This window comes from Myiozetetes cayanensis, unplaced genomic scaffold (genome assembly GCF_022539395.1).
Source record: "Myiozetetes cayanensis isolate MyiCay16 unplaced genomic scaffold, myiCay2020 scf1, whole genome shotgun sequence".
In the NCBI taxonomy this organism is placed as follows: domain Eukaryota; kingdom Metazoa; phylum Chordata; class Aves; order Passeriformes; family Tyrannidae; genus Myiozetetes; species Myiozetetes cayanensis.
The window spans coordinates 87,078,041-87,366,398 of record NW_026086604.1 but is presented as its reverse complement, the minus strand read 5'-3'; the positions used below and the strand labels follow the sequence as shown (position 1 = coordinate 87,366,398).

The window sequence follows — 288,358 nt, the reverse complement described above, 5'->3', positions numbered from 1 at the left end:
TGGCCAATAACCTCACCAGTATCAGGTAGCAAACTTTCACACAGTGATTCTGCTCTAGAGTTAGAGAGCAAATTCTGTGACTGGGGAAAAAACAAACCACCAAAAAAATACCACAGGGAAAATGTGAGAAAATACGCTGTTTTGCAATATTTTTGCTCCAACTGAGGATGCGTGAAGGTTTACTTCAAATTAAAATCTAGATTCTAATTCTGCATTTAAGAAATAAGGAGTTTCTCAAATGGATGTATGCATGGTTAGCAAGGAAAATCTGTCTTAAAAGGCAAATGCCTGAAATTACCTAAGTAAATCTATAAAATAATTTTGAATACTAATGAACTCCAGGTTTAATTGCAACTACAATGAAGACAGTCACCGGCCAGCTTGTAAGCTGCCATTGTTTTAAACTGATATACAGCAGGCATGAGCTAGCACAGCTGCCCTGACTTCAGCTTCATGGAAACACTGGGCTCAGTGAAGCAATCCCAGGAGGAGATGAAGATTCAACACTGCAGTCAAACTCATCAAACTCCTCCCAGAAGTCAGCTTCTACATATACTACTGATATGGCAGCATGTATTGCAAATCCTAGTAGCCTCAAAACTTGTAGAGCATGTTGTACATGATGTCTGGATTAAGCCAAATACTTGACTGGAGGCCAAGGAAGGCCATTCCAGGAGAGCAATATCGCTTTCTTCTGCAGTGTGTGAGATACAACCTGCTTCCTAGAGCTATTTCAGACTTTTAAGTAACATTTTCCTACTGCATTATTGTTTCTGAACATGGGCTTCCCATGGGTCTCTTCTTCTCCCTTTACATACTACATTATTTGTATGGGTTCTCAGCCTTTACCATAGGTTTTAGTTTGTCAGAGGGTATTAGGAAGCTATTTTGAAGCCCCTAATAGTCAGTGGCATGTGGAGAGGATGCTCTAGGGCTCTGTTGAGATTAAACATTTACTGCTTGGCTTGTTTGTGATGACAGGGACCTGGCTGGTCTTCTCTTCCTATGCAAACTGGCAAAGCTCTGCATTTCAGCAGCCAGGAAACCCTGTCGGCACCAATCCTTTGTAGTGAGGAGCAGCTTAGCCTGAAAGCACAGCGTCTCAAAGCAGCCCTATCTGTCCTCCAGCACAAAACTCTTTGATGAGCTCTTCTACAGAAGATCCTGATAATACTAGTGAGAGGATTGCTGAGTGCAGTCTTTTCTTCACAGACCACGGAAATTGCATCCATTGGGCACTCCTTCCCTCTGACTGGAAAGGTAGGTGTTGCATAGGCAGCACAAATAAAAATATATAAATCTGGGCACTCAGAATATCTGACAAGATAGGAATATACAAATCAGCTGTCACCCACCACTCTTTCCCTAGTCCAGGTACATGAGGCACTGACAGCTGAAGTGAAAACAGGCAACATGCAAGTCATAAGTGCCACTACATTGGTTTTAATGACAATAATTGTCTCTCTTCCTGTGGGCTCAAGTCTCGTCAGCCTACTGTGAATACTTTTGCTGTGCTAGGCTTTCACTGGACTCACTAATCTAGCTGTCTTAAGTTGCTAGTGTGTAACAATTAGTTGAACAGTCTCATGCTCTCTTTCATATTTTATAATTTTTGTTACCAACTATGATTAGATGGGTGCATCTATCTTGTATCTGACAAGCTATCAACTAATGTGTTTAATGGCTAGTGATGTCTGTGGACAAGGAATAATACTTTTTCAGAGCAGAGCACTCACCTCAGCAAACTTGCCTTTGCTCCCCTTTCCAAAACCTCCCAAGTATGGACTCTATCCTATTCCTACCAAGCAGAAGTTTTAAGACAAACAAAAGAAAGTATTTCTCTTGCACAAGCATAGCCAAGCTCTAGAGCTCCTTGCCACTCCAGATTTTGTGACAAAGGTAGAAAGTAGTTCATAAAAAAAAAAATAAAAAAAATCAACCAACCAACCAACCAAAAAAAAAAACCAAACCAAACCAAACCAACTTGGAACATGCATCCTGCTATGTAACCATAAGCTATAATGACAGACAGCCGTGTGCTTGCCTGGTTCTTCACTCTTCCCTGAACATTTGTTGCTGGCCACGAATGATTTGACTTAATGCATGAGACAAATTTATGTCCTTATTTTATAGCCATCTTTCAGGTGACATACAACCCATAATGGATCCTGACTGCTTTTTCTTGTTGTTGCAGATGTCTCATTACTTGCCTTGAGGGTGATCTGTGTATGAAGCCAGCTGAAATGCAGTGGTATTCAGGGATGCCCTATGGTTGTGTTGGGCTTTAAGTTAAATATCGAATCAACTCAAACAATCGTGTTTTACCCATATATACCAAGTTTCCCTAAGTACCTTCAACTGGAAAAACTCCTTCACATTACTCTGTTAAGCAGACCTTACTGTAACAGGTTAACTACCATGCCCTGCTCAGAATAAGTCCCCAGTCGCAATGATAGGCAGTCGGTCCTGTACCTACATGTGTTATTTTGGAAGCAGCACAGAAAATGACAGAAAAACAGAGACTTTTTTTTATGATGGATGTATGCAAAAAGGTTCTCGCTGTCCCAGCTAATAACGTTTGTTCCCCATTGCTCTGGGGGTATCTATGTACCTTTCTGGATTCAGCTTTCCAAGTGGAACTTGATCCGGGTGAGAGCAGGGAGGTGCAGGCATGCAGGATACTTTCTGCTCCTCCCCAAGGCTGTTGCATCACAGCTTTTGAGTCAAACATTTCAGACCTCCCACAGAGAGAAGCACTTCAGCAAAATAACTTTGGGTAGCCTTCTCCAAGGCGTTTTGCTGAGGTCATACATGACAGTCACAAATGTCTCCCACATTACCAAATAATGTGTGTTAGAAAAAGAATTTAAATTTTATTTTTCTTTAAATTACTATAAGGCAGAGGTTAGCTAAAAGACTAAGAATCATACAAATAAATATCATACAAAGTGATATATGTAACCATAAGCTATAATGACAGACAGCCGTGTGCTTGCCTGGTTCTTCGCTCTTTCCCTGAACATTTGTTGCTGGCCACGAATGATTTGACTTAATGCATGAGACAAATTTATGTCCTTATTTTATAGCCATCTTTCAGGTGGCATACAACCCATAATGGATCCTGACTGCTTTTTCTTGTTGTTGCAGATGTCTCATTACTTGCCTTGAGGGTGATCTGTGTATGAAGCCAGCTGAAATGCAGTGGTATTCAGGGATGCCCTATGGTTGTGTTGGGCTTTAAGTTAAATATCGAATCAACTCAAGCAATCGTGTTTTACCCATATATACCAAGTTTCCCTAAGTAACTTCAACTGGAAAAACTCCTTCACATTACTCTGTTAAGCAGACCTTACTGTAACAGGTTAACTACCATGCCCTGCTCAGAATAAGTCACCAGTCGCAATGATAGGCAGTCGGTCCTGTACCTACATGTGTTATTTTGGAAGCAGCACAGAAAATGACAGAAAAACAGAGACTTTTTTTTATGGTGGATGTATGCAAAAAGGCTCACACTCGCTGTCCCAGCTAATAACGTTTGTTCCCCATTGCTCTGGGGGTATCTATGTACCTTTCTGGATTCAACTTTCCAAGTGGAACTTGATCCGGGTGAGAGCAGGGAGGTGCAGGCATGCAGGATACTTTCTGCTCCTCCCCAAGGCTGTTGCATCACAGCTTTTGAGTCAAACATTTCAGACCTCCCACAGAGAGAAGCACTTCAGCAAAATAACTTTGGGTAGCCTTCTCCAAGGCGTTTTGCTGAGGTCATACATGACAGTCACAAATGTCTCCCACATTACCAAATAATGTGTGTTGGAAAAAGAATTTAAATTTTATTTTTCTTTAAATTACTATAAGGCAGAGGTTAGCTAAAAGACTAAGAATCATACAAATAAATATCATACAAAGTGATACATATAAAAAATTACAAAAAAAAAAAAAATCATACAAAGTGATGCCTGAGTCACTTGACTGTGAATTCTTGCATTAACAACCGAAAACACAGAAGAAGTATCCCAACTCTGCTTCTTCCTTTTTTGTATCGTAAGACTCTTCTTGCAACACCAGCTCAGAAAGCAGTTTTCCGGGAACATCCTGAAATGAGGGAATCCCTGAAGGAGGTGGTAGAAATTTGTGTGTTGTGAACCTTACACACCATGGGGAAGAAATTGTAGGTTTTGTTGGAAGCATCAAACTACCTGGAAAAATAGTAACAGAGGGCTTGGCTAACTGGTGTACTTTAGAATAGGACTGAGGATACTCTGGGGGTGAAACAGAGAACTAGAAAACTTTGACTAGTTCCCTTATTGTATGTATAAACTGCCCACAAGGAAATTGAGGCTGACATTTCTTGGGAGGCACTGTTAGCTGGTGAAAAGTCTCATTTTCTGGTGAAGTAGCAAAAAACTCCCAATTCATGTGCTGCTTTCTTACAGAAGACCACATACAGCAGCTATTTCAACCATGCAGGTGAGGCTAACAAAGTAGCTGAGGTACATACTGACAACTAACAGATTTCTCAGAAGCAGCACAGCAGATCAGAATGACAGGAAAGCTCTGACGCTGTGCAAGGCTCTCGTATTTGCTGTTCTCACGGGATAACACTCCTGCCAACATTTGTTGAAACTTGTATCCTTGATCAGGAATGGCATTTTGTCATTTCTGCAAAAGAGCAAAATTCCTCTGGTGAAGAATTTGAAGTTTAAGCAGAGCCAAAATTGCTCAATGTCACTAGTAGGGCCCAGGCTGAGCTTTCGTGCTTGAAATAGCAACAATTTAAGGGGGAAAAAAATACGAGGTTAAGAAAGCAGTCAGGAGGCCCCAGAAGGTTGTAAGCGATGCAAATCTCTGCTCTCTCAGTTACAGCACCTTGTTTCAATACTTTTTAATTTATTTTCTGTGTCCTTTTTCATGCACTTATTTTCTGACAGAATAAACCCATTTTGGACCCAGGAAAGTCAAAGTATTCTTACATGGTTTGTGGTGCAGAATACAAGTGACTCCTTTCACAGTGTGGGACAGGTGTGTGGTTAGCTGATGCTGAAATTATGCCAGGTTTTCTAAAGAGCAGAAATAACTGGATAATCAAGCAAAGGTCCCTTCCTTTTGTTATTACATTATTGTTCCAGAAGAGCACCCACTGATTTCACCACGACTTTTGCTAAAGACTGAATCTATACAGACTGCAGAACAGGGCCTTCAAGAGGGGGAACAATTTGTGCTGGTGTTCCTAAGAAATACGTGTAGCTGTGATATTATCTTCTTGCAGAAGTTAACAAGTCTGAAATCAGATTATTGAAGTGCCCTCATGTGAATGCCCACTGTTAGTGTGTATAAACCAGGGGAAAATGTTGAATCCTTGGCAAACAACAGACCTCCAAAACACATTTGTTGCTTTTGGGTTGATGGACAGGAATGGCGAAATATGTTTCTAGTGAAGAAGCTCTTAATTTTCCTTCTATAAATGAGCCTAATACTATGGATCCCAGCTTTCTGCACTTCAACTACTCTGTCTTAGCTATTTCACAAACCCTCTGGTCACTAGTAAGTGCATGCTACAGCTGGGCAAGTGCCTGAATCCTGGTCCAGATGGAAGAAAACATTCTGAGACATAGAGCCTTTTTCCTTCAGTGCACTGATGGTATAAATACATGCAAATGTATTTAGGTATGTGCTTGTGGTTAGGTACATGCTCTGCACATCATCTTGACAGTGCTGACTTCCACTTAAGGGCAGCATTTGAAAAAAATGTAATTATTTTTTAATGGAGAATCAGGTCACATCTGAGTAATAAGGGAAATAAAATCAAAAGCTGCTCCTCCTCACTTCCTGAGGGGGTTTGAGGCTTCTGACAGGAGGAAGTTGTTAGGAGTTTTCTTCCCAGCAGATCTCAGATCTGTGCTCAGCTGTCCTGGCAGTAAGCAGGCTTGCAGCTCAACAGATTGGCACAGCCTCTCACTTCAGACAGCAAGAGGCAAGGAAACATCTGGGCCTTCAACCAGCACTAGTGTTCCACTAGAAACACATCTGGGACATGCCCAACAAACATATCCTGGAGAAACAGTGAAGAGAAACAGGTCTGAGTGTCTCTCACGTTTTTACGTCATCATACATCTGAACCAGCTGTATAGGAACTTTGGGTTGTATAAGAAAAGCTTTATTTTTTCACCCTGCTAGTGTCAGTTAGTGCTGCAGCACTATGTCAGTACATGATGTGTAAAACTGGAGTGTCATGGGGATCACAGTTCCAGCATACGCCCCTGTTTAAGGATTTTATCAACATAAAAGCATTCACTGCTAGAAACAAAACCATTTTAATTAACATCTTGGTTTGCTTTGCTCAGTAACTACATGGCTGCTGTTTTGCCTCAGTGATTCTCTGGTTTCTGGTGTATAAAAATAGTATATTTCATTCTAGAAGAAGATCTTCCTTCCTATTTTTAGAGGGTTTTGGTTTTTTCTTGGTCAGTGCATGCCTTTCAGAAATGTAGTTAGTAGCATGAATGAATCCTCCTGCCTGCGAACCTAGAACCTTTGCTCAGCTGTAGACTTGCACTGTAATAAAGTGATTTTGGTCTTTTGTTTCCTTCAGTTTTACATATAGGCGCCCTAGATTTAGTGATTTGCGTAAAGGATCCATAGGCAAGCTTGTAGATCACGGAGTCATAGAACAGACAAGGTTGGAAGGGACAACTGGAGGTCTTCTAGTCCAACCTCAAGCAGAGTCCCCTAGATCATTTTACTCAGGATTGTGTCCAGACGGCTTATGAGTATATCCAGGGAAGGAGACTAAAATTTTTTGCCAGTGAACAGTGGTGTGCTATTTTCAAAAAAACCTGCTGATTTTTATAGAACAGTGTGTGCCTGTATATCCAGAAGAGTCCTCTTTTGGCGAGAAAGAGTACAACGGAAACCCCACAGTGGCATTAGAAATAATTTGCCTGAATGATACTATGTCAGGTCCGAGCTGAACTAAGAGTTAAACTGTTAACCCAAGAGCTCTTCCTCTGACTGCATAGACTGGGTTGATGATCTCAGGTAAGGACTGACACTTTGTTTCCTGCAGATTACAGAGTCATGTCTTAACACTGAGTCAGTTCTAGTCCAAAAATTATGGGTAGCCCTGCAGTAGCAGGCAACCTGCCACAGGGCTGCCAAAGGCTGGTCAGATTTTGAACAGCACCCAGCAGGGCCAGCAATCATCTGTGAGTCACAGTATTTTGTGGCTGGTGTCTATAAAAGATAGCAACTTTTATTTCCCACCTTCTGGTCAGCTTTGGGTTTGGTGGGAGCCAGGAGCTGCTGCACACAGGCAGATAGTGCAATCCTGCTGCTATACCTCAACCTGTGCTGTAGTTGATGGTATTTTTCCTCCAGGTAAGACAGCATCTCCCACTGCACACACAGTGTCTCTTGGTACGCCTGACTTCCAGCTAGGAAAGAAATCTAGAGCCCTGAGTATTACTTTGCAGAAGCTGCCGACTTGTGTTCTTATCTCTCTTCATCATTTCCAGATTAAGTCATGAACAGACATCATGATTTATATAACTTTCTGGAATGAGTTATAGAAATTAAATGCCTTGTTATCCTTATTCCTTAATCATGTACCATTCTGGTCATTCTTTAAAAGAAGAAATCTTCTAATATATCTTCAATGATAAGTAAAGGCTCCATGGTCTCATTTTGTTGCTGACATGGACACATTCATTTGTCTTTTGCGCATTCACACAGTCATTTATCTCCTCTTCTTTCTCTCTCACACATGTTCTTGCACCCTCCTGGAGGTCCAGTTTTCTTACACGTACATTGGTACACAAAACACAAACAGGACAAAAGACTTGCACATCCTAATTAGCCTGGATGATTTTTACTTGGTGGTGAGAGCCTTAAAACCTGAAAAGGCATTGAATATCAACAGTGTGGCACTTTATCCAACAAGGAAATATTTGTTTTCACAAGTGAGCTACCCAGTACCAGCAGTCCTGACCTGCCTGGCCATGGGGTGAATTGAGATGGAAGAAAACACTCTCCCAAGAATAAGCTTAGGTTATCTTTTCTTTAACCTTCTAGTTTGTTTCCCCTACTTGTTTGTTTGGGTTGTTTTACCCTCTACCCATTTGAGGTGTGTTTCTGGTTCAATGCCCCTGTAAAGGCCAGAGGAATTAGCACTGTTGAAAGAAATTCAGTACTGAATTGCCCTTGTGTTGTCTGGACTTTGTTATGGCTTCAGTTCATTAAAACCAAGAGATGGACAGCTGGAAGAGAGAGACCAGCTAGAGGGGAACACTTGGGGCTGGATTGTGGTAAATCTTCTTTGGGGGCCAGACCTTTTTTCTTTTGGAAAGAACACTATGAAAAAGTCACATCTGTGAAATGGCAGGCTGAGTAGGAAATTACATATTCAAGGGAAGCTGGACAAAGATGTTCTATGCCCTAATTTTCCCAAGTGCCTCATGTCTGGTTCCTATCAGAGCTGCAACTCAATGTGTAGATGAGTATGTTCCATCCCTGTCTCACTTCTTCAGTTCTCTGAGCTCTCTGTTGATTTATTCCTAAACACCCCTCCCAGTCCTCTGATATCCCTGAAGAGTGACCTGAGTAGTCCCTTTGCTGGTGTGGTGGGCTGCCTGCCACTCCTGCCAATTGTGGGCATCCCTGAGGACCTGTGGGCAAGAGTATTTCTAGATGTGGAATCCAGCTCCCATGTATTTGTTGACTCTATCCCAAACAGACTGCAGTAGGGGAGTGATGGTGCCTTCCAAGAAACTGAAAGAGAGAGATGCAGCCGAGTGAGAAAAAGGGGGAGGCAAGACTGAACCCTTAGTTTGTTGCATTTTCTCCAAAAATTGACATCTTCAGAAAGCTGCATTTTGCATAGCTATTCCCAGGTCTCCCTTTCCTACTTAGGCAAAATTATCAAGATCACCTGAAATAGGAGTAGAGTCCTTGAGGCATGGTGGCAATAGAGTGACTTTTTCCTATCACTTCTCTAAAAAATTGCTCTTGCTACACCAGTAAAATTGCAACAAGGGAGATTATCATTGTAATGAGCTGGCCTATTTTTAACAACAAACCAGGACTGAAACTTTTCTCCCTTCTCTGTTCTCAAGTTTTATTTGTGTTTCCTTCCCCTCTTCCCCCAATTTAACCATTTAATTGCAGGAGAAAAAAGGAAAATGGTAGCAAAAGAATATAGAGGACACTAATGATATAGGAGAGTCCTGGAAGAAAAAGGTCTGTATCTTTCGTTTCCTCAAAAAAAAATTAAAAAAAATGTTTCAACACCCAAACTTTGAGGCCTTTTTTTCCTCCCAGAGAGTTAAATACTTCATAAAAAGTATTTTATTTGAAATCATGCACCAGGTCTGTCAAACAAACCTCTGAAAATGAGTTCTCTGCCTTGTGTGTCAATATCTGCTAAACAACATACATTATGAATAAATTAATCTGACTGAATACTCCTGTATTTGGAGGGAAACATATATCAAAACTCTTTTGAAGTTATTTCTGTCTGATGTGTCAGAGTTTACTAAGCTGCTTCTTAGACCCTCTGTCAAAGAACAGCAGAAACCATATAAAATATGATTTAAAAATAGCTACTTATTAGGAAGAACAGATGGTGCATTCATATACCACAAAATTGCAAAATTTTAGCAACCTTGAATACCAAGTTCTTGAGTTGTAACTCAATTGCACTGGAAACTTAGTTAGCAAGTCAGAAAAAACACACTCAGAATACTGAGGAGCTGTAAAAGAAGCGAGTGCTGACACATTAAATAAAATGCGTCTATTTTTATGTCAAGTCCTGATAACAGTACATTTTTTCATTTTCAAACATAAAGAGAAAAAGAATTCAGCTCTTTCCAGAACTTGGCCAAGGCACCTGATTCACAACGGAAAATATTTTTATGTCTTATGTCAGCATTACTTTGTTCCAAATTAAGGACTCTGGTACTGAAATCTTTCTTTTAAGACAGCATTCATTTCTCACCAGTTCTCTCTTTCCCATAATAGCACTGCACATTGGAGATGCAACACAGAAGCATTTCGACTCACTCAGCTTTGCACATCAGTTTTCATTTATGTCTGAATGCAAAATTACATAATGAAATCTATCTTTTGTGATGCAACCCAGCGAAACTGTGCAGGAAGAATGAGAGCTTGAAACCAAATTTCCCAAACAAATTAGTGGGAATCAGGCTTTAACTGAAATATTACCGGAAAAAAATGGTTACATACATCTAAGATGTCACTGCAAGCATTTAAGGGTCAAGGCTGAAGACTCAAATCTCCCTTTTACTTAACCAACTGTCCCTGTCACTTGTAACTATCTGGAGCTGAATGGCAAACCGTTATGAGTGTGTTAGCAAAATTAAGTTCTTGAAAGATAAAACAATAAACTGGGAAAGAGAGATGTATCAACACTTTAAAAATGTTAGTATTACTCAGACAAGTTTGGAAGGCTTAATATCAGCAGCTGGAAAAAAAGCTACATTAATTCTTGGTAATGGTGCATTTCACTGGGAGATATGAACAGGGGGGCTGAGTCTGTCTATGATTTTGCACCCCAGTTCAACGAATTTTCGAAGCCCGTAAGAAAAGTCATCTCTGATATTATTTTGCAAAAACCAAAGTCCCACTGAAGTCAATGGGGCTTGAAGAATACAACAGATACAGGGCTTGCTTAAGGGGCTTTAGCCTCATAATTTACAGCCAGCCTATATATCTAGTACCTTGGACTTCTCGTGACACATCTGGAATCTTAGTGTGCAACTTCCATGCCATCCTTGTTTACCTTTCTTTTCTGCTCTTTCCCGTAGTTGTAAACATTTCAGAAAGTGGATTGCTTGGACCATGTTTTTTTATCCCTCTAACCACTTTCTTTTACTTTTTATGCCAGTGCCACCATTTACCCAGGATGTGTTAGAAGACAATGCCTGACTGGAAAACTCACTTCTAGCAAGTGCCATTCTTACTGTTATTCTTCATTCAATACATTGCCTCAGTGTCTACAGACACTGCCTCAGCCTTTTCAACACAACCACCACCAATGAGTAACAGAGTTCCTTGTACCTCAGCAGAGCTCTTTGTCATTGCAGTGCTGCAAAATACAAACATGAGTGAACTTGAGAGCAGCACCTCTACCAAGTAAACTGCTCATTAAACAGACAGGAGATAAGCTAAACTTGCTCCACCTTTGCAGCTGTATACAGATCTCTGAATTAAGAGACAAACCAACAAAACTTTAGGAGCAGTTGTTCATAAGAGTACAAGAAATAGACTATTGTCCTCTTTCTTGTTTTCATCTGCAGTGGAAGGTCAAAATCAATTTAGAAGTTACCTGTACCTTGATCATCTCATCCAGTGAAGAGAAAGAAGTATTTCAGATTATCCAAAGGAACAAGAGACACACATCTCACATGAGATTGGGTGTGAATATTAGAGATCAGGGGGAGAACATGTTTTACCATTACAATAGTTTTTTGCAGCAGCAGGCAGTACCCTCTACTGTCAAACATTAATGAGAAATCAATGCAAGTCAAGGCGGCCCTATCTCACAACTTTGTTCTCTCTTTTCAGCACAGAAAGTCACTTAGGTTTCACTAAGCACCCACATGGCTCAAAGCTAGCAGAACTGTTCACCGACATAGTTCAGGGTAGAGCATACTGGACTTGGGCCTGTTCTGTCCTATACGTTTGTTACCACTCTGGAAACTTCAGCTACCCATCCTGACTCTCTCACCAACCAAACTCACATTGAGAAGTAGGCCAGTGCTGCCTAAATAATTTGGTTTTCTGATGGTAGTACACATGGAATGCATTCACAAGGTTTCTTCAGACTGGGAGTGAGTACAGTGAGAACTGATCTACAGTGAGATCCTCACATGTACTCTGATGTTGTTGAGATCTACAGGTCCAGTACTGTTTCTACTCTTTTCTAACCACAATGAAATTACTAAATTCTGATAATTTTATTCTTGAAACTTGTCCTTGAGTTACCTTACTCTTCCTCTTTTTTTTTCCAAGATTTCCCAATGAAAAAATGTCCTGGAAGTGTGAGATATAAATAACATCTGGGTGTTCTAAGTTCTTCAAATAGCTGACTAAGTCAGAAAAAAGCATGAAGAAATTTTTTTTTTTTTTTTTTTCTTAGTGTGGTATTTGAAACTAGTAATCTCTTCCTCTTGAGTCAGCGCAGCAATGTGCGGGAGGTAGGTCAGGTTGCCTCATTCAACATTTCATGGAAATAAAATTCTCCTCAGCCTAGCTTCTCTCTTTTTTCTTTCTTCCCTCTGTCTTGTTGCCTCCCCAGGATGTTCTAGAGTTAATTCATGGTAATGACACCTATCCTAGAAACTCAGCTTAAGATGACAAGTTTCTCCTGCCGAAAGTTTCCTTTATGCTATTTCCTTCACCACACCTTCAGTTTATTGCATAGCTGTTACACAGTGCACCTTGTTCCTGCTTACCCCTAAAACATACCAGAAGGTTGTTATTTATCTATGGGAAAACAACTGATAAATAGCTGTCCTGCTATTCTTCTGTGAGAATTTTGTGTTTCCCTTAAGAAACTTGGATACGGAATACATTTCCAGCTGTTTGATATGGTTTTATCCCTTGAATGCTACTCCATGAGGATAAGGTGGATATTCCTCCATAGGCTCCTTCACAAGGTTGAAGAAGAAAGCCAGATGTCTCCAGCGAAAAAATCCTCACAGTTCTGGTGCATCAATGATCTATGTAAATTAAGTGGGATTAAACCAGGTATTTTTTCCCACTCTTGTTTCCACCTTGCCAGTAGATCCTTCCTGTATATTTTGCTGCCATCCTATTTCTGACCTCTACATATCAACCTGTCCTCCTGGCTCATAACCACCTCTTTTTTGTTTACATGATGTCTTGGGAGCAATCTCATTTTCTTGGAGAATATCCCCTAGACTTTTGCACTTAACCATTTCTCATAAAATAAGGCTGTCTGTAACTCACCTTTCTCCCCCCCTCATTGCTGGCTTAGTGGATGCTAATCTGCAAATATGTCTGCTTCTAAACCCTTCACTCAGCTTGGAAGCATACTGGTACTTTAGGTGAATAACATACTGAGAATAAATTGCTCATTATTGAATTGCCACTAAATTAATACCAGGTTGGAAACTTTGAACTGATCACAAATCTCTGCTCATCTTGGTGCATTCTTTTTACCCTTTCTGTTTTGGAAGGCAGTTCTTTGTTCGTAGCTTCATGGGACCCTTAGGGTCAGAAAGTAACTCTCCACAAGAGGCTGTGCAGACTGAGTCTCTTCAGTCATTTCACTCTTGCATCATCCCCACCTCTGTCTTATTACCTCTTCAAGATGTAGCTCCCTAGAGTGCATGGTGACTAGGGCTGTCCTCCAGATCAAGTTTCCCAGCCCTGAGGCCTTGTGGCCTGGAGAAAAAACTCCCTATGGATCACTTGCATACTCCTGCAGGCTGAAGGTCTGGAGAACTTCTAAGGCTGGTAAGACAGCAAAGGATTCACGTGGACAAGAGCAGGATTTCCCTGTATAAGCCATGTGCATGTACCATGTCCTTCTCTCAGTAACAGCTAGTCAAATCTGATAAGGTCTCAGTTTTTACTTTCTGTAACAGATGCTGTGACTCTGTCCAAGTGTTCCTCAGTCTGGAGGACACCAGAGGGGAATTTCACCCTTAGGGAACACCTCTTCTGCCTATGGTGAGGACAAGCCTTGGTAGCCAAGCCCTAGGTGGCCCTGGAATAACCACCTTGAACCTCATTACAAAACCTCGCATTTGTGTAGAAGTTTTTTAGGGGAGAACAGAAAGTGAAGCATCAGTCAACACTGCCTGTAGCTCCAACCTCGTGCACACACTTGGGTTGTGGTGTTTCATTTTTCTAACAAGTGCTGTCTCATCAGAGATAAAAAAGGAACCACCAAATGACTGTGCAAGAGAAACATGACCTCTGGACTATCCTTACCACTCTGTAAAGAGTTCTGCTGTAAAAACACCAGCAATCTGCTTAAACAGCCCAAGGATGAGGTTCTGTTGGGTTCTCCATCATATGGTTGTCATGACATGCTCTTGCAGGACAGGTCTAGGACCAAATTCTGTACATGAGATCTCTCCTATAGGTACACTATTTGGCTAAATATTGGCTCATTCCTCCAGATGAGCAAAACCATCTTTGCACTGAGCAAAGTACAATCATTGCTGGGTAGGGTGGACTCTGGACACTTAAGGCCACATGCGGGTGAGGCCATAGCAGAATTTTGTCACCCAGGTCTCTGCTGTGCTGTAACAAGATGGCAACAGGTGAAGGAGATGTGTGCTGGCAGTCAGTCAGGAGCTCTGCCTCTGGGAGATGCAGCATGTCCTTGGAAACAGACCAGCTGGGCTCCCTGTAGGGGCTGGACATTGGGAGCCACAAGTAGGATTTCGATTCCACTGCCACCTTGAAGGTGCTGCTATTCTCCATGATGCTGCTTATCATCCAAAATTTCCCCTCCTTGCCTTACTGCACTGGTTTTTAACAGTTTTCTCCTCCTAGAGAGACCATCCCAAGGAACTGAGAGTAAGACAGGAGGACTGTCCTGCTTCCTATTCGATGTTTATCTAGACTGACCTGCTTCTCAGATGCTTTCTCTCTCTGCCCTTACCAAGCCGCGCTCCTGCAGCAATGCCTGGTGTTCTCTGGGTAAGGTGCTGGGAGGAGACGGAAATGAGCATTTACAGATACTTTGAACTGTCTCCTGAATAAATGGAAGAAAACTAAAGGATCCCAAGACCTCAAGGATTATTGATTTTATAGCTATTTCAACGGCTCCATCAGCAGTGGCATGAAAAAGGAGCTCATCATTTATAAATTGACTCTTCCAGGGATCAAAGGCCTGTCAGGGCAACAATTAGTTCTGGTAATTTATCAGTTGTTTGAGCTTGTCAGGTGGAGATAGAAGGGTAGTTCTGCTTCAGCTCCCCTGCAAAGTTGTGACTGTAGCCAGGGCTAGGTAGGATGTGCAGGTCACTCATTTGCTAAATATTTCATGTTCTCCAATGTTTCGTTAGTCCTGATACCTGATCCAATTTGATTAGGTTGTCAGGTGAAAAGGAGGCATCTCTTAGCACACTAATGTCACCCCAGCTACAGATTCTTTGTGTCCTTTACAATGTCCCTGTCAAATCCCTGCCGAGCAGCTAAACAAATTGGAATGCAGCAAAAAGAAGGAAAAAAAGGGGGGAAAAAAAGCCACCACCAAAACCTGTGGTCTGTTTTGAATTAGCCTATAAACCATTCAGAGCTTCCCAACTGTGCTGTCCAGAGAGGGAAAAGCAAGGGCAAATATACTCTCTTCTTATAGACCTCATAGTAAAAAAAAAAAAAAAAAAAAACAACAAAAAAAAAAAAAAAAAAAAAAAAAAAAAACAACACCAAAAAACAAAAAAAACCCAACCCAAACATATAAGCAACATGAACTGATTGAACAGAGAAGCCTGGGCAAAAGCAACCCTTCTGTGTAGCAGTGCCTGGGAAGGGTGCTAAGAAAAGCTGTGTCCTTTGCAAGGACACCTATGGAATTTCGCTATACTGACCAGAACTCTGCTAGCTTAAATAGGGATTAAAAAAACCCAGATATTGAGGCAGAGAGCCCCTTGATTCTGGAGTTTTCTGACAGTGGGAAGTAGATCCAAAATGTGTTGTACAACATCGAAAAGACATTCATCGCAATACATTACATTGCATTATTGCACATATTTCCATTCTTACAAGTACACATGCAGGGTTGGTAAATGCCTCAAATTTCCCCTGATGCACTTGATTGCACACACACTTTGCAGTACCTGATATTTATTTATACAATCATATTTTTAGAATAAGGGTATCTTTCTTATTTACTACTTGGTTGGACTCAATTCTGCCCATTCCTATGCTTCATTTTGCAGCCTTTTTTCAAACCTACTTTGCATGGAGAACCACAAGTTTAATTAATTTGTAATGTGGGCCATCAAAAAATTTCCAGTGGAAGTGCAAACTCTTCCAGGAATTTCACATATGCAGGTTGTTGTAAAGCACATATGAACTTGCATCCCTTAATTACATCTCATGGTTCTTCAGGAGTTCACGGATCACAGGCTGAAGAAACAGCTACTATCACAGCTTCCTATAGAAGCAGCTCACAAAAGTTATCTTTGGCCACAGGGACAGCACGGCAATGCTTGTGTGAAAATAAAAAATAAAGGAAAGACTGTAGTTTGCTTAGAAAGTTGATCCCTGTGCAAGTATAGACATTTATAGAAATGTCTGTGGAGAAAAATAATTACTCAGCAGAAAGTGGTTAGTTCAAAGAATAAATTTTTACTGTACAGTAATACCCAGCCAACTTTCTGACTTGCCTAAAGGGTCAACACTGGAAACAGTAATCCATAATCTATTGCCAATTCAGGGCAAAGGACGACATTTGTGAGCACTTTGCTTTTCAGCCAGTTGAAAGGCATCCTTGTGCTTATTATGAAGCTGACTCAGGGTGAAGTAAAATTAAGTTAATAGCCTTAATGCAAATTTGGAAGCCACTGGAAAGCACAGAGCTTGCAAAGTGTCCAGCTGAATGTGTACTGAGAATGACATAATGGTTAGCAGAGATCCAGAAGGAAAAAACAGTAGGCCAAGTCCTCAGGAAGAGCCATAAGATTTTAGAAAGACAGAGGAGTCCAATTTCTGGGAAAATTAAAAAAATGTTCTTCTTGTGATTACATGAAAGAAACATGGACCTTTGCTGAGGTGTTTGTGGATTTCACAGTTGTAGGCTATTGCTGCATGACTGACTCACTGTAAAACCACCAGGGTGGTGAAATAAGTGGTGTTCCTCCAAACTCACCTGAATAATGCCAGTTTAGTCCATCCACAGGGAAGCTGGGATGACTGGAGAGGCCTCCCAGCTGAGATGCTTTCTCAGAAAAGTCTGCTATAAGGTAGTGATAAAATCTGTGGGGTCATTTTGAGAAGATATGTATGGAAAGAGCAGCTACCATTACAAAACCACCCACACGGCTTTACCCAGCGTGAACCTGCAGCCACGTGGGACGGGTGGTTTGCATTTCCAGCGGACTGATCAGGGCTGCTGGTGTGGCTTGTGACTTGCAGGCACTCTGTCTCCTGTCTCCCAGAGGGTATGCTGGCAGCTGCATGGAGCATGGCAGGCTCAGTTCAGCCCATGGATGGTCACTCTTTTCAGCAGCGTGGGTTCTTTGATCTCTGCTTGCCTTGCCGCATAATTTAGTCAATTGCCTGATGGATGTGCTGGGCACTCCTTGTATGAGGAAAGATAGACTCCTTTCAGGTCAGTTGAGAGGTACAGTCATGAGGGAAAAACCCGGGGGTACTCTAAAGACACTTCTCCAGCATGTAATATCGTGATTCCTGTTCTGTGCTTGTTTATGCTACTCAAGGGAAATTCTTCCACGGGCAAATACACACCTTAAAGGCCTGCACATTTCTGATAAAATACAGCATGCACCATTTGTCCAATTTTTCTGTCAACTTCAGTTTGCTGTCTAGTTTGTGAATAGCACTGCTTTAAACTTCTGTTAGAAATAAGAGAAGATTAAAATATGAAGCAAAAGAAAAACAAATCTCCTGCAACAGTAGGACTGAAAGAAAAATGAGAAAGAAGTTCTGGTCCATCCAAACATTCAATGCATGTGGCTACCTTTGCACAAGAGCACTGCCTTTTTTTCTTGATGGACACTTCACCCAGTCCTCAGTTGAATTGTGTTTGTGAAAAGAGGTGAAGAAAGCAGAGGAAAATGTAAATCCAATATATATGACCAAAATACAGTGCTGCTTTCTTCTTGCCAGACTAGAAGTTGGATTTGTTTCTAGTGGCTGGCACATAACACACATTTTTCCTTTACCTAGGAAAAAAGTTAGTTTTAGGGTTGTTTTTTTTTTTTTTATTTCCTTGGAGGGAAAAACACAACAACAACAGTGTGGGCTTGAATTACAGTTGATGAACTCAAATAATTTCTGCAGTCCCCAAAATAGCTGGAAATGTCAATGAAACCGCAAACTCCACAGGGCTCATCCATTTCTGAATGCAGGTTTTTGAGCCAGAGGCAAACTGCCCCATTGCTTTCCAAAGTGATATTTATCTAATTTATTACTAGGAAATGTTTGCAGGGAGTAAAAATAACCAAACAACCAACAAAAGCACCCCAAACCCAGACCAAGAGCAGCGAGAGCCACTGAAGGCCTGTACTAGCATCAGCAAACCAGTGTCTGCTTGTTCCCAGCACAGTGATACCAGAAAGAAGGAAGCCTTTCTAGGTCAAATTCTGCTCTCATTTGCGCTGGCATAAATGATGCCTCCAAAGCTGAGCAAATTGTTGGCTGGCTGACTGGATCAGTGGACTTTAGGCAGAATTCAGGTCTCCTTGACCTGATCAGAGCAGAGGAGCTTGTCTCCGGCACACCGCTAAGACATACCGACTGATTGTTTAACCATATTGAGCAAAATAGGCTTCCCTATAATTTTTCACCTAACCCAGATTTGATCAGAGATATAAAATAAAGAAAGACACGAACACCCATTCTGGCTAAGTTTTTGAAATGTCGTTCGCACGATGTTTACCACAGGAAAAACGATCCTGCCACTATCTTTGTACTTTATCTGCAGCTTTCAGTCTCTTTGCATACTTACACTTAGCATCACAGCTTCCAAGCATTCTCCTCTAATTAATCAAAAAGTCTGTCCTTTTGTTTCCTAGGTCACGAAGGAAGAACAGTACATTAAATAAAGACATTGGCTGAGGATGGAAGCTGGATTTCTCCCCAAGGAACCTAATAATAGTGCCTTGATGCAGGCCAAGTCAAAATTGATACAGTTTTATATACACAGAGGCAAACAGTTGAGTGTGAAGAAAGTAAACATCAGATAGCATTCAAACAGTGGTTTATCCAGCTCATTCTGTGTTTGTAAATATAGAAGTGTGTTGCGGTGGCTAAATTTATCCTAATGTAAGGAAACACGAACAAAGAGGCTGGCATTTGGTAACTTCTATAGGCAACATTAGGACATCCTGCGTGAATTATTTAGGGGCAGTTTATGATAACATGGTGCAGATTAGAGTTGCCATTTCTGGAAAAATTAGGTCAGAATTATGTAGATAAGATGGAAAGAATTTCAGTAGCATTGTAGTATTTTCCTGACTTGAAGCCTGACTCACACGTCAAAGCTTTGTTTTATTGTATACCATGTTTTGATCTATAGTCAAAACAGCCTTTATCCAGTGAAAATGAAAATAAACCAGCTGAGAAAGAAAGAATTACACTCAGCATTGAATAAAAATAAGTACACCAAGCTTAATTTTAGTGAATAGTTGTCTTTTCCTGTGAAACTTTTTGCAACTTCAGAAATGACCATGCTGAACCCAGGAAAAATCAGAGGAGGGTGATATATTTTGGTAACAGCTAAGGAATGGAGCATTTCCTTGCTTCTGATCTGAGCTGGAATTTCAGTCATATGTTAGGTGTATTTTTTGCCACACTGGAAAGTGGTGGCCCTCTTCTCTACATGCTTCCCTCTATCCTTCTCAAATTTCTTCCTGGATTATAAGAACCTCTCGCTTAAAAATGAGATAGATCACCATCATGAGAGGTTCGCTTTTTCAGAGAAGTGAGATTAGTTCTAGTTAGAAGAACGAGAGCCCTGACTCTGCAGCCTTGCCTTTGCAGTCAGCACAATGTTTCCATTGGCTTCAGGTAGGATATGTTTTCATTCAGGTCATTTATTACAAGTAAGAATGTACTTTTATACTGCTCTGTGTTCGATGCCATAAAACCCAGCACATACCATGCTTCTCTTTTTTCACTGGGGGCTCTAGCCTAAGTTACTGAATCTCTCTCTGTCATGGAGCTCACTTTGAGAAGGAGCAAACCTCTGGGACAGACTCTGGTACTTGTACATGAACCAGCCATAAGATAAAATGCTTCATGTTCCCTTTGGCTTATTCTGTGAGACAAACAGACTATTACATTCTGGCTTTCAGTCCAGCTCATTAATGCAAACCAGGGTAAGCTGCACTTTATGCTTCTATGCCAGAAGGCAAATAGTGAAGGTGGGGGCAGAAGCAGAGGTGCTTCCCCTTTCACCCTTGCTGCACACCATCAGGCCACTGAAGCCAGCTGGGCAGCACAAAATGGCTTCTGCCACTCTTCCCAAAGCCTCCAAGCCCCAGCCATCAGGGCATCTTACCCTCCTTGCTCTTTGTATTGCCCCTCAGGCTCAGCGCTGTGTGGGGTTCTTACTTTACTTTGCATGATGGTGGAGACTGTGCCTAACCTGAAAGGCCACTGGGTGCCCATCACTACACAAAGCTGCAGCATGAGCCAGCAGTGGATGCAGTTTCCTGGGGAGGAGAGGAGAATGGAAGCCAGATTTTGAGTCCAAGCATGAGCAGAGTAAACCCTAGAAGGAACAGGTTTATTTTTAGGGTGGTCTCTCAAGAATCTTTTAAGCAGCTAGCCAGGAATATGGGTTACTAAAGCCCACCTATGACATAATTTAGCACAGCCACCTACCAAATCTAAATAACCAGCTGTAATAACAGCACAGGCATTGCTGCAGTGCTCCTCCACTCTCAGAACTGATCCTTTCCTCATCCTGGAAGACAAAAGAGGAGCAACTAGGATGGGATGCTGTCCTTCCCTAGCAGGAACATCCCACATCACCTGCTTGGCTGTCACTTGGGCTGAGTGAAAGGTAGTGCCTTAACTACTTGCTTGTTTATTTTCCCTGCCAAAGGCAACCTCTGGTAGGACAAAAAATGAAAAATCAGGGAGCATTAGTGAGGTCTCTTCACGCCTGACAGAGGTCACTGATCCAGGCACATCCCAAGCAGTTAAGTGCGGGTGATGCAGAGATCAAAGGGCAGCTCCAGGGTCTGAATTCTGCCCTGCAGAAGCACAGGGGCTCCCCATTCCTTCCCACTGCCTGGGCTAGGCACTCCTGTCAGACCAGAGCTGTCAGCAATGCTATTTCCCCACTGAATTGCTGCTCCAATACATAGCAGAATAGTGTGAAGAAAACATGATATGGGTTTTATTCAGCCTTAGAGTGTTTGGGTGTGAAAATGCTGCAAAGAAATTAATATTGACAAGAAATCCAGAACAATTTCAGACATTTTCAGTGGTGACTGCCAGTGCTCGTGTCACACTCCTTGTGTTGTATTTCTTTGTAAAGGTTTGTTTTTAAAAAATCCCAGACCACTCAGTTTTATGCATGGATTAACTCTTGTACTTTTTTTTACCCCTAAAGGTTCAGAGATGATTAAGTCCATTTATTTGCTTTAAGCATCTTTTCTAGGTATAACTACTTTATGACAATGTTTGGAGATACGTAAAAATTTAACTGCTGCTCTAGTTCCTTCCTGGGCTTGGGCCCCACTGAAGATCCATTGAGGTCTCCATCTTTAACTTGCATGGGCTGGGCTGACACTCTTAGGACAGCATGATAATAAGCAACATAACACTACCTAGTCCAAGAGAGCCCATAGAGCATCCAGAGTGTGTATCTTCTCCTCCAGTTCATCTATACCCAGATCCCTATTGCCCATATTTTAATGGTACAGTAAATCCAACATTAGATGTCTTATTATTGAGTGAAAAAGACATCAGCCATGTGAGCAGGATAAATTACTTTGGCCAATTTATAGTTTGCCATGAAGTGTTGATGAGCAAGCTTGAAGCTAGAACAAGTATCATCTGCTGTCTCACATCTGGCACGAACTTTATGTGCTGTGGTCTGGCTAACCCGACAGAAGGGCAATCATGTGCACACACTTCACCTAGGTCAGCTTTGTACGTGGGGCAATTTACCTCCATGATCATGGAGACACAGCCTAAGGAAAAACAAGCAAATACAGTAATTAAAAATATTTATTTCCAAAGATATTTACCTTGATAGGCATAAAGCATTTCCCAATTTCATATAGAAATACATAAAACATGCATAGACCAATATGGCCTACTTCAATGTGTATTCAACATGGTAAATATAATGAGGAACTTGTGTGAATATAAATACAAGACACAAAAAATAAGCACATAAGATTCAATCTGTCAGCAAATTCAACAATGTGAACAAATTCACTGCTATAAACATTCACCCAATATTAGCCTTTTAATTCAAAACAACCCTTTGTTTCAATTTATTTCCACCAAACAAGGCCCTGAATAAATCTTACAATAGCCTCTGGTACAAACCCACTTCAGTGCATTTTTGGTGGCATGTAAGACACAACAATTTCTATTATTAGAACTTCAGTTAGCCAAATATCCTTGTTATGGGAAACCTAGTAGTGTCCTCTAACTTTTATTTTGTGTTGAAGAGTCCTTTGGTATCCCAAACCAAGTGACTTTGACTATGCAAACAACCAGAGTGTCTAACCCACATTCAGATAACTCTGGTTGTACAAGTAAACTCGACTTCTGAAAAAGGCAAAGGGTTGCAGCTGATTAGTAAAGGCAATAACAAGGTGTAAAAATACTCTAGCAGGAGTGCAACAAACAGTACGCGAGGTAGACATGTATATAAGCAGTAAGTCCTGATTGAAGTAGCACTGTGGCTTTCATTTTTGCATTTTAATCAAAAGGTAGAGTTCTTCGCTTTGAAGTTGTACACTTAGATCTTGCTTTCTGACCCTGCTAAGCACATCTGCGAGCTCTTCCTTGCAAGAGGCTTTTGATGTAGACCCTGAAAGCTTCCCAACCGATGGGTAAGTCTCCAGAAGCAATATTCAGATGTTTCTTCAGACAGTTGTCTTTTCATGTATGTGACTGTGGATTTCCCTTCAACCCATCCATCTGAATTCCGAAAATGATGAAATCCTTTGTTTTTATACCTCCAAACACAGGGCCTCCTTAGCATTTTGCTCCTCTGGGCAAACATTTGGACAGAGAGGCCCTTCACCATCTTGGAATGTTGGAATCAAGAGAGAGTTTTGTCAGTAAGCATTTTGGAGAAAGATTCAGGTGATCTTCCCACTAGGATGCTTTCAGGTTTTCCCAGATGCTTTGCCTCTTGTTCGCCCTGTTATGTTTGAGCTTCCGCCCTTTCTGGAGCTCAGCCTTCAGCTTTGCAATGCTGAAGGAAGCTTTGATACTGTTACCAATGGCTTCCAGCCTGCAAAACCAAGAAATATACATTTATTGCTGTGACAATGAAGATGCTTCTCCAGTGTGTAAACATTCAGTTTTTGATCAAATAAACCTCAGTCTAGATTTCTTCCATGGGATCCTCATAAAGTGTTGATTGCTTTACCTCTGTCAGAATCTGGCTAACTTAAGCCACTTGAAATATTGTACTCATAATTTCAATGCAAACATTAATATAAGTTAAAATATTGACTCAAATAAAGATGCTCTAGACTTCCTTAAATAGCTTGTATGCAGTTAAGAGGTCCCCAGTGTTACTCTTTTTGGCTATTTTGTTTCTTTTAGGTAAACTTGATCCTACTTGCAAGAAGGTGTGCGTTTTTCAAGTAATTAAGCAAGCAAGCCCCTTTTCAAAAAATCATTTAAGACTTCCAGGGCTTAAGTTTCACTCAAAATCATCAGGCTGCCTGCTGCCACAAATTCTGTTCTGCATGTGAAAGCAGAACTAAAGAGTCTTCTTTAGTACTGGCAAACTTTTGTATGCCATACTTTTATATGGGCATATGGCCGACCAGTGACTGCAAAGCAGAGGATGCTAGGCAGAGCTCAGCACCTTTTTCCTCACAAGCTAAAAGCCCAGTGCATGAAGAAAAGCTCTCAAGGTATCCCCACTAAATCCTCTGTAACTCGCAAGCTGAAACCACCAGCTAAACCCACGATGACCCGAAGGCAGGTGAACTGTGCTCTCTATTGCTGCCTCGGGGAACTACAATGGGATGAGGCGAAACTCACCGCTTCATTTTCTTGCTGTCAACAAGCTGTCGGTTCATGCATTTGGGTGCAATGCACTTGCCGGCTTTGATGCGGCGATGTGAGGTTTTCTCCACGGTGGACTGAGCCCTGTTAAAAGGGAAAAGGCGCTGCTGTTAAAAAAAACAACCAAGTCTGCAGTCCACAAGGTGAGACATCTCACCAACCCCTTCTCAAGGCATGTAAGAAGCGATCTTTCTGGGACAAACCATATTATGTATCATAGCAGTGTGAGCACTATGAGGTAGGAGGCAAGGCTTTGGGGAGATTATTCTCTCAGCAGGTGCCAAAAGGAGTAAGTGTACCACAATCCATCCCTTTTACATGCACTGCCTTCTAAAGAGTAGCAACAAGAGACGTACCAGAGTTCTTTTCCTGTCTGGCAGAAGTTCAGACATTTCTTGTCCTTCTGGTTTGCACATCGGCATCTGCTGTTGGGTTCAGTGGGTATCTCTGGCACCATGTCCTTCAGTGATCTTCTGGATCGAGAAGGGCCTCCGAGACCATATGGAACAGTCTTTCTACAATCAAAGGGACAACATGAAAGTCATTCAAATAATTCTGTACCTTCAAAGCACTCTGGGGTATTTTGGACAACCTTATCAATGGGACTGATTGCAGGAGTAAAGGTTATGGGATTGGGAATGCCTCGTTAGTCACAATTACAATGCAAATGCTTCTGATGATCCTGCAACATATTCATTAGCATGGCTACTGACAAGGATAATGACCTTTTAATTGTGTTTTCACAAGGCTGCTGTGCCTCCCTGTGCGATAGAAAGCAATAAAACCTCATCTCTTTGAACTTTGGCAACTGCCAACACTGAAAGAAGCAATAAAAGTGAGGAATAGATCCTCTGCGCTCATAAGAAACCCAGAAGCAGAACAAATCACCACAGCCAGTGTTTGCAGCGTTAGGTTAGGCTCTGGCTCACTACTTTTTGGTGAGGATAGAATAGAAATGGGTACTATGCATAATCCTGTTAATACGTGGGATGTGTTAATTTGCAGCAGAGAGCAGCAAAAGGCAGCTAGGAGCACCATCCCCCTATACCCCCCCCCGGTGTCAGAGTATACCTTCCAGCCTCCTAACTGGTTGGAAAGAAAAGTGGTCAAATTCAGGCTGGCAAAATCATGCCTTTGGCATTTTGTCTGCTTCTGATTCATACCAAAAAGTATACGGCAGCCTTTGCTGAGCAGCACCCAAAGGAAATACTCCTGCCCAGATTTTAAGAAGGCAGGTGTGTTAGGGCTATTAGAAGCTATCTGCTAAGTGGTCAAATCCTGTTTGCTTTCTCCCGGTGAATAGTCTCGTTGCTAAACTCGGCAGAAAAGTGGGATCGGTGAGGGGGGAAAGCAATAGGAGAAACTGCAAAGAACTATTCCTTCCTTCCCTTCCCATTTTCTGCAGGAGGTTTGTGGTTCTTAATTTTTCCCTTCACGCCCCCCTCCCTTCCCTCTTTCCTAACCAAAGGGTAACCCGGCGCCGGGGAACTGCCGACGCGCCTTTGCTCCACTTACTCGGGGGTGTTGATCCAGATGATGTCGAGGTGGCAGAAGTAGACGCACTCCTCGTCCAGAAGCGAGGAGCAGGAGCAGCGCCGGGCGCGGCGGTGCGCGGCGGTGGCGGCGGCGGGGGGCGGTGCGGCGTCCACCTCGGCTGCGGGGGCTGCGGGAGGGAGCGGCAGAGCTCAGCACCCGCGGCAAGGCTAGGCAACCGCGCATCCCCTCCCGCAGCATCCCTCGGGCATCCCTCCCCGGAGCCCGGCACGGAGCCCGGCTGCGGCCCCGCAGCATCCCCCACGGGCGGCAGCGGACCGGCACCTACCTGCCGGCAGCAGCCCCGGGCAGAGCACGAAGAGCAGCGAGACGATCATCTGGGAATAATCCATAGCAGGCGGCGGAGGGCGGACGGAAAAAAAAAAATCGGGGTGTGGAAAAGGGGGGGGAAAAATTAACAAAAGTCGAGAAAAAAGCGCGGAAAGTGTCTGCCGGCGTGGGGACTGAGCGCCGTGGCGGGTGCCCTGCGTGGCGCGGCTCGGTGCGCCCCGGCGCGTCTGGCTGGCGCGGCGGTCCCCGGCGCCCTTTTATAGCGAACCCCCATGGAGCGGGTAAACAGCCCCGGCGCTATTTTATCCCGAGACAATGTTGTTCTGCTATTAGTCACCGCGCGGCAACGTGCGGGCCGAGATAAGGCCGGGGCTGGAAAGGAAATCGCCTGCGAACTTCAAGAGCGGCGGCGGCGGCGGGCGGGGAGGGGGGCGGGGGCCAGGGGCGCCCGGGGCGGGAGGGCGCGCCGGGGGCCGCCAGGGGGCGCCCCTCCCGCGCATCGCACCTGAGGGCGGCTCTGGGATCTGGGATCTGGGATCCTGGGATCTGGGATCCTGGGATCTGGGATCCCGGCCGCAGGGATTCGGGGCTGCAGTACTTCAGGGATGTAGGGCTTCAGGGATTCAGGAGTTCAGGGCTTCGGTGATTCGGTGACACGGGGCTTTAGGGTTTCAGTGATTCAGGGCTTCAGGGCTCAGGACCCTGTGTTTGGCCCGGCGCTCACTATGCTCCCCTGGGGGAGAACCTGGTCGTGGGACACGGGGGGTCGCTTCGGCAGGGATGAAGGATGTCTGACTGCATGGGACCGTGCCCTGCTGAGTGGGTTCTGGGGTCTCGAGTGGTTCTGGATTGGCAGCAGCAGTGGGGCACTGGGGTATAATCCCCCTTTTCTGGTGTGGTAAGGCAAGGTGCTGTGCCACAGAGCGTGTTTTAGGTGTGAGCAGGTGTGTAAAGCCAGGGAAGGAGTGAAGACCAATGCCTATCCTTTGCCTTTATCTCTCACCGCTAACTCTGGCAAGGTCTCTTTTCTGGCTTGTTTGGTTTTGCTGCCTTGTGTGCACAAGCTGCCAGTGTGGAAGCTGGACACTTGAGGAATGGCTGTGGCAGTGCCATCACAGATATATACATGCATGGAATCCACTAAGGTTCTAACGGAGTAAGCCAGCCCCTGAATATAAACTTAAGTGAACTCAAATGCCTGTGATCCGCTGTGGAGCCGTCGTGCCGCAAAACGTGCCAACTTCACCTATGATAAATAGATAAGGCTCTCTTGGTATTTGTGGAATTTCCGTGCACTGTGCTGTAATAATAGAAATGACCTTGAATATCACAAAGACTGAGGCTGTTAAGCACAAGTTGCATTGTGATCTGTCAGGTGAATGGCCATTTTTTTAAAAGTATGAAATTATACTGTGCCACTGTATCATAGCGGACAGACTGTCTGCAGCCGTGCTGAGTCAGAATAAAGGTCCATTTAGCTGGTATCCTTTCTCCCACAATGCCTGTTAGCAGATGGTATGAGAAGGAGTACAAGAAAGGAATGCAAGTAGAGACTAATCCTTTCCTCGGTGTAACTTCCCTGCTTCTAACAGGACGAAGTGTAGGGGCTTTCCGAGCAATAATGAGCATTTAGACCATTATGCTGAATAAACACTAGTGGCCCCATCCTGAGCTGGTCATATCTCTTTATCAAAGGTTCTCTAAAAACTGCCCTGTAAAACCTCTGTGAGTGGAGAAAGCTGGGTTATATAGTATTTTTTTTCCACACCTTTCCAGCGTGGGAGTCTGTTTTTCAGAGCAGGGATTGTATTGTCTTGTGTATTATGTCTCCTTGTGAATGTAGGGCAGGACTTACCGGAATGCCAATGTATCCATACCTGTGTGTTTGAATTGCTGCAGTCATGATAAGAATCTGCCAGCAGAGGTCACACATCTACATACAAAAAGTAATCATAGCCCTCTGAAGTAATAAACTCTATTAGTGTCCAAAAGTTGGGAAAGAAAGGAGATGATTTTTTTCTTGGCATTAAAAAAACAACCAACCAACCAACAAAAAAAAAAAAAAACCAGAACCAAAACAAGAAAACAAACAAAAAGAAAAGAAAAAACACAAAGCATTTTTGAGGGTTGAAAGATAGTTATTCTGTATCGAGTACAGGTATGCATAGCCTTTTCAGGCCTGTCACTTGAAGGCTGTCTTTCATGCCAGCACTTACTTACTTTTTTTTTCCTGAGATTCCTTTTTCCAAGATGTGCACTTGCAGCCAAAATGACTCACATCAGTGTAAGGTATTTTCAGCTTTGTCAAAATGCCTTGTTAGAAAGTATTTTGTCAGCTGACAAAAAAGACATGCATGTTTCCTATGAGTAACAGAGCACAAACATATCACAGGCACCTCTGAAGGTGCTATTCTTTTCTACATAATTTTTTTAAGCAAAAACATCTGCAGCAATTTTTCATAAGAATTCACAAATATTATTGTTGTCAGAGATCCATTTCCTCTGATTCAGCGATTTCTGATAGCTCCGCTTTAAGATCTTGAGACTAACCAGAATCAAGCTATTCCTGTGCTTGTTTGTGTAATGCAAAAACAAATTTATGTTCAGTTACCAGTGGCCCAGATGGGTCATTTCAGGCTGCTGGGATTTCCAGGCCAGGAGGTGGGTTTCCCCAGGAAGGGGTAACCCCAACCCTTTCTTGGACACTGGGGAGTACTGGGGGCAGGTTTGTGCCATGCAGAAATACCCTTTGAGAGTTCTGACAAAGAAGGGAGATTTGCTCACTTTAAAGCTGTTTAAAGGAGGAGTCTGTAACAGTAGGGGTCCCAGCAGGGGTCTTATAAAATATGCATCAAAAACAGGACTAAATTTAGTCCAGCATTCAGGGTTTGCAGGATGGAAATAAAAAGTCAGGTACTCAACCAATCATCCCGGTGCATGTCATGTCAGCTTGCCCCAAGGGCTGGGAAGTTTGCACCATACTTGCACTGCTACCCCTGTGGGTAAGGGAGGAAGCAGGAGCTGAAGCTGACTGCTCCCACAGCAGGCTTTGTCCCTTTCTAGCTGGAGCACCTTGGGCAGTCACAGCTGAGACATTGTGTTATGGGGTGAAAACTCAGCTGCCCAGCCAGGCTGTGGTTGTAACGTTCCAGCTGGAAAAGGCCATGGCACTGAGTTTTCTAAAGGACATTTTGTTTAGTGTCAGAAATGTGAAATGCCTGCTTATCAGCAGAACAATAAAAGGAGATTGTAAAACTGTGCCTTTCTGTCTAGGGAACAAGGGGAGCAACATGCTGTTTTCTGTAGATTTGAAACACAATTCTCAATTAAGTAAAAGTTTCATAACTTGTCCCTTTACTTCACTTGCTGCCCTTCTTGCACCTTAATTTCCTCTTAGGGGCTGTCCAGTCCCCCTGTGCCTCCTATTACATAAAAAACAATTTTTTTACATAACATGCAAATTAAAGAGCTAACTATGGCATCCGGAGGCACCTGGACAGGGTTGAGAGGTGAGCCCGTGTGAACCTCATGAAGTTCAACAGGGCCAAGTGCAAGATCCTGCACCTAGGTCAGGGCAATCTGAATCCCAAATACAAGCTGAATAATGAAAGGATTGAGAGCAAACCTGAGGAGAAGGGCTTGCAGGTGTTGGTTGACAAGAAGCTTGACATAAGCTCACAATGTGTGCTTGCAGCCTAGAGAGCCAATTGTATCCTGTGCTGCATCAAAAGCAGTGTGGCTGAGGGAGGTGATTCTGCCCCTCTACTCTGCTCTGATGAGACTTCAGCTGGAATGCTGCATCCGTTTCTGGGGACCCCAATATAAGAAGGACATGGACCTGTTGGACCAAGTACAGAGGAGGCCACAAAGATGCTCAGGGGGCTGGAGCACCTGTCCTATGAAGACAGGCTGAGAGAGTTGAGGTTGTTCAGCCTAGAAAAGCAAAAGCTCCAAAGAAACCTTTTAGCAGCCTTCCAGTACCTAAAGGGGGCCTGCAAGAGGGATGGGGAGGGAATTTTTACAGGGGCATGTGGTGATAGTGCAAGGGGGAAGGGTTTTAATCTAAAAGAGGGTGGGTTTAGAATAGGAAGAAATTTTTTACTGTGGGGATAGTAAGGCACTGGAACAGGTTGCCCAGAGAAGCTGTGGATGTCCCACCCACAAGGCCAGGTTGGATGCAGCTTTGAGCATCCCTCTAGTCAACGGTGTCCCTGCCCTTGGCAGGGGTGCTGGAAGAGAATGATCTTAAAGGTCTCTTCTAACACAAAGCATTCTAGGATTCCATGATAATTTAGGCTTCTTGGAAATACCTTATTCTGATCTGTCACTACCCAGCCTATAATGGATTTATTTCTCCTTAGAAATGTGAGAGTCCTTAGGCAGAAGCCTAATTTCTTGTACAGCAACTTTCTTCATTTCTCCCCATCTCCATTTAGCAACGTTTGGCAAAGGACGTAGGTGCTTGTCTCACAATACACTTGTGGACCTTTTAAAGTGCTGAGGTGAGGAGTAAGGTCAGCCACTAATTCAGGAACCTCAGCCCCACCTGTTTGTTATGCGCTGCCCAGCTGGATCCTCTCCTCATCCCAATACCATCAGTGATCATTTTCTTTTCAAAATTCACTCCACATACAAAATCCTATTTAAAATAAGGAGGAAAGTGGCAGCTATATTATGTTTGGTGCAGAGGAGCCATCATCAGATGAGAAAAGAAAGCTCTTCCAGATCATGTATGTCCTGGCACCAGGTAGCAGTGACTAGATACCATTTAAATATAGAAATCACTGAGCTTAGAGCTAAAACAGAGGAGAAAACCAACAATATTGAAAAAAGTTTATAATTTCTCCCAGGACTAAAATTATTATTGCCAAAAACACAAGAAAATTGGTTTGCAGAGATCCAGGTTTCAGAGGTGCTCTTGTGAACCCTTCCTCCTGCTTATACTTTCCACAAAAAAGAACTGGAAAGCAAAGTCAGCTTTTAATTGAGGGGAAACATCAGGTGGGAAAAAGGGAAGGCTTAAGTAGTCTGGTAATAAAGAATTCATGTAACTTTGAAGTGAGAGTTGAACAGGAACTTCCCCCCTACTTCTCCTGTCCATTTCTGCCTTGGTGGCATGGGAAGAGTCTCCACTTCCCCCTGAAGTGAGCCACAGGGGTGCTGGAGGCGCTTGGCTGTTCCCTGTCCCAGCAACCTGTAGCAGCTCCTCCTGTTTCCATCCATTACTCTGTGTTTGCTCTTGTGGAGGAGCAGCAAGCAGAATATCAAGACAAGGACAAAAGTTTACACTCTGGGGGTGGAACACGGGGCAGGTGACCTGAGCTCTCTCTCCCAGGCCTTGAGTAGGTGGCAGGGGTGACCAATAATGCTGAGGGAGTGCCTGCTGTGGTACCAGGATGGCTTAGGTGGGTGATCATTTCTACTGGGGTACCTCAGTACCTGCACACGGAGACCCTGAAGGAACTCAATCCCTAGCCCTTCGGCATTACAAACAATTTGTGCTGTGGTGCTTTAAGTGGATTTAATTTTTTAATTGACCCAATTCTCATGTCACTGTCAACATTAATAGAAGTTGTATGGCAAAGACCTTACTCCTGGTACAGAAAATCTTGGATTCTGCAGAAGGCACTCTCTGTCTTAACCCTGTGCTCTTGCAGACACATCCACCTTTAGCCATGTCAGTCACAAAATGTTGGGCTGGACAGTCTGATCCCATGGGACCGAGATATATTCTCATAGCTATGACTGGACTTTTAAGTTTGTTTTAGGAAAAAAAAAAAAGTATTTCTGTGTGGTCTTCAGCTCCATTCCTCAGTCAAGTTCAAAATACAAACAGCATGAACTAAGTCTTCTAGAAGTGTGAAAAGATGGTAAAATGTTACATGTGTCAATAAGCAGCCTCTAAAGAATGGGTTATGGAAGTAAGAGTTTAACTGTATAAAGATTGTCATCAATAAATACAAGAGACTGGTGAAAAGCCAGCAACAGAAGGCTTTAGCAAAGAAAAGGAAAATACAAAACAAAAGGCGTCACTTGTAGAAAGCCAGATCTGGTTCCGTATACAAGCTCTCCGATGAATACAGCAGCATATGACAGACCACTTATTTGCAAATAACAGTTAGTGGAAAATGTGCTTTATCAGGTTTGTTTACTTACTTCTTGGCAAGGCTGGCTTGCATGGAAGTCAAGCCCAATGCTTCTAGGCAGAAAATCTTCCAAAGCAAATCGCTAAGGGTAGTGTGTAGTGCTCCAACTGATTTCTTGCTCCTATCAATAGTGCATTTCAGAGTTTCATGTTCTTTAATAAATGTCACTTTCCTGTGGTCTTGACAAAGAATCAGTGATGCCATCCCAGTGTCCAGAGCTTCAAGGGAGGAGGACAGTCCTCATCCTGTCTGACAGCCGATGCTCTACTATGGTTTCTAAATTAGACGAATATCTCGGCTCACCTGGTGTTTGAATTGCCCTCTTGATTATGGAAAGTGGCCTAAGGTGGTGACAGTTCTAAATTTAGGCACCATCCTCTTCTTAACATCTGGAGTTAGCTGGTGATGAATCCAAGTTGGTGACTTGCCCATGGACCCATGAGAAATTGCTGTGTGGGTGGATAAATGAGCTGAGTGCCTCAAACTCACATCCTGTATCCTGCCTGCTACATTATCAGCCCTCCCACTACACAGAGGTTTGCTTATCAAAACTGACTTTTTTTGCCGTTTTGATTTGTCCGTCTCTTGGACTTTATGTTGCTTTTCTCAAAAAAGTACTTGTGAGACCTTCATGCAGCTTGCTCACAGACACTTCTTTGAGTTAATTAATTTAATTGACTTTTCTTGCCTATTTTTTCCACCTGTCATGTGGCCTGCTCCACCTTTGTATGAGTCTCCAAAGACTCAAATCAGTAGATTTCTGAGAGCTAGCTGGCTCTACCCTTTCCTGAGTGCATAGAAGCCTTGATGAAATGAAGGTAATCAGAAAAATGCATTGTTCCGAGAATGGTGTTGAACTTTCTTTATAGCACAGCCCTTTGGCTACCAACATGTAGCCCCGCCGTGACTGTTTTGCTACCTCCTTTTTGGGCCTGGAGTTAGATGAGTTAGCTTGCTGCTTCCAGTCTTTTCTTTGTGAGAGAAATGGGTATGCATTAGGAAACACTGTAGGTTTTTTTAGGAAACACTGGGTTTAGATGCAGCCTGAGCCATAGGGGTATGGGTTGGTTTTTCTTTGGTTACTTGTTCCAGGTACTTGCTTTGCTCCCAGATCCCCTAGCACTATGCTTCTGTGCATGACTGCCTGGAAAATGCACAGGAAATTAGCCTCATTCCAAACCAATTCTTCTAGCATGAAAGGTGTACTCGTTTGTGCATTTAGGCATATGCTTGTGGGTTTGTTTTTTTCGACCAGAGCATGCTTTGACTGTAAAAGAAGTGCTGATCATCTCTCTCCAACTGCAGTTCCTAGTCTTTATCTGCCCTTGTTTCTCCCAGGAGAAGGCAGCTTTGTGAGGAAACACTGCATTAAACGTGGTCCAACTGCTTTTGGCACCCAGTCTCAGCTTGAACAAGTTACACCAAAAGATGCCAGAGGAGAGAAGCTGTAGATTCATTGCAACTATCAAAAAAGAAGTAGAATTCAGAAATTCTCCTTCTTATTTATAAAGGGACACACTTTTCTTTTTCAAGGGATATATACACATTAAAATATCTACTCTGTGTCTGAGGCAAAATATGGACCACACAGATTCAGGAGTTGTTATGGCAATTACTCACCAGTGACACTGACAAGAAGGAGATTTCATGACATGTCAAGGCCAAGAAAACAGGAACAGCAGCCTGAGGACAGCTGATGCCCCAGCACTGAGCTAAGATTACCTTACACCTCACCTCCCCGCCCTCAGCCGCAAGAACGAGCCTGTTCTGAAGTGTGCATGCCTCCTGCGGCATCAGCACTGTCCCAGAACACCACAAAGTGCCTGGGAAATGTGAGAGGGTGAGACACCACTGGAAGAGAAGGACCTATATATGACTCCAGGTTCCCATGAGCAGATAAAAATCGAAGTGCCTGACAGGGCTGTATGTCAATATTTGCCATATAACACATATCACAAATAGCATATAGGAATGAGGCCAGCATTTCTGGCTGCTTTAAGCATCCTTGAGGCATGTCTCTATAATGAATTTTTCACCACCATTTCCATTTTGACTGCTTGTCAGAGTCTGAATTGGTGCCCCTGGGAACTCCTCTGCAGTCTTGGTGCCTGCAGCCAGACCTTTCCATTCTTGCTTTTTCAAGCAGATTTACTCACTACACCAAAAAAGGGCAATGTAAATTGCTCAGTTTCCTATAAGTGTTCACCATTATAGTTGTATTCAGCTGAAGTGCTGGAAGCCTCAGTGGAAAAAGGTATCCCATGGGACCTTTGCTCTGGTGGTGTAGCAGAGTGCAGAGCAAATGACAGGCTGTTCTTTGGCATGGATGATGAAGACTTTTCCACCATTACTACCAGTACTGTATATGCAGAAACCCATTCATCATCCTTTGGCTAAAATCATGCTCAGATTAGTTAACTGAGTTGTAGTTACCCTGTTACCACTGGCATAACTGTACGTGAGCCTTAAGAATTTCTTCGTAATGACATTTTTTTCCTAACATTTATAATTTCTTCAAGTTTTTAATAGTGTTTTCTTCTTATTTAAAGACAAACATATTCCACCTTTCCTAACAAGATTATGCTGTAAAACTCTAGTATTGGTTTCAATTTCAACAGATACAAACAGGAACAACCAGATCCTTGCACTGGGTCTAGGATGAGTCTGTTGAAAACAGGAACTGTATATATCACACAGGTTAGCTCAAACCATCACCTGACAGAATAGACCAGCTTTCTTCAAATTCTTGCAGATATATTTCCTTTTTCAAGTGGAAAGGCTCCTTCTGAAAAGCTAAGCTGGCTTCAAACCATCTGAAACTGAGCAAAAGTGGTTTCATTTTAGTTTAGGAAGACAGAATAGTAAGGAGCGATCCAAACCTGACCATATCGAGTTGGCAGCCGGTCACTAGTGGTGTCCCTCGGGACTCAGTGTTGGGCCCAGTCCTGTCTAATATCTGGATATTAATCATCTGGATGAGGGGATCGAGTTTACCATTAGCAAATTTGCAGATCACATCAAGTTGGGGGGCAGTGTTGGTCTGCTGGAGAGTGGGAGGTCACTGCAGAGGGACCTGGACAGGCTGGAGAGATGGGCTGAATCCAATGGTATGGGATTCAGTGAGAGCAAGTGTCGGGTCCTGCACTTTGGCCACAACAACCCCCTGCAGCGCTACAGGCTGGGGACAGAGTGGCTGGAGAGCAGAAAAGGACCTGGGAGTCTGGATTGACAGGAGGCTGAATGTGAGCCAGCAGTGTGCCCAGGTGGCCAAGAAGGCCAATGGCATCCTGGCCTGGATCAGGAACAGTGTGGCCAGCAGGAGCAGGGAAGTGATTCTTCCTTCCCCTGTACTCAGCTCTGGGGAGGCCACAGCTCAAGTACTGTGTCCAGTTTTGGGCCCATCCCTTCAAGAAAGTCATTGAGGTGCTGAAGCAGGTCTAGAGAAGGGTAACTGAGCTGGTGAAGGGTCTGGAGCAGAAGTCCTATGAGGAGCAGCTGAGTGAGCTGGGGTTGTTTAGTCTGGAGAAGAGGAGGCTCAGGGGAGACCTCATCACTCTCTACAACTCCCTGAAAGGAGGTTGTAGCCAAGTGGGGTCAGCCTCTTCTCTCAGGCAACCAGCAATAGGACAAGAGGGCACAACCAAAGGAAGTTCAAGTTGGACATTAGGAAGAAGTTCTTTACAGAGAGAGTAATTGGGCACTGGAATGGTTTACCCAGGGAAGTGGTAGAGTCACCGTCCCTGGAGGTAGTTAAGAAGAGACTGGATGTGGCACTTACTGCCATAGTCTAGTTGACAAGGTGGTACTGGGTCAAAGGTTGGACTCAATGATCTCGAAGGTCTCTTTCAGCTGAGTTGATTCTGTAATTCTGACTGAAATGAAGTTCAGTATTGGGTTTTCAGCATATTTCAGCAGTGAGTTATCCATAAAGATTTGTTCCTAGATTTTAAAACAGCTTTTAAATCACACATTTGTCTAGGACAAAGAAACATAGTTAAGAGAAACTCCAGGTCACACTCAAGGAAGAGCAAAGGCCTCCTTTCTCAAGAATTTTGATCCTACCACTAAGTTTTTTAACTTTCTTCAGCCACTGGTTACCAGAACTGTATTCTTTCCCAGAAGAAGAGGAGCTGGCAGTAAATTTGAAAATGTTTTGTTTTGTGTAATGGAAAACAGAAACAAAGTGCTTTGCTTCCTTTGCTGATTCAAAGAGTGGGACCATGGAATGGTCCATGGAATGGGACCATGACACAGCTCAAAGCTTTGTCTGTTTCTTTGCAGCTTGCTTGCTTCCCTGGCAAAGTGAAAGTCAAAAGCAACAAGGCAAAGTGACCCTCTCAAAACCCGCTTTCATCACAGTAAAATGATTTAGGATCAGGCAAACCAGAAGTCCCCACTTCCTTTTTCCAGAGAAATTACACCATATTCACTAGCAGATGTCTCTTTCATTTTCAACCACTTACCCTTGTTATAAGAATAGGAAGAAGCAGGGCACCTAAGGCCACCTGCCTTTTGCTGCCATTACTGTTGACAGTTTTTCCACTCTTTCATTTAATATAAATATCAGTAGTGACACTTGAATGGAATAGCATCCTGTTTTCCTTGCAGTTTGCTTAGGATTGTGTAAGATATTCCTTACACAATGAGAAGGTGGGATTTCCAACACTGGTAGAAAAGAGAGACTTTTACTGGAAACAATCATCTTTGAGTCTCTGGAAAAACCTCACCGTGTCCTTCCACTATATATATGTCCTTTCTCATAAGAAAGATGAAGAGGTTTTTTTATGAAGGCCTGTAGTGACAGGAAAAAGGGCAACAGTTAAAAACTGGAAGGGAAAGTTTAGATTGGACATAAGGAAGAAAGGATTTATGAAGAGAGGGGTGAGGCATTGGAACGGGTTGCCTGCAGAAATGGTGGATGCCCCATCCCTGGAAGTGTTCAAGGCCAGGCTGGTTGGGACTTTGAACAGCCTGGTCTAGTGGAAGGTGTCCCTGCCCATGGCAGTGGGGGTGGAACTAGGTGATCTTAAAGATCCCTTCCAACCCAAAACGCCTGTGTTTCTTTGTCTTTCTGTCTTCAGCTAAGACCTTCCTTGCTGCACCCATACCCCACTGGCATGTGTGCTGTACAGAACATAAATGGGTAGAACTGCAGCTGGATGAAAGGGCTGGCTTCTTGGACCTCACAAACGGCACTGTGCTATGGGCAGTTCTGGGAAATCACCAAGTGGGGTCAGCATTGTCCATCTCCAAAGCCGCTGCTGGCAGGACAGAGAATGTGGTCCCATGGCTGGCCACAGTGTGAGACCTCCTCAAAAAGACCAGTTTGCAGGGCCCGTGGAACTGGAGCTCTGTCTCCCCGTCCTCCTCCTGAAGAACTGTTACAGTAGGTAAACTGCTGCTTTGCGATAGGGAACCTACCGTACATTTCCTTGAAACAAAGTACACTGTAGCAAAAGAAGGGGCTGATTAGTGCATGCAATAGAAACTGCTGCGACAAAGCCTTTTTTATTTATTTTATTTTGCATTTCTTTTGCCTTATCAGCAAGGACATGGCTTTCTCAAAGGTTATTTGACAGCCCATAGTCTTAAAGCAGACACATTGACCCACTGAATGAGAAATACAGCTGAGCAATGAAGGAACTACAAAGTGCTGCATCCTTTATGCAGTGTAGCATTGACGTTTAACTCAGTCTCAGAGCAGCACAAACCATAAAAGAGGTATGAAGGATGAGAATCTCAGGAGATCAAGCCCTGAAACAGGCACCTATAAGCATTGATGGGAGGCCATTGAAGACACAGTTCCAACTGAGATCCACGTAGCTGCTGAAGTTGCAAGTTCTGCACTGCTGTGCTCCTTTGAACAGGTAACTTGTGCTCAGTGATGTTAACTGCAGGACCAGCTCCACTGGCTTTGAGGATATCTTTAAGCACATGCTCGAGTGAGAATGAGGGTCGGATGTGTGTCTTTTTGTGGAGTGCCAGTACATGGCAGGATTCATGTGACAGAAGGATTTAAAACTCCTCTGAAAGTATTGCATTCTTGTGGATACTAAGAAAGGAAAGTTCCTGGGCTGACAGGTGCATGTGGTCACCCTACTGTGATCACTTACCTCTTATGGAGTGTGCCCTTGTCATATAAAATTCAAAGTTCAGGAGCTTCACTGAGCAAAGGAAATCTCTCTCTCTCTCTCTCTTTTTTTTTTTTTTTTTTTTAAGGAGGCCTGATCTTAGGCTAAGAGGCTTCAGGAAATTTTTTTTCCTCCCTATTCAGCTCTGTTAGAGGTGTGCTTCTCTCACCACCAGGATTTAGTAACGTTTTTCACATGCCTGGGAATGTCAGAAATATTAGACAGGATACAAGTCTGGATCTTAAAAGTGGCCACTGACAATTCTTTGAAAGTTTCTCCCTGGTCAGGGAGACCAAGTATAGGAAAATAGCAACTTGGAGGCACAAACAGATCCAGGGCTAGTCTTCAGTTGTGATACAGTTACTACTATGGAGAGCTGCTTCATTACAGTGACTAACTTCACTGAAGCAATAAACTTCATGCCACATACCCTGTGGCACAAAACAAACAAACCCAACTCTGCCTTCATAGACCTAGCAATTATTTTTTAAAAGTTCCTACTTGGGATAAGCCAGCAACAAGTTTATAGTGGAAAAAGAAGTTGCAATAATAAGAAGGATAACTTTGAAGGAAGAAAATGAGAAGGTGGTGGAAAGTTAAGGCATATGGACCTGCTTTCTGAAGTCACTAGTTTACCAGGTTCTGGAGAGCCGATCTGAATGCAAGGAGAGGAGCCCTGGTGGTTTAGAGCATCGAGGTCCTAAGGGAAGTGACTTCAGAAGAGAAAAGCAGAATAGCTTTTTCCCTCAGTAGTGCTATATTCCTGGTCCGTTCTGGAGATGCCTGGAGAGGCTGCTCAGTTATTCAGGACTAAAAAGCTGTGATGCTGTGGGTGACCACAACAACCAATTACAGAAATCTGCTTTTTCTTTAATAGCTAAAAATTGAGGCTGGGACTTTCACCAAAAAAGTGCCCAAATCAAGTTACTGGTAAACTGAAACACATCTTGCCTGGATTATGGAGCTACCCCAATTAAAGTCTCCCATGGGACTCTTTTCTGTGCGGCTGAATTTCCCCTCCCAAACCATCTGACTCACAGCTTGCTTCTCAGAGGGCTTTCAGGTTTGCATTTTGTAGTTTAAACTAATCAACTGGTTTTTTATAAAGTAAGGAACAGGAAAACGAGGCTTTTACTTTTAGTGACAGGCGTCGTACTACATTCTTGCTGCGGCGGAAAAAAAGCCGTAGCCTGGCCGTGCTTTTCCTCCAGCCTTACTACAGCCCTCGTGCCTCTAGGTGGTGCCTGGATCTGCGGTTTGGTGCCAGGAGCCGGGGAGCAGCAGCCTCGGGCTGGGCTTGGCTCAGCGAACGATGCCAGCAGTCACATCACACAGTGCCCTTCCCGGCGTGGCAGAGGCAGCAAAGCGGAACCCTTTCACACAAGCGTCAGGCAAGGGAGGCACAGCCAGATCTAGAAGGATCCTCCTCCCACAGCGACAGGCATGTCTCCGGTTCATCCCTATATACAGGCTTCATCCAGAGCTGACTGAGGTGCCTTCACTTAAAGCCACATCCCAGAGAAAACCATCAGTTGTTTTGCTTTGAAGGAGCTGAAAAGCCCTGTCGTCTAGAGAACTGCTGTCTGTAAGGAGATGTAACCAAGTTTATACCTTTCAGAGTGAGGTGTTAGAAGAGAAAAATGAAGTGGGTAGGCTTGTGGGTCATCAGCAGGAGCAGGTGCCTATTTCTTTTATGCTGTGCAGCCTATTTTGCTAACCTGAACTGTGTGAAAAGTCTAGGGTGCATGTGGCAAGAGCAACTCTTGGAAACACCTGTGGAACTAAGGATGCAATAGATGGTATAAAATTGTCTCCTATCCTTGACTGTGAGGAAGGGATTGGAATTGAAAAGATAGACTGAGTTTATCAGGTGTGGAATAAGCAGTTCTTGGTATTTTTCTTTACATCTTGGAGGTAAAAGACATCCACCAGGGATGTTCACAGCCTTCAGATGATCACAGAACAACTCTTCATCCTGTCTCCTCCTTTTCTACTGTGCAGTTAGGAAGCAGAAGACACTTTCTGCTTTGAAGCAAAGTATTTGGCACACAGAGCCATGATAAGTCCAATTCAGCCCTGACACTGCTGAGAGACCCCAACTCCCATCTACTCATGCTGTGTTCATTTATGTCCCCCTCATGCTGGAGTAACACAGCTCCCTGACTCCTACTTGGAGATGAGTGACCCTCCTTTTGAGATGAGTGACAGTGCCTGTATTTAGTGTAGGGAGCAAGAATTCACCCTTGGGCTTCCTGCTTGCCCCTACAGGTTTCCATGTACTGGCATTTCTGCAGGGAGCAAACCTGGGAAGAAAGATGAGGTGGTGTCACAGCTGGATGGACATCCGCGAAGGGTCATCACACAAGTTCATCTCGATGCAGGACATGCCTAGCAGGAGGAGGGTGAACATCTTTGACATGCACTGGTCTCCTGAGGAGGCTGAAGGATTAGCCCCTGGATTTGTTTTTCAGACTATCCCATGCTATCAGCTTTGGGTGGATTTGGTCTGACTTCTCTACACTGAGTCCTCTGACCTTTTAATCCTTCTGAAATAACCTATTCCTTCCCCCCCTGACAACTCCCAATCCCACCAGATTGCCTTTTGTTGTTTTTCTCCTTAGACATGTTTTAGGAGCTTGTCACAGCTTTTCTAGTGGGCTGGGTAATTAGCTGGCAGATCTGGCTCCTTCCTCCCACTGGGCTGTACCCAGAAAAATTTTTCAGGGATAAATTCCAACTTTGGCTTTTATGATAAATAATAAGGAATATCTCTTACTTATTTTCACTTATTTTAACTTCTTCATCCCTCATTGCAGCTGGCAGGCCCAAAGGGTTATGCAGTTCTAAAAGGGGAAGAAAATAAGCCTGTGAAACAAAGAAAATTACAGCTGGTAACTGAGGCCAGATATAGCTGTGGCATGGATGGGAGAGGGAGGAAGAGAAGAAAGCTGAAGGGATGGCAGCAGAGGTGGTCACATAACTGAGATAAAATAACTTAAGGTCCTGGAGTGTGGGGGAGAGGCAGGCTGTCCTTAAACCACTGCACTTACAGTCACTAAAAGCTGCATGAGGATGTCTTTTTTAGGCCCTGATTCAACTTGCATAATTTTGAGGCTTTGAAGGAAGCAACCCAACTAATGGCGCATCCATAGGGAGGTTCATTCAGCTTCAGCCAGAGGATGGGTGCATACTGTGTGTTTTCCCAATGATGGATAACGTGCTCTGTCTCCAGTCATGTCCTGCTGTCTCCTCGGCTTCCTCTGCCATTAGCAGCTGAAATAAGAGGATCACAAGTGGCTCTTACAAAGCATTTCACATGGGTGCAGGAGAAGAATAATTAGTCCATAGTTATTCTTCCGGGCTTAGGTCTTTTAGCAGACAGATGGGATATGCTTTCTTCTTCAGTTAATCTTCAAACTCAGGTGTAGAAGAAATGCAGGGACTACTGAGAAAATTGTGTGGTGCCTTGCTTAAATTCATGCAAGGCTTATGGTTATCTGAGGTCCTTGGGACCTTTAGATGTTGCCTTTAAAGTTATGCATATAACTCAAGTTTTTCTCTCAAGAAAGGTGGCTTAAGCATTTTGGAATTGGAAAAGTCCTTTTCCCTCATCATCCACAATTGCTGTATAAAAAAAGCCAAATGTGTTCGTGGTTAGCTGACTACCAGTGGCAAAATGTGCAGAGGTGTTTCCTTGTCTCTGGATAAGAAAAGGGTGGCACTGTGGCAGAGTTTTGGGGACTCAGTTTTCTCCCATTGTCTTCTAGGGATAGTTTGTTGGAGAAGGAATGCACAGAAAGGACGTTGGGAAGCTGAGGACAACGGCTGCACAGTTCAGTGTGTGATAGCGCAACAACCACATGCAGAGGAGGAGGGTGGTAATGCCTGATCCAACTCAAAACAGGGACATCCACCCAAGCGATCAGAGAGGAACACAGTTACCTCAGTAGCTCATCCCACACCCCTACACAAGGTTACTAGTGCTGGACTTGAAAAGGCATGGATGTTTCCCTACACAGCCTAGCAAGTTTGTTCACTTTACTTCTGCAAATAAAACTTTGCCAGGGTCACAGTTTCTGAACAGTTTACACTCTCAAAGAGTTGCTTTCTATGTGAGCAAAGGAACTAACTAGTTCTCACACTCCTTTGCACACCCTTGAAGGATGATGGTACACATCCATGGGCATTATACTGCAGACCGGCTGTAAGACCAAGGTTTTGGGCTTAATCACATGTGATATATAGGGAAATAAATTCCATCTGCATGTACAATGTAAAGGAAAGAGCTTTTTCACATCTGTTGTGCCATCCAGTGACATGTTTAATTGAAAAACAAAATAAAGTACAACATGGAAAAATCTTCACAAAAAGTTCCTAAGACACGATGTTTTTTTCTTTTTTCAAGCAGCAGGGAAAATAGTCTGATTAATTCTTAAGGGGTGTCTGTATGCAAAAAAACCCTTCTACTATCTCTGCACCAAATACTCTTAAATTAAAAATGGTAAACATAATCCTGAGCACTGTTTGTATAAAACAAACAAACAAACAAACAAACAAACAAAGGAAATTCTGGCAAGTCTTTCAAGTCAAAACCCAAGAAGGGCTGGGCTGCCCTTGGAGGTCTTCAGTGGGTTCCTGAAGTGTTTGTGTCAACCAGGAGTTGGAAAAGCAAAAAGGTACATAAGATTTTTGGTCAATTCCTTCTCCAAAGAATTGTCTCACCTTGTTCACCCTTTTCCAGGGCCTAGGTGCTACACTGCATCCCCTTCAAATCCCCTGTGCATCCATTCAAATCCCTTGTGCCTCCTGAATCCTTTGTTATGGGAAGGATGTCATACTGCCACAGTCCCTTTCTATATGCAGGGACAGCTGTGCTGGATCAGACCAAAAGCCTCCAAAATCAGTCCAAGGCAGATTGCTAGGAAGGAGCAAGAGAACAGAGAGTGTAATAGCTTGAGACACCCCATGAGTCACAGAAGGCTTCCTGAGCCAGTGGTGGTGCTTTCAAATGTAGCTGCTCTCTGTGGATTCCTATTCCACTGAGTTACACAGATTTCTGAAAACAGATGAGCTTTATTGTTCACGGCATCTCACAGCCGATTGCTATGGCTCACTTGTATTTGGTGTGAAGAAAATATACCCTTTAGTTCATTTCAAATCTGCTGCCTGGTCATTGCTTTATGATCCTCAGTTCCTGTCTTGGAGGACCCTCATGTCCCTCCTTCCTTGTCATCACCCCACAGTCATGCCTGCTGTACTGGGACTGGTTTCCCTTTCTCCTGTGCTGGTGTAAGTCAGAAGTAGCACAGTGAATCCTGCAGGGGCTGGACAGGAAGCACAGAAGAGAATATGTCTGTGTAGTTTCTTAATGGAAACTCTGGTGTAACCCTGCAATTTGACCCTCAATCTAACACAGGAGGTTTCCTTATGTTACATCTAAAACTACTTGGTGCCATTAGTAACAGAGCAATAAACCAGTGCTCTTTTCTTTCCTGTCCAGAGGGAAAAGGAAACAGGGACTTCAATGCTAAATTCAGTTTTCAGCTTCATCAAGATATTGTTTCTGGTTTGGATGTTTGCAGAGTTTTTGTTTTAGAACTGATCAAATTTATAACCCAAATGTCCACGCTCACCCAGAAATTCAATGAATTCGGGGGAAACAACTGGTCTCTAAACAGCTGTTAGTTTGGTTTTGAGTGTTTCAGAGGATCTTATTAAAATAATAAATTTCAATAGGAACTGCTACTGCAGCACTTTTATTTTTTTATTTTTTTCTTCCAGAGGAAAGTTATGCAAGGCCTGCTGGATGTAATGAGCACATCTGGACAGCTCAGAGACTGGAGAGTTTTGCAGAAAGAAGAGAAAAACAGCAAAGAAAATCAGGGCTTTCTCAGCTCGCTGCAGGGAGGGGGATACTGGAGAGAAAACTACAAATTCTGCCATCCCCAGGAAGGCTTTGCCTGACTCTTCACTATCCAAAAGGGCCCTCCATTTGACGGCCATCACAGATAGCAAATAGCTGCTGATTGCCACAGTGGGAAGTGCAAGGCCAAGTAAGTTCATTCACGATTCCAGCACTAAATACTTACTCCATAGCTATGGCTTGTATTTTTGCTCTTGAGGAATCTGCAGAGGGAGGGTTTGTTCCCCCTCCTGCCTGGCTAAGAAATATTGCACAACAGACAGGTGCTGGATGTCTTGGAGCAACTTCAAGTCAGTCGTGATGATAGGAAAGCCATGGGATGCTCATGCGGGTGGAGGGGAGCCTGCTGCAGCTATTGCACCTCACAGCTACCACTATGCAATTGCACCCTTTTGACGCCTCGAGACGCAAGCCAGGGCAACAGCTGCTTGAATTTTAGTTTAGACTCTCCTAGCACATAACCACAACACCCCCATCAGGTTCACAAGCCTCTGGGACCTGACTGATGGTGCACTCATGAGCCCCTCTGGCCTGCTGGTAAAAGCAGATCTATTCGTTCAAGTGAAGGTTCCTGAAAGGGTTGTAGAGTTGAAAAAACAAATTGCTTTGGTTTAAGCTGCTGCACACATCTTCTTGATATAACTGTTTTTCAACAGAGCCACATCTCAAAAACATAATTAGAGGTCAAATATTAATGGACAATCCATGTCTTCAAATGTAATTAAAAGCACTGATACCAAACTGCTTCTGTCCAGAAAGTTCCTGTACTTCACTAAACTTTCAGGGGCTGGTCATTACTCTCAGTGATAGAGCTGCTTAAATCATGTTGATTCATAATCCTCAGGAAGAGAAAAATCAATGCTGGAGTGCTTTGCTTGTGTAACAACATATATTAGTGAGCCTGGAGTACCTCTTCAATGAGATAATACCAAGCAGTTAAAGTATGTAGAGAGAGCCTCCTGAATTCATTATGAATCGATTTTTATCCTTTTAATATTCTTGCTTACAAATGAGTTCCTGTGTAACACACTGGCCTATTTCTCTGGCAGTTCACTTCCTTCAGACTTGTTCCTTGTACAGGCTGGAGGAGGGAATTATAGCAGGAACAGCCTGTTGATGAGCTCTGTATAAACTGAGTCATATAAACTCAATGCTAAGATAGCCACAGTTAGAAGAAGAAAGCAGAAGGAAATGGCTAATAGCCCCTGCAGTGGTGAAAATAAGAACTTGTTATCAGTCTATCCCTTCCTTCTCCATGGCTTCAGGTGGCCTGGCCCAGCCTGTGGACAGGCTTGTTACAGGTCCTCTGTGGTTTTCTAGGTAGTTTTCTGGGGATAAAGTGATTTGACAGGATTCAGTGAAACAAATAATTTCCCTTGCTACCTTGCAAGACATAAGGAGTTAAGGAGCGAGTGCTGATGAGTCATGGTCTCTCTTCAAAGGGTTAACTACATAACTTGGGCCATAGCAGACTGTGTTAGTTCTCCTCAGTCTGTACTATCTTTGGAAAAGGCTTTTAGCAGGGTACAATTATTTTCTTTTGCCTTATCTCAGCAGATAAACCTGTACCTGTAGGCTGAGCCCATGCTCTACAGCTATGTCTATTCCAGGTAATTTTTCTAGTGTAGCTGCATCATTCACCAGCAATATCTCCTTGCAAACTCTGTCTTTCACAATTCCATCAGGAAAAATAAATAACATGGGCCTGATTTCCTGTTCTGCTTTTCATAGGCCACTGTAACTGTACTCTGCCTCAGCCCAATTTCCTACCAACCAGGCTCAGGAAGCATTCTACTCAATTTTTTTTGACAAATTGAGTGTGTTCTGAAAATTAGTACATGATGTACACCTGATGGCTTGCATATGTACTATCTGACTATGTGTTAGTTTGCTTATTTACAGATGATTAAATACAAAAATAGATTAAAGCATTTGTATGCAACAAAATATGTTTTGGATGGGGCTGATAAGCATATTTTCATGTGTTACTTTAATAGCAGTAAATATCTAGAGATATGCAAAAACCAAGGGTTCCAGTGGAATCCTTGTTTCCATGACAGATGATGGATCCTGCTAAAGCAGGTTTTATGCTTAAAATCGTAAATAAAATTATTTTAAGAAAAGCTGAGCATATACTGGCAAAGCCACTATCCTTCCCTGAGACTTTCAGATGTTTTAGTGTCTCTTGAACTGCAACTGTGTCTCTTATTTTGATAACTACTTTGTTGTATTTTCTCCTATTCTCCCACTCTCCTCTTTACATCCAGCCATATCCTTGTTCTCCTTGACCTGGGCTATCAGCTTGAAGCTTTGCATTAAGACCATAGCTGCACAGAAACACCCCTCACTCCAAGTGGAATTGCTGAGAGTCCTACCAAAGGCTCTGCTTCTTCTCTGAGGGAAACTGCTGCAGAGACACACATCCATCAATGTGCTGTCATAAGCAATGGTGTTAGATAAAGTTTCCAGCTGGAGAGGGAGGAATGTTGCTTTTTCTGGCAGAAAATGCCTACCCACTCCAGGGGTTAAATGGTGTCTAAGGTCCATTTCTGCTGATGTTTTCTACCATATCGCTGTTCTCTCAGGATGCAGGCAGAGGAAGCCTGTTGAAGTTTGGGGCTGTCCTACACTCACAGGCAATTTTTGGAAAAGACCCCAAGCCTTGGAAATTATACATGTGCTCCTCAAATGCATGAGCATCAATTCTTTGCACAGGAAACTATGTTCTTCTCTGCAGTTACCTCTATGTGAAAATTGTTACTCGTGCAGACCTCTCTTTTTCTCACTCAGCGTAATGCAGCAGAAGTGATGACAACTTCTGCAAGCGCTCTTCCTGGCACATAGGATTTTTTTCTAAATAAGATATAGAGATGCATCATTTTTGGCCTCTGTTCTTTGGAAACTGCTCATGTACTCCATCCTTAAGTAAGCAGGTCAGGGAGGTTGTCCCCATCTATATCTCGACATAAAGAAAATGTTTAAAACAGACCTTTTCCCCCAGCAATCCATAAAGAAACATATTTGCAAATTCATGCCCACGTCAGATTATTTTTATCATTACAATTGGTCTCCCCAGGGAATTCATTAATATGTTGTTGGCTATTTTCATCTTCCACATGAAAATGTAGCTACTGGGTACCACAAAGCTCAGTTATTATGAGGGTTTTTTTGATGAAAGACTTAAATTGCTTCTGAGAAATATGAATTACATGGCCTAATGTGCCCCCAGAGATTTTAATTTAATACACAAAAGGAGCCAATCACTCCCTACTGAGGTCATTACACGGAAATACTTTTTCTAGCGAACAGAGTAATTGGGACCACTGGAGCCTGTCTCCTCCTTCCACATCAAGAAAAAGGATGGGTCAATTTTGGTTGCCTCTGAAGGTTCGTAAGTTTTGCAAGTGATCATGCCTAAGATGAATTTTGTTGTTGTTTCTATAAGGACCAAGTAACTCGTGAAAGCCCCTACTCATGCACAGGCATTGCTTGAGGTAGTGGCCTGTCCTCTCACCATTACAACATGGCACTGGAGGAAACCACTGATGTCCATGTCTCCATAAACCCGAGTACCCAAACCACTGTGCCAATCCCCTCTCCCTTCACTGTGAAACTCCTCTGGAATGCAAAAAAAACACCTCAGAAAATGTTGTGGGTCAGTGAGAGGGAGAGAGTATCCCGAGAGGTTGGCCATGTCCTAGGTGCCTGAAACGGTTCGTGGCCAAAGTAGCCTCTGGACAACATTACGGAGCCGATCCCACCCATCTGTTTTTCCCCTGGGACTGCTCTGCAGACATATGAACTTTAGGGATAGGCAGTCTAAGGCAGATCCAGCAAAGTCTCCATATACTCATTTAATTCCAGGATAAACAAACATATGCTGAGGTCACCCCAAGTTATGGCAGCGTGGGAGCCAGAGGGATGTTAGCAGGTCAGGCCATGGGGTCAGGGAAGATGATCCCACCGCAGTGCCTGGTACAGTCCCATTACAGTCCCATTAACCTCAGCAACTCATGGGCGGTTAAAATTTAAACCCTTGCATAAGTGGTTTGCTGAACCGGTGCCAGAAAGATCAGTGTCTTTCAGGACCGAGCCCGTTAATTCTCACTCTCTGAGAAGTAGTGGGGGGAACAGATGAGCCAGAAAACTAAACAGCTTTGGACTGTTTGATCCAAAAGGAAGGGCAAATTCCAAAGTCGAGGAAACCTCACATGCTTTGTAAGGAAAAAAAAAAGACAAAGGGAGTTCAGGTTTTCCACACCACAACCATGCTCGGGGCTGTGGTAACCATAACTTTGCAAGGATGCAGGATATTTTTGCACAGCAAAAAAAAAGCCAAGACATTATTCATCATGCCTATTTGTAGGCACAAATTACGTGTATCACTAGTGTGAAATTCAGCCTCTTATTTCTAAGTAGAGAAAAACTTCCCTAACACTCATTTTTTTCTTAATCTCCTATCGCAGAACAAAGCACTCAGGAGAACAGGCAGCCAGGAGACACGCTCAATCCCTGAATGCCACTAAACTCCTTTAACACACACAGATGATAACAAGTATACCAAAAACAAGAATAAAAATATGACTCAAACAAAAGCAATATACTTCCAAAACAAGGTTCTCAACCACACAGGTTTCTCCCAGTGGGGAGAGGCTGAGAGAACAAACAGGTGACACTTTTTAGTAGCGTCACTTAAATGCACGCCTGGAAAGCACTCAGATCTGCTGGTGATGGGGATGACACCATAAGACCCTACGGAGAACACAAACACTGTGCTTCAGTAAAGGCTTTCACAATGGTGTAGATGGAACCATTATTTTTCCCCAGGGTTTTAGGCACTGAATTCTTTCAGGAGCCATTTAATTATTTCATTTTACTTCTGCTCAATCTGTATAGGAAAGCACAGTAAAAGGACTGTTCATTTTGACATGGTTCCTCAGGGAAGCCCCAAGACAAAATAGCAGTAATTTCTTCCCCATATAACTCATCAAGAAAAATAGCAGTGGAAATAAAGTGGTAATAACAAAAATGGGAGGATTATCTTTTAAAAACAATTGCTTGATACTAATACTAATACAGTGACTGTATTTAATGTCATGAACATAGGTTTACATATGGAAGATATGAGGACATGTGAGGAACAAAGAGACTCTTACAGTTAAAATGAAATTAAGACTGGCAACTGTAAAAGGAGAGTGGAGAGAGGGAAAAGAATCCCATTAGTGAGGGTCCCATGGTCCTGATGAAGACTTGATAGCTGTATCCCAGCTGGCTGGGCTGCCAAAGCATCTGCTAAACTGGAAGCCTTACTGGCTTTCTTTTTCCTTATAGGAAGACAGTCGAGGCAGAGACTTTTACAGATATATACACATATATCTCTGGTGAACTTGCTTACAGGACAAGTTATAAAGCCCTGTTTCCTTGAACATGTGAGGAATTTATTTCCTCTGCTCTAAAATGTGCAAGGTTGCTGACGCCCACAGCCCTTGACCCAACCAGCCCTACCTTTCTTCCCATCCTCTGGCTACACTCTGATGACACCTTCTTTCTTCTAGGCACGAGGACACAGGCATTTCAGGGTTCTGCCTGCCACCAGTGCTCCCCTTCTCACAAGACCGTCCCTATACCCCAGCTGAGAGCTTGGTGTTGCTGCCTTGGGGACCTCAGCTGGGGCTCCTGTCAAGCCTGGGGGGTGCTACTTTCTGCTGATGAACAGGAAACCCCATCCAGCAGTTATCAGTATCTTTTCTGACAATAGATCTTTCCTTACACCTCCAGCACCAAGGTATAATCTATGTTTTTAAACTGATTAAGAAACCACAGTTCCCATGACTGCAAAACAAGGCTCAACAGTATTTTCTCATCTGTACTTGTTCTGAGCCTTTTGGGCTCAGGAACTTCAAAGGCTCACTCATTTTGCTGAATTTTAGTCTTACCAGCAATGAGTTACCCATTTGACTTGATATACACCTGATTTTATGGTTTGTGGTTGATGTGGTTACCATTCCCCCAGTATCTCTAAAGGGCTGCTTACAGTATGTCAAGTACATAAATCATGGCAGGTTTCAGGCTTGGACTTCTCTCCCCTAGAAAATGTGTTCAAAATACTCAGTTAGGTCCAGCTCTCAGCTGAGGATACTGGTGACACTGAGTGCCTTGAGAGCAGTCATGGCTCAGAGTCCAGCACATATCTGTGCAGGTGATATGTCCTTCCCTCACACTAGGCAACCAGCCAGGCACTAGGACCTTAAAAGCAAACTCCATCCCCATAAATTCTTATGCTCATAAATTTTACAGCCATGGGGAGCATTAGGACTCTCTACGCTATCTTTTGTTTAATATGAGCCAAAGAGACTCATTCAACAAATTCTGTGTCGAGCTCAGAAGTTCTGATTGAGCCATGCAGAAAGTTATCCAAATATTGACGTAAGGCTGAAAGGAATGGGGAACATCTCATATTAAACTGTTCTCATTTTTGATAAATCCTCATTTGTCTTCTCCCTTTGCAACAACTCACATGTCTCGCTTAAGCTTCCAGCTTTAGGTCTTTGCTGCTTCTTTATTTTCCAGCTTGAACAGCCCTTTCCTTCTTCCCACCCTCAAAAAAAAAATATTAAATTACAGAGTTGGAATTACTTATAGCAAATGCTGATCTCAGAGTTATACTGTACTGACTGGACTACAGGAGCTGTGTTTGGGCATTCAAGCATTAGATCTTCCTTATTTGATATTAATTCTCTTCATAAGATTTTTCTTTCTAATATTTTTCAAGGCAGAACTCTTGGGGAAGGAGAAAGAGAAAGCAATTAGGAGATAGCCATATACTACACAGAAAGCCTGGAACATGATTGCTTTTACAACAGGCAGATGCAGGATCCCATACATAGGCAACAGCAATATGAAGCTCCCTTCCTTGTGATGCAGCAGGTGTGGTTAGCAAAGACTTTGAGGATGACTCAGAAACTTGGTGGGTATCAAACAGACTTGGGGATGTTTTTTATAGCTGTTGTGGCCATCTCCCTCAGGCTCATGCTGGGTCAAGTACACACAGACTTCTGCTGGACAGAAGAGAGGCAAGTGGGAGGAAAGAGAGAAACCAGGAGGAACTTGCCTTCCCCACCTCATACAAACACTGCATGAGAGAGGCCCGTTTTAGAAGTATAGGAAAAGGGATAATGACAGGAAATTGGAACAAGGAGGTAGGAAATAGTGTTCTCTTGGCAGGAGAGAGTCCTTGACAAAGTAAATTCAAATCAGGCAACTGCCACTTCCCAAAGCAGCTGTAATCCTGGACCTGCCTGTCATCACTTTGCTCGAGTGATGTCCAGGCATGGACAACTCTCTGTGAACCCAAACTGAATTGGATTGATAGTTCCACTTCTAGTCCTCAAATCACTAGCACAAGAATTAGAGATCTGACTTGATAATGATCATAAATTGATATTAAATGTGAAACTGAGTGTAAATCAAGTAGCTAAAGTCAAGTTGAGCACAAGAAGAATTCTCGCTACACATTGTGGCAAAAAATCTGCTCACCTATGTGAGCCTCTGTCCTGCTCCTTCCACTGTGCTACTGAAAGGTTCCTCCATCCAGAGTAGGCTGCATTCTTACTCCCCTCTCTCCCTTCCATACTCTGCCTCTCTGCTTAATAGTTCATCTCACAACCCACATAGTTCCTAGCCTCTAAGTCCAGTTTATATCTGACTTCCAGTCTATAAGCATTTTCACACTGATGGGCATCTTCTCCAAGCTTCTTGCCTTTCCTGGGCGTTCACCCATCAACATTAGGACAATTCCTCACCATGCTGTTCACATCTCCCATATGAGTAACTGCAGGCTCTTCTCCGGGACCAGGTGACAACTGTGTCCTCCTTCCCTTATTCTTTATCCTCCCTCTCCCCTTGCTTTTTTCCTGACATAACTGGCTCCATGTGGTGCTTCTCAAACTGGAAATCTGGTTTCTTCATTGTCTGAGATTATCCCTAAAATGACTGGAGGCAAGGAGGTTGTACAGACTCTTTTTGGCTTCCATAAACCAAAAGGACAGCCTTTTTCTTTTTCTCCTGCTGATTTTTAAAATAGAGCTATCTGTTTTCTATATTGTTATCCTGCCTGATTTAATGAGCCGTTCTCCTCAAACACTTCACATTAGCATGTTTGTGTATTTGCTTGCCTGGCTGGGTTCTTTAATAGTGTGCCTTTGGTTCAGGTGCTCCCAGCAGAGGCTGCTCTGCCAGGCTGCAGGAAGCCCTCCATTTGCCACAGCTGTGTCCCCAAATGATGCTCTGCAACTGACTGCTTTTGGGGCAATTGCTCAACGGTAATAAGAAGTATTTAGACAAACTGGATGTTTTTATACAGAATCCATCAGCACTGTACCTTGGAGAGGCTGGAATCGGTCTCAGTGGTTTTGTTTCCACAGTATTAGCTGAAGATCCCAGCAGGAGGATTAAGAGTAGAGTCTAGATTAATATCTCCTGCTAACCTAGAATGTGGCTATCAAGGCTGTTGCAGGGGGTACTGGGGGTACAGGTTTGGGGGGTAACCCTAAAAGTAATAATATTTTTATTTTAAACAAGGTTGGCAAGGCAACCTCATCCTTGCCAAAAAAGGCATGTCTGACTTGGCTTATTGACTCTTCGATGAAGCCTGTTTCCGGTGTCAGGCTCATTTCTTTGACTGCTGCTAGAAGATTTACATCTGCAGGGTTTTTCTTCTCTCTTTTGACCCTGTGCTGGGTAAACTTATGACTGAGATAGAAGCCACAAGAAGGGAGGCAGTGAAAGCAAGCCTTTCTGCCATAACCTACATTGTTGAAAGTTTCCTGTGAAATTGGATTAGTGCTTAAATGTTGTGTGACGGAGCTTTATGTTCCAGGTTTTGTAAATGTTCTCAAGGAAAAAGAAAAAAAAATCACCCCTCAAACTCTGTATCATTTGGGGACAATTACAGTATTGCCAGATTAATTACAGTGTTTCTACATTGCTCTCCTCTGATTCTACTATTAGAACACAGCAGAAATCAGAGTCTGTCTTGACCTTTATTCAGAGCCTCCTGCTAAAGTGACTTTCACAACAGAACTCAATTTGTCACATTTTATTTGTACTTTAATTTTATTATTAACAGATTAATGAAGCTGGTAATAGGTTTCCCGATGCTCCCTTTGGAACCTTGAACTTGTGTCCCTTCCTTACATCAATCTGCTGTCAGCAGATGAAGTGCCTTTGCAAAATGCTATTAACTGTTACCAGAAGCAATTAGTCAAAATAGCAAGTCAGCTTCAAAAGGAAAGGCTCCAGATTCCCTCAGTGCGTTAGGAAAAGCGCATTAGTAGGATTTAGTCTTTCCAGCAGACACAAGCTTTAGGCACTGCAGTAGGTGGCTGGGTTAATGACATGTAGAAATGTAAATGTATTCAGGCTTTAATTTGCTTGAAGGAGCAATGCCAGGTTAAAAAAAAAAAAAAAAAAATCACTTTCTCGTGTCATTAAAAGCAATCCCCATTGTGCCAGAAATACCCATGCCCTGTTATAACATACTCTGTGTGCGCCGGCCTTGAGAATCCGTGAGTGAAATCTTGGCCCTCCTGAAGGCAGCAGGAGACTGCTCATGGCAATGACAATGTGGAGGTCAGGCTTTGCCTTCTTTGTCTTAATTTTCTGACCCAAACAAATATATTAAAAGTATTTCCCATCACCCCCCAAAGCACTAAAGTCCACTCCCTTCTCAGACAGGTCTCTCTTTTATGCCTGTGCCAGAAACTCACCAGATCTGGAGGAGGTAAAGCATCTGGTATAATGTTCTACATGCTCAGTGAAGTTTCAAGCATATGCTGTGGTGTTCCTACCTGGCACCTACAGATTGCTTCCTAGATTGGACAGACCAATAATTGCCCCCCTCCTCTTTCAAAAGTTGGAAAATGATGTTATCAGTCATTATTTCCAGTGCACTGCTAAGCACAGGTGTATTGTATACATGGGCCCAATTAAAGGGGGAAGGTCGTGAAAACAATAGAAAGATTACCCATTTGTCCTCAGGAGTGGGCAATGAGGTTTCTGTTTCTATGCAGAAGGTTATCTTTTTCATTTCTTTTGGCCTTCATTCCTTCAAACCCACTCCCAACTCCTTTGGATGCTTACAGTGGCTCTGATGGCTGCCCCAGACAGGGAAGCTGCAGCAAGGGACAAACTTTGGGCTCAGTTCACATGCCTCTCAAACCCTGCCATATGCTCATACTCCCACACTGCGGGGTTTTTTTTGAGACAAAGAACAACTCAGCACCAGACCTTGAGGACATTTTTCCTCGAAGAAAACAGAAACAGCTGGACCCCGCCCAGGGACTTGGACAAACTATCCTCTGGATAAAACCCACCACCATTTATTTTGCCAAAACCTCATTGATTAAGAATATGCAGATCTAATGATGTTTGCAGAGTGTATTCCTCCTGAGTATTCTTTTCTCCACAGCCTTTAAGTGAGTGTTCCCAGTGCATAAGGTTAAAAGTGTTTCTTTTCCCCTGCAAGTGTAGAAGGTTAATAGAAGACTTAGAATTCTAGGACTAAAAGCCTGACACAGTGCACTTTAAGATGTAAGTGCAGCACATTTTATCTTCCTTTGATATGACCTTAATGACAGTAAAAGGACTGTCATTTAGTCCTTCATTCAGCACTTTTCATTGACTGGAGGAACAGCTTCTTGAAAAAACACAATATATTGTTCAAACACTCCCATAAAAATGGTCTCTCTGACTGTCCAAACACATTGTATGTTGTCTTAGATCAAACATGGGTCTTATTCTTAAACATAAGGATTAAAAGGCATCCATTAAAAGGAGAGTTTAAAATTCTATTTTAAAAGAAGTGCAGAATCTTAAAACACTAATTATTTGTGCAATCTTCAAGATCAAAAGGTACTGAAATCAAGACTTTAACCCCCTTATCAGATAAAACCTGTGTGCAAAAATTGCAAGGGGAGAAGGGACTATTAAGATAATCTAATTTGACCTCACGACCTTAGGTTTTGGCATTTCACTGCTACAGGATCTTTTCAGTTGTTCATATGGCTAAATGAAAAATTGAATAAAACCACAGAGGACACAACAGACTACATAAACTTGAAAAAAACAGACAACAGGTTTTCATGTTCCTTTAATTTGTGTGTTTGCAGGCAAGGCTCAATAATTAAACAGAAAGTACCGAGTCCTCTGCTGATGCAGTTACTGCAGCTCTTGCTGAAGCTTAGGGATGTCAGTTTCCATCAGATGAGGATCTAGCCTGAAGAGTTTCCAGCTGCAAGGGAGAACTAGGTAAATACAAAAGTGCAAATACCTAGAAAGGGCAATTTGTAGAAGTCTCGGGGTAAACTATGTTTCCAAAGTCTCTCTCTTTTTTTCTTCCTTTTCTCTTTATACTCCTATGAAAAGTGCTTAGAATTGTGTTCACCGTGCCAGTTTTCAGCAGGACAGGAGGGAACAACTGGGATGCATTTCTTTGTGTATGTCTTTTCTAATCTATTTGAGCTGTCTGATGTCTTCATATCTAATACATTTGGAATCTTTGATCTGAGTTGGAGGATGTCTCAAAAAGGAATGGTGATTCACAGGAAAACAGGATTTCCACAGGGGAGCCAGTTACCCAGTCCAGCAGAATTAATCAGCATTAGCTGTGTGAGCTCTTGCTCTAAAACACTGTAAATAAGAAAGAGTCATGGATGATTATAGGTATGGGAATAAACAAAGAGAGAAACAAAATTTAAACCTCTAAATGTCAAAAATGGTTTCTGAACCACCCACTTGATATTTTGTTGAAGCTAAACTGTCTCATGTCCAGATGAAAACACGACTTCTGTTTTGCAAAGAGGCCCTGTTTCAACAGTTGCCTCTGTTCTGGCACCTAAACTGTTTTTGCAAACCAGGGACACACCTAACATTGGGTAACAGGTCTGAAATACAAGAGCTGCCTTCCTGTGCCCAAACAACCTAACAGCCTGGCTACAACACAGTGCTCTCCCTGGCTTGCTCTATCTTGCAGCTTGGTTTCTCTTTCTTTCTTTCTTTCTTCTCTCATGGCCTCACTTCTGCCCGCAAGTGCCTGCAGCCGGTCCACTAGAGCACAGGAGCTTGGAGCAGCCTCCTGGGAGAGAAAGAGTAACCAAATGAAGGTGCCCACCTCCCTTGCCATGTAGTCCCTGGCCGATGAGGAGAGAGCTGGTGGAGCATTAGTGCTCTTCAGCCTCCCACGAGAGGATGGTGACTGTACCTTTCCTTGCACCTCATGGACGGAGCGGCAGAGGGTGCCACCACTGCAGTATTGGTGGCTGAGCGTGTAAGAAGTGGACATCACCATCTCCTTCTCCTCACACTCATGTGTTCAGAATTAAGACCTTGTGACTGCATTGTATAAAGGGTATGATCTCTCTGGACACAGTGTTCCTGAAGTGAACTGCTTTGTTGCTTAATCCTGTGGAGAGGAGCTGGGTGCCAGATAGGCAGCAGCTCAGGCTGGGGAATTTTTGAGCATTAGCAGGAACAGGAACTATAGTAATTTTCTGTTCAAACAGGGAATTTGGGCTTCATGTCAAAATTGCTCCTGATTTGTCAAAAATTTCTGTCAAAAGGTGCCTTTTAATCCTTCATTTTGACTTGATATGCCTTGATCATAAGGGATGGAAAGGGTTAAGTCTCAAGATGATGACTTTCCACTTAGCTGCTTCGGGTCTGGGTAGGTCCTGTTCACAGAATCACGTCTGAGTTAACCTTTCAAAGGTTATCTATTCCAACGCCCCTGCAGTGATGCCTAACTCCTTTTCAAAATCTGCACCTGCACGAGGCCTGACACTGAGTAAAATCCTTACAGGTGCTCTGTGGCCCTCTGCTCCTGGGAGGCGAGTGGATGTTCACAGTGATGCTCCCTTCCTGCTGGGTCCCTCGCTGCACATTCTCGTCCAAGGATGGCTCCTGCCTGCTCCTGTAGGCACCCTGGGGAAACACCCTCAAGAAGGTGGGGCTGCTGTTGCTGCAATGGGGACGAGTCCCGTGCAAGCAAGGGCTGTGAACTCGCTTGCATGTCTGCATCTGGAGCAGGGAGCTGATGGGGTGTGGGGAACAACTCTTAGCAGTCAGTGATTTTATTAGAGAGCTCTGTTGTATAGGAGATCTAGCTGTCACCTACGTCAAATGCTTTGCTTCTCAGGAGGAATCCAAGGGCAAGGTATTTAGGTACCAACACCAAAGCACCTTAGACCTGAATGACCTGCAAATGGAACTTCTGAAGCCCAAAGGGATGTTGTAACTGCCTTAACTTAACAAAAAGAGGAAATGCTAGGGGCATTCTGCTTTACAAACAGCCTTCGGTTGGCCTGTTTCCAGCACAAATGCCTCATGCCTGGTAATGGATTTCAAATACACTAAAGAGTACAGCCACAAAACCAAACAAGCCTTAACATTTGACCTTATTGGGAAAAACAAGCCTACTATTACCAAAGAAAACTAAGCATGCCTAGCTAATTGACTCATCTTAGAACTCCAAGTTTTGTTTCCATGACTGAACTGTAGGAATGTAAAGCCTTGCCATCTTTCAGCTCGGATGGTTTCCTTAGATCTCATGGAATATCTGAAAATCACCAGTCACCTCATAACACTTTGACTAGTCAGGCCAGTATAGAGAGGAGTAGTGGACAGGCAAACATAATGGCAATAACACCTTTGCCATAAAGATTTTTTTTTTTTTTAATTCAGCATTTCTGGAACAAAACATGAACATCCATTCAATGGATTGCATGCTGTTTTATCCTTGCTGCTGTTTGGTCATCCACCCACAGTCACTTCACATAAAATTACCTAATAACCAATTTGAAGTTCTTTAAAGTAGTGTATTTTCATCCTAAATCAGTTACAGAATTCACAATCCAAAGTCTAGACCTAAGACAGTGGCCTCATCTTCAAAGATATAAGACATAAATGGTTTCTATGTGGTGTAAATCTTTGGTATTTAACGTATCATTAAAAAAAAACCATCTGTATGTGCTGAGGCTCCTTACAAGGAAAGGAAATTTCCCTAAGACTTGGGAAGACAATTCTAGCCATGTTATTTTAAATAATTCATAATTTGACATCCACAGCTAGATACTGACCACAAGTCACCCAAGATGGTGATACCTATTATTCGTATTATTAACCATGAAAGCAAGGAAAGGATTCCCTGCTATGAGATGGTCATATTGATCTCAGAGAACCTCTCAAAAGCAACAGAAGCAGTGGCCTATCGCCTAAAACAGTTGAAGACTACCTTGAGGGAGCAATCTTACTTGTGAATTGTTTAGTTTCCATGGCTTTTGGCAAGTCACTCATGCTAAAACGGAGGGATTTTTTTCTGTTTTGATGAAACTATCCCCATGTTAAAAACATGTTTGAAGGGCAGTTTACACGTTTAAACTACAGTGTTTATAAAGCCTTAGTGAGAATTATTTTGCAAAAAAAGAAAGACTTTTGGAATAAAATGTAGAGTGACAAATGAATTTTATGTTCTGTTTAACATACGTGTCAGTAAACTCCAGGCAAGATAAATCTGTTTAAGAATCCATACAAAACATTTAGCGAAGTGTAAAGCATGGTATGTCTTTGTTTTACGGTATATCTTTGGCTTTGAGGTGGGCCACACTGTGGGCCACAACTAAGTAGGTTGTCTGAGACTAAAGGCATGTGATGGGCACTTGAATTTGTTTGTATGCAAAACACTGCTGTCAGACTTTCAGGCAGGGGACTGGTGATATGGACCAACTGTGGGCTGCTGTAGCCTCAGGGCATAATTTACGGCAACGTGAAGCTCAGCAAAGTACTTGAGAAAGGAAAGGAGCAAAGGCGTGAACAGCAGCAGTAATCAATGCAGGGCAGGGCGTCCCTGAACCTAGCCGAGTTTGCTTTATTCCAGCAATATTTGCTTTGGTCCAGGAGTTTGGAGTTGTGTCTGGGGATGTAATGCTACAGGTCAAAAGATCTGATGCCAGTTACATCAAAAGCATCTGTCTCTGGTTTAGTTTTTGTCCTAAGAAGTGACAAGTAGGTCATGCTGTAGCTTATTAAAGCCCAAAGGGGAAACATAGACACTTTTAATAGAGTTCATGTTCCAAACCCATTATTATTGTATGGACATGCCGCCTTCAAAATCAGGTACCCACATCACCAGCAGGCATCATGCAGTGCAATGAGAAATCAAGTGAGGTCTGAGTTGAAAGAGAAGAGCTACAGGCCACTGATTGGTTCTTTTTCTAGTGAGGGCTTTTGGCAGATCACAGGGAAGCATCTGCATGGGTCTCACAGAAGCTGACTGTGTCATGTCTGTACTGTAGCTGTATTTGTACCCAGCCTTTAGCTAGCACCTGCTTGCACTCTCCTGATGGGAAGAGGTTGTGTGAAGATGCCAGACTGTGCCTGGGTACACTGAGAAGCAACATTTCTTTTGGCCTTCTAATGTTTAAACAGCTGTGCTGGATTTGCCAGAGGACGTCTGACAGAGCCGTTAAAAATTGATGGCTGAGTAAACAGCCCCGGTGATATTTACTCCAATTCAGCTGTGATAATTCACACCATCTGAAGAGCTGCCTAATCCTGCACTGGCAGACATCTGAGATGCTTGCTACTGCTTTGAACAGAAGAATTCTTGTGGCAAGGGGAATGCTCTATCACTAATTACTCCAGACAAGAGAATAAGGATAGAACACAATTTAAAATAAAAGGAAGTAATTCAGAATGAAAACATAATTGCTAACACAGTGGTCGCAGGCTTGTGCCGATGCAGGACACCCATGTATGCTGACATAGAGTATAGATGTTGGTTATGTGCATGATTAAAATGAACTGCTAGGCACTAACAGAGGAGAGGAATGGAGTTTAACCTCCCAGGTCTGGTCACGTCCCTACTTTGTTGTTTTTTTTCCTGTTGCACAGGTTGTAGAGGCATCTTAAGGAATATCCATTTGGAAACGTGCTAGAGGGTAGTGAAACAGTATAATGTTTGGGACTACAAACATCTGTCTTCTAGAAAAGTGATTTCCTTCAACTTCCATTTGAACAACATTACATACATCTGCAACTACCTCCTAATCTTTCATTGTTAGTGGAGGTACTGCTTCAAATATGGCTTGTCTGCTTTGCCTGGCCAAGTGTGATGGTTCAGGATCTGTCCCCAGACCTCTCAATCTGCACCTCTACATCCCCAGATGCAACTACCAACTTCTGGGCCATAGCTGAATCAGTACCCATTCTCTTGGTCCTTCTCCTCTATTGTCCTGCTATTAACTTACCAAATGACACGTCTTAACATTCCTCTTTATGACATATCTGTTGTCATGTCATTTTTAGTCTTCAAGCTACTGCTTTCATCTCTTGACCTTGATGTCTTCAAAACACCTAGAATAGAAAATACAGATGCAGATCACCTGGTTCACCAGGCTGAATTCTCTGTTACATTAGTGACTTCCTGTAATTAATCCTGAGCAGAACATGAGCACATCACAAATTGCTAGTCAAGTAAATATTTAAGATGTGTATACAGTAAATCTCTTGAGTTTAATAAAATCAGACTTCAGGGCATGTGGAACAGCAATTTCTTACCTACTGCTGCCATAAAAAACTCAGAAAAATGGTAATAACTTGTGATGGCATTCAAAATTTTGGAGATAGCTTTACTTTGTTGTAAATCTAATTCAGTCATCTTTTTTTCTAATCATGCTGTAGACAAATACGCTCAAATTAATTAGCATAGTTCTAGTTTACTGCTAAGTGTAAGTGTCCATTTCAGAGATGCAAAATTTCCCGAGTTCATTAACTACAAACCATCACTTGATTCTAGTAGAAAAATCTTCAGGCTCTCAAAGCACATGTAACACAGCAGTGTTTTGTTTTCACCTTTGGCTGGTTCAGGTAATTTCACATAGGTATAAATGATAATGATTTAAGACACGTTGACATCACTACTACATGTTTATAAAAAGAACATACAAATGCACAGTGACATTTTACACAGTGGTTGCACGTAAGACACTCACAAATTTGAAGTCCAATGCTGCGGGGTGCCGAGCGCTCTTAAATCTCATTAAGTTCAATGTGAGTTCAGAGTACTTTGTGGTTCAGGTGCTTGGGCCCTCAGCGAGGCTCTGAACAGTAAGGAATTTTACCCACATTCAAGTCAGAAACGAGAGTAATTTCTCCTTTCTAGTATGTGTGTTTCTAATTGCTAGATTAGTACAATTGGCTGATAATCACGAGTAATAAAAATGATTTTCTGGCACTGAAGCACTCTTTCTGAAAGTTAATAAAGCTCACTCAACATCGCCTACAGTTTTACAACACCCCGTAATGGAATAATGTAACAAGTACAATGTGAGTACAGTACAAAAGCTGGTGTAAAGTTAAAAATGGATCTAGAATAGTGCTGTTCTTGAATAAGAGCAGTACAAGGTATGAATTACTTCTTTGAGCTGGGTATGGGAGTTAATCTGTGAACAATGAAGCCCAGCTCACTTTCAGGTTCACTCCCAATATTTTTTCCAGATTTGCTTCCTACCCTTTTCTTCCAGCTGTTTTATGTGCTATCATCCTTGTTCTTTCCATAAAGGTGATCATGCTTTTAATTCACATCTTCCAGTTTTCTACTGGAATTTGTTGATAAAGTCGTTATATTAACTTACGTAAGAATGTGATATAAGGATACAGCAGAAAACCAACTCCAGTGTCAGATTGAAACTTCTAGGAATGTTTAGACCTGTAACTTGTGAGATGTGTCTCCTGCAGTAGTTGAACACCTCAAAAATGTAGTGGTATACATGGTACACTTTACAGTGTTTTCACTATGTGCAAAAATAGTGAAGAATTTTGTTAAATTTCATTATTCTGGGATCCATCCATGGTTTTTTGTATGTCCATGATACGTTTGTTGATATAATGGCACATTAATTGTATGTGTAAGACCTGTAGTCCCTTCTTTTTGCCCTGCATGATATAAGACAAAGCCAAATTTATGGAGGAAATGGCTTTGTCTACCTGTAAATGAAGATCACCTGAAAAGCAGTCTTGTAACATGCTGATGGTAATCAGTAATGCCAAATCATCATTACAGCAGTGGCATTTTCATCAACTGTATGGTGGATTTTGCAATTAACACACAAAGAATTATTCCTTTCTTGTGTAACAATATTTTAATGTCCATATAAAAGTGGGTTTATAGTTCAAGATTACATATAAAAAAATATTTCATCTTGACACTTTTGCTATTTTCCCTCAGGGAAGTCTTCAAATTTTAACAAGGAAAAAACATGGGGTGGAGGGATGCTTGCTCTACAAAAAGCTGAAGGACTCCCTCCCCATTCTGCCATCACCGGATGTTTTGAAACAGAAGATTGCTCTCCAAGCAAGCCTGACGAGCATACTGTCTCTCTTTCTCTCTCTCTCACCCTGCCATGGCAGGTGAAACCACAGGGGCATGCACCACCACCAGATCCTTTCAAGCGGAACGCAGCTGGAAGGGTACTGAAAGGAACAAGTCAGGCACCTCTCCAACTACCGGGCTGCATCAAGAAGGCACAACATAAGCAATGGTAAAGTCAGTAAACAAAATTTTACTGTAATATTTTGTAACACAGATACTGTATTTCTCTTTGAAGTGTAAAGCTACCGTCTTACACAAGAAAGATGGACAGACCCTTTTCCAAGACTAATATGGATACAATAAATATGGAGTTTTACATACTAGATCTGTACACAGAAACTTTGTCCCACAGCCATAAAAATTTACATTTAACAGTGCAACATATAATTTAATTCTTTATTTATCTGACATAGGATGTTTACTTACTAAACACAAGCAGCTACCTGGTTTTAATATACATATTTTATATATATATATTTTATATATATATATTCAACAATCTGTACAGGTTTCTAAACATAAAACTCCAAAAAGGCACAATCGTCTATACAACATGTACAAAAATGGCTGGAGCTGACAAGGAACAACAATTATTGGTCAAGAGTTCATGATTGCACGAAGATTAGTAATGGGTTTGTGTCAGAAAAATGTGCTTTAAGGAAAGGAAGGTTTGCAAAGAAACCTGTAAGTGTTATAAAAAAAACCCAAAACCCCCCTAAAAATAAAAACACAATGAAAAACAAAAACTAGGTTGCTATTACAAGTCTATCCTCATCGTCACTGCTGCCATCGCTAAACTGCACCGTGTTTTGCCGCCGGGGAGGGGCGGATGGCCTGTGTACCTGTCTGTCCGGGGTGACAGTTCGGTGGACCGGGGACTTGGTTAATGTGTTGGGATTCACCTTGGAGCGGGGCTCTGCTGGGGCAGCCCTCTTCACCTGCTGGGAAGGGAGGTCACGCTTTGGCTTGGTGGGGTTCGCGAGATCAGTCTTTTCAGGATCCACTTTCCCTGAACCAATGGGTTGCTCGAGGTTGGTCAGAGGGCTGGGCTCAGGATGGCTCTTCCCACTGTACTGCTGGCCACCAGACACTACCTGAGGAGAAGCATCTCGGCTGGGCTGGCCGACCTCGGCCGCGGGGAAGCCAACAGGAGCTGGCTCCAGCTGGACCTCGCAGGGCTTGCTGCCCGTGGTGGGTGCCTCAGAGACTCCATGTCCCTCGGTGCTGGCAGGGCTGACAGAGGGAATGAGGGTCGGCAGGGCGATATTCAGTATCTGCAGGCCGGGAATGTGCGCCTGTGGGCTGGGGGTGCCCTGTGGGGCCGTGCCAGCGGTCAGCACCTGGAGGCCCACAGCGTTGAGGGTAATTCCTGAAGGGCGCATCTGTGGGGTGATGTTGGTGTTTGCCAGGCCTACAATGTTCACTGTCTCCATGCCCAGAGGTGGCAGAGGCTGCAGGTTGGGCGTGCCGAGACCCTGAATGCCCGGAACGCTCACCTGGCCGATGGGAATGCATGGCACCACACTGTTCACCTCGGCGACCCCCATGGGATTTGTGGTGGTGCCAGCGGCCGCGCCGCCTGCCTCACCAAGTGCGTTGGTAGTTCTGTGAATCACACTAACGGCTGGGATAGTGAGCTGCACCGGCCCAGCCTGGATAGGAACGAAGGTGGAGTAGGTGGCCAGGCCGGCGGGGACCACCTGGATGCCTCCGACAGGTACCATGCCGTAGGGTGCCTTGGCTTGCCGCTGCGAGTGCAGAGGGAGGTGGCTGAAGAGGTGAGTCTGGGGAGCCCTCAGCTCGGCAGCCTGCTGTGGGCACCCGGCCAGCTTCTCCTCGGGGATTTCGGTGTAGGGTGATGGCGCTGTTGTCTGCATGCTGTGGTCTGCTGGTGAGGAGGGGGAACTGATGGAGGGCACGCTCTGCGAGAGAACAACACAGGTGTGTTAATGCAGCAGCCACCACTACCCTCCAGTGAAATGAAAACACAAGGTAGCTGGAATGCTTCCCATACCCCCTTTTAAGAGAAAACAACAAACCGGTTCATAGTATATGCTGCTCAACTTGAACAATGAACTGATCTCCTTCCTTTCTTTTTCCAACTTCTTCCTCACCCACTAATTGAATTTTCCTCTCCTAATTAGCCTGCTTAATTTCTCTCTAACACTAGTACTCAAAAACATTGCTGAAAATCTTTTCTATAGGTTTTTTAAGGAGCAAGAAGGCTTTGGAGAACTGTTTTATGTGGAAATCACCTGACATAAGAAGGTTAAATAAGCATAAGCTAGCATTTTTGATGCACTGGGTTCCTCTCCTGAAGGCATTACAGCCTCTGGCAGGCAGAGGCAGCATCATGGCACATTTGTCGGTAAGTGCTTCTAATGTGGCAGACAGGAGATGTGCAATTACAAGAGAAGGATGACAACTACAGCTCCTGCATGGTAGAGGTGATAGGTGGATGCTAGAGTGAGATGTGGGACCCACATCCTGTTTCTGCCTTTGCTCACTGTGATTTATTTGGTTTACACACCTGGTCTGATAATCCCTTTTCTTCTCGTATAGCCTTTTACTGACCAAGGCTGGCAATTTATTTCCTAAAACCTCCTAAAACGAGTAGTCCTAAAGTGCAATTGCAATGTCACAGTTTAGTTTTAGGCATATTCATAACACACTAAGAGTGGTTCAACCTTACTTAGCTTATATAGTCCTAAACAGTAATTCTGTAGTTCTGACCAATCTCTCCAGAGATCTCTAGAGCAGGCACAAAATGGAAAAACAAACAGAAATGCTTTTGAAAACTGTTGGTAGGAAATATATTGACTAAGGGAGAATATGATTAACTGATTATGCAGTGACAACCAGTCTAAACAGGAAGACGAGTGTCAGAAAGTAGCCAGCATCTTTCTCAGAACTGACACCTCCCAATAAATCCTGATAAACTGGTATGGATACTTTCAAAGGAACATACAGCAGCCTTCCAGAGTTGTGTTGGCTCCTTGTCTTGATTGCAAGAAGTGGGATCCACACCCACAAGAACAGACTGTAGAGGAACCATCAGAGACACAAGGCTGCGACTTCTTTTGGTCTGGGAAAGGAGTCTGGAAAGGAACTACTGCCCTGTATTACTTACATGCCTTCTGTGTGTTTTTTGTTTTTTTTTTTTTTTCTTTTTTTTTTTGTTTGTTTTTGGTTTTTTTGGGGTTTTGGTAGTTTTTTTGTTTGTTTGTTTGTTGTTTTGTTTTTGGTTTTTTTGGGGTTTTTTGTGTTTTTTTTTTTTAATTTTAATATATTAATGTAGACAATTATTAAAGCTACTTAAATGAAGACCTTTCAACATTTTTAATTGTATGAATATTTACTTGAGGTTTCTGTGGTTCTACTTAATATGAGAGTAAACTTAGTCAAATGTCTTTCTGGTATCTATTGGCAACAACTGGAACTAAAAATCCAAATTAAAGACCCTACCTCTTTTCTGGAAGGTATATACACTGATCAGAGACCACTTTGTTTTATTCTCTGTCACACCAGAAACTTGCTCCAATTTACATTTGCCACATGAACTCACAGTTCTTACAAGCAGAAATGAATCTGTGTCAAACAATGCAATGCAGCAATAACTTTTACTGTTTCTCCTTGCCAACAGTTAGCTATCTTAAACTTTGTAAAAAATAAATCCAGCAGTATGGATTTCCAAAGAAAAAAACAGGTCAATAAGTACTTAAAGCAGAATTAAATTTTTACTTACTGTCTATGTTTTTGAAAATTTCCTGCTACTGGTTTTTCTATAACTGTATGCAAAGTTAGGTTTATGGCCAGACTCAATGATCTTAAAGGTCTTTCCCAACCTAGATGATATGATTCTATATAATGTCTCATTCATCATGGAGAAGGCAGGACTTTAATTACGCCTTTAATTAAACTGTACTTTGCATCACATTTTTCTGAGCAGTATTCTGAAAAGCTCAAATGCCTTCACGGTTTTCAGTAAGAATTCAAATTTCAAGTGATAACCTTAGGGTCAGTCAGGTATGTGACTTGTACCATCCCCACCAGAGTGCATTAAAACTACTGATGAATAGTAAAGAGGCTTAACACCTGCCAATTCCCTTCTGTGATTTCCTAGGCAGAGTTCTGAATGGTCCCGCAGCCTTGCACACAAACTGACCTCATCTTTCTGCACACTGTTTGACAAGCTGTGTGTCTAGCACATGCATGGGCAAAACTTATCCTTTTCTGATGAAAATAATTCAGTTTGGAGAAAAACCGAGAGTATTGGGAACTCAGGTCTCAGTTCTGTGTTCATCTCTCCTTTTGCTATTGCACAACGGTAATCTCCTAGTTTCCTTGAACATCTGGTGCTCTTTCTAATTCTACTATTAAGCATATTTGAAGGAGATATAAGCAATTGCACAATTTTTTTATAGTGATAAGGCAAAAACCTTTGGGACTTGATTAATTTCCATTGGGAATCATCAATTATTCTATCATCATATTTCATAGTGAAAAGACTTCGGAATTCTATCACTTTTCTCTGAAAACTTCATAACCACCAATGTATGTTTATTCCCCATATTGTGGACATATGTGGAATAATAAACATATAGTTTATGCCATATTTGTTACTTCCTTCTTATTTGTAATACAATCTACCAGCTCCAAACATCAGTTGAAATGACCGTATTACAATTAATCCTTTCAGGAAGAATACAATCAAATCAAAGAATTTTAAAAGCAGTGCTCATACAACATCCTTGTTCCTGGAGTCCTACACATTTGTGCTTTGATTACTTTCAACTCTTCTGAAAGACTCATCACCCAGCAACTCTTAAGAATGAAGGGAAAGGCCAACATTTTGATCTTTCAAAAATCTCAAAAAAGATCTTTAGAAAGAGGGTTTAAAATCCCGTTCTCTCCCCAGAGTCAGGCACTCCTACCTTTGTAAGAGTTGCAGTTGATATTAAGGAGTGGCCCAAAGCTGTTTCTGGATCAGGGTAATCCACAGACATCTGTCGACCTGGGGACGTAGGAGTGATGTCTGCCAGTGCCACACTAGCACTGTGGGGACCTGCTCCTCTCTCTTGGGCTTTATCCTCATGTGCTTCCTGATGGGTGAACTCTGCTGGTGACCCGGAGGTCCTGCTAACTGACTGCACAGTGCTAAGGACGGTCATTTTCGTCAGCAGCGCTTTTGGCAGACCATCCATGGAGTCCGTGTGAACCCCAGCAAAACAGTCTGGAAGTCTGATGTCTTCATCGGTGCTGGCAACATCCTGCAGGCTGTGTCGAGAGGGGTGATGCTGGGGGCTGGCCGTCACCGAGGGGGTTGTGGATAGCACTGACTCAGCCTGGCTGTCTTCATCATCATCTTCATTGTCATTTTCATCTTCATCTCCACCATCAGACTCCTCCACATCATATCCTGACCGGTCATAGCCAATTCTTTGCTTCTCACCTGCAAAAGTGGGAATTAGAAGGTAAGACAATGAAGGTCCTGGACTCATTGGGAAGGAAGAGGGAGAGAGAAACTAGAAAGACCAAAAAAGCACATGGCACATGCCTTTTTCAGTCACATCCCATTGCATCAAAAATTTTCCACCATACATATTTAACTATACAGCCACATAATATTTCATCTTCTGCTACTGTATTGTTTTCAAGCTTCTGGATTTGGCTGTTTTCTTTTAAGCCATTTATAACCATTTGATCAAAGTCACCCTTCACTCTTTCGCTTGGGAAGAAGTGAGCAGATTCCTGGTTCATTAGGTTTCCAGTGACAATATATGAAGCTGGTCTGTCAACCCTAGCAGTGGGATATTCTCTAGCTGGTTCTGACTCACTCATAAGAGGGTGGTGGGTGTCCTTGTACCTAATATGAATCACTGCTGCAAAGGTTTTTGAAGGATGCAAACAGAAAGACTGGAGGCTGTTAGTCAGGAATCTGTCTCGTTAACAAGCAAAAGAGAGCAAAATTAGACCTTACCAGATTTCTTCCCTTTGCTAATGTTTTGAAAGGTTTATGAACAAATCAGCCAAGATGTCCTAGGAGGCAAGAAAGCCCTAATCCGATCAAAATTTACCTATGCATGCTTGAATCTTTGCTCACATGAAGAAGCCCTCCTGACTTCAAGTCTTAAAGCTAAACTGCTGTCTAGTGGTAAATTTCTCTATTAAATACAGTTCTACTGCAGCTTTTCACCTTCTTTTGCATCATCACTTGGAAAGAAAGAATCGTCTTTGTAAGGCAACAGAGAATCCCATCTGTTGTACCTGATTCCAAGCCAGACTGTCTGGGATCGTATTTTACAAAAGACAAAATGCTTTGAATGAACTAATATTTTGTATTTGATTAAAGGTCTGTCTGTTGAGCTGTCCAAAAAAAATATCAGCACAAAAATAATTTGGCTCTGTGAAAGCCATGATGGCTGGTTAGTTAAAATCTCAGAGATCCTGTTCTAGGGAAATCTACACCGCAACTTAACATCAAAACAAACGATTCTGAAAAAAAATCAGACCCTTAAAAGAAGTCAAACTTACTACCTATACTTTAGGCTGCTGTTACCAAAACAAAAATAAGTACCTTGAACTCCAGGTAAAATAGATAAGTTTAATTGAGCTACCTTTAAATAAGTTACACAGCATTGTAAGCCTTTATGGTTTCAAATGAGCAGTGCGATTAGGAATTAAACTAACAGCTTCTTTGAAAAAATCCCTCTATAATGACTTTGCCTCTCTTTGCCTACACAGTAATTTGTACATTGACTAAATATGGAAACTGTGGATTTTCTCCACTTGCTATAGCAGATATGAACATGTCAGAAGTTATTAAAAATACCCCAAATCCTCCAGGTCATTGGAATGATCCTAAGAAAAATATTTTTTTAGAATTTTAAATAGTCTTTGTTTATAATTCTCATTCACAGACAAAGCTGTTCAAAATAGAAAATATATTTTAGTAGAAACATTGATTCTGTGAGGTCCAAAATTATGGCAAGTAGGATTGTTAAAAATACTGTTAACAATAACACATAGACTTTTTTTTTCTTCTCTGTGTACTTCTGTCATTTCTATTCTTCACACAGATAGTGTTTCTTCACCATTAATTTGCAAAAACGTTAGAACCTCTACATATGTTTGATTTCTGAAAGGAAACAGCTACCTCTGTCTTCAGCGCTGATGACGGGCTAGCTGGGGTCCCAGTGCCCTGAGCTGGAGGACCATGGCTGTATATATCACCAACCATATGAAGTTCAACAAGGACAAATGCCAGATTCTGCACCTGGAATGGGGCAACCCTGGATGTACGGACAAACTGGGGAATGAGATGCTGGAAAGCAGTGCTGTGGAAAGGGACCTGGGAGTCCTGGTCAATGGCAAGTGTAACATGAGTCAGCAGTGCCCTGGCAGCCAGGAGGGCCGACCATGTCCTGGGGGCATCAGGCACAGCATCAGGCATCAGCACAGGCTGTTGAGGGAGGGGATTGTCCTGCTCTGCTCTGCACTGGTGCAGCCTCACCTTGAATATTGTGTGCAGTTTTGGGCACCACAACATGAGAAAGATAGTAAGCTATTAGAGAGTGTCCAAAGGAGGGCAACAAAGATGGGGAAGGGCCTTGAGGGGAAGGTGTATGAGGAGCAGCCGAGGGCACTTGGTCTGTTCAGCCTGGAGAAGAGGAGACTGAGGGAGAACTCATTGCAGTCTACAACTTTCTCATGAGGGGAAGAGGAGGGGCAGGCACTGATCTCTTTTCTGTGATAACCAGTGACAGGACCTGAGGGAATGGCATGAAACTGTGACAGGGGAGGTTTAGGTTGGAAAAAAGTTCTTTACCAGAAGGTGGTTGGGCACTGGAACAGTCTTCCCAGGGAAGTAGTCACAGCACCAAGCCTGCCAGAGTTCAAGAAATATTTGGACAATGCTCTCAGGCACAGAGAGTAAAAAGATCTGTAACAGATCCCAAAGACTTCTCTGTGTTACATCTAAAGGGTGATCCACACGATTCCTACAACTCCTTAAATAATGCACTTAAATAATTCACTCCAGACTCCCTCTTAACTTCAATCTTTTTACCAGCATCATATAACTATTCTCTGGGAAATCCTACTGATTCTTTTCTTTTTTCTCACTCTCTCCACGTGAATCACATTTTCTGTGAAAGCTGATGTCAATCACAAATGACTGTTTCTACTGGCAAGCGGAACTACCTGAAGTGATTAGACTGACTTGTCACATTTGTAAAGCAAGGAAAACATATGTGCAAACAATGCCCTGATTTACAAGGAGAAACTATCTTTTTTCAAGTCAACACTTAAAATGCTATGGGATTTACTAGCAAATGCTGCTTATGTAGGAATTTTGTGCATACATCTCGGCTTTCTAGAATAAAACCATGGAAAGGGAAAGGGGAACTGTGTGTGGAACACAGATTCCTTACATGCAGGTCTCCATGGGATATCGTTTCCCTCTATTGTTTCCCTGTTTACCTCCACCCTTTGTGCATTTGCCAGCTTCTATTTGAGTGTGGTTACCTGGAGCCAGAGCCTGCAATGTAGGCGAGGTGACAGCGATGAATGTGGTTCCCTTACTCCTACACCGCTTTGCAACATCAGATGAGAAAAAAAATTCCTGACTTGCTTGTTCTGGCAATGAACAAAGGAACACTCTGCTCTGGCTTTTATACCTGCATGTGTGTTTGCTGAAACAAGAGGTGCCCAAGCTTTTGCAATTAGTGATCCCGTTAAGCATCGCTGTGGAGTTGTGAGAGGACCAGATGCTGTAGTTTTGGCAAGATGGAAGACCCAGGCAGGTAATGGGTCTTCTCTGAAGTACGCATCAGGCTGAGGCTGTGACCACTCCTTGTAGTGAAAGACTCTTTTTCCAAGCAGTGTCTTATTAACCAAGTAGTACTGGCCTCAATCCATTCTGGTAATTGTACCCTGCCTACTAAAGTTCCCTTGCAGTTTTAATGGGGGAAAAATTAATTCTTTGCTTCCTATCTTGAACTATGCACAATTATTACCATATGCTTATGTAGCATATATATATATGTATATATATACACACATATATGTATTTATATATATATGTAAAACTAGAACTGACTCAATTTCCAAAGGGAACAAAATTACTTCTGTGTTTAACTTTGTATGAGGTTGTAAAACAGTGTGCGATATTTTAGAATGAAGGATGTGTCATAAATTTAAAGGCCACTAACATATGGAGAAATGGCTTTTGGCATGAAAGTTCACAGTTTCTTTTTTTAAAAAAAGAAAACAGGAAAAAAGTTTCACACTATTAAGTAAAGGCTTATGAAAGCTACTTCTCTTTCGAATTTGTAACTCAACTCTCACCATTTTAACAGAAAGACTGTTCAAGACAGCCTGATTTTTTTATAAATAGTCTTTCTGGAAGAGTAGGGAATGCCTCTCATTCTCTGTCAACTGCTGCAACCTCATCTTCTAAAACCCTAAGAAGGACTCTTTCTTCTTCCTAGACTTCACAGGAGAAAGTGCACTTTGTCTACAGACCTGAACTCTGCAAAAATTAGGAACAGATGGAAATCAAGGCATAACAGAAACATGGACAAAACTTTTGACTGGGAATTTTGCCTGCATGCCAGCTACAATCATTTTTAAGAAAACCAAACTTTTAATCCTATGTATTAAGTATAGAAATCATTGTCAAAGTATCATCTTAGTCCTTCCTTTATTTTGCTTTCGGTCCTTAGATACTGAGCTCCGTACTGTGCTTGTGGTGATAATGAGCTTGTTGGCTAAGGCTCTGTTATACTGGCATTTTACCCCAAAATGGAAAAGAAAAAGCTGCAAGTTCTTTAGCACGATAGCATTAGTTGGAATTATCAGCATCCTAGTATGTCCATTAGTGAAGTGCCTGGGACTGATAAGTCCACATATTTTTCCAGTTGGGATGCTATGAATTAGGTAACTGAAATAGGTCTCCCTATGTACTTTTAAGTTCTTTATTATTACAAGTTTTTCCTATAAGGATCCTAACTGTACATGGCTTTACCAATGGCCATCTAACTATCATCGTACTGTAAAGTACTAAAACAAAGGTTCTTCAGAATCTCAACTTACAGCTTTTAATTTTAATTGCAATATTATTGTCACACAACCTGACTTACTGAGGACCTGCTAGAGACTTAGCAATTTCTCTACCAAACCCAGTGATAAAGTTCAACGACTTATAACTTAGTCATATTTGGTTATAACTTAATCATATTTAAGTAGGTTTTCACACAAAGAGCAAAATGTTTATTGTCATTCTTTCACTGGCAAGAAGGCAAGAAAGACCTGAAAATACAAGCACAGACTGCTTAGTTTTACACATTCCTAAGAAAATGTACAGTTACGTAGATAATGATAGGACTGCTATTAGCTCTACTTATGTAGATAAAAGACATAGCTTACTAAGTATCTAATCACTATCTATTAACATCTACATTTAAATTTACTACATTTATTGGTTTTTAGAATCTGATTAATACAAAGCCTCCAAGTAATACAAATCACCTCAAATTCTGGAATTATCTTCAGTTAGGGATTAACAGCTACATAAAAGCATTTAAAAATAATCTGTTTTGTATTAGATATTCTCCATCAAACTCAAGAAAAAATGTAGACCACAGTAAGAAAGGTAGAAGTATTTTTCAGTATGTCATTATATGATCATAAATTGAAAGTAAGGTCTGTATGTCATCAATTCACTCTACTCTTCTAAACAATTAGAGCTTAGACTTGCCTTTCACCTGTTGTGTTAGTCTTGTAATAGACTGATCCACAACCATTCAAACAAATTCTTATAAGGGTAAAAAAAAGTACAGTAAACAATGCATCTATATCCAACCTTGCTGGTTTCCTGTCATTCTAAATCTGTTCATAGGCTTTAATTAACTGATTTCAGTCTTGCTTCAGCTCCTGTCCACTGCTAACTACCTTCAAACAGGACTCATAGTGACATCTACTGGGTTAAATTCAGACTGGTAATTGCCAGGGCTCCTCAGAAATGAGAAAAAAAAATCTGTGGGCGTTTGACTTTCATTCCTAAGAGCATGAGAAGTAATGAAGTAAAGCAAACCAAAATAACAGCAGCCACTGCTTAAACAGATTATTTACACTCAAATCTTCCTAAGTAACTTGAATATTGTAAATCAAGCCTAGCACTAGGTAGTTTATTGCCAGGCTGTAGGTGTAGGGGTTCAGCACACCTAACGCACATCTTGTTGAAGACTAGACACTGATAATAACAAAAAATAAATAAAGTTTATTGTAAGCTATACAGAACCAGCCTTCCATTCTCTTTGTAAAAGGAGGATATTATTGCAAGGATTTTCATTTATTTTCACTCCTTAAACGTAGGTGCAGTGAAAACACACACTGAGTCATGATTAAGCTAATGAAGAGTCATTGAAATTTACTTAATATCTACTGTAAGTAACATATAGCTAATTAACTTAAAACTACTGTATCTTCAGAAGAGCCTTTTTAATACTGCAGAAAATGAAAGTATTTTTTAAAGTCTGTGTGTATATATATATGTATATAAAAATATGTATCTAAAACCTACAATTAGGTCTTTTAACTGGTAAAATAATAGATATTTTGGTATAAAAATTCTGTGCAGAGACCACTTTAATAAGTTCTGCCCATCTATTGATTTAATTATTAAATTATTATCTTGTGCAAGTTTACTCGGGTGTACCATAGCACTCATACTTTAGCCTTCATATGATATATTACAACTTTAAAGTAACTGTTTTAATTTGAACACAAATTACTGCTGTTTTTAAGACTGGATGGCAAAATGTTGGGTAAGCACAGCCAAAGAGGACATCCCCAGTTGTGGTCTGTCACACTAAACAGTTCACCTCCTCTGACAGTTTAATTCAGATATTAACATTCCTCACATTGTAACCCTGTATTTTGGTGACAAGAACATTCCACAGAGCAGAAGATGAAAGATAAACGGATGAGGGAATGGTTTTGCATACAAAAACCCAGGCCAGAAAGTATTTACTAATACCCAAATGATGACAAGTCCAAATACAAAGAATGCTATGTTAAAAGCTCTAATCACATACAGTCTCAGACAGCTAGAGAGCATCTTTCTTTATTCCCTAAATGCTACAGCACAACAAAATTTCAGCTTCTCAGGTTACTGCAAAAAGGCTCTGTGTGTGTGTGTGTATGTGTTCAGAGTTGTGCACAATTTTGCACTCCTTCAATCTGCATGCATTTCATCTGTACTGCTGTCAGTCAAAGCTGGCTTCTCCTGTGGTTGTAAAAAATTATGTATTTAAATAATTGTGATGGCCTACCCTTCAAAAAAGACTACATAAAACTAGACCCAGCAAATTCCTTCACATATAAAGGATTGGTGTTTTCATTAAATTTCTGTGTAAATTCTCTAATTCAAAGGGGAAAACATACAGCTTAATTATTTTAAGCAAAGGTGCAGAATTTCAATTAACATAAGAACAATCAGTATTCCAAATGTTAGGATAATGAATTAGGTGAAGACAGACAGACAGGCATTCTGCAGGTCAGGAAACAAGCCAATCTCACACAGTCTACAGGAAGAATTTTTTTTTCTGAGGTCATAATTATTTCTTATCAGATTTTCTGCACCTTCTTCTACCGCATCTCACATTGCCTTCTGCGTCTCACATAGCCTTCCAAGTGAGGAAAAGGATGGGATTAGGCAGACCACTTTGTAAGAGACAGAACTTCTTTATCAACCACATAACAAAATTATACGCTTTTAAAGAGGTTTTTTAAAATACCAAAGGATATATGGCCCAAACCCGCCAGCAATGCATATCAGAGGGAGGGGGTGAAAGGGCCAAAGAGATAATACCACAAATGCTGCTCAATACCCACAGCCCATCACGTTTTCCTTTGTGGGAGACATGTTGCTGCACTGCTGTGGGGAAAGGGCAGCCAAAGAGTTGTTAACTGTGACGGCCTGGACACCTCAAAAAAATATTCAATCACATTCAAATATAGCACAAATTAGCACATAAAGGGTATCAGATAGGGCAACGGAACCATTTACACTTTGAAAAGCATGTATGCAAGTATATCACACTTTCTTTCCCCTCCTGATTCTGCCTTAAAAATAGGCTGACAATCGAGATTCTGAATTATCGTGAAAAATACCTTCATGTGTGTCTAGGTGAGCTAACAGATTAAATCACATTTTTCAAGTGTATGGTTACTCACAGAATTTACATGGATAATTGTAAATGCCCTGTGCATTGCAGGAACTGGAGAGGCTGGACTGGTTTGGCTGCAGCAAATGAATGTTTATCATACGTTTAATTGCCCTGCCTCTTGGACAGGGCTCTACTGCTGAGCTTTGTGCTGCACAGCTGGTTTTACTACAGGTACTTGAGCCAGATCCTTTGGAGATGGTAGCTATTTCATTACCAAGTTGTTTTTTGGTTTTGGGTTCCAGTTAAAGAAAGAAATGTTACCTCCTCTACTCTGGGGGAGGAGAAAAAAAGCATTGCAGTCATAAAATTAAATTCCATGAAGAATTTCAAGGATTACGTAGCAAATCCTAGTGAATGTCTGGCTTTCTTTTTTTTTTCCCCCCAAATGGAATATTTAATTTATTAAGTAATTACTGTGCTGAAGCAAAGAACATAGTTCAGGAAACGTATAATATATTTATACTATGGTTAAACATGCCTGTACATGATATGTAAAAAGAGAGAGCCTCTCTCTTTCTCAATTAAATAGTCATGAAGTCAAAGGAAAACATTCTTTCAACAAATGCTTGAAATGGCTTCCTTCTACCCAGAGTTATTAAAAATTCAGTCAAGATTTGAAACATTTCCCATTACATTATAACCAAAAATGCATTTTTTAATGTATGCAATTGGGAATATCAATTTATCAATCAACAAAATGTTTTTAGTTCCTAATAAATGGAAATATCTGTTCAGCTGTAGTTTTTAAAACTAACAAAAGTGTCAGAACATCACTTAAAAAAGTGACACATTTTCTGCCATTCGAAGGCTGAAAATGTTAATAAAAACTGTTCCTCTGTAAGAAAAGGACAGCAATTTGTCCTGACACTTATCTTTTGTGTTATTTATTTGGTACTTCAAATTGTGAAGGGAGACGTATGTTGCTTATGAAAAAGGAGTGTGTCGAAGAATGCCAAAAAAGGGAAAATGCAGGTTTCTCTCTACCTAGCATACTACTGAATCATACCAGCTGAGTCATATTCCCAGCATTATTCAGAATTAGATTCAAACTGATTCGCTTATTCTGCTCATAGTTGTCATATGGGAGCAAGTGCATTCATCTTTCTTTCCCTTTACTGTTTAAATAAAGACCCCCACTGCTTTCGTTTCTCAAAACCTCATCCACAATCTAACAAACTATTCCACTGGAGGAAGAAAAATACACCAAGGCGAGGCAACACAACTCATCTCCCCACTGAGAATGTGAGGAAGGGAAAAATGCCACCACTGCACTGAGACATGCTGAGATCCAGAACAGTCCTAATGCACAATCCTGTTTTCCATCTCACTGCATCTGATGCAGGCACACCTTTCTTATCACTGAGCAAATCCCTCATCGACTTGGTTTGGCTCTCTTTGACTGTCCTTGATCTCATCTCCTCTTCAGTGGAAATCTCTTGGGATGCAGGAAGTGGAGAATTCCAGGTATTAGCAAATACATTCATTCTGATAACATTCTCATCAGTAATGACGAACTAGAACAGGTCAAGATGAATAATGTTTTTAATTTCTAAGTGATCCCTATCTGCAGATTTATCCCAATTATTTGTGAAGGAGGACAGAACTCTACACTGGAAGATGACTAGCCTCCTTGCAAAGCACTCAGCAACATATTTGTGATTTGTGTTGCATGTTAGTGATATAACTTTAATGAAATATGCATCTCAAAACTTGGACCAGTTCATGCACAACTATTTTCAAAGAAGCACTACATTTGACTACATTTTTTCCTAGGCAAACAGCTGTTTTTCTGGCATTTTCAGTCTTGTCAAATTTATCTGTGAAAGTGATAAAGTTAAACTGCATAACACTTTGTGAAAAATTCAGCAGCAATTTATCCTTAGCATATGCTTGTCATTTTTTTGCTGAAAGTTTTTCCAGTGTTTCTTGCTCCCTTGGACTAGCTCTTTAGATTTTTATCTCTGCATCTTTTCCCTGTACAAGAAATGAAAAACTTTGGAAAAGAAAGGGTAAGAAATTGGGATGACAAAATAACCACAATAATTCAGTAAAGAAAGAAGACTTATTTCTTACCAAATTCTTCTTCCCCATCCTGGTCATCTATTAAGCCTACTGAGACTCCCAAATCCATGCATTTCTTGCTATGTGCCTTTGACTTCATATGTTTTGTTAAATTTCCTTAAGAAAAAAAAAAAAACAACAACAAAAAACTACTCTGTTACTACAAATATACACTCAGCATGTTTATCTCTTCTTTGGGTACATTTATAACAACCTGTATGATTTGATTTCACACTTGCTAGAACCTTGTCCCTCAGTGCAAGCTCCCAAGGGCTGAGGTAGATTCACCATCCTGAATGCTACTAGCTCTCTGGGTACATTTCAATGAGTTTTTTTACTGAGATACAATAGAATAGGATGTAAATCCTAGATGATGATGTATTTTGCACTGGTGCAAGAGATCCTTTCTTTGTGTACTGTAAAGTATAAAAAAGGCTGATTCAGTCCTCAAAGTCATGTTGCCAAAACTATCACATGAAACTAAAGTTCTTATCCTGCAGTTCTTTTAGTATTTGATGAATCCTATTTTTAGTGTAAACATTTTCACTGCCGACTTGAGCAAACACATTCATTTTATTCAATATCAGAACATGAACATATTTGATCTGAATCTCGAAAATGAATGCGTATCTCAGAGGCCCAACAGGCTGCTTCCCCCTTGTCCTTTGAAAAGAAAATATGGCAAATACCATCAAGAAAAAGTTAAAAGTGGCTCAGATTTGTAAATGACGATATTTATAAAATGCACGTTACTAGAAGTCACTGCTTACTTTATACTTAAACTTCCTATTGTCTCTCAAAAAAGTTTCTTTGAGATATTTAAATGGGAGAAATTACAGTGTAATGGTGACTTTTCTATGGTTATGGAGTATTTTGTTTCTACTTTGAAATGAAGGTAGTAACTCACCCCAAATGTTGAAACAATTGTTATGAACATGTTGACTCACAAATAGCAAATTTTCCAGTTTTACATACTGCATGAAGTTGCTGACTGCGTTGTCCTGTTACGAAGGGTGGTTCACCAAACATCGAGCACCCAACCGTGTGACTGACTCTGCCAGCAGTGATGGCAACAGCTGGGCATACCAACTGCAGAAGAGGACTTGAATACAAGTATCTGCTACAACTGAAACTAGGGAGAACTTCACATGGGCAGAACTTAATTACTTGAACTTGGCAGCACCCCTACTCTGCAAAAACCATAATGAGAATTTATTTGGTTTGCACTCCAGCATTTTATCGTGTAGGCAATATGATGACCTAGTCTGTCAGGACGCAGTGATCAGTTTTGACACATCTAAAGCCTATTCATCCCACTTTGTGCAGCACTGGGTTATTTCTTGGAAGTTTTCCACCTAACTGCTAAATAGTATTGAACCCACTAAAAATACAAATGTTTCTGAGGTTACAGCTGGGGGGATTATTGCTAAATGATGTTCAAGGCCAAGAAAAATTTTACTGCTTAGAATTCTTTTGCTGAAAGTATTTTGGCTGTAAATTTCTCCTGCCTGGATCTACCACTGTTTATTATACTGCCTGCTTAAACTAGGATGCATTTAAGTCTCTGTTGTAAACAGGCTTTAGAGAGTAGGGGTCCAACTCTGGGTCTTAAAAGGTCAAGTGGAAAGTGAACCTTGTCCTTCATGGATAAAAAAAATCATTTCAATACAGCAATTTAATAAAGGCTAATTTCTTTCTTAGAGCAATTGGTTGAGTGCCAATACGAGTACTATATATGCCCACTTTATAACTCCAAAAGATCAGTGCTTCAGACATAAAATTCTGTGTCCCATCCCTGTCTAGGACGAGTAGCTAACCATCTCACTTGTTTTCACCTAATTTTCATCATATTCCCAGGATTTCACTCTCCCACTTCAATTTCTCACCCACTGTGGCATGCCCCACAGTTCATTCATATGTAGAGGTGATTATCTGAATAAACATACAGAGCAGGAAATCAGAAATTACAAATATTTGAAGCATTAAGAAAATAAAACTCCACAGAGGCAACCTCTTTAGCTCATGAACAGCCAATTGTGAGAAGAATTCTACTTTAAAGTAGAAAGAAAAAAGGGGGAAAATGTACACAGTAAAGTGCACTTACCTTTAGTTTTGAAGGAAAAGTTACAGTAATTGCAGTGGTAAGGACGGACATCTGTATGTGTGCGAATATGCTTCTTGAGCATGCTGGGCTTCTTGCAACGTATTCCACATTCTTCACAGATATACTTCCCTCTCCCTCTCCCTCGAACATACACATAGTCTTCATTTGACTTGTACCTAGTAACAGTACCATAAGAGTAAGTCAATCAGTTGTAATGGGAAAATGATTCTAGTTAGAAACACCAACCTACTAGAATTTCTAAAATAACACATTAGATGAAAATGAATGACTGACAAAACCAAACACGATCTTTTTCTTTTCAGCTTCTGCATTTATTTGTTAAATTTATGTCTATATGTTTCTCTAGGTAATCAGATTTGTTTAGGAACAACAGCTTATCTTTTTTAATAAAGGTACCATTGATAGTAAGCATTTAAAGATTTCAAATTTCCTCTTTGCAACATAGGAACATACTTTTTAAAGGTGTCAGTTCTTGAAAGTAGGTTTGGGCACCATGAGGAAGCTTTAAAAGAGCATCTCTGAGGCTCTGCACTGGATGCAGAAAAGGAACAACATTAGTTATGACAATGAGAAAGTCTTTAAAATTCCCTATCAATGTCTTCTGGACTCAGACTGTGGGGAATGTTTCTAGATGAAAAAAAGTTATTCACATTCAATTACACCCTTCATATTTCCACTCAAGGATGCCAAAGGTTGAGCTCAGCTTTTGTGACTTGGTCCCTGCAACATTTGGATCTGAGCAGAGACACAGCAGTGTTTTACCTGGGCAGCTGGTAGTAGCTTAACTGCTGGCCTAGACTAGATTCCAACTGGGAATCAATTAATGGAAAACCCTAGAACTGACCACCAATTATGAGAACAATAAAATATGCACCATTTTTGTGCTCCAAAATTTTAGAGGTGTCACTGGCATTTATCTATTTAAAAAATCTGTTTTCTAAGATGTTGCACATAGCACAACACTGTGGTTAAAGCAACTGTTACTCATATCAGGCAACAGATTTAAAGTATTGTGGTGCAGGGACTAGGGCTCTCAGTAAATATTTCCATGGCACTTTTCAAATCAGAAGTTCTCCAGCCTATGTATGCCAACAGCAAACTGCCAGACAACTGGACCACAGGCTGCTGCTTAGCCCCTGGGCTATATCCTCTCCAGCTACAGTTATATGGCCCTACTGCAGAATAGGTGTTATTTATCATGTAAGAGAAATACAGGAAAAGAATTTACATCTCTGGCTGTATCTATCTGCCTTTACAGCTGATTAATGCCTGTTCCTTGGAAAAAAAATGAATTGCGCTGCCTACTATACTTTATTTTATTATCCCTTCTCGTAACTCTCATGGCTCCATGCTTCTAATGACTTTCCATTTTTCTTGGAAACATAAAGCAACATCCACAGACCACAATATGGGAACTGTTGCTTAAAATAAATCAGTCAGGAAGCAACATCTCTGTAAAGTCTAGAATCAAGGAAAAATAACTTTCTTATGATATCTAGTAAACAAAGTACAATACTTGCCCTCCATCAAATATTTTAACTCTTCTTGGTACAGTTTTGATAAAGGAGTTTTCTTTATCGTGCTCAGTGCTTGATTCAGAGTTTTCCTTATTGCTGAATTCAGTTGCAGCCAATTTTTTTCGATTTAATGCTCGCTGAAAGAAAATGAGATATGCTTATCATTAAAATTAGTGTCATTCATATGCTATTCAAACATTCAAGTTATGATGAATAAAAGCATCATAAAAACCACAATTCTAATAACTGGTTTTTGAAACTGTTAAGATGCATGAAACAAAATATATCTTTTGCCAAACTTCTGTAATATGCATTGTCTATTTGTGGACAGCTAAATCTGTATGGAGATTACGGCTCTGTAGGAAACCAGGGATGCTTTGAATCTGCAGTAGGAAATGCTTCTTTTTAATTTTGGGAAGATGAAGGTGATGCTTTTTAGATACAGAAAGCCTTCTACAGAGAAAGATGTGTACATTCAAACCCAAGAGCTTCCCGAAGAGCTACAGCATCGCTCCCCTGCACTTAACGTGGTAGTGGGACCAACTTGTGTGCCAACCTTCCCATGGCAGAGCAAAGAGGAGAAGGGTGGGAAGGAGAGGTGTACCAAGGGAAGGTACTAACAGGTAACATTTTTGAGTGCTAATATTTTCTAAAAAATATACCTGTTTTGGTGTGGAAACTGACTGTTCCCAATTTGGAGAGGTTACCCTTCCAAAGCAAGGCTCCACAATGCATTACTACTGCCAGACCAAAGTACAAGAAAAAGTATACCAGTTGCCTAGCAGAACAGAATTACATTTCTCCATTTTCCCAAATTATTAATAAAGGGAATTTTTTTCTTTTTTTCCAAGGAGGATGAGTTCCCCCAACATTTCCCAATTAAAATCTACTCCTTCCAAATCTAGGGTATTTATAAAATGGGCAACAATGAAGGAACGATCCAATTAGCCAGCAATTATTACTGCTATATTTATAAACTGTTCTACCCACATAGCTGGCACATTTACCACATTTGCTCATATTGATAAGTGAATAAAATCATGAGAGGAAAAAAAAGTCTGGCCTTATGTTTTTCACTCATTATAAAATTTAATGCTGTGAATTCTTGGCAAGAGGAATGACTTCACTCGTAGACTTAAAATGACTGATCAATTACGCTGTTCATTACATATATTGAAGGGTGACATCATTCTGGCACCCAGTCCTTGCCCACTGTCCTTCACACAGCCTCAGACACTGCCTTTACTTCTACTTCTGACCTGATAACGAATTAACACAGATCAGAGGAAAAGTGTCTTCCTATTCAATTCAAAGCCCTAGGAATATGCACATGCACAAGGACTACTCCAATCCATACGCCTTCATACAGACCTCTGGACTGATTTGGGCTGCATTTTCAAACATCTGAGCAGTTCTATCAAAGCACACATGACAACTCTGCCTGTGTGTAGGAAGAAAGAAATTTCACCCTGCATGTTTTAACAGCACCCATACAAGGTGGATGAGAAATATCAGAAGTGAAGCTTATTCCTGGCAACTCAGACATGCTGTAGTTCCTATACACTATCAGGCACAAGAATTGCTTTTGTTTCCACTGCAAACAAAGAATAACAAGGTGAGATTTGTAGTTAAACAGGAAAAGAGCCATGGAAGATACAGAGTACATACAATAAACCCAATATCACATAAATATTCCCAGCAGCTGGAATAATGCAATCTCTAAGTGCTTGATCTTTCAATCCTAAATACTAAGTATTTTTTCCAGATTTAATTTTTAGGAATGAAAAGACAAAGGAAAAAGAAAGATTCCAGAAGTATTTGGCCCACATTGTTATCCAAACTATGATGAAACAGTGTTATAGTAAATTGTATATTCACAAAAGCACCCAGAGTGCAAAAACTAACATGAGGCCAAATACTTCTGATTCTCCCACCACCCCTTCTTTTTTTTTAAACACATGTGTTTATGCACAGGCATAAGATAGCCTAACACAGGTATTCAAACTACTGTTTACTTCCCCTGATGTACTTCAGTTTACTGGTTATATGCTATTTTATAAATTGCTTCAGTGTTTTAAATATGCAAAATACTGCTGTCAAAGATGCTCTATCAGAAACACTAAGTTTTGGTCATAGAAATCTACAGAAATGATATCTGACAATATAAAAAAACAGTCTGTTTAGCTTTTTGTGAAAAATTTGAACTGGATAATGACAATGATTTGGGCCCTCTGTACCTCTTAAAGAGCATCCATCTCTAAGGAGTACAGGTTTCTTGTGTGGAAATCCTTTAACGTACCTCACCCAAAATCCATGAAACCCCCACACTTACTGGTGGAAAGGGCAGAAAAACTCTTTATCATTACTTATGCCTTCCGTTTCTGACACAGTCTTGTCTCTCTTCTCCCATAGAGACAAGGACCATGATTCATTTCTACTTCACTCATTTTGCTCCAATTTAAGTCCATTGTCCTCAGTTATTGGTTTAAAACTGAAAAAAAATTGCTCTTAGGGCTGCCCAGAGACCAGAGTTCAATAGATACTCCTGGTACTTTACAACATCCTTTGGAAAAAAAACATGCTTGCAGCCTGAATTTTCAATGTTATAAATTTCAGATTAGAATATTCATTAAACATTTTTTCCATTGGCACACAGCCACTTAGGGAAAATGTTTTTAATGCCTTTAAACTTTTATTAGTTTACTCATAAAAATATTCTGCATTTCCAGTAGTGAGCTGGACTGTTATGGCACATCATCCAAGAAGGGAGAGCTTTCCACAGTTAAGAGAAACTTTTCATTCTTCAGCCTATTCTTGCTCAAAAATCATCACCTTGGAATACTGCACACATTACTGATTCACTTCAGGAAGCGGAGCCAAGCTCAATATGGGGACTTGAAGAAGTATGACTTGAAGAAGTATGACTTTAGGTGAGGAAAACTGGTGAAAAATAATAATAATAAATGGAACAATAAAATAAAAAGAGCAGGGAGATAAAATAAGCCTTTATGCAGGTGAAACCTCCTGTTACATTTTCACGTGCTGCACTCATTCCAGGAGCTTCTTTTATAATAACATTTGTGGTTTGTTTTCTGAATCACTGGAACGTGGCAACTTCACCTATTGCCTCTGAGCAGTGAATTGTGAAGAGTAAACAAAGTCCCAGAGTTCTTTATTGTTTGCATTTTGTTCACGTGTATCTTCATTTCCCATGGTACCTATTTTTAAAAGAATTATTTTTTTTGTGACAGTGATTAGTAGTGGTTATGCAGTAGCATGAAATCTCTGTAAACATGACTTAGTTCTGGGGGCAAACCCAGGAACAGTTCGGCAAGTCGTTTTATCTCGATGAGAAGATCAGCAGTTAAAGCCCTATGAGCAGAATATGCCAAATCAGTCTGTGACAGAGGTGGTGTTGCATTTTTATTATTTACAAATTGGATTATAGCAACACTTAAAGCTCTCCATCAGGTCAGGGTTAAAATGTGCAAACCACTTGAAAAAACACAACCCCAGAGACCTGCAATCTAAACCATGGTTCCTGAAGGAACTCAGAACCCCACCAACCTTTTAAGCAGGAAATCAATCACATTTTTTTAAGAATCATTTAATAATTTGTTTGTTAGCTTTGTGCTTTTATTTTTTTTTAATGGAATGTTAATTTCCAAAAGGACCTCCAATATTTTCCATCCTCAGTCTCAAATAAAAAATATCAAAACAGTAAGAGTTACTGGGCCTGAACTGAATGAGGAATTTCAGTTTTTACTTTTTCAAACATGGCTTCCCTGAGGAAGTTTCCAAGACAGCATAAGCTATTCCATTACCAGCTCTGACCGGAGACTGGTAACACAGAAGTATATTCTAAGAACAGCAGCAGCATCATTCTGGAAAGCAGCTGAAATCCTGCTGCCTGAGTCATTAGAAAGGAAAGCAGGAAAAACTCAGGAGGTGTTAGGTCAAAGCACCTATCAGGTCTTTGAAATTTTTAATTTCTGCCTTCCTATACCTCGTTCACACAATCTGAAGTGCCAATTAAACTTTTATTGGTGCTTTCTCACTGCACTTTCTTCCTTCACAATGGCTCTGAGCAAAGCCTGTAAATCAGCCACAAGCAGAGCTTAAGAACTCTTCATTTTAACCATGCTCATGCGCTTCATTCAAAACGTCAGCAAGCAAGACTGAAGAAAGATTAGTAACTGTGGTTCTTTTGTGGTAGAAGCACTGTAAATGTACCTGACAGCTGCCTATTACAGCATTTAAGCACTCCTGGAGCATTTAAAAGGGTGCTGTCAAAATATTTTTTTTTTTAAATTATTATCCATTATTTATAATCTAAACAGAGTTTGTTTGTAGACAAAATCTTTTCTTCAAGAGGCATACAGCAGCTTTGTTATTAGCGAGTTTCTTCTGATAGACTGTTTTTTAAAAATAAAACAAACATGAGTCAATGACACAACTGATGTGAGACTTGCCTCATTCAACTACATACAATGAAAAAGGCTAAATGTTTGATTCCTTTTTTCCTTTTTCTTTTTTTTTTAATTTGTCACTATTAAGTACAACATCTCATAAAATGTATGAAGAAGTAGACCTAAAAATATGTAGTAAGGGTTTAAACCAAGGCAGCACGCTAACGTGGAACCAACAATTCAATTCAATTAAACCACTATAACAAAGCCGGCAGCCTGTATGTATTTTCTGCATGAAACATTACGGATAAAGTTTTGAACCCCGATAAAAATGTTAGCAAAGTCTCCCACTGGTGTCAGAAGGACCGGGTTTCACTTTACTGCTCTTTTGGCCTTAAGGGTTTCAGTGTATCTTCTCGACTAGCCCTGTAATTCTGAAACTATTTCTTCCTCTCATACAGTTTCTCATTCTATTGCTTTTTTCCCCACTGACAATTCTGTATCTTAGCAAAACATTTAGCAAACACAGAAACATTCCAGGGTGACCTCTGACAGCAAGAGTCTCTGTCACTCAACACCCACAGAGACGTGGGTCTTTTCCCGAGGCTGTGGCACGTCTCCTCTACAGTGACCGCTGGCACACAGACCCTGAGTCCCATCCCAATGACCCTGCTGATGGCAGCCTGCAGGAGTAGGACAAGTTTACGATTGCTTTTACGCCCCCATCAAAACGTTTCCATGCCCTGAAGGATCATGGAGAAAGGGAGGTCTGTGACTGATGCTGCGTTTTTGCCAGCTCTAAAGAAGAGTTTGGCACCAAAGACACGGTGTACACAGTAGACAGGAAAGAAAAATGTGAAACTGCTACACACTTCAGAAGGCTTTATGATTTCACTAGATGAGACAATAAAATCTGGTACTAGGTCCAATAAAGAGACACAGACAGCTGCTGCCATACTATCGGGCAAAGAGCCACCTTTACCCATTCACAGAAGTGGTTCAATTGCTAAGAAACACCAAATCCAGTCCAAACCAGCACAGCTTTGGTCCTGTCTATAACAAAACTGTCCAGCAAGTAAAATCCTGATCACAACTGTGCAACCCTGAGACAACTAAGGAAACAAAAAGTAAGTACTTTGCTCTGACATTTTGGACTCTGGAATGACGTCGTGTTTTATGTGGGTCACAACCTTTGCCTGGATTATATTCCTCAGCACAAGATTTAACGTCATCTTTGGAACCATATTGATCCTAGAAGGCGTTGGTGGTTTTACAGCAGTGGAAATTTTGTTTCAAACTTTGCTATTTCTGTCATTATTTCACACCACCGATTAACCTAGATGGGAGAAAGGGAAATGGTATACTCTTCCTCTCGCAGTTTGAAAATCAGCAATTGTGAAAACTGTTTTCACAGTGCATCCACAAACACATGTTCAAGCTGAGCACTTTTTTGTAACAGAAAATACCAACTGACTGTCAAGGCAAAATATGCACTTATGATCTTAAATTAACCTGTTTTAAGTTAAAAGCATTTAAAAATATTTCTATCAGAGTTATTTTTGATCTACCTTTGCATGACAAAAAAATAGTCAAACACATTCCTGCCACAATAAACACTCCATATACAGATTTAAACCCAGGAACTAATTTCCATGAAAAGTGGTAAATCGTTATGAACAGGTTTCTTAATCAAATTACTTAAGATCTTTTTAGCAGTTTGATCCAGCATAACTGAAATAAATAAGCACATATAGTGTATGTGTCAGGCATATTACATTCTCTAAAATATAAGGAAGCACAATTTCCAAAGCAAATCCTCTGTAAATGATCAGTATACATCAAGCATTGCTTAAGTACCTTGGTTAAGCTGTTCTTCCACTTGCTTGAATAGACCAGTACATCAGATCTGGGATGAGTAGTTCTTGCTAGAGTGTAGAGTGGTTTTTCAACTTTTTGTTTGGAATTGAGGAGGGAGAGAGCTACCTTTGTTGACAAACCAAGTGGATTGGGATTGTTGGGACTAATGGTCCATGTAGAATATGCAGAGATTTTCTGATCATTTTGCAGCAGATGCAATGGTTTTCTCTTCATGAGATAACACCAGGTAAAATTCGTTGTGGTCTTGAGGCTTGGAAATGACAACCTCTGCATTTCTCCTGCATTCATGGCAGTCAGTGTTGTTACAGGCTTTGCTTGGCCTGGGCTGTTGATGTGCTTGCTCTCATTATTGTTACTTGGGGACCTTCTTTCTTGACTGCTACTTACAGCCTTGGGAAGAGAACTCTGGTTATTCACTGGAGACAATTCAGATGGTTTTCTAACTACAAACACTGGAGATGTTGAAGACTTAACGTCTTCAGATTCTGGTGACTTCTTTAGGGTTTCTGAAACCCCAGTGTCAGATGAATGATGGTCAGGCAACGGCAGGTCTGAACTACTGGCCTTGCTGCTTTTTTCATGCTGTGTAACACTATCAGGATCCAAGAGGTGATTTTCAAGAGGCTCTGTGGTGCAAACTTGTCTTACCAAAACTGGTTTCTTTTGCTTATTAGTAGGGTCATTAGATCTAACATTCACTGAATGCAATGGTCTAGCATCTGTCATACAAGCAGCTCCACTCTCATCTTTAACACGTTTTTGCTGCTTTTCCATGGCAATATCTAAACTGTTGGCTGGGGAAAGCATTCGTTTACTTGAAGCTGTAGTTTCTGGTTGAGGGAAGAGTCCACTAACTGGCACTTTCTGAATGATATTCGAAGAGCTTGACAGAGGTGAGTTTCTGTTTCCATTTTCTGGTTGTGAATTTTCAAATTCAAATGAATTCGGCGAAGTCCTCTGATAATCTTTGTGAGATTTTGGCAGCTGAGTTTTGCCTTCAAGAGTTGGCACTGTCACAACATTTGTTTTGCAGATGGACTGATTTACCTGATCCTGGGTCACTAAAATGTGAGGAAGGGGTGCAACAGTTGCAAAGCCATAGGATGGCATGCTGCTGTGAATACGGACAGGAACTACAAAAGGAGGAATCTGACTGCTGCAGTTATTAGGGACAATTTGCTTTAGAGGAGGCACAGAGTATGGATTAGACATGTCAGACAGTTTAGTCTGCATTTCAAAGGAGGATGCGTTCTGATCCACCCCAACTTGACTTGGACCAGTCTGAGCTGATAAAGTATTTTTTAGCAATTTAGAAGAGTATGGCTGACCTATATGTAACGTTTTAACTTGCAGTTGATACTTTGGAGCAAAACAATCCTTGTTTTCATCAGGATGACAAGAAAGAGAGTCTGTGTTTGCTTGCTCCCCTGGGGCTGATGTTTTAGTAGATGGCTGAGAAGGCTGATGAGTCAAGGATAGCTGTCCTTGATTATTCAACACATGATCTAGAGGCTGCTGAACTGAAGACAGGCTAACAGAATTACAACTCTGAATTGCTGAGTGAGGCCTGGAGTTAGTCTGTGAATACTGCGTACTTGAAGGAAAGTCCACTGAAGATTTGCCAGAGGTCTGGAGCCTGTGTAATGGCATTGTGGGCACATCTGTAGCATGAGTTGTCTGCAAGGAAGAAGTTGATTTCACTTGAGGTTGTTGATTTTCTGGAGCAATATTTAAAGATATTTGTCTTACAAATGGCCCCCTCCTCCTTTCTAGCAGAGGCACGTGCCCAGCAGCTCCATTTGCAGATGACACTTTCGGAGTGGCTATCTCTACAAGTGGGACAGGTTTTGATGGAGACATGCTTCCACAGTCAAAAGACTTACTTCTGTAGTCCACAACCTCCATTGAGGGCTGCGTGCAGCTGATTTGCTCTGAGGCAGCACGTCTCATTTCCCGGTAATGAGGTCCAGGCACAGACAGTGCGTGTGAACCAGCAGGAATCATGAGGAATTCTGATGACTTACTAGCAGGCTCTGCTTTGGAAGGGTTCTCAGCCTTTAAAGTTTCATCTTTATCAAGTGAAGTTGAGAAACTGGAGGCATGAGACAAGCTACTCTCCCGACTTAGGCTTCTAGAAAGTGTGGAGTCAACACTTGATTCAGCAGATGAATGTTCCATTTCAGCCAAGCGAATTCTTTTCTTCTTCGGTGGAAGCTTTTCTGTTGGTAATTTTGACAGTGTTTCGCTGCGCTGTGGCCAGTTAAACCTTTCTGCCTTTTCCTGGTCGCTGCACTGGTTTTCTTGGTCTCTGTCTGGTTCTTCTGTGACCAGTATTTCAGGAACCTGGATGTTATGCTGTCGAACAAGCCTCGACGGCTGAAGCGGCGTGCTTCTCTCGTTGGAAACCAACTGGTTTCCCTGAACTTCCCCTCTAGGCGATTCTGACGACAAGGGTTGATGACGCTGGGGAGTATTTAGATGAGAGTGTCTATCTTCTTGGATTACAACAGTATTCAAGGAGCGGTGCTTTGCAACCTTGTTGGGCTCTTGAGAAGAAACTGGTGATAGTCTTTCAAACGACTCTGATTTCTCAAACGAGCTATTTCTGCTCAGTGAATTGGTGTGCTGTATTACTGAAATGCCAGTCCCTTGTCTTTTCAACTCCATCTTTTCTTGTGCAGCTGAACTGGCCTGCTTTTCAATAAGTGGAGCCATCTTTGGCTCTATAGTCTGATCTGTGCCTCGAGCCACAAGCTGAATTTGGGAACTCTGAAGCAGAAGTTTGCTTGGTTGTTGTGATCCTACCACTGTCGTTGCACTGTATTTTGACACACTGGAAGAATTTGCTGGCTTGCTTTGGCCTTCTGTGTTCTTCGATGGTATGCTCGTATCATTTTGCTGTGGGTCATCATCATCACCAACACTTTTCATTTTCCTTCTTTTCCTTATCTGGGGTGTCTGCTCCCAGACGCCAGTTGAAGTAGTGACTCTGTAGTGTAGAATTTGAGGCTGTGTACTGTTTGTAACAGCTTTATGCTCAGGCTCCCGGATTGCTGCTTTAGTTTTAGGTCCATGCAACTCTGAACAATAAAATTTCTTGTGGTTTTCAAAATTTTCCAGTTTTCTATATCTGTTTCTGCAGGTTTCACATTCAAACATTGTTCCTCGTACCTGAGGGGACTTCTTTGTTTTTTCTAAATTTGATCCCTGTGCCAAGGATTTGCTCCTTTGCAATAAGGATTCATTTGATAAATTACACCCCAGATAACTTTCTTCTACAGATCGCACCAGTCCTAGACCTTGGCTTTCACCAGTAGAAGAATCTTCTATTGCTGCCTGTCTAACAAGGGTCCGAGGATGTCCGCCTTGGTTCAGTGGAGTAGCAGGTCCCGATACAAAAACATCATCATATAAAGAGCCAATCTTATCATCAAATGACTGGCTTCCTCGAAGGGGATGAGAGGGAGGTATTACATTTGGAGGTACTGCTGAGTAACTGGTGGTAGGCATGGAATTACTTCGTGTTATAGGTAAACAGTCAAGGGATGGTACAGAAAGAAGAAAAACTTGCTTTGATTTCTCAGTGGGCGTGAAAGGAGACTTTGGTATATCAGAGCTTGAGCTAGTTCTTCTTCCCATAGGCTTTAAATCAAACTGGAAAGAATCTTTAAATATGTAGGATTTTGGTGAATCTATGCTTCCTCTTCTTGAAAGAGATGTTCTTCTTGGTTTCACGCTATCTAACTGTTTGTCATCTACAACAGCTTCATTGTCAGAAATTAACTTTGAGATACGCTCTTCAAGAGTTTTTGTTGCCAAGGGAGGTCGCATTTGGCCAGAGAGAATCAGATTTTTTTCAGCACAAACAGTCTGTACCACTGATGCCACCACACCACTTGTTCGGGGCACACAGGGCAGGTTTTTATTTGGATCTTTCTCAGAGGTCAACAATCCCCTTACAAAAGGAGCTGGAGGGCTCATTGTCTGATCGGCACTTTCAGAACGAGAGAAATAACCAGAATCAGTACTACCTAAACTTCTAGGGCTCAAAAGACATTTTCCTTGCTGATCTTGAGAACCATCAGTTGCCTGTTGTCTCTGGAGCTGGGCATGCACTGATCCTCCTGCAGATCCCAGCTGTTCCTCTAATACACCCGCTTCTACTTTCTGATGCTGCTTTATGTCATTCTCCTTGAATGAGCCTGTATGTGTTACATTTGACTGAAGAGCTGTCACTTTAGAATCTCCTTTTCTCTGTGCTGCAGCAAGCTCGGGTGCTGGTTCGGTTACTTTTGGGCTATCAGCCCTTAATGGAGAAACATTTACAGGATGAACGACTACTTTTGGTAAAGCTGCCCTTACTTGAGGTTCTGCATCATGTAACGAAGAGTCACCTGGTATACAATCTGGGTTGCTTACTGGAATAGGACTTCCTTTCTGCAATGTTTCTGCACTCGAAATGACTTTCACTAATTGTGCAGGTTCCAGTTCTTGATCATCTTGTCTTTCATCGGCAGTGCCTTCATCTTCACTTTCACCGCTTTCTTCCACATCTGAATGAATGCTAAGTGCTTTGTCCGAGTCATGAGACAAGAAGAGGCCACCCGAATCTGGTTGTAGAACAAGTCCAAGTTTGATAGCGTGTGCATGAGATTTTTTGTGCTTGTACAGATTGCTTTTGGTTTTAAATGAAAACCCACAAGTCACACAAGGATATGGTCGCTCTCCAGTATGAGATCGGATGTGCTTTTGGAGAACACTGGGCTTGGCACAGGCCCGATTGCAATACTCACAGACGTATTTCCCTAGCTTTTTAGGCTTCTGGTCTTTTAAGAGGTTACATATTTGTTCTACACCATGGTTTACAACTGATGCTATCTGGGTTGAATTATACACGGGACCTATAGGCAAGTGTGTTGAACCTGATGTGCTAATTGACAGAGGTGAAGACGAACTAGCTACTAACTGGTTTTGAGAAAAAACCTGAGTTACTGTGGAAGATGAGGTGTGAACAACAGAGGAAGTTACTGCTATGCTGTATATCTGCTGGAGCTTGGGGTTTTCTTGACTCTGCTGTTGCACCAGAGACCTAGTTAAACTTGGACACATAACAACCTGGTGATTTTGTTGACTGGTTTTAGTAATAAGGTCTTGTGAATGAGAAACTGATTGGCCTTGTGCTTGTCCAGTCTTGGCTGTTGTTGCTACATGCACATTGTTCAACGTACACGGGTAATAGTGAGGTCCAGCTGCAAACTCTTGCTGTGACAAAGCAGGCTGATTTTGAACACTTATTGTATTGGACGTGAGACTAGAAGAGGTGCATACAGTTTTATTTGGTCTCAGTTTCTCTATTTGCATCCCATAAGGGGGGCACTCTTGTGCTAAGGTGTTCAGTTCAGGCTCCATAGCTTTTAATAAGACATCGAATGCAGTACGCGTACATGGGGATGACGTACTGCAATCAACAAAATTATTACATTCATTACTGTCAGTCTTTGTTTTACTTGATGAGGAGTTTAAGGGAGGTTTCCTCTCTGCTGAGTTCAGTTGGTTTGCATCCCCCGCTGCCTGTTTACACAAATCTAAGGACTGATGCGTCAGTGAAAGCTTTGTCTGCATTGATGCCTCAGATTTGGTTGTTTCAACACTTATCTCACTACAAAGTGTTCCCCCATTTTGTTTGGTACATTGATTTCCATTTTGCACGGGCAGGTGATCCTGTGCCATGGTGTGTTCCGAGGCATCTGGAGGAGCTTTTAGTGGTGAAGGCTCTACATTTTGCTTGACCTTGGCTTCAGCGGGGCTTCTCAAAGGCGATTTTGGTATTTTTTTAAGATGGTTTTCAGACACAATCTTTTTTCTTTTCACACCCTTAATTGTATCTTGGGTTCCTCTAGTACCAGCATCAGTGATTTCTGTTAAAACACAAAGAGAACAAAAAAGAATATTCAAACTGGATAATACAGGGTTTTTTTTATTTATACCACTTTATCAACTCTTAGTTTCAACAGTAAGCCCTGGGGCAACAGGACTGACGTTTGTCTCTCCAGCCTCCAATACTTTCTTTTAACAGTAAAGGTATCTTAGTGAAGATCTATTTTGTTTTTATCTAAAATGAGCAATGCTTTCTAACTGATGCTCGAAGACATCACAAAAGTAATTCACTATAGGAAAAGCTTCAAAGACAATGTAAGAAAAGAAAGGCTACTGAAGTTTTAGCAACTCCTTTTCAGATAAGTAAAAGCCAGCCTCTCTCTTGCACTGGTTTAAAAATCCAAATCGTTATAGGAGGAAAATGAAGAACCAAGACACATGTCATGTTTGTCACTTTTTCCATCTATATGTTCCCATAGTCAAGCAATGAACACAACTTCCTCATGGTTATATTTGTAGGTAGATTTATCATGGAAATGGCACAACCACCCACACCATCTGTCAAATACTGTATTTCAGAGCTCCAGTTACTGAACTTCAATAGCATTTCAGATGAGCAACTACTGCAGATGAATAAAATCAGTCACACTTAAATGACTTTCTATTTGTGCATCATGAAACAAAATAAACTAAATTTAAATTATTTCATAACTAGCTACACTTGTTGCTGATTATAAGCAGATATGCACACGAGTTTTAGGGAGGTAGTGAAGAGTAAACGAATTGGAGTATTATTCAGCAGAATAATTTTGCAGCAAGTACTTATATTTGTAGATAGTCCAATTTCCTCTATAATAAAAATACATATAGACTGAATTTGAGTATTGATACTTAGAAGTTTTTCTTTTTTATAGACACCCGAGTTACACACCTTTGTCTACCTCAAATGAGTGATGTTCCATCTATCAGCTTTTATTTTTTTTTTTTTACTTCTTTCCTAACATACATGCAGTCCTAGCCATTGCCTCAGCTAGCATCACTGGTACTGCAGAGGAATATCAAATGGATGGAAATTCATTTTCTTAAGCTTTAACATACTCCTTCATTAGGCTGTTAGCCAAAACCCTATTCATCTGATTGCCAATGTTAAAAGCAAAGGAAGAATCCGATGTGACCAGAGGGTTGATGGCTCTGAGAATGTTCAGCTGCATGTTCACATTTTGGGAAGCAGCACTGAGTAACCCCATGCAGTATGTTTACCTGCACACTCAGGAACAGAGGTTTATGTGCACTTCTAGGCAAAAAACAGCTCTAAGACAACATATACAGGGACAAAATTCTCACAGTCAACTCCACAAGGAGGCAAGCAGAGAAAGCTCCGGCACCCCAGTACCCACCAGCCCTACGGTGCCCTTGGAGCGGCACGACTATCCCCTTGCAGAAACACCAGCTGGCTTCCGTACTGCAGTGGGAGGAAAGCCAATGCAGCATGTGCATCTAACAGGAGATACTGCAGTTGATGAATCCAGGGTGGAATTCCTGCTCCATGCAGAGGAAATCCAGGCAATGCTCAAAGCTTGTCTAGCAGAAGAGAATGCAAAGTGACCAGCAGGAGAAAAAAAAAAGCAAAAGATGGTATGTTTTCTCCATGCCAGAGCACAACTCTTTCTCCACCAATTAGTGCTTTTCCAGAGCTTTCTGTCTCCTTCACTTCAGGCACAGATATTGAGTATTTGAGTGAATGAGGAGTGACAGGTAAGGACAGATAAATGTGTTTGGGGTTTTTTTTGGTTGTCTCTTACCAAAGCAGCATCAAGTCTCTGAAGGTTGTGTTTACTTTTACAAGGAGCATATAAGAAAATTCACACCCGAAATTTTCTTACTTTTACTTGATATTGTAAATTACTTGTTCTTTTGAACCAAATTTCTTTCTTTTTTCTTCACTTTTCACATATTTGCTTCCAACTCGATGCCAACTTAATTGTACGCATATATTCACTGAGGGTGAATGGATATTCAGCAGATTACCTTGCAAACTGAAAGATTAAAGACTAGACATCACACAGTGTGCTGGTTTTGGCTGGGGTAGAGTTAACTTTCTTCACAGTGGCTGGGAATTATGGAGTCATGGTTGCATGGTGCTTGGTTGCCAGCCGGGGTGAAACCACAACACACATAATTTATAGCAAATGTGAAAGCTCTGCAGAACCCAACCTATTCCTCTCCCAGTCCTACCAAAGAAAGCATAACTATGAAGAGTAAGAGCCTGTTTTGTCACATTCAGCAGTCCTATGAAAAAGATGCTTGAATCACTGGCTCCAAATCCTACTTATGGGGGCTGTGTGCTCCTTTGTGAATCCAGAAAGAAATTTCGGCGGTAATTGTTCACTTACATGAACTTTGGATTTATTGTTTTATCACCAAAACATATTCCTATTAGACTGGATTTAATATACTCGAAGCCAAGTAGTCTTCCATCACAGTGTTTTGTACTTTTCATTGCTTCACAGTTAAACAGTGGCTTACAGTAATAAGTTATCATTGATATTATTAATGGTGAATTCTTTAAAATTCATAGTCTACTGTAACTGTTTTTTCTTCAATAACAATAAAAACCAGTTTTACGTGAATCAAAGAGAAAATAACAAGGTAATTACATAAAAGAGTGCTTTTAGCCATGGTTTGGTGATCTCTCTGAAACATGGCCACGTTAATTGAGTGTAAGTAATTTGGTTCCTTTTATGCACACACTGTAGCTTTTATCCTGTCACAATCACGCCCCCACACCGATCATACTGCCAGTGTTTGTACCGGAGCACTACGGGAAGAGCTGGGCAGATTACAACATAGCTAGGAAGGTAAGAGTGCCAGGAATTGCATACATTCAAGCAAACATGCACAAAAAAGTCTAAGGTGTTTCATACTACAGCAATCGAGCAATCAAAGGATGTGCTGTTTCCTGATGCCTCAGAATATTCAATAATTACTGTTTCTGGGTTCCAACCACGTAATGCAAAAGCACAAGCATACTCAATCTGCACTGGTGAAATGGAAACCAACACAGCTAAAAGATGTAATGAGACTTACAATAGCCTTGAAGAAAGTAAAAAGTTATCTCTAATCTAACAATCAAGCAATTAAAAAATTAGTTCATTATGAATACAAGATCAGAATTTTCCATAATCTCTTTTCTGCTTTACTTTTAAAAAATGCTGTTCAACATATTCTAAAGCATAAGAATGGTTTGGGAAATGGAAAAGGAAAGAGAAAAGAATAAACAAAGGCAAGTTATGCACTGCATTATGTACAGAAATAGTAAATTTTTTTCAGTCTTCATAACCCCTAATTGTGCTGCTTCTATACCAATAAAATTCTAGTTTACAGAAAGCATGAGAACTAGTTTCTTGTTTGTATTTCTGACTCTGTTTTCTGTGATCCCAGAGGCGGAGTCACAGATTTGCTTCAGTGCATCTGTCTATAAAATCTTGTACTTTCTTGACAATGGCTTAACAAAGCTTAATAATGGTTTAAGTCCTGTGCTCTACTCCTGGATAATTTAGAAATCCTTATTACTATTAATGGTAATATTCACCTCATGTTTGCTAACAACCAAACTTCTAGCATATTCTGGGGAAAAAAGGAACTTCTGACAACTTTGTTTCACTTATTTTTAGCTTGTCATTTTTCTCGTGTAAGCCTTAGCTTTGTATTCCCAGTTTATGTTGAAGATATTCCACCACACATTTCTTAATCTACAGCTACATGCTTGCACAAAGGTCAACTGCATCAATATTTCCAGAGGCATCAACAAACCTGGTGGAAAGTGTCAGTCCCAAAATGCTACACACTCCTCTGCCTTTTAGAGCTACCAACTTTCAGGAGTGTGATGACTTGTCAGGGCCATGTACCCCCATCAACAAACTGACACTGAACAAAGAGAATGTGAAAACATCCTCATGTGAAGAGAAAAAAGAAAAAAGAAGTTGATTTGCTTTTCTTTCTCTCCCTGACGCTTTGTGTGCTCTGCTCACCTCCCTCTGCAATCACCAAGGCCTTCTCATCGGTGGTAATTCCCCTTTTTCCCTGGTGATAAAGTGGTGCTGTTGAGAAGTGCTGTTACCTCAGTCAGATGTCTAAAAAGAATCTTTCTCATAAGTTGTATTACATCAAATAGGATTAAGTTATCTAGCCCAGGAGAAGAGGGGACAATGCCATTCTTCTCAGCACCTTGCCTTTCACATCCCAGGGACACCAGAGCATCTCTTTTGTGCTTTGCCTGCTTGGTTTTGTTCTGTTTGCTCTCTTTTGCTTTGGTATGAATTCTACACTCAAAACATGACAAGAAAAAACTGATATTTCTAAACATGACTTTGTTCACCTACCATTTCTCTGATGCACGTCACTCTATGTACAGAAGATAGAGCAGAAGAACCCAGGTGTGATGGTGTAGATAGCAATTTGGCAAAGTAACTCACGCAGCAAATAAAGAGAGGTTATAAGCGATCTGATTTTTTTCCTTCCAAAGCATTTACCAGTGAACTAGACAGTATCTTGACAAAATGATCTCAATGGCTTTGTTTAAGTAACTTCCAGAACTGCCTGTCTAAAAGCCTACATGTTATTACAACACCCACTCTTTCTCTCCCTTCTAATAGAGCTACATGCTTGCACTTAAAAAAAAGGAAGAGAGTAAGAGGGAACTGAAGCAGGGCACCAAGCTCCCTTCTCCCTCAGTGCTGCCCTGTGAGTATGGAGCAAGCAACCACTATCTGTCCCTGCAGCCCAATGAACAGCATAATTTCCATCTCGTGCACCCATTTTATGCTGCAGAATTTAAAAAAATCATTGATTTCTTCCATACAAGAGACCAGATTTTCAAATCCAAGTGTCTGATCTGTACTTCAGCTGCCAGGGCACTGCAAGTAAGGTCAAGTCTCTTCTGAAAGTGTTCAGTTACTAACTGATGCCTTAAATGTATGGCTAAGAGGTTCCTCTGACACCTGACAATGCTAGTGATCCAAAGATGGAAAGGTTTCCAAAAGAGAAAGACCATTACTAAGGATCTTATTCTGATTAAAGCTAAGTTTCCTATGTCTTTAGATACTTCTTATATTCTTATTCTTGACATCTTATTTAATTCTGATTTTGCTGAAACTACCAAAAGCACTTATGAATCACCCCACTGGGTCTGTTTCCATGAATAAAGAACATTATTATGAGATAAAGAAATAAGTCTTGTTGGCAAATATAAAGCCAGTAGAACTTACACTAAATGCAGCAAGGAATAACTAAACTTTCATTTTTTATTAAATGGCTTCTTTAGCTGCATACTGCTTTCTATGTGTTAAGTACGGCCATAAATATTTTTCCTGAAATTATAGTTTTTCTGAAGCATAAAACAAATCCCAAACAACAAAACCTTTATTACATAACCACACATACAACTATGAAAGTGTTCACAGACAACAAGAGAACGGAAAGATTTGAACAGGATTAACAAAAGCACCATGCTTAATTTTAAGTACAAATAGAATAGGATTTTAAAGCCAATCAATAACACTTTTAGAAGTCTTATTTCAGACACATAATTTCAGATTTATTGAGATGGCCAGAGGGTGGTCACTCCCTGTTTTGGAAGTCAGGAGACAAGTCAAAGAACCTGGGGCACTCCAAGTTAGCAGTGGTATCTGAAAACCTATGTCAGCAGGGTTAATGTATGCTTAAGTTCTTTTACTACTGAGAACACCAGTCCTAACATATATAGAACAGATTCTTAAAAAAAACCTTTATCTGTATGTAAAGCATTTTTCACATGAATTAATTGCAAAGAAAAGTAGGGAGGAGTTCAAAGGCTAAAGCCTTTGACAGCGATTGGATCAATTGTTCCTCTGTGCCAATGTTTGTCCCTTTGTTCATATCAGCAAATAGTGGACAATTCCATAAGGCAGGGATAAGGTAAATATGGCTTCATTATTTCACACTGCCTGTAAACACATGATTATTTTTCTTGGTGTTTTTAACAGACAGCACTAAGCTCTGGTTGATACGTGACCCATCAAAGGTATTATATTGGCTGTCAGGCAGACAGGGGTTCCCCAATCCTCTTTAAAGGGTCATTTCACACCAGATTTTTCTACTGGAATGACTGTTTTATTAGCATAATGTCTCATTATTAACCAAACTAGCAAACATCCTACTAACACAAGCTCCAGGAAAGGTGCACCTCTGTTAATATGTCGTACCAGCACCCATCTGAGTAGTGCCATTAACCTCAATAACAGCACACATTTTCGTGAAGTCAAATTAAATTTTATTGCTCCCTACTATCACATCCTGGCAAGCCCATAAAATCAGTGCATGTCAAGCTTATATATTAAAAGTAATTGTAGAGAAAATGTATATTGATATATACACCAAGAAATCATACACTGTACCTCTACCACTAAATAAATTTTCCAAATTTAAAAAATCAGTATTTCATATCGTCACAAGACAATTCAGGTGGGAAGGGACCTCAGCAAACCTCTAGTCCAGCCTCCTGCTCAAATCAGGGCCAGCTATGGGATCAGACTAAGGTCTTTAGGGCTTTGTCCTATAAGATCTTGGAAACCTCCAAGGAGAGAGTCTACGCAGCCTCTGCAAGCAGTATCTTCAACTGCTTTATTGTCCTTGTTGGGAACAAGCCAGTCCATGCCACTCTTGTTTGAACTTGTTACTACTGCCCTTCATCCTCTCAACACGCTCCACTATGAAGAGTATGACTCCATCTTCATGACAACCCCCTCCAAAACCACCTCTTCTCAATCTTGAATGAGCCCTAGTCCCTCAGTTTCTCCTCAGAGGACAAGTGCTCCAGGTCCTGATAGTTGTGGTCCCTCAACACTAAACTCACTCCAGGTTTCTGATGTTCAGCCTGCACTGGGAGCAGGGGCAAAACTGGAGTATCTAAAGGTGGTATAAGGATTGCTGAGCAGGGGAAGATAATCCCTTTCCTTGGTCTTCTGGTTGTGCTTTCATTTACATAGCTCACAATGCTGTGGCCTCCCCTGCTGCCAGGTGTGCTGCAGGCTGGTGTCCAGCTTGCTGCCCACCACACTCCCAGGGCCTTTCCATGAAGCTGCTCCCTGGACTGCCAGTCCCCAGCCTGGGGATCCTGCTGCCTGGGTGCAGGGTTTTGCACTTGTACCTGTTAAACTCCTCCCCTGGTTGTCCACCTACCCAGACCTTACCACCCTAACCTGGATACAACAATCTTGTGGGAGACAGTGTCAAAAGCATTCTTAAAGTCAAGGTAAAAAATGACATCCAGTGTCCCCTTGTTCCCAAAACCTCTAACTTTATCATAGCAGTCTATTGACTATTTTATGATAATCATCACAGCTTTCATCGATTTCCACTGTTATGAGACCAGAATATATGAAGCTGAACGTCTCAAAGTAGTTTTGCTCATGTTTATACCCAATACACTGCTGGCATGCTTCCATAGGTCTTCATCTTATTTAAGTCATCAGGATCAGAATACATACCAATGACACATTCTCTGGCTGCACCAGGAACAGCATCCCCAGGAATCCTGCTTTTCTATTTTTCTTGTTGCTTAATTCCTTTTCCCACTTGCAACTTCCACCAAACAAATCACATCACTAAATTCTGGTCACATTTCATCTTGGTAATGGCAAAAGTAACAGGCACCTCAACAAAAAAAATGCAAAGTAAAAATATTCTGCTCATATGCAATTTTGGGGTTTTCAACTAAACATTTTGTAAGAAATACTCATATTGCTGGCTATCAAAAAGTAAGTTTGCCAGTTAAGAACTGGCAAATATTTAACAATGTGTAGTACAAATGGTAAAGTCTAAACTATACAATCTACTGTTTCCACTAATTCTATATTAAGAGAAGGGAACTAACACTTTGAAGGTAACACTGAGAAAAGGAAGAAGTATTTATTGCCTTAGAGTAATGTTTCCCTGAAATAATAGGCCTGCCTGTATTTCAGACTAGCATGAGGGAGACAGGAGTTGGTGGCAGAGTGAGCAAGGGGCTCCTCAGTCCTCAGGTCTCAGCATCTCTCTCACCAGTGTCTGAATTGCAAAGTTACACTGCGGCTAAAAGGGGAGGATAATGTTCTGAACTGACTGAAGGTAGGGTGAAGAGACACAGATATGATATACAATCATTAATTCAAAACACAAAAGGTTCCTCCCCAAGAAACAAGAACACATATAACCTTGTAAGTGCAGCCACAAAGGCATCCTCTGGGCTAGTCCTCACACACTAGGTGAAATACTGTGGCACCGTAGCGAGAGCAGGGCAGATTAGCTTTGTAAATTGTGCAATAACATTTTAGCATACAGAAAGGGAGACACCTTTGCCCAGAGGCACACAGCTTCGACTTATCAGGAAGCTCCCGGTGATACAGTTTCATCCCAGGTGTGAGAGCCTGTCAACTCTTGTTTGGCCTTGGGACAAGTAAAGAGTAAATGATTAGCTGCAGTCTGGTGCTGTCTTCCTGGCAGCACCTTTTCAAGTCATGGATACTCACATCAGGACAACACTGATGTCTGATGGGGTGTAAGGACATGATTGCCCTATGCTAAGAAGACCAAGAAATATCTTCTTTAGAAGAGTTTGGTCTCATTTTGTGCATTTAGCATGTTGACGTCAGTGAAGAAAGTAACAACCAGCAGATCTTTACCCATAAAATCAGCATGCTTGATGAGGAAGACCATGAAGATCAAACAGCAATAAACATCTGACAAGTGAGGTAACAAGAGAGCCTCGGCTGAGAAATGCCAACATCCATATGTGAACAGGAATCAAATGCAACATTTCAGCACATCTGAAAATCTCTGACCAAAGTGAAACAGGATTATTTTTTTCCCAAAAGAATTAATTTCCTGCCCAGCATGGAACACATTAAATGAAACACGACATTTGATACCGATCAAGACTTCCCACCATCATGTGTGTAAAGAAACCAGCAGAGGTTGAACCACTGTGAAGTTTCACAGGACTTGACACTGAATGACAGAGGAAAGGCAGTGCAAGAACAGCAGACTCTGACCACACAACCTATAGTTAATGCCTAACTATGCACATAAAATGGCAATATATGAACGTTCAGCAGGCGCATACACTACAGTATTTTAAACATGCTGAAAAAAATAAAAATATTTACCATATTAAGTAGCCTTGTATTACAGCCCTTTAACAGCTCCATATTCCTAATCTATACAGAACCCTTCATACTAATCTAAGAAAAGTAATCACATCTTAAGTGCTGTTAAAATAAAGCACATTGGCTAGGAGCAGGTGGAGAAACAACATTATGATAGTTAACATCAGCAGCAATCCTGGTCTGAGAAGTTCTTCCTTGCTGGGCACTCCAAAGGCAAGCAAAAACGCAGGATGTCTCCCTAGAGGTAAATTAATGAGTTCCCAGTCAAAGTCTAAGCAGAAACCAGTTCCACCTAGTTATCCAAGTAAGAATAAAGCTGTTAAAATTAACTAAAATACCTTAGGGACATCTGGAAATTTTCTTTGAATGTCAGGGAATGTTATCAACAGTTTCATGACTAAAGCACCTGTTTGTAATTTTAGGATGTCCAGTTGTTACTGGAAAGTTAGGATTTGGCTAACAAATCATTAGAACAACTTCTACCTCCAACACACTGAAAAACAAAGGCCATGGAAACAGAACGACAGGCTCATGAAACAGCAGCCAGTTTAAGAGTTATCAGCACAGAGCAACTGCTACATGGTCAGATGAGATACTGAATGTAAAATACCCAAACATGAGTCTGAGGGGAAAAAACAGAAATGAAAGGAACAAGACGTTAACTAAACCACCCTTGCACATAATGGTGTTCAAACAGAACAAGCTCCTTAGTCACATTCTCCTCATTTCTTTAACATAATCTTCCATTTGAAAAACAGGGATCAAACGGAGCAATTTCCATACTGCCTGTTGCAGCTGAGGAGGAAAGAGATCACACCTAACAACCATATTACTTAAAAATAGAGAAAGGAACAGGAGGTTTGGCAAAGACAGTAGGAAAACTCTTACACTGCAGGTCTTTCTTTTGGGACTAAATGGTGCTGTGAACATGACAAAAGCAGAAGAAGTTGATTTGATGGAAATCTACACACAAAGAATATCCTAATCATGGAAGCTGGGTCTGGCATTCTAAAGGTGGGAAAGATGATCTCCCTGAGGGTAGGAAACATCCACACACGCACCATTTTAGGAGATTCCTAAGGAAGACTCCACCCACATCAACCTATAAGCTACCAGAGAGCTGTACACTATATCCAACTCACCATTCATATGTTATATTTTCCCTTCAAAAGGAGACCAAAGAAGACCAACAACTCCCTGAGCTAAAGGAGTATCACGAAAGTATGAAAAAAACATTCATTACTCATATGCAAGGCAGACTACAATCTAACAAGTAAAAAAAATCTTGCTTTTCCACAACTGGCTTGCTCCCAGCTAACATCAGCTAAAATTAGCACCCTATTGCATTTACTACACATGCGTAGGTATGTCTCCCTAATTAGCCAGTTTGTTAGCTCAGCATCCTCCCACCACAAAAATGAGCTTGTTCTGGCCTCAGATTCTATAAAGTTGCAAGAAAGCCTTCTATTCATTAAAGTAGGACCAGGCTCAAAATGTTACTGTGTCTGAAAACATAGCCACTGCTTTAACAATATACTGTACTGTGGATTTGGAATTGACACTCTCCATTTACTATCAAGAAGATGCTTTTTCAACAGTTGTTTTATAATGTTAATTTGCAAAATGTCCCTTAGAAAATTATACTTGCAGGTTGGAATCTCTTTTGCTGAACTGTCACTCAGGAAATTTGCTATACTTGTCAGAAAAGTCAAAATACTATTACTTTAACATTCCATTAATGTTTTAACCAAGTTCTCATAATAGCTCCAAAGGATGAAATGTTCAATTTAAAACTGTAAATCTGTTTGTCTGCCTGTCAAAACACCACCAGTTCTTGCTACGTCTAGCACCAGCAGCGGATTTACTGAGCAGATTTCAGCTGCTAGTAGTCTAAACTAAATGTACTAACCAAAAAAAAATTAAAATAGAAATAACAGATACAGACATTGACTCACAACCCAGGAGGTTTACAGGAGCTAGAAAACTTCCCTGCGTTAAGCCCTAATTCTAGCATTGTCTCTCAGAGCAAAGAACATGTAAACATCCCCATTTTTATCAGTTTGCCCTCACTGGTAAAGTGAGGACATTAAAATGTACCTAAGTATTGAAGATAGGAGCAACGAAAAATGAGGTTAAATGATATCAGAGATTGCTTCTCCTTCTAGGGAAGTTGGGAGAGTTTTCTCACTGTCCATCATGGGCACAAAACCCTGCATTGAATGTGCCTGAAGACAGAAATGACCTTTCAAGTCGTCACTGTTGTTATTAGCAGCATGCAATATTCCTTCAGTGAGAAAGAGATTTTAAGAATAGATGTGACTTTATGAAAATGTGATATCTTGTACAAGACAAACAGTTCCTGCATTAAGCCAATCACAGCTATCTGAACTGATGTAAATATTTTAGGAAGATAGCTCAGTCTTGAATTAAAGCCTTATAGTTTCACGCACACAGAACAATTTAAATAAACTTCCTTTCAGATAGATATATTGACATATTTAAATGCAGATACAAACATTTGATTAAATCAGATATCAGGAAAATGCACAACCAAATTGCATGAAATATCATTGCTTAGTGGTAGTTTTGACCATTTGGAAAGTAAATGCTCTAGTGTATGTAAACAAAAAAATAAAAAGGCAAGTAATCCTATCGCCAGTGTTAACGTACAGGACACCACTGTAACTTGCAGTTTCTGAAGATGATATACTTCCATTTACAATGATTGCATTTCTAGCCCATATGGTTGCTGAAGATAAGGATGGAAAGATGAAAGGAATCTAACTAAAGATCTTGGTTACGTATCTTGCCCAGAAAGTAAGGGAGTTTCCTACAAATACAAAATGGGAAGAAAATGTTTTGGACTAATGATAGTACATGGGCACCACAGTAGCAAAGAATCCAGAGAGCTCATGTACAAACCTACTGGAAAAATTCAGAGAAATAATCTGTGGAGGATGAAGTCACACTAAGCTGGTTAATCAAATGATAGAACAGTATTGACTGCAGCTGACTGATAGTGTTCAAGGCCAGGTTGGATGGGGTTCTGAGCAACCTGGTCTAGTGGAAGATGTCCCTGACCATTGTAGGGGGGTTGGAAGGGCTTGGATGATCTTTAAGATTCCTCCCAGCCCAAGCCATTCTATGATTCTATGATGACCTAGGGAGCAGGGCATGCCACCAGCATGCAGTGCTCCCACCTGCTTTTTGGCAGGGAGAGGTGCAGTAGCAGGAAGCAGGACTGGGAGTGCCTGTGAGGAGTGGAGAGGAGGGAAGTGACCTGGCTGCCCCTTTGGGGCCAGATGGTGGGCCAGTGAGAGTCGTCTGTAAGACGGGACATGACAACATGAAAACAGCATCAATCTTTAAGGTAATACATATGCAACACTTTGTTTATCTAAGCAGAATGCTAGTATATTTATAATAGTTTATTTCAAACTCTCTCTATAATTTTGTCAACAACATGCATCCATTTAGCAAGAGGGATGATAAAGCAGGGAGGGTTGGAAGGACTCTGAAGATACAAAATATGTCTCCCACGAATCTGCAGCAGAACCTACATTTCTGAACTAAAGTCTCATGCTTTCATTTATAGAGACAAACTTCCTCACTCAAACCTCACTGTTGTTCAATTTACTAGAAAAATAATATTCCAGTTAAAAAACAGCAGATGGGCAAACAAGGTAAAGGGCATTTAATTTCGGCTGCCTCTCCTCCATGCCAACACACTGCTTTGAAGGGACTGCGAGTGTGGGAGGGGAACATATGTGCATGTGGATTGTGCATCTCAAAGAATATTTGCTACTGGAATGCAATCTCTCCCTTCTTTTCTCTTTCTGTGCACAATAGCTCAAATGTCTGTTCACTCTGTGGGTGATTCCACACACCTATATGGGGACCTAAAAAAGCAAATGGAGAGTCCTACCATTCTGTGTGCAAACAATGACTATAGAGCCACTAGTCCAAATACTTTGTCAACCTTTAGGCTTCAGAGATAGATCAGCACCCACTGAGAGAGCTGACGGAGGCTTTAGGTAGCTCCACAACAGAGGCTGGAAATTGAGGTGTATTTCAACAGCACCCCAGAAGTTGCTTCGACCTTGCTGGAGTGCAGACCAGGGCTTTGAATGGTTCTGTCTAGGTGGTTTTTCAGTAAACAGTGACAGAGCCTGCTGCCATTTGACCAACCACTGATCAAGTCAGGTAAAATACTTGGACCTGCCAATGTTTCTGTATGTCAGGATGAAAGTGAAGAGGCATGAGACTATAAAAAGAGAACTGATCTATGTGAAATTTTGATACCGTCTTAGGGACATATCTGTGGTACCCATGGAAGAGAACTCAATCATCTGGACAGATCTGTCACAACTGCTTGGACTTCTGGAATAAGTGAGAGCTACTTAGAAATCCATCCTCGCACACTAAGAAGTGAACAGCTATGCTGAGGATCTGAAAATGATGACACAGGGGAATAAACAGCTTCATCCTCAAATTCCACATGTTGCATCTCCAGCTGCAGGCAAGAAACTGGAAAAGCTCTTCAAGGAATGTGGAAGTGATGGAGTGAGAAAGTATAGTAACTTGGCAAATGACAGACTCAAATAGGCGCTAAATAGATTTTAACATATACCCTTCAACTCAAGTGGATACTCCAAATAGAGTACTCACTATCAGAACTGGTAAACTGCAAGTGACTAACACAATGCATTGATCTGAAACTTAACTAATGTAATATTCCTTTCTGCTATTTACATTGCCTTGTCTGAAGGTGAGATTAGGAGTGCAGCAACAAAAAGAGCCACCAGAACACAGATCCTCCTGGTCCGTGCTATGGAACACAGACTTTGAAGGAAAGGTGGTGTTCAAGATGCAAATATTGCCATGATTCTTCTGAGTAAAGTCAGCTGCAATTGTTGAGGTAGCACGTTCAAAGTCTTGAATCCCCAATAAGAGAGGTTGAAAACATGCTTCTCCTTGAAGATGAGATAGAGATGATGCCATGTCTGGGAAGAGATGAGGAGAAGAGACTGGGAGATGCCTGCATGCCCTTAGAGGGACTGGAAGTCCAACTTCAGAATGTATTTGTTATACTTGCAAAGACAATCAGTAACCTGTTTAAAATTTTACTTACTGAAAAAATAGATCCAGTCAGTCTACCCATCTCCCCATCTCCTGTATGTGCTTCTGCATTTTGGCTGGGATAGTTAATTTTCTTCACAGGGGCTAGTATGGGGTTGTGTTTCGTATCTGTGCTGAAAACATGGTTGATAACACAGGGATGTTTTCATTACTGCTGAGCAGGGTTTATACAGTATCAAGCCCTTTTCTGCTCCTCACATCATCTCACCAGCGAGAGGGCTGGGGATTCACAAGGAGTTGGGAGGTGACACAGCCAGGACAGCTGACCCCAGCTGACTCAAGGGATATTCCAGATTATATGGTGTCATGCCCAGCAATAAAACTGGGGGAATAAGAAAGAAAGAGGGGGACACTTGGAGTGATGGCATTTGTCACTGTTACACATGATGGACTTCTGTTTTCCTGGAGATGGACAAACACCTGCCTGCTGATAGGAAGTGGTCAATGAATTCCTTGTTTGCTTTGCTTGTGTGCGTGGCTTTTGCTTTACCTATTAAGCTGTCTTTATCTCAATTCATGAGTGTTCACACTTTTATAATCTTCCAATTCCCTTCCCTATCCCACCAGAGGGGAGTAAGCGAGCAGTTGCACGGTGCTTAGTTGCTGGTTGGGGTTAAACCATGACATGGCAGAAAGTCAAAAACTTGATTAAGCAAGTGCAGCAGCTTATTCAGGGGGATGAATTCATACCTGACAAACAAAACAAAACAAAAAAAACAGGACAGCCTGCAAGTCTAAACTCCAATAACGGTGAGAAACACATGCATGCCTCCAGTCCATCCCAGACCACCATATACTCTGCAGACAAAGCAACAGCCATGAATGAGAAGGAGAAAATCCATCTTCCATCTGATCTAGAAACTTATCACTGACCCTTTTGGCTGTGACAAGGCAAGAAGTAGTTAACTGAAATGAAGTAGTTGAGTCCTAACAGCATGAAAGACTCCAGGATTGGAGAGCAATACTGAATATATATCAGGTCCTGTGACAGTTCTTCTGGGGACCCGTCATACATTTTCTGACAAATCTTGGTGCTGCTAGAGTTTGTCACCAACTTTAGTTCCCTAAACAGCTCCAGAAGCAGAGAGAGAGATTTAGGTGGCAGTCCTAACATTGCTGACACCAGGAAATAAGCAAGTTAGTTCTACTAGTCCTAGAGAATGCAATGAAAGGGGTGGTGGAACTGATGTACCCAGGACTCACACTGCTGTGACAGGTAGAGAACTGCTGCAATGGATGAAGAAAGAAACAAATGCTTACAGCACTTCAGTGGCTGGACTGTTTCTGGGGATCACCAAATCAGAAGCCTCTGTGGCAATTAATCACAAAGATCTGAGAGTACTCAGCTTTACCAGTCTGGAAAGGAGACTTCCTTGGTATGGCTTTCTTAGTAGGATGGTCAGCAGAAGATCAAAGATAAAGCAGGTGGAGTCATCTGACTGCTTTCCACCCCACAACACCCACTGGGCCCCACACCGGTGAAAACTTTCATTGTCTTCTCAAGGAGAAATATTCCATAGTTCAAGCTCACCATCCCTTCCAAGTTTTAAAGGACATCAAATGGCGTAAGACCTTCTCTATCACACTAATTAAACCCTGTACATGTGCCAAAAGATGAAATTCAGCCTCAAAGTAGGGGCACACATAGGGTGTAAAACAGCCTTGGAAGAGAGCACCAAAGATAAAGCAAAGCACAGCTTCTACTGAAAACTCAAGAGTATCGATTGGGCAGGAGACAGAAAATGAAAGGAATGACCTGAGAATTAGCCACCTTTCACACACTGAGCAAGAAGCTGAACACAGCCCCTAAAGTAACATGTTTCTGGTCTCAAGTGGCCATTTGAATCAAAGCCATTTGAATATCCATAATCTGAATATATTTGCAGACTATTACTCCAAAAAAACCCAAACAAACAGGACTTTCAGTTGCAGCCTCATACTAAATAACAAAAATCTGCAAACTTGCAAACTATACCTGCTCATTTACTGAGTCCTCTGCAACTGAGTTCTATTCCAATTTGCACTTAGTTTGATTACTATAGCTAACAGCAAAATGAGGTGTTACATATCTTTTTGTAGTTTATTAAATTTAACTTAAATCCCACACATGTATAAAGTTATGACTGATCAGTGCACAATGCTACTCAGCAGAAACTCAGCATGATTAAACGTGTGAAAAATTTCTCCCTGCAAATATGTTGTGCCACTGACAACTCTGACAGAGCAGTTGTTAACTTATGATTAAGTCCACAAAATTACATTTCTTAATCATTTCAAATAGGGAATAAACAAATCCAAAGTGATCTAGATGAACTGAAAACCAAAATAAATTAACAAAAAGGAAAAATATACAATCATACTTCACATGAATCTGTACACACTGGACTGTGATTTAAAATAACTTACATGGATATGTGCATATTTTTATTTACTTGTTTAGCTTAAAACAGATTTTCCTTTTTCAGTGGCCTTCAGACTCTAAAACTTCAAATAAAAAATTTATTTACTTCATGTTACCAAGAACTTGATCTATTCAGACATTTAAGAAACTAAAAAAACCCACAACAGCACAGAACATTTTTAATTTGAAAAGAGTAAGCTTATTATCTCAGTTATTTCTATATCTGTTTTCACCGTAAACATTTATTTTTCTATTGCCAGCCATAAGAATTTAGGTTAGAAGCCAAAAATTAAGCCAAATCTCTGATTCTGAGATGCTGGGTACTACCACATAAACCTTTGTAACCCCATCCCTTTCAGAGTACACTCTTAAACTTACACTAGAGAATTTTTCTTCCTTTATGCAAAGATGTTACTGGGCCACACATCAGAACAAGCGCCTGAAAGCAGAGGTTAGCTCATCTTTAGCTTGAACATGTCCATCAAAAAAAATTATCCAGAGCAATATTACTTCTGCAAGGCCAACAGCAACAACAGACATCTATAATTTAAGTGCCAAGTTTTTTACATTTGGATGACAATACCACTTATCCATGATCCACTAAACAGAAATATGTAAGAACTATTTAGCAGAATGCCTAGTTTGTAAAAAGCCTCTGTAAACATTTGAAGGACTGCTACTACTATCTAGCAACTCATGTTTTTTCTCTTCCACCTTTTACAAATACATAGAGTAACATCACAGTCCTGGTACCCAGACAAGACAGTTTGTATTAAACCTTCCCTTGAAAAACGAAACCACTTAGGAGCTTGGCGAAAAGAAAGCTGAGCTAGGTATGTACAAGATTTATAAAATCACAAAGGCAGTAGATAAGGTGAGTGTACAACTGCTATTTAACAAATTGCACAGCGCTTGAACCAGGGGACATCTGCTGAAAACTAAAGAAAAATTGGAAATTGAGGAGGAAAGATAAAATCGTGTACTTTTCATGTGATTGCTAACGAATACTGCAGTTTGCTGCCAGAAAATGCTGGATGCAAACAGCATTTAAGCAAACGTATTCAGGGATAACAGCTCCATAAATGTCTAGATACTAAAGGGATGAGGAAGACATCCCTAAATCCTGTATCTGTGGACATCATAAGGGGAACAGACTAAAGAAGTGGTCAGGCTTATGCGCTGTCCTTAAACAGTATGTCCCCATTGTCATTTGGAGGCCAAACACTGGATCAGAGAGACCCTGCTGAGACCCTCTTGGGTATTTCTTCTGCTCTCCAATCTTCAAAACGTTTTGAAGTTCATTGTTTCAAAAGATAATTAACCTTCAAGGATAAAGCACCAACAATTTACAACATTGTTCACAGATATGTCACAGGCCAGATGGGCAGCTTGCTCCCATGAAAGGTGACTACCTACCCAGAACAAGCCAAAGCACTGACACAGGGTACTGTTAGAGTAAAATATCTCATGCCAAATCCAGTAGCCCAAGAGAAGTAGGGCTGCTGCTGCTCTATGCCCCCAGTCCAATCAGTAGCAAGGCTGAAAATGTATTCCCAACAGGGACCCATACAGAGAGTAAACATATACATCTGGCTACATACGGTATGTGCACTACGTACATATATATGGCTGGACATACAGATCACAGACAGACACTCTGAGCACTCCTACCTCATGTTGCTCCCTGATCTGGCTAAGCAGGACTGAAGTCCATTAATGGAAATATATCTTTGTGTCCAAGGTGGATCTCACCAGCAGCTGGGCTCAGAAACTCAGTCTGCCCAGTAGCCAGCCTTGGATCCCAGTTTCCCCAGTTGCTGTACCTGGACACATCAGCCCTCAAGGAAGCAGCCCCAGTTGCTGATATAGACCATTGCACAAGCAGCTGGACCTGTTCAGGACTCCCTGATCCCTACAGATCTTCTCCCATGCTCTTGTCCCTATAGACCAGCAGCCACTCTGAACCCAGAGATGGCCCTCAGGGACCTCCAGACCCATCCCAGCCCCCAGCCCACGTTACCTACTCACTAACTCACCCTCATTATCTTTTCCAGCAATCACACCCATATTCACCCCAGTTGCTGCACCACAGACAACCCCCTCTACATCCATACACCCAGGGAGTAAAAGCACCCTTACTGGAGAACAACTGAAGGTGGAGTTATTGAGGAGACGGGACAGATTGTGCAGGTCAGGAGCAGAATGTGGCCAGCCACAGTCCTGGCCAGCCCCTGCTGTCATGCAAACCAATCTTTTATTCAGTTATCTACTCTACTTCCCACATTTGTTCCTTCCCATATCACCCAAATCCCTGACTCTCTCCACCTTTGGTTCATCTCCTAGACATTCCATAGTATGTCCCATGCAATTCCCTAAAGCTTTCCCCCTGCATCCCCCAATGTGTCCCAGACCCCCAGCTAGCAACACTCTTAGCCCAAAAAGTGAACTGGGGCACTGCTCCCTTATTGCACATGGTGATGGGTTTCGCTCCTGGATGCTGGGCTAAGACTCTGCAGGGACAGGCCCTGGGAGGAGACCGAACAGTATGTCCCTTTCTCTGAGTCCTTAATCTGGGTTTCTGCCTGCCCCTGGGCTCCTCTGGGTTGTGCAGATGGACCTCTCATGGCTTGTCCATGATGGGCCTGGTACTAGCTTGGCAAAGTTCTGTTTGGGCTCCTCACTCTGTGTCTGGGCATCTCTGTGGATTTGAAGATGAGCTTTATCACAGAAGCAAACAGGTACCACTGCAGTCAACTTGCCTTGAAATGCAACGACTTCCCGCCAGCTTTCAGAGCTCTAACACACAGATTAAATCTGCCACAGGTCACCTGTTTTTTAAAATGAGCTGTGATGATCAGCTCCCCTTCAGCATCTGTTAGCAATCATCACATATTGCTCACCATGAACCAAATATGGTTATTAATGATCAGGTAAATCATATAACAAATGAGGAGTTAGCACAGGCTGTAGTTGGTAAGTGCACATCCCTAACACTACAGCTTCAGTAATTTCATCAAGGTCAGGGCAGCTACTTGAGTGGTTAAAACAAAGCCTTTGTGTCTCAGCAGAATTGGGGCCTTACACATAGAGCTCCTGATCTGCAGACAGATATGCCTTGGGCCTCATTCAGGGCCCAGCCCGGTGGAGTCTTTTCACTGACACAGGCAGGCTTTGGAGCAGCCTCTAGGATCACAATGCATTGGTTTTTTTCAATTTCATTTTTTTGGGGTTTGTTTATTACCTCTCTGTTGCTCTTCTGTTCCATTAAGTTGCTTTTGTGCTTCTTCAATTTTGTCTGCAAGAAAGAGAAGTCGTTATTAAAATACATACATAAACCATGCAAGATTTTAGTAAGTCATTTACTGCAATCCATCATGAAATATCTGCTTATATTTAGGAGTGATACCATTCATGTGTAAATATGTGATACATTATGAGTGATACAGCCATATAAAATTTTATCATGTTTTACCAGGGAGGCTATTGACATGGTAAATTATATGGAACTGATGAAAGAGAAGCACTGGCATCGGATCTGCAGTCAACAGCTAATCCCACCGTGGCTTTGTACCATCTATAAAAATGTATGCAGTCAGGGGACTCTCTGGAATAGGTATTATGGTGCATTACAGAGTATTTTAATACATTTCTAAAAAATGCTGTTAGAACAAGACAATGTGGCATTAAACACACTGATAGAAACAGCAAACAGGATTTGCTAAGTGAAGCAATGGAGCCAATACTGTCACACAGGGATAGGAGGGGGGTGAGCAGCAGCCCCAACCTTACTCCTCTGTGAAATTACAGGAAATTCCCATACACACAGGAGGAGCAAAAAGAAGCCTTGAGTCTTTACTTTCTCCCTGCCTTCACAGTTCACTTGCTGCCCCCCACACACATTGCTGTTGGAATGAGAATTGTGCTTCTCCTGCTGTTGCATAGAAGGCACAGAAGGTTCTGCAGGAAGAGGGGACCTCATTCTGCACGTGCATGTGCTTGCATGTGCAGAACAAGAAACAAGGGGCAACTAGAATAAATTAAAAATTGACACCTATTTCTTTTTGGTAGCAAACAGTCCTCTGAGTGGTTTCAGGATTAGAAGCTGTGTTGATAAGAAGTAGTGGCGCTGGGAGAGGCTGAGCTCTACATCAAACTATGGTCTGACCAATCTAGATCTGAACTTGAAACATGGCTTTCAGATATAACTGACGATTTTCCAAAATACCTAGGAAAACCTTTTTCTCTTCTATTATCTTTTTTTTTTTCCCCTTGGTGGGGGCAGTTTTTATTAACAGAATGTAACTGGATTCATCCTAAACCTCTCCAACTCTACTGGTACAAGTCAAGTAACACCAGACTTTATGGCTGCCATGCACTGACAGAGGACAAGAGCTCTGTGAAGTCCTCAACCTCTTTCTTCACGAACACTGAGGCTTTACCCACCCTTCCTATACAACACAAGGTTTCTCTTAAAATGGTCCTTTCTTCAACACACTTCTAAATCAGTGGGTTTAAATGACTTCTCTATTATTTATCAGTTGAATCACTCAAGCATGTTGGAACCATTTGTTCACAGCTGAAGTCTGAATTTGTTTCCCAATTATTTTCTCAGTAGAACTAAATAATTATAACTGAATCAAACTCTTCTTGAAGGTGTTAAGACTGAGTTTTGTTGAGCAGTTCTGCGTTTCTGTTTTTCAGAAAAGTACTAGGTTTTCTTCCTTACTAAAGCTCAGTAATTTCTCTGTACATTGTCCCAGAGAATTAACCAAAACATCTCACAAGGAGGTTAACAGGGCAGACTCTCAGAGCTTCTAATGAAAAAGACTACCACTGCAGTTTTAAAAGCCAAACTTCTTCCTGCTTCCTCTGAGGTTAGCGAGACATACATACATACATATTTAAAGGGAAGTTTTATCACAGTTTCTTTTGTACTGACTTACTGGCTGCTGAAGACAAAAACAAACAACTCCAAAAGAGAACAACCCTTCACCAGCTCTTTCCCAAGCCAGTTATGCAGCCTCACTTTAAACACTGAAGACATGATATTTAACACCTTCCTGTATTTTAGCTACTGCTGAAATACTAGATGCATCAATACATTTTTGTATAGAAAGGGCCAAATAAGTGGTAAATAACCACTTCTAACAAAATAAGAGGAAATGTAAACAAAGCATCTTTTATACACATGTGCCACTAATGTTATCAGAGAAAAATGTATCTAACAATGCTATTCTGGTTTCCCACAGATTATTCCTTTACAGAAGGGTGATGGAATAAACAACTTAAAAAGTTGCACAACAGTCGATGAAATACATGAATACACAGAAAAAAATAAACATCAACAAATTAACCTGTAAATGAAGCACAAATATTTACCAAAAAGCAACAAGAAATCAAAACCATAGTTTGGCTCTCATACTCACTTCCTCTCTGTTTAGAAGTACATCTAACATGCAATATACAGTGTTTCTGCCTTCAGAGGATGTAAAAGATTTGTCATCAAAACTAAAGTAGACAGGCAACTGGAGTTTCATAATTAAAATAATTATCTGCATATTTCACATAAATGCTACAAGAAATATATGCATTTAAATTCACAATCATCCTACTTTATAAAGAATTTTAGAACCATGCTACATTAGACTGCCAGAAAGATTAAATGTTTTGATCTCCTTAGCTGAATTCTCTTTCTCTTAGTGGAAAAAAAATCAGTTCCTATCAGTAATTCCCAGCCACTTCTTTGTCAGACTGTAATCCCAAACAAAGAACCACAGATAGCAGAAATAATAGCTAGGTAAACATGTGCTTGGTACACAGCCAGAAAGTCTCCTATACTTCCTACATCTCCTCATACATTTTCCCCAATGAGTTACATTTGCAGCCTTTATGTTTCCACACCTATAGAGGTGTCCCTGTGCAGAACAGTTTTGAGCACTGAGAACACTGAAAAAACTCAAATGGTGCTGGAAGCCAAGAGCAATGACTCGGACTGTAAATGAGGCATGGGTATTAACATCAGTCTAAGGCTAAATGTTTTATTGAAGGCCTACATGCTCATAATGGCCGGTATCACACAGATACTTGCTCTGGTTATTGCACCAAGGCACGTTTAAACCATTGTAAAAAAACCGTGACAGCTGCTTCCCAGCCTGCTGCATTTCACAGCTACGGATCCTATACAGGCAACTGCCTTACAAACCGCTGTGTTTCAGGCTGGAGGGAAGAACTGGCTTATCCCTAGGGGCCATGGAGCAGGTGGTAAGAGCAGGCTTGGAGCCAAGTACCCCACCAACACCAAAAGGCAGCCTCCCCAGGTCTTCTGCCAGCTCACATGTACGCCAGCAATAACCTGGTAACTACATCAAATTTATATTATCCAGTCATCTCCTTCTCTTGTGTGTCATTAAATTAGCTGTATGTCAAACATCTTAAGTAAGATTATTTCAGACAACATACCATATTCTTTCATAATTATATTATAGGTGCCCTAATGGTACATACCTTTGAAAACTCTCTATAAGCAAAAATACATCACACAAAAATCATCTGCAAAGCCCAAGAGGAACTGAAAACTGACGAGTCCTCTATTATTCGGAACTAACATTATCCAATCCAATACTTACTTGGTTTTGTATTATTTCAGAATTAAACCTGTGATACTGTCTAACCTCTAAATTTTACAAAGGTAGCATTTCTTTATCACCGGAACATTATTTACTTCTATTAGAATAAGAGAAAGCAGCTTAATTAATGGAAATTTCCAATATACGGTAGGTATGGCACCCTCTTTATCTCCTACAAATGCCAGAATAGTACATATCTCGACCACTTTACTGTAAGAGCAGTCCTAACGTCCCCCACCTTCAGCAGACAGCCTTCTGGAGCAGCACACATCTAGAAGCAAATGACAGCGACAGACACACTCTCATTTAAGATGGGTCACTTCTCACCAAGTGCTTAGTAGAGGGGAAAAGTGGAGCCACAATGAAAGGGGAAATCATCATATGCATCACTGTATAGAAAGGAGATTCCACTTGACAGCAGTGTAACAAGCCAGCTCTTGTGGTTATCCCAGGCAGGTGCATGCCACAAAAATGCAAATCACATGTAACCTCATGTTGTATTTATATATATGTAATATATACACACGCACACATACCTGCATGTGTGTAAAAGAAAATGAACAACATGTGTGCAATGGTTTTTCTTGCTGCAGCATTAAACCTTTTCATGTTGTTCTCTGACACAGCTCTCCCAGTAGGTATCTGCTGTGTGGAAATATCATCAAATTCCTTGAGGTTTTAAATATATAATGTAACTGTGCTTTTTAGGAATGCAAGGAAGGAGACTGGCAGTCTGGCAGTAAAATACGCATCTTGTTTTACACACCTCCTACTGTGATAGATCATTAAATAGATACCAACAATCTGAGTTAGATATGATGGTGCTGTGGTGAGTTTTTAAACCAAAAAATAAACCAGACTTTTCAACAGCTTTACATTCTCTGGTTTTGGTCTTCACTGAAAGATATAACCTCACAGATTTTAATTAATTCACAAATAAAATATAGGCTATAGGTTTTTTTTTAATATATCATATCAATGTATATCAACTTAACATGTATACATGCATTAGAAATGCATTAAGAATTTTAAAAAATATTTTAAAGGCCTTATTTATATGGTGAGTTCAGGAAAGAAAATAAAGGTTAGGAATTTCAGCCAGGAAAGCAGAAATACTGAAAAGTGTGAGGTTTGCAAAATATGAAACCAGTAACTTCTGACAAAAATTTAAGCTGGAGCAAAATAAATTGTCCAGTTGTGGGTTTTGTTTTGGGTTTTTTATCAGTCCCCACGCCAGCGTTCATGATATGATTTGGTCCTGCTGAACAAGTTGCCTCATACAGTGACAACACAGCGAGGAACGAAGAAGCAGTCACTGAGGAAGACCTACTTACAAGCCACCAGGAAAGTTTGCATGGGAGTGGTGGGTGAGAAAAGTTCAGTAAGCTTTTGCCAACCGCCCAAACATGAATATTTTTCATTGCACATATTTACATGTGTCTGTATCAGTGTAAAAAGGGGATTTTTTTGACTCCTTGTTGAAGAGCTACAACTAGTGCTCTAAAACAATAAAGGGGGCTCTGGCTTTCAGCGTTTGTGGTTTTGGGGTGTTTGGGGTTTTTTTTGGTTTTTGTTTGTTTGTTTTTCTGTGTGTTTTTTTTTTTTAAATCACACATACTCTGTTTATGGATAACTGGAAAATTAGTAGATTTAAACCATACTGGACACTGAGAACATCAAAACTTAAACATACAAGCTTATATCTTGCCCGAAAGACTAGGGTTGTATGTTCAAATACTTAACCAAAACAGCTGGGAAGAAAATATCAGCATATTTTTTCCCCTTAGTTAAGAGACAAGAACAATTCTCAGGCCTTAGGCCTGAGTCATCATAAAAATACCTCCTTTGCAAAACAGTTTCAGATGGCAACAGTTTTTCTTCTTGTTTTGTCAAAAATCATGCTTTCTTGTATCTTACTGCATTAGAAGACATTTGAAAAGTAATTTTGAAAATAATTTTGCATGGTTTTTAGACAGAGACAAAGGAAGATATCCCTTTAATTATTTTTTCTTGCATTGATCATCCAGATCAGGAGCAGAAAAGAAAACCACACTGACGAAATATTCTTCAGATGAAGTGCATTAATGTAATCAGTCTGTATGCACTGGGCAGTGCTACTGGAAAACAATTGCCAGTGGGTTTTTATTTGGGGGAGAGAGGGTGTGCACTGAGAAAAACACTGATGAAAGTTTAAAACACTGCATTTTCCATCGCTACTTAAATTCACAGAGCAAGTGAAAAGAGACCAAGACCCTGAAATCTGCCAGGCTAAAATGTCAGTAAAGTGGTTCATATTTCATCTGATGAGAAGTGTGCCTGAAAGCACTTAATATTAAATAAATTAAACAAACAAATAAAAAAATAAATAACCTGAGCATCAGACAGGTGGTGCAGAGCAGCCCCATAAAATCACAGAACACCTTGGGTTGGAAGGGACCTTAGAGACCGTATAATTCTAACCACCCCAGCCACAGGTAGGGTCACCTTCCCCTAGACCAGGTTGCTCAAAGCCCCAGCCAACCTGGCCTAGAACACCTCCAGGTGCTCAGATCTGACATTTCACACCTCCCCCAGAGGGAAGATCCATGCAACGAGTACCAGTTCTCATGCAGTGCAGGCAGAGGCAGGGCAGGAAGGAAGGGCAGCCCTGCGAAGCCCATAAATGACGTATGAAGGTGATGCAAGCTTGGAGCGTTTCCCAGATGGCAGGTTTCCATGGCAGTGTTTAATCCCCAAGGCACCCTGCCTGCAGCTGGAGAGTACCCACCTGGGACTGGAGGGGATGCAGAAGCGCCCACGCCCCACAGCAAGGGGGCTGTGATGCTTGTCTTTTCCCTTTTGCTAGGAGGAGGAAAGGCTCTTTGCAACTTGCTAAAACAAGAACGCCATAGGCCGAGTGTATTTTGGTTAACTGAGATGAATCCCAAAACTTCCTTAAACCAGCTAATAAAGAAAAATAAGAAAGTGAAAAAAAAAAAAAAAACCCAACCAAAAAAACCCACCAAAACCTGGGAGTCTTGTCTGTACAAGGCACCCATTAGGTTAATTGAGGGGTGGTGCAGCCGGTGGGATGCTGCCTCTTGCCTGTTTCTCGGTAGGAGCAGAGGCTCGGCAGGCCCCTGCATGCAGGCGGCCCCGCACAGTGGGACAGCCTCCAAGCCTGAAACCCAGGCAGAGCAGCCGGGGTCCCAACTGCACCCTGGGGATGGCAGCACTGTCCCTCGCTGCTGAAGGCAGGGACCCTGTAGCCGGAAGGTGCAAGGGCTGGCGGATCTGAGGATGCCTTCGATGGCCCCAAGTTCCCACTGCTGCCTATGAACACCTAGAAAGCTGGTAAACATCAGCAAGAAGATATTTCACAAAACGCATTGGATGAGGCACTGTTCTCACTCAGATTTAAATCTAGCTTTAATTAGAAACCACTTTTCTGTCCCCATTCATTTTCCTTTTCCAATTTAATGAGGAACACTTAAGATTGAAAGAGATAGATAAGGAAAGACAGACCCTTCATCTTCTTTGTAATTTTATAGTGTGGGAGTTCGACATTTTTTGGCCTATGGTTTATTTTGTAGTTTCTCCTTTCCAGTTTAGGGCCTAGAGAACCACAGCACTATGGCTTAATGGGTTGCCAAATGCTGAGCCTGATCACTGGCAGTGTGGATGTCTGCAGCCTACCAAAAACGCAAGTGAAAGAGATTAAATCTCAAGTCTGTTAGATGCTACTGGGTTTGAAGATTGTTTGTACAGCTGAAAGAGAGAGGGAAAAAAGGACATCTTAAAAATTATATAAATTCAAAATTCTTAGCAACTAGCAGGGTGATGCAGGAGCAGTTGTCATATTAAAAACTATCAACTACCTTTTAAAACATCTAAAATGAGATTTTTAACATCTTAAAATGTTCTACTAGTCATTATAACCTTGCCTAATGACCTGTTTGATGAGTTTTTCAGAAAAAATTGATGCATTTTCATTTTAATGTCAACTTTGAATGCTCATCATACTCCCTGCCATATATAATTATTTGCATTTAAAAATGAAGAACCCATGACAGATACTTTACATAACCCCGTTGAAAACAGAAGATAAAATTCCTCCTCTTATTACTCTCCATTTTAAGAAAAAAAGAGGGTTGCAAAAATACAATCTATAATCTCCAGTTTAAATTTGTATCAGCAATGATCTGCTATACTGTATATACAATAAAAACAGTCAATGGAAAGGCTGTATATAAATTAAATATATAATGGCTTTATCCTTGACATCACATATACCACTCAAGCATGGTAAGGGCTCCTAATGAGGTTGACAAGGTGTATGTGCATAAATTACATAAGCACTTTACATCTGAACCCAAACTCTGTCCCTGTGTCATTAATTTATGACTAGGGAGCTTTCAAGCTTTTTCTTGTTTGTTTGTTTACATGATTTGAATTTTTACTGTGAGGCTTTTAAACTCATTAAACACTGAGCACAGCAGGAGTCGGAGGGAAGTGGGGGGAAGAAGTTTTCTGGATGGCTGTTGCCTTACAGAAGGATATAACAAACAAGCAAGGCACCTGTGAGGACAGGCACAGTAGCTGCTAAGCATAAAAATTTCAGAAGCGTAGGTGAAGTATCTTCAGAAATACCTCCTGCCTGGAACCTTCTCATGCTTCACAGTGCAAGGGAAGTACTTTCCACGGCTAGCTCCTTTTTCACCTGCCCCACAAAGCCAGGTGACCTGGCATCCTGTGTGTGCTTCTGAGAGCACCAGCTGAGTCGCCAGAGATAATTCATTTACACATTGTCTCCCTCTGGTACCGAATTACATACACAGGTACTGATTGCATTCCATTTGCATGGAATTATCCATCTAGCCATCTAGCACAATAATTACCCATCGCTATGCTGATGCTGGAGCATTGTTCTGCCCCACTGCCAGATTCCAGCTGCCTACTTAGGACAGGGTGATTATTATCACTAAAATCTGCGTAATAATTATTTAACAGCCTCTAGGGTATTCTCTGTTTGAGGCTTAATTTTAGTTTTCTGGGTTTTTTCCTATTCCTAACTCAACATAGGTGCTAGAAGTTAAAATATTATAGCTCTATTTCACCACCTTCTTCAAGCTGCTGCTATGAGCACCGTCATACCTTCTGCACTGAGACAGGTTTCCTCCCCCAGTAGGTTTACCGGTCTATGATCTGTTGTCTCCAAACAGGAAAAAGGTGTGGTTTTCACTGATTTTTTTTTTTTTTAAGTCTGACAGAGATTAAATAAATGCTAGTGAAATACCTGCAACCGTTAAAAAAAAAAAAAAAACACAAAAAACAAACAACCAACAAACCAACAATGTTTCCACTTACTGGAAACATATGTCAAAATAGTATGTGGAGCCCAAAAGATTTATTTAAATTCTCTATTTTCTCAAATGCAGAACCTAAATCAAACAGTGGAGCCAGCTACTTCCTAGCCAAACTGGGGAAAATGTTTCCATCCATCTTTCTGGTATGCTTTTTCCAAAAGCATTTTTTCTCAACTGCAAAGCTGCTGAAGGGAGGGTTTTCCCAAGACAAAAAGGCACAAAACTGGTTCAACCGGTAGAACAACACTGAGAGTGTTTCATCACCTCAGACAACAGCATAAAGGTTTTCTGCGAGTTCTTCGAGGGGTCAAACTTCTATGTAATTTCTTCTTCTATTTCTGGATTTCCTCAAACAGCACCAAGTTGACAAGGCAGACATAGGGTAAGTAGATACATTCAGCACTAGGAACCTATAGCATCAACAACCCTGTTTAAGCAGAGATTAATTTTCTTAAGCTTAGCATGTACCTCAAAAATTATCTCTTTGCTGAGATCCCAAAATCTTGATAGAAATGGTTTAAATTATTAGATCTTTAATAGGACTTTGAATACTGAAGTTCTTTTAATTACCTGATATTAAGATGGACAATAAATAGTACTGCTAGTTAAGGAAAAAGAAAATTATTGATGACTAATAAAAAATGAAACAAATCAAAAGCCTACAAGTCAAGCCAAAAGCCCAGCCCAACATCTTGGCTTCAGCAGCAGCCGACAGAAGAAGTCAAGGGAAAAGTAAGTCCTGAAGGATTCTGAAGCCATGTTGCTCTGTAGTGAGCCCCAGGAGCTGTGCTTGAACTTCATGCGTCCCAGAGATTATTCCTACATTAGTTTCTCCAAGTGTGCTTTGAATCCATGTCAGCTTTTCACGTCTCTCTTCTTCAAACTGCAGGGTGTCATCTACTTAAATCATTCTTTACACAAAAGCTGTTCAATAGACTTATAACCTCTTCGGCTTTTGCAGTGCTATTTTATCGTCTGTGGAGATGGAAGTGTAGAAGGGAAAGGCAATTAGGAGGAAGGCATCAGAATCGATCCCACTGCTCAAGATGAAGGCACACCACAGATGCTACTCTAACAGATGTGTTTTTCTGTACTACTGCCATCAACATTCCTAATGTTTTATTTGTTTTTTGACAGCTAGCAACTACACGGTTGACTTCTCCACACAAATATACGACCCCCAGATCTCATGCCCGAGTGTTAACAAGCAACTCAATTTAAATGAAAAGTTTGAATATTTTTCCTGTGGACATCACTTTGCATTTATCTGCACTGAATTTCACTTGTCATTTTGCAATACGGTTGCACAGCAACCTAATGTCATTTTGAAATCCTTTGCATTTTCATCTGCATCTTCAGCTTCACCTCCCTGGATAACTCCATCAAATCGGCAACACTGCCATTCACTATGCCTGCTCTTTTCCCAGATCACTCAAGCAAACAGGAATCAACAGAGGCACATTTCTATTAACTGTAAAACAGCAGGCAGTGTTTGTCTGCTAAGGAGCAGATATTGACTGCAAAATGTGTAAATATCAGCTTCTCAATAAATTTACACACAAAAGATTTTTCTCCTGGGGTATGTTGGGAGAGTTGACTTGATAGTCTGTCTTTCTTCTTACTTCCAACCTGTCTTTAAAATCCAGCCTGTCCAAACAACATCATCCCTACACTACGCAGATCAAAGTGCCTTTGGATCATCACCTCCAAGCACCCTGCCCACTCCCTTCCTCACCAGCTCCTGCCAGTGCTGAAGCATCTTCATGTAGCATCCTTGTAATTGGACTGACTTTAACACACTGCTTAGGGCTTCTTCCAGCCTGAAGGGCAGTTGCCATTTCACGCTACTCGGTAAATCCCCTTTGAACAGGGCTGCAAAATCACACCTTCAAATTCAAAATTCCTCTTTACTATAACTAAACATTAAATACAAAGTCAAAAATTTTCATCAATATAACTAAGGTATCTCATTTTTTGCTCACTTGTTTTTCCGAGGACTTAGTAAGTTTTAAGTGTTACATGCTGTGTGAATGAAGTCCGACTGTCATAATGGTATCAGTGGGTCTTAGTGCTAAAGAACCAAAAACCTAAAAGTCCATTACTAACTTGTTATGCTAAACCTTGCTCTATGGACTTTGCAAGCTTACTTTTCCATAGTAATTTTCTATTTTTGCCCTGACTTTTCTCCATGCCGAATGAAATGTTACTAGCTGCAGCTTTAAAGTGAAAAACATCAACAGAAACTGGATTGACAAAATTAAAAATGCCTTTGAAAAACTAGTCAGTACAAGCTGATGTAGAACTAGGCATACCTGAAACACAAAACTTAAGCAAGTCACAAAGATATGATATTTTTCTTGTTAATGGCATGCTGCAGCCATGAACAGGGGCTTAGCCACTCTAAGAGGCTTACAAACAAAACAGCCCTAGGCAGTTCATGTTCTTTCTCAGGGCAAACACAAACTGCGGATGGAAAATATACATATTAAGTGAATACCTCATTTCAGTGACTTCGGTGATTTATTTTACTGTTCTCCTTTACCTGCTCCCATCCTCCTTCATGACCTGAGTCAAAAACTAGGTCTGGAGTTTTTGCACCACTGAGCACTTCGGTGTTCTCCACCCTATGTGCCATTCCTGTCAAAGACAGCGGGAGCCGGGATAAACCATTTCTCCAGAAACTGATCATGCCCTAGTTACAGGTAGACCCTAAGGAGAGCAAGGAAGTTGTGGGACAATTACCCTACATCATACAGATTTTCCCAGACATTCCAGAAGGTATGACTTGGGGAAGGAGGAGGCCAATCAGCATGCATGTTGGGAGGAAATCAGGCATGTCAGGGAGATGTTAGGTACCAAAAGGACAGTTCACATTATGATGAAGGGATAATTTCTGGTCACAACCACACATCAGCCTGCTAAGGCTGTGCTTGGCTTTAAGCACCCACCTAGCTACCCTGCAAACTGCATGAGCCATTTTCAAGCTCCCCTCTGCTTCTCTTCTTCTAGAAGATTTCTGCTTGGAGCAGGATTGTGCTGGTCCCAAGACACTTGTTAAAACCTGTCTCCACCACAGTTGGCTCTCGTCTCTCTCCTCCTCCATGCCTGCTCCGGCTGGTCCTGGAAGCCAAAAAGGGAGGCTGGCCCTAGGACCACCGCTGCTGCAGGCTCCCTGCTCCCGGTCCCACCTGCAGGCATGCTGCCCACCCTGGCTCACCTGTAAGGCCAGCAAAGTCCTTATTCCTGACCACTGCAAAAAGTCAAAATTGCTCAGATCATACAAATCCACTAAAAGGAAGCAGAGACAAAGAACTGAATTTATAGAGAAAACTGTGGAAGTAGAACAGTGAAATCATTAATGATGATTTTAAAATAGAGTCCTAACCAAAATTTGGGGGAGTGGTGAGGGTTCTTAAAATATTTGCCCTGGATGTTAATCAGCATCAAATCTGAAGGAAAAAACCCTGAAATGCTCTCTCCCCTCCTCTCCAAGAAATACAATAAATTCCTCCCCAACAAATAAAAGAAAATAGGCTGAAGTATCTTACTGGCATTCCTTTTTTTATTATCTCCAAGATACCCCTGGATCAGCTTTGAAAAAAATTTTCCGGAAAGTTGACACTGCAAATTTAGCTCTTTGATTTTTATACAGAAAAAAGCTAATTAGTATGAGAAGCTGAGAAGGTTTTGTTTAGTAAATAAAGAATAGGAAGGAAATATAGTAGTATGCAGATAGTTAAGTATATTATTCATATGCTATAAACTGTTTTGAAAAAAGGCAAAAAATCTCACATTCACTTCATCCTACAAGAAGTACAGTTCCTATTGCTATGGAACAGCAAAATAATATGAATTCTTAAAAAAAAAAAAAAAAACAAACAGTAAGTAAAAACTAAACCAGTCCAATACCTAGCCCCTTTCCCCTGTTTTTTAGGCTCAGTGGTGAAATTTTCTTTTTGTACTTGCAAGCTTAGGAAGATAATTAATGAGCTGCTTCTTATACACCTACAAAATGATGGTACTTTGCAATCTGAACATCACCCGAGTGTTTTTTCCTTTTTTATTTAGAATTCGTGCTCAATTTTGTGCTGTCTGATGGAAGATGAGGGGGTGGTGAGGAACACGGAGGAGAAAGCCACAGCAAGCTGCCACACACACCATCCCATCCTGTGTTTGGAACTGAATAATTCAGTCTGGAGGGAGCTCATTCCAACAGCAATGTGCCGAAGTGAGCATCTAGGGATTGCAAGTCCTCAAACAAATAATGGTTTTTTTGGCCTTAAACAAAAAGATTTCACACACCTCATGCCACAACAGAGTAGGAAGACTTACATGCAACTTTATTCAGTAATTTACAGTAAGATATTTTTTTAGTTTGTTTTGTTGGAACAATGACTTCTAGAAAATATGGTGGGTAGGAGAAGAAATTATTAGAATGTGCTATTTGACTAAAACAACGAAAATACAAACCCAGAATAATGTTCTGAAACTGCTTTTTGGGTTTGTTTTTAATAGGTTTGTTCAGACATTTCCTTGATAGCACTAAAATTAATGATGTAAGAAACAGCCACAAATTTCCCAAACTCTTCAGATTTTAAAGGGCATTTCCACTTCCCTCCCCACTCCCATATATACCCTGTTTATTTCAGTTTTAAATGTCTTACCTATTTACTGAAGTATTTTTCTCTCTCTTTTTTTAAACAGCTCAGCTAAAATAAATTCCTGTTGGAAGTTTCCAAATTTCCTGGCCCAGCAAGGGTAACTGAGGTAAAAATTGTGCATGGTTAATAAGAAAAATAACATTGGAAACTTCACATGCACAGAGGAGGGAGGGAAGGAGAAGAGAGAACAAGGCCAACTGGATGACCTCTCTTGTCTCTTTGATTTCTCTTCTCTGAGGAGGTTCATGGTGACTAGCAAACAACTGAGCCTCTCTGACTTAGGCACCTGGAGTTACCTTGAAGGAAAAGGTTTGGCCAACTTCTCACTAATGCTTGTAAGAGCCCTGCTAAACACCAGGAATGTTTCAACCAAACAAACAAAATCAGTGATTGCCTGCCAAAGAACAAGTGTGGCTTCCCTAAGACTTACTCTTTTCCACTTTTATCTTCTATTCACTTTGTTCATTTTTACAGACCATCACACAAAACTGCTGGAATGACTGGATTTTCCAGTGCAGAAAAGCCAGGAGCAGGGCTTGGTGCTCCTCAACTTCTCTCCAGTTTCCTCTCTCACCAATCCCTCCTATGCCAAGAATCACATCAGCAAGACCATCCTCCTCCCATCTCCTGCCACCAGATTCACCTGGAGCTGATATTTAAGGCTGTGTATGTTGAGCATCCACCAAATGCACATATCTGTTATGCCCCATGTGAACTGCAGTAGGTCAAAGTCTTCTGAAGGCTCCAACCTGGGGGAGACCTCAGGATGTGCACAGAGCTGAGACTATTTTTCTCTCTTTCTTTGTGGTTCTTAAAAGTAGAAGTAAATAGTTTGCTCTGTGTGGAAAAGGATGAAGGAAAAGGAAAGAAGACAGGAGAACAAAGGCAGGATAAAAGATACTAGAGTGGAAAAAAAAAAGAAGAAAATTATGAAGTACAATACAAGGCCAATAAACAGTGTCTACACTGTAGAAATGATGCACTAAAATGATTTGCTTGTTTTGTTTCCTGTGTCCTCGGGAAATGATAGATCAGTTCATACTTTGAGGAATCTACTTAGGAGAAATCACAGCAAGTGGGAAAATACTAAACACATGATTTCCTATTTCTTTTCCCTTTTAACAAAACATTGGACAATATTTTATCAGTGACTAAATTTAATTAAAATTAATTAAAATTAATTAACTCTTACAGCAGATGACCTGATGCTTTCATATCTTTGGTAGTCTTTCTGTACAGCTTCTCATCTTCTGTAGCTACAATTCATAATTACAAAAACTAAATAATCTCAGGTTAATTTTGATACAAGATTAACCAATTTCTTATAGATTGTCAGGTATTTGTCTTTTGGTTTCATGCTGTAGAATAAATTTTATGTATATAATACTTTCAAAGAAAAAACCTTAGAGATTAAAAACAACCAATCACATCCAAAAGTCAACAACACACCTCACACTCCACCAGTCATGTGAAGTTTATGGTTTAGGTGTTTAAATACTTTAGTTTTCATTTAACCAATTCAGTAATTACTTCCAACCATATTAAACTGTGACAGTTTTATTTTGGAGAACTTCCAGAAATTAAGTTCTGTTCAAATTGAATACTCAACCAGTATTCATTAACAACTCAAGACAGGATTCAGTAACAGAATCTGATCTTAACTACCCATTATCTACTGGATAAAATTTACACTTTTGCACTTGTGGTAGATGACCTTGAAGATTTTAGTGGCTGCAATTTTATTACCTCACATGCTACAGTAGACAAAAGATTTGGAAATTGTTACTCCAAATTTAGCACTAAAGTAGGGACAAACCCAGTGGTGCTCATGAGAAAACCCTGGAAAAGTTAGGATTGAAATCAGGAAAAACAGATACTGTTTTAAAAATCTTATCAGCATATAGTTCTGAGCATGCAACTAGTTTAATTTCTTAGCTTAATTCCCAGTTGAACTACAGTCTATCATATGGCACCTTAGGAGTTGCCGCCTCATAAGACAGCTGAAACAATGCAACCCAACCAGGACATTAGCAGCCTAAATTGTGGACTATGGAAAAGTGTTTGTACCTGGAATGCTGTGTTACAAGAATGCTAAGGCAAAAAGCCATAATCAAAGCACTGAAATACAGAAAGAAGGAAATAGGTTGAATCCCCGTATCTGTTTAAACTACTCATAACATGGAATTTATGATGTTTAGGTTTATGGCACTGAGGAGCTGACCTGCAGGTCTTGATGACTCTCTGAGAACAACCACAAAGCACACAAGATTTATTCCTGGGCACGTTGCTGATATATTTTTTTAATTCCTTGTGGGAGGTGACAATATTTGCAGATAAAATATTGGGCTGCTTCAGGAAAAGTATAGACAATAATAATACAATTAGTTCAGAAACAGAAGAAGTTCAAAAAGCAATACAAATACTTAGGAGCCTGCAGATGATTCCCAACGAGGAGAGTCTAAAAGTTTATAGCAGTTTAATTTACAGAGAGGTGAGGAATATTTGACATAATAAGGGTATATTAAACAATAAATGTTATAGGGAAGGTCAAACTGAACATTAGTGGGAAAAAAAACCCACCAAACTGGAACTTCGTAACACTTACTTCAAATATCATGTTGTAGGTCTTAGGAGCTGAATGTCTCAACAATTCTGTGTTAGCAATTTATCTCAGCTCTCATTTCCTCCCTGCTTTCAGGCAGATATTTAAAATACATGTGTTTAAGATTTAGCTTTCCTACTGCAAATGAATTCATTGATCTATTCTGTTGGAGAAACACTTTTAAACACAGTGAGAAAGGAGCTTTTGAGCTTCTGTCATGAAGCACTGAAGCTGCATACTGGAGAATCTCAGCACACACTTTATTAGGAAGAACACATCCTGGTAAGGGCAAACAGATAACGTTCTGGAGGGAGATCAGGTGTGATTTTCAGAATACCACCCAGCTGCTAATTGCACTGCTTTAAAGGTTTAAAAAACCCACAAAACAAAACAACGTGGTCCATGGATGGTTCTTGCAAAATTGCCCACTGAACCACTTGTTATTCTCCCTCAGAAACACATTGCAGGGGCCACTTCAAGATAGGATCCTGATGAATAACTCTGGGTTTTTTTAAAGAAATAAGGAAAGAGTTAAAAATAATTCTGGTTGCTTTAGAAACTGACATCCTTTGTTTTGGTTGAAGTGAAATACCATTACATGCATGCAATACCCTTTAAACTTGCCACTGTTCCAACAATAACTAAAGCTATTCTAAGAAACTTACCACCCAAAAGGAGATCACCACAGAATTACAGTAAGTTTGTCGATGTGAAGCTGGAGTTTATTTGCAATATTACCAAAAATGCTCAGCCAAGCCTAGCTCAGAGTGACCTGACTGTAACCAGCAAAACATGACAGTGACTCGCTGCTCACAGACTCCACCAAAACCACAGTGATCAAACAGCAAAAAGGGCTTTGCTACTTTCAACAGCAGCTTGCAGCTAACTGTATTTGCAGCAAATGTGATACTCAGCCCAAATAACTAAGATGACATTTTTAACACAAGAAAATTAAAATACTAGAATTTAATGATGAAGCTAACACCACGTGGTTTTATTATGCATTTTAGCTTTCCTATTGCATTTCACCCAAATCACAACCTTTTAAACTGCTTAACTCACGCTCTCTTGTTTACTGATACAGGCACTTCAGTTATAGTCAGAAGCACGCCTGACCACTGACCCTTCAGTATTTCTTTTAAACAACAACAACTTTTAAACTTGTAAGCTGCTTGAAGTTGGCACCATTTTATTTAAAACCATCTCAATTTAATTCAAGCGCAGAAAGGAATTTTTGTTTTGCAATTTTTTAGCTTCCACGAACCTGTTCCCAAGCCCGTCCATGCTAAGTCATCTTCCTCACTCTCCCTTCCACCTGCCCTAAGTCCCAACAGCTATGCTGATGGCCTACAAGAAAACAAACCTCCTCTTTTGACGTTTGTCCCTGCCCAAATGAACCTCAAGCACCACTTTGAACCAAGCTAGCAAAACGTTTTCAAGTAATATATTGAAACACAGTGATGTTACAGTAATAGGCACCTATATACAGTATATGATGCTACATGTAACAATATATGTGACCTGACTTTTAACTCTTGTGATCTGAGTCTATCAGAACATTTTGGAGATTGTTTTGACTCAAACTAAAATTAAAAACATTGATAGGAAAAACGAAGCTCAATAGTTTGCAAACTAAGCTGCCATCTCTCCCTCTACATATGCGTATGAATGTACACTTTCTTAAGGATGCATAATTAACTGCAAGAAAACAGTTCTCGGAAACCAGAAAGATAAAGTATTTATATCAAAAGCTGAATCTTTCTCACTCTATCTGCACAAATAAACCCACTGAAGTTGCCAGCTTTGTCAAACTGAGCAAGATTAGGTTCTAAACATAAATCAATTTGAGCAGTCAAAAACCTACAAGAAGTACTGAAGTGGTTTTCAAATTCCTTGTAGATTTTTACAAATTAAAAGTCATTAACTTAGTCTGTGGAAACAAATCTAGTTTTTCCTAATGCAAGACACCATTGCTATCACATTTCTATTAGGGACATTTAAAAACTGAATAAAATTATATTTCTAGATAGTATTGCAAGGGTGGTGTAAGGATGGGGAATAGGTGGTGGTCAGTCAGATCTGTGTTGTTCTGATTTGGTTTGATTTTGCTAGAGTTTTTTGGGGTTGGTTTTCTTGGTTGTGTGGTTTGGGGTTTTTTTTTTTGCTTCCAAATTTTGCTATTTATTTATAGCTTTAAAAGTCAGCAAAGTGACTTGATTTGCGAGAAGCACTACAATCAGACAGATCTAAGATAAAAATAAAACTCATTATCTATAAGGTTGCTCTCAAAAGTCAGCTATCACACTGGCATCACAAGAAATTAATTCATCAGTATATTTTTGACAAGCACATTTTTTTTCTCTGAAAGGTCATTTTTCTAAATTAAGCAAAGTATTAAATATCTTTGCTGTTCTGTCACACATCTCAAACTTAACTCATGAAGTGTTTTCACAGTAAAATCCAATTACATTTGAAATAAACATATGAAATAAAGTTTCACATGCATTTAGATTTGACATTTGTACCATAAGCAATGTAAGCAAACAGTAAGGCCTGTTAGTACATTTTATAAACTACAGTAATGGAAAATGTGCTTACTTAGTAAGTACAGTACAGCCCAGTTTTGCCCAGAAAGTGTCCTTCTTTTAGAACTCCCCTAAATGCACATTGTTAAGCTCAAGAGGTAGATCTGGACATCACTGTCCACTGTGTTGCCTGTTTAGGATTTGGAATCATAGAATAGTCTGGGTTGGAAAGGACCTTCAAAGGTCATCTAGTCCAATTCCCTGCAAAGAGCAGGGACATATTCATCTAGATCAGCTTGCTCAGAGCTCTGTCCAACCTGACCTTGGCTGTTCCCTGGGATGGGGCATCTACCACCTCTCTGGGCAACCTGTTCCAATGTCTCACCACCCTCACAGTAAAGAATTTCTTCCTTATATCTAATCTACACCCACCCTCTTTCAGTTTAAAGCCATTATCCCCTGTCCTATCACTACACGCCCTTGTAAAAAGTCCCTCACAATCTGTGTGAGTCGTTCTTACTGAACTAGGAAACCCAGACCGATATCCTACACACCGTGCTCTGCTGCATGCTGACTCTGCCTCCCTCCACATTTGTTTCTGACTCCTATCCTGCCTCCAGAAGGTGCTTTGCTGGGCTGTTTCAACCGGCAGTGGTGAAGCCTTGTGATGAACTATGGAAAATACCCACCTCTCCCACGTTAGAAAAGGAAACTTACCCGTAACACCAACAAGAAAAAGCAGCTCCACAGGATAAAACCCCGGGATCCTCTGGTGCCAAGCAGCCATGCCAAAGATAACTTCTCTTTGTGAATAAATACAGTGCAGAGGATAAAGATCCTTCCCTGCTTTTGCACCTACTGGAGTTCCTCTGAGACAAGGAAGATTTTCTGCAGCGCCTGCCTTCCTGGCAGGCGAGGGTTACAGGAGTGTCTTCGCTTATGTAAGTGCGTTTCTTGAGTACACAATTACCCAACACACCCAAGGCACTCCAAGGCTTTTTTTTTAAAGAAAAATCAGTTCCTTTCCAGCTGGAACATTTTTGTTTATTCAGACTTAAGTCTGGAAGTGAAGCCACAGAAGCGCTCCGAATGTGGTGCACCGAGACCTTCAGTTTCCAAATAAAGGAGACATTAATTTCATGTTAGTGCAACTCTCTCCCTATATACTGGAACGTAGGCTGATATCCAGACTTGCAAGAGACCTCGGCATTCACAAGAACCTCCTCCATTTTCACCTGTGCACCTTTTTCCTCCTACAGAAGGTCATCAAGTATCTGCTGAAGTTCCTCCCAAAGCCACAGAAGACAGCTACCTACGCCAGCAAGCCCCACCACCAGGAACAAATGCCTTTTCTGCCATTTCAAAGCAGCATGCAATATGTGACCGGTTCTTCCTAAATTAAACACTTCAACTCATTTTGCAAGAGAAAGACGGCAGCAAAGAGCAGGATATGAACAATCAAGAGAGTATTTGCCCATGAAAAGGCAAAGAGACTTTGTGTGGGGAGATAACTGCAATTGCTTACCTGAAGTAACATCTAGGAAATCTAACCCTGTATTTGAAAGGCGACCAGTGAAATCAAGTGTAGGTTTGTCAGGTAGCACATGCACAGACTGCAAGAGTCTTATTATAAGGATTTGTACCTGCTAGTTTCCTTAAAATACCTTCTCCCTCCTGAACATGTCTTCAGCTAAAAGCCATTCAAAAACTGTGGAAAGCTTCCCTTTGGGCACACATTCTGTGTAGGTACCAGTCACATCCATCATCAGTAGGTCTGTGCCAGGCAGAGTGCAGAGATCTCTGATCATGTGTAAGTAGGAATGAGTCTTTTAAACTGGCAACCTTGGTAGCTAAAAGCATGAAGGAATCCAAGTCACTTTGATGCTGATGCAGGATTTTAATCACATAGGTAGGTTTTTAATCACACAGGTCTGAAGGAGACAAGGAGAAATCACTGGTGCTCTTATTATGGTCTGCCAGTGAAGCATTAGGACCCTATTTAGTGATCAGTGTGCTAGACACACATAAAAGGGAGAAAAAAAAAACAGTTAGTACCCTTCTCCCAAAAAGTTTAACTTGTATATACACTCGTAAAAAATACTGATTCTATTTCACAAGCATTACAGGTTCCCAAAATCCATACCTCTGCTCAAGGTCCTAAACATCCTGACAAAGTCACTGTGTCTGTTCAGGTATCATTCGTTCTTTCACCCAAAACACCATTTTTAATCATTTAATACAAAGCAAAATAGAGGAACTTCACAACTATAGCGGGTTTGGAGGTACTGTAGAATTTCCTTGATTTGTTGCTATGTTACACCTGAATACAGCTGAGAAGTGTGGAAAAACGAAGTGTCATGCCAGGAGAAAGGAAGATGCAAAACATAATCGACCTGCAGCATGCTCTTCACCATGTCCTTCCCCAGCCATCGAGGGCTTTGGAAGAGTGGGTAGATAAGCCAAGCTCTCCAGGTGGCCCTTGAGGTTGGTGGTGATACCCTGACAGCTGCACATCACCACCAGGACTGCTGCAGAGATGGAGGCAGAGAGGGGCATTTCCACCACTGGCCACCACCTCAGCTGCAGATACCTCCAAAATATTGACATCAAGTTGAAAAGATGTTGACAAATATTTGCCCTTGTAATTATTTCAAGTGGAAGAAAAAGGTTAAGCTGTCTGAGGGAAATTAAACATTTTAATAGGAACAAGGACAAATAAGAAGTTGCCAGGATATGAAAATGTAACCTCTGTAAAACTGTTTGCGTTTTGATCTATGCAACCAACAAAGATACAGTGAAAATAACCATGCTACACTCTGCTTGAATGCTGTTGACATAAGATCTATGGGAGAGAAAATAAAAAGTAAATAACCAATCAGCCAGTTGTTACACTGCTGATTGCTGAAGATACACAGCAGGAAATGATACATCCCGTCTCATACAATTCAACAAGACTTAGCCAGAGCAACCCAAACTTTTATTTGTAATATTTCTATTCTAGCTCAGATTTGAGATGGCTGGCCACATTAATTTGCAATTTTTTGCCCTATACCACGTCTAATTTATATTTAAGAAGTAAAAGTTGAAAACAAACAGTGCAATAGTAAAGCTTCCCCAAGGCATAAGGCCAAGGAAAACCTGAAGGCTTCAGTAAACTGCACTAGCAAACATATTTTGGAAATACCTTATACAGGCCAGTAAAAATCTCTGTACTGTATTATCAAAGGGGCTTTAAGTATTATACTGCAAATCCTGTGTAACAAGAAGCAGATCAAGCATATCAATCCATATGCTATCCTGTAAAAATCCCCTTATAAAAAACAGGTTTTAAGAAAACAGGTTGTCATTAAATGTCAATTGGAGATTAAAATGCATTATATGGCATATTATCCTCACATTTATCCCCAAAACAAGTAATACATATCCATAGAACCAGAGCAAAGTAACTTGAAACACATTATGGTTGGGAAATGCAATGGAGACTTCCTAAGACCAGTCAATAATGAGACTCTCATTAGGACATTCCAGTGTTCAGAAGTTCTAAATGCAATGGTCATTTCTCCCATTCTGATACTACCTAAGGACACAGTTATCATTATTTAGCTGTAGTAGTTTGACTTATTTTCTATAGTTTGAAGTGGCCTATGTTGGGCTGATACATATCTGCCCCAGAAAAACTGTAGGCTCCATTGAGGATTAAAAGATGATGTTGTCAGAGGGAATGTGCTGAAGAAAACTTTCCTGCCAGAAATCCAGTAAGTTTTACATTACAAAATATTTTCTAGAATGGCCAGTTTCATATTTTCCTAAAAAATAAAAAACTTCAGCAAACAACCAAAAAACATTTATCCAAATCTTTCTTTCAAGTTTTTTATTAATGTAAACTAGAAGCCATGCAGAACTTGAAAAGCTGAATTCAATACAAAGTCTTTAAAATTTATAAAAATGAAACTTGGATTTTATCATATTTTAATTTCAGAAAAATTACAGGAATGTGACAAGTTTTGAATTTTCTGACATTTTAGCTTTTGTTGTTTTTCCCCATTAAATACAAGTTATAAAGGAAAACAAAGTCACACTTCTAAAAATAATGTCAACAATGACCTATGAATCTAATTTCAATGAGCTTTAATTGCAGATGTTTGAGTAGAGTGCAAATCTGAAGGTCATCTGACATACCCACAAGGAATGGTTTGGCACACATTTTTAAGTGTGGATTTAATATCTATTGTTTATTCCAATCTATGAACAAAATTTACTACCTCTTTCTGGGGACTCATTCTGTAAATACTCCTGTTTTAAGTAATTTCAATAGGGATATGTTTTGCTTTTTGCACTAACAACACTGTAGCCATTGTAAAGCTAAAAACAATTATGGATCTCAAAATGCTGGTCTCTTCCTTTTCCATGTGTCCCCTACAATGGTAAGCAGGTACAGGTGAATATCTCACAGGGAATAAATTAAGTGAAGCTGATATGCCTTCCTCAGCCCCATGCTCCAAACTCAGGTGAATATTTGACTGTCCCACCAAAACACTTCCAACAGAGGACTTCGGAAAAAGAGACCAAACTCTGAATTTAAACACCTTAAGAGCAGTAAAAAGCATTCAGACCATGCTCAGGCTGACTATAAAGCTCTGAAGGACTTCAAGAGAGCCAGAATTTCATCTTTCAATTTTCTTAGGAAACCAAAACTTCCTGGCACAACCCCACAACATCCACCTATCCGTGGGAACTCCCTTGTTATGACTTCTATTCCCCTGTGGCAAGCACCTCTGCAAACCAGCCAAATCTCACACAAAGGTTCACTTCTCTGTCGCACCTGTGGAATCCCAGGGTGTAGATGAAAGTGAGGACTGACTGCCTTGGAAAGCATCCAGGCACAGAGCAATAAAAAAAGCAGGCAGCAAGACGCCTACCAGCAGCACAAAATTTCCTCTTCTATGGCAAGCGGGAAAAGGGAAGGGGATTCTTGGTTTTAACCATGGGGAGGCAGAGAATATGTGGGATGATGACAGAGAGGTGAGGATGAAACAACACAGGGAATTACTTACCAGGGGGAAGTCTGGTCTCAGGGTTAAGGAACTTGTCATGGGATATGCGAGTTTGATATTGGCACCCACCATAATCTCTTTGTGCCTTATAGCTCCAGACCACAAAACATTTCCATGCTCCAAGGATGGAGTGTGACAAGATGATGGCAGAGGGAATAATATCTTTTATTGGAAAGATGATTATATTTCTAAGGAACACAGTGGCTGCACATATGAAGTCTTACAGAGATATATGGTTATGTTATTGCCAGCTACTTACACAGAACATACTCTAGAATTAGCCCCTTAGATGCCCTCCTAAGCGTATCTTCTCATTTACTGGTACCTGTTCCAATGACACAAAAATTTAAAGGCAGCTTGATTTGCTGCTATTTCATAGAATCATAGGATTGTCTGGGTTGGAAGGGACCTCAAAGATTATTTAGTTCCAACTCCCCTGCCATGGACTGGGACAACTTCCACTAGACCAGGGTGCTCAAAGTCCCATCCAACCTGGCCTTCAACACTTCCAAGGATAGGGCATCCACAGCTTCTCTGGGCAAGCTGTGTCAGTGTCTCATTACATATTGCTATTGCAGCCAAGGGTGGCCACAAATCCCTCTTGCCCTTACACATTCTGACAGGTAGTATTAAATAGTGAGACTGAAGACTTCAAAAATAGCCAATGAGTCAAAGCAGCCAACCACAGCTCTCTTTAACCAGCCTGGTTTTCAGCAAGCAGCTTTCTGACAATCAGACCCTATGGGATTATTTCAGAGAGGGCCCACACAAAGCTACAGCTAAAACCCTTCTGCAGAAACACAACTGAGTTCTGTATATGTCTCTGAAATACAATGTAAGCCAATTATTTTATGGTCAATGCAAAATAAGAGTAGTTAGAAAGTAGCCTCTTCTTCCAACTTGTAGCAATTAATTTTAAAAGCAAGAATCTTCATAATATAGTTGAGAATTTTCTAATTACATTGGTGATAAGTTTTAACTAATTAATTTTCCCACAGAAACTGAAGGTAGAACTCTTGCCAATTTAAACAGCATTCACCTAACTCAACTTCCAGCTGCTCCCAACAATCACACTCATAACTCCTAGGTGAGGTAACACCCGTTTCAATCTTTCAGAAAATGATCTTTAAAGATAAAAATTATTATTAAGTAATAAAACCATGATGATAAAGACATATAATAAAGCACTGGTGTTCAACCAGAATAAAATCTTCCTGTGCTCAGCATGAACTGGTTTATGACCATATACTTTATAGCATACAAACCCCAACAGAAAAGACTGAAACAGTATGGTACACATGTACAGTGTCTCAAATGGACACTTAGACCACATCAAGAGAAACCCATGTGGGTCTTTAAAACCATCTCCACCTCCCACCTGACGTTTCACCTCTGGCTGGACCAGCAAAATGATCTTCGATAAGATCCAAAAGCCTTATCCCTGCTCCCTCATCTCCCTGTACTACCCACTTTCTAGATGAAAGGCAACTTGCAAAGGTTTAGCATCACTTTTGGTAAAACACGCTACATGAACTTGCACTGTTAGGCTTATTATCACAAAAAGACTTCCAAATATATTAGTGGAAACTTTTGTGCTTGGGTGTTCTTCTGGAGTCTCCCTCTAAATAAACTCCATGGTTGAGTTATAGGCACCTTCTCGATGTCTTTTCACAATACAAACAGGATTGGATGAAGCAACATTAACAGCTGATACTTCAGTAATGCACCATGTGCTGTCATCTATCAACTCCAGGGCCATCAGCACTGCTGGGGTTTATAATCAAATCATAGTACATAACAGACAAAGGAGCAAAAATTCTTCTTAATTTAAAACGTCATTAATTCCATTATAATTGTATTGACTGCAGTAAAGGTCTGCCACTTTTAAATGGTGCCCAAATACGTAATTCCCTATGACAAGCATACATATACTGAAATAAAGATACAGAAATAAACTGACACTAGTTCCATGTCAGGGAAGTGAAAATATCTGAAAGGCAGTTCTGCACAACACCGATTAAGATGACTCATAAATCCAGGGAACTTCAGAAAGGCTCCAGAAGTGAAGCAGATGACATGGCATGTCTCACTTCCTTCAAGAAGGAAGCATTTACTGAAACCCTACCCTGTCAAAGGTAGCTGTGAAAAAAGCAATTAATGCTTTCAACTGCATTGCCCAGCCAAAATAATTTTAAGGTCCAGTTCCATCCATCTTCATTTGTTTATAATTTTGCCAAGGTAACTGTGATTAATTTATCAAGTTTCAGGCTGAACTACTTTGGGGTCAGGGGAGATGGGAGGAAAAGAAAAGCTAATGCCAAGTCATGTGTCTCCCTTAGAAGCCTAAATAAATAACTGCTGGTGATGCCGAACAATACTGCATTTTAAAAAAAACAAGACACAAATCCCTGTAGCTGAAACAACCAAAACATAAGTTACTTCATTTCTTGGAAAGGAGCTGTCAGTATGAACAATCACATGCAAAACCAGCTGAATTACACAGAAAAAAACCCTCACTGTACTCTTTACTTCTAGAAATACAGCAGAAGCAATATTTCCAGTTCCTGAAAAGAACAGCTGTAAGTTAGTCCAGGGGCAACCAAGGATGTCTAAAAATAAGCAAAGTTCTCATATCCAAAGACTTCCAGTTCCCTGAGCAAACAACAATTGCTCATACTAAAAGACAACACTGACAGTTCTGCAGGCTGCTTCAACAGGTACCAGGCCTGCTTTGCTAAATAAACACTCCCAACAACAAAAGTATCTAGCAAATTCCCCATGGGAAGTTTCAAAACCAGAAGCCACCAGAAATGGCTGCAGGCATATCTGCTGCCCTCCAGGCACCCCTGCTTCCCAGCCGGGGGACCCAGGTGCTCAGAAACTGGTTCTCAGCTCCTTCCTGCACCGCCTGGAGTGAGCTGAACTGCTGCATAACCTTGCCGCAATAAATCCCAGCTCCTGGCTCCCTGTGCTGCCCCTGTGCTCCCACGGTTCAGTATGACTGTACTGTTCACTTTCATGCGATGCCAGCTCCGACTTCTGCATTTTTAGAATATCAGGATGCATGCACATAAGGTAGCAGGTAAGATTGGCTAACTAAAGCAACAACCCTCTTCTGGGATTATTTTGGGAAACTGGTTTGGTTGTGAACTTTTTGGGTTCCAAGTACAACTGGGAAATAAAGGTCTTGTCACAGCTGTAAAACCCACTGGTAAAGCTACACTACAGCTTTGCCTGTGTATATACCAATGTCCTCACTTCAACGCTTTAAAGTTCTTACAGTCCATTTCTGTCTTTTTCATACAAACAATATTTGCAGAACATTATTATAGCCTTGAAGCTAATAACTATTTTAGAGCAATTCCAGTACAATCAAAAGCTTTTACTAGCTGTGTATGTAACAGTGTATTAACCCCCACCAATACCTTTTAGGAATTCATAACTGTAGTGCACAAAAAAGAACAAGCTCTCTTCTTTGTGAGAGTTTGTTAATATGGTAAGTGCAAAAGCCGTCTCGATTCAGAAGACTGGCTTTCAAAGCAAACATGCTTAACCTGCAGTTTCAGTCATGGAAGAAATTACTCAATTAATTGCAGGCAACAAAAACAACAGGGTTATAACTAATGTACAGTAAATGCTCTGTGGGTGTAATGCAAGCTCATTTCCCAGTAGTGTACTCTCTTACATCCTAACACATTTCTTTATCCCACTGCTATAAAACCGTTTAAGAATGTTGAATTCACTTAAGATTTTTTTCCCCAAACACATCTGTTTTCTGGCAATGGATATTATTATTAACCCAAGTAGAGTTTGTTCTCTTAAGAAACATGTTTACAACACAGTAACTTGCAGTCCAGTATTTTTCATATTCTTTTCTAGACTAGACATCATCTTTTCCAAACTTAAACATCAGAATTTCTAAAGTTTTTGTCTGCACTGACGACATCCTTGCAGTGACAAGAGAGCACAGTAACAGGGCTCAATAAATTCCCATCTGCTTCCAGGAATTCCAGCAGCCAAAGAGTAGCAAGAAGATCAAAAGCACAAGAAGACCCCACCAGTGTTGGCTGCTCCCATTCTGACACTAAGGAAGAGACAGTGTAAAACACTAATAATAATTAAAGATAACAGAAAGAAAACTTACCCAAGCAGACAGTGATGCCTTCTTCTGTCATTCCTTCCACTCATGTAAAAGACATTTGTCAATTATTTGATCTAGGCTCGATATCAGCATAGGGCTGATATTTGGACTCGCTGCTTAGAGATTCTCAGGATGTGTTTATTGTGACTGACTGACAGTGACTGACAAATAAAACGCTGACAACTAACCGCAATAATAAAACATGCAGATGAAAGTAAAAAGAATCCCCTTCTAGCACCTGCCAGGCAGTTCTTGGCAGGCACTAGTAATGTTCACAAACACGGATGCCTCCCATTTCCATTAAGGCCAATTCCTCAAACCCACTTCCCTCAAGCCTTGCGATATTTTCCTCATCCTAGCCCCCATGTGAACGCATCTAATCCTCTTACCCGGTGAGCCACCCCCGACTCCCTCCCCAGCTTTATTTTATTTAAAACGATGCCTACAAGAGTGCGGGGCCGCCCGCCGGGTCAGCCCTCCCCCACTCCCGGGACACCTGGGCGACCCTGACACATCACGTTAGGCGCAGCGGAGTGCCGGGTTAAGACGTAATCTCTCCCTCTCCCCGCGGCTTACGGATCCCAGGAATCCTCCCCCGCTATCTCTCCATGGCAACGGCAGCCACCGGGAAGACGGCGGGGCCGCCGCTTACGCAAGAGGAGCGCGCCCGGCCCTGCCGGCAGGATGGGCCCCCGCGGGAGAGCCGGGAGCAGCCTGCGGGCCCCGCGTGTCCCCGGTGCTCTTCGGATTCGGGGTGCTGTCTGCCTTGGGCTCTGTAGTTTCGTTGGTTTGAGGTGGTTTTTTCCCCCTTTTTCTTTTTCCTTCCGTTTTTTTACCTTTGCCTTTTTTTCCTCTCCTTTCCCCCCACCCCCAATTTAACTTTTTTCTTTTTTCCTTTGATATTTTTCTTTCCCCCTTTTTACTTCTTTCCCCCTTTTTCACTTTTATTTTTTTAAAAAAACTTTTCCCCCCATTTTATTGCTTTCCTTTTCCCCCTTTTTTAATTTTGTTTTCCTTTATTCTTGTTTCCCTTTTTTCTTATTTTTTTCCTTTGTACTCCTGTTTTCTTCCTCCTTTTTCTCCCCATTTTCTCCTATTTTATTTCGTTTTCCTTTACCCTCTCTTTTCTTGTATCTCCTATTTTTCTTCTCTCCCCCCCCCCATTTTTCTCCTTCCCTTTTTTTTTTTTTTTCCCCCTTCCCCCCATTTTTATAGGATTGGTTTGTTGGGTTTTTCTTCTTTTCTTTTTTTTTTTTTTTGCATTTCTGACAGCCAACCAAGAACCAGCTGGTGCAGATTTAACTCGCTCCAATCCCATCTCCCATCATGGAAAACTGACCACAGCAAAGCCTTTGGAGAACACGCAATTCCCATTCCTACTTCCCCGGGAATGGGCACAGCAGAAAAAGGTTGCGCCTTTAAGTTCTTCAAATTAATAACCCTGGGAAGGGCAGAGAGCCGGCAGATGAAAGGCAAGGTACAGACTTTGATCGTGCAATCGGAGCCATGGGGGCAGGCGCCCCAGCCTATGTGGAGCACCCCTGAAGGTCAGGCTGGGCTGATCAGGTTGCAGCAAGAGAGCCGTAGAAAGCAGGCCAAACGGAGGTGGAAAAATCTATACACCCCAATATCTGCCAAGAGATGAAAGAAAAGTTTGCCTCTGATGCTGGGATTTATGATAAAGGTAAATGGAGCCGTAATCTAACACTTGCCAAGATGCTTAAGTCTTCCTTCAGGAAAACACTTAAGCATGTGCTTAAACCCATTACTATTCAGGGCAGCCCATAAGCGTTTACTGAGGGTTAAGCACAATGTTCTTACAGGGAGCCCTTAAGTACTGTGCTGATTAAGGTGGGGTTTTTTTTCTTCTAAATCCGAGCCGCAAAATGAATTGCCCTCATTATATTTTAATATCATCTCTGTCTTCTTTCAAATTAAGCCAGAGAATGCAAACAGAAAGTAAGTCTTATTTTACATTAAGAGGATAAAACCCAACATTACATTGTCGTGTTTTGTTTAATTTTTTTTCTTTAAGATAACAGGCTTCACAACACCATGCATCCCTATGAATAAGCACCTTTCATGAGGAAGAAAGAGAGCACATGGAAAAGTGATTGCTCTGCTACTCCTCAACTCTGGAATTTCTTGATGTGCTGTTACAAGCCAGAAAGGCTCACACAGAGCATTGCATACATCCGAATATATACTTTATCCACTAATCTCTTCCGAAGCAAACCTTAAAAAGGCTGTAAATGGTGAACACATTTCATCTATTAAAGGTCGTGGATAAGACAGCTATTTATCAGTTCAAGTAAGGTCACTGCAACATCCATAGGCAGAGAGCTTTGCCTATTGCACAAATGACACTGCCTGCCCTTAATGACCCGAGAAACTTTTGACAAGCTAAGCATATGTAACAAGCCACAAACCTTACATATAGCTGCTACAGTTCATTAATGTTCAACAGGGAGGTATCACAGCTGAAAAGGGTTCAGTTTCTGTTTCACTGCACACCGCCTCTCCTCCGAGCTCTCTGCTGGTGATTTCTGACAAAGAAATTGTATCCCCTGTTGAAGAGGGAAAGTTCCCTAACTAAGGTTGTGGCTCTTCCTGAAAACCTTTCTCCTTGCTGTCATTTAGCAATATTCTGCCCCACATACTGAACTATTGATTCCTTTAGTTTCTTTATACATATATGAAAAAGAACCTTGGAAAATGGCTTTTGCCAGTTTTAGACTTCTACCGGAGCTAAAAGCAGGGTCTTGGTTGAATTCTATAACATACAGTTTTGAAAGAAAACACTGTTACATAACTCTTTCCCTTTCTGGGAGACAACCTTGGTAGGAGAGCTTGTGAGAAGCACGTAAATCTCCTATTGCAGGTCTTGAGACAGATGGCAAAGTACCAGGGCACCAGGTTACATTAAGGTCAAGGTGTTTCCCATTCTTATTAGCCATATCCAAATGCTATGGGGCAGGTAGGACAACCTTTACTGCATTCACCTCCAAGAAACTTTAAACTGTTCTCACTTGCAGTAATTTGCCCTGCTAGATCCTGAGCTAAAGGCAGTACCTTCCTGCTGGAAACCTTGTTGCTATAAACAGATAAGGACAAAGAAATGAAAAGTAATCTCAGATGTCTGTCCCTGTATGACTAATCTACCTTTCAGGAATTAAAGGTCTCACCGTGCTTGTATACCTTGGCATGGGAGTTGGACAAAAGAGATGAAGTTTGAAACCTTGATGCCACAACTATCCTTACATGCCTCACTCAGCTCTTCAAGCAGGAAAGCAAACCCAAGAAGTAGTTGATCTTAGAGTCATTTAATCATTTAGGTTAGAAAATACCTCTGGGATACCACTAACACAGTGCTACCACTGAACCATGTCCCCAGGTGCCACATATACAGTCTTTTTAATACCTCCAGGCATGGAGACTCAACCACTTCCCTAAGCTGCCCGTTCAGATGCTCAAGAACCCTTTCATTCTTTCATTAAAAAAAAAAAAAAAAAAAAAAATTGTCAAAGAAACAATTAAGAGAAGGCCAGAATCATGCTGCAAAACAACCCCGAAAGTGTGTTCAGCTACACATGGATAGTAAAATTACCCATATAAAGTGCCTCCTTGGAAGAATGCTATAGGACTTCTGTTTGATCACATGAACAAAACTGGAGAAAAATTAGGTGTTCAAAGTCTTTCCCACTGTTCTCACAGCTTAAATACCTACGGACACTAAATCAACAAAAGTACCATGAAGAAATTAGTAAGTAAACAGCTACAATCTTCACTGCTGCACAGAGGAGCTCTTGAAACCAAAGAAAAAGAAAGATCAATATGAACGATCCTAACTCCAGATTTGTAAAACAAACCTAGAAGAAAATATCTCCTTACGTGAGATCATAGCAGACAGCTTCAGGACAAAGCATACATGAACCACTCTCTTCTGTGAAGGCTCAAAATTGGATGTTCAAGTTAACTACCAGTGAGTTTTCCCAAAGAAGCAGGACCTTGAAGAGAGCATTTCTGCTGCCACCAGATTCCTTGCAATGACCTGGCAGCATACGATTACCACGTGAGCTTATCTCTCCTCCCCCCAAAATAAGCACAAAATCAAGGATTCTAACTGTTTTCAATCATTATGGACTGGAGATCACTGTACCTGTATCTCCCTTTCCTTCTTGGAGGATTATTTTAACAGTCTATTAAAGAGTTAACTAGTAATGAAACAAAAATAAATAACAAACTGAAGATCTCCATTTTCTAAAGCTGAAATCCCAATCTCTTCCACTGGAGTGAAAGTCCAAGTGATGAAATAAACCTTGAACTTTGTTGCTTTACTCTTCATTTTTGGAAACGAAAGAGCACCTCGTCCCAGACACCACAATTTAGCAACTTCATCTGTATACATGCCCTCATACCAGATGTCAAAAAGAGGGAGCAGAAAGCTTTAGTTAGCCAGTATCCAAACAAGAGCGTTCATTACCCCGATCAACGTCACTGACTGGAATCTCACTTGTAGGGACGCACGCCAGTGCAGTTACTGTCACACCACCGTGACCCAATTCCAGGCAGGCAGCTGTGCTCCCAACCTAGCGGTCTCCAAAAGTGGGTCTCATGAGCAACAAAACCAGTCATCTAGATACAAAATGAGGGGGAGAATAAAAAGGAGGAGCTATTCAACACCAACACATTCAGCAGAACTCAGCCTGCATCATCCTGTTAGGTTTCCCAGTGGCCTCCAGAAGAAAGTCAGCAGGAGAGATGAGAGAACAGCTTTGAACTGGAACTCCCTGGCAGAGGAAAGGGGGGTCATAAGGACCATAGCCTTCTGAACTCCCAATTCCCCAAAGGAATAATGTCTACATTGTGCATGTGTATTGGTTCTCCCTCTAATCTCAGCCACTGCAACAGTTCCTGAATGCTAAACTTCGTTTTACTGAAAAAAAAAAAAAGATAACAAAATCTGGGTATTCCCAATATACAGCTGTCATGAGACATCATGGCAGATACAGGAAAAGAGAATATTTAAGTATTTTTTCCATTTTCCTATCCAAGGTAATTCCAAATAATGAACGGGGGGGGAGTTCACTATGCTGTCTAGTGTTTATCCTAAGTCAGATTGCAAGATATGTTAGAAAAACATAGCATTTTGGAACCATGTTAAATATGATTGAATAAAAATTCCTACCTGAGTTTGAAACAATCTTAACTAGTCTTTCAGGTGGTTTTGTCCTGTTACACTATGATTTAAACTAGGTATAATGCAATTTTGAATCATATTCAAACAAGGTAGCACAACTAATTTAAACTATATTTAGACCGCAGTATTTTTACTACTAAAGAAACCTAACAGAGGAACAACATGCTTGGAACATCTGTCGCAGTGATTGAAAGAAGTCTACGACAGGAATAGCAAACAGTTATTTTCTTTTCCGAGATGCTGTCAATCTGTTGAAGAAAAGTATCAGTGAATTAGATTATTTCTAAGAGTTACCTCACTCTGGCCTGTCTTTTCCAAAACAAAGATGATTAAAATACCCCCTTGTTGCATAACCTTGTCTGCTTATTATTATCTGCTATCTCTGTATCTGGGGAAAAACTCTTTGTCAAAGCTACTAAGCTTGTTACAGTGTTTTATGAAAAAAATAATTCATTTGCTTAAGTCTAAAAGCCTCCACCTAATGAAATTCAAATTTTAACATGTGTCAATTGCTATTTACATTTAGATAATCAACCATATGACTCAGTGCAATCCCTAAGATACAGACCACTAAGCAAGGCTGTCTGTCACACAGCATGTTTTGCAGTGACAATCAGAGCCGCAAGTATTCATAAGACAACTTTGCAGTTACTTCTTGGAAGATGACAACAGAATGGCTACTCACTCTCTGCTAATGCTGGTTCTCCAGGATGGATTTCTGTGTGGTGTTCCAAATCAAGGTTCTTCCCTACAACAAGTGCCTTGACTGCCCAGACCACACAGAGGTGTCTTCCTCATGAAAGTAAAGAAAGAAGGAGTCTTTGGGCTCCCTGTGAGCCCTAAGTTAATGGAAACAGATGTCAAACAGCAACAGAATGACTCATAGGATTCATTATGAGTTCTTGGTGTATCACTGTCACGGCTCCAACTGTGGGCAACTCACAAACGGCACTCTTCTCACTGTCCTCTGGGTGAGGTTTCAACCACGTTGCCCAGTGGCAGCCACACACATCACTCTTCTGAACTAGGATCTATCAGGGCCCTTAAATCAGGCACATGGTACATGATCAAGAGTGGCCTTTACTCCACATCACCCCATCTGACTGACAGCATCAGCACACGGCTAAGGCAGGCACATCTCTCTTGAGCTCTGATGGAATAAGCCTTGAGGCTCAGCTGGAAGAAGATAGTCTGGTAGGCTGCCAACATGAGGGCATGGATGCCTTTAATAACCAACAACTGCACTGCATGACATGAGACAATGCAGCCTGGGATGGGCCAGAGGCGGCTGCGTTTACATGGCCTGGGTGGTTCCCTTGTTCTCAGTGATAAACTGGGTTCAGGAGAGGCAACCATCACTATTACTGATGTTCTCAAACTAGCCTGGGGAAGAGTTTCTCATCCAGTCACCAGCCCTGCCATGGAGCTGCCAGATGTCGCACTGAGGCTTTCAGCCATAGCTGAGAACACCATTGGTTTTCTATCTGAAACAAGAAATTAATATGTGAAAAGGTTTAGGAAATGTTGTGACAGAAATTGAGATGGGGACCTCAGAAAAGCAGAGAGGCAGTTTCTGAGCAGTGAATATGGGTGTAAAAGCTTTCCAAGAAACTTTAGTATCAAATAGCTACAACAGAACAAAGTATCAGCACTCAGGAAGAAATTACTGAAAATTACTGTAAGAAGGGAGTGAAATGCCAAAGGCTTAAAGTTCTCTGCTGATTATTTGAAGAAAAAGAAATCAAACAAGGACCAGGATACTTACATATTCAATGGAATAGTTTAAAATCCTATTTGCTTTTCATATGTAAATATTCATGTTAGCATATATTGTGTAAAAAATATGCACAAGACATATATATATATATATAAAAAAAATACAGACTTGAAAGCAGAATTTATTCCTCTGCATACTGTTTTCTTGTAGATACAGGACTCTCTACTTCAAAAGGGACTGCTACATAAAGGAATCATTGTTAACTTCCAACTTAAATTCCAGCATCAAAAGTATTTTGTGTACTAATCAAAACAAAATCACAATTCAGCCACAATCAGGAGCGCAATTTGGGTTCTTTTATGAAAAACTCGGGAAAAGTTGGTGGCTGTGCAACTCGCCAGGGTGACCCCAAAACTTGTTTTACCGCACCCGGATCCACCCATGGCTCAAACCCTACTGTACCTTTACAAAAACCAAGAGATACAGATCCCACCTTCCTGAAAGCAAAAATTTGATTTCCCCTTGCATCCACTCTCCAGGGCCATGTTGACTCTTTGCTCCTGCTCTTTTTACCCCTCCTTAAATTTCAACAGAGGGACTTTAGCAAAAGCTATCTATTTTTAACTGTTGGTAGAGAGACCTGGGTCTACATTTCCAGAGCAATAAAAAGGCAGGACAGAATTTTCTCTGTAGGTAGCAGACAGGCAGGGCTCCTTTTCAACTATTTATTTTAATGCTTTATATTAATGCTATTTATTTAAATGCCATGGTTTTATTGTAGTATTAATTATGCAGTAGGGCATCCCATAGCGTTGTGTAAGCATCTTTTTGTGTTATTTAGAACAAAATAACATGGAAACAGCAGTTTGTCAGCATTTCTGTAAACTGTGCAACTAAAATTTTATCACAGATCACAGAACATCCTAAACAACAAATAAGGGAGTCACCAATGTGCGAGCTTTGAAAGATGAAACACAGGTCAATTCTACAGGTAGTTGTCCCTTTGTAGCAGTGCATAGGCTGAAGGACAGAAGCATAGTAGTGTTACTAAGTGCACTCATTTGTGTATTCAGCTGGCTAGCTTAAAAATAAATAAATAAAAATAATAATAATAAAAACAAAAACAAAAAAGGGCAACCTCAAACCCCTAACACAGACTGTAGCATAAGTGGAAAAAATATGTTAAATTAAACAATATATTTCAATTCAGTTTTTGCTGTTCTTGTTCAAAATAACCTAAGGAGAAATAAGGCTCCCAGATTCCCATATGATTGCAACCCAGTCGGTAATAGTTGGATCAGAAATTATGAAAGAATATAACCAATATTTGACGGCATGGTTTTGCAGCCCCCATGGAGCACCCTTCTCTCCTGCTCCCAAATTCATCCTAGCCTATGGTCCATGCGCAGCTCTGTGAGACCATCCCCTTTCATGCTGAGGATGGAAGCAGCGTGGGGTAGCAGGTTTTAGAGAGCTCCCTTCAGGCTAACAAGGAAATGTTGAAACAAACCAGGGTGCAGTCATAGCTGTGTGACTCTCCAAAAGAAAGCGTTTGGAAACAGATCCATAAACAAAGGGATTGTGGCTGTCAGTAGGGGCTTAAGACTCATAATCGGGATCAGACAACACAACGTGAAGCATGGCATTTGCCACAGCAGTTACTACACTTCTGTCCTTTTTCCAGCAACTTCTGCTGACTCAGGAGTACAAATTGCTGACATCCCTCCTGAGAGTGCTCACACATACTCCTTTGCACGCACACAAAATCAACAATGTGAATATGGAAAGGGGTTTGAAACAACAAGTATATGTCAAAGAGCTTAAGAAAAAAAAAGGTTCATGCTTTAACCACCTCTCTTTTTTATAAATACTCATATTAAGTGCTACACTGAATAAAAGCAGCTGAACAAACAATCTTGGGATTACTGGAAAAAATACAGGGCTGAAACTTTGCACGATTTTAGGCCACTACAAAGACCCATGGTTTTTTGTCCAATCTGGAAGACAAATTGTTTCAATGAGTGAGGATTTCCCCTCTTTTCAGAAATCAGAAACTTGCTGTGCATGTGTAGCACATTGTAAATAACCAAAAGCATCACGAAACTTACTCTGCATAGGTGCCCACTCCCGACATCGCACAAGCAACTCTACCATTTGATACGTGGGATAAAAAGCCCACACAAAAGTCAGAAGTTCCATTTACTTGAAATGTACAAAATTACTATTGTTACAAGAAAAAGCATACACAAAAACCCAACTGAATTTATCTAACACTTTATACAAAGATCACTTGAACTGAAATTTTTTCCACAAGGAATATGAAAAGGTAACACAGCAAAGCAACTTGGGCTGCAAAGTGACAGACTTCAGCATGCACCACGGCAAGCAGGCAAATGCTGACATTAATACTATTAAGAATACTGTCTTGCATATACAAGCAAAACATTTCTTTGGCAATCTCCTAGCCTCAAACACTTTATAACCTTGATACCCAAACTGAACTTCAGCACATTTTATGCCAAAATCCCTTTGTCATCTGTTTTAGTAACTGTGGAAAAAATATTCCACATTTTGTCCTTTTTTTTCCAGTGAAATATTTTTACACTTTCCTTAATCAAGTAGTTTTCCTCTAAGCCATTGTCATCCCTTTTTCTATTTCATTATCCCATGCTAGCCTTACAAGCAGGTCTCTGTCTTTCATCAACCTACACTCTCCCAGTTAAGCAGAAGTTCTGTGGAAGAGAGCTAGAAGGTTACAGCACACAATAAGCTAGATAAGCATCAACAATATCACACTCTTGCAAAAAAAAAAAAGCAAATGTTGTGCTGGAACAGACAGCCAGCAAGGGAGGTCTGTGAGGAAAGCCCTCTGCTATACTCACCATTACTGGGATGTCAGCAGGAACATTTTGGTCAAGTTTCACTACTGCACTCCATGAGATATGTGGACAAGTCAGAAGATATTCAGAGAAGAGTAGAAAGAGGATGAATTAAGTATCTAAACAAAAGGAAACTGAAGGGAGACAAGGTGACAGTCTTCAATTGTTCAGAAGGAAGATGCAAAGAGGAAATGAATGTATTTTCAAATTGCAAGAAGAAAGACTTTACCAAGACAGTGAGAAAAGCTTTCTGACAGAAAAAAAAGCACATGAACAGAATATATTTTTTATATATATATATATACAATATATATGTATATGTATACATCACATATGATATATATTGTATCTTTTTATCAGGATAAGAACATGTATCTTATATGTTCTATAAAGAGATGCTAGCTGCTCCCAGAAATGACAAAGACTTGGCCAATCCTGTCCTAGGGTAACCAGGTTAGATCATCCCTTGGGGACACAGTTCAGCCCTGTGATTCTGCATGCAGGCAAACCATCTTGCCCTTTTCCCAGCACCAAGTGCCCAGTGAGGCCTATGAGAGAAGCGTTCCCTTTATTTTAAAGTACAGAAACAGGAGAGACTTTAGTCTTGCTGTCCCTGGTAATCCTGGGTGAGGGGCAGTACAGGCTGCCCATCAACAGCAAGGCAGAATGATAAAAGATGACGTAGCCATGTGGAGTATTGTAAGTCACCTAAACTTCAATAAAACCCCAAAGTCCATGTAATCAGCTTCAGAGATAATAAAAGGAGGGGTTTGCAGTTAGCTGCTAAGAGGTCTACAAATAAGAGAGGGCAAAAATCTACTGGAATACTACCTTTCATTCCTTCATACTTTACCAGTACATGATGCATATTATTTGAGGACATCAGCTTCCCTGCACCTTGCCTCTATATGAAGTACATAGCTTTTTCCTTTCCCATGTATGTATTTTGTCTACATAGATTACTAGTAGTTTGAGGTAAAAACTATTTTACTTATTTACACCATCCCTCAAAAACCAGGCATCTCACTCATTGACTTGAATCACTGATCAGTCATCAGCTGTCCAAACAACTTGCATCTTCCACCTCACTGATTTAGCTACAGCCACAAATTTGGGTTCAGACAAAAAAGTTATTTTTTCCCTGTTCTCCCACAAGTTTCTTTAAGGTTTCCAGAGTAGGTTTTTTATCTGTTCTTTCCCCCTTTCTTCTTCTCCTCCCTCTTTCTTCCTTCCAAACTTTTCAGTTCTCCACTATCTACTCTTCTCCACTGATGCTCTTAATGTCCCTTTGCCACGCCACAGGGTGGAAGGCAGTGGAAGAAAAGCAATGGGACAAGCACACTGAGCTCCAGTTAAATGGGAACACTCCTGGTGACCCCCTCCTCCAAATACTTAAAAGGAAAGGTCTCCAACCATCACTGATCCATCAGAAATAACAGTACAGACTAATACTGAAACACCAAGGGCAATATCAGATTCTGCTCTCACATAAAGGCTGACTAAATCAAGATGCATTTCACATACAAAAAGTGGAGAAAAGGAGAGCCTGAAGGACTGACTGAAGATACAGAGGTACACATTCTGGCATATTCTTGCAGGTAACACAGAAGCACACATGGAAATGTTGACAGTTATAGTCACCCTATAGCAAAAATGAAAATTATCGTGATTTTTATCCAAATCAATATTCAGTCCTTGGGCTGGGAAAAAACGGGCTAATGAAAACACTTAACAAAACTCTTTAAGAACAGTGTCTTAAAAATGAGGGGACAGAAATTACAGTGCTTCTACAGGACAAAGGAGAAGTCAGAGAAAAACACAGGTGACTTCAAAATGTTTTGTGTTCTCCTGTCTCTGGACTGCTGTTGGGGTTGAAGGGGTCCTCGCCTGATCTGGAGAGCTGCAGCCTGACTGGTTTATGTCAACCATTTTTTGCCACAGCTTCTCTGGGCAACCTCTTCCAGTGCCTCACCACCCTCACAGTAAAAAACTTCTTCCTAACATCTAACCTAAACCCACCCTCTGTCTGTTTAAAGGCACTACCCCTTGCCAATGATCCCATTAAAAATGCTCTAGATTGCTTTTTTCGTGAAAAATTGACAGGACTTCAGTGTTGGTGAAGACTTCGGCCACCAGCAACACAGAAAGTAACAGTGTATTAAGAACTAAAGCTCTCTGAGAAACCAATTCAGGCAGAGCAAAACACCTTAGTAACTACATTATTAACACATGCTTTCCTTAGCAAAGTCTTGTCCACAGCACATGAATAAGTTTCAGCAACTTGTTTTGGAGTCATGTCTCATGCAAAGCAACTGCTGAGCTTAACTACAGTACCTTTTAACAAACAGTTTATCAGAACCATTACCAGGACCAAGGGTGCTTATCTGAAAAGTGTATTTCTTTTTGTTGTCTCATGCAGATGCATTAGGATTGTTGGAATACTGGGCTTTGTTTTTATTAGTATATGTATTACACACACACACACACACACATGCACTCTGAACTCCAAGGAAAATGAACAGTAAGTTTACTTTATACTTTCATTTATCCTCCTTGTTTTCTGAAGTAGCCAAAATGTCATGCAAGTGCATGGCAGATCTGGCCTCTGGGTGCATTCACAGGGTACCAACAGTTGGCCTGAGCGAGGTTTGTGTGGGCCACAGGAGATGTCATGCTGCACTCATCTGGAAAGTACCTAGAAGCCACACCTCAACTCATTTTGAAATGGGGTTGGGGTTGGAAGGGACTAGTCCAACCCCCCTGCTAAAGCAGGTTCAACTAGAGCAAATGAGGAAGGCCACTTCTTCCTGCTTTGTCTAAGTTCATCAGAAGTTCATCAGAAAACCACTGTAAGTTCCCACAGCAGTTAACTAACAAATATTCACAGTGGAATAATAATAATAATAATAATAATAAACTTACATAGGCATGCATATACAAAGCTGTTTTCTTAAACACAAAACAGAGAACTTCTTGGGCTAAACCCTGGCAGAGGGGTGGACATTCTGCAACAGCTGCTTCACCAAAACTAGGTAACTAATATGTCCTGTTTCCTAAATACCAAGTGCACTAGTATCAGCAAACTATTTGGAAACTAATGACCAAACTTAAGAAAAACAAAACAGAGGTGTGGTTCAGATCAGAAAAAGTGCTGCCCATCTAACAACTTTCACTGATCTCACCAGAACTAAGTGTATTTACATACGTATCTGAAAGTTAATTTGAAAAAATGGGCTTTAAATTCTGTTTTTGGAGACCAGTGTGCTTTGTTACACAACATGTTATAACTGAGTTTCTTCTTCTACTTGGAGCATTAGGCAGTTATAAAAGGTGTATTAAGCCCCTAATTACATCATAAACCTTGCCAGTGTTTGATAATTTCTTAAGGGATTTGATAGAGGAAACAGAAAGTTACAGAAATCTCAGTTTCACTTCTTAGGTTCTTAACCTTCTCAGCAGTGCAGTCATGTGGAAGAAGCCAATGTGAGTCACCAGATGAAAGCAGGCAAGTAAATACATTTCAAGTTCCTTTTTAATTAAAAAAAAAAAAAATCTAATAGTATAAGCAAGCTTCAGGAAGCTCTGGCTCAAGACTGAGCACCTGAGGTTAAGAACACTACTAAGCTTTAGAGTTTTGTAATAAAACCTCTAATTTCCTGATGTGTTCAAGCTACCAGTTACTACCTGAATTAGGTCCCAAATTCAGTGCTACCCAAGTTAGGTAGCAAGGGCTGCATGCACCTGTAGCAATCTGCCCTTGAAAACTGCAGAAAAATTTGCTCTATCCCAGCACACTCCTTTCCACTTATTGTCTGTTCCCCACCTGTACCCAAGATGGATCATCCATCAGCTGAGGGTGATGCACTGCTTGTGAGGCAGCAGTTTTCCCCAAACACTGCAGTCCTTCACCAGCTTCTCGAGCATCTTTTACATCCCATTGCTTGCAGACAAGACACACTGTAGAAGGCTTGAAGATTCTGCATGGCCTCTTTTAGGAACAATAGAGGCACTGCTTACTACAGGATAACTTCGCAGTGCTGCTTTAGGGGGACACTGCTAGCTTTACTTCCTAATGATGTAAAGGATGATTCCTTCCTTAGGAACTATGAAGGATGAAACTATTACTCAAGTAACATCAGTAACTAGCTGCTTCTGCCATATAGCATGTCCTGCCTTACCAGGAAAAACATAAATATGTATCAAAGAACCAAGTTCTGCCCCCAGAGTAACAGTAACTTGAATCCAGCAGGACGAAGCATGCCCAAGAAAAATTCAGAAGGCTATTTTTTCCTTCAACTTTTCTCATACATGAAATATATGCATGTGCAGCAATATTCCTCGTTTAGTCGCTCTGGTATTTGTTTTCCATTAAGCAGTATGAAACTTGCTTTAGCAAATATGTTTTGTGGGTTGTCATCCATAGCTTGTTAACCACTATATTCATTTAGGGACTACACATATGCTTTTTCAAATATAGACATAAGGGGAAGTGAAAATCATGCCAGAGAGCATTGGTTAGTTCCCAGGAAAGACAGCATCTAGAATTTGGCAGCCTTTAGATATGAGAACAGTATAAACACAATCAGACTCGAAATTTTAAGTCATTTGTGTGGGCCATTTCTTTTATCTTTGTGATCCCAACTTCTTCAGATACTTGTAGCTTAAATTGCTCTTATTTTTTAATACAAAATACATAACATGGTTTCCTCTAGTTATTTGTACTAGAAAATTATGTTTGCATAACACCTTCCCACAATTCTGAGTCCCTTCAGAAACTTATTTTGCTGGACATTTGATGAAAATACTGTTGTAATCCACTACAGTGCTACCAAACCTCTTACGGAAAGACAGTAGGACTTGTAAACATAAAATAATAAGTGAATTATCACTGGCCTACCAATAAAGTAGAGAGGGAAAGCAGTCACACCAAGGCACCATACACACTGAGACCTGGTCACTACCACCCAATAGGAAATGAGGCAGTGATCCCCAAGGCCATGCTGAAATTATTTCCATTACCTTCACACATCAGAACACACAAAGGTACTGGATCTTCCCAAAAGCCGCAGTAGGCAAAGCCTTCTGCACTTCACAAAGCCTTGCTTTGTGCTTGGACAGGTATCAGCTTTCCAACAGGGCACCTGGCTTGTGTGCAAGCCCAGCTGTCCACAGGGAAGCCCCCTGCTCCCCAGCACTGACGTCCCTGGGCAGCAGCTGCCACCACTGAGCAAGGAAATTGTACCTCACATTCATGTACAGCAAATAATAAGCTCTACACAACTATAGGCTTCTTAATTGGGAAAAAAACACCTCCTTCAAGCTAGCTGACTGGCTTACTGTTTTTCTTATAGCTAAGATGAAAGAATCTTATCTTAAGCTTACACTGTTTTTCTTTTAAACAAAAAGATAACTGTTGGTTCTGTCAAAGAACCCAAAACAAAAGAAACAAACCAACCAACCAAAACCCAAAAAAATCCCCAACAACCAAAGAATACCCCTCAAAAATCCCCCACACCCCACCATCAGCAGAAGTATCTATCTAAATGCGGATGACATGAGGAAGCTCTTATCGAAGAGCCCCTGCAAGCATTCCCTCCAGAGGACTGCTTTCCCCCAATACTAAATTCCAGCCTGTCCTACGAGCTGTCTGGTTCGCTTCCTCACGAGCACTTCACTCCCAAAGTGCAGTGTTAGTCACAAGCAGACCCATGTTGAAGAACATCATGAGTTTGGGAAAACAAGCATCAGACTGAGGCCAGCAGCATAGCCTTCTCTCAGCCACAACTGTTCCTGCACTGCTGCTCCTCTCACAACTGCTGCACCTCTTCTGTGAGAAAGGGATGGCCATCACTTGTTGGCCATCCACGCAATGTCCTCTCTCTGTTGTTCTGGGAATGGCCCTGTGCCCACTTTGGCTTGTTTTTCAGTCCAGTTCATAAGAGACAATGTCTAAAGACAAGTCTGGATGCTGGAACATAACACTGTCAAGGGCACAGGTTTAGTAGCCATCACCAATGGTAAATTTATTCTCTCTGTTGCATTTACTTCTTACACAAGTTCTGGGACAGCTCTAAGCAGTGAACTCTAAATTTTAATAGGGCTTCTGCATGCATGGTTGAGCCTAAAGTATTTCATATATTGCAATCGCAACAGATATCTGTGGAAAGAACATATTTTTATTGCCATTTAAGAAGAAAAAGATATTTATATTGACATTATAGGCAACCTTTTGGGGTTAAAAAAAACCCCAAACCAAAACTTTCAAATGTTCAATGTTTCAAAATCAAAATTAAGAATTTATTCTGCAAACTGTGATTGCATTGTGAAAGGGGAATACAACCATTTGGTGTGCTTCCTTGAGGTTTAAGAGAGTAATTAAATACTGCACAGTTAATAATATTTTATTTGCCCCAGCTTCTGGAAAATAATTAGACACACAGGGCTACATATTCAAAAGTCTGATCCCGTTTACTTGAAAGCTATTTGAAGGAAATATAATAACCGATATATACATTGCTGAATCCCTCTGCCAATTCTTGCTGATTATCCCAGCAGTTTTCCCTGCTATTGCTGTATGAAAGAAACAGCCAACTAATTCATTAACCAGGAGGTGCTGATTACACATATATTGTTATCAAAAGCACAAACTACACTTTTTCCCATTCTCTCAGTTACAGTAATTTTAGGTGCTTGCAAAACAAGCAGACAGAAAACATTCAGCCTAAAACCTGATACTTAAATAATACTTGGGCAATGCCTCCTTAGGAACCCAAATAAGACACATAGAAGTTTTGTACGCTCAGAGCTGAGCTGTGCACAGCTAGTAGCTATTCTTGATAAAGTATTCTGTTTAATAAACGGGTAAATTTGAACACAAAGCACTTGGTTTTGTTCCAGAACTAGAACATTCCCTAATTTCACATTTATACCTCTTTTAAATTCAATTTAATTTCAAATGCAAAAAAAAAAAAGCCCCATTTTCTCTTTTTGCATGGCCTAGCTACAGAAGACTTGGTTATATTTATAAGGAATGGATGCTGCCTTCTAATAAAATGATTCAACTGTGTATTTTCAATTTTACAGTCAATTGAAATAAGGCCCCAAACCCATGAAAAATGACCTAAACTTTTTATCAGCACTTCCCACACATATATATTTATGAATTCATAGCTACAATAGACTCTCAAATTATTTTCATTAATTCACCACTGTGATGGCCAGAACCAAAAAATGACCAACTCTAGAACAGGCTAGTAGCTGAAGACAATTTAGAAATATCACCCCCGAAGGCCAAGTCTGTTATTGATTTAATATGTCAGGTTTGATCCCTAAGTAAAACTAAACAGTGCATGTTAATGTCATAGATAGTCACCATAAAGTGTTACTACTCTAGAAGACAAAGTGCTACATGACTCAATAAAACACTTCTAGTGCATGATGTAACTAAAGTAAGAGCTAAAACACAGGAATTTTAAGGATACTCCTAAGCAGAAAGAGCTGTTCCCAGATAAGATTAAAGGATATGATATGACCAACACCTTGGCTGCCATATAACTGAAGAGAAGAAAACAGGAAAAGAGGATCTTAAAAAAAAATCATCAGAAACATGATCTGAAATATTCTTTCTTTATCTTAGGAATGACTTCCCCTTAGAAAGGGATCATTATAAATGCAAAAAGCACCCATGTAGAGCTGGATCCTCAGATTTTTGTAGCTATAAAACCCCTTGGACAAAATCATAGAGAAAAAGGCTGAACAGAATATACAGCAACAGTCTCTGTGTCTGGAATTTGGTTTATGCTTTACATTTTCTGTTTGTGCTAACTTGGTAATCAAGGACTTAACCCACCACCTGGCTGAAACAAAACTAGTTTTTGCTTGAAGTTTCTCCAGCATCTCTAGTCGCTTTGCAAGGTCACACTGAGGACAAGAAGTTTTGCCAAGCAGGTAATGTCCAGTGCCTCCTGGCACAGGGTAGACAAAACAAAGGCAAAGGCAATCCATGACTCTGGGAAATGATTGCTTTCATTTATTTAGTCCATCAACACAAACCGCAGAGAATCATCACTTTAATTGAAGAGAGTTTTATACAGCATTTTATTTCATCAGATAACATTCAGGATGGCAAGACAGTATTTTCAGTATCATCAACTTCTGATGTATTTCAGCTGCTCTTTTTCCTTCTTTCCATGATAATTCAAAACATTCTACTTAACAGTATTATTTTGCATACTCTTGGGCGGAATGTTAACTACAAAAGGCAGGTGGACTTACCTTTAGGAAGTCCAATACCAAATGGCAGTAACTTTTCAGAGCTCAATGAGAAAAATGTTTTATCTGTTTCATAGTTCCTATGGCCCTGCATCACCCTTGCACCGTGAGGTTGGGAACTCATGCAATTTCCAGAAAAATCTTTCTCTTACCACTCCAGTCACAAAACTCACATTGGCAAGCTGGCATTAGGTTCATAAAGGGTAAACCTGAATATTTTTGTGCAAGTAGGATGTCTACTGCAGTTGCCCAATACACTTGTCATAGGATGGTTGCTAAGGGAATGGGTTGCAATACTTCAATTCAATGAGCTTTTAAAGGCCTGTTCCAGAAAACGACTGCAATAAGGTATCTTTTATCCCTTCTCAATATCTAGCACAACAGCTGGATATCCATGCTCAATATTATTCTGTGCAATGTCCTGAGTTATACCACAAATGGCTTACGTAACACAGCTAAAACAAACTGCTCTGCAGCAATGAATGGGGACTCTGTTGTTGGAGCCCTTGCCAACTGCACGCATCATTCTTGGTTCCGCTAATGCTGAGTGGGGACAAAGGCTATATTCTGTCCTCTATGGCAGCACAGCACAGCGAGGATGCTGTAAATTAAAGAAAGCACAACTCGCCGACAACAGACTCATTACTACTTTCTTACTCTCAGTTCCATAATATATAAATATGGCATAGAGTTCCTTGCATTGTGCTGAAAATAATGGGAAACAGGGATAAACGTGGGAGAGCCTTTCCACAGCTCAAGAACATAGATCCCACTTCCTCCATCTGGATCTAATTCTGTTGGGTGTTTTTTGCATCAACCGTCTATCCTCATTCTTACCTTTTCTTCTACACATTTTCAGAGCTGCTCTGTGAACATATCAGTAATTTAAAAACCAATATTCTCCAGAACAGCAAAATCTATATTCCTATGAGAATCTGCTCCACAGTCTCTTGTAATGTCAAATCTCTCTCCAATATCTTTACTTCAGGCAAATAGGAAAAAATCAAGTTTGAGGAAAGATCTAAGAAAGTTTCTTTTATAACTAGACACAGACATTTCCCATAAAAGTAAGTAAATTATACAGTTCTAATTCCTCCATAACCCCTTGTTCTACCCCTGTTCCCTTTCTGCCTCTGCTTTTCCTCACACACACACACACACATATATATACATATGTATGTGTGTATATATATATATATACACACACACACACGATCTGGGCTGTCTGACTGCGAGGTATGACCTCAATATCACGATATTGGAGATAACCGAAATGGAGACTTCAGAAAGCACACATCTAATAATAAAGGTGTTTGCAGAACACTGTGGGAATTCCAGAGAATATTACAAGCCTTGAAGGACAGACGTGCATACAGAAATAACATAAACCAGACTCAATTCTGATGTCCCAAGAGAAAACACTTAATCAACACTACGCTTGCCTTAGGAACAAAGAAATGCCCATCAGTGTGCCCATCCTCTAGAAAAAAAATACACACATAAACATCTGACTATTTTCAGTAAGTTTTATCAGGATTAAACAGAATACTATTGACTACTACAGTGATCAAATGCTGAAGGATACCTGACCATCCCCAACACTGCCACCAGTGCCTCTGGCTCAACAGCCCCACTCATACCCAGCCTAGATGAGCCACTGGTTAAAAAAGCAAACAAAAAAACCCTGGAAGTGTCTCTTATGAGTTGCAATCTGACATTTCATGGAGACAATTATATTACAATTCCCATAATGTTTAGGAATTAGATTCGAAATTGAAGAAACAGTGAATGTAATTCTACTGCCAGGAATAAAATAAAAAAACCCTGTAAGTTCTCAGATTAACAGGACCCTAAAACAAGTCCCTCTCTGTACATTTAGGATACATTCTCATGCAAGCAGAAATACAAATTAAAACAGTCACTAACAGGAAACATGTTTTCCTTTTTTTGTGTTTTTAAAGGAAGCAGAGAATTTGGTGCAAACACCACCCTCTTCTCAGAAGTGGATTTCTACAGAAATTAAGGTAAGCAAAAGGTCACTGTGTGAAAGAAGAAACAATCCCAGATGTAAAGCATCCCAGTCTATGACAATAATCTAAATACTCCACCAAAAAATAAATGAAAATGAGCTAAGAAAGAGTTCAAGTATTATTAACAGCTACTCATAGGAACATGTTGGGCTACAACAGCTGCTGGTGTAAGTAGTCCCTGATGCTAGTTTTAAACTGGATTTCCTGGAGTGGAAATTACAGTCCTGAGTGGACTCAGAGACACAGTGACTGACTCGAGTGCCATGGGGCAGTGCTGACAGGTATACAAGGGTCTTTTGGTCACTTTCAGGAGTGGTCTCAACTGTGGCGAAAATCAAGACAACACAACTCCACAAGGGCTGCTGAGCTCTCTCACATTACTTCCAATTATGTATTGTACTTGAAACCATTCTGAGAGAGATACTGCTGATACCAATCCAGTGACAGCATCACTCTAATCAACTTCTTTGCCAAACAAATGAGTAAATGGTCCCTGGAAGTAAAAAGACCTGATTCTGCCACGCTGAGCAACAAAGAAAACTTGTAGCTGCTGAATGTGGCCACAAGAACAGGTTCCATATGCCAGTCATCTTCTTCTGCAGGGATTTAATTTGGTGAGAGCACACTCTGACCTGAAAATCCACAATCACCGAATCAGGACGTTTCCCAAGGGAAGTACAGCACAGCAGCAGCAGGAAGAAGAAAAAGCAAGTTTTTTGATGTTGTATAAACATGCCTACACATCTACTGGACATGAGCACTGAGAAATATCTGAATCTGCAAGCTTACTGACTTTCATGCAGAACTTAAAAGTTCAATTTAGCAGCCACTCAAAAATTTGCTACATTTAAACATTCCAAAACAAAGCATTTCAGGCTCCCTTACACAACATTTTCTACTATTTTAGAAGGACTACTGCCTGCCCTGTAAAGTTCCACTACTCTCTTTGGCTTTTCCCTTTTGAATTTCCCTTTTATTTACTGAGAAATGTTTTGAGGTGAGGGTTTTGGGGTTTTTTGTTGGGGGTGGGGGGGTTAAATATTTATTGAAACTCCCCATTGGAAAAGGGCAGCACTGATACAAAATTATTTCTTTAAATCAAATCACATATGTCAATAGCATGTAATTCAAATGCCTACCTTGATAAGAAGGTATTGTTTACATGCCTTAACTTGCTCTATTTGCATTCTATAAAATATTTTAAAGTCATTAGCTGAAAGTTATCCTATATGGCACACAAAAGAAACCTTCATCCTGTAGCCACAGTCATTTTATGTCATTAATCAGCTGCATGATCCAAGCACATCTGGATTTCTGGTAAGAGCTTATGACCAGTAATAAAAACTATATATAAACTAGCTCAGTTTGGACTCCTGCAACCATTTGGGAAACTGTCAGCAGAAGCTCTCCCCTTGGTTGTAGCTGTATTACTCAACATGCAGTGTGCAGGAATTGTTTGCGGAAACATTTGGTATTTTTAGGCCTGGTCTCTCAATGGGAATTCCATGCTGAAAAAAAAAGGTATCACTTATACACTCAAACCCCTCATTGAGTCCTCTGTTACAAATTTACATACAGGGGTAGAGGGTGAATTGCTCAGCTATAAGCTGGAATTTACAAATGTGTTTAAGCACCTGCTGGAAATAACTAGGAATTATGCTCTTGACATGAGTACATGCTTCTCTTTTTGTGTAAAGAAAAAGACTTGGCTCAATACAGGACAGGAGTACGTGTAAAATAAATCAATACTGAATGAAAACACACAAATCTGCTTTTCTAATTTCTATTTCTTGTCTCAGTTGCATAAACATGTTCTCTTAATCTAACTTTTAAGTAAGATACTATGTATGTATATAATTTTTCTTGATTAAAAAAAGCAAATAAAACAATGTTTAAGGAAAAAATATTTCCATGGGCATTAATCATTAATAGAAAGGGATAATCAGGAAGAAGTAAAGATGACTCAGCTGGAATATTGGAATATTTATCCCCATCTTTCTCTCATCTGCAAGTTCCAACATTAGTATCAGATAAATACAGGTATGGACAAAGTTTTCTTTTGAAAATATATTTATCCACTTTAATGTAAACTACTTTTTTTGTGACTGTATGGAGGATTTTTTACACATTAGACTGGGAGCATTGCTGTACTTCCTCACCACCATAGGAGTGCCCTTCCCCATTAGGAAGAGAAGAAGCAACCACTGTGACTTGGAAGAGCATTCCTGTCGCAATTCCTCAGCTCTGGTTTCTGAAGAAAGAAAACGGGTGGGGTGATTGGATTTGTTTCTGGAAAAAGCTCATCTTTTTTTCCAATGAGCTTTTTACTTAGAAGTCTGCATTGTTATTATAATGAATATTTAGTGTAGCTTGCAAGAGCACCAAAAGAAGCCAAGCGATGTGTGGATCCAGCAGAGCTTTACCAAGGGAGTAAAGAAACAACATGCCAGAAGAGAAACAGTCCCTTCTCCACACTGGCAGACTCCTGGATGGTTTGCAAACATCCGGCCATTGATACAACACAAAAAGCAGCAGCATGGCTTCACACACCCACGCTGCAGCATCATTAGGCCTCTACCACTTTTAAACAGTAAGTAAGCATATCTGCAGTTCCCACGTTGGGATTTACATATGAAGAAGGAACAAACCAGGCATTTTAAAATTCATTTACCAAACACATTTTTCTCATATGGGCACACATAAAGGATAAACCCATGTCAGTCAACTTCCACTATGCAGCGTCACACCAGGTTCCTCACCATTACTGGGCATGCAGATGGCAATAGTGATGGAGATAAACTTTTCCAGCCTTTGGGTAGCCAGAGGTCTATTCCCTCTATCTTCCCATGTGGCTCTCATCCCTGTAATTCATGTTTTATGGTTCCTAGGCTAGTGCAGTTCTACAGGCATGAAGTCAGCTGCTTCACGGAGTTGCATACAGATCAGAATTCCACAGCCTGTACATAACTGGGGCCAGGCTCTGCTGAACCTGCTAGAGATTAAAAAATTAAGAGTACGTGCCCTAGACCACTGCACAGGCTCACCCTACACATGGATCTTCATGTTCAGCAACATATCTGCCATATTCACTGCAACAGCCCAGCTGAACTGAAGAAACACATTTTTGCAGGGGCACAGAGAAGGACTTGGCCACTACTGAAATTAATTCTCAGTGGCAAGATATCCAGATGTTAATTACTTCCCAGGATGAATGAAAGACTAACTGTGTCTTCAGGCGTTTCATTTCAGTAATTCATTCACCACAGAGAGCTTCCCTCAGATGAAACTCATAAGAGGGAAGAGCAGACCAGGCAGCTGGTGATGCTGTTCAGTCATGTCCCACTGACACAGTAAGTCATGGACCCCTGGACAAACACATCTACATCTCATTAATCTACACCCCACAGCACTAGGCACCAATGCATAATGAGGGAGTAGGTCTTGTAAAAAGAGTCACAGAGCTCAAAAATGTTAGGGAAGGGTTCTGTTGGAAAACACTGGGTCAGGGGTGATCACTGCTACCCTGGGCAATCAGGAAAGACCTGGTTTCATCTCCCAGCATGATCCTAACTGACCATTCCAAGGCCTGATGGAGCAAGGGCTTTGGGCACAATAGCTCCTCAGGCTTTAGTAGGCAGTGAGTGCCTACACACCTTGGTTAAGATGTCTCCTAATCCTCCTGTGCCTCTGCTTCTTAATTTTGTGATAGTTGTAACAGCAATATCTTATTTTCAAAGGTTTGTTGAAAGAAGAGCGGCAAAAAATATGGAAGCCCAACGACAGCTGGTGAAAAATGTGCAAAGCAGGAGGGGAGATAAAAAAAGGCTAAAGAAAATAAGCCAGTAATAAAAAATAATAAATAAAAAATCAGTTATAGACTTGCTTGCTACGAGAGAAGGGTGATTGTTTTATTTGTTGCTTGCCTGTGTTTACTTTCTATCTTTTCACAGTCCTCAAAATCTCTGCCAGCTCAACAAAAACAGAAGCCCTTCTATGGAAACTGAAGTCTTTGCTCTACAAGCCCAGGTAGAAGACTAATACAAAACCTTGTGGTTGACATAAAACCTAATGGAACAGAAATGTTGCAGGTGGAGGGGAGAAAAGGTTTGTGTCATCAGAAGACATGTTTGTTCATTAGAAGGATATTGAGCTTGCTTTGGAAGAAAGAGAGTCAAGTTATCATGGGTAGGAATTCCCTGTTCAACTCACAAGCACAGTACATTGTCTCTCCTTTCAGGCAGTCATGTTAAGGGGAAGAGGAGCCATGGTTTTTCAAAAGTGTCCCACCTTTCTGATGTTATCCCTGTATGAATATTCCCCTTCAAAGTTAAATCACTATTTAAAAATTCTTTGAGAAATGCTTAATCCTTGTGTAAGATATCAGTTTTTAAAGAGACATCATTTAAAAGGCAAACAACATAAAAACAGAGTCATGAGAAAGCAAAGGAGGGAGGGAGGGAAAGGATTCCGTTTTGCCTCTCTACAAAAATTGTTTTGATACAGTATCCCTGTTGCATGAATTTTCCATATGCCTGTGTCAGATTCACTATTTCAAGCCACAGAGCTGTCAGATGCTCGTTTTTTATGGCGTGCTTACGTGGCAGGCCAACCTTTCTGTTGAATCAGTCAGTTTTTCACAAAGCCAGGATCTGCAACCCTGAAAGATGTGCATGCTCTTTTGGCCAAAAAGTCTCAACTTTGCAGCAGAAGTGAGTTGTCAAAGCAAACCACTGTATCTAGTACCTAACAACTGTTACCAGAATCAGTGTTTTGCATGAAAAAAAACCCAAATATGAGCAAGATAAGGAACAATGACTATACTGGACACATACATGAAACAAGTATCACAATGGAAATACAGATTTAAATGATCAGATGCTATCATAGATGGGCAATTCTTAAAATAATCAAGAAAAATCTCGCAAACTTTAACAAACTTTACCTGCTTAACTTTCTTTGCCTTTTAATAAAATGAGGAGACATTCAGTTCATGAACAAGAGCCTTAATACTTCAGTTAAAACTTAATTTTGTGACTAAAGCCTCTTGTAGACTAAGTAGAATTTGCAAAAAATAACAAAACAAAATAAAACCAACACCCACACTTTTTCCTTTAGCCCTATCTGATTAAGAAACTCCATAATCCCACAACTAAAGTGAAAGTATCAGTCACATCAGTATCACTTTAAAACGCTGAGGGAGGTGGGTGCACATTTTTTACCTCACATCCCCAGCATTTAGCACTTGAAAGATTATCTCCATTCTCCATGCCTCATTTTTTGCTAAAATAAAATTGCATATTTAAATGCAGCCTAAATGCTAATCAGGATGTAAACATTTAAATAACAGAATGCAGATCCGTTAATCAAAACTGATTACCAGCTTGCTTTCCATTTACGGGGGGTTCTTCTGTAAAATACCGCCTTAGTTACTGTTGCCAAAATTTTGTTTTTAAAGCCTCTTGGAGGAAAAGCTGATTACTTACTTACTCTTATTGGCTCAAGAGACACATTTTAGGACAGTGTTTCCTAGAAATGCGAGACTGAAATTTACTTGCAGGTAACCGGTACATAACTGTGCATCTACTTGAACTCTTTCTGTATCTTAACATTAGGCTTTGCCTCCTCTATCCCTTTCCCTTGCATCAGTAGATTTTAGAGCATTTTACATTTCTGAATGCCCTTGCAGAAATATGTGGTTAACCAGAAACTTTCAGCTCTGGAAAACACTGACCACTACATCCTTTTCAGGCCATTATTTTCCACCAAAAAGAAATTAATGTTCAGAATCCCCTGTTTCAAAGCATCATTAAAGAGTTTTTATAAATTAACACATACAACTACAGAAGGCCAACACTGGTGAGCTAGGACTGTCACTGGCCATGGTGTGCAAATTGTGATTTACCAGTCAAACTGCAAATTAGAAATTCACAAGCAGCATTTATAAGATTTAATTACTAGACCACAGGCAACACTGGAAGGCCCACAAGAAAATACCTTTTAATGGCTTCAATCTTTTACCCTTGACGCTCAAATAAACACAAGAAAAGAGGCTGTAAGACACATGGGACACATCAGCCTGCTTATCACATGTAAGTTTCCTTAGACTACAGAGATCTACTGTGAAAATCTGGTCAGCATTTTACTACAGCATGGAGATTAAACATTCAAAAGAAAAACTGCTAGAATGTGAATCTCCTATGAACAGGAAAATCACAAACATCTATGCCCCCTCCCCACCCTCCCCCCCCAAAAGAAGAAGGAAAAAAAAGTGCAAAAATTATTGTAAAGGTTGGAGAAAATATTTCAATATTAACCTCTTTTGTACTTCCAAAACAGTTGTAAATGTGTTTATACAGACCTTACACACTTCCTCTTTCATCCTGGAGACCCTGTTTGTAGAAATACTGACTAAAATAATGGGATCAGTTTTTGGATACACTGAAAATCCATCACTTGTCCTTGCTTCCCAAGCATGTTACAGACATATATCACATTCTTCAAATCTCTGAATCTTGATTTTTTAATATACCACGGTTCTCTTGTTCTGCTTTCTCAAAGCACTGTACAGATGTTATTCCTGAAGAACATACTTTAACTCTATTTTTTTAAGGCCTCATCATGTAAACTTCAGGTCGCTTTAGTAGAAATGTCTTTATACCTACAACTTTGTTCAGGGAGCAAACTGAAGCATGTGAGATGTTTGCAGCATCAAAGGTTTGTAAGGCTTAAGAACACCAGGAAAAATCAGGGAGAAATAAAATGACAGTATGAATTTGTTTTCTAGATGTTCACTAGACTATTGGTGATACCTACGCTAACAGGCAGAATGGTAGAGAAAAAAGCACAGAAGAAGAAAAAAAGGCAGTGAAGAAAAATACAGTCTTAAAGAGGAATGTGCAATTCATTTATTTTTGAAAAGGCATCATAGAAGTCAGCCATAAGATACTGGAAAAACATTAATAATTAAAACCTGGTTTGTGCTGAGACCATATCCCACCTGGGTACCTATGAAAACTTCCCACAAGCTCTGGGCTGCCCATGATGGCCACTCACTCTGGGATATGGGATCATCTGGCAAAGGCCACAAGTGAGAGATTGTAGCCTTCTCCATTGGATAATTTCTGAGTTTGCCCTGTGCTAATGACATATCAAGACAACTGAAAGCTTCAGGAAACCTATTAAGAATGCAATGTTACTGAGTAAGCCTAACAACTAGCCTAATTAATTAGCTGAAGAGAGAGAAGATCGACCCTTTCAACAGGGAAGCAGACCCACATTTTAGCAACCAAACAACAACCTTCCTTTCTACCACTGTGGCAATGGACTTCATGTACGTGAGCAGGCATGGCAGCCAGCTCAGGTTCTGCAGCAATCCTGGGACCAAACCTTGCTGAAGGGGTACTGAAGTCAAACTACATTTCACAAGTCTGACAAAAGCAAAACCATCTGGTACCAGAACAGCAATTCCTCGTGGTATCTCTGAAAGTTACATCACCATTTCAGAATTTTAAGAAAAGAAAGGACAAACACGTAAAGAAAACTATTCTGAAGCATGCTAACGTACACATATATCTGGATATAGCATACATAGAGTGTTTTAAAATAAATGTAAGATTTTATTGTCACAGAAATATACTTTGTTTAAAAAAGAAGAAAAAACACCAGAGGAAAACAAAATTAAATGTTCCATAAACTTATCACAAAAAAGACTACTATCCCACCTCTAAGAAATGCATGCAATACTTGAGACAAATTCAGCAAGTGCCCTGTGTAAACTAAATAAAAATTTGTTTGAAAATTACTAAATCATCCCTGTAACAAAGTGTAGTATTTTCACAGTTCCCAATCTGCCTCTCAGCCACGAAAACACTGCCTCTAACACTGAAGAAGGCAATTCTATTTTATGATTCAAGCATTAGACTATGCAATATGCACACTTAGCTCTGTCTCTTGACAAGAGAGAATTAAAGGAACACTTGGCCAGATTAGGTATTTTGCTAATAAAAATTATAGAATACAGTATTTTAAACACTATTAACACATACACCACTTGTGTTTCCCTTGTAGACCTGTGACAGAAATAATTCTTTCTGTAAGAAATGTTGCAGCTGGGAAGAAAAGTAAAATCTGCTCATCTGCTGAGTATGAGACATGCACTTCTCTTCAAAAAGCACAGTGGGTAGAGGTTCCTTACAGGTAACAGAACAGTAAAACCACCACATATACTGCATATATTTTTTTCTGTTTCCTGGCTCTGCATTTTGTCTGCATTGCAACCTTTAGGATAAGAATAAGTGTGTGCAATCTCCCATCTGACTTAACAGAGTTCAGTACTTAAAAACAGTGCCATTCAATATTAACTTACCCTACTTTTCCAGCCCTAAAAAATTAGGCCAAAAATCAGAGGAAATCATGTGGTGTGCTCTGGATATTCCATGACTACCATCGCTGGCAGGGTATAAGCCACATATTTCATAGGTAACTAGGAACACACACACAGTTGTTTTGTAGCGACGCTACACCATGGGCTCCTGCTCAACTGCTGCTTTTCCTCCTGCAGCTCATTCCAAACCTTTCCCAGTTTCAGCTCAGGAGGTTTACCCCAGGATTTACGAAGGGGACTTGCTGGGAACTTATCTTTTAAACACACTGGAATTCAAGGGGAAGAAAGTTCACTGGGTTTTTAACATATGAACAAGCATTCTCTACTCACTGTTTCTATTGATAATCAAAGATGTTAAATCCAGTTTACTGCATTAGTCAGATGCAACGGTATGAGTGTCAGCAAAGTCTTATGACAAAGATTAAATTTTCAAGTACACAGACTATTTCAACTTTGACTTAACAAAAATCCTCCTACTTTTCACAACCTGTGGATCCTTACAAAGATATTTCTTCTTCAGCCTGTCACCTAAGGTCATACAGGAATTGCTAAGTCAGCATATTCTCTGAGCAGCCTCATTCTGAGAGAAGCTTTAAAGGCATTTAAAAAGCTCTTATATAAAAACAAATAGTACTGCCTCACTTACTGAACTACAGCTTCCCCATTTCCCCCATAAATGCATTATCAAAGGCTCCAAATATCTACTGTGGGATTTTATTTCCCCCCTCCTTCTTCTTAATGTAAATATTCTAAGTTATGATACATTTAAACAAGTGGAGGGAAAGACTGCACTTTGCCCAACTCATGTAATTTGGAAATTTAAAGTCCAGTTTATTCATCTGTTTTAACAGAGCAAGGACAATCTTACTTTTCCAACTGAGTAAGAGCCTGAGTTTCTCTCTCCATAAGCTCATAACCCATTACTGAACTGAAATGCTTACCACAGAAGTCCAACATACCAGAGAACAAACCAGCCTAGGAAATTTCTATTGGTGTAACCAGCTCTTTGAAAATGTGTGGCTCTAGGAAGTCTCCTTTATGTTTTACAGCATAAATATTTACAACCATTTGCAATTTGAAATTAAACTGTCTGCGTGTAAGAAGAAACTCAGAAAACATACCATGCAAAGGAACAGTTTCTGGACTAAAAACCAAACCAAAACAACATAAAAAACAAAACAGAGTATTTTTCAAAGTTTACTGAATACATTAAGGTGGATTACCAGTGACCGTTCCAAAGGTAACAACTGACTGGGGTTAGAAAAAGATAGTTCTCATCTCTTCAGCGACTTCGCAAAGGGTTAGGTCAAACAGATGTTACCACCTAACATACAGACAACTGTAACTGTGTGTTGTTACTGAGCTCCCTGCCCAAGGTCCTGCATGTCTGTTCACCTCGCCAAGGGCCGGGAATTCTTCCCACAACCCAAGAATCCTTACCTGGAGCAGCAGGTAAGAATTTATCACATCAACCCTTTCAAGCCTCGAAACACAGACAAACGTAAGTTTGAAGGGAACAGTACTATGCTTGCAAATTCCTTTGGTACCTTCTTTATTAAAGAGAATGAATTGAAACAAGGTATTTTTAAATGGTAACAATGTTCTTGGAAAGTTTACTGGGATGTATATAAGACTGTGCAGTAACACTACCACAACTGCAAAGCCCAGTGGACTAACGCCTTCAGAGTTTGAAAATACCAACAGGAGTGTCAACAGAGAAACTTCCATGGTTTTGAAGCCATAAAAAAGCCAGTTAAGAAAAACATGAGACCATAAGCCTTCACCTCTTTCAAAGCAGACATTTAAGAGGTAGCTGACCATAAATCTGCAAAAAGGCTCTCTTAACCAAGCTTCTCTGCCCTATCCAGGATTTTGCTATTTACATGTTAATTGCTAATGGTCGCATATTAGTAGTGGCTGTTGAGTATTTTGCTTGTTACTTTGGTTTATTACGACAAACACTTGCACACACACACCCTCCCCCCATTTAAACAGTTACCTTACATTCACACTTAGCAACCCAAAATCTATTGAGATGCAAGGATTTAAAAACAAACAAAACAAAACAAAACCACCAAAAAAACAACCCACCATAGTCTTTTAAATGCTCATAAGAAAGCTTGATTCTTACAAAACATAATTGTTCCTGGCCTCAAAAGACTGGTCTGAGCTTCATTCCAAAGCCAACTGCCTGCTGTAATAGAAATGTTTGAAAGAACAACTGCTGAAATCTTAATTTTATTTCTCTTGTCATAACTACCATTTTTTTCATTACCTTCCTAACACACTGGAGTTTATGCTTCAGCAAATGTCAAATCCTGTAGCATTTCTTACTCCATGCTCAATTACCAATAAAGAAGATACAGGATGTAAAGGTGAGGCAGAATTACAGACCTGCACTGTTTCCACTTCACTGTACTCTGAAAGAAATCTAACTGGCTTATACATAGCTTTCAAGTCCCAGTTCACTGCTGCTTTTTTCTTTCTTTAGGAATTCAATTTTTTTATATTATCCTTCACCATTTCTTTCCAGCTCAAGCCTGATCTAACTGCAATTATAACGATTTTATATTCCATAAAAAATACAATTTGTTGTTTCCTGCAATCAAAAGAACAGAACTAAGCTTCTTCCTCCGTTCTTTTACTTTTATCAACATTCCTGCATCTACTTCTGCACAATCCTGTTAGCTGGAATACCATTCTTGTATCTCCTTCCTTCATGTTATTTTAACTTCCTCTGAAAGCACCATTTTCCCCACTGTCTGTATCCAGCAGATTCTCTTTATATTATTTTTCTTTTCCTAATATTTAGCATGCATTTGCAGAAATCTAAAAATACATATTCAAAGCTGTCAATGCCAGCTACAATCAAGTTTAGTTTTCCGGACATCTTTTTTAATTGCTTAAATCTCAGCCAACTTTTGTTCATTCTGCATTAAATTCTATGCCAAATTTTAGAGGGAGTGTTTTATTTTTCATTAAAGTTGTCAACTGAGACCAGTTGTGTTTCTTGCTGCCTTACCAGCACAGTAAAATTCTTAAAGTCATCCATTAAGAACCTGCATCGCTTCCCAGTTTGGAAATTCATCAAGAGAAGGAGGGCTCTGGAGAGCGAAGCAAAGAAACCAGAAATAGAGAACACACCTTTTGTTATCTGCGTGAAAATCTATACCTGGTTTTGGGCATATAAAGAAGCTAAATCAAGTCTGCTGCTTACACATGGCACGTAGAGACTTACAACATAGTTTCACAACGAGTTCAAGCAAGAGGCCTCTGTGCTGTCTCTCCCTGGCTGCTACCGCAGCATCAAGGGTGTAAAGCATCAGGGAACCTACCAACCCAGCACAAAAACTGCACCCCCGCATGTGATGCTGGTGTAACTCACTCTGGGTGCCACTACTTCCACGTTGGGGCCAGCAAACAGAGGCCTGGTGGGGCCAAACCAGTGAGAAGGGCAACACAGACAGTGGAGAAGCATCTGAGGTGGGCAGGGGGCAGGACTGCTACACCTCCTCCTCCTCCAGCAGCAACAGCTTAAACCAGTCTCAAAAACAACTGGGAAACAATGACATTAAAGATGTTCCTCTTTGGAGACTTTTCCTGCAGGTATTACCTCCTGACTTCAGGGGCTTTCTCAGCAACAGCGTGAAACTCGAACACATGATGACGAACACTCATTGATGGGAGCAATTCCTTTCTCCACTGCCCCATGCCAGGTCCACGTGGGGTACACCAGCAACTGCGTGGCTCACACGGCAGAAGCCTGCAGTGCAGTCTGAGGTCCCAACACGTCAATGACTCATACGAGAAGGTTTGTGGTTCAGTACGGTGGAATTTCTTGGTTTTTTTAGTTTGGTATTTTAAAAGTTAGGAAGTAAGCTTTAAGAATAACTTTTAAATGTTAAGATTGTGAGGTGAAGCAGCAAGAAGCTGGAGAATGCCAAAAGTAAGGGTGTTTACACAAACTAAGCCAGTGTGCAAAATGGGCTGTGCTCACTTCTTGGCTCTGCTTACTACCAGTTTCTTCATCATCTTTTCCGTTATTTAGCCACCAAGTATCTGCTTCACAACACTAACAACTTGGTCTTCTGAGTCATTAAAAGCTGATGTGGTACTGGTATCTCCAGTTTACAGCAGAAAACAGACACAGAGAGAGATTAAGAGACAGATTGAGATTAAAAGGTGTACCAAAAGTGTTGGCTAATTTTGGATCTTCAACTTATGCCATCTAGACGTTGATGTCTTTTTGTTTTAATATACTTAGAACTTCTGGAGTGTTTTGCACCAAACTGTTGCCATAGTGGATCAACTGCAGTTGCAAAAGCTTGTAGCTGAGTATCTCAATTCAGGCAAAGTGCAGCACTAACCATTAGTGCTAGAGGCAGAAATTAAATACGGCTACCTCAAGGTAACAGTGTCCAGTGTTATCCACCCTACCGTTCTTTCCCCTCTTGCACTCCACTCCCAACAGGCTTTTGTCCATCACTTATGGCTACTGACACAAGATCCCAACCATCCTGTGCAGTGAATATAGGACTAGACCCTGCTGAAAACACCTGATCAAATTTAGGAACATGGCACAGTAAGACAGGAACAACACAGGTGATGGGAAAAGGTAGCAAACTGCACTTTAAATCCAGCCTTTCTTGCAGTGTAGAGTACTTTAGACAGTTTTTCACATGTAATTGTAGGCCTTAGTCACATTACAATAAAATTTAAGGGCTGCAGTCAAGATAATATGCAATGTGCAAGATGTTGGACCATACACACCATAAGATACAGTCTAAGGATCTTAGACTGAAAACAAGTAAAACAAAAAAAGGCAAAAAAAGAAACATTATCCTTCTACATCTCAAATGAGAAATACAAGATACACAGAAAGAGAGTATTTCTGTGGTCTACAAGAGATCTGATTTATTAATTTCATTACAGGTGGATCTGCTGGTACTCCAGCTGGTGATACACCAACAGAGCCATCCATTCTCTCTACCTTCATGAGAGAGGTTTGGAGTTCAAATTTTTAGAAGAAATTATATATATAAAGAAATTATACAATCTGGTATACAGAAACAAGAACTGCTGCTCTCAGATCAAGGGATATTTCTGTAGCAAAGTCACCAAGTCAAATCTCTGACTTCTTATTCATTTGTGTCTCACACCAGCTCCAAAAACTTAAGCAAGACACATCTGCAACGTCTTCACAAATGTCCACAGGTAAGCCACAAAGCACAGACAGCCAGTACTTCTGATGTACCAATACAGCACCAGCAGGCCCTGAGGAACACCCCAAATTAGAGTACTATTTTTGTTTCAGAAACAGTACTAAGACCCGAAAGTCAAATGTTGTGCTTGTACATTTGTTCTGGATCAAGCAAGGACAAGTTACAGAAGTAAGCCTTGAGAAAGCTCAACATTTTTATTAAGTCATTTGATACAAATCATGAATTAAAGCACACTACACTAATCGATTCCCACTTTTATAGACTACACGACCAAACACTAATATTAACCTGTCAGTTTTCAGCACAGACAGGCCTATTTCAGCACTGAAAGCACATTACAATTTTAAAACAACTCAAAGAGCCTTTGCCAACTCACACTTGAGATGCAGTAGATGCCTAGCTCTTCCAGACATCATAAGGCCCAGAACATACCCAGCCTTCCAGCAAACTTAGGCATGGTTTTCAGATTACTGCAGACCTATCAACCTATTCAGCAAAGCTACTCATATTATAGTTGCATTTCCTTATCAAATGCAAAGCATTAAAAGATTTGGAGATGGCTCTTGAACCTTATGGGCCTGTCTGTTCATTTGTTTCAAGTAGAAATACTTAATTGAGAGGGAAAAACAGCAGCAACTCGTCTTCTTAAAAATAACAGTAAGTTTATCTGGAAAGAGACGAAATTCAAAGTATTCCTGTTATAGTTTTATCCTGGTGAATCACAGCACTCTGCTAAGCAATGTACACATAATAAAAGTTTTCATTTTAAACTCTGCAACTGGGTACTTCTAAGTAAACAAAAAGGTGAGTTGTTTTTCCTTCTATATCCTCACAACCAGCTGACAACAAACCAAGCCCACTCAGCCCTGCTAAAAGCATGATTCTCTAATGTAACTGTACTTCTGGGAATACATCACAGATTCTAAGAAATGTTTTGTTACACATGTGTATCAATTGGCCATGTAAATACAAGGTGCAACTGCATGCAAAGTAGTTGTTTTGTTAGTTTTAGTGAGCTAAAACAGATAGAGTAAGATAAGAAAATGCGACCTCTGAGTGCCTAAGATAGGTATTTTCCTCTTTTGCACATATTTTCCTCTTGTTTTCTGGAGGAGGAATGATGATGCTTTTGATTAGCAACATGATATGCATCCTTAATATTTAAGAGACTAACACAACATCAGGAACACCTGCTTATGAACTCAGTTCCAGTCACACCACTGAAGGCAACCCACACCAGGCTTTTCCTAGGCATACCTTCGGCCTCGACCTTTAAAAATACTAAGCATTGTCCAGAAGTTGCATGCATCCAATCCATGTCCTTCTGAGACCTGCAAAACTGTATTTCTCAAATTTTAGCCACTCATCCCTACTGCTGGGGATGACTGCAACCATTAAGTCAGTCAGGAGACCAAGCCTGACACTGCACAGCTTCTCTCACCAAAGCAGTCCACTGGTGATAGATGAATTTTTCTCATTAAGGACTGATTTGCAGTGAGAATCAGAGAAGTCTGATGTGACAAAACAACATAATGAAACAAGTGCAGCACAGCATATGCCTTATTGGTACCTTCAGATTCAACATGCTCATTCAGATGCAGACGGGCATCAAAACCATGTCACTAATGCATTCATGAAAACAAATGGTCAACTAATTAATTTTTTTATTTGCAAAATAATGCTTCCCATATACTGTCTTCTTGATAAAGATATTTTTTTCCTGTTCTAAAATTAGGTTAGGATAATGCTATATTGACTCATCTATAAACAGATAGTGAAAGGCCACAAAAAATAAACTTTATCTTCACTGATCCTAATACTTTAGGGCCACAGCTATTCTGCCAAAGGCTGTCAGCTCTCTCAGAAGCATACAAAATGAGCAAAACCAAGCCATGCCACAAAAAGAAGAGCCTCAAGGTCTCCTGCCAAAATCTTAAATTTAGCCTTCTATATTAAACCATGTTACTTTATTTTCCACAGACAATAAGGTTGCTTACGGTAAACACGGGCAACATTAAAAACCTTCAAAACTTTGCTACATTGTAGCAAACCTCAAATTAACTAATGGGAGTGTGTGTGTGGGATCTTTATGGTGGTTTTTTTCCCATGTGTTTTTTTGGCACAAAGGGAGAGAGGGATTTTATTGGGGGTTTATTAAGGGAAGATACTTCAGGTTCTTGGACTTGGTTGTTTATTCTCTGGGCTGATCTGGACTGTGAGTGCAATCCAAGTAACTCATCTGATGCACAACAGGATAAAGAGTGTCAAGGGTTGTTCGACAGTGATCTCTCAAAAGAAGTTAAACATTGATGGGCTCTGGGCAAGTCTAGTTAAAGCTGTTGGCAATTTGATTGCTATGGGGCAACGAGAGGAGTTAGGACCAAAGAGGGAGAAGCCAGGTAGGTCATGGAGTGTTCTTTGTACATAGTACAAAAGGTGACAATCAGGTTTAGAGAACTTAAAAATAGCTTGTATCTAAAACTACAGGTTACTTAATCTTACACTTTTGTCTCTCAAAAGTTATAGAACGTATTTTTTCTCGTTGCCAAGTTTTTTGAATTTCACCTTTGACCACACACATTTATGCTTTTTGCAGATTTACTTATCATCAATTCTAATTACCATGGATTAAATCACAGTGCTAAAACACAGACTTTTTTACCTTTTAATGGTAATTAAGAGTATCAATTTAGGACATGTCTAACTTTGCAAACATCAAAATAAGCTGTCAGAAAACAGACCTGTGAAATCTTTCAGCCTCCTCAAGTTCCAACAAAAACTGAGGATTTAAGCAAATATTTTCTGCAATACTCTTGGGAACTGCTAAAATGACTAAAGAAAGTAAAATCCAGTTTTCTTCATTATCTAGACTAAAAATGGAAACAGTGTATAACTAATGAGAAGTAAACTGATTTTTCAAATCACTTCACCTCTAATAACGCATGATAGCAGCAATATATGCTCACAAGGTATTGAAGTTTGCACCAAACTGTGTAGTTTTAACAATCATTTAGCTGTTCCAACATCATTTCAAACTATGGGCTTGCTTTATACTCTATTTTCCTTCTCAATGGTTAACCCATTTTAATTCATTCAAGAACTCCATTAGCTGTGGAAAAAATAGGAACTGATGAAAACTATTATTACAGGGGTTGATAAAAGCTAAATGACTGAAGAAATTATGCAAGGAAACAAAGGCAACTAATTTCTTACACAATTAAGAGATTAATTAGATTATTTATTTTAAATGCATTTATTTAAATGAAAAGAAAGCTTTACAATAGATTTAACTCCTGTTAAGTTTCAAGCAATACAAGAGTAGATATCACTCAGAGTACTAAAATTAGATCACTCTCATATTCGATCAGAAAACATAAGCTCAGTTATGTCAGCAACTTGGTAACCACAATATTAAAAACTGAGCTCTAATTTATTGCTTCATGTTCAGTAAGAGGCGGAAATGTGGAATTCCTGATTTGTGATAGAGGTTTATCCATCATACCAAAATGCTACTCAGCACTTCCTGAACAAAGACACTGCAAAAATGTCTTCTCCAGCAGAGATTGTTAGTGGTAGCACTGACAACAGTCTGCAAACACAAGGTGTCGGATACAGCTGTAGGCACGAGCCCTTGAGAGACTCTCAGCTGTAAACTAACTGAAACACACAAGGATGTTTGCCGGGTTTTGGCATAAAAAAGTTAAAACCGGATTCAAATGCTGTTCCTGCCCCTAAAGCTTTATGTTGATGTTTGTGGTTTTGCAATGGCTTTTATTCTCTGAAGAGATGCTTCCATACTGCAAAAGTAAAATTAATTTTCAAAAGCTGATGACAGCTACATGTCAGGGTGCAGGTGGAAGCATGTTCTCCTGAAAGCTGTGTAAAAGGGTGGGGATGGAAGCGTATTCTCCCCCAAAATATGTCTGCTTGTTAACTGACCTGTATTTTTTCCCCTCATTTAATTCCTCTAGTGCCACTCCTACCAAGACAGTAACAAATAACCATAGGATCAGATTCCTCACAATTATCTGCCAGTCCTGGGCTTGGTAAAAGTGCACTGGGATTTTGTTCAAGGAAACACCAGGACATGTAAGCTTGCCAGTTTGTAGAGCAGGTTGCTTGCCTGCTTGCCCCTTTCCATAGCCAACAAGGTACCATTTAGCTGTGCGAAAGCAGGAGAGGAAGGACACCAAGCTCAAATCTAGCAATGCCCCAGATAGTGTGGGGTGACAGGTAATAAATATATAAATAACGAAGAGCCATGCATGGGAGGAGATTTTGATCCCCTCAAAAGCAAGCCAAACTGACTACTATTAAGAAAAACAACTACCAGCTGTCAGATGTCATGTTGCTTCTACGTTACACCCATTTCCCACCTCCCCTATATTTCAACTGTAAATTCTCTGATAAGGAAACTGCTTCTTCCTTTGCCTTTTCAAAGTTCATGCTTGTTATTGCTGTAAGCTGGAGAATATCAAAAATGCTGTCAAGCACACGGACTGCAGGAATAAGAATATATTCCAGTTATTTCTCTCAAAATTAGAACAGTCTCACAGACTTGCTTGCAAACTATTTTTGGATCAAAACCAACTTCTTAAATACATATTCTTTTAACCTTGTAATTGAAACTGCAACCAAGTTTCCCAAAAAGCTTTTCTTTCTCAACTGAGAGCTACATACCTCTCAGATTTCTGGGATGTATCTGCTTTGTCCGAGGCATTTTCCTCTAATCTCATGCACAACTTTCTCCTCTCAGAAACGAAAAGTACAGCAAACAGAGAGATGGCCGCTCCATAAACTTGTCAAAGGGCTCAGTTAATCCGTATGCTAAAAAAACAGAGAAAGAAAGTTATGAGATGTAGGTATCAGTAAGGAAAATAAAGATACCTATCTGATCTTCTTCATCCTCAAAACAGCTGTGGAAAATAGCAACAAGTGTTTCTGTACCTATCATTTGCTAAGGAAACTTTCCTGTCTGACCATCCAGGAGCCACCCTGTCAGTGAAACTCCCACCACCAGACAATTACACTGCTGGGACCGAAGTCCCTGTCACAGCAGGCAACTCCACTGTGCAGATGTGAGCCCGCTTGTCTCCCTACACACTCCACTCTCACACAGTCAGACAAGATTTCCTTACAGGCTCAACCCCAGGTTTCCCATAACAGAATTTCAGACCTCTGGTTCCTTTAATTTTTTCCTGGTGCAACAACAGAATAACAGCCTGAGCTGGTGCCTCTGAGGAAGGATCCCAAAGGACCCCCTGAGCCTTTATATCCTCACAGTCTTACAAACATCATAGTCTGGGGTCTTCCAGTTGAGCCCTTGTCTCCTGCTGTGTCTCTGGTCACCTGGCCAGGGCCACAGATCCCTGTGCCCTTTGTTGTGCAAAGGGCTAGCACTAGTTCCTGGCCTCTTGCCCGGGGCTCTGCCAGAGTTCAACCTGCAGCTTGCACTGCAGCTGCACATCCAGCTACCTGCAATGAACGTATTCCTCAACAGGTTTTATGGAGTGAAGTGTTCCAGTATTTTAAGAAAACCACGTGAAGATGAAAGTGCTTTTAGAATTACTCAGGAAGTATGAGAAAATTAAGACACTTTTCCGTATTTGTCAGCTGTTTTCTAGCCAGAAAACATCTTCCAAGAACCCTTGTCCCATGCAAATAAATCCAGAAAATGAAACAAAATTTGACATCAGGCTTTCAGCTACAGATCTTCATCTTCGGGTGGGGGGAGTGCAGAGTGGAGGGCAAGCACACAAAGCATCACCCTATTTGTAATATTAGCTACCTACAGAATCCTACATGGAGCATGCAAGTGTGGAACAACTCCCCATGGGATATTTCTGCTGAAATATCAGTGTGCAGGAGAGAATCACAGTCGCTTTTAACCCACCTGCACTTTCTTATGAATTGCTTACTGTTTAAGGAGCATTTTGTTCAGTTTCTTAAATCACACAGGATGTGAAATCTCCCACAGATAAAAACTTTAAATATGACTGGTGTAATTACACTCTTCTATCTAAACAAAATAAAAAATTAACCACTTTCCACTTCTTTTTATAGTAATACTACTTCATGTTAACAGATTACTTTTTTAGCAAGCACTAGGAAGAAATTTTTGAAAAACTAAATGAACTTCAGAACGGCCCCTAATATGGGTAAATTGATTAAGGACAGCTACTCAAAGGAGGAAGTATGTAGAATTCTTAACATTTGTTATAAGTATTTAGGGGTGCTTTGTTTTAGTTGTTTGTTTTTAAGACAATCATGTTTTCATAAAAATTGAATTTAAACCCAATTAAAATACACTACTTGCAACCACCCCTTCAGTTTACATACTGTTGAGATATATAATAATTCATTTTAAATGTTTCTTTTATCTGTTTCTGCATAAAAAGACCCAAACAGAAGGAAAAAAATTACTGCAACTGACACAAAGGAAAGCTGGAAAATGTTATTCTGACTAAATGGTTCTTCACTAGGGTATTATTACACGTTGAAGGATAAACATGGAAAAATACGAAACAGAGCCCACTGCCTGTCAAGTTGTTCATGCATACCACTTTTTCTGCAGGTATAACAGAAATATTTAGAAAGAAAATAAAACCTTATGCTAACAGGTCCATTTTCCAGGTCTCGGACACAATGGAAATGGAGATAAGTCGCTGGATGGTTTGAAGCGACCAGCAACCCTTTGAACCCCAGTCACCCTTTCCTCTAGGTCAACTGGGAAAGTCCCAGGGGCTGGGCTGAGGTTTTTTGGTTCTAATAAAAAGTCACTTTTTTACACAAGTTATTTGGAGCGAGAGTTTGAGATCCCTCGGGGTCTCCGTAAATCAGGAACCCTTCCCGACGCTTCCCTGCAGTACAAATGACATCTTCCTGACGCTTTAAGGCCATCACCATCCCCGCTCGCCAGCGGGACCCTCTCCTTCGGAGAAGAGATGGTGGTATGAGAGCCACGGCGGAAACACCGGGCAGGACCCACGCCAAAAGTCATTCCCTCTTTCGGTTGAAAAAAAAAAAAAAAAAAAAAAAAAAAAAAAGAGAGAGAGAGAAAAAAAAAGGTAGAGGGAGAAACGGGCCTTTGCGATCGCAGCGGTCACATCCCATCCCATCCCCCCTCACAAAATGGGGGAGTGGGGCGGCAGGCAGCGCGCCCCGGGGCCCGGGGAGCCGCCGGTATGTGCGAGCGGGACTGCGAAGGGAAGGGGAAGGGAGGGAGGCAAAAAATCCATGAATGAATAAAGAGGGAGGAGCCTGGGAAAACCCCTCTGCAACGCCGCACCGAACAAAGCGCTGCACACATGCCACGGGGGGGGGCGGGAAGGGGGGGCAGAGGGACGGGGGGGCGGCCGCGGCCCGGCACCCAGCGGGGACGGCGGCGGGGCCGGGAAGAGCCGGGCCGGGGCTCCGCGCCTCCCGGCGCCCCCAAAACGCCGGCTGCAGAGCCGGGGGGGGCAGCGCACGGACAAACCCGCCCGGGGCACCCCCGGGGCAGCGCGGGTGGGCGCAGCCGGAGCGTGGAGTCCCTGCGCGTCCCGGAGGGGCCGCGGCGGAGCGGGGTGGGCTTGAGGGGGAGGGGAAGGGGGAATCGGGGCCTGCGGTCCTCCCTGTACCCGCCTGCCCACCCGTTCCCCCACCCCGCGCTGCCGGCGGAGGACACATTGTGTTGTGGCTGCCGCAGCTCCACGCCGAGGGGGTGGCGGGGGCGGCCGTCCGCCCCGAGCCCCCGTCCCCGCAGCGCCCCCGAGCCCTCTCCTGCCCCGCGGGGCCCGCTGCAAACCTGGCGGAGGGGCCGGCGCGGCGGCGGCTGGTGGCGGCAGCGGCGGGGAGCGCGGCGACCCCTGCGCGGCGGCGGCGGCGGCGGGAGGGAGGGAGGGAGGAGGAAAGGAGAGAGGGAGGGGGAGCGGGGGGGCCGGGAGCCTCCTTCACTTGACAACCTCAAACACAAACATGACCCAGCGCCGCCGCCGCTGCCGCCGCGCCCGCACACACACACACACGCACACACAGAGCCCGGCACCGGCACCCACCCCTCCTCCATGCACCGTCCCCCCGGGCCGGCCAAGGCACCGCCCCCCGGCACGGCCCCCCTCCGCAGCCCCCGGGCCCCCGGCCGCGCCCGCCCCCCGCGGCAGCAGACCCCTCCTCCGGGGGCCCCATCCCCCATGTCCCACCCGGCAGCCCCCACCGCGGCCCTGCCCCTCGGCCGTGGGGCGGTGGAAGGGGGGGACACACAATGCGGGGGAACGTTGCGGGGGGGGGAAAGTGGGAGCCTCCCCTGGCAGGCGGGAAAGGCGGGGCAGGCCCGGCGGGGAGGGAGGAGGGAGGGAGGAGGGAGGACGGGCTCGGCGCATCCGCCGGGGTCCCCTCGGGGAGAGCCGCGCTCCCCGCCGGGCCCGCCCCGCCCCTCCCCCCGGCGCCCCGGTCACCGCCGGGGGGAGCGCGGGGGGGGCGGGGGGTGTTTTACCTTCCCTCACTTTCTATTGCAGGAAGCCGGGCCGGAGCAGTGACGTCACCGGGTCTCCCGGTCCCGCCCCCTCCCCGGGTCGGGGGAGGGGTCACCGAGGGGGTTTCCTCGCGGCCCGGTGGGGGAGGCACGGCCGGCGCGCCGGGGGGGGGCGGCTGCCCCGCCGCCTCCTCCTCCTCTTCCGTCTTCTCCTCCTCCTCCTCCTCACCGGCGGGACCCCTGGCCCGCCGCCGCTCCTCCAAACCCCTGCTCCTGTCCCGAGGGAGGGGGACCCCCTCGCCGCCGCTGCCCCCGGGGGTCCCCTCAAGGGGGGTTCCCCTCCCCGGCACGGCACGAGGCAGCGGCCGCCGCCGCTCGGGGCGCTGCGCCGGGTGCGCGTCGCGCTCCCCCCTGGCACGGCCCGGCCCCCGGGGCAGCGGCACGGCCGGGCGCGCACACACACACACACACACACGGACGGACACGCAGCGAGCCGCGGCTGACGCGGAGATCCCGGAGGTTGCTCCCCCCCCGCCCGCCCGTCTGGACGGGCTTCCCCGCGCCCCCGCCCTGCCGCCCGCTCGGCCCGCCGCGCCCCGGCGCTGCCGCCGGGCACACTCACCGCCGCACCCCGCATCCCGTCGCGGCTACAACTTTCCATCCCGGCCGGCAGCCGGCGGCTGCAGCGAGCCCCTCAGCCGCTGGAAGTGGGCGGGGGAGGAAATACGAGGAGGAGGCGCCTCGTGTTCGCCGCCGCGGCGCCCCTTTTTTGGCCCGGGACGCGGGTTTTGCCCGGTGGGGGCTGTGCCGCCGCGGCTGGTTTCCTCCATCAGCTGTGGGGGTGTGCGTGTGTACAGCCCACGTGTGAGTGCGCTCTGTGCGGAGTCACCCTGTCCGGCCAAGGGCTGCACCCCCGTCCCCCTCTGCCGCGGGGCAGGGAGCGCCGGGCCTTCCCCCAGAAGGCGAGGGGGCCCGGGTCGGGTTTTTGTCGCTGAGAAGGAGGCTTTGGCTTATTAAATTTCTTGCCCAAAGTCCCCGACAAAGCGGTGTTGGCAGCATTTCATTGCTGCTTGGATTTTCCATCGGTTTTTGCATTTGGAGCCAGCACGTGATGTCTTTAGCAAATAAACCCAATTAAATATTTCTTGCATCACCTCCCTGTTCTCCCTCCTCCCGTGCCTGCTCTCCCCTGGCAGCTTGTATGCTCAGCTCTAAGCACCTTGGCCTTGCTACAATCCTTCCCTTTGAAGTTCTGTGTCCAGACCAGACCCTGCCTTAAGAGAACAGGACCACCGTTCCCAGAGTTTTCAATGTTTTTGTAGAGCCTTCTTTCAAGCCACATTTAATCATTTTTGTAAGATGGATTAGTACATTTGTCCCTATTTCTCAGGGGAGAAACCAAGGCAGGAAGATGCAGAAGCTCGCTGCAGAGCTACTGGACTGACACACCACCACTTCTACCTGAACTTTTGGCCACAGGCACTGTCTCTGGGCTATTTTTCCTCTTGAGTTCACATAAATTATACCTTGAGAGCATTTACAGCTCTCAAGCACATTCTCTGCTGTGGGTAACCTGTCCTATGTCCTACCCAGAAGCAACACAGGAGGCAATAGTAAGTGAAATCCCTGGCTAGTTTGTAACCTGGTGGTTAGGGCAAGAGATGGTATTTGTTGCTGAATTGGAGATTTATGGAAAAATCAGACCCTCAAAGAATATGTTCGGGAGAAACATTATGTTCTGCTACTCCACTTAGACAAGAAAATTATGATTTCTTAATGTTAGAGACTACACTTGTCTTCCCCCTCTGACTTTTAGACTTGGGACTCTTATTTGCTAAAAATCTGAATTGCTACTAGCCTAAACACAGCAGTATGAATACGATCCTGCAGGTGCCTTAAACTTAAATTAGTGTACCAGGGCTGACCAGTCACAAACCTGAGATCAAGTGACTCAAGTGAACAACTTCCACTTGTTCTGTTCAGCTGTCCCTGAAAATCTGTCCTGCTGGCCTTTGTGACACTTAGCCTCTGGCTCCTTCTTCTGCTACTCATTATCTGAAGGCTTCAGGTTGTGGTCACCAGAATCATCAGGGAGGAAGCATCAGATGCTGGCTCTTCCTCGAAAGACGCCATTGAATAAAAGGGCCCATCCTCACAGCTGCTGCTGGTGCCAGATGAAGTTCTAGGACGTCCATCTCTTCTCAAAGACCTGTATAAGTTCAAAATAGATGCTCCAGCAGGCAAGTTGAAACAAGGCAGTAGCAAATCACCTGGAGCTAGGGGGGTTCTTCCAGTAGAAGTAGTCCAACTGCATCCCACCCATTAGTGTGAAAATCCAGCCCTCTCACCACATAGATTGCACTGGAATAGGTGCTCTTCCTCTGCAAACAAGTACAACTGCCTTTACAAGAATGACTCAATGAGGTGTCAATGAGGAGACATGTCCCCAGGGATGCATATCAGATGGTGGCAGCTGATCCACCCTTGAACATAAAACCAGTCATCTCAAAGTCGATTTGGGTCAGAGGAAAAAACGAAGAACTAAAAGTCTTCCCTCTTGGGGTTATTCCCCTGGGCATCTGAAAAAGCAGCCAAAGAGGCAGCTGTGACCTGGGTACACTCTCAGCCTGCTCACCTAGAGTGAACGGAACTAAGGGCCAAAGAGCTGCCTCCAGCCCAGCTCAGTGTGGTTCCAATAAGCTCCTCCCTGGGCAGGTGAGAAAACACAGTCCCAAGGACTTTGAAAAGGCAGCATACCAGGCTGTTTATCCTGGGCAGACCATATAGTCTTTTTCTGTCTGTTTTTCCATCAGTAAAAAGGAAGTGTATACCCACTCAGTAAAGTACTTCGAGAAAAGTACTATGGATGATTGCTAGTAGGAGGCACATAGTAATGTTCTCAAACCTGCAAATGAGGGAAATTCTTTAAGAGTTTTCAGCAAGATCTAAAATGCCACATCAATATGCACATAATTAAAAAAAAAACGCCTCCATGGCAGAATTTAGATACTTTAAAATTTCACCTAAAAGGAGCCCTACAGGATACAGATCCAGGGAAGATTATTGAGGTTTTCTTCTTTCGAAAACTCCATTGCATTTTCAGGACACCTATTTTAAACATCTTCTAGTTTTACACTAGAAAACTCCTCACTCAGAAACTTTTTCTGTAATGGCTTACAGGTATTGTATGTATAAATATATACACATACACACAGTAGGCTCTCAAGGAACCGTGATTTGTTAAGTAGTTTTAAATAATTCATTGTTAAGCACCCCGTGATAAATCTCTGGTTGAACAGTGTGATTTTGCTGGAATTCTTGGTATATATTGAACGTGAAGCACTGTGGTAAATTTAACTATGCTGAGCATCAAATGTGAAAACTTTACATTGTACATTACATCCTGACATGGAACTGAGAATCTTTATTATTAAGGCTTCAGGGAATTTTTGAGGGAACTTCTGAAGTTCTGAAAAGAAAAGGAATGAGACTGAGCACTGTTTCTCTATAGAAGTTGAGATTTTCTCAGAGAAGGGAAATTCCATAAGTAGTTTGTATTGAATTAACATAAAGGTTTCACTAAAAGAACCACTGTCTATTAGCTTGTGCTCTGAGGCTCCTCATTCGGTGCTACTCAGGTGAAAGCCAGAGGATCTTGACTTACTGGTACAAATTGGTGCTCAAAGTGTTTCCAGGGCTTTCCACTCTTGCAGCCGGGCTGGAGAGATAGGGCAGCAACCACTGCTGCAAGGTGAGGCCATTTTTCTCCTTTCCTCTAGTGGTGGCTGTCACCCCAGATACTCACAACTCTCTCTTTGTCAGCAACGGCCAGATGCTTTCCTGGGGGTAGGCAGAGGCGACAACAGAGACCTGTCTGCACACTGCTCCCTGCAACTTGCTGTTCCTAACAAGGTGCTGGTCTTGGCTGGGACATTTTGCATAGCAATGTCCTGCATCTCCAGCCTTCACAGGATGTCCTGAAGGGAGGTTGCTTTTGTGTTGTCCCATAAGTTGACTTAGTTATTTCTGAGTTGGAGAAACTGGAATTAAATAATACAAACTGTTCCATCAAAGAATTTTGGCACAACCTTCCTTTTTACTTATACATATACACTGCAGCTCTGTGTGGTAGTAATTGGTATGGATTCCTGTGGCCAAGAAAAAGTACATATCTGTCCAGCTTCAGGTTAATCAAGTGACGTAGGGCACATTTCACTGACAGAGCTTTACCTTTTTAGCATGTTCCAGTTACTAACCAGGCATTTCAATGAACTTCACCATCGCTGATATGAAATCTAGTTATTTACATCATGTTCATCTTAATGACATCAGAGCATCTCAGACAACAATACCTGTGTTTAAGATGTTATGCTAAAATTTCTGTTGCTGATTATTGTCCCTCTCCCTCCTTGGAAGAGCCCCAGCTGCTGAGGTGGTTCTCCAGGGGTAATCACAAGATGGCTCCTCCAGGCAGAGGAAGAAATTCTCACCCTACTTTAATCACCACTACAGCCCTACATCAGCCTTCTTTCCTCCCAGCACATGAGGCCTCATGTGTCTGGTCACAGGACAAGAGATCAGACAAGAGGCCAGTGACAGAGCAAAGCACCCCCTGGGGAGAATGCCTTCTAGCATTTGAGGTCTCCTTCAGTTCTGCAAGTTCTGGTGAGACTAGTGCTGTACCCATACCTCGTGCAGCATCCTTCCTGCACTCATCCTAAGCACTTTGGAGGCTGGCCGCAGTCCCTGTCTGGCCAAACCTTCCATGATGGCACGCCAAAGTCTAAGGAGAAAAACAAAAAATAATTTAAATGCAACTGGTTAAGCCACCTTTAAAACTGCCTTTTTCCCCAAAAGGCAGCCCCAGTGGTGGGCATGTGGTGTGCCCCTGCTGCTGCTGACCTGCACTTTGCAGGATAAGTAGCAGGCTGGACCACCAACAAGCAATGAATGCCTCACACTCAGCACACCATGCATCTAGCAGGGCTTTGTGGGATGTGACATTAAGCCCTTCTGGGAGGGAGATAATTGCCACACAGAATTATGAGATCGGGGGTGGAGGATCTGGAAGAAGGCAAAGGTTCATCTCCAGTGCATGACATGATACCATTAGGGTTATATTAAAGGGCTGAGACAGCACAGACTCCCTTCCTCCTCCCTGAGATGGAGCTCACCCAAGGCCCTGAGCAGAGTCTTGTGTCCAAACATGAGGCAAGTTTGAGCTTGGGCTGGAGCTCTGAAGTTAGCACAGATGTAGCCATGAAAAGCAAGTCCCAGAGCCTTTGGCTTTTCTTCTGTTTTTTCAGAAAGAACTGTTTCTCTGTAGGTCAGCAGGCTCTGTACTTTCACAGCCCTTTTACTCCCTTCCACCCAGGTACTTTTACTTCTGAGTTAGACAGGTTTCTGAACTATTTCATGAGGTTGCTCATATTTTCCACTGCATCTCCTCTTTACCTCACCCCACCAGTTCACTCTGATCTTTCTTTCTCCATAGCTCTAGGTTCTGAACTGTTCATTTAAATATGGTGCAGTTTGCCAGCATTTTTTTGCTAAGCCTTTTATTTTATCTCTTAACACAAGTGCACCTTGCCAAGATACTTTCAGTGCTGTGCTTTTTCTTTAGGTTCAACCATAAACATTTTAACATATCTGAATGTTAAAAAAACATACCCCCCCATGCCTTCTTTACAAGTATTTTTGCCATTCAATTGCTCTCTAGTATTATGTTTACCACAGGCATGTATGGGAGAACTCTTTTAAATATCACATTTTGAGCACATTAAGTTAGCTTAGCAGCTCAAAGGTTGCAGGGTTAAAAGGAAATAACCAAAGAATCATTACTTTCTGTGGAAATATTTTTCCTTACCTCCTTCCCAGTACAGATGTGAATAGAAGAAATCCACAAAGAGCAAAATAATCCCCATTCTATTGAAAATACCCAGGCAAGTTAAAATTTATTTGATTACCGGTATGCTTGCTTTGTAGGCATATTGCAGATCATTAGGCACAGATCAGCAACAAAGCTTCAAGTTCCTTGAGCCTTGTTTCTCTGACTATGAAGTGGCATTCAAATAGTATACAGAATATTTGCAGTGGTGCATCACAAACCAGACAGCTTCCCTTCTGTTAGCTGTGCTCTTGCTATCATTTAAAGATGCTCAGTCTCTTTAAATCCAAATGGCTACAGCAATAATTAAATGTATGGCTTTGATTTGAATTACCTTGGTGCCTTTCTGTTAATAATCTTACTGTGTATTTAACTGTTTATGGGGTCTCCTGAAAAATCAATTTCTCTAGCTGTGGTCAGTGATTTTATAAATCTTTTTAAACTTAAGCTAACAAGGTCAAGTTCCAATGCCGAGAAGTTTAGAATATTTTCAAAACACACTTTAGGAAACAAATTGCAAGTTGAAAACACAGCACTTGCAGTTTTACAGTGTCCCAAAATCTCACAAGGCCGACACTGTAAAACCCAAGGATCTCCTTTTCCAAAAATCCTATCACAGCAGCACAACTGCATCCTATATCCACTTTCACACATCAATAAACAATTATCCTTGTATCATACAAGACAGAAGAAAGCCAGACAAAGGAGATCTGTAGTGATATAAATAAAATACATGGTTCAAGTCTGGCTTCTCACTGCAAGAAGGAGAGAAATATTTTGGATTTGTTTTTTCACAGATCAGCCCATGGCTGCTACAACATCCAGCCCTGTTTCTTCCCTGGCTGAGCTGTTGCTCCAGTCTGGGTTGGTAAGCTCGACAAAGACTTCTTCAGGTCTAGCTTCACACTGCACCTCTTCCAGAAAGTTATACCACAGCTTCATCACGTTCCAGTTAAAACCCCTTTTCACCAAAAAGGAATAAGACATTTCACAACTCACTGTATCTGCTGTTTAAACACTTGAAAGACAACATCAAAACATGTTCTAAGGTGCAGCAGCAGGCCTCAAAGCTGTTTGTCTGTTGGCTTAAGAAGTGGTACAACAGAAATAGCACACTATTTCCTTCAGAGGTGAATCATTCCCCAGCCCTGTCCTTATAGCAACCGTTAAGGCTTTTTTTAAGTAAAAAAAAATATAGTTTCTATCTTATTTTGACCAAACTGTATAGCTGACATTCTGATGAATTAAATGTGTGTACATTTGTGGAAAGGAGAATCTGACACTGATGCACAGTTGTACTTGCAGATAAGCTCATGGCAACACAAGGAAAAGCAGAAGACATTGGATCTTTCACCATATTAAATTGTTATGGTTCCTTCAAGACCAATAGATTATATTATTACCATAGAAATCCTATAGGAGGAGTGACTGTTCAGCCCATGAAACCCAAATACCATGTGCACTCACTTCTTAGAAATACCGAGTTTGTCACTGTTTGACCAGGAGAAATCCAGCATGAAGGCCAGGCCAGCTGAGATAAAAAAAACCAGCCACGTGAGGCAGATGCTGGGCACAGATAGGAGATGAGCTTGCAGAGGACAGCTCAGCTCCCTAAAGGCTTCAGGCACTAGAGTGCAGAGAGGGGGAAGGGTACATAGCACAGCTGTGAATCCCTCTATAGAGAAGTATTTCCTTTGTGGAGTAATTTTTCCTGTGCCTATCTTCAGGAAAGAGTTTGTGTGTCTGTTAAGTCTCACTAATGCACTCTCAGAAAGCTGGAGCATATACTCAAGGGCTTCTTGTATCAAGTTTTACAGGCATCATTTGAGCAAGTGAGTTATCCCCTTGGCTTAGTGGGACCATGCATACCTAGAATCCCTGATGATCTTGCTGTTGACTCAACAGTAAACTTCAAACAGAAAAGGAAAGTGAATGTTACTGAATCAAAAAAGTTCATAGAGAACTGAAACATAACTGAACCCCTCCTCCCATCTAAGGCTCCATATTGGGTGTCTGATCCTGTGAACAACTTTCACAAAGAGACATCAAGATTAACAGAGCTACCAAACCACAGGTTGTGGTGGGAGTTTTGTTTGTTTGTTTGTTTGTTGGTTTTGGTTTTTGTTGTTGGTTTTGTTTGTTTTGTTTTGTTTGGGGTTTTGTTTTGGTTTTGTTTGTTTTGGTTTTCTTTTTTTTTTTTCTGAGTCAGAGTGATTGTCAGCAAATCTTCAGGGCCGATTCTGCAATGCTCCACTCTGCATGTTCTTATTATCAAGACTATAGTGCCATTCTGGTGTAACATTTTAGAGATCCTTGTCTGGTAGAAAAACACAACTGTGCATTCGTTTTTGTTGTCTCTTAAATAGAAATACACAAAGCTGTAAAAACACTTCTAATTATGTTTAAAAACCAATCATATTAATACCAAAGCTCATGCCAAGAACATTTTATTCATACAAACCAAGAGATGCAGAAACACTTCACTATTTTGGACTGTAGGATGAAGCAAGCATGACAATTCAGTCTGGTTTATGGAGGCCAAACTCATGGTACCCGCGCTTATTATCTCCCCTTTTTCCATCGCAAGCTACCTATAAACTTTTTTTTTAAATACCCTTTCCACTTACACATTCCTTTTACTTACTGTTTCATTTCCTACTCCTATTCCCAGGACCTGTCATCCTGTTGAGTATTTTGTCTAGTTGTTCTCTACACTACTCCTCTCCCAACTTCAAAGCACCTTTTCCTTACCCAGGTTGCATTAGAGACACTATGTGTTCCACCTTATTTTTCCTGATCTGATGCAATTTTTGAGAAGTTTCAGGTTAGGAGAGGAAGGACTTCGTTCATTTCTCTATCATCCTCCCTTGTGGCTAACCATTTGGTGAGCCATACACAGAAGTGCAAATGGCCGCTCCTTGTTTTCAACTTTGGGACCTGCTGCCCAGTCCTGTTACTACTGAGACCAAAAAATTCCTTGATATTGTGGAGTTGGTTGGGTGCAGGGACAAAAAGTGATCAAAATCTGATTCTGGAAGTCTAATGCAGAAACACCATCAACTGCAGAGTCGAAGGTCTCTTGACCTATAAAACACAAGTGCATTGGTCTGACTGATAAGAAATAGTGAGTATCACCTGAAAACCGAGCTCTGGAAACACTCACATGAGCCTTGTCAGTGCACATTTCTTACCTAGACTAGGAAGGCTTTGCAGGCTCAATCCAGCAAAGTGAAACATTGAATAGAGGATTATCTATATTTGTGGGCAAAGTCATCTAGCCAAATCTGAACCACAGATCTTCATATCTGAAAATAAAAGCCTTATCTAGATTTTCCTCCTGTGTTAGAGATAATATAGCAATTCTTTCAGAGACTTCTCTTCCTTCTCTCTATCTTCTGCTGATAGTTTCCTGCTTCCAGGGGAAGAATAGCCAGTGAGCAACAGCTCCTTCTTCCTTAGCCAAAGAGGTGACTTCAGTTAGAGGGCTTCTGTGGAATAGGTAGGAGTCACCATCTTCTGTCATTTTGGGAGCACTGACCACAGTAACTCATCTCTATGCACTCAAATACATACTTGAAGAAAGCATCAGAGAGCAGCAAAAGCAGGTCTTTTCTCCAAGAAATGGCAAACCAGGAACTGTGGTCGTCCCATAGCCTGCCCTACAGTGCCAGCTGAGCCAAACAGGACAGGGGGTGACCAGGTCCAAGCAGGAGTTCAGACCATAAAGCAAAAGCATGGTGACAGATCAAGACAAAGATCCAAGATCAAAACCAGGAAGCCGGTTCATAGGTCAGGTCCCACAATGTCCAGGTAGGGCCATGTTGACAAGACAGTGCCAAGTTCAGGCTGGGAAACCAGTCCACACATCGAGCTCCAGAGAAAAGGTCTCCATAGCCACTCTTAGCCAGGCTGAGCTGGAAACCAAAACACCTCCAAATAGCTCAGACAGAGGCTGATGGTCCCCAACTGAGCTTAAAAGGGCTTCTGGGCCCTTTCAGGGTGTTTGGGTGGAGGTCCCAGGTGGGGTTGACCAGGTTCATTAAGAACTGTTAGTGTTCTCAAGACCCTGACGGAGAGAATGAGCAAAAAACCTGCAAAACTTGCTTGTGTATACATAATGTGTGCATGTCACTATGTCAGTTCTCTGTTTCTTAAGCCCTCCTTTTAATTTCATCTGGCTTATGATTTTAGAACCTCTAAGGCTTGGAGTAGACCTTAAATCTAAAAATGAATCTGATGTCAGACAACAAGCAAAAGATTAGGAATTTAAAGAAAGACACAGCTGCAATAAGGAGATTGCAAGTATTTTTAAATAAAAGCTCCAAGTGCAAATAATATAGCCTGTATTCAAATTTACATCCAAGCTACTTTTAAATTTATTCAAGGAGTTTTTTAGTTTGCTTGTATACAAATCATTATAAATCTGGAAAGAATTCATCTGCACTTCCTACACTTTCCTTTTTTTTTTTTTTTTCTGCTTTCTACTGCCACTGCTACCTGTTATATTCACTTTTAGACTGTTTCCCCCAAATTGATTCTCCCTTTGGTCTTTCCATTCCACAAAAGTAACCTTTCTAAGCTTCTCTCTATTATTTGTGGTCTTTGGTGGCACCTGTAGTCCTTCTTAAGCTAAAAATCAGCTGAAAAATTAGTTCATGTGCTCTTTGCCTCCTCTCTGCTCTAACTAGTGAGTATCTGACACATCAGTCAGGTTTTTCCAAGCAGTGTACAGACAGACTCCCATGCACACAAACACACAGAACTGGGCTTGCAAGTGCTGGGTTTCCTGGAATGAGATTATATTCTAATTATCCTGCAGCAAGACATTTTACAGCTGCTGAAAAAAGTATATGAAATACAAAATAATGTTTCTTACGAATAACTTACTTTACCTCATGTCCCAGATTAATTTGTTTTTCTCCGTATTTACAGTCTGATTTTATATGATAATTATTCCTGGAAAAATAATCTAAAACAGTTTTTGAAACATTTAATTTTGCAAACATTCCCATACAAATGCAAATGCTTTAATAGTGTTCAGATATTGTGTTTATTCTTCCCTCTTCAGTGCAAATTTGTGTAATTAGATTTTAATTTAGTTTATGTTGGAATCTTTTAATATTTAAAATCCTGCCCCTGTGCTAGCATTACCTCCAACGGATCAGGTTGAAGTCAGATGGGTTTCAAGGCTGTGAATAAACGTCTTCTACTCGCTTTCCTTTTTCAGCTGTGATTGTGTGTGTACAGTCCCACATGGAGTTCAGAGTTTCTGCTTTGTCAGCAGAAGGGGTTGAGTGGACACTCCTTGAGCTGCTCCACTGCATGTGGGCTAGTTCAGACTGCCTTCTTCAGTGGTTTGAGATAACTGAGTTAATTCTGTAAAGAAGTAAGTGGTGTATATAAACATATTTCCACCTGCTGGTAGATTGGTGGGAATGGAGACCTCTGGCACTTGAACAGGAACTAACACCTCAGGGCGGCATTATCTTCAACCAGTAGAGACAGTCACACAATAATCATGTGTTTATGACCCAGTTTAACTAAGACCTGGAAAACAAGACCGTTGCAAAAGCTTTGAGAAGAGATGAGGGTAACCAAAAAGAGTTGCATGGTACTGCATGTGAGCATGCAGGACACCGTGAACAATTGTAGAAGGCATTTCCCACTGAGCTGTTCTGGAAAATGCAGGTGTGGAGCCAGCATACAGTGAACCCTCCCAGACTGCACAGATGACTCAACAGAACTTCAAAACTATCTCTATGGAAGAGTTGTTCAAGGATGATTCATGACCACTGACAGGAGAGGGTTATCCAGGGTGAGGACAAGGACAATTTCAGTTTCTGAAACAGCTTTAGAGAAAAAGCATCTGATTCACACTCCACTCTGGCCAGCACGAGTGGCTGTCATGCTCTGTGTAGAGGCTGGCAGCTGCATAGCATGTCTTAATGAACGAGGTCTGAAATATTTCAGAAACTTCAGAGCAGCCCATAACTTTTACACCAATAATTTCACATAGGGCACATTTGGGCAGGGACTGCAGCTAACCGCATCCAGGAGCTCCCTCAGATACTGCAGAGATGCAGTGAGTGTTTTGCTTCATACTGCCAGAGCATGGTCATATCAGGAGAGAACCCTCCACATCTCAGAAACCAGAGCTGAGGATGTGGAAAAAGAAAACCAAAAGTGATGGAAAGAGTACCGTACATGAACATTTGTGTCCAGGCAGCTTCTTGCACCCTTTTCCATCCTTGTAATTATGGGGGCGTTGGGGGGGGGGGGCTGCCAAGATCCAGCCTTCAGTAAAAGGCATCTGTTTCTCAAGTGAAAACCAGCACTTAGTTGCTAACAGCACACAGTAACTCTACACACCAGTGCAGAGCAGGAAATGAAAAATGCCTTTTCTAACCATGTTATAATGGCAATCTTAGGTAGATGGAACATTAGCAGTGGATGCCAAGCTGGAAGCTGGCCACACTGTTGGCTTTTCAACAGCAGCTTTGGTCTTTGGAAGCTTTTCACAAGGTTACAATGCTTCAGAAGAGTCTACTTTTGTCTGGTATTACAAAAATCAATCACACCACTTGTACATAGTATGAATGGTTACCATGTGGACAGCCCCTTCAAGCAACTGACATTTGTTCCAGGTTATCTCATCCAGTGTGCCACAGGAAGTGTTCTCCACCGTTATGATGCAGTTTATCAGAAGACCATTTCCATTTTTAAACTTAGATTTTCTCTTTCAAAGAATAATAGATTATTCTTCTCCCAACAGGCAAAATTTGTTCCTTCAGGGAATGTTTATGTGCTGGTCAAGTGCCTTGTAAGCCATTTCAGGGCCTGCATATAACACTCATGTCACTGTAGTGGTGTACCTCCTGTCTTTAAAATTTCTATAAAATGGATCTTGAGCTGTAGCTACCCTTCATTCTTTCTTTCAGTGGAGAAAAGCCACACAAGGTGGTGGAAATTATACCAATGTTAAGTCTCCTTTCCGTTGGTAAATCCTGCACAATCAAAACAGATGCATTTTATACCTGCATATCACTCAAGGTACACCACAGCAGAAGAGCAGTCTTCCTGGCTCAGCCCACGTATCTTCACTGCAGCCTTTTAGAATAAGAGAGACAAACAAAATATCCTGAAAGCCATTTTGCTTCACTCTGGGGAGTTGCTTAACTTGCTAGTATGAAGTTAGCAGACCACCTTATATATTCTTGTATCTTCCCTGAGGATGGCATAAGGATTAAGAATAAGACATCCTCATCAGTAGTTGATGCTTGGTTGCTGCATTCAGGCTATTTGCTTCTCCTTTCAAACTGCTCTTGGGACCACCAGCAGTTGGCATGAATCAAAGAAGCTTCCAGACTCCAGTTGCAGTTAGGAAACTAGTTTTGTTCACTGCTGGCCTAAGATTCAGAGTATGGGCATGGTTCAAAAAAACATATTTCCCTTTTCCACTCCCTGCTCCCCCCAACATGCCCCATTATTCCTTGTATCTTCTGCAGAGACTTGGGACACACTATTTAGCAACTACATGGTGAATCAGTCACGTTACACAATGATTTGATTAAAGGAAACATTCTTCTTCAGCTGAGGCACTGTTATGTCATGGATCTGCACAAAAAACTTTCCAAACTATCATTCATCCAACAGTCCAGAGCAGCTGTTAATATTTAAGGAGCACCAGAAGTTACTAAGTGTCTCTAAAATACCTATGGGATTTAAATGTTCCCTGTGATGTCCACTTGATAGACTCATTGTAATTTTGGCTGTGCCACTGGACTGATTCATCTTCCCCTTGAGTATTTCCTTTAGCATGGTGAAGAAAAGCTAGCAAAAATATATTTCCTATGGAAAGTCATACATATGCATGACACACATATACTTTATGTAACATGTATTTCCATGTGTGTCGACATACAAAAACGTGGTCAGAATACACTTCAGGCTGTAAGGTTCACCATTTAGTAGTTGAGAAACACCACTAGAAATGTTACCCATGCAGCATTAACTTAGTCCTGTGCAGTGAGCACTGGACCATCACATCGTGCTCCTTTGCTCTGGGTGAAGGCCACCCCATGCACTGCATGTTGCTGAGGGTGGGACCCCAACAGAACAGGGTCAGACATATTTTGATCACAGCTCATCCCAAGCAACAGTCTATGCTCTGGCCCTTCCACCAGGCACTCATCACCCCTTCTCTACCAGGGATATGATCACGCTTTCTAATCTGCCAGCACAGCTCCATTGGTAGTCATTTGTTAACTCAAATTCTGTCAAATGATTCAGGTTTTTTGGGGGGGTCAGGATGGGGGATTATATGCTTTTAAATGGCAGTCAAACAGTGCCCACGCTAACACAGATAATTTTTTAAAAACTGAGGAACAGCGAAATGTGCTCTTCTACCATCAGATCTGAGAGGTCAGCAACCCATGAGACAGGATCTGCTGCAGCCAGAACATTGTGTATGATTGCACCATTAATGAGCTCCTGTTCAATATTTCTTTTCACCATATTGCTCAAGGCATGGCACCAAAGCCTTAGTAATGGTACCATTCAAACCCTGCGGTGGAGACAGAATTACTAATATCTATAACACCCGCCACTCTGGTATCACAAATACCCATTTGTTCATTAATTTTAAATGCCCAGTTTGATTTTTTTTTTTCAGAAGCTTGAGCATTATACAGCACTTTACTTGACAAGGGAACAACTTACACTGACTTTTGCTGCAAACATAAGCGTCAGCACCTGAAATCTAGAATATAGTATATAAGAAACATACTTGCTTAAATAAGCTGTCAAACTGTCAAAGCTTGATTAACATCATATAGGAATTAGAGCAGAACCAAGGACAGATTTTTATTTTCCAGGGCAAGATACAGCTCTGACAATCTTTACTCTCCATCCTCAGTTCTTTGTCTCATGCAATACACATTTACCAGTTCCTATATTGAACAAAGCAGGGGATTCTGTAAACCCTGGATCTGTCCCAGAGCAGATCCATCCTGTACCTTCAGCAAAGAAACGTCCTGAGGAAAAAAGTATGTATAATGACGCAGCTAAAGCTATAAGTCTCATGGCTTATTTTGCAACCTTAATTCTAGCATTGCTCGAAGAGTAAGGGCTTGATATTTAAAAAATTAATAAAGAAAAATAAGAAAAATTACATGGCCATTATTTCCAAAGTTTATAAAATCACACTGAAAGCCCAGAAATGTGTTTCTGTTGTCTCTCAGTATCCCAACACACAGACTGCATAACGTTCTTGAAGACATCACCCACTTGAGCTAAAGGACAACTTTCACTACTGTTTGACCACTGCCTAATATATCTGTCAGGCTCTCTCCCACTATGCGTGTTCATGTATATGTGTGTGTATACGTCACACACACACACTTTGCAAGTGGGTTTCAGTGCTATTTGCTGACACTGTATGCACCAAAAAAATACATGCTGCAAGAGACACATAGAGTTACAGAATCCTAGAATGGTTTGGTTTGGACAGCACCTTAGAGACTATCTAGTTTCCACCCTCCTGCCATGAGCAGGGACACCTTTCACTAGACCAGGTTGCTCAGAGCTCCATCCAGCCTGTCCTTGAACACTTCTAGGAGTGAGACATCCACAGCTTCTCTGGGCAACCTGTTCCAGTGCCTCACCATCCTCACAGTAAAGAATTTTTTTCTAGTATCTAATCTAAACCTACCCTGTTTCAGTTTGAATCCATTCCCCCTTGTCCTGTCACTACATGGTCTTGTAAAATGTCCCTTTTCCATCTTTCTTATAGGCTCCCTTCAGGTACTGGAAGGCCACAATTAGGTCACCTCAAAGCCTTCTCTTTCCCAGTCTGAATAAACCCAGTTTTCTCAGCCTTTCTTTGTAGAAGAGGTGCTCCATCCCTCTGATCATCTTGGTGGCCCTCCTCTGGACTTACTCTGACAGGCCAATGTCCTTCCTGTGTTGAAGACCCCAGAGCTAGACGCAGTAGTCTGGATGGGGTCTCACCAGAGCACAGGGGCAGAATCACCTCACTTGACCTGCTGGCCACACTGCTTTTGATGCAGCTGAGAATACAATTGGCTTTCTGGGCTGTGAGCTCACATTCCAGTGGGCCCACTTTCCTGAGCCTGTCTAGATCCCTCTGGATGAAATCCCATTCTTCAGGTCTGTCAACAGCAACACTCATCTTGGTGTCATCTGCAAATCTGATGAAGGAGCACTCGATCTCTTTGCCTATGTCATTAATGAAGATATTAAACAATAACATGGACCCCTGGGAGCACCATTTTTCACTGATGTTGACTGGTAAACAAGCTCTTCCTGCTTTTCCTTCCCAAACTTGTTTCACTCTGTCTCATCCCACTACAGTGTTTTTACTTTGATTCTTCTCCATTGGTCCACTTTTCAGTCCTATCCATTTCTCCTTAACAGCTGAATCCCTTCCTTCCTCCCTTATTTGGGCTGTAAATTCCCCCTTGAGGCTCTTTGCCAACTACACTTCCCCTTGCTGAATCTCTTCTTCCCCCTTTGGCTTCACAAGCACCTTCTTACTGCACAGTCTCCCTACCTCGGATGAATTCTCTGCCTTCTCCCTCCTTGTCCAGACAGTTGCAGCTCTACCCCAAAGTTTCTTCCTGAAAAATCTCTCAGCCCACCAGGGTCCCTCCATAGACCCTTCATCTAGCTCCAGTCTTCTGACTTGTCTTATCCTGTCTGCTCTCCCCTGTCCCACTGTGGGATGATTTTCCAAACTCTCACTTTATTGAACAAGTTCTGACTCCACTCTCCCAGTTCCCATACTTGTCCTCCTTCTCCATTAGCTTCCGTTTCCTTATCAAGCTTGTCATCTTTCCTTTAGCTTCATCTGTTTCAGTCCTCCTTTAAAACCTGGTTCCCAGACTCCTCTTCCACAGCTTCTCCTCTCTCCAAATCACTTGGCTGGTAGCAAGTGGATGGATTACCAATCATGGAAAGAAGCATCTCTGAAGAGTTTTCTAATTGGTTCTGTAAAAACAAAACCTGTAGCAGGAACTACAGTAGCAGTCTGGTTTTGTCCTAGGTCTGAGTGGGAGCTGCTGCTGGCTCTGTCCATACAGACATCTTAATCTGATTTCAAACACCTGAAGTATTTTAGCATGTCAGCTGCACAAATAAAACCTTTTGATTGCTTACAACATGAAATACAGACCTTGAGCTCCAGTCTGCAGGGAGTGACAGGTCAGATCTTGGGGTCAGAGACCTGGCACTTACACCACTATAAAAATAGCCAGGACTATCTTTATCCTTCTAATACATTACTATAAAACCTGTATTGAGTATCAGTATCAGTATCAGTTATCTGCATGTACTTATCTTAGAAGAATCTGCTCCAAAGGATGTACGATCTAGATCTAATTAGACCAAAAAAATCTGCCCCAACAAACTAAACAGAAAAAAAACCAAAAAAACCAAACAAAACAAACCCAAACAACCCCAAACAACCACCAAACAAACAAACAAACCAAAACAAACCACAAAACCAAACAAAACAAAACCCCACCACAAATGGAAATGCTGTTGCATTTAGCATAAGTTACTAGTTTTGGACATACTTAGTGACTGCTAATAGCTTGCTCTGCAAGGCCATTTACACAATGATCTGAAAATCCCCTGAGGTTCCCCCATGAGCAAATGCTGAGAACCTGGAAGAACGCAATAATGAGCTCCTATAAAAAGCTCTTACACATTTGTTTAATTTGGTTTGGAAAACATGCCACAGGGATCCTCTGCATTCACATTCGCCTTCACCACTGCTGCTGAGCTAGGAGAACAATTCAGGCAACTCAGAACCTCCCAACCTGCGAGGTATGTCCGTGTTGAAGGTGAGGCCCCAGCAGAGTGCAAGGGGCCTAGTGACCAAGTTCTGCTCCAGAACTTCTGCTGTGGTCTTGTTCTTGGTGCTGGCAGTAAAGAAATACAGCACAAGCATGTAGAGCTGGGACATAGGAGAGCAGCAAAGGCTCTGGCTGGAAAGCTGAAATGGGAAATTTCAACTGGTATGGGCAAAGGTGGAAGTTATCCACTGAGGACAAAGGGCCAAGAAGAAAAAAGCTAAGAGACTGGCTCCAAAAATGTTGGTAACTACTGGCCTAGAGACACTGGAAGCTTGCAGCAATTAATGTATTCCATTACCTCATGGTTTTATGCTTCAGATGCAGATTAATAGCATTCATTCAAAGAATGACATAATCTGCATAAAATCCTTTCTAGTGTCATACAGAATTCTCTTGCTTTCTGGTTATTGCTGGTCTACTGGGTTAGTGATGGTGTTTCAAATATTGTTTTACAATTTAAAAAACATAAGTCCTTCAATCCTCCATTCAAGCCTGTTTTGTAAGAATCCTCCTAATGGAGAAAGGGACTTTGCATCTGAATACTTCTCTCTGTCGCCTCCACCTTCTCATTCCTACCGCAAACTTTCTGTGGAGGTCCTGTGTATCTTCACAACCTGAAAGGAGTTTGCAGTGAGGTGGGAGTAAGTCTCTTATCCCAAGTATCAAGCAACAGGACAATAGGAAATGGCCTCAAGTTGCATCAGGGGAGGTTTAGATTGGACGTTAGAAGGATGCCCAGGGAAGTGGTTGAGTCACTGTCCCTGGAGATATTTAAAAGAAGTGTAGCTGTGGCACCTAGAGACATGGTTTAGTGCTGGGCTCAGTAGTGCTGGGTAAACAGTTGTACTCAATGATCTTAAAGGTCTTTTTCAGCTTAAATGATTCTATGAGTCAGCCTTCATCCTATCAAGGGTCATCTAGGGGCAGTTTGCATACTTGTGGGACTTTTTTCGAAGAAAAACAATCATTAGACTCCTACACACCACTCTAAGTAGGCAGAACAATCTAGCCTGAATTTTTTTTATGCCATTGCCTTATTAAAAATAGTATCCAAAGTTAATAGGACAAAGGAAATAAGACAGAGAATATTCCTTTGGGCAGAAAGTCTCTCATATGCTCATGTACAACCTGATGTCAAAGTACTGCTTGAATTTCAGAGAGGTATGGTCTTACAGTTTTCACAAATCTTCCATTAAACACCATATGAGTTCAGATGCATGTGACAGAAGGAGAATATGCCCAGGAGTACATGTAAAAATGAATGAGTGAAACAAATTCTAAATACTTTATTGCTTTATTTGTCTATTCATTTTCCAATCCATTTCTACTCTGAAACATGCAATTAAGAATATGTTGTGCTATGTGAAACAATAGGCAGGGTTTACATATAGCTGTCAATTATCACAGAAGGTGCTGGGAAACATTCTGTAAAGCTGGGTCTACAGTATGCAAAAAGGAAATCACAGCTGCAGCTAAGCAAGCAACATAATAATAATTACCCTGAAATCATCTGCTTGAATTTGCAAATGAATTCACCATGAGCAGGCTTAAGTTCAAATAACATTCCTTTCCTGGCAGCTTTCTGTCAGTTCAATAGCCCAGGCTCTTGTAGAAAGGATACTTATAGGACCTTAGAAATGGGAAGATTTTCTGTGTGTCTGATTATTGTTCCCTGCTGTGGCTTGCTGACATACTGCATCTGAATTTGAATAAATGATAAAGCTCTGTCTTTAAAAAGAAGGAAGTAGGCAACTCTTTCTATTATTTTCCCTGAAAAGATACTGTCTATTGAGAAACACCTAGCTTCCGGTTTGAGCTTTTCTTAACTAATCTAGTCCTTTAGCGTCAATGACCTTTCCACTGTTTACCCAGTATTTATACCCCATTCCCATAATCTCTTGCAGCATTAGTTATGACAAGGCAAACAAGCTAAACTCTTCTGGTATTCTCCCATAGAATGTTTCTAGACGGTCAAACAACAAAAAACCCCACAAACCAAACCAAACCCCACCAAAAAAAACTTTAAACAAAAACAAACCTAACCAATCAACCGAAAAAATCACAAAAGCAGAAAAGCAGACCTGTATCCAGACCTACATATGGAGATTTCCATATCAAATATCTGTCACCATGAAAAAACATGAATTCTTAGTACTGTTCTGTGTTGTTGCAAGAAAACAGACTGGCCCAACACTCCAGAGAGAGGGAAAAGACTTTATTTTTAAGCCCCTGGCTAAAAATCAATACAATCCAGTGCACATTAGGCCTGTTTTTCAGAAATGTTAAACACCATAACCTTCCTTGACTTCAGTGGAGATGAAGATGCTCAAACAAGGCCCTTAAAAGCATGATTTGGCTCTTGAGGTAGGCGTAGAGTGAGTCTATGTTCACATGTTAGACTAATGCAGCACCTCACGTCCTCAGGCACATTTATAATTGAGAATGGTGGCAACAGTTCACATCCTTAGAAAACCTTTTCCCTCTTGCAGTCACTTTGACTTGGTACGCTCATTCTCAGAGTGAATCACAAGTACAGCACTTAATAGTTCTCTGTGGTCAGAAACTGTCTGAAGGAAGTATTTTCTGCCCACTGGAGAAAGTTGACTCATCTGCACCGGATCCTCCAAAGAGACCGATTAAAGAAAATGTCCAGTTGTTGATGCTACATGACCTTGTGTTTTCAGAGACCTTTCCCAGAACTAATGCTTGGGCAATAGATGGATGGATGGATGAAGTCTGCATGTGTATATGTGAAAGAGATGTAAAGGCCAGTCCTTTGGTAAGGGGCTAGATGGGTCAGTGATATTTTCAATAGATTCAAACAGCGCAATAGATATGATAGATATGATAGATATGATAAAGAAAATTAGTGCCAAATGGCATAATTTTACTGTCTGATGTTAATGTTGGAAGAAAGAAGGGGTTAGGGCTAAGAAAAAGGAAAGAAAAACTGCTGTGGTTCATGTTGTAGGGTCAGGTCCAGAGATAAGAGGGTCTGCACTTCTGAGAGTAAGACCTCGGAAAACACTAAAAAATGTTCAGCATGATGAGAAAACTGAGGAATGATATGGCACACAGACACGTTATTGTTTTGCCTAGATCTATATTTCTCTTGTGTTGCCTAAAATAAATAGTGTCAAGAAGGCTGGAAAGGGGAGGATCGGGATATGGTTGGAAACCTCATGGAAAGGCTGCAGTATATGCTTCAGCTATCATATGTCCTCAAGGAGGCGACCTGCCAGAACATCCACAGGACTGGTGCACTGGAAAAGAGTTTGAGTAAGCCATCAAGGAGTCTCTGAGACCTGAGACCAGTCTCAGGAGCTGCATCAGTGACAGCAAACGGTTACACGGAGGTCAGGTTCAGCTCTGACAAAAGATTTGAGCTGGCACCAAAGACAAATCAGGTACAAAGTTCTTGTAGATAGAATTTGCACTCAGCTCTGAAACTCCTACAGAGCTGAATATCAGGGCCCCAGTTTCCAGAAGGGGATGCTCAGAGAGGCTCTGCACCTTGGGAATACATCTACAAATTGAAAGACGCAAAGCAAACAGATGCAGCAGACTGGACCAACTCACGCGAGGAGAAGAGAGAGAAGAGCTGGGGTTACTACACCAATCGGAGCCCCTGGTGGTCTAGGGGGTAAAGGCGCCGCGCTATCACCGCGGAGACCCGGGTTCGATTCCCGGTCAGGGCCACTCCCGGGCAGGTGGGGCTCGTTAGCCCTTAAAGGCAACCCACCTACGTCCTAAGGGCCTCGCTGCCACTGTCCAAGCTCGCTTGGCCCCGGCAGATGAACCTTAGGATTAAAGGGTGGGCTCAGTTCCGCGCACACTGTGTCTCACCTAAAAAATCCAATGCGCAGGCTGGAAGGTGGAAAGACCTTCCCTGGATCTTCGCTCGCGAAGACTGGCCATTACTACACCAATCTCTTCAGAGATCACCATGCAGAGTGCTGGTGAACAATGAACTGAATCACCAGCTTGAAGCCTTGTGGCTCCCCAGGAAAGTAGGAAACCCAGTGGTTTTCAAGCTCACTGCTCCCAGTCCTGCCAGTCACATGGAAAGCCATGGGATGAGGGACTGAGTGTTTCCAGCACCCTCCCTTCCTCAGCAGCTTGCCAGAAATGCAGTGACCCCAAGGGTTTTCCCTTTCATGGAAAAATGTTGAAATTTAGGTTTCATTCCAAATTGAAATGAAACCAGATTTTGCAATATCGAAATCCTCTGCGAAATGAAATGACTTTTCGTAGCACAGCTTTAGTGATTGACGCAGACTGCATGTAACTGAGAATAGCCTGCTAAGCGGGTGTTTCAATCAGAATTTCCTGGTCTGTCACTTTCAAGAAGACAATTAACTGCAAAACTGATGGCTGCAGTCTTGCAGGAATGCGGTGAGAAAACGAAACCGGGCGCAGCACCGGCAAAATGTCACACGATGTCCGGGTGCTGCTGCTGATCCGGCAGTTTCTCTGGGGAGGTCCGTTCGCATGCTGCACCTTCCCTTTTTGGTGCATCTGGCATGGCTGGACCGCGGTGAGAGTCTCTTTCCCATGAACATGGGCACAGACACCTGGCTCTCTTGGCCCCGAAGTATTTGCGGTGCAGGTTGCAGTGCTGCAGCGATGGGGTTTAGCATGCGGTGCTCTGGGCTCAGGGCAGCCGGCTGCTCCGGACTCCGTTCGCAGGAAGTTTGCAGCACGTACCCTTGCACTGTCAGCAGGCAGGCAGGCAAGGTGACTGCGAGGCGGTGAGCAGGCTTGCTTCTAGTCCACTTGTTTGTTTTAATAATCGTATTTTCACCAGTATCTGATTTAAGGTGGACAGGAGATATGGGCTGAGGTTGGTGGAATTCTGTGGGTGAAGGAACGTTGCATCAAACGTTTTTGCCCCAAAATTACTTCTGTTTATCACCATTAAACATATGCACGTGGCTTCAGTTTTTACAGCAATTGCCCAACTTACCTACTGCGTATGGATGATAAGATGCTCGAATGTGAGGAAGATTCAATTAATTCTGCTCTGCAGTTAGTTTGGTAAATTCGTTTGATAGTCTGGTCTGAGCGACATAGTGTTATTAATAACTGCAGGAGGCACAGGAGAATGCTGCAGAGTAATATTTCTGAAATAAAGGCTCTAAGACATGATTGAGACAATAGAACTTCTCCCTTGTTGTACAAGATAATTACTTTAAACTCACTTCCCTTTAAATATCAAAAGCCCAAGGCATAAAGAGAGGTTAAAAATACTTAATTTTACTTCTTATTTTACTGGAAGAAGATTAGAAGAGATTAAGCAGAGACTTTAAATGATGCTTTTCAAAAAATACAACTTACACAGCAAAGAAACAGGCTTGTATGGCTTTTTTCATATCTTCAGCTCCGGAAAAAAAATCCGAATTTAACTGCATGTGTATGTTGTCCTTTCTGTTGTAGGTGGTGCCAGCTGGCTATGATTTTCCTAATTTTTTTCATTTTATTAATTCGTTTACCTCCAGCAGTTAGAACAAAGTGGACAACATTTACCCAAAAGAAGAGTAGAAATAGGTCCCCCTTGAAGGAACACCCCATCTAAGGAAACTGAGGTACAACCTGTTCCTCTGAGCTACCCAAACATAGGGTGCACAGATTTCCCACAGGTTTTACTAAAACCATTAAAATTATTTAAATAATAAAATATTAATAAAAAATAAGCCACTACAACTTAGATTCTTCTTGAGACACCAGATGACAAAATGTTCCAGATTGTTCAAAATCTGTCAGCCTGTAGGTGTTTATTATTACAGCAGTCTCCTTCTTCTTTCCCCTCCAAACGCTCATTTTCTGGATGCAGTTTTACAATGAGAGCCGCAGTCCTGCAGCCCATCCTTAAAGCAAGCACTTGCACTAGGCATGGACCTCTCTACTCTGGCACCCAACCTGCATCAGTATGGCCAAAGCAAGTGAAATATGCTTCCAGAGAGATTTTTTGCACTCAGAAAAGAAGAAATCTGCATTGAACAAGATAAGCAAGCAAATACATTCACTACTTAAAAAAATCAATATTCTCTGGGAACTTCACCTTGTCTTTAAGGTATCTAATTGCATGTGAACTTTCATTCACAATTATGTGTACGTGTTGAGGGGAGGAAAGCTAATGGAAACTGTTTGTCTTTCTTTATTCCCCCAGAAATGTCAGGTTTTAAGAGTCAAATTTGTTATAAGCATGCTCATTTCTTTGGGAAACATTACATATTTAATCCTCTGGAACTATTTGGAGCAATACATATCTCTTCAGTGCAATCTGGGATCTCAGTTAACCCCTAAATAACCTACACAAAGTTTCTCTTTGACTGACCTTGTAAGGCACACAAACCCCAAATGCCTGGCTGTAGCACACTCCTCTTCTACTCTACTAGCAAACACATCTATTAAAAAAAAAAAAAAGCACAGCAATTAACACAGTGAGCTCATTTTAAAAACATCTGAAAAGTTTCTAAGAGTATTTCTGCTGATCTGCTCTTTCATACCAGACATCTTTTGTTCCTTTCCTCTTTAGGCTGCAAGCTGTCTATGACTACTTACATGTGAGTAGTAGTTTACATTGGAACAAAAATACTTCTCCATACACTAAGGCATCTGCAAAGGGTTGTGGAGGGTGTGAAGGTCGTTGGTTTGTCCAGAGACAAATTCTTCCAGGACAGACCAATTAGTTGCTTCAACTAAGGAGCAGGAAATGCATATAACAATTTTATTTTCTTCATTTTTCTTTTTTATTACTTCACTTTAATTTAACTTTACACTAAGTGCTAAGCAAAATAAACACCTCCTGTGGAGTTTTAATGAGAGAGAGAGTATACTCCAGAACTTTAAAAACAGGTAAATAAACTTATAACCCTCTCAGGTGTTCTGGTGAAAACACTGGGGTAGCCCAGGTGAAACTATTGAAGTAGTTCTACACAGAGGAGTAAATGTGAATTAGGTTCCACAGGGTTAGGAAGGATCAAAGAGAAATGTTCAGGTAGGAGTAAGGAGAATGGTGTACCTGCCTCATCACAGTAGCATAAGAATAAAACATGGAAAAAAGGAACCTGGTCATCCTCACACACAGGGCTGTTACAATACTGGAGAGTGGGCCCTCTTTATGTTATTTCTTGGATGAAATACTCGGAGTTGCCTTATGGAGTGTGCATGCCTGCAAAGTTCAAATATTTTATGTGAGACTTATCTGGCCTGGAGGGAAATTCCTGGTGCCCCTATATTTAACTTGCATCACTGCAGGCCAACAGAATTCCCCATGGATTTAACTGTCTCAGTAAAGACTGCCCAAAATTAGCTGACAGCCTTTTTTTTTTTTTTTCCTAACAGTCTAGAGCAATGCAAAGGAATTTTACTAGATTAAATAATATTTATCCTGTTCTAAAGTGGGACACCTCTAGAGAGGAGCCTGGCCTGTGGCTGGGGAGGGGGTGTGAAGGGCACCCATACTCTCACAACTGACCTTCCCCTCTGGAGCAAGCAGCCTGGCCCGGCAAGGGTAGCTGCCATGCTGGCAGTGGTCTAGGAAACACTCCCAGCTGCATCCCTTTCTGCAAAGGGAGGAAACTGATTGTGCCTATGTCTTATTTCTGTTGCAGCACCCCTGGACACCCTAACCTATCCAAGGCCAGGCTGGATGGGGCTCTGAGAAACCTGGTCTAGTGGAAGTTGTCCCTGCCCATGGGAGGGGGTTTGGAACCAGATGACCTTTAAGGTCCCCTCCAGCCCAAACTGTTCTGAGATTCTATGAGGATGTTTCACACAAGGTGCATGCCAAGAGGCAGCTTTGCCTCGCTGGGGCAGGGCGAGGGGTAGGGATATGCAGCAGTGGGAAGGTGACCACCAGCTCTTGCAGGGCAGCACCAGCCCTGAGAGCACAACTGAAGCTTCCCACTGCCACTTTTGGGCTGGGGCAGGGGGACAGGCTGTGGCTCTTCCTTGTTATCTCTTCCACTCCTTCCTTCAGAAGCCAGCAGTGTGCTCACTGATCCCTTCAGTAGTTGAAGAGCTGTTGGACGTGACAGTACAGGAGAGGATGTTTTGCATTCCCAGCTTGTGTTGTGATGCATCCCAGCTACACTGATATCACCAAATTACAAAACTGTTTAAGTGGGAGGGGACTTCTGGAAATCATCCAGTCCAACTTCCCTGCTCAAAGTAGGGACAACTAAGGGCAGTTTTTGAGAGCTATGTTTAGTTGGGTTTTGAAGGATGGATACTTCAAAACCTCCCTTGGCACACTTGACCAGATTCAGTTCTAGAGGGGCTTTGATTTTTCTTACCACATCCTTGCACTCTCATTCTCACAGTGTCCCTATATTCCTCCGGGGTCACCTGCACTTACTTTCATCTCTTGTGTACTTCCTTTTTACATTTTAATTTGGTCAGTAGCTCCTTATTAATCTCCTGCCATCTTTGCTTGATTTCTTGCTCATTGAGATGGATGATTCTGGCTCTGGGATCCTTGAAAATCAATCAGCTCTCCTGGACCCCTCTTCTCTTCAGGGGTATTTCCTGTGGGATTCTTCCAAGCATATCCAAGTCCAGACTTTCCTCTGCTGAAGTCCAGGGTTGTAATCTTGCTCTGAGCCTTGTTCCCACCCCTCAGGATCCTCGATTCCAGCATATCAAATGTTGAAGAGCAGACAAGCATCTTGTTCCCAGCTTGGATTCTGGTACAAGATCCATATGAAAAGTCAATTCTTCATGTGATTGAATGAGGAAAAAGACTGAGTCTAAAAATAATAATAATAATAAAAATGATAGATCTTCTTTTGGAAATGTTGGCTGAAACATTTGTTTTTGTCTCTTTTATGTTCCCAAATGGCTTTTATGAGAATATTTCTTAGTGCTTTTACATAACATTTTATATTGTGTTAAATGACTGATCAGATTTCTTTGAAGAGAATCCTTGCGGGGCTTTTGCAATGCTAGGAAGAGAAGAAAAAAAGGAAAGCATATTCTTTTCTTTCTTTCCAATCAGCAAAAAGTCAACCCGAATCAACAGGGAAATGGTTTAATTTCAGACTCCTAGAGAGATATTAGAAACACTGGCAAGGAGGTAGAGAAAAAACATTTTAAAAGGTACAACTGATACTTCACTTTCATTCTGAATGTTTTGCATTGTTTTCCTTGTCTACTGAAATGGTGACAACATTTTTTTTTTAAAGATGCAGTTTTAAAATATCCAGCTCCATCAGATCCGTAGTCTTTGTTTGCAAAGAAGAAAAGGCCTGTATTCCTGAGAGGCAACACAGCATGATGAATTCAGATTGCCACCACTGCCCTGCTTTTTGACAGACAGAGCTGAACCAGGGAATTTTTTGTATCTTTTGATGAGTGCTAGGAATAAGTCTTAATAAGGTTCAGGTAATGCTGTTCACTGCTTAGGGTTTTTAAACTATATACGTTTAATTGCAATTTAGTTAAACTGGACTTCAAATAAAATTAATGCAAAATAATCTGATATTGGATGAAGAGTCTACACCAAAAGTAGTAAAAGTCTGTAAAAAAAAGGTCTGTAAAAAAGTCTGTCAAAGTACGCAAAAAAGTCTGTAAAAGTATGCAAAATGAGTGAGTGTGGCTAAAAGGCTTACAGAAGTTTCTGGAAAATGTGGCACCAGATGGATTTTCCTTTCTGTCTTGTAGCCTTTGGGAAAAACAATGTAGAAATATGAAAGGATACTATTGCCCTTTCCATGGGCATGGGCATGGGCATGGTGGACATGACCTTATTAAATTGCTGTTTGTGTGTGGTATTCATTTTGGTACCTCTCGTAATATCATCTCTGCCTGCTCTGGCCCCTAACTGAATGCTGTCCATTTTTATTTCCAAGACTCCTGTACAAACTATTTTCATTCTGGGGTCAGAATAAAAATATTTTAAGAAACATTTATTACCCAACATCTTTCCTGAAATAAATGGCTTTTTTTCCTCAAGAAAGCTCAGCAGCTTCTCTATGGGGAAATTACTGAGTGACAAACTTTCTTCCCATCATTGCCTCAGTTTGGCAGATTCATTTATGTATCTCACAAACTGAGTACCAGTCCCTAACAAGCACTACTGACTAGATTATTAGTTAAAACCATTAAAATTTTTTGAGTTCTGCAATAAAAAATAAATATCATCTAAATCAGGTTGCTTTTTTTATTTATTTTTTTTTAATATCTAAAAGTAACTTCAAACTTGAGAGAAAGGGTTGTTGTTATTCACAGTATAAGTCACTGGAGCTGTACATTTCAGCACAGATAAATGAAATCTCTGCTGCATTAAACAGAGATAGCAAAACACAAAGAAGTCTGCTTACAAATCCAGGGAGGCTTTTGTGCATAAAAGCAAAGCTGCTGAAGTTTTAACAGGATTAAAAATTGCAAAAATATGCAATTATAACCAAGTATTGCATAAAATACAATTTTAAACTATTCCACCTATTTGAAATACTGGTGCCTGTTAAAATACAGACACATTCATGTGGCTTTCAAATGCATCCCAGTAGTGTGTAAACTGAAAAGTCATTGCATTTCATCACACAATAGTCAGAAGCAAAAAAATGATGTTGTGTTCTAAGCATTCATTAAATGTAGAAATATGCACTGAGGATGTAAATGTTGTATAGACTCTCTGGGAAGTTTATAATTTATATTCAAAACTAAGATTAATTTTAAATACTCAGCTTCAAATCTCTTTGGACAGTGTCTCTCCATAGATTTCTAAAAGTGTACATTTATGGAGTAAACAGAATATTTAATGGCTGCTAGCAGTATATCAGATTTGTTTTTCTTATGGCAGCTGTGTTCATCAAATATTCATGCTGATGGTTCTTATGCAATGCTGACAGCTTTCTAACTTGTGAAATAAATAATGGGTGAGTGGGAATTGATGAGATAAGTAGACTACTTTATCTGAGAAGGGTGACCAAGCTCTTCTATGGCAGCAAGAGGATTAAGAGTTGCCTTCTCAGAGCAAGAGAGAAAATCTGAAGGTACATTTCTTCAGATTACAGACCAGACATATCTCTTAATCTTGCCATATGTTTTCTTATTCTTCTCACCCTAACTGTCCCTTTCAGCCTCTGGGATTCATTTTTTGGTGTCAGGGTCAAGTAGTGGAAAGATGACTCACAAGTTTCTGCTACGAGACAGGCTAGGCTGAGATACTGGGTCATTTCAGTCAAGCTGGGGGAGGTTGATGATATATACATAAACCAGTCTCATATTTTGTACTTAGGCAGTTTGACTTACTCCAGTGAGGGCAAGTAAAGGATGTTACCTCTTCAAGGAACACAGGGGATGATACATGAGAAGTTTTATTGGGGTTTTTTTTGTTGTTTTAAAGGATTATCTACCTTGCACATGGTACGTTGTCTCAATACTACTGCTAAACAGTATACTTCAGTTTGATAATTTGACAAAATGTCGTTGGAAAAAAGCTGCAGGTTATGCTGTACCATAAGCTAAGATCAGATCATGGGACATTTCCATCACAGATGTTCTTCTCGCTCTTAGCATGTCTTTATTTTGTATGAAAACCATTACTGTGTAGTAGTTACACATCCTTCATATTGTCTGATCTCAGCATCTGGCCTTCAGCTCTCCAGTTCCTGAAATATCTCTACCACAAGTCAAGGTAAAAAAAAGTATCTCCACCAGTCTGGAGAAATAATGTGTATTCAGCACATTGTAAGATCAATGCCAGTGACTTAGTTGCCAGTTACAGTTTTCTAGAATTAAACCCCTCATATTACTTTTGATTCTTTCAGTATGAGCTTCCTTATCTATGAGACAACATTTAAAATAATTTTGGATCTCATGAATTTACCTTTCTGGTTGTTTCAAGTAGTAATTTTCTGAATCACCATAAAAATATTTCAGGAAGTCCATTTAGAGTGTGATATGAGTTTAAGTGAAACTATATATACAACTCCAAAGTCCAGTTTTCAACCACAAGATACAATGTTTCAGTACATAAGCTGATTCCAATGCTCTTTCCAATAAAAGTAAGAGGCAAACTTGTACCAAAATCAAGTGAATTTATATCCACACTCCCAACGACAACTTGCCTCAAACATAGATAGTGATGCAAGGGACGCTGTGTAAGTCCAACTTTTTTCACAAACCTTGAAAGAGAAGAACATTAGTGAAAGGATAAAAGCCTAAACCTCGGTGCTACTCTCAGATTTATCATAAAATGTGAGTAATTCGGAGCCCAATCTTGCAAATTCGAGTTGGGCAGTGCTGTAGGACAGGCTGAGCAATAAAAGTAAAGAATCTCTACTTTTTGTCTCATGAAACATTCTTTGCAGGATAAACTATGGTTCAGTGGTAATGTGCAGTATTAAAAGTTTCCATTAAAATTCCTTTGCCAAAAGTTGTATTGCTGTGATACAAGTTACATCACAGGACACACAAGAATTTTTGTGGTGAACAACTAAGGGAGGCCTGCCTGAGAAAGGAATTTCTTTCTAATGCTCCAGCAGTCTGATGTTCTCTCACGTCTTGAAGAAGGAGAATCTATGTTCTTGCCCAAACTAAGCTGATTTCTTCTTCTCTCCTTGAAATCTATGTGATATAATTTTTTATACAAGGGGTAGTTCAAATTCAATGTTATGTCACAGGTGAAGGTATATTCATCTACTCACATTGTTCTAACTTCACTTAAATATTTAAAACTGTTCACTAATTACAGAAGCCTAATACAAATGTGTAAGACATAGGGAAAATGACAACTGAAGTAATCTACTACTCTGTGCTCTCTTCCGAGTACAGATTTGTTTTAAAAAAAGGTATTCCATCTATCTTTTGATGCACTCTAGGTTCTCTTGAGCTTCCTTTCACCAAATACCAAACCCAGAGGAAGTCACCAGCACAATATCACCACCTATGAATGCCACCTCAACTGTGTTCTGAATTTCTGCAGCCTTTCTGCAAATACACTTTCACTGTAGTTCCATGTTCCTTTTTTGCCTTCTCTGCCCCTGACCAGTTGAGGTTGGCCAGTGTGAATCAGCAAAAGTTTAAACATGGAGAAACAAAGAAAAACACTTTGAAAAGCCTAGATTCTGGACCCTAATATGAATAAGGGTTTTGCAAAGGTCTTCTTGAAGGACAAATCCATCCATTTTTTCTACTTATTCACCACCTTTTTGCTCCCACTACCTTTTACTCCCAGTTATGATTTTCCTGTTGAACACCTCTTACAATACCACCTCATTACCTGGTATCTGATTACCATGTGTCCCAATGTGCTCTGTGATCTGTTGTGGTTTCACTTATCAAGTTCACAGAAAAGACTTTGTGGCTTGCAGTCATCTTACTCCATGGAAGACACTTACAAACATGAGGGATACTTGGCACCTTTTAGTGTCCCAGTATAATGCCTGTTTGGATGACAGATTAATGCTTTTACAATTAACTGAGCCCCTTTGTCATTTCTATGTTTCACCAGGCTTCAGAGTCCTAGAGATTTTCTACTCTTCAGTTTGTCCAGTTCTGTCAGTAGCTTTTGTTCTTCGTATTTTTGAATAGAACCTTTAGCCAACATCTATAAAAATAAAAAAATAAATCACTCCTAATGACACCTTCTGAATGTTTTGGTGACACCCATGTTTCTTAAGTGATCCTTTTTACTATCCATAATCTCACTGTTTTCCAAGTTCTGTCCTTCTGATACACTTCAAGGATTTCTTCCTACTGTTTTTCAGTTTTATGCTTCTTCCCCCTGCCTCCAGATGTTTGGCCTCTTCATTTTAGCTCTTCTGATTTCCTCCTTATGTATCTCCCACTGTATATTAACTTCTTTTTATTGGGTTCATATAGTAGAATTTTCACTTTCTGATGGTTTCATTGAAATAACCTCATGAACCTTGAAAACTAGATGTTCAATGATAGTCCTGCTTTCTAAGGTTCTATTCTGGGTGAGATTTTTCTGTGTTTCCCCCTCCCCTGTAGGATCTAAGAATTTTTTTAAAAATTTCTTTGCTTTTCAACTATTTAAAAAAAATTGTTATTTTAAAATACTGTGTTACTGGACTAAGCCAGGATAAATTTCCTTGCCCAAAGATGAGGAACACAATTAGTCTGATGACCAGCAGTTCTACTTGAAGCCAGAATTTTACTGTTTCAGTGCAATACCAAATATTTGAATAGATTGTGACTACTGTTTTTATTCTTTAAGGCATTTAAAACTCCTCCACCAGCTCATGTCTTCCACAGAGTGGAGTAAGTCAACCTGGTGAACTGTAAGTCATTTTCCTTCATCTTCTATTTTCAAAATCTACATAGAGAAAAAGTTCCACAGCTTCTAAATTAGATTTCACAATGAGAATTTGGACTGGAAACAAATCAGTTCCTAGTGGGACAGCAGCTGGCCAACACACATGCATCTATTTTTTCCAGTGTGGTTTCTGCATTCTCTCTCAGGTGGTTTATGGGTTCATGCGGGAAAATACTTGACGGGCAGTAAAACCTGACTCAGAATTCATCAACACATTGAGAAATCTACCTTCCCCTGCATCTCATTCATGGGTCTGCAATTAAGGTTGTGAAAGTGAGCAAAAGTAGGGAGCCAGCTTCCCACATAAGACTCTGCTTTTTATACCTGTGCTTAGCCTATATGTATGAAAAATTCCTTTGCATTGTCCTAGACAATATTTTTATTTTTCCTCCTATAAAGACTGAGCAAATTTTCACAATATATTCAGTTGGTTTATCAGAGTCTACTGGAAATTCTTCAAAACCATCTTAAATTGGGAAACCTGTGTTGTAATGTAAAAAAGTACAGCAACTTTTGCAGTAGTGAGATTGATTCACTTCTCACCTAAATCAGCATCAATCAAATTATTCAGCTAAAATTAATAGAATTACACAGTCATCCAAGTGGGGCTAGCAAGAGGGGAATTGGTACCAGTGTGTATTTAAAAGAGCAGTGTTCTTCTAGTCTTTTATGATGTAACAAATCATAGAATCACAGAATCATAGAAGGGGTCAGGTTGGAAGGGATCACAAGTGGGTCATCTGGTCCATCCTCCCTGATCAAAATCTGGAGAACCCCACTTGAGCCAGTAGACTAAAACTAGAGAAGAGAAGCTGTCCCATTAGCTCAGTGGGGGCAAAGAACAAGAAAAGAGTATGTACATGGTTTCTAAGGCAATGATCACCTTCTCTTCCCCACATAGTTAGTGCCTTGAGTGTAGAGTCCCTCGCATGTAGAGTCCCTCATGAAGAGTTTTGCAGGGCTGGTGCAACAGATATGAATAGCAACATGAAAGGGACAGCAGCCTTTGGTACACATTTCTGTGAAGAGCCATATAAAGTCCTAGCAATCAATGTTACGGTGGGTACTGAAAATTTGCTGGCTCAGGCCCTTAGCAAAAGCAGCAAGCAACCTTCAAGACCTGCAGGAAACAAGTACAGCCAAACAAAAATAGCTTGACTACTCACTGATATGCTGTAATGCTTACCAATAAACAATCCCATTTGGCTAAAAGGAAAATGAATACAAATAAACCAGCTGAAGCACAACAACATAAATTATTTCTAAGATGATGAGGAAAATCTAAAAGTGTTTTACTGGGAGAGAGACAGAAAATGTGGAAGAACGTGTTACATGCAGTGGCTTTACTCTCCTGATGGTGAATTACATCTACTCCATCCTTTCCTTTTCTTCCCCTCTGTCTAAATGCATTAGGACAATGATATTTCAACACAAGGAAATAAACCTTTAATTAATAGTCTATGAAAAAATTAACTTATCATCTGTAGGACATTCTCAATATGATTTCTCAGTGTGATCATTCCCTATTCATCTGTCTTCTACCTCTATATTCCTGTCTTCACTATTCTTAATTTCTCACTTTTGTGATTGAACTAATTTTTAAATATGACATGAAATAAATACTACTTCAATATGTCTGAGTGACAATTACACTTCTTACTAGGTCAAGCATATGTAAGCTATTGTGGACACTGAATGCCTTCTCTGTGTGAACACACCACACTTGTATTTCAGATGCTCTGATGATATTTTACCTTTTTTCCTTCCCTCCTCTCCCATGGTTTAGTGTGTAATTTTTTTTCATCCTTTCTGCTGTTTCATATCCTGGCAGAGTATAATTTATAGAAAATTTCTCTAGACGATAATTATTGGAAAGCCAGTTCCATACATGCCATTTTCTAGCCAAGGAATACAAGATGGATAACAACCATTACATCGCATATATAACCTGTGTTCTCAAATGAATTTTAATAGTTTAAGAAAAGAAAAAGCATATCTTAGATTTTCACTTATAACATCTCTCTTTGGTAGAAATAAATCAAAATTGAGAGAATAAATTATTGCAATCTATGGAGGTAAAATGTGTGCAGCCACTGAAATAAAAAGAAATATTTCTTATTTCTATGGATTGGTTCTGCAAAATGCTGAGCATAACGCCTCAGAAATCCCAAAGCAAGTTATGCAGATGATCAAACATGAACCTAGAACTGGTCCCATGGAGGTTAGAGAGAGAAATAGCCAAAGGAGAGGGACTGGGGATGCAACCTGGGTCCTCCACGTCCTTCCCAGGGTTGGGCAGAGGGAGAGACATCACCGGACACACATCACAGTGACCAGTTTTCTTCCTGCTCTGTAAATGGGGAACAAATACTCTTCTTGATAACAGCAGGGAAGGTGGCCAGTTCTCCCACCCTTCCCATCAAACTGTCTTCCTGAACTAAGTGACAACCTGCCATCTCAGGGAAATGAGTGAGACATCTACCTGTCGTAATATCATCTTGAATTGTGAATTAATCAAATCTCAGAAGTTGAGCTTAGGTGTTACAGGCTTCTCTGGGGAGCTCAAATTTACCTGAAAGAATTCAGAGAGTTTTAAACAAAATTATAGCGACAATTTAGCTAAGGAAATGCGTATAGTTATGTTTCCTATCACTGGAGTGCTGTAAAATTGAAGGGAATTTTCAATGTAATTCATTCAGAATGATTCCTGTTGAGTAATTATCTTCAATAAAGATCTGTCAATACAGTTTCAAGCTATTGTAGTTTTATATCAAATACAAATTAGACAGTATAATGAATTCAGGTACACCTAAACTAAATGACAGATGAAATTCTTGTATGATAATCAAATGAAATAATCGCTCTAAGAAGACAAAACCAAAAGAATTGAATATAATAACAGTAAAACTTCTTCCTCTTTCTGCATGAAGATGGCATAGATGATTTTGCAAAATCTCCTGGATTGTATATCCAATGTAAATTCAATCTATTAAAGCTTTTAGGATTGCTTCCTGGAAAGAAAGAGCCATTATTTTGGCTGGTGTAAAATAGCATAGCTTTAAAATAGATAGAACCATGTCTATTTAAACTAGGTGATTCGTCATAGAAACACTGATTCAAGCCTCTGCTTGCCAATATATTTAGATAAAGTCTGGGTAGCCAGAAACACTGACATGATGCGCTGCCCAAGGGGCTGATTTAAAAATATTACTATTTTCTGAGACACAAAGAAAATTGTTTAAATACAATTTGTTGAGGGCATCACCATCTGATGCATGGCCTGATACATCTGAGCAAGAAAGAGCGTCAGTTCAGCAGCTGTTATGTCTAGACCTGGAAAACAGTACTATGCTGAATCAGAGATTAAGTCACAGCTCTCATGAAGTATAAGGGCAACTGAGTATCTTTTTCCGAGAAGAACACTTTTCTGACCTAATCAATAGTTTATAGCGAATTGACACAAAGCAGCAAAAGCTCGCTGTCCTCCATACTGTCCTCTGAGGCCAGTCATCGTGTTGTTATTTTAGCAGTCTTTAAAGTGTTAAAAGTAGTGAACATTTTTTTAAGGAGATAGAGCCTGTGCTTTTAAATCCATGCATTGTTATTCTGCTGTCTTTATTCTTTTTATATCTAACTCTTTGTCTGAACGCTTTTCCAAGCCAGGCGGCCACAAACATTGTTTAAATTTGCCTTAATCTGTAGTAGTCAGATTGCCCCCCATAACCAACAACAATTCAACACCTTTTGTTTCTCAATAGAAAAATTAGGCTAAACCCCATTACTTTTATACATCTGTAGCTGATAAACAGAGAAAACTCAAAGATAGTTGGAGAAAAGGAGACACATTTAAAGGCTCTTTCTTTACAAGCACAGCAGCAAATCGAAACATCCACGATCCAAAGCAGAAAAGCCAGCAGTCTCAAGCAGTGCAGTACCAGAGATCTGAAACAGGCATTCAGCTCTCATAAAACAGAATCAAAATTACCAAGAGAGTCCTCTCCTGACTCTAAGTAACAGGGAGTGGTGACAATGGGGTACTGAAAGACAAATGGCTGTTGAAACGGCTTTTATTATTTTCAAGTTACTAATAACTGTTCTAAAATCCTCCACAAACTGTGGTCTTCTCCACTGTCACTACAGCTTACATGCATAAAATAAGACAATGCATATGACAGGAGGAGAGCCTGTCTAGTAAATAAAGCTCTTCTATCCAAATGGATCTAGTAATAAAGCATTTTTAACAGAAGTTTGAGTAGTCAGTTCAATCCTAAATGGGAGACTGGCGCTACTGGCTCTCAAACTCCAAGTATGTCCCTGGGAATGTCCAGGGCCCTGCTGGGTTAGGTCTCTGCTCAGTCTGCGCTTGGGGATCACTGAGGTGGATGCCATCAAAACCCTTAAGAAACAGGCAAGCATTTTGTGTGAGTCTGCATGGGCACGTGCCGTTACATAAGCTCCTTAATGCTTTGCACCTGACATTAAGACTAAATTACACTGCAATTTGCAATTATTTCTCTTCCTGGCTGCTTTAAATCCTTGCTTTCTGGTTGGTGTAAATCCCTTCTTTACTTTGCAGGGCTCCTTGTCTTCAGTTGCTCTATTATTAGTGATAAACTTACTTGTCTGGTAAATCAGCTCAGGCAGGAGGACTAAAATGTTATTCTTACACTTACCCTCTGCCTGACCAGGAACCAGCAGAAGTCACATATGTCCAGGTACACAATAAAGCTGGTTACCCACAGTGCAAAGTAAGATATGACCTGTAGTGCACTATTTACTTGCACTTGTGCCATGATAAACTGTACCCCAACAGAGAAAAAAGCAGTTGTATTTTGAGGGAGACTGGAGCAAATACTGATAAAACCATATTTTCTTGCCCACAGTTGATATTTTACAGTAGGCTAGACAGGATTGCTATTTTGCTGCTTCTTTTACTTGGATTACTCATTACATTTTTTCCTGTAACCAGAAAGAGCAATTTGGAGAGATTCTCTCCTCTGAAACAGTTATGTGACCATATCTGTATATAAAACCACAGATTTATTTATGCTTTTGCAGACTGCAATATAAGGCAGCATTTTATAATCATGAGAGAGTGAAAGAATGAAATTTCATTAACTTTTACCTAGGCACAAAGGAGGTTACACTCTACCTTGCTTTTAATCTGTTTTTATGAAAGAGAAATCTGCAGTTGTATTGGTATTCAACAGTTCAAAGGCAAGGAGAAAAAAGCTCTTGAAATTATCTTCCCTGATGTAAATTTTGGAGCTGGTTGAACAGCATGAAGAAAAAAAAAAAGCTAAAAAACCCACTGTAACAAAACCAAGAATAATGTATAATCTGGTTAAGATGCTCTTGTCTTTTGTGAAAGCAGAAGTGAACTAGTGAAAGAAATTATTTCAGTAAACAGAACTAGAGCATTTTGAGGTAAACTGGGCACGATAAGAAATTTGGTTGAAATCATTACCGTGATCTGGGAGCAGTATGTACATTCATAAAATCACATGTTGTAGAAGCTGGGCTCACAAGAGAGCATCAGCCCACCATAGGGCTGGGCTCTGAGATGAACTTGACCACAGTGGCACTGTTATCCCTCATGGCATTTGTTCATCAGCAGACATCATCCCCTTTCAGCAGACACCATCTTCCCTCCCACTCCTTCCCGTCCCTCAAACACACCACAGAGGCAAGGAGCATCATTACTCCCTGTTTCATGGGGTCTTAGAGCATTTGGCCACTGTCTAGGCCACCTGTGCTCTCCTTGGGGACCTGAGTAAGCATCATCAAGAAACCACAGCCACCAGCCTAGAGGTGACTGTGTGACCACTGGGGTCTTTCTGCCTTCCCCTCTGAAGCCTGGACACTGGGACATTAATTGAAATATTGAATAGAAGCCTATTTTTCTCCAGGAAAATGGAATATACTTGCATAGTTACTTCTAGGCCAGCAAATAACAATCCCATACCTCTTGGTGACTGCTTTGGCAGCTTGATAGGCAGAATACATTCCCTTTCTGTTTGTAATCCACATCCGTTTTTCCCACCAAGAGGGAGAACAGGGAAGGCATGCAAACAGCTCAGATTTGGGTTGCTTTTTGATTGCAGAGAGGTTACCTAAGGATTACACAGCCCTTCTTGGGCAGAGCTGGTGTCAGTGGCAGGCAACCCTCAAGTCAGAAATCACAGTCTAGCACTGCAGTGCTTGGCTGTCTGGGGGTGCTCCCCTGACCCAAGAATAACTTATCTGGAAAGTAGAGAGCAGAAGGCAAATTTTATTGCCATTTGCAACAGCTTCTCTGGAAAGAAACTGCTTTGGAGGTGACAACAAAGTTGTTTTCTGAAGTTCGAGCAAAACCAGCATATTCAGAAGATGAGCACATGAGGCTTTTACAATATTATCTGGCAATTCCCAAGCAATGATTTCACCTATTTTGGGTCAGGAGGGCAAACATCTTTTACCTTCAGCCTCAGGGTCAGACACATGGGTTGAACTGGAGGGGCTGGAGGACTGTGATCAATAACTTGAAGAGACTCCCCATGTCCTTCAGGACCCTTCAGAACATTTAAGGACCCAAGGATTGCAGGAGCTACTGGGTACCTGTCTGAAATCCCCCAGCACTGGGGTTTGCCCCCAAAGTTACTGCCACTATCTCATCTCCCCGCAGCTTGTGCTTGAAGCTGGCAGAGAAGACAAGTGCTTTAAATAACAGTTGTTTTTCTCCACTGAGCCTCCCCCTGTGGGGCATCCCACTGGCTCAGGAGTGGCCAGCTCAGGTATACCTTGCTGGGAGCCTCCCATATGATGGCAGAGGATCCCGGGACCAAACTACAGTAAGGGCACAATCAAGCATGCTGACTTTTCTCCAAAGAGCATCTTCCTTTGGTGAACTCCCCTTTCCTGGCCCTACTACTTCATTTCATTTCTCTTCTCTGTAGCAAGCTCTATTCTGTCATGCTCTATAAGCCCTTGACTTGTATTTGTTTGAAAAGTGAGCACAGCCACTGGATGGATTGTGGTATCTTGAGGAGGAAATAAAATATGCTGTAGCTGAGCAAAGACTGCTTCCTGACAAGATGTTCTGAGCAGGTGAGAGCTCACACATGTGCACAAACCTGCCAACATGCTTCAAAATAAGACAAACACAACGGGAAGCCTCTGTGCCACATTCACCAGGTGGTCTTACACCTGCCAGTAGCCTCTGCTGGCTTCGCTGGGGTAACCACAGAGTTTTCCTTTCCTCCCCCACCCCAGTGTGCCTGTGGAAAAACAGCTGCCACTTTACAAGGCATCCCCAGAGCTCAGCATCCTGCAAGGCTGTGGGCCGTAGTGTAAGCTGGTGGCAGCCCCTCATGACGAAGCACAGCGTTGGGGAGGGGCAGGATGTCTCAACAGCCATGGCAGTGTGTGTTTACACAGATGTTCCCATGCAGGGCATGTTACTCCACTGTTTGCTGCTGGAGGAGTGCAATAGGCTGTATTCAGCCGCTCTGACTTCTCATAATGATACACTTGTTAAGTATATTACCATATTTGCAGTATTTTTCAGGATAACTGAAATGTGAGTGTTTGAGCTGTGTCAACAGCACACGCTGTTAGACCTCCTCTGAGATTAAGGCCCCCAAACTATTGCAAATAAAAAGCTTTTTTTTTTGACCTTTTTAATTAGGAAGCCAACCAACCATTTAATAGAGAGCAAAATAATCACAAAGGGGTGAAGACAAGGTATGTAAACTAGATTTCTGCTTGCCTGGATGTGGTCTCTCAGGTTGCAATTGATAACACTCATATGCATTAATAAAACTATGCCTACCTGAAACACATGAGGAGAGCTGGCAAAATGTCATTGTCCGCTTCTACAAAGATGCTTCTAATACTCCTATTTATTTCCAGTTGTTCCTCAAAGGCAAACTTTGATCCCACTAAGAAGTCAGGATTTCTATGTTAGAAAGAAATTTGAAAGAATTAAGAATACGTTTTCTAATGGATATTTTCCTTTTACCAAGGTTTGAGATCTTCCTTAAAAGACATTAAATGATACAGAATCATTAGGCTGTTTCTCATTAGATGAGGTCTGTGCCAGTAAGGCTTCTCTGTGCCACTTATTTAGAAAAAATAAGTAAGCTTTCACAAAATGTCCAGTTCTGAAAGATACTCTTACATCTGCATCTCCTTCTGAGTTATATTCCATGTTATATTTTAATCCATACATAGCACTCTAGAGCCCTCCTTACTTTAAGAAAGAGGCTTTTCAAATTCATGTATCCATATCTAAAAATCTGCACTCTTCCCGTGCATTAAATTTTTGTTCCCTTTTTTTTTCCCCCAAGCTAACCCAGCAGGAGGTATTCTTGCTGAATATTTTACCTAATGCTGAGGTCTAATCTGCATCAGCTCCTCTGTGCTGGGTTTTGTGTGTTTTTTTCTAATTTTGCTTATCAAGAGAGCCCATTGTTAGAAGAGATATCTCGGGCATTAGCTGTATGTGGAGGGAGAGAGCTGGCGTGTCTCTGGTGCTTTACCTCTTCAATGTGAGCCAAGTGCTGGTGTTACTTGCTGTCAGATCCCAGCCTTCCCTGATATGCTAGGCTGTGCTGGAGAAATCTTGGATTTCACTTTGTTATCCTCTGCTGCCTCTCACACAGCAGCCACACACACCATTGCAGGGAGGTCTCCCACCTATGGGCAAAGGCATCTGTGACTGCACCCTGCCAGCTGTGGAAACACGAGGCAGCTTCACTACATCCTATGCTGAGTTCAGACCTTCCCGTGCTCAAGCATGACCTGCCACGCGTAGCAGATCAGACACCGTCTGCTTTAACTTTAGCCATTCCTACAGCCTCCGGCAGAGGCTTTCTTCCCTTTCTCTTCCCTCTTCCCCAGCCCTTAGGAAGGGGGAGGCTCTATACTCTGCCAGAGATGACATGTAGGAGGGTGAGATTCAGAGATAGTTGGCAGAGAATTAGCACTCAGGCTAGTCTGGTGAAAGGCATATTTTGAAGCAACCAAGAAAAAAGGAAGAAGATAAAATACATTGCTTCATACTGTGAGGGGCTTTTGGACAGAGATCTGTAACAGGCCCGATGAACCAGGATTGTTCCAGTTCATGAAATGGGAAAGCAAAACTTCTCCCTTCGAGATTCATCATGAACTCCAGGAAGGGAAGACTATAAATTATTATAAATGCTGGACATATGCTGGAAATAAAAACATAACTCTACAGCAGAGAGTGCACTGTTCAAACGGAGTGTTAGTCACAGCCCTGCATGCTTTAATAGCCCCACTGTTGCTATTTATAACACCACAAGCACCTTCGGAGCTACGGAAAGTCCAAAGACCACTGGGACAAGTCTTTTCCCACCTGTGAGGACAGAGAACCTGTTTGTGCAATGGCAGTGACTCAGCAGTGGCTGGGGCTGTTCCATTGCCTGTTTGCAGAGTGACGGTGGGAAAGAGACCTTGTGTGCAGCAAGCTGCAGTTCCACCAAGTCCAACATGTTGTATATAGACTTGCAGAGCAGTTTTAGACTAAGCACTAGAAAGCAATCCATTTTTTTCAGGGGATTTTCAATTTTAAAAAATTATCACGGGAGAATTTCTGAATAGAAACATGTCCAGAAAACTATTTCTGCTGTTTGATGATCAGTCATCTGCTGTCTGTATTTGTGACAGGAGCTTTTAGAGGTTTGTCTCTAAGAAAAATTCTGTTTCCTTGCACCCTGAGGTTGCATGTCCTTGAATATTCCCAAACAAAATACTATCTTGTGGCTTTGCCAAGAATTTTGTTTGGCCACTTCAAATTTACCATTTCACGTGCTCCAGTCAAGGGGTTTATATGCAAACTCTCATGTAATTTTCAACCTTTAGGAGTAACAGTAACAGCCTTGTCACTGGAAGTGTTTAATAAGCAAGCATACTTCTTTGGTGTGAAGAGGTGCACAACCATGTATGAAGTTGAGCCCTTCTCAGAAAGTCTTTTTTAATTCTCTTCCTCTAAGCTCTAGAACATGTTCTTCATCTGAACATGTCTAGAAGATGTATAACACTTGAGGGTGAGAGGGTTTACATGGCTGAGCTTTGCACCTTCTGGAAAGTTTCAGCTGTTGCAGAAAACAGAGTGAATGGTGGTGTACAACTATGACTTTTTTTATTCTTGCTGAGACCAAAAGTCAGGACTTTGTTTGGTACACGGAAATTTTGTTTTAGAGAGGGATTGCATCTAAGAGGAAGTAAAATTCCTGCTCCAATCTTTATGTTGAATTAAAACATGTAATCTCTTTTTCTTGACAGAGTAGAGCCACTACCACATTTCAGAGTAAATTTGTATGTACACTTGCCTGCCAGGGACAGTGACTTAGGAAATAAATCATCAACTGCAGAAACCACAGCCTCCAGCTCTTGCCCCTTGGGGTCAAACTGAGTAAAGATGTCACATTTCCCTGCCAGCAAAGTTCCCAACCACCCAAAAGGCTATTCAGCCCAGAGAGAGAGGTGAGCAGTTTTTTATTCAGCTTCTGTAATATCTCCTCCCAATCCCATTTAGACACCCACCACACCTCTACAGGTGACTAACAGACTCTGTGGGGGTCTCACAACATTGCCCATAGTGACAGGCCTTACAGAAACCCATAACAAGAGGTAACACTTCTCCCGAGGAACACCAGAGCCTAAACACAGAGAGGAAAAGAGAAGCCCATCTCAGTGTGCACAGGATTACTCACTCCAGCAGTTAAGGATTGGACAGATCAGACATAGAATCATAGAATCATGTAGTTTGGAAAACACCTTTAAGATCACCAAGTCCAATAGTAAAGCTAACACTGACAAGTCCATTGTTAAACTACCTCTCATTTCAGTGATTATCATGTGGTTTTATATTTTTTCCTGGATCCATTTGTCTGTGACCATCTACAAACAACACTGAGATGGACAGGATAGCGGCAAGGTAAAGTGAAGCTGTATTTTCTGTGGGTTTTTGGCATGACCTCTTCTTCCACGCATTATATGGGCATTTACCTGCTTTTCTGGTCTTGACCCAAGCCTGGTCTAAAGCTTATCATCCTCAACACAGAGGACAGCAGCTCTCACTCTGGCAGAAAGGGGCACTCCAGTAGACAGGCTCACTTCAACTTCCCTCTCCAAATCAGGCAGATTGGGGATTTCAACGTGAGCCTGCCCCAGTGGTGCCTGAACCACAGGGCTGATGGCTATACTGCCTTAAGGTTCAGTGTTTCCAGTTTGAGCTGTTCCACTCTGTGCCAAATAATTAAGTGTGGACAAACCTGGTTCAGTCAGTCTCATGAAGCTTAAGGAAGAATAGGACAAGAAAAGAGACATGAACCACATCACATCGTGTCATAAGGAGAAGTTGCAAATTTCCTCCACACAGAAAGAAGGAACTGAAGTGGAAAGCGCAAACCCTGGACAACCTTTCTTGGTCCAACCGCAGAGTGAAACAGAAACAAACACAATTGAAGGAGGAAGTGATGTGGCCAGCATAAAGTCGCATCAGCACTTCTGGTCTGGAAACCTCCTAACTCAGCTCCGCCTGCCTGTGGATGAGAAGAAAACTGAACGAGGCAATGGAGAAAGACAGAAGATTTCTGCTCGCTCTACTTGACCTCAGCTCAGCAGGGTTTCTGAAAAATTCCTTGTGTACTCTGGATGTGCACATCTATTGGCATCCATGGCCTTGCTCAGGGAAAACTCTCTCAGATGTTTGAGATCTGAGCAAATTTCTTAGGGATGCAGAGAAATCAAATGATATAGGGAAGGCCCAGGCGAGGGCAAAAAGTAGTAATTTGAAAAAACTATTCCCTCACACAACCCAGTTTAACATAATCTGTCTCCTAGGTCTGTGTCTTGTGGTTGATTTCAAGCTCCTGGGAAGCTTTTCCTGTGGTTGGGACATTTATAAAGTCTCTCTCTCTCTCTCGTGTGGGTGTTCCAGCAGTGAACAGCATCTGTGATCATGTTGCAGACACTGCCTGAACTGAGGCACAAATTTTGCCCTTTATTTTTTATTTTATGGAGGCTCTAATTTTCACATGACTGATGGAATTTCTTAATGTCTCAGACTTTTCCCCCTCTGAAAAATGTGCTTAAAAATGACCAAGGGTTTCAAACACTGAGAGGTTCAAGCTAGGCAGCCAAAATGATTGCACAAGACTTGGTTCCTTAGGAAAACCACACTAGAAAACAATGAAATTCCAACTAGCTGCCTTTCTGTCCTCTCAATTCTCTAATTCTAACAAACTAGTCTGCCGATAGGACTGGAAAATTTTCCATTTACAGAAGTCATACACTCTGTATTTGTAAGATCCTAGGGATTCAAGGCCTTTGCCTCAACTTATGGGTGCCCTGAGTTCTACAGAGATATGGAAATCAATCCTTTGTTTAGCAAAACCTTCCCTTCATGAGAATTATTCATGTAAAGTCTGTTGACTATTTTCATACACCAGTGGAAAAACTCTGTACAAAACTGAGCAGGCTTCTCTTCAAAATATTCTCTTCTCAAGAAAAAGAAAAATTAAAAAGCATGAAAAATGTTGGTTGTGATGTTCAACAGCTTATGTAGCTGGGGTAAGAAAAACAAATCACTTACAGACTGGCATTGTTTTGAAAAAGTGGAAGATGACAAGGCAAGGGAAAGGACCATGTTCCATACCTACCATATAATACTCAGAGAAGGTGGATCTGATTCCTCTGAAGAAGCTCAGACAAATACCACAGAAGCACTTGGGGGCGTGGGACTGTGTTAATTTTTCAGGGGACCATCACTATAGTGTTGGATAGCCTAGCTGGTATTTCCCACACCACCTACAGCCTCATCACCACTCAGAGGTGTTCTTCTGGGCGAGGCAAGATGCACAAGTGTTGCTGGTGTCACAAGGGACATGGTTGCAGGTCCAGTACAGCCCAAGCTGGCAGAAAATGCCAGCCTCCCTCCCTGGGGGCTGGGAGCACAGACATTTTGGAGGAGGAGGAAGAGGAGGAGGAAGAAGGTGGTGTCAATGACATCTCACACCATGTGTGGCAGCAACCACAGCAGCTGAGAAGGTTCCCATGCCAGAAAACTGGATTGTAGATAACAGTGAGAGGTTTCTCCCGTGTCTTGTGGGTCTACAAAACTGCATGTGGGTGGGTTATCCGCCTGGGGACATGCCCTGTCCCTTGACTGAACCTGGGCCAGTAGTCCATCATTGCCACTCGTACCCAGCTTTACATTAAAAAGCAACTTGTGATTTGAAAAGTGTCTCTGTCATCCTGTGTATAAATACCAGACACAGCACAAGCTGCATCATGTCTAACTGGAAGACAATAACAGCTTCTATAGATTTATTGTTGAATGTGTACACACTAATATGAAAATACTTTTTTTAAAGTCTGAATGCAGTACATGTTTTCTCAGTCTGTGTTCTTAAATTGATAAAATACATCTGCTCTGAAGAGCTATTACAGCTTATCACAGAAATTTGGATCTAATTTATTGCCAGCAAAAAGCTTTCTTAAAGCCTCTCTTTCTTTTTCAGATGCTGTACCATAAAACATGATAATTCACATTAAGAATGCATTTAAACACTGCTGAAAAGACAACTTGTCCTGAATAAAAGGCAGCATTCAGGGTGATGGTTAGGATAAAACATAGCCAAGATTGGAAATGCAGGCTTTAGTGATTTGGAATGCTTCAAGTCTTGCCTAATGACCCTTATATAGCCAAAGTGGCCTAGAGCCTGCTGAAAACTATCGCTCTTTAACTCAGCTCCTTTTTGAGTCCTCAAAACCACCCACCAAACTTTTGAGACAACCAAGACCCATTTCTTTCACCCAGAATACTCTCTTTATCCTCCTTAGTGGCTTTGGGAACGCACCCACCAGGGACAGGCAAAACTTGTTGTTCCTCAGAGTTTTTAAAATCAAATCAAATCAGATCAGAGGGGGTGCAATACCAAGTATGTGCTAGCTGACTGTAGCCATAAACTGAGGATAGGTGCACTGATGGATAATCTGAGCCCTCCTCTGCCCCAGGGTTGAGCAGATACCACTGTGCCTTCAGGAAAGGTTAGGGCAAAGAGCTTACAAAAAGAGCCTGAAGCATCAGGAGGTTCTGCATGAAGCAGTCCTGCTGGACTCTACACCAGTCTTACCTGACCCTATGAGAGGTCCCTACCCACCATAGGATGCTGCCACAGCTCATAGGTGTTCCATGATGTTCACCCAAGTTCATTCTTCCCAGACTTTTGTACCTTCATCATGCATTCTCCACCCATCCCTTGGCTCTTTTGGTTTCCTTCCCTCTCTGTATAATGGGGTGAGAACAGAGCAGGTGATGTGAAAAGGTGATGTGAAAAGACCCTTGGCATTCCTGAGCAGCACATGCTTCCCTAAGCAAATTTTATCACAGCAGCTGTTCTCCTTTTTCTTCTGCATCAAGGATGTCCTCCAGATCCAGAACCTTTCTGCAATGGCTCTGCTGGATTTGGACAGGGAGGGCTGCAGTTGCCTGCTACAGATAATGCCTGTTCATCCATCCAGGTCTTCTCCTCAGCTTCTTTATCAGTGCTCATGCCATGAGTGTTAAGGCAGGCCCTGGTGCTATGGGGTAGAAACTCTCTCCCAAAGAGAGAGGCTGAGAGTGAATTCTTAATGGCCAGTCTCTATCCTGTGGTGTCAGGACAGATCCAGCCTTCTTGATGATCTCAAGGATTTCCAGGCAGCTGTCAGCTTTTTTGCATCCCTATCTTAGACAGTGGTACCTGCTTGCATATGGAAGTGAACCACTCACCCCAGGAAACAAGCAGTGCTGAGGAGTTTTCCTTGCACCATGTACACTTTGGTGACTGGATCCCTTTTCCTGTCCAATGCTCCCCTATCGAGGGTGCTCGGGCAGGGCGACCCAATGTGCGTGAGACCACCAGGACTCACCTGATGGCAAAGGAGATGCTGGGCAGTCATCCTTTTACTCCAAACCTACTTTCAGAGCATCCAACAATCTCCCTCCCTATCAAACATCTGCACAGCAATGTCCTGCTATGGTCTCTCTAAGGCCTGGTAAGGCAGGAGTATTGGGCTTGGCTACACTTTTGTTTCCACTTCTGTGTTAGCCCCATTAAGTGATCCCTGACAGCTGCAGTTCAAACAGGCATAGCTTTGCTTTCTTAGCTCACTGACAGCATCAAATAGCTCCAATGCCTCTGCTCAGTGCCATTGGCAGATGCACTTTTGTGCAAGACTATCCTGCTAACATTGGTGCTTCTTTGAGCACCACCAGCAAAGCACAGCTGCACACCAGCAAGGAGGCTTCAGGAAGCAAGTAGATGGTTCAGGTTAGAGGTGCAGCTCCATGGATCATTAAAAAGAAGGGGAAAAAAACCCCCAAAACACCACATAGGTAACTCTGCTCCCTCGAAAGGATCAAATTCACTGCAGATTCAGAAGTTTTAAAGTGACCAATTCCCTTGCATTATTGCTTGAACAACATGGCTTGATCTTCCTCCCTCTGAGCACAACTCAGACTTTCCTGGAGACGCCTCTTCAGCCATAGGTGAATCCTAGTTTTTTGTCAATACTTAACCATTACTGGGAAACTCTTTTCATCCATTCAGCTATCATGCAAGAACACTATCAAAGTCTCCAGTGCTAAGCACATAGCAAAAACTGTGGACATCTATGTGACATGCTTTGGAAATGCCACTGCGGAGCATGTTTCTCCAGACACTGACTGCCTGCCATTAGAAAAGGTTCTGCTCAGCCCAGCACCCACAAATACAGAGTGTTGTGCAGTAATACAGCATTGTTCACTTTCTTTTTACAATGAAAAAAAAAATCAGATTTAATTGCTTCTTTGTGTGTTTCAGTTGCTTAAATGAAAGACTTTGCTTCAAATTTTCCTGCAGTCATTTTCTGTCATATTTCTGTTATGCTTCCAAATAACAGGCATTCACTTGGGAAACACAAGAAAAAAGAAAATGTAGAAAAGTTATTGATCTGCCAGGTGGAAAACTCTACACTTCATTTCCAGGGCTTTTTTTTTTTTTTAGCTTAGGAAACAACACATTATCCCTTCAGTACAATTCTGAAATTATAAAATTGTTTTATAACAAGAACAATCACACAGACAATTTGTTCTTTGAATTTTGCTTTCAAAGACCCTGCACATCTATTGTATGCCATGCTTATGTGTATAAGTCAGTTGTGAATACAGTTTTTTGGGACTTCTTCACAGTGCTGATTACAACCACAAAAGAAAAAACCGCTAGCAAAGCTGACATTCATTTTTATGGAAAAAGCATCTCCCTAAAATGACTGCTCATGTGCCATGGAAGATGCCAAATTACAGTACCTCCCTTTCCATTAGTCATTCCACAACATTGTTCCCAGTTGCCACATCTCATACTTCCCCAGCAAGAAAGCAAAGACACCATCAGACTTTCCCTTATCCTTAACTGACAGATTAAAAACATTTCCTTTTTTTTTTAAATTTTTGTCTTTTAGGAAGGGGAGGAAGTGGGCCATTCATAGGGTTAGAAAAGAGTTTGAGATGCTACAGTTCTAAATTTCCACGAAACATCTCTTTACAGAACTGTGACAAACAAGAATGCTTTGGTTTCAGTGGGGTCTCAACTTTTCATCCATGCTTCAGATATTTTCTCCAACTAGATCTCAGCTTATTGTGTCACTTCTCTCAAAAAAAAAGTGCCCACCCTGCACTGTCTTTGGCAAAACCTACTCTAATGTCTCCCAGGCCTTCAGTAAACAGCAGCAGCAGGTACCCAGTGGTTACCTACCTCTGCCATTGTTCTTGTCAGATCTAAGGGGGCTGACATGACATCTTTTTCTAACTTAATGAACTGTGAGTGCACTGCAAGGGTTAGAGAAACCCTAGACAGACAGCACCCGATGTTGAAAAAAGGCTTTTAAAAAAAAAAAAAAAGTCAAAATCCTGTTTTTCCTGTATTTGCTCCAGAGTGGGTGAAGTTGTAGAGAAAGAATAGCTTTTTAAGGAACAAAGTGGATTCTGGCATGTTTTCCCCTTTTGTGTTCCAAGCTTTGGGTTGGAAAAGACTGCATTGAGGGTGGGGTTTTTTGTTAGTTTAATTGTGCTGCTAGACATATATTTAATCTTTTTCCCTGATATTTCTGTTATGAGAAGTCTCAGCCAGAGTTATGGAGACATTTATCAATAGAGAAAGCACACACACAATTACTACAGTATGGTCTAAAACAAAGGGAGTTCACTTTTCATTACTCTGAGGCATTGAAAAGGCTCTGCTGTTTTTCACTTATTATTCTCTCTCTCTTTCCAATATTAAGTTTTTGGAAACTGGCACCCACCATTTCCCAAAGAAGACATGGACTCCTGGCAAACTTTAAGGGAAAACTCTGGAGGTGGACCACGTCAGCCTGGTTGAGGTGACAGGGGACCTGTGGAGATCACCTGGTCAAGCTCCCCTGACCAAGCAGGGTCACCCAGAGGTGGTTGCCCAAGATCACAACCAGAAGACTCCTGAGTGTCTCTAAAGATGGATACCTGTGCACTTAGAAGCCTTTGTTTTCCTCATGTAAATGCACAAAAGTGTCTTATTTTACCAAAACCATCCTTCCACAATAAAAATATCCCATAGATGATGGATAGGTCCCCATGTAAGGGAAGATCAAGCAAGCCTGAAGATACTGCATGGTCACGGTGGGTATTAATTCCTTCAATGACAACAATCAATCCTTTCACTTCTTATGAGAGAAACAAAAAAAATTCCACTTTCTTTTTCCTCAGTCCTTTATCTTTTTGCCTCTCCACACATCCACACTTTGTCTGTGGCACTGGGCCTTCAAAGGGGATTGCCAAGGAGCAATCCCTTTTGTAAGATGCCCAATAACACCACAGACAACTTTCTAATTATCCTGTCATGAGGGCTGTAAGGATGACAGACCTGGAAATTTTACATGGGTCACATGGGTGGTTTTGTGGACAAAGGAGTGACTAAGCAAGTTTCACTTCAGCCAGTTTGCTGCTCTTCCCCTGGGGAAATACAATCCCATGTGTGAATGAAGAAGTGGTTCAGTATGGGATTACCTGACCAGATCTCTTACCAGTCTTCAGCACATGGGAGTTCCTTCAGCCACTGATGCATGCATTTCTGAAGTATGATAACATACTATAGTGCAGTTCTGCATATTCTTGTTAACCAAGTAACTACCCTGTGACTGGTTTTTTTTGGGGGGAGGGGGTTTTTGGTGTGGAATTTTTTGTAGTTGGGTTTTTTTGTTTGTTTGTGGTTTTGTTTGCTTGGGGGTCTGTTTTGTTTTGTTTTTTTAATTGAAGCTTATTAACTTTTGGACTTTACTGGCTTGTGGTGGTAACAAGCTTTGCAAACAATTGTCCCATATTAAGGAAACCTTTTTCAGCATATGCACAACAAAGTACTCTTCGGAAACTAGTACAGATTCCCCAGAATTTTCCAATTTTCCTTTTAGGTGTAGTAACATCCCTGTTCCAGGATCAGTGGAAATAATTAAGAGCCATATCTCTGGGCTTCAGCAGGCTGAGAATGAAGCTTCCAATTTTGTCTCTGAGGCCTTTGTAAAAGCATACCATAATGAGCTGACATGAGGTGTGAGTGAGTCTTCCTCAAGAAGGTGGCTGGGGCAGCAGGGGACTGAAATTATGAGTTTCTCATGAAGGACTGAGGTCTCCTGATCTTATTGCTAGCAGTGAGATCTACAGTGCTGCATCACTGTGCTGATTGCACCTTTTAAACAATCTTGTCTTGTATTACAGGTCTGCTTATCCCGATTGCTACCATACGTAATTCTTCATTAGAATGATGGTGTGACTTTAAGAGATGAAATAAATGAGCTAATAATAAATGTACTTGCTCATGTTGATAATTGAAAATCCTATTAATCCCAGCATCATCCACTTGGTTTATGTCAGCTTATACTTTTCATTTGCTTTGTATCTCAGATTGGATAATGATGTTTATTTCATTTTTATGCACAGTTAAGTTTCACTGGTGGAATCAATTGCAAAGGCTGAAGCAGGGAGGGGGTAGAACCCTGTATGAAAACCAGCTGCTGACATTGGAATTTAAAAAGAAAAAAAAGAGAGAGAAACATCTTTTTCATTTCTTTGCCTATCATTGTCTAATTTGTGGCAAATCACAGACACATTCCTAAGGATGCAGATGATGACAGAGTAAGAAGACTCATTGTTCTGGAGGTCACAGGAAGTCAATGGCTATTGGAGGACCCAGGATTCCCCTACAAAGATATTTCTAGTGATTTTAGGATTTGTCCATAACAGAAAGCTAGGCTGAAATTTAATTTGACAAAACTACTTCAAAATTAATGCTTTGGCAAAGATATTCTGTGTGCTTTCATTCCTACCATATACATTTGATTGGTATGTCAGGTTGTTTTCAGGATTTTTCCAAAAACACAAATTGCGCCAAAGCATGAAATTCTCAATTAGCTGCGCGGTCTCTGCGGTAAGCAATCCAAGTCCAAATCACAACATTACTCTTGTCCTTAACCCTATAAAATGCATTAGAAAGTCTGAATTAAGGTCTTTCAAACTAGCCCTTAGGGATAGGCTTGGGCTGTGATATGTTGGTATCACATATAAAATATCCCTGTTCCATGATGCTGCCTCTACTGGGAACAAATACAGTGTGCAGCTGAATCTCAGGGGTGCTAAAATGCTTCACTGCAAGGAAAGGTCATCCCAGGGAAGAAGTCAGGCAGGCACTGGTAAAACATCCCACTTACAACCCAGTGAGAGTACCTCAGCCATACTTTAAATAATATACTTTTTAACCCAACTCACCTAGCCCTGAGTGTAGCACCATAACGTTTGCATCTTTGTCCTGAGGTCAACAAAGATGCTGCGGATGCCCCATCCACACATGCATCCATTACTTGCCCCCAAGTATTCAAGGCCAAGTTGAATGGGGTTTTGAGCAACCTGGTCTATTGGAAGGTGTCCCTGATTGTGACAAGGAGTTGAAACTAGGTTATCTTTATGGTCTCTGTCCGACACAAACCATTCTGTGATTCTGTGATTTAGTGCTTTCATATTCACCCTTGATCCATCACTGATTTGGTTTCACATGCTGATGAAGTCCTGCATTTTACTAGCTCTCACCTACCAACTCAGTTTGATTTCTTTAATCAAGCCATTGTTTCTCTCTGATTCAGCAAGCCGGTTTCTAATTCCTCGTTCCACTTGATTAACCATCAGCTTTACATACTTAAGGCTGTTTGTTTTACTCCTGTAATTTCAAGATGCCAGTGACATTTTCACTAGGTCTGTCTGCCTCCCTGGGCTGCAGTTGGCAGCAATATGAGAAGGAGATATAAGACACAAGCAGACCAAACAGACCTTAGCTACGCAGCTCCTGGGAAGTAGTTCTGCAGTGTAGCAGCAGCAACCAGCTTCTGATACTGTAACTTTGAAGGGAAATGGCTCCACCTTAAATGTTACCCAGCAAAAACTCAAAGGCTATGGCTGAAAAATTAAGACCTGAACATCTTGGAATCAAATTCAGAAATGAATAAATTATTCATAGGAAATTATGTCATGTATTCCTTCACACCCATCACTTTCTCTGTTTGCAGATTGTCCACCAACATGTCCCAACTTTTAGACATGTGTTGTCTGACATAATTCATCAAATAACTTAATCTACATGATAAAAATTATGCACATAATTTGTGAGCAGACTCCACAAACATTTAATATTCAAAATTCAAGCTGTGGTGATTAGTCATGATTGAACACACAAATCAGACAGTATCTTACTGCATTTGAATGATTAACTTGTGTTTTTTGGGAAGAACCCCCACACTTATGCTTATCATGAATTCAGAATGTGCTTTTTTGGGACTATTGTGGTATTTGTTTTTGATTTTATGCTCACTCCCCTTTTTTTTTGTTTTAATTCTATAGCTCTCCCACCAGCAAACCCATTTGGAGACAGTAAACAGAGAATGGGGATGTATTCCTGGAGAAATCTGGAAATGACTTTTACAAAAGCTTTCTGCAACACTTGCTCTGACCTCTGATTTTTCAGGCAACTAATGAGTTCATGCTGATGAACAGTGGACATTCTGCTGTCACCAAGTCAAAAGTGCTTTAGAATTATTTTTCTTCCCCCAGTCTGTCTTTCTTTCCTAGGATCAGATCAATGGACTAGAAAGACCATAATCTGTGTGTCTTCATTTCACTATTTTCAGAGGAACATCTTGAAAGTTTCCTTTCTCCTTCTTTAGATGAAAAGTTCTTTTGAACTCCCTTGGCACTTCAGTGCCAGTAATGAGATCAAAATGAAAGGTTTCTTACTTCCCCCCCTCAGCGAACACCTGGAAGAACACCAGAGGTTATCTGATATTCTGAATATCTGCCACATTTTTTCTGATGGCAGATGTTCTCTTCATCCTTGGACACTGCTGTCCTTTACTACACTTAAAAGCCCACAGACAAGGAAGAATGCTCTAGAACCAAAAAAATCAATTACTAGAATGCAAACATCAGTATAATTACCCTACTACCAGCCTTATTTTAATCAGCTTTGTTGTATTATTCCAGCAAAATACACAATTCACCTCCATGTGGGAGATGACTGAAGCAGTAAGTATCCAGTAGAGGAAAACTGCCATGGGAAGAGCACAAGTTCTCTGGAAAACAGCCTTCCAGCAAAGTCAGAGAAGCACAAAATCATGCCAAGATGTCTAGTTTTGATGACGTTTTGTTTTGGAAATAACATCAAAAAGTAATTGTTGTCAATACCAAAAAGGAATCTGATAGCAGTATTTACAGTTTCGGTGTACTAAAATAAAGTTGTTTAACCTAATTTCAAAGCCACCTTTGCTTCATATTTCAGTCAATCAGGTACCATGACTCAATAGAGACATACCCTCAAGAAAAAGAGTGGGATGGAAATGCTTCAGTTTCTCTGAAGCATGCTGAGAGGACGATTTGGGATAAGTTTTATTATTGCATTTAATTTGGGCAAGAATACTGCAATTTGGGGATCTTATTTTGAATTTACATGAAATCACACCCAGTAAAAAATTCAGAAGTGATGGTGAAAGGGCACCTCAATCCGGCACTCAGCTCCTGCTGCGACAACAAGGGGAAAGTTGTTCAGATGCTGCACACAGTCAAGATCTTTCGTTCCCTCACGTGGAAGACCTAAGGATCTTTTGGATTTCACAGTTTCTACCCAAGGGGGAAGGAGATGCTCAACCTCCTATTGCCAGTGACAGAGCAACCATGGGGCAGGGACCTCTGTGACAGAAACCTCAAGAGGGCAGAAAGGATAGGAAGAAAGTTGATGGGTATGTGAGAAAGGGAAGGGCAAACAGGGCAGCTGCTTCCGGGTGCAGAGCAAAGGTGTTTCACCAAGGTTTCTGCAGCAGGGACTTCCCCAGCAGCTATTTATTGCCATTTCTGACTTAAGAAGACAGGACTTGGGGAAATACAGCACATGGGTAAATGGCACTGAGAAGTACCTAACTCTCCATCTCCCATTTCTCCTTCAGATGAGGAAACTAACTGAAGCCTGCTTCTGTTCTTCCAAGCAGCTGCATCACACACATACACAGGCTTTATATACATCTTTTATGCATCTTTTCTCATGCCCAGGAGGAGGAAGAGGGAAGGGGAATGATTCCATTTACAGAGATTTGCCTAGATTTGTTTCCTGGGAAGAGCAAGGTGAGGTCACACAAGGTGCAAATTGGTAGAACTACGCCTGTTTATACTACAGAAATTTTTTGCAGATCTGAAGGGGAATCCCAGTTTCAAAGTGAGCTTTATCCTACAAACAGGAGCTATCTTATGATGAGGAGCCCACCTCATGGACATTTGTCGGGAAGTAAGAGTCACAGCACTCCCCAGGAAAGAGATGCCTCCAAAACCCAGAGAGGTGCAAGAGAAGAAGCTGTTCCGCTCCATCCTGAGGGTTCCTAACAAACACTACAAAATCAGGCTACAAAATGGGACCCTGTGCTGCCACCATCATGCTGAGTTAAAGGATGGTATCCAGCAGTGTTACTACAGCATCCTTTTAGGATACTAAATCCCAAACCAGCTGCTTTTCAGCTCCCTCAGAGAGATGGGGCTATGCTGCGGCCAGGGATGGGGGTGCTCTTTCCCACGCCAAAGGCAGAGCCTTTCTCCCAGAACAGAGTTATTTCATACACCGAGCAAACAGATGGCAAAGCTCAAATGTCACGTTAGCCTGTTTCAGAAAAAAAAAACACAACCCAGGACAAAACTGGCAGAGCAGAGGGAGCACACCACGTGAGCACACACGCCCACTCACCAAAACACAGCTGGCTGGGGTTATTTTTAGAGCCGATTTGACAGGGTCCCTTTAAATTTCACTGGCTTTTGTCAGTTTGTATCACAGAGCTAACGTTGTTTAAACAGAACACATTATTTTTGGCCCATGAATCACAGGACTCGCACAGCAGCCTTTTCATGCAAACCACCAAGAGGCCTCTGTTTTCGCTGCACCAGATTACCGCAAAAAACCCCCTTAATCACCAGGTACAGTGATTGGCTTCAAAGATTTGCAAATTAGGAGTAAGCTATCAAATAGCTTCCTGGGGGCTGTATGCCACACAAATCCCATTGCCATTAATGAGGGCTTATGCCACTAAATAATGTCTTTCTATATATGCACACACATAAATATATATATACACACACACAGAGCGTACAGCTGTAGAGGAGACACGTGGGATTTCCCCGACATAGAATCCTTGCTAAACCTAACTGGCAGACAAACAGGGAGATCTCCCTGGGACCCTTCACTGATCCCTTTGGGAGCCAGCACCCTGGGAGCAGCGGTGGTAATTGCTTAGCTGTGGTTTTAAGGGAGATGCTGGCAGAGGAGCTGTGGGAGTGTTATAAGGGAGGGTGAAGCACCAGGGGACTTTTAAGTATTGCAGGAGGAAAAAAAAAAAAAAAAAGGAAATCAAGGGAAAGCAGTTTGTTTTTCAGCTGTATTCCCAAAGACCTTTGCAAATACGTATGCCTTGTGCCTAACCACTGTCAGTGGTGATGGGGATCTTCCTGGCTCCTCTATGGTGGTAGAAGGAACATCCCCATCCTGGAGCTCAGTGCCTATATAGGATCGTGGTTCCCCAGTCACACTGGGCTGTGGGTTGCTCTCCTTCTGCCACAGAGCACCACCAGCACACTGAGTCACGAGCTGCTGGGGCTAGGTGCCTCAGCCAGCAGACAGCAGCCTGCACAATGCTTGGGGAGAGCAAAACAAAAACAAGCCAGATGCTCCTCTCCCCTCCAACCCAAAGATGGGTTTGAGATGATTTGCAGCTGTTGCACAAAACCATCAACTTTCAGATGCATCAGCCGCTTCACAGTGCCAAAGGGACAGGAGGGCAAGAGAAAAGCAAAGCCCCGAGGAGGACACAGCTCTGGGAAACCCATTCCTCCCGCTGAGCCATCCCAGTTGTTACTGGCTTTCCTCAGCTTGTGCACATCCAAACTCACTATTTTAGAATGGCAGGATTATCCAAATCATGACATATGTGTGAAAATGAAAGGAATGCAAGTGTTTGGGTATTTTTTGTGGTGGATTTTTTTTTTTTTTACTTGAATCTGGAGATTCTCTTCCATTGTAAAAAAACAATGGAGAAGAAGAAACATGTAGCTTGCATGTCCCAGGTTGAAATAAAATAATGAGGTTGCTCTTTTGCACTGGGGATTTCCAGGCTCTTTTTTCCTCCACAAGGACCAGCCCCTCAACACTGCTGGTCTCCCTGGCACAGATGCAGCCTGTGTCAGGGCCTGGGCAAAGGGCAGGGCACCAGCGGGCTGTCTCCAAAATAAACTCAGCTGTGACCACATTTACTCCTCACTGCCCTTTCTGTGACAAGTCAGGAGCTTTGCCCAACCCTGCCTAGCCCAATTTTTCTTAACCAAGGCAAGCTCTACCACAGTTTGTCCAAAAGGGGTAAAGGGAAGGTGGTGGGGAGCGATGTAGTAGAGCCCAAAGAAACACGGAGGCTGGGAGGGACAAGAAGTAGGATTAAAACAGCAACAGTCATTCCCAGAATAAAACAGATAGTTTCTGAGAAATGCTGGCTTGGAGAGATTCCAGACAGATGCAGACCCTCAGAATTTCCTATTTCTTTATTTAAAAAAAAAAAAAAAAAAAAGGGAAAAAAAGAAAACAGAAGGAGAAGCCCTGCCTGGGCCCTCTTCATTTTAAAGACCACTTTCCAAGTGTGACAGCAGCAGTCATTACCTTCATTGGCTGCACAGCCCTGCAGAGCAGGCACTTAACACCATACCCTAGCAACATGTTCAAGCACAGCTCCTCTCCTCATCCATTTCAATTTACACAATCATTCAAGCATCCAAATTCAACCATTCCAGAAGAGCCTGACACATAGGGCAGCACCTCAACAATACCTGTTGTGGGAAGTTCAGGACAGGGTGGCCTGAGGTTGAAGGTGAGGCACTGACCCTACCACACACAGATCACATCACCTCACCTTTCCTCACTCTCCCCACCACAAATGGTGAGCTAAATAAATGCGTTAAAGTCTCAGAGAAAATTCTGTAACAAGTGCTTGTCAAGGGCTCAAAGTGACAGTAAGAAGAGGTGCATAAAAACAAGTTCATATGATTGGTTCTTTGCCCTGAGAAAACATTCTATTTTGTTCACCCTCTGATGATGTTTTCTTACTTTGTAAAGTAATCTTGGAATGTTGGCCCTCTTCAGCATCTTTCTTGCAAGACATGTCATCATCTGGGACTTGTGGATAACTTATCCACTTACCAAAATACATATTACATAAAATTACCACTGTAGCTTAATAGGGCTTGTATTCTCTCCAAAATAAACATGTTGGGCCACTGAGCTTCAAGTGACTTTCAAACAAGGTTTACCAAAACATAAACAAACGGGGAAAACCATGCTTACTTTCTGTATCCCAATACTCCACATAAAACAGATTTTTCCTCAATGGAAGATTCTGCCAGAAGTAAGGAGAGATAGGATTATATGGAGAGAATAAAGCCTCCTTCACTGGGGAGGGTGGTGGTTGCGTGTATTAAGAGAGAAAGGAAAAGACTGATTACTCTCTGCTATTTCATATCAACAGTTGAGAAACAAGAAGGGAAATTAGTTAGTTTTGCCATTGAGGACACATAGAGTTTAGTAGATTCCAGGGAGTAGCAACAAGAGAACTTTCCATGAAGTCCTTGGGGAAAAAACAAAGCGAGGACAAAGGAATTAACACTTTAATGCCGAGCAAGCACCCACACATGCAGCTGCTAGGATCATCTAATTTTGGGGGCAGGTTAGGTCATGGGTTTGGGGATAAGGCTGATAAATGTATGCTTTATCATTTTCATTAAAATCTAAGAGCTCTCAGTTACAGCTACAGATCCCGATCAGCACACTGGAATATGCTGGATTTACTCAAGCTTTTAATTCAACCTGCTTTGGATAGGAGCTTAATCACAGTATAAGCAACCTACAGGTTAAATGTGGGTTCTGACTGAAAAGTGGTTATCACCATGGTTTCATACAGAAGTCCAATACAGACTTCTATCATAGCACTCTTCCAACAGAGGTGAAGCAATCCCTGTAAATCCATTCAGAACGTTTTCACCATAATTTATATATATATACAGAGAGAGAGAGAGAGAGCACATGCACAAACATTATATGTTGAAATATATAAATACAGGGAATCCAGAAGAGAATTCCTCCTCAGTGCTTCACTAAGCCTTAGCATTATATCCTCCTTCAAGGAATCAGTGTCCAAATGTAACAAGGCCACTCTGAACTGACGCTACTGATGTAGATACCTACGTGCACAGGTGATCTAAATTTGTAAAGCAAAACAGTTTGAAAAAGTTATGCTCCAGCTTCCTGGAGACTGTTTACTGTTTCCTCTTTCTATTCCTTCAGTCTACTTTCCCCCTTGCCTTCCTACTTTCTTCCTGTAGTTCTCATGATATTTTTCATTTCTGGCCTTCACATTTTTTTACCAGCCAAACTTCTCTGAGTGGCCTAAATGTAAAGCTAACCACTGAGGCTCTTTGAAAGAGAAGGTACACTCAATGAAACCAGTTACACAGAACAGATGCTTTATCTCTCCACTGCAGAAATACCCTTCAAGTAACTCTTTAAGGGTCCATACATGTCCCACAGAATTATGTGGCTAGCTTGAGATTTGCAACAGTAATCCTCAAACTCATCATTTAAAGATGCCCAGACTGCTGCATTACTGAGTCAGTTCAAGCTCACTTAAATCTATGTCCTCCTAATTGTTTCCACAGGAATTTCTGGCATTTTTTCATAATTTCCACAATATATCTAGAAGAAAAGGCTGAAGAGTAAACAAGATATCCTATTTGCTGTTAACTGTATGTATTTTAAAGTCACAACATTGAAGTGCAAGGCTCCTGTTGTAGACTGAAAGGAGGACTTCTGTTTTTGGATCTTGTCTGCTTCTTCTAACTGCATGAGGCTTGCTGGCAAAATCTGTTATCATCTCTCTCCTGTAAACTGGAGCCAGTATTGGTGGCTTCTGCAAGTCCAGCATAGCCATGAATTTTGTGGAGGCACTTGGAAGCCACAAAAACTAGTTTCGTTGAAGAAAGAGTTTTGGGGCAGCTTAGCTCTTTTTTTCTTTTCTTTTCTTTTTAATTATCTCATTATTCCCCATAGATGATGTTTTCAATAATCTATAGCAAAGTCCTCACATGCCCTGACTTTTGTGTTGTTGGGAAACAAGCTCCTATTCCATGAAGGTGCAAGTCATCTTCGGCGCAGATCAGATCTGCTCAACATTCTAAACTTTAATTTCACCCGGCTCAAGATCTCCCTTGCGATAGGCTTCCAACAGAACAATGTGAAGCTGCACTAGACAATCCCTCTGCCAGCTTCGAGTCCTAAACCTTCAAGCTATCCCAGGTAGGAGCCCTTCTGGTCTTTGAAGGACTTTTCATAATTGACTTTTGCTGTGCTCATGGTAAACATCTCCTGCATGATCCAGCCTTTGCAAATTTCACTCTGTTTTGCCTGTGTGCACACCATCACAGTGCATTTCATGGCTCCACTGGAATGAGACTCAGGCATGTGGCAGGAGGGAAGTTCAACAGCAAGCCTCATCTAGATAGCCAAGAGAGCAGGGCTGTGGAATTCACCACAGTTTCTACCTCCCACACAGTACAGATGCAGCCCAGATGCAGGTGGCTCAGTCTTTATTACTGCACTGATGGAGAAGCTTGAAGGAATGCAGCTTTGGACAGCCTGGAAGTCATTATCCCAGTGTGCTGTCTTTAGAATAGCTATTCTGCCTTGAAGAAGGCTCTCTGAAAATGTACATAGCCTAACTCTTACGCTTTAATAAGTGAAATACAACTTTGCTCAAAAATAGCAATTGCCAGGGTATAAAGGTTACTCTTTGAGGGGAATATGCATCTGCTGAACTACAAGAACTTGTGGAAAGCCAAACTGCTCTGCTCGAGGTTGTTACTAAATTTCTGCAAGGAACCACAGAGGCCTAACCTCGTTCAGCACAGACCTTTGTTGTGCTTTGCAGTCAGCAATATTCACATGTGATACTTGGCCTTCCTGAACTGCATGCTTTACAGCTGAAGTTTGTTGATTATGCTTTTGTTTTGGGTTTGTTTGGTTTTTTTAAAGCAAAAATAAAAGCAAAAAAGGAACTTCAAAGCATCCTCAGCATGTGCTGCAGTCACGTGCCATATCCTTGCTACAGCTAGGGGGATTGAACTAGACATTTTCAGCAGACAGTAGTTTGATCCAGTCACTGGCATTCTCAGCAATGCCTTTTATTTTGGCAGAGCATCAGCCTGCTTCAGCTCTCACACCAAGGTGGCTAGCAGATTACAAAGCTTACAACCTTTGATATATTAAGAGTATATTTTTCCATTTTCCATTCACATACAGAGCAAAACTTCTTTTCCCTTTGAGTGTCTTGAAATAATATTAGCTTTTGAGTTTGGGAATTTACATCCCAATGGAGAGGAGTGTAAGACAGAGGAAAGGGTGAGAGATTCATAAAACATGTGAAAATGGAAAGGCAGTCTCTGTCCCTGCCATTCTGGTGTGAACTGTAAGTCCCTTCCTTTAACCGACTACATTTGTTATTTGGTTATTCCTCAGTTTTCAGTCACTACTACAGCCTCTGTATTGTATATACAGGATTCTCCACTGTATTGGTCCTGGTTTAGTCATGAAGCAATACTGTCCAGTTTCCCTACATTAAGCCCATTTAAGCCGACAACATTACCTTTCATTGCAGCCAGGGTAGACTGAACCAGCCTGTTCTATTCCACAATAACTACAACACATAATTAGGAGAGCGTTGGCATCTGGATTCATGCTTATTATATGACTTCACCAAAAGCCATGAGGAAAGAAACACAGACTATGCTTACTTACATTGATGCAAGTAAGTAAGTAACTTTGTCACCAAAGTCAATTAAAGCTAAAACCAAGGGTGCAGGCAAGCTCCAGGCTCTCAGTAGCAGCACAGCATCACCTACTTTTTCCCCTGTGCTTTCTGCTTTCTGCATACATGCTGGGCTGAACTCCAGGGATTAATTTACCACCCACTGTGCAGTTTTGCAGAGGAGGAAGGAATCAAAGTCTAGTTCGACAATATGAAGTCGTCAGTAATGACGCAGGGGCCGATATTTCCTCTTGGCAGCCCCAAGAGCAGAGAGGGGTGGCACTGTCACTTCATTAGGTGACACCAGCGCTGCTTCCATGCCAGCATGGTGCCACTGGAAGGCAGCAGTACCCAGCCTCAGATACATTTGGCTGCAAAAAAGGCTCCAGGCTTGGCACTCCAGGAAAACGTCGCCTCGGCTTCCATGGGGCTGGTGCTGATGGTACCCGGGAAAGCCTTATCCAGATCTGGATGAGATGAGGCTTTTTCACTCTTGTCCTTTTTTCCCCCCCATGTATTTTCCTGCCTCAATCACCAACACTGAAAGGAGTCATCACAAGTGGACTCCCCCTCTCAGACATCTGCAGCAGGATCACTCAGTATCAATGCATGTTAGTGCGGGGCAACATTTGTGAAGAAACAGAACTCTGAACTCCTAACTGTTCTTTGCCTTTTTACCAGCTTCCATCTAATGTACTGGAACCAGCATGCCTGCACTCCTTGTATAGAAACTCAGGTTTCCTTCTTCAAAGCAAGAGCAATGATACCCTCCCTCTTTCAAAGGTCTTGAAATAAGTAGAAGGCAGTATGGCACATCGCCACTGATGTTATGATTAAACACCAGCCGAAAACTTCTGAAGAAAACAAGGCAGCTCCGTCCTGCACTCTGCAGATGAACTCAAGCTCACTGCCAAACACAGGCAGTTCCTTTGCTGCATGAATTGTAAACAGTAGAATTAACTGATAACCTGCATCTTGAATTTGGCTAGGGCCCATTTCTTTTCCACCCTCACTTTTAGGAAGCAAGAATGCATGAAAACTCCAAGCCTTTGAGATGGGAAGCTAACATCAAACACTGCCTCCCCCCACCAGTTGGTCACAGAAACATAAAGGTGTACAAACTGCCTATGTTTTCACTAAGCAGCTAAAGCGTATGACTGAGAAAGTTCAGATCCTGCAAACACGTTTAGTGTTAATGAAGCACAACATGCTTTCAGAGGCAGAGAGAAGGAGGCAGCAAAAGAGTTTTGTAGCAAATGGCCTTATTCCAACCTCAGATTCCTCACAAATACATCTGATTATCTGACCAGTAACCAAATAAAGTGTTGCAAAAGCTGGAGGCACTTTTCCTCAGCACTGAAAATATAAGTAAAGGAAATGTGCCAATGAGCATCATGTAATGGAATTGAAAGTGGCAGAAGTTTAGGTGGATGAAAAAGTGTTGAGGATTTTGTGGGGAATTCTTTTTTCTTTTTTTTTCCCCTCCCACTCCCCCTCACTCAAGTTCATTCCTACATAGGATAAGTTTTTGTTATAGGAGACAGCCATTCTTATAAACAGCTATGGCAAAATGCCCTGTGAGAAACCACCACTAAATCAGTCTAGTCCATGAAATTGTGACATGCTACATCAAATAAAGAGGTCCTGGCTGCAGATGCAAAATTAAGCCACAGATGCTACAGGAAGCACAGAGCTCCTGGTAGCATCTCACTCCCTTGCACAGGGCAAGCTGAAGCTGTGCCCCAAGGACAGCCTGCTAACAGAAAGAGATGGTCTCAGAACCAGATAGGAAGTGCTTTTACTGCCACCTCCATCACCTGTAGCACTGCTAGAGCACAGGCATACGTCAGATACGTGCTGCGTGTCAGAATTGGGTAACACGTGGTGCAGCTCTTTGGGCAGTGCACACCTCAACACAGGACTTTGTGGAGGTAGGAAAAGCCACCCAGGGAGGAAGGTCTGTGCAAATTAAGAACTACAGTGAGCCTGTATACACATGACAGCTAAGAGAAAGCTGGGGGAATTGGACTGACCTCACATACAAAGGTGATGGTGTTGGGAAACATCTTCATGTAGGGGTTGGTCCTGGGGATCAAGATAAAAAGAAATGGGAAAGGAGGGAGCAGACCACTTCAGCTTGGGGATTCAGGGCAGGGCCTGCCCATTCCCCATCCCACCTTCACCCAAGAGACAAGAAAATAACTGCCCACACTAAAGGGTGAAAGGGGCAATCTGCCAGCTCTTCACAGTCACAGAAGTGTGGTGAATCACAACAGTCAAGACAGTGAGATACCATTAATATCACACACAGCTTCTGTTGCAGGTTTTGTTTTTTTGCTTGAAAGGAGGAGATGAAGAGCAGCATTCACTTGGTAAACTAGACACTTGCCTGCTGACATTGCCCCATTAGATTCTAATTGCCACAGCAAAGCCTTACTGGAGAGCTGAGCAGGGGATTTAGGCTGTGCCTGAGCCTGAATAGCCCTTTGAGTAAACCCTGTTCCAGCAAGGACCAACTAGCAACTGACTGCTCAATACACAAGTAGGGTTCAGATCCATAAGCTGTGTCAGACACTGCTGATATTTTTTGTGAAGACCACAGCAATGACATGTCTGATCTTAGATAGGCAACCCTCTCTCTGCCCCCATTGCTAGACCAACAGTCTGACCAACCCACTGCTTTGAACTTCATTATTCTGTTAACAGGTTGTCAGCATCACTAAAACATTGCAGCCTCTGTTTCACCCCACCTTTGACAGCCTGAAAAGTTTACTTTGCTCTTCAGTGTCTTGTAGGGAGCAGGAACTGGACAGGGGTTTGATGCACAAAGGATATTAGTGTACCCATGGAGAGAAGATCCTTGTGCTTGTTACTCTGGCCAGTTTGCAAGGACCCCAGCATCTATCAGAGTTTAGGAAGGTCTTGGGATTCTGACATGTTTTATAACCCATTGAGTCACCTATCAATATTGTGCCAGTGGTGGGAAGCAAACCAGAACCTCTTCAATATCTCTTGCAAAATTAAATCCTTCCCTCCAATATGCTTTAGATGTCACCAGGACGTCAGGAGAACAATCATTACTTTACTTTTCAGTAGAGGCTTTCAATGTAACACCATTTCACGATTTTAGGTTGTACTTCTCCTTGCACACGGTGGGGATAAGCAGTTATATCCTCTGCCCAGCATTTGTTGCAATCTAAGTACCAAAGATTGTGACAACAGATTTAGTTACTATACTAATACAGACTATAGATAGGACTTTATCTTATTATCTAATACCTAATCTAATATTACCTAAGGTAGATTTGCACATAAACTATTATCTAAGGAAGAATTTGCACATAAACTACAGCTTTTCAGCAAGCACTGATTAGTGGGGTCAGTGCTGGATCTCTTTTGCCTTGTATTTGGAATAGTTATTTATGATTTTAAATAGACTGTGTTAAGAGTAAGTTATGCTAGATCTCCTATCTTCTGAACAGCAAGTGGAAAAAAAGCTGTAAATGATGTTTCCTTAGAGTCATGAAAAAGTGGCTTCTGTGATTTTTCTACTCTACCTCTTCCAATTCTTATCCCATGAGTCCAACAAGGTGCTTTTTATGTCATAAATCTTTATGAAACTTTTCTACCATAGAGTTGTTGTGTGTTGCCCTAGAAGTTCCTGAGCTTCAATGGTAGATGAGGAAACCCCACACAAAATCAAAACATTTTGATATTCAGTAGGTTATCAAACATGCATCTCTTTACAAGACTAGTTGGTACAGTCTTGGCTCCCTCTAGAAAGGGTAAAGCAAAAAAATTAACCTAAATGCATATTTAACTTGTCCAACATGATTATCTAGCAGGAAGGAGTCTAATGAGAACCAGTCATACTGTGTATGTAGGATTTAAAAAATACCCTGGTATTTCTTCCCTAGTACACTGTGGTGTAACTGCTTTTTTCACTCTGAACTTCAGGTTGTTTGTGGACAATATTTCTAAAAAGTTAAACGTTAATTTTGCCTATCTGACAGAAAAGGAAAAGGGAAAAATAGGAAGCAACTTACAGATCTCTTCAAAAACTATGTAAGTTCTTGGAAGCTGTTGAAAATAAGTGAAAACCATGCCTTTTATTTCTAAGCAATATTCAGCTTGCCTAGAGAAAACACTCTTTTAGGGTTTGGTGATAAGGCAAACCATTACTAATTTACCCTGTGGGTAGGAGATAATGAGATAGGCAAGCGTTTTTCTGATCAAATGTTTCTTAATTTCAACATATCTACTTTTAGAATCCAAGTTGTTAGCTGAAAAGGTTTTGTTTTGATTAATGTCATAATTTTCATTCATTTTAAAGAGTCAGAAATGTCAAATCATTGTTACACAGGAAGTTTTGGTTTCAGATCAAAGTGACATTTCATTTAGCAGTCTGAATAAACATACAGTTTAAAAGCCAATGAAACTCAATGAGAAGGAAAAACTCTGAAATTGAATAAGTACTTTCAACTACTGAATACAGTGTCTGCTTGTAGCCAAGTCATCCTTTGGGACTGAAAAATCCCTCTAAATTTTGGCATTTTGGAACAACCTTTTAATTTAATTATATTCAACAAAAATACCAAGATGATTTAAGTCACTTCCTGCCTTCTCCTTAAAAATATGTAATAAAAAAAATTATCTCACACAAGATAAAGAGGAGAGACTCATGCAAGAAGATGCATAAGCTTACAACTGTATAGTTTTCCTGCTTACAGCACACATCAGGTAGATGTTACAGCATTGCCACTTCTCAGATTTGTAATGAAATCTCTCAGGATATTTTTATCGATCTTCATTACCTGGTGCAATCCCTGCTGCATTGCTGGGCAAAGCCCTCAGCTTTTATTAGCAGTTAAAACATTTTCACACTTGTCACTCACACAGCTTCAAAGAAAAGTAGCAAAATCAGATCCCATAGAAGCTACTGAAGCCCAAGACAAATAAAACCAGAGGGAATTAAGTCTTGTGAATTACACTAACCACATGATTTGGGGGAGTTTGCCTCAGGATTTGAGGATGCCTGGAGCAGACTATGCCAAGCTTGTAATTTTGCCAATTATGTTTCATTTTATACATCAGGACTGTCATAGAACACATTGTTATTATAGATATCCCTAGGGACATAGAACTCAGGCAGCCTCACACTACGTGCTAAAAAGCTTTCTCAGATAATGCTTATCAGAAATTGCATCTTCCACACAGACCCCTGCACTACCTGCAACTAATCCAGATTGCAACAGAGTCTCTGGACACACTCATGTACTGCACAGAGGATGCTGGACAAGAACAGCCCTGGACCCTTCCTTAAAGGAACACTTCCTTAATGCAAGCCAGCTTACAATAGCAGTAAATTAAAAAATAACTAAATTAGGACATCCACATATAAGATAATATAACTGCATCAAGAATACAAGCATCAGAAAACTGGAAGAAAAGCATACTTGGCTACTCTTAGTTTTTTCACCCTATTAGATCTTTCTGATGAAGGCAAGATCCCATTCTGTATCAATCTCTTATTCTTAGGTGGTACCTAGGAAAGAGAACTAAACACAAAAACCCAGTTTTCTTTTTAGGTCCCCAAACCTTTCCTAGGCTTTTGCTTGGTTTTTAATCCTTTCCTTCCACCTGACCTTAACTGCTGTCACCTGCCAGTAATTTCCTGCCTCGCTCTCTCTTATTTTGCCATCACAGGATGCTGCCCTGGCAGAGAGGAAATCTTGTCAGTGCAAAAATATTGGATGATATTTGAAAGACACCTAACTGGTGCCTTCCTCTAAATGCATTGGCAGGAAATAAGAACATTTATTTCTACAAGCTGCTTCATTAGTGACAGACTGAGGTGGTTTATTAAACACTACATGGTAATGATGGATTTTACTGAGGACTTCTTGATAGCCTGGAAATACCATGCCCATCAGTGAAGACACACAATCATCTGAGTTATTACCAGTTTACACTGTTTGCTATCACCTCTGTACCTGAACCATACTAATAATATGAGTGAGTCAAACCCATTTTAGGGCAAAGTCAAGCAAGATGTCCTAAGTCACTCCCATAGAATAGGGCATGAGCAGAGGAGCTTTAGTGGATGCAAGGTGATTTAAAGCCCCAGTTACTTGTTACTATCCTTCAGATGTTTCATAGTTAATGGATTAACTGCGAGCTCCTACTTTACTTCATCACAAAGTCAGATATCGCTGCTGAAATCAGATGAGACCCTGAAGCAGATTAGGAGCATTGGCAGAGTATGTGAATGTGGCTCATTTCCAGGGGAGAAGCAGATGTGAGCTGGGGTATGGTACCAAGCAGATGGAAAACAGTGTTTCACTAAACCGTCCCACTAGACCTGCAGCAGCACATCTGCCTGTGCCCCAGTGTGCTCCTCCTTCTTTTTCTCCACTCATTGCAAAACGATTTGGGCTGAATTTTCTATTCTGTTGAACCTCCATACCCATGGAGAGATGGCATAAGATATGACCTGTCCAGTGCATTTGCTTGCTACATCACAATGACTGTGAAATAAGAAAGAGTCCGTGAAGTGTGGAGTGTTACATTTCAGATCCTGTTTGCAATGTTTCTGCATCCAAACTTCATCCCTCATCTAGGCTGAAGGGTATATATCTTCCTTCCTGCATACGGGAAAACAAAGCAGATGGTCTCAGTCTGAGGGACAGATGTCCACATCAGAAAACTGTCACCGCACTTGACACCTTCCCAGCCATACTGGCCACGATCCTCCACAAAAGAAAAAACACACCTTCCCATTTTGCATACATTTACATTCATTTGCATGCATCCAGGCACCTACTGAGCAGAATACTCAGCCTTTCCATTTTAAAGTTGTACTACAGCAAAACCTCAGAAAGACTGGTGTGAGGATAACTTGTTAAAGGTGCTGACTATCTTGTGTCTTTGATATGTAAACTACTAATAAAAAGGGCCCTTCCATGCCATATCCTATTCTCTTCCTGCCTTTTGTCATAGGCATGAATCTTGACAAGGAGGAGCAACTCATATCAGCACTGCCCCTCCCCAGAAATTTTTCTGCTAGATTTCCTAGGACATGAACAAAGCATTTGACACTGTACCACATGATATCCTTGTCTCTAAACCAGAGGGATATGGATTTGACAGATGTACCACTCAGTGGATAAGGAATTGGCTGGATGGTTGCACTGAAAGAGTTGTGGTCAACAGCTCAATGTCCAAGTGGAATGCAGTGACAAGTGATGTTCCTCAGGGGTCAATACTGGGACCAGTGCTGTTTAACATCCTTGTTGGTGACACGGACAATGGCATTGAGTGCACCCTCAGCAAGCCTACTGGTCCAGCTGAGCTGTGTGGTGCAGTCAACATGCTGGAGGGAATAGATGCTGTCCAGAAGGACCTGGACAGGCAATCCATCCCTGGAAGTGTTTGAGGCCAGGTTGGATGGGGCTTTGAGCAGCCTGGTCTAGTGGAAGATGTTCCTGCCCATGGCAGCAGGGTTGGAACAAAAACATAACTCCATCTTTTTTCCCTTTTTTTTCTTTTTTCCTGGCAAGAGGTTTTCTCCCCTAGTTTCAAATAACCAGAAAAGGCTCTACATCTTTATTTTTCCTAAGTGAGGCAGCAATATTTCATTGGGATTGTGACAGCTGGAATGCCTGAGGAATCTGGATGCAGGCAATCTGAATTAGGGGAGAAGTCAATGAAACACAGGAGGATATTGAAGTGTCTTAGTGCGAGTTCTGTTTCCCAACATTCATGCACATTGCCGTGTGAGTTCGTAGGAAATTATCCCATGTGGAGCATTATATCCAGTACGAGGGGAAAAAAACCAAAAACAAAACAGAGAAAAAGCAAATCAAACCAAAACACAGCAGATTGCTCAATGCTGCCCGTAGGCCAGTTAAAAGAGGAAAAAAAAAGAGAACCTTTAATGCTTGGGTGAAGCCCAGCCCCTCCCCTTGGGGCAATCTCTGCAGGGATGGGAAGAGCATCCCATCTTCCCATCCTGCATGGGGAAGGTCCAGCTGTGGGCTGGTGCATGATACCCACTCCCTGTCAAGGCCCCCATGAAACACTCAGGTGGCAATTACTGCTGACAGCATAGCAATTACGGGAACTCTAGGAAATGCTGTGTGTGTTTTCCAGTGCTAATTAGGGCTGCTTAGTGAGGTAGGAGTGGTGGGAAAAATAAGCATTTCCATGAGTTTTTTTTGTTTGCTTCATTTTAGTGTCATTGTGTGTTGGTTCTTCTCTTCTTCAGTCCAGCCCCAATGATGACACAATGTTGTGCCAGGGAAGAGGGGATGTCTGAAGGCAGCAAGTAAAGAAGCAGGGGGTAAGACACGCTGCTCAGCACTTCATGTTTTTCATCCAAGGCCTTTGCCCTGTGCCTCCATCCCTGTCAAAGCTTCCAAGCAGCTCTGGGTTTGTCCAGCCTGCCACGCACGGCTGTGATGAATCCCAGCAGTGGGGAGGGGTCTAAAGGTGGCAGAGCCTTTTCCCACAACAAAATGTTAACATGCACAGTGGTTTTCAACCCCAAGCACCTTTGCCTAGGAATCATATCAGCTTCTTTGCCACCCCCATAGCCTATCAACAAATCAACTAGGTTTTTCTTTCACAGACTGTTATGTTTCCCACTTCTTCATTTGGCACAGGGAGAAAACAGTCACAGAGGCTTCCCAAGCTGAGCTGAAGTCATGGCTGCATCACAGCTACGAGTGAAAACGCCACTTGTTTTCACTTGCTACCCAGCATATGACAGCCCGTTACACAAAATCAGCAGCAGAACTCCCCCCACTTTTGGAAAAAAATAAACTAACCCAAAACTTACGTAACTCTGTAACTAATCTTTGTTAATCTTGAGCAAGGCATTTAAATCCGGGGAATAAGCCTATTCTTCTCACCCCCGGCCCCCCCCTGCAGCCTATCTGTACAGTGAAAAGGGAAACAAACAGATGCAAAGTTCACGGCCTTATGATTTTTCCTTTTGACAAGAGCACGGTGGCATCGTGTCCGGAGTCTGCTCTGAAGTAAAACCTCCTGCCCTGCCATCCCATGCACAGCAACTGAGGAACTTAAGAGAAAAGCTGCCTTCAGATCAATTAGCAGTTAAAGCGTTATCTTAGCTAAAGCATGGAAATCTCTACTCTCGCCACATACCATTGTCTTGCTTTCGTCTGGTATTTCTTTGTAGCCTATTCCATCATATACATCAAAACAGAAGAGCGGCCATCTGAAGTGTTCCTTTACGGTGGGCAGTGGAAATATTTGACAGTCCTCAATCTGGTAAGCAAATCGTGTTGTACAGTGATACCAATATGTCTATTTGTTTGTCTGCCATCTGCGCCTCAAGACACATGCAGCTGGTATATTTGCTGCTGTTAAACTGCTTCCTTTAACAGTTTATACCCCAAAGGAAACCAAGGAGGGATCTGTGCATGTGCTGTGAAATGTATTCACAGGTTTCCTGCAGAAAGAATATTGGCTGGTGAGCTGCTTGGCTCTCAGAAGGTATTTTGAAGCTAGCTGCCTCCTTGTAAAAGAGACAAGCTGTCACTGAGGATAGGGACAGAAAAGTAAGGATATGTCCAGCCAGTACACATGCAAGTTTGGTGCCTGTTTTCTAACCTTTAATTTAGTGCATTAAAATATTGCTTGGAGTTTTACTTCAAATTTTTAATAGACTTTTATGTCCTGTAAATTACAGAAAAAGGAAAACAAAAGAGAGCATAGTACTAATTTAGCCATTCAGAGTACATGCTTAGTTTGACAATCAGTTGAAAATATCAGGGAAAGAAATTCCACCTCCCAGAGAGAGGTTCTTGTGACATTATTACATGAGTTTTAGCAGTGATATCAACTGGTTGGTACATTTCCTAAAAGTACACAGAAAAACATAGACTGTGATGTGTTCTGGATCCTCTAATATGCTGACATTTCATGGGATAGAAATCAAAGTGAAAACATGTGAGATATGCCAGGGGAGAATGCTGATTCAGAGCCCAAAGGGTCCATCATCAGCCCAAACGGTGCTGCAGTGGAAAGACCAGGCTTGTGGAGAGTTTTCCTATAAAGGAAAAATTTCAGGGACACTTGTTAATTTGAAGGATGACTGCAGGGACCTCCATAGCCTTTCGTCCATTCTGCGTGACTGTCAGAGTTAAACATCAGTGGCGAGTCTGGTCCAGGATATGTTTGTCTCTACTTTTACTCTTCAGAATGTAACACCTCATGGTGGAGTTCAGTGGAAGCCTAAAAGGCCCTCAGCTTCAAGAGGGGCTTTTGGAGACCCTGGGGGGCGGGTGGGAAATGGAGTCAACCATTCTGTGACTCTGTGAAACATTTTCAGTGAAAGAGGTGGTGAATGGCATGTGAACAACAACCTGGGGTTCTGGGAACCACAGCGCCCTTCTCAGTGGCCAAGCTGGCTGTGGAAGGATGAGGACACATTTATCACTGCAGTCAGGGTGGCATTTGTATTGTTAATTGGTGAGTTGTCTGGTATCAGTATATCTATTTGTTGGGGATAGCTGGCTCCACTAAAGTATTAGCCATACTTTCAGGCAAAACAGCATTTCCTCTCCCACCCTCTGGCACCATTATACAATGAGATCTGCCATCCAGTATATGGCACAGCTCTGAAGCACAAGATCAAGAGGACAAAGCAAGTAACCCGTCTCCCAACATTTTGGGATGCAGAAATAGTCACTGAAATTATCATCCACCTTCCCTTAATGACCGGCAGTGCAGGATCAGGGAAAGGCTGCACAGGACATGAGCATATATATGCATAAAATGAACTTTCCATGGCTCTATCGTCCCACTAGCACACTGACTAGCCCAGACAGAAAATAAATCCAGGCCAAGGTAGCTAATACACATTCAAAGCCTTCCCTTCATCCTTCTAAAGGAAAAATGTACCTGTGTGTGCCATGAGGCATGTGTGCCTTGTGTGAAAGAGCAGTTCATTTCGTTGGTGTAAATGTGCTTCCTGACAACTGAACTGGATGCCTCATTGCTTCCATGTTGTAATTTAATCATCCATCCCATCATTCACATTTTCTTTGCCACTCATTAGAGACCTCTACCAGCTTTTCCTCTCATTACCCTTTTCCGTAAACTGAAAGTCCGAGGCTTTTTCATCTCTATTCACAAAGGGTTACTTTTTTCATAAAGCATCCTTGCTGCCCTTTGCAGCAGTTTTTCTAGTTTCAGGAGGGGGTAACTAGGGCAGGCTGCTGTCATTGAGTTATGAGATGAGATGGATTTATACAGTGGCTAAAGGTTTTCCTTGTTTGTTGTTTATCTGTTCTTGACAGTTCTTAAATCTCCATTTGTCTTTTTTGATCACTGGTAGGCAAGAAGACAGCAAGCTGAGACAGCTATCCACAGTGAGTCCAACATTTCTTTCCTGAATGGTGATAGCTAATTTAGAACCCACCGTTGAAAAATATATAACTGTAGCTGCTTTTCCTTTCTGAGAAGCATTACTTTGCATTCACCAACACTGATTTTTGCCTAGTATTTGATCTCTCAGGCACTCAGTATCCTGAGATTCTTTGGCAATTTTACAGCCAGGCTTCACTTTGATAGAAAAAAAAAAAAAAATCACAAAGGTTTACCACCTCAGTATTTGCTCCCTTTGCCAGCTCATTTCCAGATCTGCCAAACAGCTTAGGTCTTATTAAATCTCCGTGAGTGACGGCCCTTGCTCCAGTTCCCCAGTCTTTTGTCTCACATCTTTTAACTGTTCATTGATATAATCCCAACGCTAAAATGGAGCTGTCAGCCAACTGAGAGATGGTTTGGGCTGAAGATGTTGCCTATCTCTCATGCAGAAAATGTGGCAGTGGGACAAGGTGTGCAAAATTACTCCTTCATGACTGGTAATCCTTCTTCTACAGAGATGTGGTTTTTTTCAAGAAAGAATTGCCAAAAAAAAGGGAAGAGGACTGGTGAAAGAAATGCCCTCAGCCCGCCTTCTCCCATTGAACTGGATAGCATTTACTGGTAAATGGTGGCAAAAATGTGGCAAAAGATTCTTGAGCTACTGTATAAGATAAGGAAGAGGATGAGAAAACAATATGTCCCAGAATGCTGTGGTGCTCTCTGTGGGGCTCTGCAGGACGTAAAAGGTTTGGCATTAAACCACTCCATCTTGCTGCTGAGGGACATCAAAGAACAAGAGGTGGTTATCAACCACACACATCCATCAGGTGCACATTCAATGCATTACATTTCTGCCAGTTTGGAAGCAGTCCCAGGAAACACCTTGGAATGTTGGGAGGTATAGTCATGGAGAAGAAGAGCAAGCAAAAGCTTCACATTGGGCTGTTCTGGTTCAGTGGATCTGCTGTACTGGACAGGGCTGGGTGGTGCCTTGGAGGCTTCCCCAGAGCCCGGCACACAGAGCCTTTGTCCAGCTCTTCTGCCTGTGTCCTGCCAGACTGTGATTGCCTGGCTTCTGGCACTGGCTGTCTGAATCACTTGGAAATTTTCCCTCAAAAATTTCTCTAATCTCTTTGGAATTGCATTTAAAAATTCCCTTCTGTGGAAAGCTGCTGTGGCCAGCTCATGGAAACACTGGGAAAAGTGACATTTTCTGGGGACGGAAATGCCACTTGTCTCCTAGCTCTGCTGGAGGGATGCTGGAAAATATGACCCTCTTCTAGCACCTCATTCAATTCCTTGCTAGTCATGTGGCTTTCCCAAGAGAGCTACAGCTCTGACATTATTTGAGATTCATCTTCTTAATGATTATAGCCATCAAGACTCAGAAAGGAAATGTTTTTGTAGGGGACGGGGGGGAAAGATAAGTGAGTTTTGTATCAAAGGAGTTCATTGACTGATTATTGAACAAGCAGAAATGACAGATAAAACCAGTTTTGTATTCATTTGTCTGTGACACAAAATAGTACAAGCTGAATCATTCATTGCCTGAAATATCCAAGCTCATAAAAATCTGCTCACTGCTGTAAATCTATTAGTAAATCACTGCATAATGAACACACTGCACCTTTAAAAACTATTAATTGCATTCCTGCCCCAGTTTATTTCTTACGCTTTTGTCTTTCATAATGGAAATACTTTTCATTTCTCCTGAAAGCTGTTTTGTATTTATTTCAAAATAGGCCCAGTATTTGGCATAGATATTTTCTAGGACACTATCATATGAATGGATGTGCGTCTACACTAAATGTTGACTGTTAACTCTAATAACTTGCTCAGAATATTGGATTTATCCCTCCCTTAAGAGCAGAGCTTGGAGCCCGATTTATTTGTATTAGTTGAAGATTTCAATATACACATATGGCAAGATCTTATACACAAAAGTAAATCATGTCAGGTTAGTTAAACAGAAACACCCTTTTGATCACTGCAGCAGATAAAAATTGAGGTTTGTCTTTGTCACGATGAGTCTCAGTTTGGAAAATTGATCTGGCCAAACTAAATGTTTCTACAGCACCTAGCACAATGGAACTCTGCAGGGTATAGAGGGGAAAGCAGCCTCTCTCCAGCAGGGATAATCATATCCATATTCTCCTCTTTGGGTTAATCATTAGCTTTCTGAATGCTTCCAGTCTTCCTTCTGTTCGTGTGGGAATGCTTTAGGGAATCCTCTCTATTTACAGCCAGCAAATTTTATATTCCATGAGCGACTGAAATGGATTTGTGAGCACCAGTACTACTGCTTGAGAAATTCACAGGACATCTGGAATAATTCGATGTTTTCACGCCTTTTTCTTTTTTTTAATTTATTTTAGTGTCAACATTTTCCCTTTAGTGGAGACCTGCAATATTTGGACACACCTTTCATACAGGAATAACCTGTGTGGGTTTGGAGCTCTGACTCGAATCTACTGGGGGTGCACAATGCCAGAGCATTACTAGGGATGATTCTAGCTAAGTTCAGTTTTCTGGCTTGAAAATTACTTGTATAATCTTCTATTGCTCCTGGAAATGCAGAGTGATCATTGAACTGTCTGAAACCCCTTCGAAACTACAGTGATGAACAAAGGTAGAGTTACAGCAGCACAAATCCAAGCTTCTGAGGCTGAGTTTAAACTTCTTCTGGAGTTGTTCTTCTCCATGTTCAGCCAGAGAAATGGGTCAAGTTACACATTCAGATAAGCATTTTCCATACAGAAGATAACACTATCCTCCCCTGCATATGAAAAAATATTTACCAGGCTGAGAACATGGCTGTTTTGGGACTGTTTCTTTTCAGAAATGTTTGTTTTAGTTAATTCTGAAGTGGGGAAAGATGCAGCCTATCCCTGTCCTATGATTAATGTAAGGCTGACCATGAACAAGATACTAATAGCCTCATCCTCTGGGAACCAGGCCTCTCCCTAATTGCTTTATTGGCAATTAGTAACCATGTGTCACCAGACTGTCACCACCCTCATGTTAATTTTTCATGCTTTTTACAGAAAGTTACTGCTGACTCTACAGGGCATTACAAGAGCTTCTGTTTAATACCAGGCTTTTCTTAGCTCTTCAAGGACTGGGTATTGGTGCCCTGCTGAGGCCAAGGACTGTGCCTTGAACATGAGTTTGTGTCTGAGTACGCTGCACCCCAGCACAGACTTTTCTGAACCTGGCCCACGACTTGGAGGGCTGAATGGCTACTGACTGAGATAGTGCCTGCAGCTACAGGGGCAAAGGGCAATAATGGGGGGAGAAAAAAACACATTCAAAAGAGCTGTTTTGGGTGCCTCAGAATTGAATAGAAACATATGTGGGTTCTGATGAAGCTGCTTGGGTTTTTTTTTTATATAAAATTGTGACTGTTCAGCCATGTTCCACAATGCCTTGATAGGGAACATGGGGCTTTGCAGCTGAACCGGGTGATGCGTGGCCACTGATACATTGTCCTCGGTGACCCTGGGCCAGTTACCCAGCCTGTGTCAGCACCTCTCCACCTCCATTGCTGCGGATCTGCACAGGGAGGGGGGACACTCCGCCAGTGGCACGTGGCTGTAGTCTACTGTGGTGACTCTCTGGACTGTGAAAGGATAGGGAAGGAAGAATGTATCTTAACCTTTGTTGAGAAGACACAAAATAGATGGGGATGGATGCAGATAATTGTAAACTACGGTCATTTAGCTGTCCAGGAAGACTCAGCCTCTCCAGACTAAAGCTCACAGAAGTTTCACAACATCCATGGTGAAATCATAGTCCCCTGCTCCCCTCAGATACTTTGATAAAAAAGGAATTTCTGAAGGAAAAGCATTGCACTAATCCTTTCCCCTCCCAAGCACCACCCTTCTCAGCTTCTTCAGAAACTGATGAAGTAACCAGCCACAACTTCAGACACTTTGCTTTAAATAAATATCTGATTCACAGTAGAGATCATGGCAAAAGAGATCTCATCCTGAAAGTTGTTACCCTCTTTCCATTTAAGTATCATTAGCTGGTCTAGTGTTTGCAGTAGTCTGCATTTCCCATATTGCATCACTCTGGAAGAACCTAGCCTTAAGAAGAAGGGACCACCCTGTGTGTTAACCAAACTGAACTGACTCGGTGGGGAATGCAAGGCAGTGGAAGAAGTATTTTTCTTCAAGGCTCTGCCTGTGTGCATCTGGCAAATTGGATTCATCTTGATCTGCTATGTAGTGTTAGGAGAGAAAATGAAGCAATCAGAAAAGCAATATTGGCTTAAAATACAACGTTCTGACAATTTCACACATAATTTGCGGAATTTTGTTTTGTGTGTGCTTGCCTAATTCTTTACCAAATCCTCCCAGCACCCTCCCCAAACAATCCCACCCTCATTGCTTGTACATGATGTAAAGAAAGAAATAAAAAAACCCCTCAACCCAAAACACAACCTCTCATCCCTAAAATTCATTAGTTATAAATAGTTCTATGTAAACTTAACTAAAACTTCAGTGGTCTGGATCTCTGCTTCTAAGCACTTGAAATCCTTTATTGAATCCCTTTGAGGTTCAGCAAAAGAGGTTCTGTTTTGGATAACTTCTGCACTTAATTCTCACATTAGAGCATTTTGAACTACTGAACACTGATATCAACTGCACTGTGAGTCCCTGGAAAGAACCTGTGTTGGCTAAATGGTGGAAAACCTACCTAGCAATTGCTTTACAGGAAACATTTGCTGCTGTATTTTGTTCTCTCCTGCTCAGATACATGCAACGTCAACAATTAACATAGGAGGTGTGAGGGAGCTGGCTTTCAACATGTCCTTCCGCTTCACCCATCTGAATCACATCACACATCTCTGTTTAGTCTATTAACTGAGATACTATTAAAGTTATCTGCTGAACAACTTTATTTAATCAGTTTCAGCTAGTAAAGAAGATTTAGCCAACAGCTATTTCCCTCACGCAGGCTTGCAGCTCATGAACAAAACAGCTCCCTGAAGAGCAAGAACAGATTTCATTGAGGAACATGCTAATGAAAGCTGGATGAGTTTCCCTCATTAGGTGTAATTACCTTAGATTTTGCAGGCTGTCTTCTATGGGGTGTCCTTCCTGGCCGATGCGTTGCGACTAATTAAGAAACTGCGATGTGCTAAGTGCATAATTTCCAGCAGAGACCTTCTTTTCAGTGTCCTGGCTTTCCCATTGTCCACAGTAAGTAACTTTTGTCTCTGTACGTGAAAATAACATTTGCATAAATGACTAAGGGTATGTAGCATCACATGTATGTGTATAAAAGAGATAAGAATGAAGAGCTCTCTTTTAACCTTGAATTTGCAATGTGTTTGGACCATTTAGAAGAAGAAACAATGCTGAGCCTGTCATGATCGAAAGCAAAGCCTCTTGCACAAACGTTAGGGTTGCTGTCCTTGAGTGGACACAGATTGACCGCAAAGGGTGAATGAGGTGTAACCTCTCCGTTAATCTCATGGTTCAAATAGCTGTGGATTTATTAACTTAGGCTTTTCTCTAAAGGGCAGAACAGGTCAGGAGGACATGAGAGGGTACCTAAGATGCAGCAAAACCTCACATCTCCTTCTCCAAAGCCAGTGTGCCTTTAAATAAGCAACTGGTGAGAAACAGGTTAATGGAAAAATAGTCACAGCCTATGTCAGATTCACCATGCATCACCTACTCCCTCACAGACAATGCTGTTTATCAAAATGCCGTGGGTTGGACAGGAACTGATGGGTTATTTACACATGTAGGTGCACTCTGTGAGAGTGATGCCTGCAGCCACCTCTGAATCTCAAAGGGCTGAGAAGCACTGCTTAAACATGGTCCACAAGCAGCTCAGCTAGCTGGTTCAGTAAAAAAGTCCTGACAGGGATGGAGTCAGAGAGACCGGATAATTTATCTTCCCTGCGCAGCAGTATTCACAATGCTGCTGTCATATCCCCCCGGGCATCCCAACTGTGCCAGCCAGAGAGAGGATCGGTCTCCTTCTTCCAGCATCTCACACCCCTGATTTCCAACCCTAAGCACTAAGTGTGATCAAATACAAAGCCAGGCCAAACAAAATGCAAATCAGCTTCCAGGTATCAGTAACTGATACCAGGGATCATTTCCTCCAGTTAAATTCTCCCACTGTAAATCCTGCTCTGTTGGGAAGAAAAGGGGGGCCAAAGTACAGATTTTACCTGCAGTTTCTGAATTAGGCTTGTGAAGATAAGGGTAAGACTATGTGAACCATCTTACTAAGATCTGTTTTTACTTTGTTACTGAGCAAAACACAGGTTTGACAGACAGTCCCTTGAGGAGAACTTCTGGACCATCTAAAGATCCCATCTGCAAAGGGAAAGTGAAAGGAAAAAAAAAAAAAAGTAGCAACTAATCTTGGATTCCACAGAAAATGTCAGTCTTGGTACTTTATAAAGGAGGTTTTTTTCTCCCAGTATCAACACAGAACACTGCATCTTGGAGTAAATGTGAGATAACATGAGTTTATCTGACAGTGTCATCATTTTTCATGTAGAAAATGTTTTGCCTTCTCAGAAATGAAAGCACTAACCAAATCCTATCCTAATTATGTTTGTCTTTCTTTTTTAAATTTCTTTTATTTTGCGTTTTGGTTCCAGTTTGTGTGTATATCCTTTTGGACACTGTATTCCTACAATCGAGAGCTGGTTTACCCCAAAAGCCTTGACAGAGTGATCCCGTTCTGGTTAAACCACGCTATGGTGAGTAAGAAACACCTCGGCCTCGTGCAGGGAAGAGGGAGACTTTGCAACGTGTGTCCCACCATTGCATTGTGTCACTTCCCAGAAGAGTTTCGCAGCTTCTTCTTTCTCACCTCCTCCTTCCTGCTTGTCTGAATCTGATGTTGAGCTGTACACAGCAAGCAGATGCATGCGCTTGAAGCTGCCTCGTGAAGCCTTTTATCACACAAGGAACGCCAGTGAATTGGTGCTTGTCAAACCTCTGAAGTCAATGAAAGGATGTGTAGTCATAAGGAAAAAGAAATCTCACTTACTGTAGCTCAAGAAAGAAATTGTCTCTGCTAAAAGAAGTCTCTAAGATACAAAATGGCTGAGATTATAACAAAGCAACTCTTAATTTTTTAAAGAAGGGGAAATAACCAAAGAAAATCTGACAGGTCTATAGCTAATAAGCTAATGTGTGCACAGCTTTGAATAGCTGGATTGCAATGATTGTTTACAGATTTTCTGTAAATACTTTCCAGATTTCTCCTTCATTTGCTCTGGCCGTTTTTATGATGTGTTGAATAATCACATATTTCTCATCAGTCAAGTGTAAGGAGGCTGACAGTAACATAGAAACTGTGGGTGGATTGCGAGGTCAGGGAGGCCTCGTGGGGCTAATGGGAAGGGGGAGAGGAAGGGAGAGGTTCAGTGCTAGGCTGAATCAGGGGAGCCAAAAAGTATGAAATAATCGCATAGAAGACTCATTTCTCTCCAGACTTAATTTCTTAAGAATAGCGCTTTGCAACCCACTGCAGAAGTTCCTGATGAGTGTTGGAGGTAAATGTGGGAGGTTTTGGGGTGTCTGGCTGGGCACAGTTGCTGGAGGTTTGAGCAGTCACTTGATTTAGACAGGCATATTCAGAGATGTGTGACTGGAATCCAAACACACATAGGCATGTCCGCATTGCTGATACCCGCGTGATAAACCACAGCCATCATCCACTTTTAACCTCATCACCGGCTCTCTATCCACCAATTCATCTCAACCAGGGCCTTTTTGTGGCTGTCCAAACCTCTATGAAAGGGTGCAAAAGGACACCACTCTCTCAAAACCGTCATCCACAAAAATGTAAGATTCTTCATGTCCTCAGCATTATGCTGGTTTCAGGGCCAGGATGCAGTATGGGCAACTGGTTTAAAATCTTCACAGTGGTGGAGGTGCTGGGGAAGGGGAGCTGAGAGGATATAGGCTTTGCTGCTTGTTTTAATCCCAGCACACAGCTGAGAATTTGCCCTTTCCATTTCCACATTTGTTTATGACATGAGGAGGTTGAGAGGCGCTAGGGCATACATTTTTATTTCATGTGCAAGAACTCTTTGCAGGAATCGCTCAAACATATTAGTTATAACTTCTGTCTTACCCTACCTACATCTACATTTCATAACAGAGTCATTCTGACAACAACAAAAAGCTTTTCCTTATCAAAAACGTCAAAAACAGGTGATAAAAAAGGAAAAACAATTCTTCCTGAAAATTATTTTGACGAGAGAGAAACTTCACATAAAGCAAACCTCTATTACAACCTAGTATTTTATTTCTAAAGCTCTTAATACACTGCAGACATCCTGTGCTTGACAGTTCCTGGGTGGGAAATTTTCCTTCCATTCAATATCAAGTGTAAAACATCTACCGCCAACATAGACTGATCCCTGCTATTGACAATCCTTGTGTTTTGGCACACCTTCCAACAGGTGCCTTCAGGCTTAACTGAGGCATTTCTTTCTTGCAACACTATCAATGGAAACAGTAGGGAGCTGCAGGGAGATACCAACACTTTAAGGGACAATCTCCAAGTTCTGATTGCCAAGCCGACACGTTTTCTTTGGGTTAATTTCCTTGCACATTGCTATACATTATGGCTCGGAGATTCCAGACGTTTCATGGCAGATTGAGGCAGCATGTAGCTGACTTTGGTGGAAAAAGACACTGGTGTATCAGAATTAAGTGTCAGTACCATATAATTTGAAGTGGGAGTACTTTTTTTTAAATCTTGGTCTATTTTAATATTGTAAATAGAGAAGGCATATGTTGTTATGTAACTGTAGAATAACCACACAAAATCATTTCAGGAATACTGAGCTGCTTGTGGTGATGCTGCAGCACCTTCCTTGCAAAACCAAACTGGCTATTTTTTTCCCTCACATGGACTGCTCTTACAGTGGGAGAGTGTAGTTTCCCACCTGGTAGCCCAGAGCTGTGGAGATAGCATTACAGTTTAGGCATGTTTTTGAAGTCTGAGCAGAAATATCCTCTGTTTTCCAGAAAGGATGGACAATGCAGAAAGGAATTTTGCTAATATTTGAAGGAGGCCAAAGATTCCAGATTATCTGGGTTTCTCTCTTTGTTTTTCTACTGAGTGTAATCAAAGGCTGAGTCTCAGTTTCCACTTCTGTTTACCTGTAATAATTATGTTTTACAATCTTTATACAAAACTTTGAGCTTCTCGGATGAAAAAAAACCTACCCTGCTTATGTCTCAAGCACAATTATTTTACTTGAACAAGACTTTCGAAGTGCAAGATGGCTGAGACAAAAGATATGCTGGTCAATTCGTCAAGTGAATTTGTTTATTTCTTTCCCAGTCATCTCTTTCCAAGCAACGTCTGGATACCTTCCAGAAGGCGACTAACTGCTGGAGACAGCTCGTATTAAACCACATGCATGTATTATTCAACTTCATGGCAGTGTTGGGGAATGCTACATTTTGAAGGGTCTGACAGAACTGAATGCTAAACAAAGAGGGGCAATGGTGGTTCAGAAGAGATAACTCAAAGACATTTTAATCTATAACAAAAGATACACATCAACCTCGACCAGATGCATTCACAAAAAATATTAGTGGTAGAATTACCTTTTTATAAAAAAAAAAGTTTATATTTTCAGTCTGTAGGGCACAGTTCTTGTAAAAAACAAAGTTTTCTCTATTTTCAGGCTGCAGCTAAGTTTAGTTCAGCCATCTCTTTTTCTAATTTGCTCTTTAGCCCTCTTACCCTCTCACCTTTACAAAAATCAGCATTTTAGTGTCCCAGGCAGTATACTGGCACATTGTTATGAATAGCACACGTTCAGAAGACTTTGTAAGCTAAAAAGTTGAGAACAGAAGAGGAGGGATGGTAAATGGAGGCACAGAAGAAACATGTCTTACCTGGCAGACTTTCAGCAAAGATAACAACAGACCCTGCATGGCCTGAGCCTGTGGAGCTCCTTTGCACCTTGCCCTGATGGAGCTAAGCAGTATCTGAATGTACAAAAGAAAATGTAAGGGAGTGAGAGAACAAGCTGTGTGCTTACAAGTAATTTTCCTTGCTGTGTGCTTACAAGTAATTTTCCTTCACTGAAGCAAGCCACTGATGCCTTGACAGTAAGAATACCAGCAAGACTCACAATGTTCCCTCTCATCTTGGAGATTTTTGGTATATACAAGTTGCTTGTGTTCTGCCTAAATATCTAAGCCTTACCTTCCCCAGTGTGTACACAACTACATCAACAGAAATGGTATTTTGGATCAGTGTGGTTTACTTCCATCTGGAAAATAATAACTTCTATGAATATAAATTACTCTTATTCTCCTGTGAGTTTATCTGTGGGAAGGATTGTATCTTACTACAGCTATTTTAGGAAGGTGCTGCATCACTAACCAAAAAAGGGAGTGCAAAATCAGTTTGTAGAGCAAAACCCACTTGTTCAGGGTCCACTAACTGGACCACTATTCCAGGTGTGTACTCAAGAACAATCTCAGGTTCATATTTGAAAATCTTAAATGATTCTCTTTGCAAGTGGTATTTAATGCTTAATAATTCTTGCATATTTATACAAGAGAGAAACATTTCCATTTGTTTGCATTTCACAGTATCTCAATTTTAAGCTGTCTGGCAACGATGGACATTCATAGGCTTCCAACTACATTCAGCTTTTGGCAAAGAAGAATGTGTGTGTGAGGGATATGGCACACAGAATTAATCACCCCACACATTTAAGAGCAAAGACGCTTAGCTTTTCCAAGCACTACATAGATTTTTGGTTTTTTGAAGTTTCCATTTTTGTTGACATAAGCCCATTTCCTCAGGGAGAAAGTATGTGTTTCACAGACAAATGTTATGGCAGGGAATCCTCCCAGGCTGCTGCTACCCCAGTGTGCACAGGTGCAGCCTCTGTAACCCACCCCGCAAAGGAACAGCTGGAGACAAATATTCCACAGCAAAGGATGTGTCACTTCAGTCTCATGTCAGCCTCCAGCTGCAATGCAACATCAGTTTCTTAGACTGCATATCTAATGTCAGGGTGAAACGCAATTAAAATTCTGGCATTGACATTGAGACAAAACATTTGCTAGTAAGCAATAGGATATTCAGCCAGGGCCTTATTCCCAAAAATGCATGCATGCAGGAAAGAAACTCTGTCTCTGAAACTCTTTTGCCTTTGATCATACCATTGGTCTGATGTTTCATCCATTTTTCACAACAATGATGCAAAACTACCTACATGTCTAAGAAAAAAAATAAATAATGTTGCTTTTCCGATGAGCATGAATGGACCTGGAAGGGGCAGAAACAAAATAGCTGATGTTTCAGAGAGGAGTGCTGCTGGAATTAAACTGAGCAATAGCTTCCTGGCTAATCTGCCACCACACCTGCTCAGCAACAGGACTCCTTGTGCCTTCCACTCTATCCATAAAATAAATCTGTGTTTCCCTGAAAATGCACTGATGGCTGAGAATATAAAAGATGTAGTAACTCTAAGAGAGAATTATTTCTTTAACTAAACATGACAATGTACTAGTTAACGAAATAAAATGAACAATATTGCTTAAGCCATTTCCACCCTGAAAATTAAAGAGAGGTTAAGAGAGGAAGAAAAATGTATAAGGATATATTAGAAACAAAAATTTTGAAGGAGGCATTTGAATGAAGGAAAAATAATAGCAAAATAAATCAAAAGAAGGGATTTGTTCCAAAATTAGACCAAAAAAGGAAAGAGCATACAGAGATTCAGAAAATTATGAGTATAAAACTAAACAGAGGTCATGGTGACAGGAAGCCATTTAGTTTTATTATGCTCAGATAACACAGGCTGTGTTTATGAAAGCATCCGACTGAAGGAAATTTCCATAGACAAGGGGATGTTTCCCAACAAAGAGCTGAATATCTGAGTAAACACCCCAAGGGTCAACCAATGAACACCAGCTTACAAGCCTCATAAGGCAGCACCAAAGTGGAGTTTTGCTTTTTCTTTGCAGCAACATACCGACAGAGGAGATAGAAGCATGAGTATTGGCCACGAGTGGTTGTCAGCACACAAGCCCTGTGGGGAGTTTGTCTGAAAGGAGAAACACGGGCAGTTTTTCAAAAGCGCTTGACGGTCTCCAACTGTGCCCAGTGGAGTTTAGTTTGGCCAGTGGTAACTGTTTGTGAAGAAATCCCTCCCTAAAGTCTCACATGTTAATGGAAAGCAGACATGGAGGGTATGTAAATGCAGACAAATTAGAAACAAACAGCTATGGTCAACCGAGGCATCATTTCCTTCACTCTGGAGTCAAACAAGGTCAAACCAAGTCAACTGCAACACACGCGTTAGGCGTACGAGTGATCTCAGCAGCTCTGGGGAGATTATTCACGGGCTTAAAACTCAGCCTAGGCTGGAGCCTGCAGCTGAACACAAACTCTACCCAACCCTGCCTTCTCGACCCCAGGAAACTTGCTTTTATTCGTATTCTCAATGGCAAAATGAGGATATAGCATTAAATAAACACACAAATTACTCAAAAACATGAGACGTGAAAAATACGTATGGACTTACCAAACAGTGGAAAAAATATTCAGAGAGGACTATTTATCTCAGTTTAAACTCATGAACCTGAAACGTGTCCTGGGAAACATACAACACAGGGTAGGAAACAAAAAATAAAGAAGGAGAAGAATGTTCTTCTCTGCAGGAGATGAGTTAACGTGCCAATGTTTCAGATAAAGTTCAACATATGTTTAAGAAACTTTGTTCCCGCTGTATTCATATACCAGAGTTTATGAGCAACAAAAAGAAATTTGCAATTTTTTAACTAGTTCAGATTAACCTGAGTTTTTAAGGGAAGAAGCAAAGAAACCAAATACAAGTTAAAAATCATAATAAGTGCCAAAAAGAGACACAAAGGATTTTAAAATTGAATGTTTGGAAGCAGAATTCAGATTAAAAGTGTGATTAGTGAACCAAATACCTCTGATAATTTTGGAAGTCCCATAACTTTTATCTTCTCATTATAGAAATATATGAAAAAACTCCAGCTTTAAAAATACTTCTGCTCTTGCAAAATTTGTAAGCTGAAAGCTTCCCTCAACAAACAGAGGTTGTTAGACAAGTAAATACATTAATATTTCAAAGAACATAAAAATAAGTACTAACAGGATTCCTGCCAAGAGTCAAAAAAAGCTCTCTGATTCACTTTGGTTCATTGATAGCCTGATCAGTACACATAGCTATTGTTTTAGCTTGTTTTCCTTACTTTAGAGTGAAATAGGTTTTTTTCTCCCTCTGTGGTAATTATTTTTGACAGTTTCACTGTTTATATGTGAAACTGAGAAACTGTTAATTGAAATAAAAAATGAGTCACTGTTTCCAGCAATTTTTGCCAATATTTTGATCTATGTCAATCTGAGCTTAATTATTAAGTTTTCTTTAAAGGAAGAGACAAAACTGTATATTTTAATTTGGCCCCATACAAACACTGCACTCCTCAGACATACGTCAGTTTAAGGATATGAAACTCAGCTAAATAGGGTTGAAAATACATTTAATGACTATGCACTAGAGACCTATGGTTAAAAATAACTTGAATGAGAAAATACTTTTTTTTTTTTTTAAATGAGAAGGATATGAGAAGCCTTTAAAGCCTTTCAGCAGATATGATTAACCATGATATATGGTCTATCACTAATGATGTTGCCAAAGTCAACGTCTCTCTGCTGTGAGAGGGAAATCGTGTGGAAATCCAACTGTGTGTCTTAGGCAAAGGGCAGGCTTTGCACCCTGTAGCCATCCTCACATTCCTCTGGTGTCTGCTGTACAAATATGCATCTGCTGTCATAAACATGCTCGGATATTTGACAGAAATTCCTCTGTGATTTTACTGTTAATGGACAAATTTGGCTTGGAGGAAATACGTAAAACCGCCAGTGGACTCTAGGACAGCAGAAATGCAAGAGAAGATTTTCCCACATGGTTACTGGCCTAGGGTGTACGTGTACATGAGAAGGAATTGTGGACAAAAAGAAAAAGGCTTTATATCCAGAAAGCAAAAAATGATAAATGAATTCAGGAATCACTTGTACTGAAACAAGACCTATGCAATCAATTAAGCGGGTTGTAGAGCTGAAGAATAGCTTTGTGAAAGAGAATAGAAGGAAATCTCAATGCCAATGAGTGAGAGAAACTGGATCATCAAATAAATCTTTTCTATCTCTTTTCTCTGAAAAATTATAATGAAGGTGAAAGTGTTATTTTGATAGTAGGACAGCCAGGTATGAATAGCAGCTCCCAGGGGTGCTGGGAGGGCTGAAGGAGGACATGCAGCTTCCAGGGAGTTGACACTTGGTAGCAGTAGACAAAAATAAATATCTGTGTCTTAAACAAATAGACAAAGACTGTTTTCATGCATGCTATATATAGCTCAATGTGCATTTAAAGAATTTAATATGTATTTGTGACAACTTATACTATTAATATACAGCATTAAAACTTTGACACCATACTATCATATCATATACTCAGCACAGTCTCTAACAGATACATACATTGAAAGTGTTAGAACCATTTCTTTGGGACAAGAGCAAACTTCATACCATACATCCAACAGGTTGTGTCTTTAGGGAAAAATACTAAAGAAATCCTTATTTTCATGGGTTTTCTGCTTAAAAGTCTATCTTTCTCTGTTGCCTCATCCCATACCTCCCCCTACCTACCCATGAAAATATTTCCTTAACTAATAGGAATTTAACTAACTAGTCAGCTACAGTTGTTGCTATAGTTTTCTCCTGTTCCTTCATCATCTTCAATCACAGCTAACTGAAATCCTCTGTATGTTTACCACCCCATTTTTCAGTTTACAAAGAGAAGCACAACACACTGCAATTGCATGGGGATAAGTAATAAATGCCAATATGTAAAATACAATAATGACTTGAAGAGAACAAGAAGGTAATTCAACAATTGCTTAATGAGTTCAAGGAGCAGACTTTTTACATCCTCAGGTGCACATTACAATGGAGTTCAATAACTTTTGTACTCTAGTGGGAATTGAAAAAAAATTATTGCATTACAAAATGCAAAAGGAGAGATCACCTATTATGAAGTAACACAGATCATGCTACAGGCAAACCTAATTACATTACCTTTTACATCATCTTAACAAGAAAATTTTTGTGCTCAATACTGTAGGAGTACTTCTTCACTATGAAAAAACCAAGTATGCACATTTGTATACAATTATACACAGTATTGTTAAATAATCCTTTGCTTATGGGCAGGTGCTTGAGCTTTGGGATCAGCAATAACTGAAGGTGAGGCACTGCAATCGTTTAGTGACAGACTCTCTTTTTTCCTCAGCACACAGCTGTATTGCCATTTGCTCTCCTGGAAATCCTTGCCTTGCCACACCGTTACCCAGCAAAGAGGAAGGGATTGATTCTATTGGGATTTGTCGCTTTTCTGTATATCAGTTGGTAAGAATTATGTATTTTAAAACATTTCCTTCAAGTGATTTACTTTGTAAAACAAGGCCAATTGCTGTACTTAGATAGAAGTTCTTACCCAGATACATGGAAGACAACAGTCTGTTCTGTGGAGAAACCCTTTAAACTTCAGCTGAGACCCATGGAAACTATTTCCAGGTGTAGGTAGAACACAATACAGATACTGAGACCCAACATAGTATCTCCTGCTCTTTTAAGGCCTCTTATAGAAAAACAACTAAATTGCCATAAACTCCAAGTACTATGAATTATTTCAGCTGGGCTGGAATTTTTATTTCAATCGTACCATCAAATTTACCTCCACTCACTCTCTTGCTCACTACAAAAACACCAAATCTCAAAAGGTCTGGAGGTCATGGAAGCAGGAGAGGAGTAAAACTTTTTTTGATATTTGGCAGGGACACACAGCCAGGTTTAGAAACTTGAGACAGAAAATGATACTCAGAGCCAGGTGAGCTGGGTAGCAAGGGGGCATCTGCCCCACTAGCACCTCCCACTCTACCCGTGGACACCACCTACATTTTCAATAATGTACCACAGCTGATCCCCAACCTGCTGGACAACAATCTTGAGAGAATAAACTATATCTAATCAGTATGCCCACTCCAGCCCATAGCCAGCTGTGTACCTCCTGTGTGGGTATGTCATGCACCCTTAGAGCTGGGTTTGCATCTGCTCCTGCTTGTTGCATCACGGCTGCAGCACCGGAGTCTGTAGGCGCTGCCACTCCATATACTACGGGCAGCTGCCAACACTTCAAAACATTCTGAGGATGCCTTATGTTGGGACTCTGCTCAGGATGGGGGTCTGTATGATTTTCAGGTATGCTGTGATATCACTTTCCAGAGCTGAGGAAACATCCAGGCCTTAGGGTAGAGGATATAGAACAACTTGTATAACAATAAGAGGATACAGGTCAGCAGGGAAGTGACCTGTCTTCATGCAAAGATTTCTGAGAAGTCACTGGGACTGTGGGGGAACCCATCCTTCCCATTCTTACCTACCAGTTCTCACTATCAGCTGGAGACTACCTTCAACCCACTGAATGAAAATTTGGAATAGAAAATGAACCACGCAGGTGAAAGTCACACTGTGACTTGAAACCCATCAGAGTCTGTAGAAGAGAGACTGTGGAAGCAGGGGACTTCACTGTTACATTACATAAGCAAATTAGGAGCCATTTATCCTAATCCAGCCCAGAGCCTAATAGGATTACGGCCACGGCTTCCTAAATTCCTTTTCTATGTTCTCATTTACCCAGTTGCTTAACACCAGCTTTGTTTTGCTTGTCTTCTGACGTTTGGGTTTTACTGTCTTTGAGACCAGACTGCTCTTCTAGTAACTAGTGCAGCCATGTGTGCCCTGCCTTCCACTCTATTTCCTATCACCTGAGTAATTTCACCCTTCAGGAGACACAACTCATATCAGGATCTGAATCCACACCAAAGGATGAGGATCAACACAAGCATCAACACAATTGAGCCCTCCCGGTATCTTTTGCGTGTTGGTGCTGCATGGTGCTACCAGGGTCCTGAGTGGAAGGTGGTACTTAGAATGCTTGGCCCTTGTGTCCCAGGGCCCTGATGACTGGATAAAAATATTAGGATTTCAATACTGCTCCCACGTCAGCAAGGAACCTCCCGTTTGCTTTCTTCTGGCCTCCTCTACTTGATTCCCCGCAACCACAGACAACAACTTTCAACTAACAGAAAGAATTTCAGGCCTGTGCACTGGAATCTTAACACAGGTACATATTTTACTGTTGGTGCTGCAACCTGGTAACTTAATAGCCCCACTGAGGCACTGTATGTTTCACAAACAACAGAGTCCTTCCTAAAAGCCTCTCCTGGAGCTGTCATTGTCATTGCTGCAGTGTCGATGGGCTGAGAGCTGGTCTCTGCAAGGCAGCAGAGACACTGAGCACTAGTGATGGCTTACACCAGGCACCTGCCTCTGAGCAGGGTTTCACTGTAGTTTTGAACACCCTGCATAGTCATTTATTTGTGTTTGAGAGCACAGGTTGGAGTGCCTCATATGAGACACACCAGTTGGCCAAATTGCATCCAGATAATCTAGCTTCTCATTATATAAAATAAAGGCAGTTTTCACTCTCTGTTTTACAGTTTGAGACACAATATGGAAAGAGTAGTCCTGTGGAGTGAAGAACACATGCTGACATTTGCACAGGCTCCAGTTAGCACCTGGTCTTCAGTGTTTCCGCTCAGCCTCTCAGCGGCCTTTTCTGCAGGCTTTCATTTCTTTAATTACTTGTGTGTTTCACAGGCTTGTTTGTTTGATGAAAGAACTTTAAATCATGAAAATGAGTCTCTATATTTAAACATTTCTGTGCTCAGTCCTGACAGCTCCATTACCAATCCCTTCCGTTTCTCCACTCTATCCCTTTGATGAGGATTAGTAAATCTCAATTTACAAGCAAGGTAAAAGTCCACCTTTTTTTATGCCCCACTCTTTCCTTCTCTAACTAGAGAAAGAAAGAATCATCTTTTCAGACTTTTTTGTTTTTTTGTCCTTAGAATTTTCCCATTGCTCAGTATCAGGACACAGCTCCAGGATAACAGGGCAGCCTGTTTGTCACTTCTCTTTGAGGAATGATGCTCAGCGTAATGTAGCAGGCTGGGTTGCCATCAGAAAGACTGGTATTGCATTCCCATGTTAGTACTGATGGTGGAAAGTATGGTACTCACCTTACATGTAGGGGTTTTTTAATCAAGAATTAAACCTTTTAGCACCTTTTGGACTCAAAGGTTTGTTTTAGGGAAGTGCTGCCCATTGTCAGAATGGCACCATCTTACAACAATCACTGGAGACCAGCCCTATTTCTTCCCTATTCTTTATATATTCAATACAAATATAAATAATTTTAGTTACAACAATTGTATTTTTTCCTATATTTATTATATAAAGACCACTTTTATATTCTTAAGTTCAGGTGTTTTCTACCAACCACTCTTGTGAGCCATAAACAATGAGAATAGTATCAATGAACTGACAGGCATTACAACATGTTTTCTGAGAGAAGAAAAAGGCAGAAAGAGGGGGCCTAAGTAGAAGAAAAGAAAACCTATAAAGCAGACATATTAATCTTCTTCCTTTTCCTTCATTTCCAAACTATGCTTTACAAACAGTTCTGGTAGAAAGGAGTGAAGTAGCTATCTCTGTTTCCTACCTACCCATTCCTCCTCTCTTCCTCCTCTTGGACCAAGAGAAAAGATGCTGAAGAATTGCCCTTGAACTCTTGCCTCCTGAAAACTTCTTTCCACTCCTCAAAACAGTGGTCAACATCAGCAGGACTGAGACAAGGAGAAACAGCACTGTGTCTCCACAGACCCTCGAGATCCAGATAGGGGCTGAAAAGCTATTGTAACTAGAGAGCAAACACATGTGAGAGCTTATTTGAATAAGCCTCACTTAGCATACACAAGTGCACATCCCTGTTCAGGAGCATTTTGCTGTTTTAATGTTATTTTACTGCTGTTAATAGCCAATGCCACAAGGGTGACAGCAGAACATTTCGTTCATTTCAACCTCCACTGAAAACCATCTAATTTATCAGCAGCTTAAGTGTGCTTCACAGCAAATAGCCCAAGTGCTGAGGAGATGTATCGACAGCTGAGCTCATTTTCTCTGTATCAAGACTCTTTTGATAACTTGGCCTTTCAGGACTTGGAAATTGTGAAGTGGTTCTTCTAACTGAATGGTCCTAACCAAAGGTAATTTCTCTCCTTCCTTGCATAGGGTCCTGTGGATTTATTCTGTAACAGGAGAGTGGGTATATCCTCTCTTTGCTTTGTTCAGCCCACCTGGACTAGCAGCCTTTTTTGCCGGTAGCCTTGCTGTCATCGTCTCTTTCTACAACTTTGGAGAGTTCCTCAACCGTATGATATGGGGTCAGTCCAAGTTTTGTTCATTACTTCTATCCATGTGAAAACAAACCTAAAATGAATTGCTGTGATTGCCAATGCGTGCAGGGAGAGGAAGGGGGCACTAGTACACTGAGTGGGGGGTGATGGCATTTGGATGTCTGATGGCAATTGCCAGGTCCTGCCCACTTACTAACAAAGGAAGAACAAATCAGAGCAAGGATCCCAAACCTATCAGAGAAAAGGCCAGGCCAGCTTTCTGAAATGTGGCTAAAGAAGCACCTCTTACAAGCATAATCACTGGTTTTGAACTCCTACTCAAAGAAGGGTCCAGAGAAGCCATGTCTACCAGGCTAAAACTCTTACACCTGCATCACGTGGTGTTTGTCAGACTAGGGAATAGCACTGTTTACTGATAATTTATAGAAATGCATTACTGTATCCAAGCAAAAGATTTGTGGCAGCAGCTCCATGAGTAAAACAGCACTTCAGGAAGTTTTACAAACTCTTGAGAATTTCTCCCTTCTGCTCTGGTAGGGGTATAACTGGTAGTGATTTAAGGAAAATGAAAGCTTCCTTGGACAAATGGGCAGTTGGGAAAAAAATTTGTTTAGGGGGACACACTTAACAGTTGGAGGGAAGAAAGAACTGAGGAAGCACCTTTGGGGGTTTCACATTGGATATTATCATAATTGTTGTTGTTACTGTTGTTATTGTCATCATTATCCCTTCTGGTTTCCTCTTTCCTTTTTCATTCAAGATTAAGTTTTTGAGGATGAAAGTGTTTCTGTCAGGAAAATGTGTGTATTTTATTTAGGACAAATGTGTGAACATTTGCAATTTCTTAAACTGGCTTTCTGATGAAAGAAAAAACACTGCAAAAACACCTCTGAAAATAAATAAGACAACCTCCCTCTGTTCTCAGGGAACATTTGATGCCTGATCCATTTTGAGAAGTCTCACATGCCTGTCAAGCCAAAGCAGAGTGTCTGTAGCTAGTCTCTCACCATCCATACTCAGCTACCTAAAAGCAGCAGATTGACTTTCAAATGTGCTGAATAACCAACTTCACAGCTTGATACCTTTGCAAATAAGATGCTTGGTCTGCATGTCAACGTTTGGAAATTCTGGCTGCATTCTATTCTGCATAAACTTGATATGAATTGAGGATTGCTGGTAAACGAAAACAGATTTGCAGCCTTTCTGCACTAGCTCTGGCTTAAGATGTGTCACATAAATAGTAACTATTACTAATCAAAGACCATATCATCACTACAGGATGGTGTGAGTCTTTATATGAGATATCTGATACATCTAGGCATTAGGGTTTTTTTCTCATCTCAGAGTATAGTAATTTCAGGCCTAGAGTATGCCTGATGCATACACTGGAGATAATCAGAATTAAAATTATTTGATTTCCAATGTGTTAATTGATTGGACAGAAGGTCACACTAAGCAGAAATCAAATTAACTGCAAAAACACATTTTGAACAGCTGACTGGATAAACTGGGGCAAGCACTCAACTTTTCTGTGCACAGAGAAAGGCTGAAAAGCACCCCCAGTTGTGGTAGCATGAATGCAACCCCAGAGTAAACACAGCATGCACGATATTCTCCATTGATACATGGTGTGCTCTTGTGATCTCTGGAGGCCTCTTGTGTGTGGTGGGTCTGCCTCTCCATGCATACTTGATATTATTCAAAGGAGCCATAAAATCCTGGCCTTAACAATTACATGGTGTTTTCACCCATGTGCAAGATATGTCCCTTGAGTTACAGTTCCCCATGTTGGTGCAAAGTCTTTTTCCCAATTCATTTCCCAGCTGTGTCCACTCAAGAGAAGGGTAGGACTTCCTTAAGCTGGTGTCAATAACAAGGTCCCAATCAGCATTGAAGCACAGCCACAGGGAAGCTATTCCAAATTACAGTGTGCCAGATTCTTAATATGTTCCTGACTGAGACAAATCTTTGGCTCAGCATTGCCAGAATAAAAAGAGCTGCAAACTGAATGAAGACACAATTCCAACATACTTTTGTTCCCCAGAAAAAATTGCTCCATGTACTTTTTTTCATCCTACCCTTTCCTCTCTCACCTTCCCATCAAAATAAGGCCGATGATGCAGTTAAAATGACCCTGCAGAAAACAAAACAAAACAAAAACCAACACCCTCCCCCCTCCAAAGTAAAACTATCTGTGGTGGTAGAGGACAGACCTTTTCTGTATTCTCTTCTCTGCCCACCTTCTCCTTCCCCAAAAGAGAAAAAGTACACGGAAGGGCACTTTTGATCTCTCTTTTGCTTCCTGCTCAGTCCCCCAGAGGCACATTTCGGGTTACAGAGCAATGCAATTATCCACTAGGTTCCTATGGACACATATGAAAACACCTTCTTCAGTAACACCTGGAGCCACTGAGCAATTAGACCTGATGCCGGTGGGATCTGACCAGGCAGAGTGCCCTGTCCTGGCTCCTGGCACCAGGATTCTCCCCAAAGGAAAAAACTCCAGGGCTGTTGCTTCTTTTTCTTTCTTTCCCACTCAAAGAAAGAACAGTTGCTGAGTTTGTGCCCAGAGGTGTTTACTCGAAGGTGCAAGAAATAATTAACAAATAGCTCCACCAGAGTGGCAAGCCTGATTTCCTTCTGGACTTACATCCTGTGGCAGACTATAGGCTGCAAATGAAGCTTGTCCCACAGCACAGTATGCTTCTTATGGACTCTTCCCCATTCCTTTATGACTCCAGGCCACTATTACTTTTCCTAAAACCAGCTACATAAATATTTACTCCTTTTCACACTTAGTTAGTTCCAACTTATTCCAAAGACTATAGATGGCAGCTTTCAGCTTCAAGCAAGTAACTGTTAAAGCTATGTCCTGTGCTTGACCAAAAAGATACAGTATCACTTCTGACAGCTAGAAAATCCAGGCTGTAGAATAATATAACCTTATTTTTTCTTTTCAGAACAATCAAAAGATGACAGACCCAAAATTAATTTTATTATTTATAGACAAACTGCCTCATACAGTATTGGAGGTTTTAAAAATGTATTATCTCTCATGTGCCTCTCCCTCCCCTTGCACAGTTGGATTGGTGGTAACTAAGGCAACCCAGCTGCACAGCCTGAGAGGCACAGAAAATAGTACCAGTAATGACTTCTTTTTGTTTTAAATCCCAGAGTTTCTAGAGTACAAGACAATGTTGAGCAATACAGAAACTCCAAAGAGGATAATTTGAAACAATGAGCTGATTCTTTTACTGCCATAAATTTACCTCAGCCAACAGTTTGGCTGCAGGGTCTGAGTATCAAAGATCAACCATGTGATAGCTTCTCCCATTCCTGATGGGTGGAAAACATCACACAGGCAACGGATCTCAAGTTCCTTTGACCAGTCAAACTGGAATCCTCAAAAATAAAGCAAAGCAGTGTTCCCTCAGATTTTGCTCTCGTTGAGACAACCAGATCCTTGGGAGAAATTTGGATCTAAGTCCTTCACATCAGACAGAGCAACCTTTCAATTGAGATTTCTTCTCTAGAAGCAGCATTTAAAGATGGAGCAGATTCATTTGTCTTCCAACACATCTGAAAAAAAACCCACCAGAACCACATTCATCAGCTGCTTCATTTCAATACTTTGAAATGTAGGTGGAGAGAAGCTATAGCTAGCAACAACTACCTGCTCCACCAGTGATTGAAATGCCTCCTGAGGGGTACCAGGCAAACCCCTTGCAAGATTTTACAGCCACAAGGCCTCTACCAAGTCCAGAGGAATGCTCATCCCCAGGTGGTGGAACTGTACTTTGAGAGAGAAACAAGGCAGAAAGGGAGGAGGGAGGGTGACTATCAAAGCAAACAGCAGCTCCAACAGACCCTCCTGGATGTTTGCTGTATTCCAAAAGGGAAAGCTTTGACCAGCAGCTGGCTGAGGAGCATCAGCAACGGCAAAACCAAAATTAAAGATATTATAAAGCAAGGGTAAGGCAGCACAACAAGAATAAGCCATTGCTCTCAAGAAAAAGAGAAAACTTATGGTGGAGTAACTTTCTCATGCCCAGTGCACAGACAGATGCACTGCTCCAGATCTTCCATGTGCTCTTGAATATCCTGAGATGACATTGCTGCATCATATTTATCTAAGGCTGAACTAAAGTTAGACAGCCATCTTCTCATTAATTTAGTTTTGCACTTCATTTTTGGAGTACTTTTGCATTAAATGCACTTTCCAGAAACATGTAACATATTGAGGAACTGATTATTTTCTCTGAGTTTTATTTTTGTATTTATGTGCTTTTGAAACCAAGCTCTCTTAATACCCCATAGACAGCTATTGGGAAATCCAGCCTATGTGGCACTGCATAAATCTCTGCAGTGCAAGGCAATACTATAATAAGATTGAATTCTTGATGCTCTATTCTTCTGAACAGCCCTTGAGACTGTAGAATCCCAAATGGCAAATAAAGGGATGCAAAGGGCAACTGTGTGGGGTATGAAGTTGTGTTACCAATGTAGTAGTTATGACTCCAGACACTAGTTACACGCTGAGGTATTGCAGTATCCAGAAGAGTTCTTAAACTCAGACCCCTTTCCAGAAGATATCTTAATTTGTTGTATCATGCCTTTAAAAAAACAAAGAGTAAGAGTCCAGGTCTATCTATTCCTTTCAGTGAACAAACAATGTTTATATCGGTAATTTCACTATACTGCTGGTGATGAATACAACTCAAATTTAAGAGGATTTAAATCCCAAAGTTTGCAAATATGAGTATTTACTTTGGTCTCATCCATTCATAAAATCATAGAATTAACTAGGTTGGAAGAGACCTCCGAGATCATCAAGTCAAACCCTTGATCCAACCCCACTGTGATTACTAGGTCATGGCACTCAGTGCCACATCCAACCTCATCTTAAAAACCTCCAGGGACGGTGAATCCACCACCTCTCTGGGCAGGCCATTCCAATGCCCGATCACTCTCTCTGTAAAGAACTTCTTTCTAATATCCAAATATTGGTCCTAATTGTGCCACAAACCTGTGATGGCATATTTATATATTTCATCTTTGCCATTCCCCTAAGATGCAGCTTACCCCTCTGGTAGACACAACTGGCTGTTTAAATGAAATCTGCACTATCTGTTACATGTCTTGCTCTTGGTGATAAGCTTATCTGATGATCCACTGGAGGCAGACCAGATCGGAAGCTCTGGCAACCCAGGGCTTATAATTTCGTCAGTGGAGGCCAGACATTAACAGGTGCTGGTTAACATGCTGGCCCTGTCCTAAGAGGCTATTTTTTTATTTTGTGGTTTATTTTTTTTTCCTCCTCCATCTTAGAAATATCTGTTTAGTCTGTACAAAATACAGGATCATTTGGGAAGGAATAAGTGCCAAGATTCTGTTCCATATCAGGTCAGTCACTAAACGCTGTGCAGGCTGGAGAGAAATAAAATGCAGTAATTAGTGTTTCAGAGCCTCAGAGGTCTATGGATATGGAAGGAACATTTAAAAGAGAGTTACATGTGAGTGATGATCATCATCAGGGGAGAGGCTGACACAGTGTGTTAGATAAGATACCCAAATATATTTAATTATTGCCACATGGGGTGCCTCACAGTAGCACAACTGGTCCCTGACTGGTGCTTCAGAAAGCTGTGGGATTTCAGTAGGTCCTGTGCTGTCCTGACCAGCCATGTGAGGATTAATAATCTGCTGCCTTTTCAGACAAGCTTTATTTTTAAAGTTTTTCACATAGTCTCACCCCAAACTAGGTTTATTTGGTGGCAGATACTTTCTCCCACTGGCAAAGCGCAATTATGGATGCAGCCTATGGTACATTTCAAATCATTCCTCAGTGGTTGAGTAATCCATTACTTGCTGGGGACACCCCAGGCTCATTTGACTTCTGCAGCACTTTAGCATTAGCAGCTGTTCCAAGACATGCACTCGTAGTTTACTCCCACTCCCAGATGGGTAGGGTTCCCCGGGGATGTTTGGAGGCTGGGGCCAGGTTCACATCCTCCTCCTAATGGGCCTTCCCCCACCCTGTATATTCTAACCCCACCCCCCACCCCCCTCGGGCAAATAATATTTTCTCCTCTATGTCCAAACAGGAGATTCAATAGTAATACTGGACCACAAGTGGAAAAGCAAGTGAATCCTTCTCTTGAAGCCAAACAATCTCTCCATGAATGCTGAAGCCATGAAGTAGAGGAAAATAAATGCAGCTGTGATAAATCCTTTCTCCAATGCGTTGCAGCTTCTGGTGAAGCCATTATGACATCAGACATATGGAAAACTGGTGGAAAGTATGAAATGTTTGCCTCTTACGTGATAACTCTGAAACTGCTATGAATAAGAAAATTGTGTTCATCTGTTTACACAGATTTCTCATCTCTTGCACAATGTATGTGAGGATGTGTCCGTGGTTAAAACTCGTCACTGGTAAATGCACTCCCTCATGAGCTTGGCACCACTCTGTGAAAGACCTGTGAAAGCAAGCCAACTCTTGTTTGGATTGCCCTTCGTCAAGTCTGGAAAAAATTAAGAGGAGAGATAATTTTAACAGTGCTGTGACTTCCAAGCTAGCTAGATAACAAATTGGGCTAACAAGGACTGTAATTAGAAATGTCTGCTCAGAAAGTTCACCATGAAGCCAAGTTCTCCTAACAAGAAACTTTCTGTAATATTAATATTCTTAATATCTCCCTTTCATTTTAACTGGAAATCTGAAGTCAACACTTTCTTCATTTTTCTTGGTTTCAGTTAATCTCCCAGCAAAAGTAACCTAATTATCCTGACTGTATGATTGCTTTGACAGAAAGCACGTTAATTTAAAGTACTGTTTAACATAAAGCTGCCTGCCATATAATTACACTCCATTCACATGTTTACTAATCTTCCTCAATATAGTTGATTTCTGTTATTAGCCTCAACATTTTGTTAACATCTAAAACACTGGAGATCTGCTCTGCAAACTCCAATAAACAAGCAAACCTGACAGTACATAAGTGTTCCATAATGGTCAATGTGAAAAAGAAAAATCTTTGTTATTACTCTTGCATTTAAAGAGGATTTGAAACTAGTCACAGTACTTAAATGTCTAACTCCACTCTCACTGCCAAAACCCTCACTTAGAGCTACTGTGCATGCAGTTCACCAGGGTGTTATTTTCATCTTTCCAACGCTGCTGGAGCTTAGTAAAAACAGAACACATTGTAAGCTGCCTGTGAGCAATAAAAAGATAATGTGTATACATAAGATTGTTCTTCTCATATGCTAAGCACCTGATAAAAATCCTAATCTGGGAAGTTAACATACTAGGCCTAGACTGTAAATTAACTCAATGAAAGACGTGCATGCATTCAGTATTTCCCAGCTTATCTAGATAACTCGCTCTAGCTAACTTTGCAAGGGGAATGTAAACAGTTACACCACACACAAACACACTCCTCCCTCCTTTTCTGTTGAAGCTAAAGGAGAACACGGAAAGAATTCAGCTGGAAGATGCTGGTCAAAGGAAATATATTGAAGAGACAGAAGAAAAAACATGAAGGGAATTAGGAAAGAAGAGAAAGTGCAGATTTGCTGTGTATTTTTATCTCTCTTTTTTCCTTTTTTTTTTATTTAATTCTTTTATTTTGTACTGATAGTCCAGTACAAACAGTTTAAATGTCAGAAACTCAACACAATGTCTGGGCCCCAGAACAGATGGATAGGTCTTTCCACTTCCAACCAGAGGAACTGAATGGCAGATCTCACTCTAAGCTCTTGCTCTCACCACAGTACCTTTGGGATCTGGTGTGGTGACTGTGCTGCTGGACTACAGGGCATTTAAGGAGCATTTGGAACTAGGGCTTTGAGGAGAATCACAGGGGAAGGTTGTTTCTTTCTTTGAAAAGGGCCCAGAAGAGCCACTGCTCTCTGCTACATCCTGTATGGAGAGAAGGTGGATTCCAGTTGTGCACTGCACTTTGGGAAAGCAGTCAGGAATGGCTGTCCACAGAACACAACTGCTGGGATCTTGGGTTTGTTTTGCTCCTTTCTCTGATGCCCTTGAAGCCCTGAAAGGAGAAAAGCATGTGTTATTGGTCACAAATCAACATTTTCCCTGTGATTTCCAAAAGGTGCTCTGAGTGAGGATCTGCCCTTTACGACATTTACACCAGATTCCTCTTTCCAGTCCATTACCCGCTATCATTTTATTTTGAGTAAGTATGCAAAGTCAGTCAGAACTGTTTATTTATAGCCGTAGATTTTCATGGTTGTATAAATTAGATGTTATTACTGAATGAGATGCCCGCCCACTCACCCAGTGCAGCTGTACAGCAATCCTTTCATGCTGCTCCACAGTGCAGTCTCAATGGGGAGGGAAACGATGTTCTCCCAGTCAGATGGAGGGACCGCTGCTGAAACCCTTGGGCGAAAAAACAGCAATTAATTTTTTCCACGGTGCAATCTGCAGTATGACAACCACAATTAACTAATACTACTTAGACCTGCCACTTGCATTTGGCAGAGAGAGAAAATGAAGGATTAAATTCACCAGAGGAAAAAAAACCCCACACCTAAACTAGAACCTACCCCTGGACTTTTGTTTTATAAGATTAAGTGGTTTTACTTCGGAGGGAGTGAGGGGGATGGGAACAGTAAGGGGAGGTAAGAACAAAATTGGTTGTTATTTGAGACAGAGCACCGTCAGAAAACAGGGACTCATCCCATAGAGACACACGTAAATGTTTCCAGCAGAAACAGCTGGATAGCAATATCCACCACCATTAGGAACTTTCATCTTAACTCACACCTTTGCAACAGTTTACTCCCACAAAAAGCATAGGCAAGTGCTACTTTATTCCCTCCCCTGTTTCCCACACAAATTTCTTGGTCTGGGTCCCTGCCAGAGCTTCAGGGTCACAATCTGACCTCAATAACATAATTTAGGATTGTTCCAAGCCTTCAGTGGAACTACTGAGGATTTGCTTTGATGGATATGTAGCCAGAATCTGGCATGCAGAAAATATGCATTTACATTCTACCAAAGTGTCTAAAATAGTTGCCCAGGGACACTGAAATTCAATTTGAGACCTTGTATTCACTTGGCAGAGCACATAATTAAATATTTTGTGCCACAAAATTAACCAGAGTCTCAGGGGTCTGGGTAAGAGAAGTCTTAGAATCAACCATGAGAGCCAAACTAAGACCCACTTCCCAGGCAAGTTATTCAGTAAATATTGGAAAAAATAATTGCATTCATGTACAAGTTCATAATATTTTTGTTAGTATTTAATCTTACTGATTATCTGTAATAACCTTTTACCTCAGAGGAAGAGGTTATTGGCTGAGTGGATTCATATGAATAACACCAACGAACTAAACTCCTTCTTACAACTAAGACCTGTTTGTCCTTGAATTAACCATTTGGAAAAAAAAAATCAGGTAAAACCCAAATACAATTCCAATAGGCCAGATCTTGTAACAAGTGGTCAAAAGCTCCAAAGCAGACTTTTTGCCTTTTTTAAATCTCCAGAGGCCCTAACTGCAAGGAGTTGAATGTTTCTGAAAAGTAAACCAAATACCTAAGGTGTTTGATGTCAATACACTTCAGTTTAACTTCCAAACACTTGCTTTTAAAAGCAAGGGTTTGAGTTAAACCTCTAGGATATGGCCCAATAATAGTTCTGAGTTTTAAAATTTAATACTTGCTGTTTCAACTGTCACCTTCTATCAACTGTTCTCAAATCACTTAAACAAATCTTGAAGTTCCTTTAGGCTTGAGAGGGTAATTTCCCTCACTACCTGGAGAACAGCACATAGATAAGAGAATAATGTTTTATTCTACACCCAAAACAATCAGAGTTAGCTCTTCCAAGCATGCAGAACAATATGGTTTCACTGTTGGTATGGGCTACATTCCTTAAGGAGAGGAGATGGAAACCAATATATACCAACACAAACCTGCTTTTCGTTTTGAGATGTTATTTCAAGTTTGTGATGTGGACCCACACAGTGATGATGCCATCACCAGGTGGCAGGTGAAAGACAGATCCATCACTTAGTCTGCTAAAAGATCATGTGTTACAATACACCATAACTTTTGCCTATGTTTGGAAACTCTGGGTTTTCCCTGTTCTTCCACATCAGGATCAAAAGCTCTGGTAGCAGCATCCCCTGGATCTGGCACAGAATGCAGGCACACAATACCTGCACACAGGCAAAGGTCCATCTGTGAGGAGTGCAGGCCCCCAGTCTACAAACTCTGTGCTCCAGAAGTGGCTGGCCCCAGGCTTGGAGGTGACCATTACAATGGCAGAGAGCACTGAGCAGGCAGCACAACGTTTTTCCTTGCTGGTGGAACTCTCACCCAGAGGCTTACAAGGGGTTGTTCTTGTTCAGGCCCATGAAGAACCCTTCACTGCCTTGGCCAGCACTTGGGAACTCCCCATAACATGGGAGCAGTCTCAGTGCTGAGTCAGAGCTCACACAGGCTGTGGTTATGTGACAGCCACATGCACCCATGGCTCGTGCACAGCAAGGCTCGCTGTGCCCAGGCATCAGTGCCCAAGTGGAAAATGAGGATGTGTATATAAGAAGAGATGCTCCATGGTTAAGCACTTCTTTTCATCAGGCTTTTCTAGATATGGACAGAGAGAAGGACAATTGTGGAAGTGTGCCTCAAAAAGGGAAGAACCACACTTTGAATCATAAGATCATTAAGGCTGGAAAAGACCTCTAAGATCATTGAATTCAAACATTAACTCAGCACTGCCAAGTCACCACTAACCCATGTCTCCAAGTGCCACATCTACATGTCTTTTGAACACTTCCAGTGATAGTGATTCCACCACTTCCATGGGTAGCCTGTTCCAGTGCCCCACAATTCTTTGACCCTTTCAGTGAAGAGATGCCTCCTAATATCCAATCTAAACCTTCCGTGGCACCATCTCTTCTCAGTGGTGACCAGTGACAAGACCCGAGGGAATTGCCTGAAGTTGTATCAGAGGAAGTTTAGGTTGGATATTAGAAAAAGATCCTTCACTCAGAGGGTGGTCCGGTGCTGGAACAGGCTCCCCAGGGAAGTGGTCACAGTACCAAGACTGACAGAATTCTAGTAGTGTTTGACCAATGCTGCCAAGCACATGGTGTGACTCTTGGGAATGGTCCTGTGCAGGCCTAAGAGTTGGACTTGATGATCCTTGTGTGTCCCTTCCAACTCAAAATATTCTGTGATTGTGTGATACTTTGTGGACTTGAAGCTATTTCCTCTTGTCCTGTCACTTGTTACCTGGGAGAAGAGACCGACTCCCACCTGGCTACAAACTCCTTTCAGGTAGTTGTAGAGAGCAATAAAGCCTCCCCTGAGCATCCTTTTCTCCAGGCTAAGCAGCCCCAGGTCCCTCAGCGCCTCCTCATCAGACTTGTTCCCTAGACCCTTCACCAAGATCTCTGTCCTTCTCCGGACACGCTCCAGCACCTCAACGTCTCTGTTGCAGTGACGAACCCAAAACTGAACCCCGGGCTCGAGGCGCGGGCCGAGCACCGCCTGTTTTCAGCTGTGAGGTGGGGGTATCGCTGCCGCCGGGCTCCCCCGCCCCAGAGAACCAGCCCGGAACTCGGCACCTCCGCTCCACCGAGGGCTCTACCGCTGTGGCTGCCCCGCTCGCTGCCATTCCCGCCGGGATGGGACTGGCGGCCCGCGGGAGCGCGGCCCCGCAGCGCCGCCTGCTGGGTGCGCGGAGCATCGCCGGGCACGGGCGGGAGCGGGAGCCGCCGGCGGAACTCCCGGGGGGAGCCCTGAGGGCCCGGAGCTCCGGGAGCGGCCCTTTCCCATCCCGGAAACCTGCCACCTCCTGCCCACGGCAGCGCTGCCCGCGGCCGCGGGCGATTTCAGCGTTGCCGGTGACGTTCCGGGATGCACCGACTGCCGGGTCGCTTCGACGTTATAAACAGTGTTAATTAATGTCTCATTAACAGACCCGACTCATGAGTTCCCACAGACGCACTAGCGTTTGCTCCTCAAGCACCGGGGAAAATTTTTGGCGCTGACGTAATATTTCACTCGCACGCCTGTGAGTCCAAAGCAGCCCCAGGGCAAAAGCAGCCCCTGTCCCACACCCCCTGTGGCATCCCACAAGCAACCGACACCACCTTATTGAGTCAAAATCACAGGGAGAAGGAAAATAAATGGAAATTTGGCAATTTCGATCAACACATGTAACAATTATGTGCAAGAGGAAAAAAACAAATGTTAATACAGCACATTATTTTTATCCACAGTTTCAGGTTTGTGGTTGTTTTGCCCTTTTTTTCTTCTTTTTTTTTCTTCTTTTTTTTTCTTCTTTTTTTTTTTTCCTTCTCTTTTTTCTTTTTCTTTTTTTTTCTCTCTTTTAAAAACAGGTGTTGCCAAGTGTTGTTGAATCACACATACCTTAAAAATGGCTCACAACCATTCGAGGAACAACCTCCAGGCTCTAAATCCTTACATCACTAATGCAGCCTGCTTGTTGCTAGCTTGCCAAACAATAGCCATTGTTCCTGTAGGATCTAGCCAAAATAATATGATGTGTATAACTGTCTTCCCACTGTTGTCTTTGCAAAACTACTTATACGTTCCAGAGATGCCTTTATGGATGGTGTACAGCACAAATAAACCCAAAAGCAGCAGAGCAATTTGAAAAGCTTGTAGGAACATTGGAAATGGGTGGAGTAGAAATAAGAAAGTGGTAGGGGATAGAAGAGAG

The 288,358-nt window shown here is 41.4% G+C and overlaps 3 protein-coding genes across 12 annotated transcripts; 1 reads left to right on the top strand and 2 right to left on the bottom strand.

Annotated features, from left to right (window-relative positions):
• Positions 1 to 21,906: 21,906 nt before the first annotated feature.
• EDN1 (endothelin 1) lies at positions 21,907 to 26,006 on the bottom strand. The gene is made up of 5 exons (XM_050315859.1): positions 25,781 to 26,006; positions 25,474 to 25,621; positions 24,315 to 24,473; positions 23,935 to 24,042; positions 21,907 to 23,170 (listed from the first exon to the last, which is right to left on the bottom strand). Exons 1-5 carry the CDS (start codon positions 25,842 to 25,844, stop codon positions 23,032 to 23,034), a joined length of 618 nt encoding a protein of 205 aa, XP_050171816.1. The 5' UTR covers positions 25,845 to 26,006; the 3' UTR covers positions 21,907 to 23,031.
• Positions 26,007 to 55,097: 29,091 nt separating this feature from the next.
• Positions 55,098 to 184,074, bottom strand: HIVEP1 (HIVEP zinc finger 1). 10 transcript variants are annotated; one of them, XM_050307254.1, is made up of 10 exons: positions 132,704 to 132,890; positions 113,469 to 113,522; positions 87,608 to 93,546; positions 81,345 to 81,478; positions 79,804 to 79,979; positions 77,712 to 77,816; positions 67,341 to 67,858; positions 63,309 to 64,328; positions 60,284 to 60,389; positions 55,098 to 55,670 (listed from the first exon to the last, which is right to left on the bottom strand). In XM_050307254.1, the coding sequence occupies exons 1-9, from the start codon at positions 132,771 to 132,773 to the stop codon at positions 60,381 to 60,383; spliced, it is 8,025 nt and encodes a 2,674-aa protein (XP_050163211.1). In that variant the 5' UTR covers positions 132,774 to 132,890; the 3' UTR covers positions 55,098 to 55,670; positions 60,284 to 60,380. The 10 variants fall into 10 exon arrangements, with proteins under 10 accessions (XP_050163211.1, XP_050162966.1, XP_050163048.1 ...); XM_050307009.1 differs by having other exon boundaries at positions 63,249 to 64,328; positions 132,704 to 132,889; XM_050307091.1 differs by having other exon boundaries at positions 55,098 to 55,272; positions 63,249 to 64,328; positions 132,704 to 132,889.
• A 69,668-nt stretch (positions 184,075 to 253,742) lies between these two features.
• On the top strand, positions 253,743 to 282,846 carry ADTRP (androgen dependent TFPI regulating protein). The gene is made up of 6 exons (XM_050315619.1): positions 253,743 to 254,151; positions 261,327 to 261,461; positions 262,886 to 262,987; positions 271,604 to 271,719; positions 275,506 to 275,657; positions 281,735 to 282,846. Exons 1-6 carry the CDS (start codon positions 253,999 to 254,001, stop codon positions 281,776 to 281,778), a joined length of 702 nt encoding a protein of 233 aa, XP_050171576.1. The 5' UTR covers positions 253,743 to 253,998; the 3' UTR covers positions 281,779 to 282,846.
• Positions 282,847 to 288,358: the final 5,512 nt, after the last annotated feature.

Bases quoted from the DNA above. Each gene is read 5' to 3' on its own strand.
- HIVEP1 (XM_050306510.1), bottom strand. From the start codon at position 132,773: ATGGCTGCTTGGCACCAGAGGATCCCGGGGTTTTATCCTGTGGAGCTG. The intron at 81,479-87,607 runs GTACTTAAGCAA...ATTTTCTTTCAG, and splicing joins GGAAGAACAGCTTAACCAAG to CGAGCATTAAATCGAAAAAA. The intron at 79,980-81,344 runs GCAAGTATTGTA...TACTGTTACTAG, and splicing joins GTTAAAATATTTGATGGAGG to GTACAAGTCAAATGAAGACT.
- ADTRP (XM_050315619.1), top strand. From the start codon at position 253,999: ATGGAAATCTCTACTCTCGCCACATACCATTGTCTTGCTTTCGTCTGG. The intron at 262,988-271,603 runs GTGAGTAAGAAA...TTTTTTCCTCAG, and splicing joins TCTGGTTAAACCACGCTATG to CACACAGCTGTATTGCCATT. The intron at 275,658-281,734 runs GTCAGTCCAAGT...ATGTCCAAACAG, and splicing joins CCTCAACCGTATGATATGGG to GAGATTCAATAGTAATACTG.
- EDN1 (XM_050315859.1), bottom strand. From the start codon at position 25,844: ATGGATTATTCCCAGATGATCGTCTCGCTGCTCTTCGTGCTCTGCCCG. The intron at 25,622-25,780 runs GTAGGTGCCGGT...TCCCTCCCGCAG, and splicing joins CCCGGGGCTGCTGCCGGCAG to CCCCCGCAGCCGAGGTGGAC. The intron at 24,474-25,473 runs GTAAGTGGAGCA...CTTTGATTGTAG, and splicing joins ATCTGGATCAACACCCCCGA to AAAGACTGTTCCATATGGTC.